The sequence below is a fragment of the Lynx rufus genome, unplaced genomic scaffold (genome assembly GCF_022079265.1).
Source record: "Lynx rufus isolate CCGP_SWC_20201006 ecotype Redwood Valley unplaced genomic scaffold, mLynRuf1.p SCAF_3, whole genome shotgun sequence".
Classification (NCBI taxonomy): domain Eukaryota; kingdom Metazoa; phylum Chordata; class Mammalia; order Carnivora; family Felidae; genus Lynx; species Lynx rufus.
In genome coordinates, this window is record NW_025814845.1 from 100,349,650 (window position 1) to 100,619,397 (window position 269,748).

Sequence of the window (269,748 nt, forward strand, 5' to 3'; positions counted from 1 at the left end):
CTCTGGAGCAAGGCTATGCCATTGATGGAAGAGAATTATGTACCTGGCATGCCACGTGGACCCTGTCGAGATGGAATGCGTAACCATGAGAATCCAAGTGACCATGCATCTGGAATTGTCTCTCATGAGAACTCATAAATTTATAAGATTGAATAGCCAGCAATAATCTCTCAGAAGGCAGAAGTGGTATATCCAACTTTGAGCACAAGGAGGGCCAGAAGGCACAAAGCAAGCTGCATGTGCAGATAACCCAGACTCCCATGATACACACCACTAGAGCATTAGTGCCCTCTCCTAGGTGAAGGAGGAGGGAAAAAATCTAACCTTAGTTTGTAGATAGGTCAGCTCTATATTGTGGGTACAAGCTGATGTGAAGGCAACTGCAGTATAGCCTCATTCAGGAATAGCTTCAACAGTGATGAGGAAAAGCTTATCTCATTGAGTAGAGGTCTCATCGGCAATGACTTGGCCAAGAAGATCAGTGACAAGGAGGTCTGGAATAGAAGCATATGGATGGACATATGGAAGTGCACACAAGGTGTGAAGATTTTTATATCACATCTTTATACTCACCAAAAAGCATCCACTGTGGGAGACAACCAAGTAGACAAAATGATTTTGCCAGTTAATGTCAGCCAGCCTTTGTCAGTGCCCATCCAAGTACTGGTACGATAGGCACAAGGGTCAGGATGATACGTTCATTCCTTATCGCTAGCCACTGAAATGGCCTACCACCAATAATACTCCAGTAGTAATGAGTACAACTAGTTCCTAGATCTTTGTTTTTAAAATACCAAACTTGATTAAAAGGGAGCAGGATTCTTTAGAGAAATGGATTCCAGATCTGGGACAGAAAGAAGTACAAAGTGAGCCTGGAACATACTTTCATACTAACAAAGCAAGAAAGTGCTCAACAGGTCACAGGATCCAGCTTTAAAGGAGTTCCCACCAAAGTTGGGACTGTCTGAGCATCGTGTTAAAAAATGATATGAATGAATTATAATTCATTGAATAAAAAGACAGTTATAAGTCCATAGTGTTCTTTTTAAAAAGTAGGATGGAGAGAAGAAACAGAAACCCCTTATTTACAAGAGAATACAAGCAAATAGATGCAGTAGAAATAAGTAGGAAAATCACAATTTGCAAACAATTGACATAGGTGGAGTTCATTAGTGAATGCTTAAACCTATAGGTAAAAAGTTTTTAGAGAACAGGATATTCACCCAGTTTTCAAATATCACACCACAGATTAATTATTCACTACAAGGAGGGAAAAATATAATTTTATAATGGAGAGATGTGGTAGACACCATTACAATCAAACGATGAAACTTTGCCTCATCAATAATGCAATAGAAGATATTTTTTTTGCCTCTAGTTGTGGTGTACTTAGACATGACATTACCTATGCTATGCTCTTGTTAGAATGTTTAACCTGAATCTGAACACAAGGAAACCGTCAGATAAATCCAGATTATGGGATAAACTACAATAAAACAAGCTTTTCAAAATGCCCATTGCTAAAAGCAAAATAAAATGTAGGGGAACTGTTGCATATTAAAGATGGTTAAAGAGTTATGCTAACCAAATGCAATATGTGACCTTTGGTTGGATGTTGGATCAAAAACGAAACAAAACAAAAAACAAGTAGAAGACACATTTTTGGGGACAATTGGAGAAAACTGAGTATTGGACAGCATATTAGATAAAAAATATTATGTTAGTGTTAAATCTCTTGGATATAATAATGGATTATTAGCAGAATGTACTTATTCATAGGAGACACTTACCAAAGTATTTAGGAAAGAAGTGTCCTGTTAGGTAAAGGGAATGTGGCAAAATGTTAAGGATGGGCAAATCAGGTTGAAGGATAAATGGGTGTTAATTTTACTATTCAATTTTTCTGGATTTTCTTTCAAAATTAGCCATTGGAGGGGCACAAAGTTTTCAAAGGTAATTTGGCATATTCATGTTGCAAAACTGATTTTGTGCCATAAATACACAAAATGAAGTAATTTTAAAAGACAAAATATAAATTAGGAATCAATGCATGGTATAGACAAGGCAAAAAATATGATTGACTTAGAGGAAAATCTCATGACTATTCCAGGGAATCCCAGGGAGATAAAGATATAGGAAGAAGCTGCATATGTGGTACAATAGACCTTTCTGCAGCTAAAAGGAAAGTGTGTGCACAAATGATTTTAACCGGAATCTCCCTAAAACTTAAACCATCTTTTCAGGCAGAATGGGAAGTTTAGGGAAGGACAGTGGGTGTAATGGAAGGCAGAGGGAAGGAAAAGACAGAGTAAGTTTTATGTCACCATCACTGTCAGAATTCTCTGCTCTGCTACTGGTTTATGTGATTGCAGGGAAATGATACACAGACACTTTCAAACATATAAACCTGCTATACATCCCTGGGAAAGAGGCCTGATTCAGAGGTTACCTTTGGACCTCAGTTTGTCTCTTGGCTTTTCTCTAAGTAGTAAATCACGGTTCCAACCATATTGGCACCAAAGATCTAGGGTCATCCTTTTGTCTTAAAGTTGTAGCAAGGTCTTTCTTTCATGAGCCCTGAAAATAAGCTCTGAGATATGGGCAGTGCATGAATTGGATATTGAAGATAAATTATTGAAAAGCCAACACTTCCTAAGCCCTTGTAACTATGGAATTAAGTTTTGGAAACACATAAAGCTTTCTCCAGACCGGAAAGAAAGTATGATACATTTAGCATCTCTATTACTTTCTTCCTGTTCCATAAACATTGCCTCAATATCATTGCTTAGCAAATCAAGGTGGAGTCAACAGTGTAAACCTCTGTGTTTGCCTGTTCTGGGGACAGCCATATACTCCACGACTGCTATTCCATACTGAAGAGGCTGACTCTTAGGAAAATGAAAAACTCAGCCCAGCAGCTATCTCACTAGTTTTCTGTGCTTTTCTTGAAAGAAATATTTTTACATTTTTACACACGGGCTCTGGTAATTCCAGTTGTATTCCTTTAGTGTTGTGCACAATAGCTTTCTACACCATTGCAGAGGAAAAAAAGATCTATAGATCAGGTCTTTAGGATACACGTGGCAAATACCAATAGCTCAGTGTTCCTGTCCTTGATGAATTTCCTCTCAAATATGAGCTAGGACCATGTCTTGAGATATTTTTCCTAATGTTTCTATGTATACCTTGAATGACAAATGATGCTGGACTTCTCATTGAAATGAGAATAGGCTGATGGGTCTTTAATGTGCTGGGTTGCAAGGTTACAACATCATATGCTCTTCCTCTTTTTCTCCTGCTTTACTGTTTCTGCTTCCTCTCCTTTCACCTCTCCAGCATCTCATTTCTTTTTTCTTTTTCTTATGTTTATTTATTTATTTTGAGAGAGAGAAGGAGAGAATATCCCAAGCAGGCTTTGCACTGTCAGCACAGAGCCTGAAGGGGCTCCATCTCGGGAATTGTGAGATCTGGACCTGAGCTAAAATCAAGTCAAACGCTTAACTTATTGAGCCACCCAGATGCCCCTCCAGCATCTCATTTCTAATCAGAGAGGATCAGAGCTTTGTGAAGCAAATGTTTCCAAACTGTATACTATAGTTGTAGGTGTAATTGTTCTTTAAATGCATGGTTCTGAAAGGAATTATAGTTTGCAATGCTAGTGAAGGTATTAAAATAAAACAGGAGTGATAAAACTCATATTTTTTTCTTCAACAAGAATATGCCACATTTAGGCAGGAACAGATTTTGAAAATAAGGGGTCCAGTTGTTCTCAGGATTGAAAAATAAATTCACCACTTTTGTCTCACACTCATGTATATTAATTACTGTTTTAGCAAAATCTTTCATTGCTGTCTAAAGAATGTCTGATTTGGAAACCAATTTGTTCAATAAATTTCATATATATAAAATAAAAAAAAAAGCCTTTATACTAAAAAAAAAAAAAAGAATGTCTGATTTAAATACATTTTAGTTCTATTCAGAAAAAAATATCCAATTGAGTTGTTTCTCTTAATCTGTTCTTTTTCTCACTGGAGCATAAAGCAATAAAGTGCAGGCTGAAACTCACAGTAGGAAAAGCAAAATTGTAGGATGTTTAGAGTTACAAGGAGCCTCGGAGGCCGTTCGGTGCAATCCTCTGGTTCATGAAACCCGTACACAGTATCCTCAACTAGGTCAAGAACTGGATTTAAAATCCCTCCAGCAAAGTTGGTACTGGAGCTACTTGTCTTTCAGAGATCTTGAGAAAAACCATGTGATTCTCTTTTGAAAATTATGCAACTAAGTGTGAGAAGAACCACCTAGGATAGTATTACAAAAACAGTACTAGGAAGCCAAGTTTTGTTTTTAAAACAAAGTAATGTTCTTGCTTGGTTAGTGTAATAGGTCTGCTCGACCTCACAGAACAGCCTGAAAGTATTTCTATTAGATGAGTAATGCAATTCTATACATAAGAATGAAATATTCCTATATCTACTTGTGTATTTGTAGTATTTACTTAATTTTCTTTCCTTTTCAGGTGCCTAGGGGAGAGTTGAGTTAATCTTATTCATCAGTTAGTACATTATCAGTATCTACCCCTAACCTTACTCATATTATCTTACCCTAGGTTCCCATTTCTAATTAAAAACAAATACAAGGATAAATGTTCCTAACGATATATTTATCATGGTAAAATATGTGGTACTAGGTGCAGTCTATCTATTACATGAATAAGGTAGGGATACAGTTGTATGTTTTTTTATCTACTGAACCAATTTTGCTAATACCCCTGTATTAGAATAAAATTCTAATAAGCACTGTCATTTCTCCAGTGTTTTGGGGTGTGGATTTCAAATATCAATTTACGCACACACATACTAAATGCTCTGTTTTACTGGCTTATTTATTTGTTCCTACTCCACTATCATACTGTTTTTACTAGTAAAGCTTTCTTTTTCTCCCTGATAAATGCTAGAGGGTAGTACAGCTCACTCCTGAGCTATTCTTTTATCTCATGACCCACTTCTTTCCTGGGTGATCCAAGGCACGTGCTTGTCTTTCGTTACCAACTATATGCATATAACTACCAAATATATGTGCCTGGTTAGGTATAGAAGGTCCCCTTAAAAATGAAAACACACCAGATAGACTAAAAAATCATATTTTTATTTAAAAACACAAAGAAGTAGGAATGAAATAAATTCAGAGAGGGACAAGCCCTTATGAAGGAGTAGAAATCTGGGCTGCTTCTATCCTTGGAGACATTTGCTGAATCTCGAGGCACAAGAGAATAGAGAAGTTAAGTCTTCCATAGCCAAAACTTTGCTAAGATAAGGAGAAACCAGTCCATTTTAAAATTTTATTTTTAAACTGTTTTAATGAGCTATAATTCATACTATTTTCCCATTCAAAATGTACAATTCAGTGTTTTTTAGTATACTCAAAGGATTGTGCAATCATTATCACGTTCTAACTTTAGAACATGTTTGTCCTCCTGCCCCCAAAAGAGACCCCATACACATCAGCAGTAATTCTTCATCCCTGTCTTCCAACGTAACTAACCACAAATCTACTTTCTATCTCTATGAATTTGAGTACTCTGGATACTTCATATAAATGGATCATACAATATATGGTCTTTTGTGACTGGATTCTTTCACTTAGCAAAATGTTTTCAGGGTTAATCCACACTGTAGCAAGTATCATCATTTCCTTCTTTTTTCTTTATTGCTTAATAATATTCCATTATCTTGATATGGTCCATTTTGTTTATTCCTCAGTTGATGACGTTTTAGTTTTCCCCTTTTTGACTATTATGAATAACGCTATCATGAATATCAATGTATAAATTTTTATATAAACATACAATTTGAATTTTCTCAGATACCTACCTAAAAATGGAATTGCTGAATCATGTGGTAACTCTACGTTTAATTTTTTGAGGAACTACCAGACTGTTTTCCAAAGTGGTTGCATCATTGCATTCCTACCAGCAATATATGAGGGTTCCAATTTTTCTGCATCCTCTTCAACACGGTGTCTGTTGTTTTGACTATAGCTCTATTAATAGGTGTGAAAAGGTATCTTGTTGTGGTTTTGACTTGCATTTTCCTAGTAACTAATGATGTTGAGCATCTTATATGCCTTATTAGCCATTTGTATATCTTTTGGGGGAGAGGGGCAGAGGGAGAAAGAAAGAAAATTTTAAGCAGGCTCAATACACAGTACAGAGCCCAATATGGGGCTTAATCCTATGACTCTGGGATCATGACCTGAGCCGAAATCAAGAGTTGGATGCTCAACCAACTGAGCCACCCAGATGCCCTACATTGCTTGATTTCTTAATGTAGAAACAGCCTTGCATACCTGAAATAAATTTCACATGGTCACATATATAATTTTTTTATATGTCATTTGATTCAATTTGCTAATATTTTGTTGGGGAATTTGCATATATGTTTATGAAAGATGTTGCTCTGTAGTTTTCCTTTCTTGTAATATTTTTTATCTGATTTTGGTATTAGGGGAATGTTGGCCTTATGAAAAGAGTTAGGAAAGCTCCTTCTATTTTCTGAAAGTTATTAAAGGATAACTGATATCATTTCTTCCTTAAGTATTTGTGAGATTCACCAATAAAACTATCTGAGCATGGTACTTCCTTTTTTGGTAGTTTATTAGTTATTGATTCGACTTCTTTAATAGATTTAGGCCTCATTAAATTTCTATTTTTCCTTATGTGAGTTTTAGTAGTTTGGTCCTTTTCATACAGGTTATCAAATCTGTGGGAATAGAACTATTTGTAATATTCTTTTATTATCCATTTAGTGACCATGGAATTAGTAATGATGACCCCTCTTTCATTTCTGATGTTGGTAAATTATATCTTTTCTTTTTTGGTTAGCCTGGTTAAAGGTTTATTAAACTTATTCATCTTGTCAAAAAAACAATTTTTCATTTTGCTTAATTTTCTCTAATTTTTTTCTGTTTAATTTTATTGAATTCTGCTTTAACTTTTAGTATTTATTTGCTTCTTACTTTCAGATCACATTGCTCTTATTTCTCTAGTATCATAAGGTGGGAGTTTATGTTTTTGATTCTAGATATTTCTTCTTTTTCTGATAATTTATTCTAAATACTACTTTCACTGCATGTCACAAATTTGGTAAGTTGTATTTTTATTTTTATTAACTTCAAAATATTTTAAATTTTTCTTAAAGTTTCTTCTTTGATCCATGTCTTATTTAGAGGTATGTTGTTTAATTTTTAAGTAGCCAGGGGATTTTCCAGCTGTCTTCTTGATTTCTAGTTTCTGTCTACTTGATCTATCCATTAATGGAGGAGGGTTCTTGAAGTCTCCCTTCAGTTGTGTCAGTTTTTGCTTCATGTATTCTCATGATTTTTTTTTTTTTAGGTTCATCCAGGTTTAGGATTGTCTTCATAGAGAATTGACCCCTTTATCAATGTGTAATGCCCCTTTTATCCTTAATAATTTTCCTGATTCTGAAGTTTGTTCTGAAATTAATGTAGTTATTCTAGTTTTCTCTTGATTTGTGTTAGCATAGTGTATCTTTCTCCACCTCTTACTTTTAACCTATCCAATATTCATATTTAAAGTGAATTTCTGGGGCACGTGGGTGGCTCAGTCAGTTGAGTGTCCAACTTCCGATCAGGTCATGATCTCACAGTTCGTGAGTTTGAGCCCCACGTGGGGCTCTGTGCGGACAGCTCGGAGCCTGGAGCCTGCTTCAGATTCTGTGTCTCCCTCTCTCTCTCTGCCCCTCCCCAGCTTGCACTCTGTCTCTTCCTCTCTCAAAAATAAATAAACATTAAAAAAAAATTTAAAGTGAATTTCTTATAGGCAAGAAGTTAGGTCTTTTTTTAAACCTACTGTGACAATCTCTGTATTTTCACTGGTGTGTTGCAGTCACAAATATTTAAAGTGATGATTGGTATAGTTGGATTAATATCTATGATGTTAGTAAACTTCTATTAATATTATTGTAGTGTAGTTGACATACAATGTTATATTAGTTTCAGATTTACAACATAGTGATTCAACAATTCTAAACATTACTTGGTTCTTGCTATGGTAAATGGTAGTCACCATTTGTCACCCTACAAAATTATTATAATATTATTCACTATATTCTGTATGCTGTAGTTTTCATCTCCATGACTTATTTTATAGCTAGAGATTTGTACCTCTTAATCCCCTTCACCTATTTTGCCAACCTGTCCCTCCTTTGACAACCACCAGTTTGTTCCCTGCTTTATGAGTCTGTTTCTGGTTTGTTTGTTTGTTTGTTTGTTTGTTTTTTGGTGGGGGCGTTGTTTGTTTTGTTTTTTAGAGTCCATATATAAGTGAAATCATATGGTATTTATCTTTCTCTAATTTATTTCACTTAGCATAATACCCTCTAGGTCCATCCATATTGTTGCAAGTGGCAAGATTTCATTCTTTTTTTATGGCTGAGTAATATATATCCATCCCATATCTCACATCTTCTATATCCACTCGTCTATTGATGAACACTTGGGTTGCTTACACATCTTAGCTATTGTAAATAATGCTGCTATAAACATAGCGGCACACATATCTTTTTGAATTAGTATTTTAGTTTTTTGGGGGTAAATACACAGTAGTGGAATTGCTGAATTATATGGTATTTTTATTATTAATTTTTTGAGGAAACTCCATACTGTTTTCCACAGTGGCTGCACCAATTTGCATTCCCACTAGCAGTGCTTGAGGTGTCCTTTCCTCTACATTCTCATCAACACATGTTATTTTTTGCCTATTTGTTTATTTTTTCAAAAAAACAACTCTTGGTTTCGTTGATTTTTTTTGCCTATTTGATACTAACCATTCTGACTGGTGTGAGGTGATATCTCATTGTGATTTTTATTTGCATTTTCCTGATAATTAGTAATGTTGAGCATCTTTTTTTAATGTGTCTGTTGGACATATGTATGTCTTCTTTGAAAAAAAATGTCTATTCAGGTCCTCTGCCCATTTTTTAATCAAATTATTTATTTTTTTGGTGTTGAGTTGTACAAATTCTTTATATGTTTTGGATGTTAATCCCTTATTTGATTTAATATTGGCAAATATCTTCTCTGATTCAGTAGGTTGTTTTTTCATTTTGTTGATGTTTTCATTTGCTGTGCAAAATCTTTTTATTTTGGTGTAGTCCTAATAGTTTAGATTTGTTTTTGTTTCCTTTGCCTGAGAAGACATATCCATAAATATGTTGCTAAGGCCAATGTCCAGGAGATTACTGCCTATGTTCTCTTCTAGGATTTTTATGGTTTTACGTCTTATATTTAGGTCTTTGATCTATTTTGAGTTTATTTTTGTGTCTGGTATTAGAAAGTGGTCCAGTTTTATTCTTTTATGTGTAGCTGTCCACTTTTTCCCAGTACCATTTCTTGAAGAGACTGTCTTTTCCCCATTGTATATCCTTGCCTCCTTTGTTATAGATTAACTGACATAATTAATTGATTAATCATAATCTCTGGGTTCTCTATTCTGTTCCATTGATCTATGTGTCTATTTTTGTGCCAGTACTATACTGCTGTGATTACTACAACTTTGTAGTGCATCTCAAAATCTAGGATGTGGTACCTCCAACTTTGTTTTCTTTCTCAAATTGCTTTGGCTATTTGGGGTCTTTTGTGGTTCCCTACAAAATTTTAGTATTATTTGTTCTAGTTCTGTGAAATTGCCGTTGGTATTTTGATAGAAATTGCATTGAAACTGTGGATTGCTTCAGGTAATATGGATATTTTAACAATATTAATTCTTCCTATCTGTGAGCATGAAATATCTTTTCATTTGTTTATGTCATCTTCAATTTCTTTCATCAACGTTTTATAGTTTCGGAGTACAGGTCTTTCACCTCTTTGGTTGAGGTTATTATTTGTTGTTTGTTTGTTTGTTTGTTTGTTTGGTGCAACTGTAAATGGGGGTGTTTTCTCTTTCTGCTTTCTGAGATCACAAGCTCACTGTGGACCCTTTTCTAGTCTGGGCTTTTAAGGTGGAGGGGGAGAGATCGTCCTCTTGGTTCCTTAGTTCTTTTAAACCACAACTTTATTTTTCCTGTGTTGCAGCACAACTAGGCCTGGTGTGACCTTGCAGACTGTGGGCTTGCTGAGGTTGCAAGCTTGCTGTGATGACCAGATCCATCAGTTATGGTATCTGGACCTTGCTCTGGTCTAAGCATTTAAGGTGGAGTGGAAACATAAACCATGCTTCTCCAGTCCTTCTGACCTAGAGAGTGTTCCTGCAGCTCCTCTACCATTTGGAAGAGTCCTAATGTTTTCTCTTTTATATGCTAGTTGTTCGCTTGCTTGCTTGTTTGTTTGTTTGTTTGCTTATTTATTTATTTATAAAATAAGTTTATTTATTTTTAGAGAGAGAGAGTGTGAGCAGGGGAGGGGCAGAGACAGAGGGAAAGAAAGAGGATCTCAAGCAGGCTCCACACTACCAGCACCTGGAGCTTGAACCCAGGAACCATGAGATCATGACTTGAGCTGAAACCAAGAGTCAGACACTTAACTGATCTGGGCACCAAAGCACCCCACTAGTTGTTCTTTTAAATTGCAGGGATTTTTTTTCGGTGCCCGGGGACAGAAGAATCTGTTCCTAGTACTGTCCCTCAGTACTATCTCCCTTCCATTGTTGTTCACAGTGTCAGGGTTAGGGACTTCCTTTTTACCATGTCTCTATCTCTCTTGCTGTTCTCTTTTGCTGTTCACTCTTTCTTTCGTTGCTCAGAAACTGTTCAGTCAGTCCTCTGTTCTTCTTCAGGAGGAATTGTTCTATAAATAGGTGTAATTTAGTGTGTTCTATGGAGGAGATGAGTTCAAGGTCTTCCTATGTCGCAGTCTTGGACTGTATGCCATTTATTTATTTTTCTTGTCTGATTGCTGTGGCTAGGACTTCCAGTAATATGTTGAATAAAAGTGGTGAGAATGTATTGTTCCTGATCTTAGAGGAAAAGCTTTTAGTTTTTCACCATTAAGTATGATGTTAACTGTGGATTTTTCCTATATGGCCCTTATTATGTATGATGAGGTATATTCTTTCTAATCCCACTTTTTGGTGAGTTTTTATCATGAGAGAATGTTTTTGTCAAATGTCTTTTCTGCGTCTATTGGGATGATTATATGGTTTTTATCCTTCTTCTTAATGTAATTTATCACATCCATTGATTTGCAAATATTGAACCACCCTTGCATCTCTGGAATAAATCCCACTTGATTATGGTGAATAATCCCTTTAATGTGTTGTTACTAATAATTTTGCTAATAATTTGTTGAGGATTTTTGCAACTATGTTAATTGAGAATAGTGGCCTACAGTTTTCTGTCCTTTTTTTTTTTTTTTTTTTTGGTAGTTTTTTTTTTTTTTCTGGCTTTGATAACAGGGTAATGCTGGCCTCATAGAATGAATTTGGAAGTTTTTCTTCCTTTTCTATTTTTTTTGGAATAGTTTGAAAAGAATAGGTATTAACTCTTCTTTAAATGTTTGGTAGAATTCATGTATGAAGTCATCTGGTGCTAGACTTTTGTTTGTTGGGAGTTTAATGACTTCTGATTCAATTTTGTTACTAGTGATAGGTCTTTTCAAATTTTCCATTTCTTGGGGCGCCTGGGTGGCGCAGTCGGTTAAGCGTCCGACTTCAGCCAGGTCACGATCTCGCGGTCCGTGAGTTCGAGCCCCGCGTCGGGCTCTGGGCTGATGGCTCAGAGCCTGGAGCCTGTTTCCGATTCTGTGTCTCCCTCTCTCTCTGCCCCTCCCCCGTTCATGCTCTGTCTCTCTCTGTCCCAAAAATAAATAAACGTTGAAAAAAAAAAAATTTAAAAAAAAATTTTCCATTTCTTACTGATTAGGTTTTGGAACATTATATGTTTCTAGGAATTTATCCATTTCTTCTAGGTTGCCCAATTTGTTGGCATATAATTTTTCATAGTATTCTCATAATCTTTTTTTTTAAATTTCTATGGTATCAATTGTTATTTCTCTCTCATTTCTGATTTTATTTACTTGTATCCTCTCTCTTTTTTCTTCATGTGTCTGGCTAAAGGTTTATTAATTTTATTTATCTTTTCATAGAACCAGTTCTTGGTTTCATTGACTTTTCCTTTTTTTTGGTCTCTATTTTATTTCTTTTCACTCTAATCTTTATTATTTCCTTCCTACTTCTTAATATTCATTGCATTTGTTGTTGTCTTTTTATTTTTCTTCGTCATTTTTGGTCTTCTCTGTTTTCAACTGAGCATTTTATATACTTCCATTTTATCTCCTCTCTTATATATCAATTATACTTAGAAATATTTTAGTGGTTACTCAAGAATTTCAATACATATTTTAAACTATTCTAAGTCCATCTTCAAATAACACTGTATCACTTCACACATAGTGCAGATACCTTATAACAGTATTTCTAATGTCTCCCTCCCATTCTTTATGATATTACTGTCATTGTTTTCACTTATTTATCCATGTGCTATAATCACCCAACATATTGTTGCTATTCTTATTTAAACAAAGTTATCTTTTAGATTAAGAATAAAATTAATATAATAATTTAACTTCTTTCTTCTCTGATGTTCCATCTTTAATTAAATCCAAGTTTCTATTTCTATTTCTGTAACTATTTCTAGCCTATATCATTTTCCTTTTCCCTGAAGAGCTTCTTTTAATATTTCTTATAAAGCAGGTGTGCTGGCAATTTTTTTTTTTTTTTGAAACAGTCTTTCTTTTACTTCCAAAGTTAATTTCTCTTGTGTATAGAAACCCAGGTTGGTAGGGTTTTTCTTTAAACATTTTAAATATTTCACTCCACTCTTTTCTTATGTATGTGATTTCTGATGAAAGGTATGCTGTAATTCTTTCCTTTTTTCCCTCTGAAGACAATGTGTTTTTTTTTTTTTTAATTTTTTTTTCAACGTTTATTTATTTATTTTTGGGACAGAGAGAGACAGAGCATGAACGGGGGAGGGGCAGAGAGAGAGGGAGACACAGAATCGGAAACAGGCTCCAGGCTCCGAGCCATCAGCCCAGAGCCCGACGCGGGGCTCGAACTCACGGACCGCGAGATCGTGACCTGGCTGAAGTCGGACGCTTAACCGACTGCGCCACCCAGGCGCCCCGACAATGTGTTTTTTTAACCCTCTCACTTTCTCAAGCTTTTCTTTTCGTGTTTGGTTTTCTGTAGTTTGAATATGGCATGACCATATGGTTTTTGTTTTTTGTTTGTTTGGTTGTTTTTTTTTGTTTTTGTTTTTTTTTTTTTTTTGGTATTTGTCCTGCTTGGTGTTGCCTGAAGTTCCTGTGTCTGTATTTTGGTGTCTGTTACTAGTTTTGAGAAATTCTCATCCGTTATCACTTCAAATATTTCTATCCCTTCTTTCTTCTTATATTCCAAATGTACATATATTATACTTTTTGAAATTGTTCCACAGTTCTTGGATGTTTTTTCTATTTGTTTTCATTCTTTTTTCTTTTTGCATTTCAGTTTGGGAAGTTTGCATTTACATATCTTTTGTGTGTGTGTGTGAGAGAGAGGGAGAGAGAACGTGTGCATACACACACACACACACACACACACACACGCAAGCAGGAAAGGGGCAGAGGGAGAAGGAGAGTGAGAATCTTAAGCAGGCTCTATGCCCAGCCTGAAGCCTCATGCAGGGCCTGATGCAGGGCTCTACTTGGGACTTGATCTCATAAGGGAGAGATCAGGACCTGAGTCGAAATCGAGTCTGATGCTTAACTGACTGAGTCACCCAGGAGCCCCTGTATTTACATATCTAAACTCATTGATTCTTTGGCTACCTGCACTTTACTGATGAATCTCTGAAAGGCATTCTTCATTTCTGTTACAGTGTCTTGGGGTTCTTTTGATTCTTTCTTAAAGTTCTCACCTCTCTGCTTATACTACCCATGTGTTCTTTAATGTTGTCTACTGTTTCCATTAGAGTCCTTGAGATATTAATCATAGTCATTTAAAATCTAGTGTCTGATAATTCCAGCACCTGTGTCAGTTCTGTGTTAACAAGCCTGTGTGCAACTTCGAGAATGATTTCACGTCTGTTGCATGTTTTGCTTTGATTGCTTTTGAGTAGGTACAGCCTAGCATCCGTACACATCTTTCTGACCCCAGAGATGGCTATGATCTCGAAAAGGCTTTCTTGACTGCCTCTTTTCCTGGTTCTTTCCATTGAACTTCTGGCTGCTGTGCAGTTTTGTATGAGAACAAACAGTCTTCTCTTAATTGTTCTGCACCAAGATCTCAGTTGTTTTCAATAACAGCCTTAAGCACAGAATTCTCCACTGTCCCAAATAAAGTCAGTCCTTTTTTTATAAACAAGCTTAATCTGCAGCTCTAACGTTTTGATAAAGCATATTTATGAAATGATAAAACATTTTATCAAACATACTGTATGGAAAATATGCTGAAATTAGGAATATTTTAATTTCTTAATGACTGTAATGGGTGGTTTTAAGTGAAAAAATATATAGTTAATATCATTTGATTAGTTTTGGTAAATTTCTTTTGGAATAAAAATGACTAATGATTAAGTAATAAGTCATTTTACAACAAGAGATTTCTGACTGGTTTCCAATTCTTAGTATTATAAGTGATGGGGTTTTGGAATGGTGGTGGGGATTCAGACCCAACAGCCAAGAAAGAATTCTTGAAGACATCTTTGATGCAAAAAGGTGATTTTATTAAAGCATGGGGACAGGACCAATGGGCAGAAAGAGCTGCACTGGTGGTGTGAAAAGTGACTGCTTATATATTGTGGAGTTGGGGGAAGTAAAGTCAGGAGGAAGTTTCTTAAAGGGATTTCCATATGCTAAAGAGGATTTACATATTAACTGATGCCTCTGTTGTCCAACTAAAGTTGTTTTTCCCTCTAGCAAAGCATTATCATTAAGATAGTAGGGAGTTCCTGGAGACTGGGCTATTGATAAGATTGCCTTTTTCTTGTAATATTACTAAGATATGTGTAAACTGATGGAGACTCTATCAGTTTAACCATTTGTTTTCTGTCCTTTCCTTTGTTCTTGGGCAGCCAGGAGTGCCTGAGGAATTTCATATATATCCCACAGTGTGTGTGTGTGGGGGGGGGGGACTGCTAGCTAGTGCTTGGTCCCTCATCATAAGGACCTAATCAAATAAGTAATTTTTGACATTAGATCATAATGTGATTTTTGGCATGTAACTCTAAGGGAATTAAAAGAATTAAGAGATATTGATGTAATAAGATTCCTTTCATCCCTATCTGTTTATATCAACAAGGTTTCTCAGAACCTACATCAACACACATGAACAAATAGGAATAGTCAGGCCTCCTTCAAGCAAGCAATAAGATTCATCCATACATCAACTAATTGGGAAAAAAAGAACACATTTTTTTCCACAAAAGAGATACATTTCCAGTACATTTTACTTATTATATAATAATCATTATCAAGGTTTATAAAATAACTATTTTGGTTAATTGACTTTCACTAATACTTGCAGTTATAATTCAATGGGAAGAATTAAGAGGGGAGAAAAGTAACTGTTAAAACTTTATGGCCACATAAAATTTTAGAAATTAAATTTATATTTATATATTTTGTTGCAGATAAGAGAAGTGCTTCATAAAAAAAAGTTTAAAATATTATGTTAGGTAACAGTCTTCAGGGGAAATATGATGAAATTGCAAATTCAGAAAGAAAAAAATTTACTATGCAATTTGCAATTATTAAAGAAAAACTTGTCTATTATCATTTTCAGGTGAATGATAGTGGATATAAATGCCTATAGTTTTTAGGTCCCATTAAATAAATTTTAAAAAGTGTTATTAAAATTTTATTTTACAAATATCAATATTTGTAATAGTCTAGATAATTGCATCCTAAGCTAATATGAAAATTTTAGATATTAATGTATGTTGGGGTATATTGCTTATAAAATCTTTTAGGAACACATGAGCAAGAACATTTGAAGGCCACTGATCTGGACCTAGCTGACCTGACCTAGTTCACTAACTGGAGTTAAGCCCCAAAGAGCATGCGTAGAAGAAATCCTAAACCTTTGAAACAGCTCTCTTACAAAATAACTGCCAGAAGAGAGAAAATAGCCTGAACCAATTAAATAATGAGCCTTATGGAGATTGAAGTACAGTGTGAAGCAAATTGGATTATCTCTTTTTAAAGTTCTTTAATGGCTTCCCATTGAATTTAGCATAAATCCCAAACTCCTATCACAGACTACAACCTGGATATTCAAGTTTGTTGCATGAAACAGCAGCAGCAATATCATCTGGCATTTTGTTGAATATGAAGAATCTCAGATCCCACCTCATACCTTGAATGAGAATCTGTACTTTAAAAAGATCCCCAGGTAATTCGTATGTATGTTAAAGTATATGGAGCTCTGGTATGCATGATCATAAATGAGTAATTTAGACAATGTAGTGTTGGTCAAGGTATTTGTTTTAGCTTAAAAAAAAAAAACAACATATGCTAGACTTGAGGTTTAAAAATGAAGGAATGAAATCTAGTTAGTACAAAACACCCAAGCGCTTCTCCTACTCCAACAACTTCATTCTTCTGTCCCAGTCTCTCCCCTGTTTACTGTGCCTCCAGCCAAGTGTATCTTCTATCAATTCCTTTTGCATGCCAACTTTCTCTTGCCTTGCCTTGGGGCCTCTTTGGAAGCTGTAGGAATTCCATCTGAAATGCTAGCCTCTCCTTCTCAACAGATTGTTCTCATCTTTCTGATTTCTGCTTAAAATCACCTCAGAGCTATCTTTCATGATCAGCTCTTTAAGTGTCCAATACTCTCACTTGTCCCCTCTTTCTTTCTTTAGTCCATGTTAGAACAATGTTTAAGTTATTTATTACTTTTAAACTTTTTATATTGAAATAATTTGACTAGCAAGAAGTTGCAACCAGTACAGAGAGTTCTGTGTACCTCTTATCTAACTTCCCCATTAACAACATCTGACATAACCATATTACACTATTAAAACCAGAAAACTGACGTTGATACAGTAACCTGTAAGTTTTTGTTTGCTTAGTTCTCTGTGATCACCCCATTTGAAGTTAAATCCAGTCATTTTCTACCACATTCCCTTAATTATTTCCTTATTTGTTCTCACATCTTGTATACACTATCCGAAACTAATTTATTTGTTTACTTGGATGTGGTCTGTCTCCACTTCTAGGATGTAATTTCCCTGAAGGCAAATGATTTTGTGCAGCACTGTATAACCAGAACTTATAATAGAGCTATAATTATTAAACAAAACTTCAGTAATGGCTTAATAAACATTGATTCAATAAATGTATGTAGGTAACAGATCCAATTCCAAATATCACAGTTATTTGTATATTAGTAGTTGAGGAGCATGTTGCAACAATTAATCATGTGCAGCCAATAGTTAAATAAGTTCTGGAGATCTAATGTACAGCATAGTGATTATAGTCAATTATATTGTATTATATACTTACAAAATAGATCTTAAAAGTTCTAACTACAAAAAAGAAGTTGTATGACATGATAGAGATGTTAGCTAAAGCTATGGTGGTAATCATGTTGCAATATATAAATGTATCTATAATTTTTACTCCTTAAATGTACAGAATGTTATGTGTCAATTGAAGATGCCTCCCCGCTGTAAGGGTTAAATTGTAGTGTAGGGCTAACCTGTAGCCTTGGGAAATAACAGCTTTGTTTTGACACTGTAGGTTAAGAGATAACAGCCTTGTCCTGTCAATCAAGGGAACAAAAGTTCAAGGGAAATCAACTGGACTGGTGTTTGATTGGATTGGGGCAAGGGCATACTGAGAACTTTGAAAAAGTGGGCCAGAGGCAGGGTCAAGGAGGTCAACTGGTTGCTGGTTGCGGCTTAACCACAGAAGGTCTGAACTGTTTCCACCCCCATCTGGGAACTATTTCTTTGTTCTGTTCCCAGGTGGTGATAAGATGATGTGGTCAGCTATAAAAACTCTGTACCCCGGCTGTTCGAGGCTGCACTCTGGTCAAGAGTGTCAGTCCCGATTGGTCGGCCTTGCCTCTCATTGCAATAAACTTTGTTGTGACTGTCACTGGTGCCTGTAGCATTCTGTTTCAGGAGTTGTGTGGATGCAACACCCCCCAAAAAAGCAATTGTATAATTCAATACTTCTGATGACCACATTTTATTGCTGTCATATGTTAAATGGTGGGCAGGAAACATATAACCTCTGTTTCCTTGTCTACAAGAAGATACTCAGGAAATACAGTAATTCATACTTCCAGAACTCTTTTCCTCAGTCAATAGCACTATTTTTTGTTGGCCTATTTGATTTGGATATGTACAAATGGTTTTTAGAATGAATATAGCATACACCATATTTCTGTAAAATAATGTTTTCAGGCAGATAATTTTCAGTTCTGCTTCTCTTTCATTGGATACAGGTGGCTACTTTTTGAAACTGTGTCTGAAAGTTGCTTTGTTCAGGTAAGAAGGAAGTAACACTGATAGGGAAGAAAAAGCATTTCAAGGAAATAAAAGTAGTAATTATTCCAGTTTGCACTGAAAATAGTGTCTCTTTCTGCCTTTGAGTTTTATTCCTACCAGTAGATTCGAATGTCTCTGCAAAAATGGACACTTCTGTTTCCATCTTTATTCTCATAAGTGCTGATGCAATGTCAGCACTTTGGATTTCTTAATAAATCTGACTGTATCAGTACAACATTTTCTACTTAAGACTTCATATGAAAACTCCTTGACTCAACCAGTTTTCAACAGCTAAAACCAAGGCATATTTAGGTGTTAGTTGTACCTTGCTTTTTAATTTTTTAATTTTTTTTTAATGTTTCAAGGTTTTATTTAAATTCTAGTTAATTAACATATCGTGTAATATTAGATTCAGGAGTAGAATTTAGTGATTCATCACTTACGTACAACACCCAGTGCTCATCTCAACAAGTGCCCTGTTTAATGCCCATCACCCATTTCACGCACCCCTCCTACCCCCACCCCTCCAGCAATCCTCAGTTTGTTCTCTATAGTTAAGTCTCTATTATGGTTTGCTTCACTCTCTCTTTTTCTTTAGACAAGCCATGTTTTAAATATATTTTCTGTTTACATTTCCCTCTTTTTCTGTATTATAGACATATCCTCTGGGAGAATACACAGGATACTTTTTTTACTGGAGGATTTGTTTCTTTCAATAAATTTATTTAAGTATAGTATAATACCATTTTTTACCTGATTAAAATATATTTGGGCTTTGAATTTGGACCTACCATCAGAGGCAAAAAAAGACTCTTCCATAAAGTCCATTTCTCATGTATTTTTTTAAACGGTATTACTTGTGGAAAAAATAGCCATAAAACCATATTAGAGCAATATTTCTAATCACCTGGTTTCAAAATTTATGGTATTAGAAACTTGTGGGAAAAATTCAAATTGTTTACAGAAATACATATAAATTTATTCAAGCAAATTAAAATGTGTATTTCAGAGTCCATCAATAAAATTTGCATGTATTCTAGAAGTTAGTAAATAATGTATACGTGTTTTATACATGTAGCAAAAAATGACTGATGTGGTACTGAACTTGGCTCTCTTATTTGCATTGCTTTTTACACTATACCTTTTTAGATTAGGAAAGATTTAATTTTGGGGCACCTGGGTGGCTCAGTCAGTTAAGCGTCTAAATTCAGCTCAGGTCATGATCTCACAGTTTGTGAGTTCGAGCCCCACTTGGGGCTCTTTGCTGACAGTTCAGAGACTGGGGCCTGCTTTGGATTCTGTGTCTTCTTTTCTCTCTGTCCCTCCCCCACTCACACTCTGTCTGTCTCTCTCTCAAAAATAAGCGTTAAAATTTTTTTTAAAAAGGGAAAGATTTAATTTGGAACAAATTAATATACATTAAAAGGAAACACTAGCTCCTAGTCACATGTTTGTTTGTAAGACATCTGCTTTCATCTCTATTGTATACAGACTTTAGACTGCCATATTTTTTTTGCAAGGAACAAATGAATTAATATGTCTAAAGAGATTAGGAAAAATATATTGGGACATGCTAAGTGCTCAATATGTATTAACCATAGCAATTATGATGATGTCATTCAGCAAATTTGAACATGTAGTGTTAGTAGAGAATGTACAGTCCTTCAAACATAAAAGCTGTTGGATTATTGCATTATATTTAAAAAAATTTTTTTAATGTTTATTTATTTTTGAGAGAGAGACAGAGCACGAGCATAGGAGGGGCAGAGAGAGGGAGACACAGAATCTGAAACAGGCTCCAGGCTCTGAGCTGTCAGCACAGAGCCCAACATGGGGCTTGAACTCATGAGCCATGAGATCATGATCTGAGCTGAAGTCAGCGCTCAACGGACTGAGCCACCCTGGTGCCCCTATTGCATCATATTTCAAACTGAGAAGTATAGTCAACAGCCAGAAGCGCTAGGTAACAGTAATTTTATTTTTAAAGTATTGTTCAGTAAGTAGAAATTCTGATACATGTGTGCAGTATTTCACATTTAAATGAAGGGTGCAATATTTATTGATTTTTAAATACTCTGATATGTTTGTTTTTATACAGATATTCTGTTATCTTAAACTATTCCTTCCTTCGTTTATTTAATAACCATTTATTGAATATTTACCTTATGCTCGACACAATGCTAGGCCTGAATGGGATGGAAGACATTCCTGAGGAAATTCACAATCTAGCAGTAGGGCAAAAAGTTATTTAGAAACAGAGAAGCTAGAAAACTCTGGGAACACTGTGATAGGTCTTTTTTGTAAGTTCAAGGGTGGGTTAACCATCAAACATTTATTTCTCACAGTTCTGGAAGCTGACAAGTCCAGGATCAAGACTGGCAGTTCCAGTATCTGTTGAGGGTCTGCTTCATGGTTCGTGGTTGGCTGTCTTCTCGCTGTGTTTTGTGATGTATCTTAATTGATGAGGTAATAGTAGCTTGACATAGCTACTTCAGTAGCTCTGATTTTGGGGTGGAGTGTATGGCCAACGCTGGTCAATACCACTGCAGTCCCCATTGCCTTTAGGGGTAAGCATGGGACCCAAGAACAGCAAGTATAGTAAATGAGACACAAGGAGACTTTGGCTGAGATTTCTGGAGAAAAAAGCTCTTGTTCTTTCTGGCAGGATAAAAAAATGGAGAGGGTATAGGACCAGGGGCTCTGCCATTGTTTTACTACCCTCGGAAACATGAGATTGAAGCTAACATAGTAAATGGCCTTTCTGAGAGATATAGCCAAACTGGTCCTGGAGATACATACCGCTTGGACCTTCATGCCTGGCCTGAAGCCATTTAATTCTGGTGTTTAAAGTTTATGAGGGCCAGTACATTACCTTTTTTTTTTTTTAATGTTTTATTTATCTTTGAGAGACAGAGAGAGAGAGACAGAGCGGGAATGGAGGAGGGACAGAGAGAGACGGGGACAGATGATCTGAGGCGGGCTCTGCACTGACAGCAGCAAGCCCCATGCAGGGCTTGAACTCATGAACTGCGAGATCATGACCTGAGCTGAAGTTGGACACCACCCAGATGCCCTAAGGGCCAGTACATTACCTTTACTTAGGCCAACTTATGTCGGTTTTCTATCACATACAATGAAAAGAATTTGAACTTAATATGGGTTAGAGGAAGAAAAATATAGCCAGGAATTTTTAGAAGGCAATTATACGTTAGAATTTAGCTTTCGGTTTATTCTTGATCGTTATCACTGACTGTAAGTTCCTCAAGGGCAGGGGCCATGTATGCCTTGATTATGTATGTACATCCAGGGCTTAGTCCAGTGTCTGGCATATAGATATTAAATATTTCTTGACTTCAGTGAATTGGAAAAAATAGAGACATGAAAAATCAAAATAGAGAAGACTTGGAAATAGTTTTTCCACATTATGACCTGATGAACTGAGATACAGTGATAAATGATTAATGAATTGCAGAAAGACTGTAGCTACAAAGGCAATAAGAGTTTATTAGAGAGATAAGATGCTGTCACTTGGGCTAGCACAAGCCAAGAGAGGGTATGACCAAGAGTAAGAGATGAGGGAAAAAATCTCCACCTTTCAGACTTTTCTGGAACACACACAAGATCAAATGATAACAAAATTTTGAAACTTCATGCTGTTTTAAAAAGAATAATAAGAATAAATGAACAAGATAATGAAATACAAAATAAGGGCAGCCAGAGTAAGATATGTGGAATGTATAGTTTAAAGAACTGTAGAAGAATGAAAAAGAGGCTAGTTCTAGGAAAAGATCATGTTTTTCAAATGTTATGGGCTGAAGTGTGTCCCCTCAAAATTCATATGTTGAAGCCTTACCCCACCCCCTACGCTCCCAGTACCTCAGAATGTGACTATATTTGGAGATACAGACTTTATAGAGGTAATTAAGTTAAAATGAGCTTAGGGTCGGCCCTGATACAATGTGACTGGTGTCCTTGACACTCTGAGAGCCATCAGGCACATGCTTGCACAGAGAAAGGAACATGTGAGGACACAGCAAGAAGGCAGCTCTCTGCAAGCCAGGGGGAGAAGTCTCAGGAGACACTAACCCTGCTGATACCTTGATCTCAGACTTCCAGTCTTCAGAATTGTTAGAAGGCAAATTTCTGTTGGTTAAACCACCAGTCTGGGAAATTTTGTTATGGCAGTCTTAGCAAACTAATAAATACAACAAATGTAAATTCATCTTGGGTTTGGAGGAAGAAAGTAAAAATTGATAGGAAAGCCAAAGAAAATGAGATTTTATTGATTTATTTATTTTTAGAGAGAGTGTGCAAGCAGGGGAGGGGGCAGAAGGCGAGACAAAATTTTAAATGGATTGCATGTTCAGTGTGCTGAGCTCAATCCCATGACCCTGGGATCATGACCTGAGTCGAAGTAAGAGTCAGATGCTTGCCCAATTGAGCCACCCAGGTACCCCTAAAATATTTTATTTTACTTTAGAGTAGGTAACACATGCACACATTACAATATTCAGATATTATAAAAAATACACAGTAAAATAGAAATCTTTCTACAAACTCATCCTGGGCCAGGATACCCAGTTAATTATCCTTTCCTTTTCCAATTATAGTCTATACCAGTTTCTTCAGCATTTTTCCATATATAACCTATGCCTAAAAGTAACATATATATACACACATATATGCATATGTTATATACATACATGCATATAACTGTTACTAAAAGTAACATATATATATATAAATACATATACATACATGCATATAAATGTTACTTCCCACTATGTGCCATTGACTAGAAATTTTAACTCTTGTCCAATTTAGTCTTTGAGCAGTGTGTTTATAAGATAATTTACAGCTTTGGGGCTGTTTACTTATTACTTTTCATAGGTATATATATATTTTTTGCTATTCACCTTTTTTAAGTTTATTTATTTTCAGAGAGAGAGGGAGGGAGGAAGGGGGAGGGACAGAGAGAAAGGGAGAGAGAGAATTCTAAGCAGGCTCTATGCTGTAGGCTCAAAGCCCCCGTGGGGCTGTAACGCAGGAACCATGAGATCATGACCTGAGCTGAAATCAAGAGTTGGACGCTTAACCGACTGAGCCACCCAGGCACCCCATGCTCTTCATCTTTTTTATAATATACACAGCAGATCATCTCCTACCAGTGCATTTATAGCTACCACATTTCTTTTTGCAACTCTATGGATGTTCCACAATTTTTCAACTAGTCTTCTAGAATTGAACATTTTTAGGTTGTTAATTTTTTATTTTTATGAATGATGTAGCAATGGGTAGCTTGTACATTTTGGTCATGTGTGAAGATATCTGTATGATTCATTTCTAGAAGTGGAATAGCTGGGTTAAAACATATGAGCACTGACAGCTCAAGTTTATACATGAAGACATTGTGGTTTTAAGAAATTCTTAAATGATAGAGAAATAAAAACCTGAATTAAACATTCAAGCAACTTTAACATATTGAATTTGGTGGCAGTAAATTCCTTTATGTGTTAAAATACAGATAACATGCTGCTTTAACACTGTTTTAAAATTATCTGTAAACTAGTTGTGGTTTTACATTATTGTATGTTGATGTTCTACAATTCATAAGTTTTTTTTAACTTGGATCTAGTATAGGGTAGTGAAAGATAATAGGTGTTTGAGTTAGACTCATTTGAGTTCAAGCTTAGGTTCCACTTTCTAGTTTGTGTGACCTTGGACAAGTTATTTAAGTTTTCTAAACTTCCTTATCCACAAGTGGTATTTACATTATGGGCTTGTGCAAATCAAATGAAATAGTGCGTATAAGGCATCATTAGCCAAGTGCCTGGCACTTAGCATATTGTTAATTTTTTAAAATTTTCTTAACATATATTTAGTTTTTGAAGCACATTTTATTTTACTCTACTGTAAAACATTTCATGATGAAAATATCAACGTAAATAGAAAGCAACTAAATTTGGATAATTTGGTGGCTGGCTACACCTGTGGATTGTTTTGAACGTAATCCCTCTCATCCTTAAATAATCCTTCCATTGTGCCTGAAACTACACCATTAGAGATTTATTCTGTTCAATCTCCATTTCTTTTCCCCTCTTCCCTCTTAGCTTCGGGGCAATTTAGTTCACTTTTTGAAACTGAACCACATCTAGGTAATTTCTAGTCCAGAGAATTTGTACTGGGACAGTTTCGCTCTTGGGCAAAGTAAGTAGTTTGGCTGTGACAAATTTTAATTCATGTGGGGTTCCTGGTGCCTTATTAGAGAACAAAGATTGAGAATGATTGGGATTCTTACAGACTTTGAAAGACTGTTGAAATTAATGTCTTTGTAGAAGAGGAGAAATAAACTCTAAAGAGGTAATTCAAATAAGGGTGGTAGGAGTGTCGTGGTAGCAGGTGGAAGCAACTAAGATAGGTATGTGTTTTTCTCTTCTTGGCTTCTATCCAGCCTTTTAAATCATTTCTGCCAGGGCCTCTATTTCCTTACATGCAATAAAAGTATCTTATATGCAATATGGTATCTCACATGTTTAACCTTTTCTGGCTTTATTTTATATTTGGTTTCACATCTGTTCCTTTTCAGTTAAGAGTGAAACTCCCACTTGAAAACCTTAGGAGATATGGTACTTCAGCTCAGGAAGGAAGTCAGAACTAGAGTTTTAGACATTTAGAACTTGAGGCAGTATAAAGTATACAGTAGTGCTTAATAGCATGAACTTTGGAGCCACACTGCTTGGGTTGAAAACCTCGCTTTCCAAGCTATTTAATCTCTTCATACCTTCATATTTATGGTACAGTTTGGCAAGTTATTTAACCTTTCTGTACCTTAGTTTTTAATTTGTGAAATGAGGATAGAAGGGATAATGAGTATTTACCTTGCAGGGTTTGGGGAGGGTTAAATGAATCAATAAATATAAAATCTTAGAACAGCGCCTGGCCCATGCTTAACATTGTTTGCTATTGCTAGTGTATCACTGTGCGCACTTCTAGTTGTCTTATGTGCATATTCCACATCTGTCCCAAGCACTCAGAAAGCTTCCATAGAGCTAAGACGGCTTTCCACTTTCCTCTTCTTATCACAATTCGTACATAAGAAGTGTGCAATATATCTGAGATAATTCTCCAACTCCAGAAAGTCATTTGCCTTGGTTCACCCGCTAAATAATATTAAGAGTCTGTTTAAAAATGGTGAGCATCAAACCACTTTTCATTAATATAATAACAGACTCAATTGAGTCAATGTAGTTTCATTTCATACAATCAAGCACCTTATATTGATAAGGTCATAAAAATATTATTCTCTATTCCGAGAATTCATTTCACTTCATAGCACCGGTTTGATTGTCCTTTTTGTTAACGTTCCTGGTCTTATCCGCGCTTCTCGGTCTCCTGGCCTCAGGAAGGCCATTCATTGACCTCTCCCGTGGCTAAGTGGCAAGCGATTTTTCCAAACCCGCCCCGGACCTCCGCCAAGCGGCCCAGGCTCCACCCACAGTGCGGGGACAGGGGAAGAGGAGGAGAGAAAAGGGGTGGGGCGCTGCAGATCCCTGGATGGGGCCTGGGTGGCGTGCCGGCGCCGTGACGTCTGACGCTACCAGTTGACGCAGCCGCAGCCGCAGCGACGCCTGGCTCTAGCTGGGACCCCTCCCATCCTTCTCCGCCCCTCTCTGTGTCAGTGGCTAGGGGCCCCCGGCCGGACCTAAAGCAGCTGGCCGGGGTGGCGGGGCTAGAGGGTGTGGGCGCGGGCAGAGCTTCGCCGGCCCGGGCCGGCTCGGCGCTGCTGCCGCTGCCCGAGGCCTTTAGCGTCCCTCGAAGAGGCCGGTGCGGTTCCAGGCCGCCCCGGCGCTCGCCCAGGTGAGGGGACGGGTCGGACTGGGCAGGGTTGGGTGAGCAGTTTTCCATTATCTCTGGAACTCAGCCAGGTCAGAGTCTGGAGGTTTGGCTTCTTCGCCGCTGTTGCGGCGTCGACTCGTTTCCTAGTTTGCTCTTCTTACCTGCAGCACCGGGACCTGTAGACCGGGTGTAGAAGGTCAATGGGAAGGCCTGGAAGAGCCATTACAGTCGATGTTTGGGGGCGCCGACGCCGGAGCGGCCTCTGTGGATGGTGATAAGACGGGTGGGCGGCGCCCACTTGGTGTGTGGACTCCGCGGGCGGGAAGGACAAGCGCACCTGCAGGCTCCGGCTTTAGCCTTGCTGGGAGCCCTTGGCTGCGGCAGACCCCGAACTGCTTAACGTAGGGTCTACTGACCGATGGCGGTGGAGCCTTAGAACCTTCCCCCTTCCCAATCCAGGCGGGACGTGTGTTGTATTGTGAGTTGGTGCTTGCTGAGTCTACACTATTGAAGAGTACATTTCAGCGGAAACAATATCTTACGGTCAAAGGAAGGTGAAGGGAAGTTGATTTTCCTTCTGCAGAGTATATTCTTTTCTCCCCTCCTCCACACCTAACTCCCACCCCCATTGACCTTAGTTTTGACAGTAGACAGTTAGGGACGCTTGTTAAATGGAAAGAATTCTTGTAAATTTCCTCTGTAAGAAAATCATGTTTTTGTAACTGCCCAAGCGTGTACGTTTCAACTGGTTTCATGTTACTGCTTTCACCCTGTGTATGGCATTGAAGCTGATTTATTCTAAGTTAACCATAAACATTTAATATGAAAATAGATGAATTAACCAGAATATTCATTTTACATAATTGTTGAGTAAGACATATTTTATGTGCATGTTATCTCATTTAATCATCATAACGATCCTATCACGTTAGGTCTGTTATTACTCTCATTTTATAGATGAACTAAACCGTGCAGCCCTAAAAATCAGCTTGTACAAAGTAGAGATGTGATTTAAACCAGGTAATCTGACTCCAGTTTAAGGTCCCATAATCAGTATGCTTTACCATCTCCCAAGTATCTGAGCAGTTTGCAAAGTGATTTTCATTTGATAAAAAGTGTGCCAGGTGCTTGGAATAGGAAGGAAACTGAGGCACCATTCCTGCCAGCAGAGAACAAACAGTTTGAGAGGACAACTTTTTTAAGGCCACACTTATGTTTTAAACATAGGATTTGACTTCTGGAACCTTGTTCTAAAAGCTTTAGAACACTGTAATTTGGAAACCGTGGTCTTATTCTAGTTTAGAAGTATTTCTTGTCTGGAAACTTTAAAGAAGGAAATGTGATATTGGAGTAACATTAAACACTTTCTATGTGTGTGCATTCACACTCATGCAATCAAATAATTTATTCTGAAATGGTGCAAATGTTGATAACGCCAAACTATCTTCTATAATTGGTTAAAATGTTCTTTTCAGGTTTGTTAAGATGAAACGCTGCAGGTGGGCCTTCTGAAGACAAGGAGAAAGAAAAACAACACTGCAGACTCTGGAAAAAAATTGAGTAAATATTTTGGCCAAGTTTTTAAAAAAATAATTTCCAATTAAAGCTGAGATAGACGAAATCTGACTTTCTGCTTCAGTTGTGTTTTAAGCTGCTTGAATGGTCATAGAGTGAAGGTTGGGGCAGTATATAACATGACCTGCCATTCATCTTACCTCACTTTTGAATTGTTGATATCTGATTGACAATTAAGTTGTGTGCTTAGCTTGTGTATTGGGAGGAGAAACCCAAGGGAAGCTTTGGCTTAATTCTCTATCAAGTGTTAACATTTTTTTCTTTTTCTTGCTCATGCCCATGTTATAAAAGGCTTTAAAAATAAATGAAGAAAATTAGTTGACTTTGGTTTGTTCTTCACAGGATACTAGGTATGTTGAAGTCAAGTATATTTTATATTATAAGTTCTATGGAGATTAGTAGAAGACACAGTTAAACACGATGAAGAAATATTTAATTCATTTCATCAATATTTATTGAGTACCATATTTCAGGCTTTTAGTATTAGTGTTCATCATGGCCCTTGAGAATACTAGAGTAGTGAATTTTGCCTGGAAGGTAATATTTTTGTGAAATATCATACATTTTTTTATTTCTATGTGCAAAGATGTTTTTGGTTTATATAAAAGACTAGAAAACTGCCCATATGGTAAATGTTTGTATTTATAATAAATCTTTCATAATTTTAGTTAATAAAGGAAGGTACTCTACTAGTGCTACTCTAAGGTACAGTGGGATACTAGGATTCTTCTAGACTTCATTTCATCATATTTTTTTCATGTTAAAGATAATGATAGAATTTCAAAAATTTCTTGAGAGGTTAAGAAAATTAACTCTTTAATATGAGAAAATTTCAGGCAATTTATATATAACGAATAGAAGTGACATGGTCAGGCAACAGTCTGGTGATGAGTTGGAGGGTGATGAGTTTGGCAGAGTGGTGATCATAAGAGGCATTGTAATAATTCAGGTGGCAAATGAGAACCAGAAGTACAGAGATGCAAATGGGAATTAAAGATGGAGATGGATTAGACAGATGCAAAGGAGATGTATTGAGTAGGATTTTGGGCTTGAGAGAAAGTCGAGTCCGGGTAATTTTTAGCTACTTTCATATGCAAGCACATAATAAATGTATAATAAACATTTGAAGGATAAAGGAACTGATATCTGATATCTGGCTTGAGAAACTGAGTGGATTCTGGGACCATTTACTGAGGCAGTATAGGAAGAACAATAGATTGGGGAACATGGTTGTGGGGCTGTTGTTATGAGGCATCTGTGACTTCCAAGAAATGTCATTAGGAAGCTGGATATAGATCTTAGTTAAGAAGACCCCGCTGGGGATATAAAATTTGGAGTCTCAGCTTATAGATGATGGTTAAAAGCAATGTGACTAGATGAGATCACTCAGGGAAAAAATGTAGAGTAAAAGAAAAGAAATGCGGATAGGGAAGACTAATAAATCCCTATCCTGGAAGGAAGACACACCTCAAAGGAGATGAATGAATGGATAAGGAAGCAGGAGAATCACAGAAGTCAGTGGAAGAACTGAGTTTGGAGAAAAGGAGTGAGTATTAAACACCTTTGAGATATCAGATAAAATGAGGACAAAGAAAGTATCTATCAGACATGTCAAGAAGTTGTTGGGGCACCTGGGTGGCTCAGTTGGTTAAGCATCTGACTTTGGCTCAGGTCATGATCTCTGCATCGGGCTCTGCTGACAGCTCGGAGCCTGGAGCCTGCTTTAGATTATGTGTCCCTCTCTCCCTCTGCCCCTCCCCCGCTCATATTTTCTCTCTTTCTCTCTCAATCTCTTTCAAGAATAAATAAATGTTAAAAAAAAAATTTAAAAAAGTTGTTGACCTGAGCAAGAGCGATTATATGGATGGAGCCAGTTCACACTGGTAAGAGATAAGGAAATTGAAATAGGTACTGTCATTTACCTATTTCAGAAAGTTTGATTCTAAGTTGAATAGAGAGGGGATCGCTAGATATATGAGTTTGAGAGTTTTTGTTTTTTAAAGGTATGAGTGATATGATTTATAATCTTTATTTGCTGAGGATAAAAAAACATCAAAAATAAAATTTTAAGATAGAGGAGAGAGGGACAATAATTAGTGAAGCAAGGTCACTGACTAAGCTGGAAGGGATGGAAAATGAGGATGCAGGTCAAGGGTGCTTTAGATAGACTTCTGAGACAGGAGTTAAGGAGATGGTGATGATTACGGATACAGATGAATATGTAGAAGCAGGGTAGGGGTTGCTCCACAGAGTCCATGCAGGAGACTCTCGCTTAAAGTAGAGAGAGGAAATGGTTCATTCATGGGTTGGTAATCTTCTTGGTGTGTTATTGCTGATTCCTCATCTTTTGGTAAGTTGGAGGAGAGTAGAGTGCATTAGTTTAGCTTAACGTGACCGGTATGAACTGTCAGAATAGAGATAACTTGTAGTTATCTTGCAAAATTACTTTTCACATACTTTGTATTAGTGATCTATTGCTGAGTAACAAATTATACCTGAATTTAGTGGTTTAAAATATTTAGTATCTTAGTTTCTGTGAGTCTGGATTTGGAAGCGCCTAAACTCAGTCCTTCTGGTTTAGGGTCTGTCATGAGGTTGCAGCCAAAATCTTGGCAGGAACTTCAGTCATCTCGACTGTGGCAGAAGGATTTGCTTCCATGATGGCACACATACATGTCTGTTGGCTAGAGGCCTCAAAGCCTCACCATGCCGATCTGTCTGGGGCTTTTTAAATGTCCTAACAAGGCATCTGGCTTCCCCTGGAACAGATGATCCAAGAGAGAACAAGGAGGAAGCTGTGATGCCAGTTTTGACTTAGTTACACACCATTGCTCCTGACATACTCTTTTACAGCTGTATCACTAAGTCCAGCCCACACCTGAGAGGGGAATTAAGTTCTACCTCTTGAAGGGAGGAATGTTAAAGAGTTTTTGGACATTTTAAAACTACCATACATTTTATCAATTGTCAAGTTCTTTAGGGGCAAAAAAGCTCTTTAAAAGTCAGTGAATAATAGCCTTTATGATCAGGTGAGAGAGAGGTTCTAGAGGAGTGGGAGGTGGTTAAGTTAGATTTGGTTTGCTTTATAATTTGGCCTTTTTTGCTGCTAATCAGGCTGCACAACTTGTGTTACCACTCAGGGTTATTTAAAAAAAGTGCTTGTTGACCCTTAATAGAGAATCATTTTAGGTTAAAAAAAAATGCCATAGTGGGCAAAATATGAATTTTTTATGCCAAAATTTGAATTTTGGTAGCATTCATATTAGCTTCTAAATGTAGAGGTGGGAGGAAGGATCTCATTTTTCATATAACGAAACTTAGAACTAAGAGATAATTACTGGGGCCTTAGCTGTGTTTGTGCTTAGCTTCTCGGTGCCATAGTTTTCTCGTCTTTAAAATGGGGAATTGTTAATGAGTAGTTGTTTGTGACAATTAGATGAGTAAATGCACATAAAGTGTTTAGCACTGTGTCTAGCACACAGCAAACCTTGAATAAGTGTTGTAGCCATTGTTATGATAGCTGTATTTTTATCATTTTAATGGTGAATTAATACCATGGAATGAATGTTTCAAAGGGTAAGAGAACATTGACCAAATGTTTAAAGTCTGAATTTTAGATTATTGATCTGTTTGTACTTGGTCACTTTTTATGTATACATAAAGTATATTTCTTTAAAAAATTTTTTTTTCAACGTTTTTTATTTATTTTTGGGACAGAGAGAGACAGAGCATGAACGGGGGAGGGGCAGAGAGAGAGGGAGACACAGAATCGGAAACAGGCTCCAGGCTCTGAGCCATCAGCCTAGAGCCCGATGCGGGGCTCGAACTCACTGACCGCGAGATCGTGACCTGGCTGAAGCCGGACGCTTAACCGACCGCGCCACCCAGGCGCCCCCATAAAGTATATTTCTATTCATATCCATTTAAAATGCTGTGTCTCATATCACCAGTAGTACTGTATGGGTCATATCCACATAAAACTTCCCCAAAGCAGACTTCTTTGTTGTTGTTTTACTTACATGAAAGTTCAGTTTCAGTTGTAGCAATATCATCAGCTCACAGGAATTGGCTGTTAAATGAATCTTGTGGGCTCTTAGGGTAGCAACATACTAATAAGAAAACGTTTTCTTTGAACTTGATGTGAGGAGAGTGTTGGTAAACACATGTGACAAGTTTCTCCCTCTCCCCACATCCAAAGACCCTTTTTGGTTGGGTGAATAGTTTGAACATGTATTTGGGAGGGTTTCTGACTGAAGTGACATAAGGTAGAAGATAGAACCTTAAGAGCCAGATAGGAAAATGGAAATAGATTTATTACAAAAATCTTTTAGAATTTTATTTTGCTGGTGCTTTTTAGTGTTATGCCTTCTGGTGTATTTTTAATCTAAATCAAAGTTGATACATTGAATTCTTGATTAAAAGAATTGAAGGAGGGGCACCAGGGTGGCTCAGTTGGAGTGTTCGACTTCTGCTCAGGTCATGATCTCAGGGTTCATGAGTTCAAGCCCTGCATCGGACTTGCTGCTGTCAGCTCAGAGCTTGGAGCCTGCTTTGGATTCTGTGTTTCCCTCTGTCTTCCTTCTGTCTTTCTCTCTGCCCCTCCTGCTTGTGCTTTCTCTTTCTCCCAAAAAATAAATAAACACTTAAAAAAAAAAAAAAAAGAAAGGAAACTTGCAGAATGTGTTCACTAGTCAGTACAAAATGAAGACAAAACCCCACGACCAGTGAATGGGAAGTAAAAGTAGATGGATTACATCTTTCACTTGGCAGTTACTATTGAGCTCTTTGCATTGCTGACCATATCAAGGAATATGTTGAAGGTAGAAATTAGTTCTGGTGGGTTATTAAAAGTGAATTGTATTTAAGAATCATGGTTTCTTCTAGGTTTGGAGAGTTTGAAGTCTGTTCTTTTTACCCTATTAATATGTTTTCTACAGATTTTTAAGAGATTTGTTTTGCTTTTAATAAGTATTTAGGTAAACCAGCATAAATTTCTGTCTATAGCAGTGAAGTGTGCTAAAGTGCAACATTTTTGTTGAATGATATGATTTCTGAGATGTTAAAAATTCTTTCATATATAACATAAAGAACAGTTTTTGTAGCATAGATTACGTTATTAAAAACTATGTTTAGTTTGCAGATTTTTAGTGTTTGAATTGTCACTCACCATATCTGAATATTTCTTTAGCAATAGTTGCCTGGTAACTAGTGTATTTTGGTACTTGATCTGCTTCTAAGAATCATATCATACTCACTGTTATTTGTAGAACTACATTATTCATATTAACTTAATTTCTTGATTGTTATTTGTGCCAACTAATTTTTTTGGTTATAAAATTCTGTTATTTAGTTAAATATATGTATTTTTCTCATATATTGTAAGGAATGAAATACATTTCAATCATTGTCTACTGCTATGCATTTTATTTTTTTTAGCTTTCACCTTTTTTGTTGAGCTGATTTTTTCTTAAAGAACATTAATGATAGTAGCTTAGCACCACTGCTGTAATGTGTTTCTTGTCAGGCACTGTATGTTAGCTTGTTTGCTTCATGTTTTTAATGCCTTGAGCATCTCTTCAGAGAAGAGATGGCCATTTGGAAACAGGCTCAAAGAAATTCAGTAACTTGCTCAAGCTATCTCACAGCTAAGGAAGGTATTAAAGGGGTAGAGCAAGCTTTCCATTTCAAATCTGACTGTAAAGCCTAGTTCCAGTATGCCAGGTGATTTCTGTTATTTCTGATAGAATGTTATTTTACCATTTAATTCTGTTGGGTTTTGGAGTTAGTTAATAGTGAATTGTGTTTGTTGCACTTGGAATCCTGGGACTGAAAGGAACCTGGAATGACTTTCTCGGTAGAGATAATTATATACCTGGTCTAACTTAAGAGGATAATTGTCTATCTTGTTTGTTTAAATGAACAGAATAGGACATTATAGATTTTTGCTTTATTTTGAATTTTAAGAGATAATATTGGTTAATATTCCCCTTGAAGGGATGGATGGTGGAATTTAAAGCCTTGTATCCTGATAGGTAAAATATTTTAGTCAGATTGGGCTTTTCCAATCACTCTATGTTTAATGGGTAATAACAACCTTGTTAATATATTCCATTACTATCTTGTAATGTAAAATTTACATATTTATTTTATGTGAGATATTAGTTGTAGTAAGTACTTCCCTATTTTATATACTTTATTTATGAAGCATCATGGAATTGGAAAGTCATGTGTTTTAGGCCGTTTACCTTTAGATTGGTGAATGGTCAGTGTTTAAATGAATAGCTCAAATGTTCTAATCATCCTTGAAGCTTCATTTTGGATAAAAATGTTGTCATGATATGATTTATGTTTTACTTTTGTTTTGGGATGTCATTATGTCATAGAGATGAGCAGTCTGTTCAGACATTTCATTTTTATTGGTATTTACTTAGATATTTGGGTCAGTTATCTGGCTTCTTAATTTTAAGGTGGACATAAATGACTTTGAAATGGGGAACTTTTACAAAAGTTATCTCCAGATAATTTGTTACATATGAGCAGAAATCAAACAGTAACTGAAAAATTCTCAAGTAAGTGTATATATTCTGTAACAGTTACTGTAGATCAGTAAAATTGGCCAAGGGTAAGTGCTTTGTCCTAATAGGTGTTTAATTTTACCTGATGGTAGAGAGAATATGAATATTGATGAAGTTCAGAGGAGAGCTGTAAAGTTCATTTATTTTCCAACTTTTAAAACTCATGCAGTTTCTTTTTTTTTTTTTTTTTTTTATATGAAGTTTATTGACAAATTGGTTTCCATACAACACCCAGTGCTCATCCCAAAAGGTGCCCTCCTCAATACCCATCACCCACCTGCCCCTCCCTCCCACCCCCCATCAACCCTCAGTTTGTTCTCAGTTTTTAACAGTCTCTTATGCTTTGGCTCTCTCCCACTCTAACGTCCTTTTTTTTTTTTTTTTCCTTCCCCTCCCCCATGGGTTCCTGTTAAGTTTCTCAGGATCCACATAAGAGTGAAACCATATGGTATCTGTCTTTCTCTGTATGGCTTATTTCACTTAGCATCACACTCTCCAGTTCCATCCACGTTGCTACAAAAGGCCATATTTCATTTTTTCTCATTGCCACGTAGTATTCCATTGTGTATATAAACCACAATTTCTTTATCCATTCATCAGTTGATGGGCACTTGTACCCCAATGTTCATAGCAGCACTCTCAACAATAGCCAAATCATGCAGTTTCTTTTATAGAAAAGGAACTGAGGGCGCCTGGGTGGCTCAGTTGGTTAGGTGTCTGACTAGTGATACTGGCTCAGATTATGATCTCGTGGTCTTCGAGCCCTGCTCTACACTAACAGCTCAGAGCCTGCTTGGGATTCTCTCCCTTTTCTCTCTCTGCCCCTCCCCTGCTCGTGCATTTGTGTGTTTGCGCTCTCTCTCTCTCTCTCTCTTTCTCTCAAATTAAGATACGATACAATACAATACAGTACAATAAAAACATTTTAGAAAAGGAACTATAATTAAATGCGGAGAATTTTAATATGATGGTCTGAAGATACAAAGAATTGTGATTTGTCTTTTTATACAAAGAATTGTGATTTCATTGTTGCGTGAGATTTGATTAAACTTTTTTCACATAATTGGGTTGTTAAAAAGTTGAATATCCTCTTCTTAAACTCAAGCAAATGAAAACCAGATTTTCTTGAGAGTGAAAAAGATCACTTAGGAATCTCTTTGGCTCTGGGTACATTGGAATACTCACTTACCATTTTTTTTTTTTAATACTTTTGGCGATAGCTCATAATTATGTACTTCCATGATGATGTATTTATTTCATTCATTTCTGAAACAAGTATTTATTGAGAGACTTCTGTATACAGAACTTGGTTAGATATTACGCTTAAATGGGTAGGGCAAACCCATCCTTAAGAACATTTGTCTACCAGGGGAGACAAACTTCTAAAGTAATGATTGTAATATGGTGCGATAACTGCTAAGATACAGGTATTCATTCAAACAGCCTTTTTTTTTTCTAGTATTTTCTATATTTCCAGACATCGTACTAAAAAGGTTATTGTAAATATTCCAAATCTTGTACTTAATACTCAGAATTCTTAGCTGTATTACAGAATTTTTAAGCTCAATAAATATTTATTGAATGAATAAACAAAAAAGTAGCTCAACATTATCAAGCAACTGTCTTAACTATGTTGTTCCAAAAAATCTAAATCAGTATTTACTTTCCCATGACAGTACCCAAGAAAGCTCTGTCTCTTCATAACCAGATCTTTTCACATCATAGGTAATGTTATATATAGACTTGTTCCAGTTTAAACCTGATATAGGAAAACCTTATACCTGAAATCCTGTGTCAAATTATGGGATGATATCTCTTCTTTTGGAAGAAGGTAAACTAACCAGTGCAGTGAAGTTTTCTTGACAAGCTGTGGGCAGGTGCACAGATCCTCCAGTTCCTCCCACTCACCCCTTTTCTGAGATGATAAATAATTATTGCTGAGGTAGGGTGGAATTGGGGGACTTGGGGTAAGCTGTGGTGATGAAGGCCCTCTTATTCATTATTTTCTTTCACCAACCACTTAGGGTCATTCTTCTTACAGTTGTCACAAACACAAATTAAAAGCTAAAAACTAAGAAAAATAGAAAAAGAACAGGTACTGTAGAAGTTATGGGACTAGTGCCAAAAAACTTGGAGTAAAAAAAGTAAAAATAAGTAAAAAAAAATAAGTAAAAAAAAAAAAATGAAATAGAAGAGATTTTAGATAAATATGAATTTGACTTTTTTTTTTTTATTGAGAGAGAGAGAGAGAGAGAGAGAGAGAATATCCCATGAGGGAGGGGGAGAGAGAGAGAGAGAAAGAAAAAGAAGTGGATGGAGCTCACCTGAAGAGGGGCTCGAGCTCACCTGATGAGGGACTCAAACTCATGAACCATGAAATCATGACCTGAGCCGAAGTCAAATGCTTAACCAACTGAGTCACTCAGGCGCCCTGAATTTGATTTTTCAAAAATCTATGGAAGCCATCAGATTCTTTCATCTTTCTATCACCAGATCTCCCCATATCTTGGTCTTTCCTTTCCTTTCTTCCTGTTCAGATGAAGGAAATGTTTCTCTTTCTGTCATATATATATATATGTATATGCATATATGTATACATGTATGCATATATGTATGTATGTATGTATGCATACATGTATACATATATGCATATATGTATGCTCATATGTATATATGTATATGTATATGTATATACATATATGTATATATGTATGCTCATGTGTATATATATGTATATGTATATGTATATATATATATTATACATGATATATATATATATACACACACACACACCCTGAATTAAACCAAACTTTTAAAAGATATTAAATATTTAACACTGTGTCCTTTAAATGGTATGGTTTTATGATCTCTTTATTTTATTTTTTAATTTTATTTATTTATTTTTTATGATCTCTTTAAAGTACAGAATCATTTTTCATGTAAAAGAAAGCTATCCTCAGATTTAATAGGACTGGTAACAAACAAACAAACAAAAAAATAGTTCCTTAGTTTAGGTCTTCCTAGAACCAATAGCTGGATAAGGAAGGACTCAAGTATAGAAGTGATCGTAGGAAAGACTGGTAGGAGAATGGGGAAGTAAGAAAGGAAAGGGATTGAAGTCAGTAAAGGGCATTATCCTAGCAGTTACCACTGTGGGCATCTGGAGCTCACTACCATTGGTGAACTCTTGGGAAACCAAACGGAATATGCCTCAGGGGCGCCTGGGTGGCTCAGTCGGTTAAGCGTCTGACTCTTAGTTTCACCTCTGGTCATGATCTCATGGTTGGGGAGTTTGAGCCCTGCATTGGGCTCTGTGCTGACAGCGTGGGGCCTGCTTGGAAGTCTCTCTCTCTCCCTCCCCCCCCGCCCCCTTCTGCCCCTCCTCTGCTCTCTCTCAAAAATAAATAAGTAAACTTAAAAAAAATACTATGCCTCAGAGTTATCCCAAATCAAGAACAAAGAAGCTGCAGTTGTGTATCCACCACTTTCCTAGCCGTCATTGATGTTACCTCTTTGGCATTTCTGGCTTGCCCTGAGTATAAGCTGAGCATGTTTCTGCAGTCCAAAAGCAGCCCTCAGTAAAGTATTCGGTTGTTCCAAATGAGCAGTCATCTTGTGTAGAGATGAATGCTAACAGTATGTGGGCAAGACACCAAAAGCATTGGTTGCAATCAGCAAACATTTATATGGTGTATTATTTACTATGTGCTGGGTGCTATTCTAAATGGTTTACATACATGATTTATCAGTTTTCACTATTCACCTCTGTCAGGTAGGTACTATTAGTGTTCTCGTTTTACAGATGAGGGAATAGAGCACAGAATGGTTAGGTAACTTGCCCATGGTCACACAGCTATAACATTAGATCTGGTAGTTCTAACTTAGTCTAGTATAGAATCCATGCTCTCAATCCACATAATGTCCTGTTTCTGGAACAATATAGTCTGAAGCAGGATCTTTGGATTCTACTGTTTTTTCTTTGATGACTGCCTCCTCCTCCTCCCTTCCCCAATCTCTCTTAATGTTCTTTATGTCCTTTCTTGATGAAACTTACTTGTCTCCCCTTTCTAGAACAGTATATATTCCTTCCATTCTTATATTCAAGGCTGTCAATTCAAATAATTCATGCTAAGGTGATCTTTCTGATGTTGTGATGAAGTTTGAGTTTGCTCAGTATTTGCACTTTAATTTTTTAAAAAGCTAAGTATTTAAGCACTGAAGAAAGACATGATGCTAGAATGACAGATGACTGAGTTGTTATTTTGGGGTTGGGAGACACCTATTTCTTGGTTGGTTATAAGAAGAGGTCAATACATGTATGCTTGGGCAAGAAAAGTCTCTCACCTGTCATTTCCTATCTTCTAGTTACCAAATCTCCCTTTTTCTTTTTAAATTATGGAAGTATTATATGCCAATTGTAAAATATTAGACAATACCTAAGTGTCAAGAGTAAAAGTGGAAGTCCTGTTTCACTGTTTCTTTTCCTTCCTCCTAAGTCTTTCCCAATGCTCTCTCTAGAGGTAACGATAATATGGCTTCACTGTTTTTGCTGATTTAAAAAAGTGCGTATATATACACACACTCCATATATGTGCACATATATACATATGTGTGTATATATACGGTGTCTATATGTAATATACATAATGGATAGTCTTTTTTTATGTTTATTCAGTTTTTTTTTTTTGAGAGAGAGACAGAGCATGAGTGGGGAAGGGGCAGAAAGAGAGGGAGACACAGAATCTGAAGCAGGCTCCAGGCTGTGAGCTTTCAGCACAGAGCCCGACGCAGGGCTTGAACCCATGAACTGTGAGATCATGACCTGAGCCAAAGTCGGATGCTCAACTGACTGAGCCACCCAGGCACCCCTGGTCTTTTTTCTTTTAAACATTAAGTGGAATGCTATACATTTTGTTTCTCAACTTGCTCTTTCCCTGCTAACATTACATATATCCTGGACTTTTCTGTGTATCAGCCCATATAGAGCTATCTCATTTTTTTTTAGAAAGGCTGCATATTATTTCCCAGTAAAGTATACTATATTTAACTATTTAATTATTTTCCTATTAATTGATATATTTTTTCAAATTTTTCAGTACACTGTGTAATGCTGTCCAAGTTAAAGTATACACATTCTTACAGTATTTGAATAAATTGTTCTTTCCAAATGTAGTTTACTCCCCAACTGTGTATGAGTGCCCATTTTCCCATACTTTTGCTGAAGTAGTTGTTTACAGTCTTTCTAATTTTTACTTATATCACTATTGGGTGATTGTCCCAATGTTTAGTGATACTATCTTTCTCTGTAAATTGCCTACTTATATATTTTGTTCATTTGCCTATCATATTATTTATATTTTTTCCTACTAATTTGTGGGATGACCTCCATTTCTGAAGGACCAAATTAAGATTTTGAATTCTGTCTCTAAAAGTGTTAATGTAAGTATTAGATGTTTGATAATTTGATTTTTTTATGCCAGTGAGAAAGAAATAAAATAGTTTGAATGTAGTATTTGAAAAGATTTTACAGGTAATTCACTTTGAAAAGTAATCATTTTGGAAAGGTATTTCCTAAAATGGTGGTAGTAGTGGTGGTGTTAAATTAGGAACTTTGATAAATCTCTAGTTTATGCTCTGTTTGCTTGAGCTATTTCACATTTTCATGTTTTTCTTTGTCACTAAAAATAATAATTGCCACAATTTCTATTTTAATGTAGACAGCAGTTTTGAATATCATGGATTTCAGGAAGAATGAAGAGAATATAGATGAATCATGAAAATATTGAGGGGTGTCTGAGTGGCTCAGTCAGTTAAGCATCCGATTTCAGTTCTAGGTCATGATATCACAGCCCGTGGGTTTGATCCCTGCATCAGGCTCTGTGCTGACAGCTCAGAGCCTGGAACCTACTTTGGATTCTGTGTTTCCTCTTCTGCTTGCGCTGTGTCTCTCTCTCTCTCTCAAAAATAAATAAGCATCAAAAAAAAATTTTTTAAGAAAATATTGGGGCGCCTGGGTGGCTCAGTCGGCTAAGCCTCCAACTTCAGCTCAGGTCACAATCTCGCGGTCCGCTGATTCAAGCCCCGCGTCCGGCTCTGGGCTGATGGCTCAGAGCCTGGAGCCTGCTTCCGATTCTGTGTCTCCCTCTCTCTCTGCCCCTCCCCTGTTCATGCTCTGTCTCAAAAATAAATAAACGTTAAAAAAAAATTTAAAAAAAGAAAATATTGAGAGAGCTTGTCTTAAAACATGTAGGTCAGATATTTTCTTACATAATAGATAAAAATACCATTTAAAATGATGTAATACTTGAAAACAGTGGCTGTGTTCAAGGCACTGTCACTGGTATTATGGCTACAAAGATAAATAAAACAATCCTTACTGATCATAATATATTGGGAGAGAGAGAAGCAAGATAGATTAAGTTCAAGTTATGTGTCTTTGGGAGGATGCTCAACTGACTGAGCCACCTAGGTGCCCATCCTTTAATTCTTTTAATCAAGAATTCAGTATATCAACTTTCATTTAGATTAAAAATACACCAGAAGGCATAACACTAAAAAGCACCAGCAAAGTAAAATTCTAAAAGATTTTTGTAATGAAACCATTTCCATTTTCCTATCTGGCCCTTAAGCTTCTCTTTTATTTTATACCTTATGAACTTTTACTTTTATTAAATTTACCTTTTTTCCTCTCTTACATGATTTCCTTTGCAGTTTAATAAATCTCTGATTCTAAATTTAATATTTGAACTCTTCGGCCTTTAGATGCTGCTCTGGAAAAACTTCAGTAATGGATCAAAGGAAGAATGAGAGTATTGTTCCTAGTATCACTCAATTAGAAGATTTTCTTACAGAACACAATTCCAATGTTGTTTGGCTCCTTGTTGGTAAGTAGAATATATTTTCTTGTACTTTGTTTTTTATGTACGGATTAACAACTGTCACATTTTAAGCAGTAGTTAGCTGAAGTTGAAATGCTTACACTACCATTCGTTTATTTTTTGGAAAAAAGGTTTCAATCTGTATTTCTATGAATATTTGCTCTGGCAAGTGCTCTAGAGGGCTCTTTTTCTTAGGTTGCCTCCTTTTGTGTGAGTTAGGGGAGGTGGGAGGAGAAGAAAGACATTGCAATTAGTTTATCTTTCCTGTCGCAAGTCCGCTCCTTCACCAAACCCGATCTCAGTGCGTGCACGTGTGTGCGCGCGCACACACACACACGCACACACACACACACACACACACACTTTTTTTTTGTTTTATGATGATGAATCCCTATGGTAAATATGTTTTTATAGCAAAATAAGAGTGTATATGCCTAGTTAATCTCATCTCTTTCATTACTCTTTACACTTAACAGTGGGCTCTGCCAGTAAAAAAAAAAAAAAAAATTGGGGGCTAATACTCCAGCAGTTTTCTAGGTACATAGAAATAATACAAAACAGTGTATAAATCAATGGCAAAGAGAGGGAGGGAAAATGAATGAATGAATGAATATGAATAAGAGGAAGAGAATATTGTGGGCTGTTACTGCGCAGAAAGTTTTTGTGGATTTGAATTTTAGCATAAAAATTAGAAAGGTAGAGGCGAAAATAGAAAGGGTAAGATGGGGTAAGGAGGGAAAAAGAGGGTAATGATGTGTATTGTATATCTTCTGTGTGCCACATACCACTGGCATTTTGCATATGTTGTCTCAATGCTCGGAGAAGACTTAAGGTAGGTATTATTCTTTTCCTTTTAACATGTTGGAGAATTGAGGCCCATAAGGATTAAATAACTTACACAGGTTACATAGCTCCTTTTTTTCTGAGTGCATGCTTATGTTTCTTTCATGACACCACAGGACGTGTAAGGAAATGGGTAGAGGTGAAGTGTATATAGAAGGAATTATGATTTAAACTTTGAGTTCTGATTTTTTCTAATTGACAGAAGTGCCCTATTATAAATCGTTCATTAAAGCCAAAAAAGTAAAATGAAATGCAAAATATTAATATGAAATAGAACTTCATAAAAGCAGCATTGAAAATTACCTTTTAGGTTAATTATGGTAGAATTCTTCCTTATTTCCTATCACTGTCTTCTCTTATTACCTAGAATTTCTCTGACTTTTTTCTGTTGTGTACAACTCCTTTTCTTAAGGAAAAAACAACAGCAACACCCAGAAAGACATTGAGTGACTATTTACTCTTGCTGTTTTACTAAGTGGCCTCATGATATTGAAGGGGTTTGAGAGACATGATAGAGCTAAAAGGCCACAAGTCTCAGGTTGTATAATACTAGAAGCATACTTTCTCAGCAGATACCTCTTGTTTTTCCGAATGACCCACAGTAACCTGCTGTCAACACAGTGATTTACAGTAAAAATTAGCACAAAATGTTTTTAAACTTAAAACATAATGACATATTCAAATCACTATTTTGTATACCTGAAACTAATATTATATTATGTGTCAACTATACTTCAATAAAAAAACCGAAAACACTTTTTTTAAAATGTTTATTTATTTTTGAGAGAGAGAGAGACAGAGTGTGAGCAGGGGAGGGACAGAGAGAGAGACACAGAATCCAAAGTAGGCTCCAGGCTCCACGCTGTCAGCACACAGCCTGATATGTGGCTTGAACCCATGAACCATGAGATAATGACCTGGGCTGAAGTCGGACGCTTAACCAACTGAGCCACCCAGGTGCCAACCCCCCCCCCGCCCCGCCCCCCCAAAACACTTTTTACAGACAAAAATACAATGACATATCATCAAAATAACTTTTCAAAAGAATTGTTCTAGAAATAATATTACGGACAAATCATAGCACTTATTACATCAGAGCTGTTACTGTCAATCTAAGCTACCCTGAGAAAATATATTTTGATTTTCCGTGACTGCTTGGTTTTATCCATGTTAAAATAACTTTTTTAAAAAGTTAGGAACTTAATGTGCTGTTATTAAATGGTGATACATGTTAAATTGCTTTACATTATTTTGTCCTAATTTGGAAAATAGTTATACTTCTAAAGTGAATAAGTAAAAGGAAAGTTATTATCAAAAACTGCTTTCTCACATTTTAATTTTTGTATATTAATGAACTAGGTTCTTTGTGGGAATATTCTGAATCCTGTAAGTGAATATAAACTTTTCATGAAAAATTGTCAAATTTGAAATACCAGTTACTGTAGCATATTCACTGGCATTCTTTAAAAGTAGGTTATTGTCTTATCTATTAGAGCAAAATAGCATAAGGTTGCCTGTTTAATATAGATATGCCTTTATGTAGAGTAAAACTCTCACTTCTTTACCTTTTATTAAAAAGCAGGAACTATTGATTAAAAAAAACAAAACACTGCTTTTTCTCTGATTTAAAAAAATCATTGGTTTTCATTCTTTTTAAATAACTGTAGCCTTTAGGACACAGCTTGGGAATGAGCTTTTAGCCTAATAAAGGTGGACATTTTTCGGAATATTTAGAAATAAGGGCTTTCTCTTTCCAGAACATCTTTATATATGTTTAATAACTAAAACAGTACAAAATAGTGAGAAAGAAAACAAAAAAAGGAAGTATTTCTTTAGTTAATCTGATTGGAATATGTGCTTTTCTGGCTAATACGTAAGGAAAAATGAGAAAAGATGGATAAGGTAGAATCAGTATCTGGTGTTAAAAATCCAAGTATTAAATTCTAAGAGGACATATTACTATATAGAAGTAAGTCCTATCATTTCTGAATGTAATGATCTTTTACTAACAAGTTTTTATTAAGATATTAAAGTGATTGTAAAGGAAACTCATAGTGAGATTCTTTTGCATTTTTTTCTCCCAACAGCTACCATTTTGTCCTGTGGATGGATTATTTATCTCACGTATTACAATTCTCGAAATGTTGGTCTTATTTTAACATTGGTTCTTAATAGATTATACAAACATGGGTATATCCATATTGGTAAGTTTGAGTAACACTGAATTTTTTTCTTCTGCATAACCTTGAGATTTATATTATAAATTTATATTTTATAAGTGATCATCAGAAATTACCTTTGTTTTATGAATGTTAACCTAACTGGAATTTCTCTCACACAGCACTCTATGACAGAAGATAAACTATCACTTGGTTAGGTTCTTTATCTCATTCTTGTTTCTTAAAGTGTTTCTATAGTAACTTTTGGATTTTTTTTTTTTTTGCTTGTAAAAGATACTTATTAAAATAATTGGAAAAATATAGGCACATATAAAATATAGAAATATAAATTTCTTAGGATACTACTATCCAGAGAAAGTTTCTAATGCTCACTGAAGTTTTTGCCGTTTTATTTATTTTTTTCTTTCAGTAACCTCTACTTAAAAAAATCTATAAGTTGGAATCATTTTGTGCATTTCATTTTGTGGTCCACATTATTAACTTAGTAATGACTACTTATAAGTGGGAAGTTTTCAGATTCAAGGGTCTATCAGGAACCAGTATGTTTTAGAAAGCCCTCGACCAGTGGGAAAAAGGGTTGAGAGGTCACTGACTAGAACCATCCTAACTTTCCTTAGAATACTTCTTAGTGGTCGATATAAATAACATTTCCCTCAAACATAAGTCATCTTCCACTAATTTGAGACAATGGTTCCTGGAATCAAAGAAATTAATGGAGAAAGATGGTGAATTATCACTGCTTTGGGATTTATTTAATAGTTGTGCGTAATTAAGGGAATTATTCATATGGAGCAACTATTTAATGTCTTCATATGCGTATTTAGCAGTTTCAGTTCATAGTGATGGTACTTATTGTACTTTTTGTTATATTTGAGGAGAGAGGGATAGAAAATTAGTAAGGCTGTAAGGACATCAGGAGGGAGCCAGGAGAGAACATTTAATTATTGAATAAATTGAATGCTAAGATTATTTTAAGCTTCAAGTACTCTACTCTGTATCAAAACAATTCCATTAATCGCTGTTGTTGTTGTTGTTTTTCCTACAACAGGCTCCTTCTCTTTCTCTGTTCTTTCTGGAAAAGTCATGGTTCGTGAAATCTATTATATTACAGAAGACATGTCTATTAGGTAAAAAACAAAAAAAACTCATCTTAAACTTGAAATATTGTAAATTTTTTCTGATAATATTTAATATGACTTCTTCAGATAAAACCATAAATCAAAAATAATTTTTTCAGAGAAAGACAGATACCATATGTTTTCATTCTTATGTGGATCCTGAGAAACTTAACAGAAGCCCATGGGGGAGGGGAAGGGAAAAAAAAAAAAGAAAAAAAAGAGGTTAGAGTGGGAGAGAGAGCCAAAGCATAAGAGACTCTTAAAAACTGAAAACAAACTGAGGGTTGATGGGGGGGGGGGGGAGGGTAGGTGATGGGCATTGAAGAGGGCATCTTTTGGGATGAGCACTGGGTGTTGTATGGAAACTAATTTGACAATAAATTTCATATAATAAAAAAATAAAATTAAAAAAAAAGAAGAAAAATAATTTTTTCAGTAAAGCATATCCGGTGAATTGATGTTTAAAAATATTTTTATCAGATTAATTAGCTAAGGTTCAGACTGGCAAAAAGTTTATCAAAAGGCAGCTTGTAGGAATGAATAATCTCATTTCATTCCTATTATGAATACTTGAGCCATTAAATTACCTTACCATTTTTCTTGGAGAATTCATGGTGGTCATTTGTTACATAAAACAAGGATCAGGGATGCTGATAATATTTTTAAGGTATTATAGGTAATACGTTTTAAGAATTGTTTAGTGTCTGTTAGCTCTTCTAATTTTATTTATTTATTTTTTTTGTTTTGAGAGAGAGCAGGGGAGGCGCAGAGGGAGAAGGAGGGAGAGAATCTTAAGCAGACTCCATGCTCAGAATGGAGCCCAATGCGGGACTTGATCTCATGACCCTGAGATCATGACCTGGGCCGAAATCAAGAATTGGATGCTTAACCAACTGAGCCATCTAGGTGCCCCTCTAAATTTACTTTAAGAAGGATACACAAATCTGAATATAATAAAAAATGATAAATAGTATATTAAATACATTCTTCTGTAGGCCTTAAAAGAAAAGCTTACTCTATTTTTGTGATTTCCTAACATTTGATTTCTTAACTTAGATAGAACTTGAAAGTTTTGAATTAGTTGAGAGGTGCTAGGGTTTGTCAACCCTCACACCTCACTTAAAATAGTAGAGACAATTTCTTTGTGACTCTAACATTATTTTTTAAAGAAAAGTAAAAAGGTGAGAGTCTATAATTATGTTCATCATTTTGGGGCATGAGGTGCTTTATAATTGTAGAGATGAACGAGTATCTTGAAAAGCTTCTATTAGCATTGTAGTGTTCCCCGTTCAAGATTTGGCCTTTTATTTATATAGTTTCTACACCATTAAAAAAATATCATTTGGGGCGCCTGGGTGGCGCAGTTGGTTAAGCGTCCGACTTCAGCCGACTTCAGCCAGGTCACGATCTCGCGGTCCGTGAGTTCGAGCCCCGCATCAGGCTCTGGGCTGATGGCTCAGAGCCTGGAGCCTGTTTCCGATTCTGTGTCTCCCTCTCTCTCTGCCCCTCCCCCGTTCATGCTCTGTCTCTCTCTGTCCCAAAAATAAATAAACGTTGAAAAAAAAAATTAAAAAAAAAATCATTTATAGAAGAAAAAACTTTTTCTGTTAGCACATCATTTTCCTATTACATGTGATATGGTATTAAATTTTACCTAGAGTAATTTAGACTATGCAAATTCTCTTTCCTTATTTTTAACTGGGATATTATGAAACATTTATGTATACCAGAGATCCACTGAGAACTTTCTGTATTTTCATATTCATTACCAATTGCTTGCCTTTTATAACAACTAATTAAATGAATTAAGTAAATTGTTACTGAAGTTTTTATTTTGTAATTTGTCTTGCATAGAATTCAAGATGGATTTATAATTTTTCGGTGGTGGAAAATGTATAATCCAAAGCAGAAGCAACATGGTGAGTCTTCATGTTTTTATGTATTTGAAATCTTTAATTATATGATGAGTGTTTTTACTTATGGACATTGAAATATTTCACATTTTATAATAGATAAAAATATTTTTTAAAGTTTTGGCATTTAAAAACTCTCATTTTCTCACCAGTTGTCTGGAGATCTTTCAGCAGCTTTCCTCTTGCCTGGTTATATTTAGTTACTTTAGCATATTATTTATTCAGGGTTATCCTCAGTATGACCCTTACCCCTATGCATAGCTTTACCTCCTATTACATCTGTGGATCTAACCCATACTATGGTTAAAATGGACTTCCTAGTACTCTTTAATCCTTCTACTAAATCACTTTTCCTACTTTTCAGGTTCTGTGACTTTATTCATACTCCTGCCTTACACTGTTACTAATTTTCATTTATCTGCTATGCTAAGGGTGAAGAGAAAAGAGGACATGAAAGCTCTAGACTATCTTCTGGTTCTGCTTTAATCATCAAAATTTTATCATCTCAGAGTTTTCTCCCTAGGTCTTCATTTCACAACTCTATAAGTGCTCCTGTGCCCCTAACCTTCCTACTTGATGTTAACCATACCAGTAGCTTCAAGGAATGTAGACCTTGACTTTACTCCCTAGAATAGTGGTTCCTAAACTTTTCGATCTCAGGAACTATATGTACATTCTTCTATATTACTGAGGAACCCAAAGAGCTTTTATTTTTGTAATTTATATAGATACATATTGCATTCAAAATTACACCTGATAATTATAGAAACATTTTTGATTTCATTAAAAATTAAGAAACAAAACAGATGAACATAGGGGAAGGGAAGTTTCAAATAAGATAAAAACAGAGAGGGAGGCAAACCATAAGAGACTCTTAAATACAGAGAACAAATTGAGGGTTGCTGGAGGGGTGGTGGGTGGGGGATGAGCTAAATGAGCGATGGGCATTAAGGAGGATGCTTGTTGGGATGAGCGCTGGGTGTTCTATGTAAGTGATGAATCACTGAGTTCTACTGAAACCAATACTATACTATATGTTAACTTACTTACTTGAATTTAAAAAAAGTCATAAAGTTCCTTTTGGCACCATCCTTAAAAAATATAATAAACCCTGTACCTACTAAAATAAACAACATACTTTATGAAAAATAACTTTTCCAAAGCAAAAAAAACAAAAAAAACAAAAACAAAAAAAAACCCAAAAACAAAAAATAAATAATGAGAAGAGTGGTATTGTTTTATATTTTGCAAATCACTTTAATGTCTAGCTTAATACATAATTGGATTCTCATCTGTTTTTATATTCAGTCTGTTGAAGTACCATGTATAATACAGCCTTTAAAAATAACTCCACTGCCATTCATGGGAGAGTAATTGAGAAAAAGTTAAACATCTTTGTATAATACTATTAAAATAGTTTTGACCTTACGGTCCCTGGAATAGATCTTGAGATCCCTGCAAATGTCCGCAGACCATACTCTGATGACTACTGTTTTAGAAGATTTTAGGTGGGGACTTGGAGAATAGTGTCAGAAGATGATGACACTCCTGCACCTTTTCTTAGCTGTTAGCACATTCGGTGTTTCTGGCACCCCACATTGCAATTCTGAAATGGTGGTTAGGTTCTACAGAACTTTGGAACTTCCCAATTAATTTTTTCCTTTTTTTGGTGGGTTCACTTTAGGAACCTTGCTGTTATTTATAATTTTATTTCTATGGGAAATTAAAGTTCCAAAAGTTTTTAAACTTAGCACAGGATTGAGGTAGCCTAAATTACTTTTGAATTCATTGTTACTTCACTTTTAGTCTTTTTTTTTTTTTTTTTTTACTGTCATTCCCTTGCTCCCACAAGCTTTTCCCCCTTCAACATAATCTATCATGTACCTTGAAATGACTGGCATAAATTGATAAGAATTTGGTATCTATAGAATTAATGAAATAGAATGACTAGAAAAAATAATGGGCAGATTTCGTGTCTGGAAAAAGTTTTCTAAAAATTAGAGTTGTTTGTTGGATAATTTTGAGCAGAGATTGAGTGACTTCAATTTTTTTCAGTGTTTTAAAGATGTTCTTATGAACCAATGAAATTATAGGTATATGAGTTCAGTAGACCCATTTGAAAAAAACCCCTCCCACTACCCCATGCTTTTTACCCCAGGATTCTAAGGAACACAATTAGGGAACAACTGATTTTCTCAAAATCCTTTATCAATTTGGAAGCAACTAATGTTCTCAACAATCCACATTTTGCAAATGGAAAAACAGAAATTCCTGTGATTAATAACTGATAAAACCAGAATGAAAACTGAAGTCTGCTGACTTCTAGTCTAGTGCTCCTTATATTATAAAACACGCTTGTCAAATATGGCCCAAGTAGGTTCTTGGAAATTCTTATATATAAACACTGATAGCAGCTTATGAGAGGAATGAATATGATAATTTGCAGTATCCAGAGGCAACTGCAAGTCTTAAAGCTAAGCCTAATGAGATTGCCCACTTTAGAATTTTCGTAGACATGCAAAATACTATCTTAAATTGTTAATAGCTTTTTTTGAAGAAAATAATTGCTTAATTTTGTCATGAAATATTTCATCTCCTTAAAGTAGATTGCTTTACATCAAAATACATGGATGTGGTCAAGAGTAGCTGACCCAAGTCCTTCATGAAAAGAGGTAGCTTTTAATAAAAATCTTTACCTTATTTAACAGATATTGTGTATTCATTTTACTGATCCTTGTGTTAAGCTGAAAGGGGGGATTTAAAAAGGTGGAGTTGGGTGTTACTCAAATCTATTTCAGGATATACATGCATATAAGTAATTATCATTAAAGGAGAGAGGGAACAGTGAATGTGTGTTGAGGAAAAATACCGTCCTCAAAGTTATCATTTTTAGTATGGCCCACCTGATGTGGTCCCAGCAGGGTCATGGTGTGATGACGATTAAAGTTATGCCCATATGTTAGGAGACAGAATGTTGTGAAAGTCCTATCTCTTAAGTAGCATGATGATGACAGTGGGTAGGATTATGTCAAGCAGAGGTGGAATAGAAGAGAGTGTACCTCAGGCGAAACAACTGGTTTAATCAATGGTGTTGAGGTTGGAAAACAGGGGTGTGTTTAGAAATTAGAAAGTAACTCAATTTGGTGGTAAATATAAGATACAGGAGTAATAGGGGATGAAACTGTATTGTGAAGGATATTGAACACCTGGGAGTCTCTGCCATTTAAGATTTTTGAGAAAGGGAGTGATATGAACTTACCTCATTTCAAAGGATATAGCAAAATGTAATTACTGCTTCTGATGAATACATCCCAGATTAATATAAATAGCTCATACAGTAGCCCTTCCTAGACTGGCTCTCCTATGCTGTTTTTTGTGTCTTGGATTCTTTTTGTCTTAATGTTAACATATTTCTGTGTCTCAGTTTTCTCTGTAATTGTCCTTGATAAAGAATAGAAATAAAATTTTTGGATATTTTATATCTTAATATATAAGAATATCTAAATTGAGGCACCTGGGTGGCTTGGTCATTTGAGCATCCAACTTCAGCTCAGGTCATGATCTCGCGGTTCATGGGTTCGAGCCCCATATTGGCCTCTGTGCTGGCAGCTCAGAGCCTGGAGCCTGCTTCAGATTCTGTGTCTCTGAAGATTCTATGTCCCATTCTCTCTGCCCCTCCCCCGCTTGTGCTCTGTTTCTCAAAAATGAATAAATATTTAAAAAATTAAAGAATATCTAAATTATTTTTTCTTATTTTTGGTGTGCTAGTGCTTGCAATAGAAAAGATAACACACCTCATCTTATAGTGATGTTAAAAGTTGGTAGACTTTATTAGTTATCACATTTGAAATTCTAATTATTTGCTCATAGTTTTTCCTATATTTTAACCTTTCTTTCTTCCTTCCTTCCTTTCTTTCTTTCTTTCTTTCTTTCTTTCTTTCTTTCTTTCTAAATTTATTTATTGTTTAATTGACATCCAAGTTAGCATATAGTGCAACAATGATTTCAGGAGTAGACTCCTTAATTCCCCTTACCCGTTTAGCCCATCCCCCCCTCCCACAACCCTTCCAGCAACCCTCTATTCTCTATATTTAAGAGTCTCTTATGTTTTGTCCCCCTCCCTGTTTTTGTATTCTTTTTGTTTCCCTTCCCTTATGTTCATCTGTTTAGTATCTTAAATTCCTCATATGAGTGGAGTCATATATTTTTGTCCTTCTCTGACTAATTTCACTCAGCATAATACCCTCCAGTTCCATCCACGTAGTTGCAAATGGCAAGATTTCATTCTTTTTGATTGCCGAGTAATACTCCATTGTATGTATATACCACATCTTTATCCATTCATGTGTCGATGGACATTTGGACTATTCATACTTTGGCTAGTGTTGATAGTGCTGCTATAAACATTGAGGTGCATGTGCCCCTTCGAAACAGCACATCTGTATCCTTTGGGTAAATACCTAATAGTGCAATTGCTGGGTTGCAGGGTAGTTCTATTTTTAATTTTTTGAGGAACCTCCATACTGTTTTCCAGAGTGGATACACCAGTTTGCATTTCCACCAGCAGTGCAAAAGGGATTGTCTTGTCCACATCCTCACTAACATCTGTTGCTGCGTGAGTTGTTAATGTTAGCCATTTTGACAGGTGTGAGGTGGTATCTCATTGTGGTTTTTCTTTGTATTTCCCTGATGATGAGTGATGTTGAGCATTTTTTCATGTGTCTGTTCACAATCTGGATGTCTTCTTTGGAGATGTGTCTATTCGTGTCTTTTGCCCATTTCTTCACTGGATTATTTGTTTTTTTGGGTGTCGAGTTTTGTAAGTTCTTTATAGATTTTGGATACTAGCCCTTTATCTGATATGTCGTTTGCAAATATCTTCTCCTATTTCATCAGTTGCCTTTTAGTTTTGCTGATTGTTTCCTTTGCTGTACAGAAGCTTTTTATTTTGATGAGGTCCCAGTAGTTCATTTTTGCTTTTGTTTCAACACAGAGACATGCTGAGTAAGAAGATGCTGTGGCTGAGGTCAAAGAGGTTTTTGTCTGCTTCCTCCTCTAGGATTTTGAGGGCTTCCTGTCTTACATTTACATCTTCCATCCATTTTGAGTATATTTTTCTGTATGGTGTAAGAAAGTGGTCCAGGTGCATTTTTCTGCATGTTCCTGTCCAGTTTCCCCAGCACCATTTGCTGAAGAGACTGTCTTTATTCCATTGGACATTCTTTCCTGCTTTGTCAAAGATTAGTTGGCCATATGTTTGTGAGTCCATTTCTGGCTTCTGTATTGTGTTCCATTGATCTGAGTGTCTGTTTATGTGCCAGTACCATACTATCGTGTTGATTACAGCTTTGTAATACATCTTGAAGTCCGGGATTGTGATGCCTCCAGGTTTGGTTTTGTTTTTGAAAATTGCTGTGGCTATTTGAGGTCTTTTCTGGTTCTATACAAATCTTAGGATTGTTTGTTCTAGCTCTGTAAAGAATGCTGGTGTTATTTGGATAGTGATTGCTCTACATTTTAACATTTAAATCTATGTGTTGTTCATCAGGAGGAGCACAGCTTTGGTGAGGGTCAAAGAAGTTTCTCCTCCAAGTGCTTTTAAAAGAAATTCTCTGTTACAGAGGATGATATTCTCAAGATGCTCATAGTCACACGTTTCAAAAGTAAAGTTATAAGGGGCACCTGGGTGGCTCAGTTGGTTAAGCGTCCAACTCTTGGTTTTGGCTCACATCGTCATCTTGCATTTGTGAGTTCAAGCCCCACATCAGGCTCTGTGCTGATAGTGCAGAGCCTGCTTGGGATTCTCTCTCTCTCCCTATCTCTCTCTCTCTTTCTCTCTGTCTCTGCATCTTCCCCACTCATGCTTGCTCTCTCAAAATAAATAAAACTTAAAAAAAATGAAGACACAATGCCAAATAGCAACGTAGGAATAAGCGGTTTGGTCTAGGTACATTATTAATCTAGCATGATTCAGAGATAGAATTTAGAATATAGTATGTAGAGGATTGAATAGATTGCAAACTAAGCTTTTGATAAAAAGTTGGGCAGTATTATGGAATTTATTAAAATGGTGGATTATGTTCACTAATGAGACCTTAATTCTAGATATTATTTCCTACTGGTTAAAGGCAGATCCATGTACTTTGACAGTTAAGCAGGAAGTAGAGATAGTTGACATTTCTTGGTGAAAAATTTGAAAGTCTAATTGGAGTGTGTACCTGAATAGATAATTGCCACTAGCCTTCCAAGGAGATAGGCTAAGGTCTGTCTGTGGGTAAGGCTAAGATTTTCATGAGGAAGTTTTAGAACTGTTTTATTAGGAGAAAAGAGGAGTGTTCAAGTATAGAAATTCTGTGTCATTGAGCTTGGCTGGGATAATTTAATCCAGGAGCAGATTTAAAGTTGTCAGTTGTTCAGTTTAATCTTTTTTTTTTTTTAAAAAGGAAAAGCAGATCTGATTTGTTTACCATAGCTTTTGTTGTAAAATATTTCCTAGGTCATGAAATTAGTGATTTGGTTGTTGGCCAAAGACCAATTGATGAGGATATCCATCAAAAATCTTTATTTTGGTTTTTAGGATAGTTGATTTCAAGCCATTCTTTTGGAAAATAAGCAGGATCCATTGCTTCTTGATATGTGATGATACAGTGTTTAAATCAATACCGATCTGAATAATGAGGGATATATCTTTCTTATCCAGAGAAGTTCTTACATTGCTAAGAAGTGAAAGGATGACAGTAAAGTATGTCCCTTTCTGTCATTGTGTCACTTAGAAGTTTTAGCTTAATACACTCGAGTATTCTAAATTTGTAGCATCTAAATCTTATTTGTTTGTTAAAGGAAATAGAAACCCCTGAACAATTTTTAAAAGGCCAGTAGACTATTTTATCTTTGTACTAAGTATTGATTCAAAGTATTACAAGGCCTTGGCAGCACTTCACACTATAGCTTTTTACTACAAATAGCATGTGTCCCAATTACATAATTAAATAAGTGCCTTTTTCCTAATTTCCCTTTGGAAAACAAGAAGACTCAATTAACTGTTTGCTCAGGAGACTTAAGCAGTTTCCCAACATTCATTTACCCTTTTTCTCCATAAATTAACTGCTTATTAAGTGAAGAGCCTTTTATATTTATAGTTTACATCTATCAAATTGAGTATTTTATTAACATATACTTTCAGGGAGTCCACTATGTAAATATTAGGTGATAAGGAGTGTGAGAAAAAGATCTCTGCCTTCAAGGATAGAGCAATGTTAATATAGAGATGAGATTTAAAAAGTCAACTGATTATACCTTTCTCAAATTATATATAAATTACATTTTTTGCTTTGACTTTCAGTGTCATCAGAATAAATGAAACTTAAAATCTGCTTTTAAGATTCCCAGGAGAGATAAATATCATTCAGAGATCTAGTGTTACCAGAATTTAACCGTTTTAAATACTGCATTTAAGGTTTGACTGTTGATCAATTTTTCATAAAATTACAAAGAAATAACTGGATTCTTGACACATTTTTGTTTTCAGGGATTAATAACTTTTTTGAAACCATCATTACATTTATTAATATAATTGATAAGTAATTTTATTTTGTGGTGAAGACCCAGTATTTAGAATCTTGGGTTCTTCTACTAGTTTCTAGTCTTGCAGTCTTGGGCTCTGACTACCAGGGTTGCTGTGAGGATTAAATGAGATTGGGTGAGTAGAGTGCCTAGAACAGTGGCTGGGACAGAGCATGTCTTCAATAGAGGTGAGCTGCTTTTATTATTATGAACATTGTATTACATGATGAAATGGAAGATTATTTAAAAAAAGAATTCAGTATAAATTGAAAGTTTAAAAAACCCATTATTTCTATTTAATGATTTAACTAATTTATTGAGCACCTCTTATGTATCAGACATTATTTTAGGCACCAGGGATGTAATAGTGAACACAATAGGAAAAATGCTTCTCTAGTGGAGTTTACATTCTAGTGGGGGGAAGTTACAATAAATAATAATTAATACAAAAAAAGTTGGGTACATAGGATAGGTATTGTTGAGGGGCTCTTCCAGTATTTTAGTGTCAAATGTTTAGTGTTTGTCAGTGTTGTCAGAATACCCTCAGAGACTAATATCTTCTCTAGCTTTGTGCCTTGATGTCCTTATTAAGTTAATGTAGTCACATTCATATCATGTCAGTTATATTGAAGGAAGAGAATTGCTTGTACATATCCAGAAAGTTAGTTATAAATTGAGAGGAATCCTGTTTCCATTTTTATACGGTCACTTTGTTTATTCATCACCGCTGATCCAATTAGGAGCTAGTCCAGACTCTTAATTTCCCCATTGCTGCTTCTGCAGCTCATCCAGTGGCTTTTATAGCATGGTCCTAATGATCAGGGCATTTATATTCAGGAATCATGATAAACTATTCTGTAAGTAAATTTGAAAACAAATGATCTAAATGAGTTTTGAGGTAAATTTTGATTGAGTAATTTATGACCTTGAAGAATTGTATAATAATTAATTCCTACTTATATAGATCAATGTGGGGCTAGAAGAATATTCCATATTGTAGTTATTATGCTTCTACATGTGGGGTTTTCAAAAACTCGATGTATTTGTGGATATTTTTGTTTTACTTAGGAGTATGATTTGTAGTAAGATGCTCTGTTATTTCATACAAATGAATCCTTTTATGTGCTGAGAATTGTCATAGGTACCGGGGATATAACAGTGAATAAAACAAGTCCCTTCTCTTACAGAGCTTTCTTCATTCAAGTTGGGAGGGATTCAGGTAATTAGCAAGTAAATATATATAGCATTGAGGAATGGGTGAGGAAAATATGGCATTGAGGAAAATAAAAACAGATTCAGTAAAATAGGAGTTCTGGTTTGCAGGGAGGGCACTGTTTTACATAGGGAAATCAGGGAATGCTTCATTGATTGGGAGTAGTTAAACAGAAACATGAAACAAGTAAGGAAATGAGTTGTAAATATCTGGGGGAAGAACATTTCCTGGTTGTTCTGTTCCTATTTAATTACCAAAATGAGACCAGTTTATTTGAAGGGAAGATTAGGAGAGAAGAGAACGGTTTTTTTGTTTTTGTTTTTTTAAAATGTTTATTCATTTTTGAGAGAGAGAAAGAATGAGTGAGCAGGGGAGGGGCAGAGAGAGCGGGAGACACAGAACTCAAAGCAGTCTCCATGCTCTGCGCTATCAGCATAGAGCCTCACGGGCTTGAACTCATGAACTGTGAGATCATGACCTGAGCCAAAGTTGGATGCTTATCCGACTGAGCCACCCAGGCACTCCAAAGAGAATGGGTTTTATAGGTCACTCAAAGGACTTTGATATTAATCTAAGTGGGAAGGGAAGCCATCAGAAAGTGAGGGAACGGAAGAGTGACATGACTTCAGTTAGGTTTTTGTAAGATCTGGCCAATGTGTAAGGCATTGGCATAAGGGGAATAAGGGCAAAAGCAGGGAGACTAGTTATGAGGCTTTTGTATTAAAACAGGTGCAAGTTGATGGTAACTTGGGCCAGAGTGGTGAGAAGTGGTTGGATTTTAGATGGATGTTGAAAGGAAGTCTGACCGAATTTGCTGATACTATCTGGACATGAAAGAAAGTGAGCGTTTTTTTTGGCTTGAGCAATTGAAAAGATTGACATGTTATTGATAAGATGAGGAATATTGTCGAGTAAGTTCAGGTGAGAAAATCAGATGTTTGGTTGGATATACCAAGTGTGAGATACCTGTCACCTGTCAACTTATCAAATTGGAGATATTTGAGTACTTTTCTGGATATTTGACCCTGGCATTTTGGGAAGAGGTTGTGGATGACTACTAAGGAAAGGTTTAAACCTTATGAGTGGTAGTGTTTGATGACTTACTTAAAAATGGATAATGATGTTTATTACTATCAAGTCTTAGAATACTTCAAATGTATTAAAATCCAGTGTTTCCTGTTCTTTTTATTTTATTTTAAGAATTTGACCTACAGCAAGAAGAAGGGGCAAAACACTTGACTGTAATAGTTTAGGGAGTTGCCTTAGTTTTTAATCCTGTGATAAATCTGAAGAAATAGGAGGGAACGTAGGTCAAGAGCTATTTTAAAAATACCAGAAAAGTTACAGCTTCTAAACATTGTTTTTTTGTTTTTTTAAGGATTAGGTTTAACTTTCCCCCCCCTCAATTTTCTTAGGAAATAATGAAGAAAAAATCTAGATTGGAATAGAACTAAAAGTATTAACTCTGTAAAAAATGAATGTTGTTAATACCAATTCTTCTCAAACTATTTCAAAAAATAGAAATAGAAGAAAAACTTCCAGACTCATTCTATGAGGCAAGTAGTATCTTGATTCCCAAAGCAGGCAAAGATCCCACTAAAAGAATTACAGGCCAGTATCTCTGATGTATCCAGATGCAAAAAATCTTAACAAGATACTAGTAAATCAAATTCAACATTAAAAGAATTATTCACCATGATCAATTGGGATTCATTCCTGGGCTGCAGGGCTGGTTCACTATTTGCAAATCAGTCAGTGTGATACATCATATTAATAAAAGAAAGGAAAAGAATCATATGATCCTTGCAATAGATGCAGAAAAAGTATTTGACAAAATACCATATCCTTTCTTGATAAAAACCCTCAAGAAAGTAGGTATAGAAGGAACATACCATAACATCATAAAAGCCATATATAAAAGGCCCACAGCTAATATCATCCTCAATGGGGAAAAACTGAGAGCTTTTCCCCTGAGATCAGGAACAAGACAGGGATGTCCATTCTCACCACTGTTGTTTAACATAGTGTTGGAAGTCCTAGCCTCAACAATCAGACAACAGAAAGATATAAAAGCATAAAAATTGGCAAAGAAGAAGTTAAACATTCACTCTTGACAGATGACATGATACTCTACATGGAAAACCCAAAAGACCACCAGAAAACTGCTAGAACTGAAAAATGAATACAGCAAAGTCACAGAATATAAAATCAATGTACAGAAATTGTTTACATTTCTATACACCAATAGTGTAGCAGCAGGAAGAGAAATCAAGGAATGGATCCCTTTATAATTGCACCAAAAACTATAAAATACCTAGGAATAAACCTAACCAAAGAGATAAAAGATCTGTATGCTGAAAACTTTAGAGAGCTTATGAAAGAAATTGAAGAAGACACAAAGAAATGAAAAAACACTCTGTGCTCATGGATTGAAAGAACAAATATTGTTAAAATGTCAATACTACCCAAAGCAATCTATACATTCAGTGCAATCCCTATCAGTATAACACCAGCATTCTTCACAGAGCTGAACACACAATCCTAAAATTTACCAGAACCAGAACAGACCCTGAGTAGCCAAAGTAATGTTTTTAAAAAGAAAACCAAAGCAGGAAACATCATAATTCCAGACTTTAAGCTATATTACAAAGCTGTAATCATCAAGACAGTATAGTACTGGCACAAAATCAGATACATAGATTAATAGAACAGAGTAGAGAATCCAGAAATGGACCCCACAAATGTATGGCCAACTAATCTTTGACAAAGCAGGAAAGTGTATCCAATGGAAAAAAGATAGTTTCTTCAGCAAATGGTGCTGGGAAAATTAGACAGCGACAAGTACAAGAATGAACCTGGACCACTTTCTTACACCATACACAAAAATAAACTTAAAATGGCTGAAAGACCTAAATGTGAGACAGGAAGCTATCAAAATCCTAGAGGAGAAAACAGGCAAGAACCTCTCTGACCTCGGCTGCAGTAACTTCTTGCTAGTTATGTCTCTGGATGCAAGGGTAATAAGCAAAAATGAACTATTGGGATCTCATGAAGATAAAAAGCTTCTGCACAGCAAAGGAAACAATCAGTAAAACTGAAAGACAGCTTACAGAATGGGGGAAGATACTTGCAAACAACATATTGGATAAAAGGTTAGTATCCAAAATCTATAAAGACCTTATCAAACTCAACACCCAAAAAACAAATAGCCCAATGAAGAAATGGGCAGAGGACATGAATAGACATTTATTCAAAGAAGAATCCATATGACTAACAGACATGTGAAAAGATGCTCAACATCACTCATCATCAGAGAAATACAAATCAGAACCGTAATGAGATACCACCTCACACCTGTCAGAATGGCTAAAACTAACAACACAGGAAACAACAGATGTTGGCAAGGGTAGAGAAAGGGGAACCCTTTGATACTGGTGCAGCCACTCTGGAAAACAGTATGGAGATTACTGAAAAAATTAAAAATAAAGCTACCCTCCGACCCAGCAATTGCACTACTAGACATTCAGGATGAATACAAAAATGGTGATTCGAAGGGCACATGCACCCCAATGTTTATAGCAGCTGTATCAACAATAGCCAAATTATGTAAAGATAATGCACCCCAATGTCCATTGACTGATAAATGGATAAAGAAGAGATATATATATACACACATACACACACACATATACATACAATGGAATACTACTCAGTGATCAAAAAAGAAGGACATCTTGCCATTTACAGCAACATGGATGGAACTGGAGTGTATTATGCTAAGTGAAATAACTCAGAGAAAGACAAATATATGAACTCATGTGGAATTTAAGAAACACAACAGATGAACATTGATGAAGGAAAGGAGAAATAAGGTAAAAACAGAGAAGGGGGCAAACCATAAGAGTCTTAAATACAGAGAACAAACTGAGGGTTGCTGGAGGGGAAGTGGGTCAGGGGATGGGCTACATGGGTGATGGGCATTAAGGAAGGCACTTGTTGAGATGAGCACTGGGTGTTAAATTTAAGTGATGAATCACTGGGTTCTGCTCCTGAAACCAATACCACACTTTATGTTAACTAACTAGAATATAAATAAATAAATTTAAAAAAATGGAAGTTTTTGATTCATTTTCCATAGTTTATTTTTGAGGTATGAATAATAGTTTTTTTTCATTTGTTTATTTAAAATAAAATTTATATTTATTTAGGGTCTTTGACATTTCATATGCTTTTTTGTTTGCTAGCTAACTGAAGAAGAAATTAATTTTGGTGAAATTTGGTACATTACTAAAGGTGTATATCTCATATAAAAAAAAGAGAGGGCGGCAAACCATAAGAGACTCTTAACTATAGAGGACAAACTGAGGGATGCTGGAGGGGAGGTGGACTGGGGATGGGCTAAATGAGTGATGGGTATTAAGGAAGGCACTGGTTGTGATGAGCAGTGGGTGTTATATGTAAGTGATGAATCACTGAATTGTACTCCTGAAAACAGTATTACAGTGTATGTTAACCAACTAGAATTTAAATAAAAACTTGAAAAAATAAAAATAAACCACAGTGTAAGCTACTATAATGACAGTTAATAACAGTTCTCCATAGTTAGCTTCTAACTGATCATATCTAATTTAATTGTCCTTCAGTTGAATTTGATAGGGAGAAAAATGGATAAAGGTTAAGAAAAGCACTCTCAAAAAAACAAACAAAACCCTAAAAACCCCTTGTATAACATAAGAAAAGAGCATACAAAAGAAAACACTGACTATGGTACCTTTTTCCTGACCATCTTTGGTTGACCTGTGATGCACTGTCTTAGATTATTTCTTCAGGAGAAACAAGTGCTTCATTAATCTCTTTTGTAGTTGGATTTATTAATTACTCTTGTTACTTATGTTTATGGTAATTATATCTTTTATTTGAGAAGATTATTATTTGAAGTTTCCAGTTTATAAGATCTTGGTTTTAGTATTGTGTGGTTTTTAAAAATAAACTAGTTTTTATGAAAAGTCTTAGTTTCTATGAGGTAAAAATTTAAATACTAATGTGATGTTTAAATGCATCATGCTTTGAACATTTTACTATTTATATTTTACTGTAATTTTATTGTTAGGATAAAGTTTTACTTTTAGTCTGTAAATGGCACTTTGCTATTATTCTTAGCATGAAGTCTTTAAATTCTGTCATTACATAGAATTTAGAAATTCAGGTTGTTTTAGAATGCTAAATTGAAATATTATAGTAACATCAGCTTTTTTCTTTCTCTTTCTGTTATTTTATATACTTTAAAAACTTTTATATGTTTATATATTTTTATGAATTATGTGTTATATAAATTATATATTTTTAAAAATTTAAGATTCTCTTTATCATAGAATTCTGTTTAAAATAAATTGAGTTAGTTTAGCTGTGAATGATTTTAATAAAACCTTTGACTAAAGCTTTTAAAAAGTTGACTAAAAACCTTTTTTTTTGTAATTGGTATCTTTAGATCCAAAGGCAGAAACCAGATTATACATCACAGTCAATGACTTTGAATTTCATGTCTATAATCGTTCGGATCTTTATGGACGTCTTCAAGAATTGTTTGGTTTGGAACCAACAATAATTCCACCCAAGAAAGAGGATGATAAATCACGGGAAAATGGAAGAACAAGAGCCCAGTCTAAAATTGAAAGGTTCATTGTCACACTTGAATTTTATTGATCTCCAACATTTAATCATTTGCTTTTATTAGAATATCACTGATGCTACTCACCTAAACATAGCCTAATCTTTTTTTTGTAGTTTGACCAAGACTTGTATTTACAAATAATTCTACAATTCTTTTATAAGTTCAAATATTACAGAATTATATAATATAAAAAGCAGTCCTTTTCTGCTTTACTAGTGCTATTTTTCTCCACATTGATGACTGTTGTTATCCATTTGGTTTTTTTTCCTTTTGAATGCATGCACATGAATATATACACATGTATATACATTTAAGGTGCATATACAAATATATGATTTTGTTTCATCTGTTTCTGGGCTTTCTAAGCTGTTACATTGACCTATGTGTCTATTTTTTCATCAGTACCACACTGTCTTGATTGCTGTAGTTTCTTTTTTTTTTTTTTATTGTTTCATTACTTTATATACGTGTCAAAGTTTACCAAATTGTTAACTTTGTTAATTGTTAGATAAGTGCATTTTTTTGCATGTCATTTATACAAATTATACCTTAACAGAGCTTTGAGAAGTGGTCTAAAATATAAGCCCAGATATCCTTCTTTTCTTAGGAAATTAGGTTGGCATTGATCACTGTAGTTTTAAGCGAAGTCTTGAAGTCAGGTAGCGTCAGTCCTCCAACTTTGTTGTTTTCCTTCAATGGTGTGTTGGCTATTCTGGGTCTTTTGCTTCTCTATGTAAACTTTAGGATCAATTTGTTAATATCCATATAAAGCAACTTTCTGGGATTTCAGTTGGAATTGTATTGAATCTGTAGATCAAGTTGGGAAGGACTAACATCCTGATCATATTGAGTCTTCCCATCGATTAACATGGGATATCACTCCATTTATTTGATTCTTTGATATCTTTCGTCAGAGTTTTATAGTTTTCCTTATGTACATCTTCTCTGTGTATTGTTAAATTTATATGTAAGTATTTCATTTTGTGGGTGCTAGTGCAAATGGTATTGTGTTTTAAATATCAAATTTCAGGGGCGCCTGGGTGGCTCAGTCGGTTGGGCGGCTGACTTTGGCTCAGGTCATGATCTCACAGCTTGTGAGTTCGAGCTCCACATTGGTCTCTGTGCTGACAGCTCAGAGCCCGGAGCCTGCTTTGGATTCTGTGTCTCCCTCTCTCTACCCCTCCCACACTCACGCTCTGTCTCTCTCTCTTTCAAAAATAAACATTAAAAAAATTTTTTTTAAATATCAAATTTCACTTGTTCATTGCTGGTATATAGGAAAGTGATGGACTTTTGTATAATATTAACTTTGAATTCCACAACATTGCTATTAATTGCTTATTGTTTCCAGGAGTCTTTTTGTCAGTTCTTTCAGATAGTCTATACAGATTGTGTCAGATTGTGTCATCTGCAAACATAGAAAGTCTCATTTCTTCCTTTCCTACCTCAATCTACTCCAGCCTCAGTAAACAACTTCTGTGTTGCATATGTTTCTTCTCTATGGAAGACTCTTGATATTCTTTGCCTAACTCATTCACCCTTCATGTCCCAGTTGCCTCTGACCCTTCTTTGTGTGCCCACCGAATTCTGTTGTTCCCTATGGTAACACTTCTTGCACTAAAATTGCCTCTTAACTATTCTTACTCCTAGGCTACAAATTCCCTCAAAATAGAACAGTTGTCATATTCTCAATATCCCCAGTCTCAGCTCAGCGCCTGGGACAGAATATCCATTAAATATATAATTGAGAATAAATGCCCTCATCTACTTAAAAAACTATTACGTATGCAAGGCTATCTCAGCATTCAAAAATCAACAGGCTAAAAATGAAAAATCAAATGATCATATCAGTAGATGCAGAAGAAGTATGTTACAAAATCCAGCCCCCATTCATGATTAAAATCTCACTGTAAACTAGGAATAGAGAACTTCTTTGACTTGATAAAGAATATCTACAGAAACCCTACAGTCAACAATAGACTTAATGGTGAGAAACTAGAAACTTTCCCACTAACATCAGGTACAAAGCAAGGATGTTCCTTCTCACCACTCTTTTCCACTCCCAAGTACTACCTATTGCAATAAGAAAATGAAATAAAAGTTATACATTTTGAGAAGGAAGAAAGATGTGACAATTCAGGGAAAAGATTATCATCAATTGGGTTGGTAACAAGAAGGGAGAAAGGTGGATGGATTCCATATATACTTAGGTAAATGAATGTGTTAGACAGTGATAGATTAGATGTGCAGAATGAGTAAGAAGGAGGAGTCAGTAATGAATCCAGCTTATAATTTAATCAGTGGTCATACTCGGGGAACCTTAGAGAAAGAAGTTAGAGGGGAAGGTAGTGGGGTCCGTTTCAAATTTAGTTTTAGGTACTGAGGACTACCTTAGTGGAGATGGCTTCAGAAGTGTGATTTAGGAGTTACTGGGTTATTGAAGAGATACGCCTTGAGTTCTCATCTGAAATCTTTAGTGATTTGTTGTGAAATTTGGTATCTTAAACTTTTTGTACTTTGTGAGCGGCCACTTTCTTTTCCTTATTCTTGGCCTATCATTTTAATTAATTAATTAATTAATTATTTGATGTTTATTTATTTTTGAGAGAAAGAGAGCACGAGCATGGGAGGGTATAATAGCAAGGTATAATAACAAAACTGTTTTTAGAGTGACAAGTTTTAATGACAGAAGTATAAATTACGATATGCTCTCATTACATTAATCATTATACTCATTGTATTACAACATGACATAAGACAACCTGAATTATTATTTTTTAAGGCAACTTAAATTATCAAAACTTGGTATATCATAGAGTGCATTCCAAGAGCTATTTAAAGATATTAGTATTGTTAGATGCTGTCATTATTTTGTTTACTGGAGTAGTCGTTAGATGTATTTGGAAAGTTACAGCTGGTACTAATGTGTATTGTGAAGAAGCCAAGTGTATTCTTGGCTATTTAAGTTTTTCTTATGTGTGTCAATTTATTTTTTTTCCTCAGAGTTAAAGTAAAAACAGAATCTCAAGACCCCACATCTTCATGGAGATCACTCATTCCAGTTATAAAAGTCAATGTGAGCACAGTAAGTAAATTCTGCTGCAATGAATGTTTGGTGGGTTAATAACAGAGCCTCTTATTTTTGCAAAAAAAAATTTCACTTAAGAAAATAAAGTAATTTTTAGAGTTGTTTTGGTTCCAAAGTTCTTAAAGTGTGAAAGAATTATTTTAACACCAGTACTATCATCGCACAAATTTATTAGGTTGTTAGGGCTATTTATTCAAAAGTACTTAAATTTCTTTAAACACTAGTCTAAATTGATCAGTGGGGTAGTGTGAATACTATATAGTGCTAAAGTGGAATTGTTTAGTTCTTGTTTGAAATGTCTGTTATTAGGTCAATGAAGGAAAAAATATGGCCTGTATATTATGTCATAATATCTCTTGTCTACTTTTTAGGGACGTTTGGCCTTTGGAAATCATTACCAACCTCAAACTCTATGTATCAATTTTGATGATGCTTTCTTAACTTATACTACAAAACCACCTTCCAGTCATCTTGACCAATTTATGCATATTGTGAAAGGAAAGCTTGAAAATGTTCGAGTCATGCTTGTTCCCAGTCCAAGATATGTTGGTCTTCAAAATGATGAGTAAGAAAGTTATAAAAACTTATTTATATCTAATGTAGATATCAGAATCTTTAGCTTCCTTTTAAGTTTTTTTGGTACAAATTGGGCAATAATTGGGTATATTCTCTGTTAAATCAGCAGTGTAATTTTACTTTATAAGATAAATGGATATACTCTTCATTGATGAACTCTAATTTTAAATATTTTGGTAAAAGATAATACCTATAATGGTACCTTTCTCCTTCTCACTGTATTTGGGAAACTTATTTTGGGCAATTACGCCTACATGTTTGTATGTTAGAAAATATACATTACAGGTATATTTGTATTTCCAGAAGGGATGAATTAATAGTATATTCAACCAATGCAGTATAGTGGAGTACTATTTTGAGTTAATGAAAAGTTGAAAATTGAATCCAAATTACTCTTGGAAAACTGACAGTTTTAGAACTCACTTAACAGGTAAGTTCTGGTCAGTTTTCTGTCTAGCTTTTCATATTTGTTTTGTCTTCAGTGAAGTAGTTGCTTCACATTGTATGAATGATACCCACTAGACACATTGTGTGAAGGATGCATGCTAGACTCACCCTCATTGTGGTGGGATGCTTTCATATGATTGGAATGGAACTCTGAAGAAACAGCAGACACATTACTCTCATCTAACTCCAGGCCACAGGCTCATGGGGGGATAAGAGCTCTCATGTCTTTATGTCATTATCAATCTCTGTTCTTTTTTGTGATGGAGGCTCCGTGGTTGCATTTGTGTAATTTATATGTGTATATAATGGGTTTCCACTATGTCGCAGCTTTTATCTTTGTGTGTAGGCAATATAAAGTTTATGAAGTTATAAGAAGCATGATTATTCCTTCTTAGTTCTAACTTTTGGCTAGCTTGCTATTAGATTTTCTGGGGATTGGGTAGAATGCTGGAGAGGTTTTCCTTACTTTAGTACCAGGGAGGCTTTGTGTTTAGCTCATCTCACTCTTCATAATCACAGATTTTGCTAAACATCTTGTAGAATGTGGGCTGTGTACACATTTCTATATTTATGGGTAAAAATTATAATATTGAATAAATTGGAATTTTGTGAAGATTACAAGAGTAAGATAAAAGAAGTTTTGCTATTAATTTTTGTAAAAAGATTTAAAATTGTAGTTTTCACTCTTCAGAAGTAAGTGTGGAGATTAAATGATGATATTAAACATTAACTTTTGTCATTTAATACCTATTCTTAAAGTTTATTTTGAGAGACAGTGAGTCTGCACATGAGTGGGGGAGGAGCAGAAAGAGAGGGAGAGAGAGAATCCCAATAGGCTCTGCACTGTCAGCATGGAGCCTGACATGGGGCTGTATCCCACGAACCGCCACAAACTGAGAGATCATGACCAGAGCCGAAATCAAGAGTTAGACCTTAACTGATGAGCTACCCAGGTGCCCCCATTTAATACATACTTAGAAGAAGATTGCTGAATTTGTGTATATTATCTGATGACTGAGAAGTTAATTTTGCTATGGAAGGAAGATATGGTGGTGTATGGATGACAAAGAGAAGGATTGCTGAATCAAAGCAAATAAAAATTAGTAGTTTGTGAGAAAGTGATTGTAGAGAGACATTCATTCCAGAATGTTTTCAAGTTGATCAACTAAATATTCTTGGAAATAGATAATATAAAGTTGTTAAAAATGGCAACATTTTTTAATTTAATATTTCTGAAAGATTAAGGTTTATTTTACAAATATATAAAATATTTCTTATTCAGTTGTAAGGTATTATTAATATAAAATGGTTGAATTTTAAGTTTAATTGTAAATTTTTATTGCAAATGCAGAATATAATTATTCTAATGATTGTTCTTCTATTGTATTTAATTAAACTTTGTTTAAATTGATTTCTCTCATTTAAAACTTAAAAAATGTAAAAAATTTTTTTCTTTCTGAAACTAATATATTGACTAAAAATTTTTCAGTACCACTTTATTAGTCTAACATGGAATGTTCTTTTTTTTTAAATTTTTTTTTTTCTTTTCAACGTTTATTTATTTTTGGGACAGAGAGAGACAGAGCATGAATGGGGGAGGGGCAGAGAGAGAGGGAGACACAGAATCGGAAGCAGGCTCCAGGCTCCGAGCCATCAGCCCAGAGCCTGACGCGGGGCTCGAACTCACGGAGCGCGAGATCGTGACCTGGCTGAAGTCGGACGCTTAACCGACTGCGCCACCCAGGCGCCCCAAACATGGAATATTCTTTAGTCTAGCTATGGAATACTTAATTGTCCATGTGAAAGATGTTTATCCTTTTCAAGATGCTACAGTTGATTACTTTTTAGATTTTTTTCTCTCTCTGTTTTCTCCTATTACTACCATAATTAGAATACTGAACATTTTATATTCTGGAGATGTACTTAGTTTGCCTTCTCCCCTCCTTCTTCTAGGCCACCAAGATTAATGGGAGAAGGTTTTGTGGTGATGCAGTCAAATGATGTTGACATCTACTACTACATGGATGAACCAGGTATTACTCTTCTAAAGTGTGTTTCGTAGCTACAATTCTCTTTCTTCTATGAAATATTGATATTTAATAATGATGTCTTAAGTCTCCTTAGTTACGATAAAATAAATATCAATAAATGGTAAATGTGGATGTAAGAATGCTTACCTAAAGAATGTCTGTGTCATTTGTCAAAAATTGAATATTTATTTCAGACCAAAGGAGAACAATTTAGGAATCTTTGGTTCAATTCTGGTTTTACAAGTATACCTCAAAAATTGTGAATGTAAATGACCTTGGGTGAAAACCTTTAGAGAATGTGGTGACAGTTAAGGTAGTTTACACTGCTTAAGAAAAAAAATCATAGTATATTAGATTTGAGGCTTGAAGTTTAAGGATTGAAATCTAGCTGGTTAGAGTACTTCACAGGTGGTTTGAGTTTTATAAAAGTAGCTAACCATTAGATTTTTACCTGTTTTTACCTACTTCTGGCCTTTTTATGCCTTTCATGGGATTTGTGAGGTCAGGGTATTTTCAAAATGAAACTAGAATGTTATTTGCCTTTTTCACCATATTGACACTATTGGTACAAAAGCAATAATGGGTAAGCTGATGGTACTTTAGCATGTACTGTTAATCACTGTCTTTTTCACTGCCACACATTTATAGTAGAACAACAAATCCCAGTATCACTTTAAAATGTCTTTGATTAAGCAGTAATAATTATTTTTATCAAATCTTGACCCTTGAGTAATCTTTTCAATATTTGGTGTGATAAAATGGCAAGTACATATAATGCAAATGCACAGTATACCAAAGTATACTGATGTTTGGAGGAAAAGCACTTGGATAGTTGAGTTCTAACCCACACTATTTGCTCTTTTCATGGAGCACTGGTTTCACTTGAAGGAGCAGCTAGGGACAAACTATGATTTTGAGTTTTCATATAAAAATTAGAATTTTAGAAAATTTGGGGCTGCCACTGTGAGTGGGAGGATTTTTCTGATGAGACCAACAGTGATATTAACAAATTGATTTTTAAAATGTTTAATAATTAAGTTTATCAATATTTGGGAAACATATGTCTCTGTGAACCAGTATTTTCCAAATGCATGATATTACAAAGTCATGCCATGGTTAAAAGATCTATTCAAAGTATAAGAGAGATAAGTAAATTTTAATGTATCAGGGTACAAAAAATGCAGTGATAGGGTTTCAGATTCCACATTGCAACTAACTTGTAAGAAACTACCACATGCTGAGTTTTGGTGTAGTGTCAGAGAAGAATACCCAAAATTATCTGCAAAAGCTATTAAAATACCTATTTGTTTGAGGCTAGGTTTTCTTTATATCCTTGAACAACAGATTAAATACAGAAGCAGCTATGCGAATTCACTTATTTTCTATTAAGCTGGACGTTAAAGAGATTTGCCAAAATAAAAACAATGCCAACACTTATTACCAAATTAATTTGTTTTTGAAAATATGGTGGTTATTTTTCATTGAAAAGTATTTTCATTAAAAATGGAATTAAAATTTCATTTTTAAAAAAAATTTTTCATATTCTCATTAAATTTTATTAAGCATTTCATTATTTCAACATGTAGTTAGTTTAGTTTTATTAAACATGTCAACATGTAGTGAGTTCTTTGTTACTTTAAAAGTAAAGTTTATAAAAATTTCTCAATTTCAATTTTGAATGCAGTAAATTTTGATAGAGATAACACCAAAAAAACCCACTTTGCATCTTCAGTAATTTTATGACTGTAAAGAATTACTGAGATCAAAAAATTTTTAGAACTCTTGATCTAGGGAATCTTTTAACAGTAATTTTAAGTAATTGCCTCTATATTGTGTATTCTGCAATACAGGACTTGTTCCAGAAGAAGCAGAAGAAAATACTGAAGGAGAAATGAGCAGTGAGGATTGCAAATTACAAGATTTGCCTCCATGTTGGGGATTGGATATAGTTTGTGGTAAAGGAACAGATTTCAACTATGGGCCATGGGCCGATAGGCAGAGGTACTTGAGTAAATTATATTTATAGTCAGTCTTTAAGTGTATTAAGACAACACTATAATTTTTATAAAAAGTAGCTTAATATTTTTATAAGATATTTTATTATGGCGGGGTAAGGTATCACTAAACATTTTAATTCAAATTATAACTTGTTTGTAGAGAAATTGGCATAAGCAAATTCATTCTAAAGGAGGGGCTAATTCATTAGAAAAATGGTGAAAGAAGAGCATATTTATTGATTCCTATGTTTTGTCTTTTGTGTATAATCAATGAATATGCCTGGAGTTGTTGGGGCTGTGGAGATTCAGAGATAAAAGACATCTATCATTCAGTTTTAGTGAGGAAAAAGAAACGGAAGTGTTCTATTAAGTGCTGTAAGAGAGGTAAAGGAAAAGCCTCAATGAAGAACTTAGAAAGGTACTGTACTAGTTTGCCAAGACTGGCGTGACAAAGTACCACAGACTGTGTGGTTTAAACAACAGACATTATTCACAGTTTTGGAGGTTAGACTTCTTAGATCAAAGTGTTGGTAGATTTGGTTCCTTCTGAGGGTGGCTGTGAGGAAAGAGTGCATTCAAGGCTTTTCTCCTTGGCTTGTTGATGGCCATCTTCTCTCTGGCCTTCCCATGGTCTTCCCTTTTGTATGTCTTGTAGGCCTCCCTGTCCACATTTCCTTGTCTTAGAAGAACCCCAGTCATATTGGATTAGGGCCCACTGTGATGGCCTCATTTTAACTTAATAACTCTCTAAAGATCCTATCTCCAAACATTAAATTCTCAAGTCCTCAAGATTGGAAGTTCAACATATGAATTTTTAGGGGGACATAGTTCTTCCCATAACAGATACATAATTCATCAGAGGAGAGAAGAATTGGGGAAGACTTTTTAGTAGAGGTAACGTGTAAGTTGAATTTTGAAACCTAAGTAGGAGTTAGCCAAGAAAGGAAGAGGAGTACAAATAATGGAGGCAAAAGAAGAGTTCTGCAAATGCATGATGACAGTGGAGATTTGTCTTAAAGTTTCTATAGTTTGTTAGGAGATTTGTAGATAGTTAAGATATAGAAATTTTATAGTAGAGGTAATGGACAGTGTCTGAAAATTTTTTTTTATGTTTTATTCATTCTGTTAATTTTGAAGTAATTCTAATTTTGATATTTTTTCTACTTAATGAAGAATTTTAAGCAAAGAAGGGGACATTTACCACTAATTATGAAAGAACATGTAAATTTTTATATAAATAGACATTGCCTAAAGTTTAGTTTTTTTGTTCATAAATTAGTTTGAATGGAGAAATGCAAGGTAAATTGTTCACTGAAGCAGGTATTACTGGGCCATTGATGGACTAATGAAGAGTGCTGATAGTGACTTGATAATACTGACTCTTTTAATACTTGTTTTAAAAAATGCTTTCTACTCAGCACTGTTAGAAGAAGTATATACTTGTTAACTGGAATGTTCTGTTAATCTTGGTATCTCTAGTATGTAGGAATATCTGCCCCATTAAATATGGGTAATATGCTAATACAGTACTTCATTGAGTTCTGGGTTAGGTTATTTGTTAGACTTGAAAGTAAACAACTTAAAATTTCAGGTTAGAAAACAAATGCTTTTCAAATTACTGGATTAAAAATTTCCTTTTATGATAAGGTTTTTCCTGTATTACGGGAAGAATACAGCCATGCTGTATATACAGTGGAATAGTTGGAAATTAGGGTTTTTACATCCCATTAAGTAACAGTTACAAAATGTTATATTTGAAAGGAAAAAATTAAAAATCACTGTTTTTTAATGCAGATACATAAATTATTTTTGCATTTCTAAGACTTCAATAAAGTGTGATTATTTTTAAATTATATTAATTTTATTACATTAAAAAATATTAGAATATATTTACATGAAAATCCAAACAAATTCTTTTACTGTATAACCGTATTCACTTCTGAGGTGATCTTTGTATTACATAGAGAAATGACAATGAAGTTAATATAAAAGAAAAATTTGCTTTATGAACTGTTTTCAGTCGATCTTGCCATGCTAGGAGAGAACAGCAATACCTTTTTTAATCTGGACTTAGCAAAATATCCATGTTTATTTAAAAAACAGAAAAGAAAAAAGAAAAGTTATTGTAATACTTTGCTTCTCACTTACATGTACAAATGGTGCATTTCCTCAATTGTATCCATTTCCTTTTCTTCTTCCCCATTTTGAGTTTCTATATAAATATGAATTATAATCAGAAGTGAATAGTAAAGTCAGTTTTCTTAGCATCTGCTAAGACGTAAGAAATTTAGGAAGAAATTTTAACTACTTTGCTATTGGATGGTTTCCTCAGTTTTGTGAAGTTTTTGATTTCTGATGTAGAATGACTTTTTAGCTTGTTGATTTTGACTTCATTTCTCCCACCTTTACATGATTTTCTGAATCTAAGATATTCAGCTTTTCCTTCATGATATTTTCTTAGAGTTTTCATGACAGAGTTTTTATGAGATTTGTACTTAATCCTTAGATGATAATTACAATAATGCAAACATTCCTGACATTGTCTAGTTTCTTACTGCTTTCACGTAAGTACTTTCATTATATTTCACAATTGATTCTCATAACCGAGTGAGGTACACAGGACAGGTATGGTAAACTTATTATACCTTTGAGAAAATGGAGATGCAGAGAGGTTCAGTGATTTGGGCAAGATGATGCTATAACATCTAGAGCTGAGATTCAAACCAACCCTTTAAGTCCACTGTTCTTTTCATTATATCCTGCTACCCACCAAATAGTCCATTTTCATCTAATGATCATATTGAATTTTTTTTTGTCTTTTTTGTCTTTAATAGTCTTAGTTTTATATATCTGTGTGTTGTAGCCAAAACATTTGCAGGACTTTATTTTCTTTTCACACACACTTAATCATGGCAAGTTAATAGTCTATGATGGGTGAGTTGGAAAATTTTGTTCTGCTCATCTAATTTTTCCCAATCTTATTTATTCCAAGTAGCATTTTCTGTTACTGGCAACTCTGTTTTCAACCCTTCCTGAAAGGGCACCTTCTCTGAATTATGAATAACATTACATAATTTTGACTGACATAGGAGACTGAAATAGAAATTCTTTGGGTTCTTTCATCTTTGTTAAATAATGAGGGGAGGCAAATGCATTAGAGCTTAGCTTCTTTACTTTTTAGAGATCTATTGCTCTGTAGACTCTTACTGATAGCATATTGATTAAAAAATAATGATTATGAGGGGCGTCTGGGTGGCTCAGTCGGTTGAGCATCGACTTTGGCTCAGGTCATGATCTCGTGGTTTGTGAGTCCAAGCCCCACATCAAGCTCACTGCTGTCAGTCGGAGCCTGCTTTGGATCCTCTGTCCCCCTCTCTCTCTGACCTTCTCCTGCTTGCACCTTCTCTCTCAAAAATAAGTAAAAACATTAAAAAAATTTTTAAAAATGATTATGAAAATAATAGAAATAATAGCCGTTTTTTCCGTCAGCATGTACTGCCAAGTCTTTTCCATGTATGCTGTCATTTAATCATCAGATCTATTCTGTGACACCAGTTATTCCTATTTTATAGACAAGAAAGCAGGTCAAGTGTCCTCAGAAGGGTGAAGTAACTCAACCAGAGTGGAATAATGACTCCAATTACACCATCCTCCTTCAGTTCTTTCTTTGCCTTTTGGACGATTGATATACTTGTAGACAGAAATTAAAAGTCTTTAATTTCTCACAGAATACTTGAATAGTGAATAGTGCAAATTTGTTCTTGTCTAGATTCATTTGACAATAGTATATTAAGTACTCAAAGCTTGTTGCTTTCTGGAAGTGTAAAACATTGGAGAAAACAGTCTTTTGATTTTTATTGAAAAGAAATTAGAGTAGGTTTCTTTTGTGACTTAATTTTTTTCTATTTCATGTCCAATTGTTAAATGAGATAGCAATGATAGTACAAAGTTAGAATACTGATATTGCACCCTTATAAATGTAATTTTGCTTGAATAACAAGTTATTCTTTCTACCTCCTTATATAGAGATTGTTTATGGAAGTTTTTCTTCCCACCTGATTATCAAGTTCTGAAAGTTTCTGAAATTGCACAGCCTGGGAGACCACGACAGATTCTTGCTTTTGAACTGCGAATGAATATTATTGCAGATGCTACAATTGATTTGCTATTTACCAAAAATAGGGTAATTATTGAAATAATATACTAGAAAATAGTGTCTAAAATTTGAACATTATTTCCTAGGGTCTTTTTCTTGTGACTAGTTCTATACTTAGATTCATTTCTATGAGCTCCTACCACCTTCCCCCTGCAATAATTATACGTATTGCTTTCATTAAGTGCCAAAAGTAGAAAAAATTAGTAATAGACCTTCCTTCTGTAGTCTCATTCATTTTCTCCCTTTACTCCTGGCCAAATTACTTTAGTGTATTTTTGGTAAAACTTTGAACTTTTGTTCTTAGGAACTTTTAATACCTATTTAATATTGATGATTATATTTTGTCTGTGATAATAACTGAAAAGGAAAAATGGGAGTATAATTAGTGAGAAAATAATTGTTTTATGTGAATTAATTTTTTTCTTTTGGTAGGAAACAAATGCTGTACATGTAAATGTAGGAGCTGGGTCATATTTAGAAATTAATATTCCAATGACAGTTGAGGAAAACGGTAAGCTGAAATGATTACTTTTCTATTTTAAATGATTAATAGAGGAATAATTAATACATAAATAATAGTTTGCTAGCCTATTTAGACTAACATTAATGGGGTTTTCTTTTTCAGCTTTCTATTACATTTACTTAACAGTACATATTACATAATTAAATTATTTGTGCACCGAGAGAGAAGGGAAAAAAATTTTAATTAAGTTAGGTCTTATGCTTTCATTATACCCTATACTTCTATTTTGTAAGACTTGGCATAATTTGTTTAACATATGTTTTCCCTATTAGTCTGTTGCTCTGTGAGAGCAAGTGCTGTGTCTTTTTTTTAAACTGATGCAAATTGGGTGCTGAACCCAGTACCTGACACATGGTATGTGGGCAGTACTTGATTGAATGACTGATAGGTTTTGTTTTAGGTTACACTGTTCATAGATTTTGTCAGAGAGTAAACCTGGTACTTTGAACAATATAGCTTTAAAAAGCAGAACATTTCATATTTAAAACACTAAATAATACTCTGGACCTAATCTAAATTCATTATGCATTTGAAATTTGGACTCTGATACAAGTTAATAATGTGATTAGATACATTTTGTTAAATTTATCAAAATATTATAAAGGCTTCTTCATTTTTTCTTCCTCTTCCTATCCTTTTGTTGTATTTGTAGTTGAGAGTAATTAAAATGAAATTATGCTTTATTTATTCACTTCCTTCAGAGTATAGAGAATAGCAGCTTACCCATATTTTGAAGTCACTAATCAACAATGTTACTATGGCTAAGTATAATTAGAGTAATTTTTGTATCATTCCTGGCTCTCTTTACTTGTTTCTGTCAACTTTTTTTTGTCGCTGGTGTAAGAAAAAGGCTGGTAGAAGTTAACTACATTTATTAGCTTTCGTATACAGGTAGTAATTGCGTCTGCCTGCTTAGATAATCAGTTGTGAAACGGTGACTGAGAATGGCATAGTGTATCTTTTCCCTGTAACTTTGAGGCTATTTAAATGAAGAGTTAAACCTTACATTTGCTAGTTTTTAAAAGAGTAATCATACTGAGTCTTGAGATTCTTGTCAGATGCTTGAGATTCTCTAGGACTGGTTGATTGAGAGTAGTGCATTGGAAAAAAAATCTTTAGGCTAGTCTTAATTACAGATACATATTAGGAGGAAAAAGACAGTTGGCATTTGCACAAAGTTGAGAATGGTTCTCTTAAGGGAGTGTTTCTACAACTTGTAAACTGATATTGCACATAGGAAATATTTGTGCCAATTTTTTTGTACAATTATGTGTGCACAGGGGTAAGGGAGCCTCTGAGGGCTGAGGGGGTCAGTATTTCAAGCATACTTACTGTGAATTCTTTTAAGATGACTGAGAGGAAAAATAGACTTAAGTCTTAGACATTAGCAAAATATAATTCAAATATATTTAAATTTTTTTTCAGAGATTCAAGCGTTTGAAAAGACATGCCCAGAGCAGGATGAATTTTGAACTAGCCATATAATAATGACCATTGTGTTAGTGTGCTTAGAAGGGCAGCCCTTCAAGAAAAGAAGTGAAATAATCTATGCTTTTCTGTTTTTGTTTAGAATGGGGCTATGTTGTTTGCTAACTGTCATTACATAAGGAATATCTGTTTAGAAACTATCATCACATATATAAGTTACAGTTGAAAATGATGAAAATAGATACCGTTGAGTCCGGGGGGGAAGAAAAGACATGGGAATCATCTTTAATATTTAAAAACTGTCATTTAGAGAGTAGACTTACAGTTTTGCACTGGAAAGCAAAATCAGGATGGATACTCTATGAAGATGGAACTTGCCTCCTTTAGAGCTGTCCAAAATGAGAAAGGTCACCTATTAGGTAGCAAGCTCCCCTCATTGGGGTGTATTTATATAGTGTCTGGTCACCATTTTTTAGGGATTCCTTCTTTGGGTGGTGATGGGGGTTGTTTACAGTACAAATTTTTAATGATATATATATTTTTTTAGGTTCTTAATTTTTATGTTTTCACTAACTAGGTTACACTCCTGCCATTAAAGGACAGCTCTTACATGTTGATGCCACCACCAGCATGCAATACCGCACCCTCTTAGAAGCAGAAATGTTAGCAGTAAGTCTAGAGTATACGTTGATATGTATACATATATAAAATATGAATTTGATTTTAATTTTTAATACAAAATTTTAATGACCAGGAAGTCATTAAATGGTTCACCTCATTCAAGAACCACCAAGTGCTCTTGGCCCTATTTTGTGAAGCGGAGTAGATTTCCAGTGCTGTGGACTGTGTTTGACATCTCTCTTTTGCTCTGCTTCTGCTTTTGGGCTAAGTGAATATAAGGCGCAGTGCTAACATGGTTTTGGTCTTTAGAAATATGAAAAGTTGTTACAATATTATTTTTAAACTTCATTTTATGACTAGACTAATTCCTATGTTGTAAATAAGATAATCTTTCACTATGTTTCTGGCCCCATTGGATTCTTTCTTATGGCTTAATATGTCATTTTGCTTTTTACTTGGTGAATGAGGTAAAAAGAAGAAAATTTTATTGATACCTTAGAGTGCTCCATATTATAAAGAATATATGAATGTTTATGATTAAAATCACAGATTGGAGACTTGTTTCATTAATCAGTCAGATTCTTTATCAGGGACACTAAAAATAATATCAAAAGCCACTATCTAGAATGGCTGATATTAAGAGAGGATTCTTTTATAAGATGGTATCATTGGGTCCTTAATTGTTTAAAAAAAAAAGCATCTATATTTATAGATGATATATATGTAAAGTAAGAGGAAAATTTTACAATTACCAAGAATATATTGAATATCATAAATGTATATTAAACTGGCATATTCAGCATTTTAATGAATTCCTGAGCTCTTGCTGGTAAATAGTGCTGCAATAATGCTTTTCCTGGTCAGGCAGCTCTTGCCCAACTTTGATAGGTGTAATACATAACAAAGCACCATGTCAGATCAATAATTACCAAACTTCCAAATGGGAACCTGGGAGGCACTGGTGACCACACATCTGTGTGATAGTATATGCATTGTGCTCCACATCCCCAACCCTGAGACTCACATAACCGATTAGATTTAAGGAGGAATGAAGAATATTGGCTATTACTCTGTTAGTTTAGCTAGAGTACAGTATCAAAACTGTAGCCTGATTTGTTGTTCTTAAAGTTTTCTGGCCACATCATGGCTTAGTATTTCAAGGAGCTAGATGTAACCATGGATACTGATGTTTAGTCACATTAATATTAAAATCTTTGAGGGATCTTCTGTTCATCTCAGCAGGAAAATAAGTTTTAATTACTCACTAGTGTGTGTGTGAGTTTATTTCTAGTGCTGTTCACACAATATCACATTGTAAGCTCTAACATTTTTACTTAACGTTTTGTTTGCAGTTCCACATCAATGCCAGTTACCCCCGAATATGGAACATGCCACAGACATGGCAGTGTGAATTAGAAGTTTATAAAGCCACCTACCACTTCATCTTTGCACAGAAGAACTTCTTTACTGGTAACTTTCTAATAAATGTAAATACAGTGAAATTTATTACAGTGAACTTTTTTATATTCAGTAAGTTTTGCTTTTAGATTCAACCTGGGGATTTGATGATAGAGTTCATAGTTTATTTTACACTTCTTTTTGAGCTAAGCATATAAAAGGGAAAATTTAAATATATTTTGTTTTTTCTTTTACCTCAAACAAGGAAAAGATGAACCCAAAATTGGGCTTAGGAAAAAAAATGAAAGAACTCATCTTAGGTACTTTGTGTCAGTCTAGTGGGGAATAATTTGGGGAGGATGAATTAATTTCTTTCTTTACCTGAGTTAGGCATCAGCATGGTTTCATTATTTTGTTTCAATTATTGTAATCTACAAAAGGTGTATTCAAATAGTCAAGTATGTTGTTTTTTAATTTTTCTTTAAGTATGGTTGACACGTTACATTTGTTTTGGTATACAACATGGTGATTCAACAACTCCATATATTATGCTGTGCTCACCGCAAGTGTAGCTACACTTTGTCACCAATGATATTAGAATGCCGTTGACTGTATTACCTTTGCTGTGCCTTTCATTCTCATGACTTGCTCATTCCATTACTAAAAGCCTGTAACTCTCACTCCCCTTCAACTATTATCCTCATCTCTTTACCCCCTTCCCCTCTGGCAGCCATCAATTTGTTTTCTGTAGTTATGGATCTGTCTCCGCTCTTTGTGTTTGTTTGTTAGATTCCACATGCATATGGTATTTGTCTTTCTTTGTCTGATTTATATCACTTAGTGTATACCCTCTAAGTCTGCCTATGTTGCTACAAATGACAAAATTTAATTCTTTTTTATGGCTGTGTAATATTCCTCTGTGTGTGTGTGTGTGTGTGTGTGTGTGTGTGTGTGTGTGTACACCCCAGATCTTTATTCATCTATTGTGGGCACTTAGTTTGCTTTGATTTCTTGGATATTGGAAATAAAGCTGCAATAAACATAGGGGTGCTATGAGTTATGTTTTCATTTTCTTTGAGTAAATACCCAGTAGTGGAATTACTGGATCATATGATATTTCTATTTTTACGTTTTTGAGGAACCTCCATACTGTTTTCCACAGTGGCTGTACCAATTTACATTCCCATACCACCAAGGATATGTTATTTTGTATCTGGAGCCGCTACTTACTCCTTTCTGTTGGCATGGATATTGAGTTAATGTTATCGTTAGTTGGAAAAAATTCCTTTATTTCTTGAAGCATATTATAATAGCTACTCATATTATATGGGTAGGGAACATACCTATATGGGTATGGGTTTAGGAACATGTTGTCTTGGTCTCTAACAGAAATATAACTACATAAAAATAAGTTATATTTATAGAACCTTCCCATAAAAAGTTTAAACAAAATTGGTGTGATTTGCCAGGGTCAGTGGCTACCCCAGAGCATCTAATATTTGCTTTACTGACTGCTGCATTTATCGATCCATCCATCACTCCCTCTCAGTCATCTGATTAAATATCTATATTACAAGCATCTGATCTGTTCTGTGTACTACTAGATAATTAGGGATTTAGTATTAAGGTATTCATAGATAGTCTGGCCCTGACTTTATTTACTAGCAATATAACGTTGGCCAAATTATCTAATTATTTAACCTTCTGTTTCCTTATCTGTGAAGTAGAGATAATAATTTCTACCCTAATTTTGCTATTGCTAGAGTTTGGAAATTTTATAATGCCATTATTACAATTTGTTCAATCATAAGTCTTTTATATTCGTTTTCTAGTTTGACTGGGAACTTTATTATGAGGACTTGATGGAATGCTTCTGCATTCCTGGAGTTATAGAATTCTTCAAGGCTTAAGTCAGAGTGCCAATAGTAGAAATTATAACAAAATCCCTGGCAAGTTAAACTTTTGTCAGTGAAGTTGAACGTTGACTATAAGTACTCCTCAATTCAGATTTATGAAAAAAAAATAGTTAAAACTTAATAGTGCATCTTATATATCTCTGTTCTAAGAAATTTGCATATTGTTGAATCCTTATAATAATTCCTGAGATCGATGTTATTGTTATCCTTGTTTTACAGATGAGGAAAGTAAGTTACAGTGTGGTCAAACAGTTTGTTCAGGGTCATACAACTAGTAAGTCTGTCAAGCTAGTATTTCAACCCAGGTAGTCTGGCTCAAGAATATGTTATATATATAGCTTCTTCGGCTGTAGCCATTTCCCTTTCACTTAAGATTTTGTATTTTTTAACTTTGCTAAGCTTTTATTTAAAAAAAAATAAAGTTTATTTACTTTGAGAGAGAGAGAGAGAAAAGAGAAAGGGCAGAGAGAGATGGAGAGAGAGAACCCTGCACAGGCTCCATGTTGTCAGTACATAGCCCAATGTGGGGCTCCATTCCATGAATAGCGATATTATGCCTTGAGTTGAAATCAAGAGTCAGATGCTTAACCGACTGAGCCACCCAGGCATGCCACTTTGTTAACCTTTTAAAATAGATTCCTATTTTCAAGCATTTAATCCTTCACATTTCACATTCTTAGACATTAGCAGTACTAAAAATAGTTTGATTAGATTATTCCTCAAGATACAAAATTTTTAATTTTGGAGTAACACTTTCGTTTAGACTGAGCATTGTATTAGTCACTTTTAAACAGCCAAGTACACATTTCACAAATTACAATCATCTTTTCCCTAAATTATTTTCTTTATCTCTAATCTTTAAGTTTATACCTATTGCAATTCATTTTTTTTTTCTACAATTTATTTGGAGAAATTTAAAGAAAACAGAAAGGTACAAAACGTAAGTTCTCATATCGCAGAGTTTATAGCTCTAACATTTAGTCATATTTCTTCTATTGCTTTCTAGAATCCTTTAAAAACTAATTTATTCTTTAATAAGGATGACTATTGTAGAGTAGTATAGGTTTAGCCTGGGAGTGAACATACTTAGTCATAGTGTTTGAATTGCTTTTCTCTTCACTCAGTTTTATATTTCCCTATTGACAGAATTCTGTAGAAAGTACCTTATCTAATTTGGAATGAGGGAATGCCTGATATTCCTCAATAACCATTCTTAGGCCAATTATTAGTGAGACATAGTTGTTCTTAAGAGATTTCAGCATGGGACAAAGATAGCTTCATGATAAGTATAATAAAGAGTCTCAGGAATAAAAGATATAAAACAAAGGCACAAGTGAATTCTCTTCTGGTAACATCAAAAGTGATTTAGATTTACTCTGATAAGGGGGAGAAGAAAACAATATTAACAATTATTGCAAAGCTGCAATACAATTGACTGATATTTCATAGGGTGTTTGTCTAACAACCTAATTATAAAGTGAGTTTTTCCACATGAACATTTAGATTACCAACTTAATAACTTATTTTTTTAAATTTTTATTTAAATTCCAGTTAATATACAGAGTAATATTAGTTTCAAGTGTACAATATAGAGATTCAGCACTTTCATACAATACCTGGTGCTCATTACAAACTTAATAACTTATAAAAATGTGGTGTCTAAATAAGTAAAGCAGTCCTCATGGAAGTGCTTCCTTTTTTATTTTAATTTTTTTTTTAATGTTTATTTTTAAGACAGAGATAGAACGTGAGTGGGGGAGGGGCAGAGGGAGAGGGAGACACAGAATCTGAAGCAGGCTCCAGGCTCTGAGCTGTCAGCACAGAGCCTGACATGGGGCTCAAACTCACAAACCATGAGATCATGACCTGAGCCAAAGTATGATGCTTAACTGAGCCACCCAGGCACCCCTCTGCCTTTTTTAAATTAAATTATTTCATAAGATCCATCTGCTAATGAGAGCAGCTTTTGGTTTAAAGAGAAATATATAGGGGCATCTGGGTGGCTCAGGTGGTTAAGCCTCCAACTCTTGATCTCAGTTCAGCTCTTGATTTCAGTATCCTGAGTTCAAGCCCTGCACTGGGCTCTGTGCTGGGGTGAAGCCTACTTAAAAAAAAAGAGAGAGAAATACATATTAGAAATAGCAGTAGAGGCTCCTAGTAGAAATATTTTATTACCATAGTTCTTAATATTTATGAGTAAAGGTATTTATATGGTGGTAAGGTAACCATATTGAAGAAAACCTTGAAATTTCAAATAAAATATTGAAGAAAAAACTAATAACACTTGATAAGATAGAAACTGGCTAATAACTTTATATAAAACTACATTGGTTTCCTGAGGTGATTATTGGATTATCTGAGTTTATGTTTGTTGGACTATCAGTATATCTCATTCTTTTTTTTTTTTTATTTAAAAATTTTTTTTTTTTTAATGTTTATTTATTTTGGGGACAGAGAGAGACACAGCATGAATGGGGGAGGGGCAGAGAGAGAGGGAGACACAGAATCGGAAGCAGGCTCCAGGCTCCGAGCCATCAGCCCAGAGCCTGACGCAGGGCTCGAACTCACGGACCGCGAGATCGTGACCTGGCTGAAGTCGGACGCTTAACCGACTGCGCCACCCAGGCGCCCCTTAAAATTTAATTTATTTTTAAATTTACATCCAGGTTAGCATCTAGTGCAACTTGATTTCAGGAGTAGATTCCTTAATGCCCCTTACCCATTTAGCCCATCCCCCCCCCACAACCCCTCCAGTAACCCTCTGTTTGTTCTCCATATTTAAGAGTCTCTTATGTTTTGTCCCCCTCCCTGTTTTTGTATTATTTTGCTTCGCTTCCCTTATGTTCATCTGTTTTGTATCTTAAAGTCCTCATATGAGTGATGTTATATATTTGTCTTTCTCTAATTTTGCTTAGCATAACACCCTGTTCTTCCATCCACGTAGTTGCAAATGGCAATATTTCATTCCTTTTGATTGCTGAGTGATATTCCATTGTATATATTTACCACATTTTCTTTATCCATTCATCCATCAATGGACATTTGGGTTCTTTGCATACTTTGGCTATTGTTGATAGCGCTGCTATAAACACTGGGGGTGCATGTGTCCCTTCGAAGCAGCATACCTGTATCCCTTGGATAAATCCCTAGTAGTGCAATTGCTGGGTTGTAGGGTAGTTGTATTTTTAGTTTTTTGAGGAACCTCCATACAGTTTTCCAGAGTGGCTGCACCAGCTTGCATTCCCACCAACAATGCAAAAGAGATCCTCTTTGTCCGCATCCTCGCCAACATCTGTTGTTGGCTGAGTTGTTAATGTTAACCATTCTGACAGGTGTGAGGTGGTATCTCATTGTGGTTTTGATTTGTATTTCCCTGATGATGAGTGATGTTGACCATGTTTTCATGTGTCTGTTAGCCATTTCGATGTCTTCTTTAGAGAAGTATCTATTCATGTCTTTTGCACATTTCTTTATTGGATTATTTGTTTTTTTTGGGTGTTAAGTTTTATAAGTTCTTTATAGATTTTGGATACTAGCCCTTTATCTGATATGTCATTGGCAAATAACCTTCTACCATTCCATCAGTTGCCTTTTAGTTTTGCTTATTGTTTCCTCCACTGTGCAGAAGGTTTTTATTTTGATAAGGTCTCAATTATTATGCTCTTGTTAAAGATGGCTAGAGTTTTCTTTCAGCAGAGAGGATACCAAAGAGTATACTTATTTTAGATAGGGTGAATACGATGAACTTGAGTAAAAGTTCAGAACTAAAAATATTTATGAAGAAGAAAAGTGAGAAAATAAGCTTGATGAATGCTAAGTTTATATTGTAGAGTCAATTCCATTGATGACTTTTGGGTATCTCTCAATTGCTAACCATTGTGCTGAAGAATAAAGTAAGAAAATTGGGATGGAGTCATGTTAGGTAGGGTGGCATATGGCAGTAAAAGTTTAGAAGTAAGCATAGATAATGCAGTATGATGAACCACTGTGATTGCTTGTTAAGTGAAGTAAAAATATATTTAAAGTAAAAGTGTCAAGTGGAATCTTCCTTTATTCATAGAACAGATTAATTGCCATATGCCTTTTATTGATGATATAATAAAACTGCATATTATTAATTTAAATCATTGGCATTTGTAAGAACTTTAAAAAAAACTTATAAACTTTTGACCTAGTCATTCTATTTCTGGAATCTATACTAACAAAGTAATCCTGAATATGTAAAATATCTTGCATGAGAATAGAAATAAAATTATATAAAACACAAAAATTTGGAAAGGATCTAAATATTCAAGATTATTAAATGGTTGAGTAAATCCTAGTAAATCTCTTTAATGAACTCTCATTAAAATTTTTGTTAATGTGGATGGAACTGGAAGGTATTATGCTGAGTGAAATAAGTCAGTCAGAGAAAGACAGATATCATGTTTTCACTTATATGTGGATCATGAGAAACTTAACAGACGACCATGGGGGAAGGGAAGGCTGTAAAAATAGTTACAAACAGAGAGAGAGGGAGGAAAACTACAAGAGATCTTAAATACAGAGAACGAACTGAGGGTTGATGCTGGGGAGGTCGGGAAGATGGGAAAATGGGTGATGGGCATTGAGGAGGGCATTTGTTGGGATGAACACTGGGTTTTGTATGTAAGTGATGAACCATGGGAATCTACCCCAAAAACCAAGAGCACGCTTTACACACTGTATATTAGCCAATTTGACAATATTATACTAAACACACACACACACACACACACACACACACACACACACACAAACAGCCTGTATATAAAATTAAACATGAAAAAAATGCCTGGCTAATAAAAGCAGAGTACTGTTTCTGGCAGAAGCATTATTTTCCATTGTAAATACTATGGTTATTAACTCCTTGTGTGATTGTTGGCATCTTTTCATTTTTTTGGAGGATATTTTCAATAATTTTGTTTCTGTCTGACTACCCTTACATGACTTTGTAATGCTATTTGGGGGAAATTATGGGAGCTGAGAGGCTCTAATAGAGAATATAAAAAGCATAATCTCAGAGTGGTTTAACAATGTTGTCATTGGTATTTTCAAAATGCTGTTTCTGGTGTGTTTTAGCTACATACACAAATTGTGACATTCTCTGAGAAATGTATTATATTTTATAATGTTATAAGCAAAGAGTCACTGACTTGGATTCTATTACAAATATATTGACATTATATTATAAAAAAGATTTTGTTAATGTGTATGAAATAACATGGAAAAATTTTGAGTTCAGTGAGAAAAAGCAATATATAAAATATGGACATCTAAGATAGTATAAAAATGTACATAGAAAAGAACTAGAAGGAAACATATGCACAATGATGGATATTTGGGTGTGGATTACCAGGTGATTCTTTTTTCTTTTGTCTTCTAAAGTTTCTTTAAAAAATAATAGGTATATGAAATGCATAAAATTTCTCTTATTTGGAACTGTAATTGGTAGGTAAACATTGGTTTACTGTTAATCATTTAGCTGTATCTTAATCATCTTTTAATATTTCAGCATAAAACTTCTTCTTACAAAAGAAAAAAATTATTTTTGTCTGGTGTTAGAATATTTATATTTTGTTGTCTGGATTTCAATTAATTTTGCTTTCTGTCTCCCACTCCCATAATTTTAGATTTAATTCAAGACTGGTCTAGTGATAGTGCTCCAGACATTTTTTCATTTGTGCCATATACATGGAATTTTAAAATCATGTTTCATCAATTTGAAATGATTTGGGCTGCTAATCAACACAATTGGATTGATTGTTCCACTAAACAACAAGAAAATGGTAAGAACATGAAAATTAAGTTAAGTATTCTGTTCATTAAGACAAATGCCAAAAAAGGAAATTGATGTTGAATTTATAGTTTTTTTTTTTTTTTTTCAACGTTTATTTATTTTTGGGACAGAGAGAGACAGAGCATGAACGGGGGAGGGGCAGAGAGAGAGGGAGACACAGAACCAGAAACAGGCTCCAGGCTCCGAGCCATCAGCCCAGAGCCCGACGCGGGGCTCGAACTCACGGACCGCGAGATCGTGACCTGGCTGAAGTCGGACGCTTAACCGACTGCGCCACCCAGGCGCCCCTTGAATTTATAGTTTTAATGGAAACTAGAATTGATCTTTTTTCCATTGTCTTATAATACTTTCAGGGAACTATTTCAGAGTTTGTATTAGACTGAGCATATTGTCTTTAATTTTTTTAGGTATGTATTTAAGGCAATTTTGATTTCAAGTTTTATTGAAGTTAATTTTTTTTTCTCTTTTTGTTAGTGTATCTGGCAGCCTGTGGGGAAACATTAAACATTGATTTCTCTTTGCCTTTTACGGACTTTGTTCCAGCTACGTGTAACACCAAGTTCTCTTTAAGAGTACGTATAATTGCATACATTCCTTATTCCACAGGTTTATTAGTAAGTTTGATTTCCCAAAGCTTACCTTTACTTTTCCCTGCCTATCCCGTTGCCATCCTCTAGTATTTTAGCTTTCCACCATTGTTTATGAGCTTCATTGTCACAGAAATGCTGCTGTTTCATTTTTGCAGTCAACTGTGATGTTCTGTCATTCTCTTAAGTTTCCCAACTTCCCCTGAGGAGTTGGGCAATAAAAAGAAAATTCCAAGTTGATTATTTTCTTACAGTTCATTTCTAACCCTTGTGGCTAACCTACATGTTCTTTTGAAAACCCCCTCTAATGTTTACAGTGTATGAACTAGATTTTACACTTCCCTGTATTCCGTTACTAATTGTAAACATGAATTCAGGGAATAGCCACAAATACCTTTTTTCCTTTTATATGAAAGGCAGCTCTAATGTTAAAAATTCTGTGGAACACCTAATTTTAGCATATGGGCAATCAGAAGTTGTTGTTGTATTGATGGAGGTGTGGTGGTAAAAAAAATAGCAACAATAATAACCTGCTTCAAATTCTGTGTCTCCCTCTCTCTCTTTGTCCCTCCCCCACTCATACTCTGTCTCTCTCTAAATTAAACTAAATAAATATTTTAAAAAAATTAAAAACAAAAAAGGAAATCAGGCATCATGGCACCCTGATGTTTATTGCAACATTATTACAATAACCAAATTATGGAAAGAGCCTACATGTCCATTGATTAATGGATAAAGAAGTTGTGGTATATATGTACAGTGGAATATTACTCAACTATAAAAATGAGTGAAATCTTGCCATTTGCAATGACATGGATGGAGCTAGAGTGTATTAATGCTAAGCAAAGTAAGTCAGAGGAAGACAAATACCATATGATTTCACTCATGTAGAATGTAAGAAACAAAACATATGAACAGAGGGGGAAAAAAGGAGAGGCAAACCATAAAACAGACTCTTAACAATAAAGAAGGGAGGGTTGCTGGAGGGGAGGTGGGCAGGAGAATGGGCCAAATTAGTGATGGGAATTAAGGATGGTACTTCTGATGAGCACTAGGTATTATTACCTGTAAGTGATGAATCACTAAATTATACTCCTGAAACTAATATTACACTATATGTTAACTAACTGGAGTTAAATTTTTTTTTTTAATGTTTATTTATTTTTGAGACAGAGACAGAGCCTGGGGAGACAGAGAGACAGAGAGACAGACAGACAGGGGAGGGTCAGAGAGAGAGGGAGACACAGAATCTGAAACAGGCTCCAGGCTCTGAGCTGTCAGCACAGAGCCCGACCCAGGGCTTGAACTTACAGACCACAAGATCATGACCTGAGCTGAAGTCAGACGTTCAACTGACTGAGCCACCCAGGCACCCCAACTAACTGGAGTTTAAATAAAAACTTGAATAAAATAAAATAAAATAAAATAAAATTCTTTAATAATAAAAGCTGAAAAAAAAGAAAGAGAGGGAGAGGGAGAGGGAGAGAGAGAGAAAGAAAAGAAAAGAAAAAAGAAAAGAAAAGAAAAGAAAAGAAAAGAAGTCAAGCATGTCAGGCTGACTGCTTGAACAAGATTAGGGCACCGACCTATAAGGAAAAAAGTGAAGCCAAATGAAGATCCTTTGGGGTATCAATTCAGAATTCTTCTCCTTTAAAAAAAAAATGTTTATTTATTTATTTTGAGACATAGGAGAGCACAAATTGGGGAGGGGCAGAGAGGAAATCACAAGCAGGTTCTATACTTAACAATCGTAAGATCATGACCTATGTTGAAATCAAGAGTCTGGCACTCAGCCAACTGAGCCACCCAGGCACCCCTTCAATTCAGAATTCTTAAAAGCCAATTGATGAACCAAGACTTAACTAGAATCAAGAGACAATCGTATTTTAAAAATTAATAAAATGCAGAACATATACCACCTGAATTTAGCTGGTTTTTAAAATTTTTTTTTTTTACTGAATTACATGTGAAATACCCATGGATACCATCAAAAGATCATCTTTTTTACTATTTTGTGGAAACCATACTATTTATTTCCTTGATTTTCTTAACTTACCAGAATTTAGTTGTAGTCCATATAAAATCTTAACTCTGTTATTTAATTGACCGTTCATTGTAAAATCTGCCTTTTGTATTTCTTTTGTATTCTGAAGATTGTTATAGATAGGTTTGGCTATAATTAGAAATTTAACATCTTTGTGTACCTGTTGTATTACTTTGGCTTATAATAAATTCTTTTTTAGGGAGAAGATGTTGATCTTCATTTATTTCTACCAGATTGCCACCCTAGTAAATACTCATTATTTATGCTGGTGAAGAATTGCCACCCAAACAAAATGACTCATGATACCGGTATTCCTGCTGAGTGTCAAAGTGGGCAGAAAACTGTTAAACCAAAATGGCGGAACATTACACAAGAAAAGTGAGTATTTTGTGTTTGTATGTGGAGAAATTATTCTTCTGATTCTTTCAAAGAATAATGATAAAAGTTGATTATCTGTAACTAGCGTTTGGATACAATTAAAGGAATAAGTGCCTGACTAGAACTTAATTTTTTGTTCTTCACAGAGCTGGTTGGGTTGAATGCTGGACTGTCCCAAGTGTCATGCTCACAATTGATTATACATGGCATCCAATTTATCCGCAAAAAGCAGATGAGCAGCTAAAGCAATCGTGTAAGTGTTTTTGTATAATTTGTACTTTGAAACATCTGGTTTTATGATTGATAACTATTAAAGGTATAAGAAATTGTTTTTGATTTTGGAAATGCATCTGTTCTTTTGTCATAATTGTATACATTTAAAAATCTGTTAAGTAATTGTGGCATAATTATAACTAACTTTCATTGAGCATTTACTGTGTATCAAATGCAGTAAAACCTTGGTTTGTGAGCGTAATTCATGCTTGTAATCCAAAGCACTTGTATATCAAAGAAATACAAGAAATAATGGAAACTTAGATGATTCGTTTCACAACCCAAAAATATTCATATAAAAATGATTGCAGTATTGTAATTTTGTAATACAAACTATTAACGAAAATACAAAATTTAAAGAGAAATAATTTGGCTGGTGTGAGGGAGACAAGAGAGAGGAGGGTTATTGTGTAGGATGACTTTCACTATCAGTAACAGAATCACTATTATTGGCTTAATGGAATATTTTTCTGAAAAGGGTCATTGTATACACTTGCATGGATGTTGACTATAGCACAGTATTAATAAACTCTTGTCATATATCGTATTTAATGCAACTGGCAATAGGGCAGCAGAGGAAAGGGTTCATATCTGCAGGCAGCTTGATCTAGAATGGTGCAAAGCATTCCCAAGCTTACTCTTGAATGGAAAAGCAAAGGACTGTCCATAGGTGCTTTGAAGTGATAAAAAATACACTAGTGCCAGTTGTGGGTACCTTCCAACTTGCTGAAAAATCACTGATTGCTGCCAAACATCGTGGCCTGAGACCAAGCACCAAGCATCCGAGCATGGGAGATGATCACTCACAATCCTGCAGAGAGGGAGAGAGAGAGAAGAACCATTGACTCAGTTGTGATCATGTGACATTTGGCATCACATGCTACTCATATTGTAAGACATCGTTCATTTATCAAGTTAAAATTTATTAGAAATGTTTGCTCATCTTGCAGAATACTGGCAGAGCAAGTTATTTGCAATCCAAGGTTTTACTGTACTAGATAAGCTATTTCCTGGTTTACATTATCTCATTTAATCCTTATAACAACTCTGTGAGATAAATGTTATTATTCTCATCGTAGAGTTGAACAAATAATGCTTAGAGAAAGTAAATAATTTTTCAAGTTCTACCAACTAGAAACAGAAGAGCTGTAATATCAAATAAGGTGCATGTGAGTATATACATAAACCACTTGGTTTCATGAAATGTTATTTTTTTTTGAAATGTTAGTTTTTTTTTAAATGTACTTTCACAATTATATCATTTCATAATTATTCCAAACTGGAATTAGAATCAAGTGATTTTTAATTTGTATTTTTCCAGTGAGTTAAGAGTTAAAGAATAGTTTTCATAATTGTTCTTATGTTTGGAGCTTGATAATGTCACACTGTATTTGAATTAAAAAAAAAAATTAAGTTTATTTATTGTGAGAGAGTGGGGGAGGAGCAAAGAGAAAGAGGGAGAGACAGAATCCCAAGCAGGCTCTGCACAGCGCAGAGCCTGTTGCAGGGCCTGAACCCATGAAACCGTGAGATCATGACCTGAGCCGAAACCAAGAGTCAGACACTTAACTGACTGAGCCACCCAGGTGCCCTGATAATGTCATGCTGTATTTGAATAGCTGTTTATGTGAAAACAACTTAGTACTTTAGTGCCCAAGTATAGTTAAAGCCTAATTGTGACCTGAATTTATATTGTAGGGACTCAAGAATGTTAATAGCAAATTTTCATTGATTCTGTGCCATCTGGTTATGTATTTCTACACATATTTCTGTGCAGTCTTCTATTGTGTATTCTTATTAGTCTTGCAGGTCTGTTTTCATTAGATATTATAGGTACTATATCAAAGATTGTTCATGAAAAATTGCAAAATAGAATCTCTTAGTGAATAGTTCCTTAAAGAACTTCTAAGAACTTCCCCTCCCCAAGGCATTCTTCTCTTTTTTCTTAATTTTTTCCAGTGTCAGAAATGGAAGAAACAATGCTATCTGTATTAAGGCCATCCCAGAAAACATCAGACAGAGTTGTTTCTTCTCCTTCTACTTCGTCACGCCCACCTATTGATCCCTCAGAACTTCCACCTGATAAACTTCATGTGGAAATGGAACTTTCTCCAGATTCTCAAATAACTCTATATGGACCATTATTAAATGCCTTCTTATGTATAAAGGTATGATTTTCAAAAGAAGTCACACATTTTTAAACATAGGTAAAACGGTTAATATCTAATTAAAATTGAGACCATTTGAAATAGCCAGTTAGATGGTTTAAAGTTGTTGAGGATATGTCATATATGTTGATTAGACTTGTGGTGTTAGACTCAATTACAAATTCATTTATTAAAAATGGTGTACTTCTCAGTTGAGTTTTTGTTTTGTTTTTTTAGCATTGACTATATTCTAGGAATTGTACTAGTTGCAGGAGATAGAGATGATACAGCATTTTTTCTCAAGGAGGTAAGCTAGAGGATATAATAGGATAGACATATATAGGGACAAATTTTTAACATGTTGTAATATAAGAGCAAAAGAAGTACAAGAGAACCTTGTTATCTGAAAATAATAAAATCAGTGAATTAATTAAAAACAAACAACTTTATTTCATGCTAAACAATAAGCAAAGATATGTTTGGAGCACTTTCTTAACATTGAAGCAAATGTATGAAAATAAGTTTTTTTTCAGAGTATGACAAATTTAGGTTCTAAAGAAGTATGCCTTCTTTGAATAAAGACTGAATCAAATGTCAGTTCATTTTGGTATAATTTTTCCCTTGAAGTTGTATGATTGCATAGTATGATAGCTCTTAAAGGTTGATCAAGCATGATCAAGGTCGATCAAGTAGAGAGGCTGTATTAAGATAAATATGTGAGCACTTTGTCAGTTTTCTACACATCACTCTTCTTTTGATATTCAAATCATGTTTTACAAAAGTCCCCAGCAAGTCATCAATAACTCTTACTGATTTACTCATTTTGATAGGTAACTGCTCTAAGCCTTCTAGATCCGTACTTTAGCACTGATAGCTTTACCTGTGATTTGAGCGGTTGTCCAGCATCACGTTTAGCAACTTCATAAAATTCTGCGTTTTTCCAGGATTTTGCCAATTCACTTTGCTTTAGATTTTCATTATACTGTTCAATGTTCTACCACATCTGATAATCAAAGTGAGACTAACTGTCCAAACATTATCAATCATGAGCGTTAGAGTTACTTGTGGGATAGATTTTTGTGTGAGTCTAAATTTATCATTGTTTACTTATTTGCTTCCTTGTGTAATTTCATAACTGGAGGTTTGGATATTGGATGCTTAGGTAACAGGCAATCCGATAAGTACAGTGACAGGAGTAATTCTGGAAAGGGTCTAGGATGATCAGGGTTATCAGGAAAACAATCAATGTTTGTTAATAAAGGCTCTCTGGAAGAAGTACTTACTAGCTGAACAGATTTTGTAGGTATCTAAAATTTTTATATTTGATATAATGTCTTATATTTACTAAAAACTACCCTAAAGCATCAGATGATATAACTTAAGATAAAAGATGCAAGGGACAACGTGTTTAATATTTGTGGAATCTAAGGTGTCTGGTTTTAGGAGAGATTCCTGAAGGAGTGATTCTTCAGATTCAAAGGGGAGAAATACCACCCCCCACCCCACACACACATTTTTTTTTTACCTTGTGACCATTGTTTGACCTAAAATATTCTTCACATATTTCTCCCAATATCTTATTTTCTTGGATTGCAGGTGAATAACTATGAAGGATTTAAAATGCATTTTTCATGTTAAAGTTTCCTTGAAGAGGCTGAACTATATTTTAATTTAAATGTAAGCAATGATTTAGTAAGTGAAGATGGTTATATTGTTATAATACGAGTTTTATACCAGCAAAGAGATATTGACACTGTTTTTTGCATTACTCTATGTATATGAGCCTCAATTTTTTTCTTCTAAAAATTCCATAGTAATATATATTCATCAAAAATAAGAGTACTGTAACAAAGAAAAATAAAGAGAAAGGAGTATATGCCTTCTTTGGACTTCTTTACAAATTCTATTCCATAAACGTAACCTCTGTTGATAGTTTGTTTTGATGCAGTCCTTTTCATACATTAAGATATAACAACTGTCTAGTATTGTCAAAAGTTTGTTGTACTAAACTTTGTGTTAGTATTTACATTCATCAAATTAACTCAGAACTTGTATGAAATGTCTACTAAAACATATTAAAATTTTTAAGGTTTTGAAATATTAAAAAATATGTATATCTAAAATATGATAAACAAAAGGTTTTTTAAGCCAGTGAACTCTATGAACTCTTTATTAGGAATACAAGTAACTCCTTAAGTCTTTTTTTTTTTTTTACTTCTTTCTTTTTTTCCCTTCCTCCTATATAGCTTAGGTGTCATGCTGGTATGGAGATATTATCTGATCTTAAATATCTCTCTTTAAATTACTTTTTAAAAATTTGTTTTAATATATAACTTATGTTCTACTTAGTGTCAGTGTTAGAATGTATGTATCTATAAATAAAAGAAAACAAAGAGAATGTGAAAATTCATGTAACAGATTGTATTTTCCTTAGTTACTAGATTTAAACATCAAGAAATTTTAAAGGATAGGTTAGGAAAAAAATGAATCATTTTATATTTGTTTGACTGTAAAACTGATTTCCAAAATCCATAAAAGAAACTAGGCTTACTATTATTATTACTAGGAACTCTGAGGAGAATATATACTAACATGCATTAAAATCAATGAGAATATTTTATGGAAATGTCTACATGTTCTGAATTGACTTCTCTTTTTACATTTTTTCTTAATGGAAGAATGGAAATCTGAATCTGAATACTGATAGCATGTCAGTGGTAGTCAGTAGTAACTGTGGATTAAGGGTGGGTATAGTATGTATGTTTTTCTTACTGAAAAAAAAGTTTTAGTGGTCTTAAACAGAAGCCTGGCTATCAAATTTCCATGAAAAAAATTTGAATACTGGAAACTGAGTACCTGTAGATTTTTTTTTCTCCCCTGCATCTCTGAATTTATTAGCCGTCTTCTTTTAACTATTGTGATAATTCTTCTTTTTCTTCTTTTTTGAGAAATGAGTATCATTACATAAATATGAATGTTTAGGCTGGGGAAAAAATGGTAGTGTCCTGTTACTTGCAATAGTTACTTGACACTAATAATAAACTATCTCTAGGAAAATAAGATTTCATAGGACTCTTAAGTAGTTTGAAAATATAGCTTATTTTATCATTTTTAAATTCATTCATGCCACAAACTTGGCAAAGTAATATATTTTCCCAGTTAGGTAAGTCATTGTTTTGTTTTGTTTTTTTCCTAGTGTTGTTTTAAAGATAGTTTTAAAGATAGTTCAGTTTTGCATCCCACTTACCATAACATCAAAATGGAATTTTTATTTGTCTTTGTAAATATTTGTGTACATTTATTAATCTTAAAATACTATAAAAGTTTGCCATAATATATTACTACTTATACTTCAGTCAGCCTTTTAGTAATTTTTTTTTTAGTGAATCCTTAAGAAATTAACCCTTACAGATGGAGTTCATATACTAAAAACAAAACAAAACAAAAACCTAAAATGAAAACAAATAAAACTTCAATCACACACTCAACATTAAACATTTAACACAAGGCTAATGTTTTAAAGGAGTTATAATTTTATCACTATCTTTAATTTTTAAAAATTTAAAAAAAAATTACTTATTTTGAGAGAGAGAGAAAGAGAGAGGGAGAGAACGAATGTGGGAGGGACGGAGAGAGGGAAAGAGAGGAAATCCCAAGCAGCCTCTGCACTGTCAGCGTGGAGCCCTATGCAGGGCTCAAACCCATGAACCATGAGATCCATAAATCATGAAGATCATGAGATCATGACCTGAGCCAAAATCAAGAGTCAGATGCTCAACAGACTGAGCCACCCAAGTGCCCCTTAACAGTAATTTTGTCAATAATATTCAATAGGTTCAGACATGATAACTCATAAAAGACTCCTAGAGTGTTTTAACTCATAAAAGACTCCTAGAGTGTTTTAACTCTAAAAACAGTCATTGGCATATTTAATAAAAATTAGCAAATGTCCTCTACCATGTTAGGGATTTCAGTATTCCCTAAAGAATTTGCTATGAGTTTTTCTGTTTTAGATAATTAAATGGAGATTGGTTTGTTAGCAAATTAAACATTAGGCCCAAGAGAATATTTTTCTTTTAATTTTAATAATCTATAGTAATTTTCTTTTTTTAAGGTTAAAAATTACAAGAGACTGTAAGAGACTACTAGGGAATCTTTTAAAAATAAGATATATAGAGTAGGATTATTAAAAATTGGCTAAAATGAGCATAACTTATTTCTGTTGATTTGTTGGTAACTCTTAGTATGTTGAAAGCTAATAAACGTGAACAACTGTACACTGACTCCATTGATAAGTTGTGTGGAGGAAGGGTGGAATAGAAGTGATTGGGTCTAGTGGCCATTTATAGTTAAATTCACTGAAGAAACCATTCTTTCCATCTGTCTCTGGAATGTATACCTGTTGCAAACCTACTGAACCCATCTCCAGGACTGGAATGGAACGTATATTTTGAAAAGGCTTCTCAAATGATCTAAGGGAAGACTGTGGCTCTGAATACCTCTAGATCTTTAATGTTGATTGAAATCAATTAGGGGCACCTGGGTGACTCAGTCGGTTAAGCATCTGACTTGGGCTCAGGTCATGATCTCACAGTTCATGAATTCAAGCCCCATGTCAGGCTCTGGACTAACAGCTCAGAGCCTGGAGCCTGCTTCAAATTCTGTATCACCCTCTCTCTCTGCCCCTCCCCTGCTGGCGCTCTGTCTCTCTCTAAAATAAATAAAAACATTAAAAAAAAATCAATTAGACATTTATTTTTCATTTAAAAATTTTAATGTTGGAATTTAGGATAAAAACCAATGTTTATTTACATTTATATTTGTGCTTGAATTTGCCCATGGTTCAGAGTTACATAATAAAGGCAATTATCAAGATGTCAAGCAGGTTCTAAGTAGGACCTGTATTATTTAGAGGCAGATAACGATAGAGAACACAGCAAAAAAAACATTAGTTTTGTGAGTCAGTAGCTTTGGGATTTTAATATTAGTCCTGCCACTAATTAACCAAATGACTATATGCCCTGCAACATTCTTTCCTATTAAAAGCTATTTAATTGGCCTGATTAATTGACTAGTCAGAAAATAAATGTCAATAAGTAAAATGCAGAATTTATCAAAATACTGACTTGATTTCTAATGTTCAAGAAATATAGTTAACTGTGCTAACAGGAATATTTTAACAACTTTTGATTGCTACTGACAGATCAAATTGGTCAAATTTAAATGCAGAATAATGGTAAGATAAAAGAATTTCATTTAAAATACATCAGGTAGAGGGGCACCTGGGTGGCTCAGTCAGTTGAGCTTCTGACTTTGGCTCAGGTCATGAATCTCACGGTTCATGAGTTCAGTCCCAGCATCAGGCTCTGTGCTGGTGGCTTAGAGCCTAGAGTCTGCTTCAGATTCTGTGTCTCCCTCTATTTCTGTGCCTCCCCATGTCTGCCCCCCCTTCTCTTTCTCTCTCTCTCTCTCTCTCTCTCTCTCTCTCTCTCTAGCTCTCTCTCTCTCTCTCTCAAAAATAAAAACATTGAAACAAAATTAAAGTCAGAGAGACAAATACCATATGATTTCACTCATATGTGGAATTTAAGAAACAAATAAGCAAAGGGAAAAGAGAGAGAGTCAAACCAAGAAAAAGACTCTTAATTACAGAGAACAAACTGATGGTTACCAGAGGGGAGGCATGCAGGTGGGAGGGATATGGGTGAGATAGGTGAAGGGGATTAAAGAGGGCACTTGTGACAAGCACCACTAGGTGTTGTATGGAAGTGTTGAATCACTATATTGTACATCTGAAACTAATATGACACTGTATGTTATTTGGAATTTAAATAAAAAGGTTTTTTATTTTTAAGTTTATTTATTTTGAGAGAAACAAAAAACAGAGTGAGTGGGGGAAGGGAAGAGAGAGAGAGAGGGAGAGAGAAGAGAGTCCCAAGTAGGCTCTGAGCTGTCAGCATGGAGCCCAATGTGGAGCTCGATCCCACAAACTGTGAGATTATGAACTGAGCTGAAATCAGGAGTCAGACACTCAACAGACTGAGCCACCCAGGCACTCCTAAATAAAATGTTTTTTTAAAAAGGAAAATAATAATAATACATTTAAATTCTGGTGTAAAACGAACCAAGATATTAATAGTTAAAATACTTTGCATAAGGAACCAGGATGAACTATGTGAAAGGAAGTTTTGGTAACCATCAATAACATGTTTTTATCATCAGGAACCAAAATTGGACATTCCTATTCAGGTTGTTAAAAGCACTTTTGATATTATTTCACCCAGAATATATGAATTGTGGTAGTTAGCTAATTGGATTTAGATTGATTTTCAGTGAATTGATCTTCCTTCAAAGGATGTCTTTTGGGTATTGTTGTCTCAGAACTCTGAGAAAGATTGAAAACTTTTGAACCTTACACATCTTCAAAGTTTTCTTAGAGTTTTTGCTATAATTGGAGGTGGTTTGTCATGAAGCTTTACTATAAACTTAGGTTATTCATTTATTTATTTATTTGTTGTTACAGAATGTTTATTTGCTAAGTAGGTGTATGTCATAAGCATATGTATGTCTCTCTTTTTTTTTTTTGTTTTTTCCTTTCAAGGAAACAGACCATATACTTTTAACCAAAGAAAATAGGGAGATGCTTAGTTTACAAAATTCAGGCTCTAATTTGAAAAGTTACTGTTACATATCTGTTTGATAGCAATTTGTTCTTAATATTTATAGGAAAACTACTTTGGGGAAGATGACATGTATATGGATTTTGAAGAGGTTGTTTCAAGTCCTGTTCTGTCACTGTCAACATCATCCAGCTCTGGGTGGACTGCTGTTGGAATGGAAAATGACAGAAAGGAAAATGAAAGTTCAGCCAAATCAATTCATCCGCTTACCTTGCGTCCTTGGGATATTACTGTACTTGTTAATTTGTACAAAGTTCATGGGCGTCTTCCTGTTGTAAGTGTTTACATAATCAAAATAATCTGGAGTGTATTATGAAATTCACCCAACTCAGACAACTAACTATATGTGTGTGTACACACATGCACACACTAATAAAAAAATTCAGATTCAAAAACTTTAAAATTTATCCTTTTACCTTATAAAGCTAGTTTATTATTTTCTTCATAATGCGATTACTTAATCATTGATAATTTTCTGTTTCTCTTCTTTCACTTTAGTTCCTTCTTTGCTGTTCTGTGTCACGTTAGAACATTTTGTCACGATGTTGAGTTGCTGGGTTTATAGTTAGCTCGACGGATATTCTAGGATTTATGTTGTCTTATCCTTTATCTCCAACTCTAGACCATTGGGTGCCTTATGGTGAACTTACTACAAAATCAAGATGCAGATTGACCCTGGAGATTGAATTGTTTTTTGGGGTTTGGATCCAGCACAGAATCCTGGTTCAGTCTAAGGGTGACCCATGGACTTTTGGGGCTGACTTGCAATGGGATTATATTGCCCAGAGAACCCAGGGTTATTGGAGTGAGGCCAGATAGGGAGGGTGAGGCCCTAGAGAATTGTGCTGCCTACTGGCTCCATGTCATGTACCTACGATTGCACAGCAGAGGAGTCATCTCTGGTGCTTAGTGAACCTAATGATCTTAGTAGAGTACAGAACAGTTTTGTCAGTAAACTTCTGCTTTTTAAGAATCAAAATCTCTTAATTATATAAGTGTGATTTTTATTTCCCTATACTGCCTTGGTCTTTATTTTTTCCATATCTTGATTATGGTATTTTGTTTGACTTTAGCATGGAACCACTGATGGTCCTGAGTGCCCTACAGCATTCTTGGAAAGACTGTGTTTTGAAATGAAAAAAGGATTTAGGGAGACCATGCTGCAACTTGTCCTATCACCCCTGAATGTGTTTGTCAGTGACAATTATCAGGTAATGTGAAAGTGAGTCATGGTAGGGGCTTAGAGATGAATTATTACTCTTTATAGGGTTGATACAGTGTGTTAGCTTCTGTGTATGGTATAGGTAGCTCTTTAAATTAGAAGCTTTTAATTTAACCATATTAAGAGGTTTTGTATATGTATGTAAGTTTTTCCAAGAATCTCAGTCTTGTTTTTTTTTTTTTCTGCTGTTTGCTATTTATGTGATCCCATACAATTGTACTCTATTGTTTTTAGAGATGAAGAGAAATATTTTATAACTTTTTCATGTTTATGGAAGGGAAAAATATATAAAATTTTGGTGGACTCTGTTGAAAATGACAACCTGAATATTCATCTTATCCAGTCCTATAAATCTCCAAACATACATATCCACATGGCCAGTAGTTTATTCTTTTCAGGTAACACACTTAAAAGATACTTTGTTAACCCCTTCAAGATATCCCCTGGGCTGTTTGGAAGAGAACCAATAATATTCACCAAAAAGGAATAATTTACAATCTTGGGTAAATTATCACTTTGTTGTTATTTTTTAATGTCAAATGGCTTCACTTTTCATTTACTAGTACTTTAGGGCTCTTCCCTACTTTATTCAAGTTGTGAGCTTTAGAAAAATAAATGGATTTTAATATAAGGCAAAGTAAAATTATATGGAAGGATGAATCTGATACCCTCAAATCATCAACTGATGATAACTTGCATGGTTTCTATGTAGTAACTGATCATTTTATTTAAAATAGCCTATCCCTTCTTAACTCTTTTGCCACAACTGACCATATTTTTCTACATAGAATCTAATTTTTTCATATGTATATATTTTTGACATAGCTGAACTCATAATGGCTCAGACTTAACATATGTTTATTTTTGCCACAGAGAGTGTTTCTTTTATCAACTTTTATTTTTAAATAATAGGCATACCTCATTTTATTGCATGTGCTTTATTGCACTTTGCAAATATTGCATTTTTTACAAATTGAGGTTTGTGGCAACTTTGCATCAGGCCAGTCTGTCAGGGCTGTTTTTCCAGCAGCATTTGCTCACTTCATGTCTCTGTGTCACATTTTGGTAATTTTCACAATATTTGCAACTTTTTCATTATTGTATTTGTTATGGTGACTTGTGACCACTGATCTGTGATGTTACTTTTGTAATTGTTTCGGGGTGCCACACACTGCCCATATAAGATGGCAAACTTAATTGATAAATGTTGTGTGTATTCACCAACCAGCTGTTTTCCTGTCACTCCCCCTCTTCCTGGGCCTCCCTGTTCTCTAAAACACAAAGGTATTGAAATTAGGCCAATTAATAACCCTGCAGTGGCCTCTGAGTGTTAAGTGAAAGGAAGAGCTGTATGTCTGTCACTTTAAGTCAGAAGTTAGAAATGATTCAGCTTAGTGAGGAAGGCGTGTAGAAACCCAAGGTAGACTGAAAGCCAGGCCTCCTGCACCAGTTAGCCAAGTTGTGATGCAAAGGAAAAATTCAAGGAAATTAGAAGTGCTGTTCCCATGAACACACTGATGATAAGAAAAAAAAACCCAGCTTATTATTATTATTTTTAATGTTCATTTATTTTTTGAGACAGAGACAGAATGCGAGTGGGTTGGAGCAGAGGGAGAGGGAGGCACAGAATCTGAAGCAGGCTCCAGGCTCCGAGCTGTCAGCACAGAGCCTGACACGGGATGCGGGGCTTGAACTCACAAGCTGTGAGATCATGACCTGAGCCAAAGTCGGACGCTCAACCGACTGACCCACCCAGGCACCCCCACAACAGCTTATTTTTGATACAGAGAACGTTTCAGTGGTTTGGACAGGAGATTAAATCAGCCACAATATCTCCTTAAGCCAAAACCTAATCCAGAGCAAGGCCCTCACGCTCTTCAATTCTGTGAAGTCTGAGAGAGAAGAGGAAGCTGCAGAAGAAAAGTTTGAAGCTAACAGAGGTTGGTTCATGAGGTTTAAGAAAAGAAGCCATCTCCATAACATAAAAGTGCAAGGTGAAGCAGCAGGTGCTGATGTAGAAGCTATAGCAAGTTATGCAGAAGATCTAGTTAAGATAAGTAATGAAGATGGCTACGCTAAACAACAGATTTTCAAAGTAGATCAAACAGCCTTCTATTGAAAGAAGATGACATCTAGGACTTTAATAACTGGAGAGCAGAAGTCAATGTCTGGCTTCAAAACTTAAAAGGACAGGCTGATATTCTACTTAAGGGCCAGTTACAACTGGTAACTTTAAGTTGAAGCCAATGCTCATTTACCATTTTGAAAATTCTAGGGCCCTTAAGAATTATGCTATATCTACTTTGCCTGTGCTCTATCAGTGGCACAACAAGGTCCGGATGACAGTGCATCTGGTTACAACATGGTTTACTAAATATTTTAAGCTCACTATTGAGACCTACTGCTAAGAAAAAGAGGGTTCTTTCAAAATGTGGGGGCTCATTGACAATGCACCTGGTCACCCAAGAGCTCTGACGGAGATGTACAGTGAATTTCATATTTCCATGCCTATTAGCACAATATTCAAATTTGCAGCCTTTGGATCAAAGAGTCCTTTTGACTTTCAAGTCATATTATTTAAGAAATACATGTTGTAAGACTATAATAGCTGCCATAGGTAGTGATTCCTCTGGTGGATCTGGGAAAATTGAAAACCTTTTGAAAAGGATTCACCGTTCTAGATACCATTAAGAATATTCATGATTGACAGGAAGAGGTTGAAATATCAACATGAAGAGGAGTTTGGAAGAGTTGCTTCCAACTCATGGATGACTTGAGGAGTTTAAGATTTCACTGGAGGAAATAACTGCAGATGTAATGGAAATAGCAAGAGAACTGGAATTAAAAATGGAGCCTGAAGACGGGACTGAATTGCTGCAATCTCATGATCAAACTTTAATGGATGAGTTGCTTCTTAGGGATGAGCAAAGAGTGGATTCTTTAGAAGGAATCTATTTCTGGTGAAGATGCTGTGAAGAGTTTTGAAGTGACAACAAGGATTTAGATTATTACATAAACTGAGTTGATAAAGAAGCAGCAGGGTTTGAGAGGATTGACTCCAAACTTGTAAGAAGTTCTTCTGTGGGTAAAATGCTGTTAAACAGAATGGCATGCTACAGAGAAATTATTTGTAAAAGAAAGAGTCAGTCAGTGCAGCAATTTATAGTTTCGTATTTTAAGAAATTGCCATAGCCACCCCAACCTTCATCAGCCACCATCCTGATCAGTTATTAGCCATCAACTTGGAGGCCAGGCTCTGCGCCAGCAAAAAGATTATGACTTGCTGAAAGCTCAGATGATGGTTAGCAGTTTTTAGCAAAAGTATTTTTTAATTAAGATATCTTTGTGTATAGTTTGTTTTTAGACATAATGCTGTTGCACCCTTAATAGACTATAGTTTGGTAGACACAATTTTTATGTGCACTGAGAATCAAAAAAAATTTTATCTGACTTGAGCTATATTGTCATAATTGCTTTATAGTGGCAGACTAGAACTGAACCTGAAATATCTCTGAGGTATGCCTGTAATTATAGATTCATAAGGAGTTGCAAAGATAGTACAGAGAGGTCCTATGTACCCTTCACCCAATTTCTCCCATGTAGATCTTTTAAGTGTAATATTAAAACCAGGATTGATATTGGTACAACGTGTGTGCATAGTTCTTGCCACGTTATCACATGTGTAGTTTCATGTAACTGCCATTGAAATTAAGATACAGAACTATTCTGTCATCACAAAGATCTCACTTGCGTAACACTAGTATTTTAACTTACTATAGAAACCTTAAAAATCATTCTCAGAGCACTTGGGTAGCTCAGTCAGGTAAGCATTGGACTCTTGATTTCCGCTGGGGTCATGATTTCATGGTTCATGGGATCAAGCCCCACATAGAGCTCTGCACTGACAGTGCAGAGCCTGCTTGGGATTCGCTCGCTCTCCCTCTCTTTCTGCCCCTACCCCCTGCTCATGCTGTCTGACTGTCTGTCTGTCACTCTCTCTCAAAATAAATAGATAAACCTAAAAAAATAACTCTTACCCTCCTGTCTTAGTAGGTCATTAGAATTGGTTGTTTTTTATTCTGGGAGGTGAGTATGTGGAGAAGCAGCCCCTCTTTTTTAATCTATTGAGAAAATTAATAAAAATAAAAGGGAAATAAGTCTTCTTATGTCTGAGTTCTGAGAATCTTAGGTGAGTATCTCTGTTTTCTTAGGCGTACTTGCTAACACTTCAACTTTTATTTTTTAAAGTTTATTTATTTTGAGAGAGAGAGAGCATGAGCACGGGAGGGGAGAGAGGGAGAGAATCCTAAGTAGGCTCCATGCTGTCAGCGTGGAGCCCGATGCAGGGCTGAATCCCACAAACCATGAGGTCATGACCAGAGCCGAAATTAGGAGTCGGGCACTTAATGGACTGAGCCACCCAGGTGCCCTCAACTTTTATTTTAATTACTACATTCTCAAAAGACTTTACTATGTATAAAAAGAACATTTTATTGAGTTCATGAGAGTTCACATTAATCCTAATTATAATTGTAATTATTAGTTATTGGCAAACTTGTACAGAGACTGGAGTATAATGTATGATTTATTTGGTGATTAGAAAAGAAGTTCGTGGATTGGAGATATCAAGGTGCTAGTAGATGTACTGGTGGTATTTTGTTTCCTATGTGGTTAGCACTTTATAATTTACCCTGAAAGCAAGGGTACTTTCTATGTATTCTCTTAGAATTTACTTATCTACCTGACTTGCTTACATTTTATATATCTGGCATGACTATTCCTAAGAATTCTTTTGTGGTACAGGTGAGTTACCCAGGATTTAGCTGCTTATTCTCAATAGCATTAGTCTTGTTTTTTGTTTTTTTTTTTTTTTTTTTGAGAGAGAGAGAGAGGGAGAGAGGGAGAGAAAGAATCCCACAAGGTGTAGATAGAGAGGGAGAAAGAGAGTGCAGAGCCCGGAATGTGGCTTGAGCTCACCCAAAGCTGGGCTCGAGTTCATCTGAAGTGGGGCTCAAGCTCACACAATGCAGGGCTTGAACTCACTAGCCATGAGATTATGACCTGAACCAAAGTCAGATGCTTAACCAACCGAGGCACTCAGGCATCCCCTGATAGCATTAGTCTCAAGGCAGGGCCTCAAGGTTAAGGATCTGAGATGATGGATAGATTATTGTGTCCGACTTATGGAACCATCCCTTTTAACTTATGAGCATTTTATGATGTATATTAGTTTCCTAGGGCTGCCACAGCAAAGTACCTCACACTGGGTGGCTTAAAACATGAGATACTTGTTCTCTTATAGTTTTGGGGCTTAGAATTGTGAAATCAAGGTACTGGCAGGGCCATGTTTTCTCTGAAGGATGTGGGAAAGGATCTCCTTGTCTCTGCTAAGCTTTTGGTGGTTGCTAGCAATCTTTGGCATTCCTTGCCTTGTAGACTCATTGCTCAACTCTGTGTCTTTGTCTTCTCATAGCATTGTCTCCATGTGTGTGTCTGTGTCCCAATTTTCCTCTTACAAGGATATCAGTCATTGGTTTAAGGCCTACCCTAATTTGATGTAACCTTATTTTGATTACATCTGCTAAAACCCTGTTTTCAAATACAGAAAGGTCATAATCACAGGAGCCTCAACTTAGGACTTAAGTATGTCTTTTTAGGGGACACAATTCAACTCACAATATGACACAGCACACATAAAATCTAGAATATACACTTTGTTGGTGTACTAGGTAGGCTCTATCTATCTTTAGGACAAGCCAAGATCCATATGTATTCTTGAGCTCAAAAAATATTGATCAGAAGTATCTTACACTGAGAATTATCAAATCTTAGTGCCAGAAGTGATCTTTATTGACCATCCTCTCTAACTTCCTCAGGTAAAATAGAAGGGAACTGATGCCTGAGAAACATAGGTGATTTTACATACTGTCACACAGCTTGGATGAAAATAAAAGTAAAAATATTTTGAAAGAGCTGCTAGAGGTATTATAGTCATAATTTGAAATTTTCTTTTAAGAATTCCTTATGAATTTGATTTAGCTCATATCCTCTTTGTTTTTTTAAGAATACATTTCCTAAAATGTGTTGAAATAAGGAACACTATGCCTTGTGCTGATGGCCTGCATACACCTACCAAAAAGATTACTGTTGTAAAATTAGCTTGGGAATTATCTGTGAACTGTCTTAATATATATTAGTATACTGAATTCTCTGAAAAGACTTGCTGTAATATATAGTCACTTAGTGGTATCTACCTTTTGTGGTCACTGTTAGGTGCAGTGGGATAAGTGGTAAACAAGACAGAAATGGTCTTTACCCTAATAAACCTGGTGAAGAAGAGAAATATTGAGGAAATTAATATAATAAATAGTGGTCTTGAGACAAGAACATGATAAGATTGGCCTTCTTAGATTTCTGTGGTTGTTTTGTAGAATATGTAGGAGACAGATGTAAAAGTGAATGCTGGGAGGCTTTGCAAAACCCTAGCAAGAGGTCATATTATTTGGACCATGTTGATAGCAGTGAAGATGGAAGAAAATCAATGCATTTCTGAGAGATTGGGAGTATAGTTTACAGAAATTGGTGACTGATGGGTAGGGCATGGCCGAACGTGTTTTGATTCTCTATTACTAATAATATTTTGTGAACTAGTGTTCTATGGAATACCCTATTTTAGGACATATCTTTTAGCTTTCTGAATAAATCCCAGAACTTTTCTCTTTGAAATATTTGCTGCTTTTTAGTAGTAAGTATATAATTTCTATAAGGTAAATCTATCCTTCTTATATTTATATATAGTTCTCAAAATCTATATGAAAGATAGCTTTCTTCCCTAGTTATTCATTTCTTGATCTTATCTATTGGTCTCTTTTCTTCTCTGTTTTTTTCTTTTTAATATTTTTACAATTTATTTTTATTTACTTTTTGTTTTTGTAGAGAGAGAGTGCAAGTTGGGGAGGGGCAGAGGGAGAGGGAGAATCTCAAGTAGGCTCCACACCTGGTGCGGAGCCCAACATAGGGCTTGATTCCACGATGCTGGGATTATAACCTGAGCCAAAATCAAGAGTTGCATGCTCAACTGACTGAGGCACCCAGGCGCCTCTCTTTTTAATACGTATTTTAATCTTATTATTCCAGCCTTCCCACCAAAGACTGGTCTCTTATATGCCCCGTCCGTCAGAGTACTAGTTCCTTTTTATTCATTGAGGCAGTTATCAGAGAGTTCTCATTCTTTTTAGGACTTTGCTATCTTGCTTTGCTGTTGGGCTCTTATGGATACTGTCACTAAAGGAGCTTAAATGAGACTCCTTATGGATCCTTAAGTCATATTTTCCAGATAGCATGATTTTACTTGGACTCTGGAGGAAAAAAAAAAAAACAACTAGAAATTATAATGCTGATTTTCTTGTACTTCTTACAGTCTTACTATTGTTTTCAGCAGCGACCCCCTGTGGATGAAGTACTCCGGGAAGGTCACATCAATTTGTCGGGTCTCCAGCTGAGAGCACATGCTATGTTCTCAGCAGAAGGTCTTCCTTTGGGAAGTGATTCTTTAGAATACGCATGGTTAATTGATGTGCAGGCTGGAAGCCTTACAGCTAAGGTCACAGCACCACAGGTATGATTCTCTGACTACTTTTCTTCCTTTGCTCACCCACTTCGCCAAGAGTAAGTTGTATACCTGTTTAAACGTTCATTGCATTTTCACTATTGGCATTCTGATGGCCAGACAACTCTTTGCCTTTTGGATTGGAGTCATTCTTGCCATTCAGAATTGTCTTAGCAATGGATGAGTCAGAGCAAGTTTCACTTTTTGAGTCACATAATATTGAAGGGTGTAATGTTTTATAGTTCTTCATAATGCTTTCAAGATTGAGACTTTGGGAAAATCTCAGTATGAGGACTATTCTGGAAATTTTCTGTATTCTTAAAATTACATTAGTTTGCTCACTGTTAAAATTTTCTTTTCCCAGTATATGGAATAATTTTTTAAGAATTTTTCTTTCTTGTTTATTTCTTAAGTAGGATTTGAAAATATTATTTATGGTGTTAAGGATTAGGTAGCTTGGTTTTTTACTTGTCATATCTCAAAGCAAGATAACGTCATTTGTATCTGCTATTAATGACGTGGATATTGATTTTAAAAAAATAAAAACAAATTTACTAGTTAGTAAACTGATCTAGAGTGTAGGTTTTGATCCTTCTGGATAAAATCCCCCTCCTCTTCATTGTTCGCCTTATTCTTTATGACTCAGAGGTCATAGGATTATTTAGTTCTAGAAATGGACCACTGAAATTTAGCCAAATAGCCATATTACTGTAACATTTCACCTGTTGAGCCACATATTTTTTTAAATTATTTTTTTAAATGTTTATTTATTTTGAGAGAGAGAGCACACACAGGGGAGGGTCAGAGAGAGAGTGAGGGAGAGGGAGAATCCCAAGCAGGCTCCGTGTTTCCAGCACACAATGCGGGGCTTGAACTCATGAAACGTGAGATCATGACTTGAGCCAAAATCAAAAGTCATATGCTTAGCCAACCGAGCCACCCAGGCGCCCATGAGCCACATATTTATAATATGCATACTTTTTGTGGCATTTCAAAAGATTGGAATGTGGTCTTGAATGTGTTAAATGTACATACTCAATTTTAATAAAAGTTAACAGAATGTGTATGAATCATTTAGAGGTAGGTAGTAGCAACAAGAAGGTGGATGAAGACTCTAGGTGCCTTGTATATTTGTAACCAGTTTTTGGAAGACAGCACACATTAAGATTCTGGAAATAAGAAAATGGAATTGAAAGGGATATTTTATATAGAAGTGGATAAAGAAAATATATAACAATGTATAAAAACGGATGAAAAGAAATATTCAGTGCTGACTGCCATGACGACTATCTTCCTTTATTATTGTCTGCTCTTTTCTCTAATGTACAAGTAAAACCAAAACATGTAAAAAATAGCTTGTTCTTTAACAAACATGGAATAAAACCATGCTTATCCTGCTAAACTGGGCACAATTCCTTTAATCTAACAATTGTTAAAATCTCATATGTTTATAAGTTGTTCTTATTACAACACAAAACATTTCTCTTCTGCATTAGAATTTTGGCATCACTGTTTCAGTGAGTGTTTCATGAATCCATAGGTGCTTTTAATGTTTATTCCATTCTTTGTATATTTTAAAAGTAAAATTCATGTTTTCCAATAGTAGAAATTCGTACTTTTTTTTATGGAATAATATCTGTCTACCCATGTTTCAGTGTGTTTATTATTAACACCTTTAAATCAATTATAAAATGAAGGTATTTTTGTAAACTGAAGATTTGATGAAGAATTGATATATTCTTCAGTTTCTATTTACATAAACAAAAGTGCCTTAATCTTCAAAATACCTGATTTTATGAAATTGTAGTTCCCTACGATAGTTAGATTCAAATTTCAGATCAAAGCTTTATTATTAGATAGAAATTTTAGTTGTTTTTCTGTGCAGAGGATACTAGTTAGTCATTTAAGAAGGAAGATATAACCTTGAAGAAAAGTACATACTTTGTGAGTTGTTCAAGTTGAATTTTTCATTCTCACGCATTCTGTCATTCATAAATGAAAAGTCACATAAACTTACAAATGATGTCAAGGTAGAAAAATCATGATTCTGGCTAATAAATAGATTATGTAGCAGCAAGTATAAAATAGAATTTGGGTTCTTTCAAGCTGGATTATTCTTGATAAGCTTTAGAACTGTGAACACTTGTTTAGATTGCTAACACTGCTGTCAACCTGTCACTGCTTATTTTGTAGCTGGCTTGTCTCTTGGAGTGGGGACAGACATTTGTTTTTCATGTGGTATGTCGGGAGTATGAGCTGGAAAGACCCAAATCAGTAATAATATGTCAGCATGGAATTGACCGTCGGTTCTGTGAATCCAAGGTATGTTAACAAATATGTTAGCAGTATTGTAAACATTTATGGATTTTTTTAAATGAAAGATTGACGTATCAGCTTTAAATCAAATGCACATGGCCATAAAGTAAACATCATAGTTCAGTTTTCTCAATTAATGAAATTATTTTGCAGATTTGTAGCCAGTTGTTATTTAGTTGTAAGCATCTAACATATGAGGTAATTATTAAAACAAATTCACAAATAAATGGTGATATAAAAATTATATCTAACCTCTTAAATTTTTACGATAAACTCCTGTTTTCTTGCATTATTACACTCTTTCAGTTATGACCATATATTTATGTAGAAGATTAAGAAACTGAAGCAAGAGGAAGGTTAAATTCCTTACATGACCTTGTTTATATGACTGTTGATATACCTGTTATACCTGTTCCTCTATAAGGTGGCTAGCAATGCTGGCATTTGCCAAGAAAACATGGCAGTTTCAAAAAAAAAAAAAAAATTTACCCTAATCTTATAACAGAGCTAACTATCGTTAACAGTTTAGTTTTTGTTTCTAGTTTCTTCCGTGTGTTTTTTTCCTTTTTTTTTTCTTTTGTTATGCACACTGTTTGCCATTACATTAGTGTGAATTGAAAACAATTCATCCTGCTTTTATTTATCCTCCAAAAAATCTATAACCTATGCTTACTCCCAACAATAAAGGAAACCATTGTAACTAGCGATAAAATTATTTTTTCTTGCTGTAAAACACATTGCCAGGATTCAGGGAATCTTCAGTTATGTGTCAACAAATTAGTACCTTATGGATAATTCACACATCTTGCAGGCTTCTCCTCCTCCCTTTTTTTTTGTTTTTTTTGTTTTTTGTTTTTTTAAAGACTCAGAGCTTTTATGCTGCATTAAAATCTTTTAAGAATCAATTTTAATGAGGCATAATTTACATACAATAAATTAATCCTTTTTTAGTTGTACAGTTGGAGTTTTGATACATATTTTATCTATAAGGGTATAACCATTACCATCAGTGAAGACCTAGAACATTTGTATCACCTTAGAAAATTACTTTGGGTCCCTTTGCCATCAGCTATTCATTATTCCATGCAACCATTGGTGTGCTTTCTGTCATTTCAGATCAGGTATTTTTAGGTCTGTTTTGTGTTTACACACCTTTTATTGCATTTCTTGAATACTATGGGTTTTTTTGTTTTGTTTTGTTTTGTTTTGTTTTTACACATTGAAGGTTTGTGACAATCCTGCGTCAGGCACATCTATCAATGCCATTTTTCCAGCAGCATTTGCTTACTTTGTGTCTCTGTGTCACATTTTTTTTTCTTTTTAATGTTACAAATTTTATTTTGCAGTGTATTTTTAATTTTTAAAATTATATCCAAGTTAGTTAGCATATAGTGCAATAATGATTTCAGGAGTAGAATCCAGTGATTTATTCCCTATGTATAACATCCAGTGCTTCTCCCAACAAGTATCTTCCTTAATGCCCCTTACCCATTTAGCCAATCACCCCACCCACAACCCCTCCAGCAACCCTCAGTTCTCTGTATTTAAGTCTCTTATGTTTTGTCCCTGTCCCTATCCCTGTTTTAATGTTATTCTTGCTTTCCTTCCCTTATGTTCATCTGTTCTGTATCTTAAATTCCACATATGAGTGAAATCCTGTGATATTTGTCTTTCTCTGACTTAACTAATTTCACTTAGCGTAATACCCTCTAGTTCCATCCATGTTGTTGCAAATGGCAAGATTTCATTCTTTTTGATTGCCAAGTAATACTCCATTGTGTGTGTGTGTGTGTGTGTGTGTGTGTGTGTGTGTGTGTGTGTATACATCTTCTTTATCCATTCATCTGTCAATGGACATTTGGGCTCTTTCCATACTTTGGCTATTGTTGATAGTGCTGCTATAAGCATTGCATGTGCCCCTTTGAAACAGCAGACCTGTATCCCTTGGATAAATACCTAGTACTGCAGTTGCTGGGTCATAGAACATAGAACATAGTTCTGTGTTTAATTCTTTGAGGAACCTCCATACTGTTTTCCAGAGTAGCTGCACCAGTTTGCATTCCCACCAGCAGTACAAAAGAGATCCTCTCTCTGCATCCTTGCCAACATCTGTTGTTGCCTGTGTTGTTAATGTTAGCCATTCTGACAGGTGTAAGGTGGTATCTCATTGTGGTTTTGCTTTGTATTTCCCTGGTGATGAGTGATGTTGAACATTTTTTCATGTGTCGGTTGGCCATCTGGATGTCTTCTTTGGAGAAGTGTTTATTCATGTCCTTTGCCCATTTCTTCACTGGGTTATTTGTTTTTTAGGTGTTGAGTTTGATAAGTTCTTTATAGATTCTGGATGCTAACCCTTTATCTGATATGTCGTTTGCAAATGTCTTCTCCCATTCTGTCAGTTGCCTTTTAGTTTTTCTGATTGTTTCCTTCACTGTGCAGAAGCTTTTTATTTTGTTGAGGTCCCAGTAGTTCATTTTTGCTTTTGTTTCCCTTGACTCCAGAGACATATTAAGAAGTTGCTTCAGCCAAGGTCAGAGAGGTTTTTGCCTGCTTTCTCCTCTAGTATTTTGATGGCTTCCTGTCTTACATTTAGGTCTTTCATCCATTTTGAGTTTATTTTTGTGTATGGTGTAAGAAAGTGGTCCAGGTTCATTATTCTGCATGTCACTGTCCAATTTTCCGAACACCATTTGCTGGAGAGATTGACTTTATTCCATTGGATATTCTTTCCTGCATTGTCAAAGATTAGTTGGCCATACGTTTGTGGGTCCACTTCTGGGTTCTCTGTTCTGTTCCATTGATCTGAGTGTCTATTCTTGTGACAGTACCATACTGTCTTGATGATTACAGCTTTGCAATACATCTTGAAATCCAGGATTGTGATGCCTCCAGCTTTGGTTATCTTTTTCAGGATTGCTTTGGCTATTCGGGGTTTTTCTGGTTCCATACAAATTTTAGGATTGTTTGTTCTAGCTCTGTGAAGAATGCTGGTGTTATTTTGGTAGGTATTGCGTTGAATGTGTAGATTGCTTTGGGTAGTATTGACATTTCCACAATATTTGTTCTTCCAATCCATGAGCACGGAATATTTTTCCATTTTGTTTTTTGTGTCTTCTTCAGTTTCTTTCATAAGCTTTCTATAGTTTTCAGTGTATAGGTTTCTTACCTCTTTTGTTAGGTTTATTCCCAGGTATTTTATGGTTTTTGGTGCAATTGTAAATGGGATCGATTCTTTGATTTCTCTCCTGTTGCTTCATTGTTGGTGTATAGAAATGCAGCCAATTTCTGTGCATTGTTTTATATCCTGTGACTTTGCTGAATTCACGGATCAGTTCTAGCAGTTTTTTGGTGGAATCTTTTGGGTTTCCCATATAGAGTATCATGTCCTCTATGAAGAGTGAAAGTTTGACTTCCTCTTTGCCTATTTGGATGCCTTTTAATTTCTTCCTTTGTGTTGTCTGATTGCTGAAGCTAGGACTTCCAATACTGTGTTGAATTACAGTGGTGAGAGTGGACATCCCTGTGATGTTCCTGACCTTAGGGGGAAAGCTCTCAGTGTTTCCCCTTTGAGGATGATATTAGTGTTGGGTCTTTCATATATGGCTTTTATGATTTTGAGCTATGACCTTTTTATCCATACTTTCTTGAGGGTTTTTATCAAGAAAGGATGCTGTATTTTGTCAAATGCTTTCTCTGCATCTATTGAGAGGATCATGTGGTTCTCGTCCTTCTTTTATTGATGTGATGTATCACATTGATTGTTTGTGGATATTGAACCAGCCCTGCTTCCCAGGTATAAATCCCATTTGATTGTGGTGAATAATTCCTTCAGTAGATTGTTGGATCTGGTTGCTAGTATTTTGTGGATAATTTTTGCATTCATGTTCATCAGGGAAATTGGTTTGTAGTTCTTCTTTTTAGCGGGGTCTTTGGTTTTGGAATGAATGTAATGCTGACCTCATAGAATGAGTTTGGAAGTTTTCCTTCCATTTCTATTTTTTGAAACAGCTTCAAAAGAATGGGAGTTAATGCTTCTTTAAAGATTTGGTAGAATTCCCCAGGAAAGCCATGCGGCCCTAGGCTCTTGTTTTTTTTTTGGGAGATTTTTGATTACTAATCCAGTGTTTTTACTGGTTATGGGTCTGTTCAAATATTCCATTTCTTCCTGTTTCAGTTTTGGTAGTTTATATGTTTCTATGAATTAGTCCATTTCTTCCAGATTATTCAGTTTATTGGCATATGATTGCTCATAGTATTCTCTTATTGTTGTTTGTATTTCTGCAGTGTTGGTTGTGATCTCTCCTCCTTCTTTCTGATCAAACTGGCTAGGGGCTTATTAGTTTTGTTAATTGTTTTAAAGAACCAGCTCATGGTTTCATGTATTTGTTCTACTGTTTTTTTGTTTTTGTTTTTTTTATTTCAATAGCTTTGATTTTTGCTCTAATCTTTATTATTTCCCATCTTCTGCTGGTTATGGGTTTTATTTGCTGTTCTTTTTCCAGCTCTTTAAGGTGTAAGGTTCGGTTGTGTATCTGAGACCTTTCTTCCTTCTCTAAGAAGGCCTATATACTTCCCTCTTATGACTGCCTTTGCTGCTTCCCAGAGGTTTTGTGCTCTAGTATTATTATTTTCTTTGGCTTTTATATACTTTTTAATTTCCTCTTTAAGTTCTTGGTTAACACATTCATTCTTTAGTAGGATGTTCTTTAGTCTCCAATTATTTGTTGTCTTTCCAGATTTTTTCTTATGGTTCATTTTGAGTTTCATCACGGTGTGGTCTGAAAATATGCATGGAATGCTCTCGATCTTTTTGTACTTGTTGAGGGCTGATTTGTGTCCCAGTATGTGATCTATTCTGGAGAATGTTCCATGTGCACTCAAGAAGAATGTGTATTCCATCTGTGTCACATTTGGGTAATTCTTGCAATATTTCAGACTTTGTCATTACTATATTTGTTACAGTGATCTATGATCAGTAATTATGACTTGCTGAAAGCTCAGATGATGATTAGCATTTTTTAGCAATAAAGTCATGTACGTATTTCCTATTCATATGCTGTGGCACATTTAGACTATAGTAAATAGTGTAAATGTAATTTTTATGTGCACTAGGAAACCAAAAAAATTATTTTTTATCTTTAATAATATTTTTAATTTTTATTTTAATTCCACTATAAAAACATGTAGTATTATATTAATTTCAGGTGTACAGTGTAGTGACTCAGCAATTCCATATATTACTCAGTACTTACCAAGAGTACCCTTAATCCCCTCTGCCTATTCAACGCCCCCCCCCACTGCTTCTCTAGTAACCATCTGTTTATTCTCTATAGTTGAGTCTTTTTTTGTTTTCTCTCTTTTTCCTTTTGTTCATTTGTTTCTTAAATTCCACATATAAGTGAAATCATATGGTATTTGTCTTTCTCTAACTGGCTTATTTTGCTTAGCATTTTACTCTCTAGATCCATCCATGTTGTTGCAAATGGCAAGATTTCATTCTATTTTTATGCTAATATTCCATTGTATACACACACACACACACACACATATGTGTGTGTGTGTGTGTGTGTGTGTGTGTGTGTGTATACACACTACATCTTTATCCATTCATCTGTTAGTAGATACTCAGGCTGCTTCCATAATTTGGCTATTATAAATAATGGTGCAATAAACATAGTGGTGCATATATCCTTTCGAATTAGTGTTTTCATATTCTTTGAGTAAATACCCAGTAGTCAATTACTGGATCATAGGATAGCTCTATTTTTCATTTTTTCAGCAACCTCTATACTGTCTTCCATAGTGGCTGCACCAGTTTGCATTCCTGCCAACAGTGTTTTTTCTCCACATCCTGGCCAATACTTGCTGTTTCTTGTGTTTTTGATTTTAGCCACAAAAAATTTATTTGACTTGCTTTATTGCGATATTTGCTTTATTGCGGTGGTCTGGATCCCAACCCGCAATATCTCTAAGGTATGCCTTATTATAGAAAACTGATTATAAGACAAGACACCTGTGTTCTAGTCCTAGCACTGCCTCTAATGAGCAATTGCATGTTATTGAGCCAATAATTTACTCAGTGCTGCCATTTCCCTCAAGAAGTTCATTGAAGTAGGTGATATGTATGTTTTCTTCCAACCTAACCATGACCAAATCTGTTTTAGGAGTAAAGCAATGTTGGGGCTCCTGGGTGGCTCAGTCGGTTAAGCGTCCGACTTCGGCTCAGGTCATGATCTCACAGTCCGTGAGTTCGAGCCCCACGTCGGGCTCTGTGCTGACAGCTCAGAGCCTGGAGCCTGCTTCAGATTCTGTGTCTCCCTCTCTCTCTGACCCTCCCCCGTTCATGCTCTGTCTCTCTCTGTCTCAAAAATAAATAAATGTTAAAAAAAATTAAAAATAAAAAAGGAGTAAAGCAATGTTAAATTTCTGTGGATTATTCTAGACGTCATAATAAAATTTACAGTTGACATATTTCTAAAAAGAAGATTGTGTGTGTGTGTGTATAATATAGAGTACTCATAAGAAAATCTTACAATTTTAAACTGCTGTACAGTTCTTATAATCTGGTGACACTTATTACTTATCAGTTTACTTTGGTTTTGTGAGTTTCAATAATAAGTGATATATGTATTCTGTCAATTTAGACCAGCTACTTGCCCATTTGAATGGAAATGGTACATGCTTACTTATGATTAGTTTCTAATTGGCAAGACTTTAATCACTGGTGATTTCATTTATCATTATAAAAAATGAAATTTAATTGACTACTTTTTAAAAATACACATGTAGCCAGAATTTTATTTAATAAGTATCTAAATGGTGAATCAATGGTGAAAAATTAACACTCATTTCATTTCCATTTTAGTTGAGCTGTATTCCTGGGCCTTGTCCAACTTCAGATGATTTGAAATATACTATGACTCGTTTAGCAGTAGATGGAGCAGATATTTATATTGTGGAGCATGGCTGTGCTACAAATCTAAAGGTACACATTTGTCTATTTCTTGGCTAGTGTAGTTCTTTTTCCTTTTTACCAAACCATACCTCCATTTCTTGAAATAGAACACACATTTATAATTTGCCATCTCACAAAACACTACAGAATCCCAGGAGATAGCTCTTGGTGTTTTGCCTGTCCGTGTTCTCTTCTGGTGTGTTTCTTAAGGCATACTTTCTTTCACTACTATTTCACTCTAACTGAATTATTATGACCTTGCTTTATGGCAGAGATGTAAACGTGTAGCTTGCTTTTATGGCAGAGATTAAATTGGCAGTGTTTTTAAAAGATTTGATTTTAAGTGCCTTTAGGTATTATATATTTATATCCTGCCTGGCTCTTGCAAACACTATTTGCCACCTCTGCTTCATGGGTTACTGCTTCAAATTAAGCCTTATTAAGAGTCTGTAATTTTTATTACTTCCTACCATTATAACTTTTCTTTCCTCCTTCTCTCTTTTGTTTTCCTTTGGACTTACGTTCTTTTCCTTTTATCCTCTTTTTTGTTTTTAATTGAATGTCTATTTTCATTCTGTTGCATGTATCTTTTCTGTTTCCCTTCTTTTTCTTCTTCTGTCTTTCATGCAGTTTGAAATAATTGCCTATTCTATAGTTTATTCTAAGTTGATTAAGAATATGGAGACCACAGTTTTATTTCATTCTCTTCATTCAATTTAGATGGGTGCAATTCGAGTTGCGAACTGTAATCTCCACAATCAGTCGGTTGGGGAAGGAATAAGTGCTGCAATTCAGGATTTTCAAGTGAGACAGTACATTGAACAGTTAAATAATTCCAGAGTTGGACTTCAGCCTGCAGTGCTACGGAGGGCCTATTGGCTTGAAGCTGGGTCAGCCAATTTAGGACTCATTACTGTTGATATTGCATTAGCTGCAGATCATCATTCTAAACATGAGGCCCAAAGACATTTCTTAGAAACTCATGATGCCAGAACTAAGAGGTAAGTTAAATTTAAGGATGGTAATAGTCCCAAGCTCAGATGAAAATTAGCCTATAATTATAGAGCAAATTCTACTGTTAGGAATGGAATAAGAATATTTTATATAAAGACAAAATATGATTGTGCCGGGTACACCTCAGTGAATATATAAGAATTTGATACTTAAGTAAATACATTATATATCTCATCTGTGGTAATTGTGTGGTTGCTGGAAATAACATTGTTTTTTAATGTATTTCTAAGCTCATACTATGTGTATTAGCAGTGAAATGAGTTTAAACTATTGGTTCTCAAATAACATTTTATAGAGCACTATCCTCCTTTCTTTCCCATGACAGTCATCCACTTCCAATTCATCATTTCTAGAAAACATCATTGCTATCACTGTGTACTCTACAAAATTCCTTTTATGGGCCCTCATGACTGCAGGGGAGACTAAAAAAAAATATGGGACCTAATTCCTAAGGAATGGTTGTTAAGAAATAATTTTATCTGCCATTCAAAAAGTTGCCAGAGCCTCTTACTGACTAATGTCCATTTAAAATACCAGGACATGGGAATGCAAGCTGGTGCAGCCACTCTGGAAAACAGTATGGAGGTTCCTCAAAAATTAAAAACAGAACTACCCTACAACCCAGCAATTGCACTACTAAGTATTTATCCAAGGGATACAGGTGTGCTGTTTTGAAGGGACACATGCACCCCCGTGTTTATAGCAGCACTGTCAACAATAGCCAAAGTATGGAAAGAGCCCAAATGTCCATCAATGGATGAAGGGATAAAGAAGATGTGGTATATATATACAATGGAGTATTACTAGGCAATCAAAAAGAATGAAATCTTGCCATTTGCAACTAGGTGGATGGAACTGGAGGGTATTATGCTAAGTGAAATTAGTCAGAGAAAGACAAAAATCTATGACTTCACCACTATGAGGACTTTAAGGTACAAAACAGATGAACATAAGGGAAGGGAAACAAAAATAATATAAAAACAGGGAGGGGGACAAAACAGAAGAGACTCACAAATGTGGAGAACAAACTGAGGGTTACTGGAGGGGTTGTGGGAGGGGGGATGGGCTAAATGGGTAAGGGGCACTAAGGAATCTACTCCTGAAATCATTGTTGCACTATATGCTAACTAATTTGGATGTAAATTTAAAAAAATAAAAAAATAAAATTAAAATAAAAAATAAAATACCAGGTTAACTTTTTCCATCCCTATCTCTGCCATTATAAAGTTAATATGAGCTTATTTTATTTTATTTATTTTTATTTTATTAAAAATTTTTTAAAAATGTTTATTTTTGAGAGAGAGAGAGCAAGCAGGGGAGGAACAAAGAGAGAGAGAGACACAGGATCCAAGCAGGCTTGGTGCTGTCAGCACAGAGCCCGATGTGGGGCTGCAGTCCATGAACTGTGTGATCGTGACCTGAGCTGAAGTCAGACGCTTAACTAACTGAGCCACCCAGGCACCCTGAGCTTGTTTTTAAAATAGGGGAAACTATTCCGAAATAGAGGGAAATAATTTCCATAACCTTATCACACTGAATTTGTCATATTTCTTACCCGTATTTTTAGTGTATCTTTCTTACACTTGAGATCATCTTGTATTTATATTTTAAAATTCAGCGTGTTGTATTAAACTTACACCCTAACCATCTGCCCAAATAATAGAAAATTTTATAAAGTTCCTTTCAAATAAATGATAATACACAATTAGAAAGATAAATTGTACTTTATTTAGCCATTGCCCTTGTTATATTAAATATGTAGATAGTGTTTCTAAATTTAGCATTTTAAATAATAGAGGAACGTTTTGCACATAAAATCTTTTCTCACATGGTCTTTAAATTCCTTTTATTTTTTTAACTATCTTTTTAATGTTTGTTTATTTTAGAGAGAGACAGCCTGAGCGCACAGGGGATGGGCAGAGAGAAAGGGAGACAGAATCCCAACTCTGGGCTAACAGCTGCGCTAAGATGATGTGGGGCTCGATCTCACAAACTGTGAGATCATGACCTGAACCCAGATCAAGAGCCACCCTGGCACCCCTAAATTCCCTTTAAATAGTTTCTTTAGAAAGAGATGTGACGGGTGCCTTTTGATATGCCTTCCCAAATTACTTCCCAGAAAGATTATTTCAGTTTATATTCCCAGTGGCTTTTAGGAGCATCTCTGTCTCACTGCATCTTTGCTGCCCTTTAAGTGTTTGATGAGAATTAAAACGTGGTATCTCTTTGTTTTATTTTGCATTTCTTTATTTCTGAGATTTACACTTTTTTTCATGTATTTATTGGCTGTTTTTATTTCCTCATTTGTAAATTGCACGTTATTATTCTATGTCTATTTATTTATTGGCATATTGTATTTCTTAAAAATTTTTAAGAGCTCTTTATAGATTACCATCCTTTTAATAGTTCCTGTTGCTAATATTTTGCAATTTGTTTCATTTTTAATTTTTTTAATCTTACAGATTTTAATTTTTGTATATTAAAATATGTCAGTTTTCCCCTTTGTAATTCTTTTACTAATTTGAGGAAGTATTTCTTTTGCTAGTAATCCCTTGGCACCTGTATTTTCTTATTTTTTTCTTATCTTTTTTTTTTAACTCTATCTGGATTTTTCTGCAAATATCTTCTCAAATACAGAAAAATTCATACCTAGTACACATTTATTTTTCCATTTCATCACAAATGTTTAGGTATTTTTATCTATTAATTTTCCCAAAGAACTGTTTTTTTTAGTTAAAAAATTCTTTTGAGGTTTTTATTGAGGTTACATTTATCTTTTAAGTTACTTTAAGATCCTGACATTTTATAAAAGTGAGTATGGAAGCTCATGTGTGGAGAATATTGTTTTAAAAACTTTGATTTCTTTGATAATTATTTCTCAGGAAGCCAGTTAATGTGAACAAAGTGCTTGTGTCTAATTAGCTGAGATGGTAGAACAAGGTGCTGATGAAGCTAAGGAGGTGGCATCATGTGATTCAGGTTCCAGGTGTTCCAGTAAATCCAACCATTTAGATTGGTTTCAGTGCTCTGATTGGTTAATAATTGTGAAGAGTCTGGGATTTTATCCTACGTGCAAGCTAACAAGTTAGCCTACCACAGTTTCATGGGTGCTGGCAGAAAACACAAGACCTCTGGCCAGAGACAAAGGACTTTATTACTTACAGCAAAAGCACTAGCCAGAGTCCTATGTGCTTGCATTGGTTCTCTGTGCCCTCAAAGTAGGGTTTCCAGATGAAATACAGGAACCCCAGTTAAATTTGAATTTCAGGGGTGCCTGGGTGGCTCAGTTGGTTAAGCGTCCGACTTCAGCTAAGGTCATGATCTTGCGGTCTGTGAGTTTGAGCCCCGCGTCGGGCTCTGTGCTGACAGCTCAGAGCCTGGAGCCTGTTTCAGATTCTGTGTCTCCCTCTCTCTCTGACCCTCCCCCATTCATGCTCTGTCTCTCTCTGTCCCAAAAATAAATAAAAACGTTAAAAAAAATTTTTTTTTTTAAAATTGAATTTCAGATAAATGATAAACAACAAATAACTTCTCAGTGTGTCATATTGCCCCATACATTGCATAAGGAAAACTTATTTACGTTTATTTATTTATTTTGAGAGAGAGAGCATGCACACGCGTGCGTGTGTGTGAGTGGGGGAGGGGCAGAGAGAGAGGGAGAGAGAGAATCCCAAGTAGGCTCTGTGCCTGATGCGGGCTTGATCTCACAACCGTGGGATCATGTACTGAGCTGAAATCAAGAGTCTAGTGCTTAACTGACTGGCTCACCCAGGCGGCCCTTTACCACTTTTGTAGTAAGTGGAAGCAAGCGTGCTCTATTTCAGGATGAGACATTACCTCATCTTTTAAGGTTGTTTACTGCTAGTACATCCCTGAGAAGTGGCCTGGTCAGAGCTTCACATTCTTGGCATACCCAGCAAGAACAGGTAGGCATGTTTAGGCATATTGGTAATTGCCTCTCCTAGCATGTAGGTATCAGAGGTAACTCACTGATCTTCAGCTTTGGCTGGCTGCCTTTGTGTATATTTGATTCCCAGGAGTTTTGGGGCCTAGATATATTATTTTTTCATATAATTGGAGAAGTTGCTGGACACAAAGGTCATTAGTTTCTTTAGGTCAGTGTTTTTGAAAAGTATACTTCCCAAACCACCACCACCAGTGTGTCCTTGGAACTTGTTAGAAATTTATATAATAAGACCTTACCAGACTTCATTCAGAAACTCTGGGGGTGGTGCCCTGCTCCCCATATTGTGATAAGTCCTTTAGGTGATTCAAGTGCAAGCTAAAGTTTAAGAACTAGTGCACTGAACTATAATAAAGGTAAGGAAAGGGAGCTTACATTTGTTATGCAACTTCTGTATTCCAGGTTTTATATCAGGAGCTTTACATATGTTATACCATTTAATCTTCAAAACAGTCTTATTAGGTATATCAGACCATAATTTTACAGTCGAGGAAACTGAGGCTCAGAAATTGTTAACTAACATGTCCAAAATCCTAGAGTTATTAAGTGGCACCACTGGAATTAGAACCCATGTCTAGATGACTGCAAATCTATGCATTTTGCTAAGCTTTTTGCTACACAAATGAGGTAAAAACTGTGTGTGGAATATGTAAGATCTTTTATTTTGATAGTGCGTAAAATAGTTTGCTTAGTGACTGAATCTTAATACTTTATAATGGAGAAGTGATATGCATTTGATAACATTTAATTGCAGTAATACCTCAAATTTTCACTAATCCTAAGGCTTTCTCATGTATTTTTCCTTCTGTCTTCTCTAGACTGATGTTCCACTTCTAACTTGATATATTTCATCTCATCTTTCACATCTCAAATATTACTTTTTGAAAGGTTCCTTCTTTTTCCTTATCACAATACCCTGTTTTGTTTTTTTTATTACCTCATAGCACTCAGTATAATTTATGATTAGATATTTTTGTTTATGGCTTGTCTGTGCCTCTGTACTCTAAATGGATAAGACTGTCATTTTTACCTAGCACAATACTAGGCACATATAGATATGTTCAAGAAATATAAATGAGTGAATGTAAAATGAAAATAATAATACCTATTCTGTCTTCCCTTGAGGGCCCTGAGGAGACAGTGAGATAATGCGTGTAAATATGTTTAGCAAAACAGACTTAGTATGAGATGGTTTTATCATTTAAAGTTTAAAAAAGAGGAATAAAGATATATCTCCTATATTTGTATTATATTTTTTTAAGAAAGAGGATAGTTAATATACTGACAGGCTTATGTATGGACCACTCACAGAGCCTGAAGACTTTTACATACATTTTCTCCCATTGTCTTAAATCTTAATACTTCATTTGAGGTCCTTATTACAAAATTATTACAGTTTTTTTCTCTAAAAGATAGAATGCATCATTTTGGCCTTATACATCATTTTGGCCTTATTGAGAAATAATTTCCCACTTGTCCCACATTTATAGTATTTTGGTGTATTTACCATGTGAAATAGGCTGTGAAGTGCTAACGATGATAAATTATTAAGTATAATCTGTACCCATGGTTTTGTCCACTTTTTACATTAATGTTTAAAATTTTTAGTCCTTTTGAGAATATTTAAATATTCTCAAATAAAATTTAAATAAAAATATTTAAAACTGCTATTTTAAAATTGGATTTAAATGTCTGATCTTTAATATTTGCTTTTTTAACATATATATATATATACTTAGCATATATATATATATATATATATGTTTGTAGCATATGCTACATCTCTCTTCCTGTTCCTGCTTACTTTCATCTCACCATGGTGATACTAGGTTTTTGTTTTAAATGTTTACTGGTTTATTTAGAGAGAAAGCAGAGGGGGGAGGGGCAGAGAGAGAAGAGAGAATATGAAGCAGGTATTGGGACTCAATCTCAAGAACTGTGAGATCATGACCTAGCTGAAATCAAGTCAGATGCTTAACTGACTGTGCTACCCAGGTACCTCCCAGACTGTTTTTTGTTTGTTTTTTTTTTAAGAAAGACAAAATGGTTAAAAAGACATTCCACAATAAAAATAAACTTTTATGTTTGTGTTTACCTTGTCTTTTAAAAATATTAACAATTAACTTATTTTTAATTATTTGCCAAAAAGTTTTTTATTTCTTAATCAGTTTTTGTTATGTTGTTGTTTTTGTTTGTTTCTGTTTTGGGTTCTGTTAGGTTGTGGTTTTTGTGGCCAGACGATACCCTGAAGAATAAGAGGTGTAAGAACAAATGTGGTTGTCTTGGTGGCTGCAGATTCTTTGGTGGCACAGTAACTGGCCTAGATTTCTTCAAACTTGAAGAGTTGACACCTTCCAGTAGTTCTGCGTTTTCAAGCACGAGTGCAGAGTCTGACATGTATTATGGACAGTCTCTGCTACAGCCTGGAGAATGGATTATTACTAAAGAAATTCCCAAAATTGTAGATGGTAATGTGTTGTCACTTGTGCTAATCTTTTATTATCTTTATCTTTACATCATTCTGAGAGAGCTGTGTTACTTTGTTCAACTCAATTTTTTGAGCAGTCTTACAGGTAGAATTCATTATAATCTGCCTTTGTTTTGCAGATGATTTAACTAAAGCCAGATAAGACTAATGAGTTTTTTATAGTTATACAAGGCAAAAGTAGGCCTACTCTTTGGATCTCCCATTGTTGGTATTGGTGATCTTCCTAGCCAACTGTATTCTGAGTATTACATATCATTTCCTAGAAGTCAGCTTCCAGAGGTGCACTTAAGAATAGCTGTGTTCCAAGGTAACAGTTGTTTTATCAAGGTTACTTTTATAGGAAAACTTGTCAAGAGTAGTATCTATACTATTGGGCTTCATGTTACCAACTACTTTTGCAATATACTCTTATCACTAAAAATTGAACATATCGAGAAATGTGACCTTTCCTTAGATCCAGTAGGATAACTTTGTAAATATACAAGGTTGGTATAAGCAGTAAATGGTGGTTTTAAGTATATTAGACTTAGATTTATCTAGTATCTTTTCTCTAAAGACTTCAAAAATGGATTTTCCTTTGGATTTTTTTTAATTGTGTGTTCCTACAATTAAGTGCAGTGTTTACTGCCTAAGTTGCCATGCTGTCAAGAAGTGAAATTTAGAGAAGTCTTGGTATTTTACTAATATTAGCCTTTTCCTCTCGATCTATTCAGAAGCATTGACAGCACTGCCTTTTGTCTGTAGACACAAAGGGAGGGAAGAAAGTGTATTGATTTCCTATGTATAAGGAGCTCTTAGAGGAAAGAGCTGAGCTACATATGTCAAACTCCCGTTTTAATGATATTTCACTAAATATTAATACATAAGTATGCACATCTTATTTAAAGTTGACTTCTGTAGTTTTGGCTAGAATAACAGTACATTATTATTATTCTTTTTAAATGTTTATTTATTTTTGAGAGAGAGACACACAGAGCACAAGCTAGGAGGGGCAGAGAGAGAGGGAGACATAGAATCCGGAGCAGGACCCAGGCTCTGAGCTGTCGGCACAGAGCCTGACGTGGGGCTCAAACTCACAAACCGTGAGATCAAGACCTGAGCTGAAGTCAGGCGCTTAGCCCACTGAGCCACCTAGGTGCCCCAATAACAGTACATTATTGTAGAAAATCTGCAAACATTAAAACTTCTTGACATTTAAAAGATAGGAAAGATGCTAAATAAAATATATCATTTTTCTTATTACTTTCTTACATTTGAATAATGTTTGTTTTTAAAAGTTTTCACGGGCATTTTCTCATTTAATCTTCAAGCTACCATATGAGTTCTATATTTTCCTTGTTTACAGTAAGGAAAGTGAGGCTCATCACTGAGACTGAGTTGCATGAAATCATATAGCCAAGTAGATGGCTAAGCAGAAACTAGAATCAGGGCCATCAAAGCCACTTCAGTGTTATTTCTGCTGTACTACAGCTGGCACTAATTTCAGCACTGCTTGATTTTCTAATCTGGATGAAAACTTAACCATCACAAATGGAAGACAGAAAATCTGCAGGGAATTTACACACAGTGGAAAAGAGGGAAGAGAACAAATTCTCCAACTGAACAAAGCAAAGCTCATTATAACTCTTATAATGTATAATAATAAGGATTTTCTGTATCTCCTGTTGATTCAGGAGTGACCTATAATTCACAAATTGCTATAAATTTGCTATAGATTTAACCACTATGTAAGTATGTGACTTTCTGATTGTTGTGGTTTCCAGGAGCCAAGTATAGATGTGCAGTGTTAGGATAGAATCAAGGAGGGCACATGGTAGAACTCAGGATTTCCTTGGAAGGTCAGTGAACACTAGTTTCCTACCACTTACAAGTGAATGAAACTCCGTTTTGACTTTTACTGCTTTGATTTTTGTGGTAAGAGAAGCAAATAATATTACTTACATTGTAAATTCTTAAGTCTTCTTACTCCTTAAATTCCATCTAGGACTGCATTCTTCTTGGAGAGAAGTTTTCTCCTACTAGCAGATTCCTCTTTCTTGGATAACACAGGGATGGTTGGAGGAGAATAGAAACTGGGCCAGACTTATTTTTTGGATCTAAGCAGCTGTAGAACTCTCTTTTCATTCTCCTTCTCCTCCATTTACATAACACATCACAGGGCTGTTATAAAAGGCTGAGGAAATGTTCCACGTTAAAGAATACATGACAACTGAATGCAGTAATATATGATCTTAGATTGAAGGGGCAGAGGTGCTTTAAAGGACATTATTGGGTCAATTGAAAAAAAATGGGAAGCACATGGCAGATTAGATAACAGTATTGTATAAATACTAAATTCATCAAATTGACAGTTATCAGTGGTTATTTATTATTCTTAGGAAATAAACATTTAACTATTTAGGGTAAAAGGCCACAATGTCTGCAAATGACTTTCAGTTCAAAAAGCACTATGTATTATACATAATAGAGAAAATGGGGCAAAATGTTTAAAATAGGTAATTCCAAGTAAAAAATTTATGGTGGCTTTGTGTTATTCTTTAAAGTTTTCTGTAAGTTTGAACATTTTCAAATAAAGTTTAAAAAAAAGAGGAAGAAAAATTTCAATGACTATGGACCCTGGATCCATACCTAATGTAGATATCTTTCTATAGTGTTTAGCATATTGTTATTTGAAACTGAATACTTTTGCTGTAAAAAATGATTATGTTTATAAAAATAAGAAATTGGATTAAGTGTTCACATTTTTCACAAATTGCTTTTGAAATTATGTTCATATAACCTACTTTTTTGTTTGTTCAGGTAATGTGAATGGCATGAAGAGGAAAGAATGGGAAAACAAATCAGTGGGAATAGAAGTAGAAAGAAAAACTCAGCACCTTAGTCTTCAAGTACCGTTACGATCTCATAGCTCATCTTCTTCCTCAGAAGAAAATAGTAGTTCTAGTGCTGCACAGCCTTTATTGGCTGGAGAAAAAGAAAGTCCCTCTTCTGTTGCTGATGACCATTTGGTTCAAAAAGAATTCTTGCATAGTGCGAAAAGAGATGATGGCCAAGTAAGGTCAGTCAGTATTCAATTAGATTTAGAAACCTGATCCTAATAAGATAGTTATTACCAAAAATTTGGCAAGAAAATCTTTTTTCCTCTCAACTCGTCTACTATAGAAAATTTTCTCCTCCTGAACATGTTTTTAAATGTTAGTTTGCTGTTGTCTGGTTACAAAATTAATACATATTCACTGCAGAAATAGGAAAATACAGAAAAGTGTAATGAAAATAAATATTTCTTGTCATCTCACAGATATGAACATTTCAGATTTTCCTCCACTCCCCTTGGCTATTCCTTCTTATTCCCTATTTCCATATCCTCCATTTTTCACCCTTCATCTCTTCTTTCTCTTCCTCTTACAACCTGCCATTGGTTGGATGTTATCCCTCAGGACTCTGTTCTGTACCTTTATCTCTACTCACTCTGTACTGTTTCCCTAGATGGTCTCAATAATGGTTTGGCTTTATTAAGTCTTTTAAATCTGAAACTCCAGCCAAAACTTTTGTTTCTCTATAGGCCCTGCTACTTTTTTTTATATATTTTTACTTGGATGTTTCATGGAGACCTCAGACTCAACCTATAAAAAATGAACTAGTACCTCTCATGCTCAACTTGCTCTGCCTCAGTAAATGGCACTAGCATCAGTTGCTGAAGTTGGTGATATTGGGGTTATCTGTAACTTCTTCCTTTCCTTCAATGCCTCTCATTTAATCAAAGGCTTTAGTATATTTTGTTGGACAGACTTTTAAAGGATGTAAAAAAAAGTTATAAATGCATTAGTGTCCACAAAATATGGATTGAAGATTATACTTTGGGTTTCTTCAAGTTTGTATTTTGCTGTAAGCTGCCTCAATTTTTTTCAGAACCACATGGGGTATGAACACATATTGCGCTGTTTTGCTACTTTGTATATTTTATTGTAAAATTTTAGATTTTCCTTTATTCATAAAAGAAATGATTAAAATTACTAAAAGAGTTTTCTAAGTGCTTCTCTTTGTACTTATATGATGTATAGTAAATGGTAATAGCTTTGCTTTCTGCTTTAGTATTCCTACAGAGATATCAGGAAATAGCCCCGTGTCTCCTAATACTCAGGAAAAGTCAGTAGGTCAGTCTCCTCTGAGATCTCCCTTGAAACGACAAGCCTCTGTATGTTCCACTCGACTTGGAAGTACCAAGAGCCTTACTGCTGCTTTTTATGGGGACAAGCAGCCTGTTACAGTTGGAGTCCAGTTTAGTAGTGATGTCTCCCGAAGTGATGAGAACGTGCTAGACTCACCAAAGCAGAGAAGGAGTTTTGGTTCATTTCCATACACACCATCAGCAGACTCCAATTCATTTCATCAATATCGATCAATGGATTCCAGTATGTCAATGGCTGATAGTGAAGCCTACTTTTCTGCAGCTGAAGAATTTGAGCCTATTAGCAGTGATGAAGGCCCGGGAACTTATCCAGGTAGAAAAAAGAAGAAAAAGCAAACACAGCAGATTGACTACAGTAGGGGTTCCATATATCACAGTGTGGAAGGGCCACTTACTGGCCATGGAGAAAGCATTCAGGATCCCCGAACTCTGCCGTTCAAAACTCATCCTTCCCAGGCTTCATTTGTTTCTGCGTTAGGTGGAGAAGATGATGTTATAGAACATCCGTATGTTGTAGAAGTTGAGAAAACAGTAGAGAGTGAACAGATTACTTCTCAACAACCTGTGATGAATTGTTATCAGACTTACCTTACTCAGTTTCAGGTAATTAATTGGTCAGTGAAGCACCCTACTAACAAAAGAACCTCAAAATCCTCATTGCATCGTCCCCTCGATCTGGACACTCCAACCAGTGAAGAAAGTTCATCATCATTTGAACAGCTTTCTGTTCCAACTTTTAAGGTATAAACCAAGCCATTAGTTTCCACTGATACATTTAGTTAGATAAATCAGTTTTTAAGATGTTTCCAAAGTTATTCTCTCAGTCATTTTAACTACCTCTCGGAAAGGTAGAATTTCTGAAATCATGGCTTCATGTGTAACAATAAATCTTAGGGTTATCGATGAGTATTATAAGTTTAAGCATATCAAATTAAGGAACAGTTTCAGACTTGATTGTCACAGTGTTAATTAATATATGGTCTCTATATACATTATGCTCTAAGATTAAGATCAAGTCTCTGTGATTCAAATTTTCACATGTCTTGAAAATAAAATTTTGTAATTGTTTTTAATAGCTGGTGTTCTTTCTACTCAATCTGTAACTGCTTCTAAAAAAAAAAAAACTCTAGTTGCTTCTATGCAAATCCAATTCCATGTGCTTGACATTTGAGACCTTCTGATTTAGCAGGAATTGGTTATTGTCCATTTCTGTAATGTATTCTGTAAATAGCTTTTTAAAGGCCCACTAAAAATGCATCAAAATAAATTTAGTGATAATAGCCAATATGAAAACTTTTATAAAATTATACATTTATAAGAGATTTTTAAAAAATGATTTTAAAGACCAAAATTAAGCATGTAAAATCTTATGAAACTGATTAACAGTGTTTAGGAATTTTATGTGATGTTTACTTACATAAACATACACACTTATTTAAAGTGTCTAAATGTTAATTTATTCATTCTTAATTCAGATATTATATACTACTGTGTGCCAGGCATTTGATGTACAGTGATGAGGAAAACAGACATAGGACTTATAGTTGAGGTGTGGGACCCAGACAGTTAGTAGAAAAACAGATAGGTATATGATTACAAATTGAGAAGAGTCTTATGAAGATAATCAAAAAGAGAATAATGGGGGATGGGGCTACCTATATTGCTTTCACATTAAAGATTACTGGAGGAGGTAATATTTGCACTGAAACTTAAAGTATGAGAAGAAATTGATGATGGGAAGACCTAGCACAGGCATGAGCCTTGCTAAAATTCTAACGTGGGAAAGAAGTCAGTGCACACTGAACAGTTAGCAGGGAGATTGCTCATTTTGAGGCTAGAGACCTAAACAAAAGACAGATCATTAAGGACTTAAAAACCACAGTTTCAGTAGTTAAAATTTCATTAGGAAACTTGTGAGAACTTTAAGGAAATGTGATCTTACGTACTTTACTAAGTAGAATTGAATTGACATTAAGCAGGAGAACAAGTGGGGTAATCACTTAGGAAGCTGTTGCAGCAATTGGTGCAAGAGGTGACAGGGCTGGACTTAAGTAATGCTGGAAATGTGATAAATGGAGTTGGAATACATGTATGCATTTGAGCAATATTTGTTGAAGGAAGAAGAAGCATTAGTGACCATTACAAAGTTTTGGTTTTAAGGTTGTGCCATTTCTTGCCCAAGATGAATGACCCATGTTAAGATTTCAAAATGTTTTCTTTATTCCATGTGAAAATATGTTGGTATATGAATTTTCCAGTATAAAAAACATATAGTACTTCCAATACAGAAGAGTAACTGAGAGGTTAGAATTATTTTAGTAATTGCATAAATCTTTCTAGTTTGGTTAGGCAATCAACTCTCTGGAGTAAAGGAAGTAATTCATATCTTTAGATAATTTCAAAATAGAATATAGGCAATAAGAAAGTCATTTTTCTCTATTAAATCTGAATAACTGGCTAGCATTTAAAAGAGTTCAATTTGGTTTGAATAACCAAGTGCATTATTAATTTTAATTGTTATCTGTTATCTAGAAGCTAGTTTTTTGTATAACTTAATGTTTCTCTGGGATTCTTTCTCACTTAAAAGTTGATTGTGTTAGGAGAAGGTTCTAAAATTAGTTTAAGAAAAGCTCAGAAAAGGAACTTTGGAGTAAAGACATTTGAAGCACTTATTTTTAAGCTTTAGTTATGTAGTCTTTTACTATCATTATTGAATCCTCACAGCCCTGCCCTCTCATTTGTCTGAATAATCAGAAAATGAAAGTGACAATTCCATATTTTATATGACTTTCTCAATTTGTTAAATATTTTTATTGTACATATGAAAAGCATATTAACAAGGTAATCTGGATATTGACAAATACCAGTTGATAGCATAAAATCAGAGAACAATTAATATTAAAATTCTAGACTATAATGTTTTATATTATTTTAGGTTATCAAACAGGGGCTCACCGCTAATTCTTTACTAGACAGAGGAATGCAACTTTCAGGAACAACTTCGAAGTAAGTAGAAATTACATACTTTTGAAGTTTAAAGTATGTAATTTAATGATATGTGGAGTTTATTCTGAGGAATAACCATTCTTTACTTACTTGACTGTAAACTTTATCTTTTATTTAATTATTTTAAAATTTTCCTTCATCATTTAATTCTTTGACCCATTGGCTTGTTCAGAAATGCAGTGCTTGATTTCCACATATTTGAGAATTTTAAAGATAGCATTTTGCTTTTAATTTCTAATTTCCTTTGTAATCACATAATATATTCCTTATTATTTTGGTCTTTATATTTGTTGAGACTTGTTTTGTACCCTAGCTAGTATTCCGTGTTGGTGAGTGTTCCACAAGCAGTGGAAAAGAAAGTGTTTTCTGCAGTTGTTGGATGGAGTCATATTGTGCACATGGCAGAGTTGGTGGATGGTGTTGTCTGATCTTCTCTAAGCTTACTGGTTTGTTGTTCACCATTTCTATCAGTTGCTGGGAAAGTAGTATAATCTTAACTAAAGTTGTCAATTTATCTGTTTCTTCCTTCAATTCTGTCAGTTTTTTAAATGTATTTTTTTTGATGTTTCTGATTTTATTTTTATTTTTTTATTTACTTTTATTTTTTTAATATTAAATTTATTGTCAAATTGGTTTCCATACAACACCCAGTGCTCATCCCAACAGGTGCCCTCCTCAATACCCATCACCCACTCTCCCCTCCCTCCCATGCCCCATCAACCCTCAGTTTATTCTCAGTTTTTAAGAGTCTTTTATGGTTTGCTCTCTCCCTCTCTAACTTTTTTGAAACTCTTAGTAGATTTTACACATTGTTCTGTCTGCTCACATTGATTTATCATTACAGAATATCCTCTTTGGCTCATGTAGTAATTCTTTTTTTTAAGTCCACTTTGATATTAATCCAGCCACCTCAGCTTTCTTATGCTTCCGTGATACAAATATATTCATGGAGTATCTTTTTCCATTATTCTTATTATTTTTACCTTCCACATGTCTATAGTATTTATACTTCAGTTGCATTTCTTGTAAGTAATAAATAATTGGCCTTGCATCTTACTTTATTATTTGTTTTTCCAGCTGATTTATTCATTCTTACAAATAATATTTCATTGGCCATCATGTCTCAGGAATTGTCCAAAGCCTTGGGAAAATGAAAGAAAAAGAAGATTAATTCTGGAACTTTTTTTAAAAAATTTTATTTGTGAATTAATTACCACAAATAATTCAACTCTGTTGTCTGTCATGGCTTTGCCAACATTTATAAGCAGCCTGTAGCGTTTCTGTTAGACATACTATGTTAGACATACCATAACTTGGCATATCAAAATTGGGAACTAACAAGAATTCGGTATTGTAGTTTTCATATTTTGGGAAAGCCCCATCAAATAACTATGTCAACATTTTTTTTTTTCTTACTTGATGTATTAACCATCTTTGATCAGTTTTCATTTTTGTACCTCACCTGTCCTGTCTCTGAAAAGCATTTGGGACATAAAATATCTAGTTTAATTCCATGAAATTTTTAGTTGAAATAAACGTACATTTGAGTGGTCATTCATCTTAAGGAAACTTTAAGTTCTATTCTTTCTCGTGATCTTTTAAACCTGTATTTTGCTTGTTAAATTGTATAGTACACCATATACTCCTCTGGAAAAGAAAACTGTTGATAACACAGATGATGAAACATTAACAGAAGAGTGGACCCTGGATCAACCAGTCTCTCAGACCAGGACCACAGCCATAGTTGAAGTAAAAGGGACTGTTGATATTGTTCTGACTCCCCTGGTGGCTGAAGCTTTGGACAGGTATTACTTTTGTTTACAAATATAACTATTTCATAAAATTATAAGTGTATGTGATATGATTAGTGTATGTGTTAATAAAGAAGATTGTTGATGATGGCTATTTTGATTGAACAAAGATGAAAATATGTTTAAAAAGGTTTATCATTTGTTACTTTTTCAGCATAAATAATTATATTGCAATATTGTAATTATTTTGTTGCATTATATTTTCTCTTTTTTACTTTGGGATGATGAGCATAAAATGTAACACCCAGGAACTAATTAGTATGTTTGATATTCTTACTAGTATCTACTTAATGAAAGGAAAAAGGGGAAATAATAGATTTCTGTGTCCTGCAAGGAGCTTATAGCCCAGCAAAGGAGACAAAACTAACACGAATAAAATCTAGAGTGGAACATAATGGGCCTATTTAGATAAACTAGACTGTAGTATTAAGTGATATTTAAGTTTTTCATTTACTGTTTTTTTTTTCCCTCAGATATATTGAAGCGATGGTTCATTGTGCTAGTACCCGCCATCCAGCTGCAATTGTAGATGATCTCCATGCCAAAGTCCTCAGGGAAGCTGTCCAAAATAGCAAGACTACCTTCTCAGAAAATGTAAGAACATTTTTATTCAGTGAGTGTAGCCAATTGAATACTCTTCAAGTGTACGTGATATTTAAACTTGCAAAAAAAACATGTATTAAAATTTTATTAGCCCTTTAAATTGGAATACATAGATATTTTTTTTTTAAATGTTCATTTATTTATTTTGAGAGAGAGAGCATGAGGGAGGGGCCCAGACAGAGAGGGAGAGAGAAAATCTCAAGCAGGTTCTGTACTTTCAGTTCAGAGCCTGCCACGGGGCTCAATCTCATGAACTGTGAGATCATGACCCGAGCTGCAATCAAGAGTTGGAAGCTCAACCGACCGAGCCACCCAGGCACTCCAAATCCATAGACATTTCTGAATAGTCTTTGTATGTTATTGCCTCCTTAGGAGATACCATATATAACTGTACTGTGAATAAATAGCAATTAAATATTTATTAAAGTGTTTAGCTTTATTTTTTCTTTTATATCAGAAGTAACTTAATTCTAAGCCTTTCCTAAAGAACTTTGGTCCTAAGTGAATGAGCAATCAATTGTCAGGCTGGTACATTGATTTTCTAAGAATGCAAAGCTGCATATTGACTTTCTCTGTGATTAGATAACTTGTGTCTTAATATTTTTGAGATTATTTTTATTTTATTTTTTTAGAGAGTGAGAAAGCGTGCATGCATGGGCACACATGCACAAGTGGGGGAGGGGCAGAGGGAAAGAGAGAATCTTTTTTTAAAAAATACTTATAGTTTATTTATTTACAAAAATTCATTATTTTTATTTATTATTTTATTGATTGATTTATTATTTATTATTTTTGAGACAGAGAGAGACAGAGCATGAACGGGGGAGGGTCAGAGAGAGGGAGACACAGAATCTGAAACAGGCTCCAGGCTCTGAGCTGTCAGCACAGTGCCCGACACGGGGCTCGAACTCACGGACTGTGAGATCATGACCTGAGCCTAAGTCGGCCGCTTAACCGACTGAGCCACCCAGGTGCCCGTAAATTTTATTTATTTTAAGAGAGAGCATGAGCAGGAGAAGGAAAGAGAGGGAGAGAGAGAATCCCAAGTAGTTTCTGCACTGTCGGTGCAGAGCCCAATACGGGCCTTGATTTTACAAGCCTATGAAATCATGACCTGAGGTGAAATCAAGAGTCGGTCACTTAATGGATTGAGCCACCCAGGTGCCCCAAGATTATTTTTGTTCACTTCAGTGAATTAAGTCATCATCTCCTGGTGTGTGATGTTCTACTTATGTTGTAGTTCTAGCCACTGAGCCAGTTTCTTAGCAGTCATATCATGGTGATTCTCCATTTGACTTTCAAATTTATCTGGGTCATATTTGGGCTAGAGACTAGAGGCAAGATAAAGGGACATTGGTTATTTTTAATGATCCAGTTATTCAAAACATATTGGCATTTCATGTGACAGGTAGTTAGGGTATGAATGTACATCAAAAGAAATTTGAAAATATCCTCAGCCAGTAAGGAGCCAATTATCAAAAACCAAATCTGTTCTTAAATTAATACATTTTACTGATTCTAAAATAATACCTATTGCCATTTTTTTTGTGTTTCTCTGTAGGGTGTTTTCACTTTATTTTTTTTATATCACTTCTCTTCAGCCCTGAAGCTGCTAGTAGTGTTGCTAGCTTTTCTAAGGTTTGGACTTTAAGAGTGTGGGTGCTAAAGTGGATGGCAGCTGGCATATAGATGGGCATAAAGGAGCACATTGGATAAACAAGTTGCAATTGTGTATGATGTGGAAATTATGAAAGTTCTCTGAAATAATAATTCTACTTTAATCTCTAGCTATCTTCCAAACAAGATGTTAGAGGAACAAAAACTGAACATACTACCATAGGAACTACTAACCAAGGACAAGCACAGACAAATCTTATAATGAAGCAAGATAATGTAACAATTAAAGGTCTTCAGGCTAATGTTAGCATACCAAAGGTAACAATTTAAAAAATTTTCCAGAAAGAGGAAAACATTTTGGTGGGTTTTATCCTTTGTATGTACTAAGCTGAATGGTGGTAGAATAGATTATATCAAAAATATATATTTTATTTTTTGATGATCTAATGGAAAAATTAATATAGTTTACTTAATCGGAATATGGGGTAATATTTATAAAATATTCCACATCCATCCAATAAGAATTGAATTATGATTATGAGAGTGTATCAGACACATACATACATGATTCTTAACAGTAGTTTTTCAGTTTCTTGTATATTTTATGTTTAACTGATAATTTTTAAGTTTTTAACTCTGAAATATATGACATTTTGTGTTAGGTAAACTTATGTTTGTTACAAGCCTCCGTGGAAGAATCTCCAAGTACAGCTCCTAATAAAAGCGTGACTCATGTTTCTCTAGTAGCATTGTGTTTTGACAGAATTGCTACACAAGTTCGTATGAACAGGTAAGATTTATTAATTTGAGCCATAATTTTCTTGTTGGACGTAAAAGCAAGAAACAATCATCATTTTAATATATTTCTGAAAACTGGTGCTAATACTCAAAATTTGTATTGGAATTTCAAATATCACTCTATAGATATGCAAAGTAGGTTTTTAAAAGTTCATACTGTTTTTACACATACTATTTTTCAGTAAATACTGAAAAACTTGTTATGAATATTGGTTTAATTAAAACAGTGGAATTAAAAAAAAACATTAAATGTCTTTACTGAACTATATTGCTTACATGTTAACTGTCATACTTCTTTTTTTTTTTCTTTTTCCATAAAGAGGTGTGGTTGAAGAGACTTCAAACAATGCAGAACCTGGTAGAACATCAAATTTTGATAGGTATGTCCATGCCACTAAGATGCAGCCTCAGTCATCTGGATCTCTCAGATCAAATGCTGGAGCAGAAAAAGGCAAAGAAATTGCAGCCAAGTTAAATATTCATCGAGTTCATGGGCAACTTAGGGGTCTTGATACAACAGGTAGGATTCTACAACAGATATTTTTCTTTGACATGTATAAATGTAAGAAGAATTTGCAAAAGGAAACATGATTTTTAAAAATATTGCTACAATTTGAGTATTTTATAAGAGAAAGGTATTTCTGCATATATTGAACACATGGTATTTAATTGTTTAGTTACTCGTGTTCTATGACAGTGGAAGGTAAACTGTGGTAGGAAAGTGAGTGGTATGGCCCAAATTAGGAACTGCTTCTGTCTCTTCTCTTTTTTCTTCATAGTATCTGCTGGCTCATTATAAAACAGAGAGTATGATCTTTATCATCTTTCTTACTTTTTAATCATTCTGTTGGCACAACTTCATTAAAAAGAATTAATTGCAAGGGGCACCTTCGTGGCTCAGTTGGTTAAGCGTCCCATTCTTGATTTCAGCTCAGGTCATGATCTCGCAGTTTGTGAGTTTACGCCCATCAGGCTCTTTGCTGACAGTGCAGGGCCTGTTGGGATTCTCTATCGCCCTCTCTCTCTGCCCCTCCCCTGCTCACTTCTCTCTGTCTCTCTCTCAAAAGTAAATAAGTAAATGTAAAAGATTATTATCTTATATATAAAAAGGAATTAATTGCAATATCAAAAGCTGTTAGTCAAATCTATAAAATATAGTAGCAATAAGAACAATAGCTGTGTCTCTTAAAGTCCCTCTTGAGGTGAAAAACTAGAGATGTTACATATCCTTTTAATATTTTTGATGTAATTTAGTGCATAGCTCATTTTATTTTATTTTTTTTTAATTTTTTTTAACGTTTATTTATTTTTGAGACAGAGAGAGACAGAGCATGAATGGGGGAGGGTCAGAGAGAGAGGGAGACACAGAATCCGAAACAGGCTCCAGGCTCTGAGCAGTCAGCACAGAGCCCGATGCGGGGCTCGAACTGACGGACCGCGAGATGATGACCTGAGCTGAAGTCAGACGCTTAACCGACTGAGCCACCCAGGCGCCCCTACATAGCTCATTTTAAAGGCTTCAGTGATCTCAGATTGTCAGAGATTCAATCTAGAAAAAATGGAATTTGTCACTCTTACTTGAGATGATTGCTATGTTAAAATCTACATATAGGACAGGTGACCAATCCTGAATGAACAAATAATTACCTTGAGTTTGCTCATTGTATCCTGTGAGCTCTGAAGTTTCCATGATTCTTGTATATATCCTGGGTCTGTGTAACTGCTGTGGCTTTCTCAAAGCTTATTTCACCATCCTTGTGTTTGAGGGCAAAGCATTTTGAGGATTCCAAATAAAAAGACTTTTCATGGCTGCCTGAGATCTATTGTCCTAGAGCTGGTACAAAATATAGTGGCTTAAATATAAAAAGGCTTAGTTGGCACTGGTAACCAGTTTGCACTTGGGTGTTGTAGAGACTGTAAGAAGTAATTAAATAGAATTTTAAAAGGCACACTATGTAGAAAAAAGTCATTAAAGACAAAACATAGTGTAAAAAAGCGTATGTAAAAAACATAATGTTAAAAAAATGTAATTGTCTTTATATGTGCATAAGATATCTGTGAAAGGATTCTCAATAGTCTAATGACATTTGTTACCTAAAGGGAGGGGAGGTGGATGTCCGAGTGTGGTATTGGAGCTTTTCATTGCATACCCTTTCACACATTTTGGATCTTTGATTTATGCAAGTAATTACCTAATCCAAAAATTTCAGTAAAATTTAAGTTAAATTCTCACCTTATATCATACATCAGAATAAGTTCATGGAATTAAAGGCAAATATGAAAAAAATAAATAATGGAAAAACATAGAAAAATGTAAGTGAACATTTAGTCTCTGACAAGGGAAGACTTTCTGATCATAAGTGCAAAATACAGTGTTTTCGTATGATGGGATGTTATGTAACAATTAAAATAGTATCTTTGAAGAATTTTTAATGCCCTCAGGAAGTTATCATGGTTTGCTGTTACTTGAAATGTGGGAACCAAAGCTGGTTTGTTTGTAAAATAATCTCTAAAATGCTAGAAAGAAATTTAATTCAAATGTAAACAAGTTTATCTCTGAGTGCTAAATTTACATGTTTTTTTTTTAAACCTTTTTTTTTTTTTCCTTTTCTCTCTTAGCTGTAATCACAGAAAGAAATGAAAAAAGTAAACTAAAAGCCTTTGCCAGGCATGCAGGATGTTAGTTTCCATATTGCATATTGTAAGCAGTGGAATTATTATGGCAATGTCTGTTATGAATTGTAATTACATAAAATGTGTTACCATAAAGTAATCTTTTAGTAAAAGCTGTAATTTTCCTATTTTCTAATGTTTTTCCTAAAGCTGGGTAATTAATTAAAATAATTTTTTTTGTAACACAATGAGAAATTCTTTTTGTAACATGAGAACATAATTAAAATAATTTTTTTTTGTAACATGATGATGTAAAAATAGTTTACCATGAAACTGAATTATTCAGGAGCTATTTAACTTTAGATTTTTAGAGTGTCCCATAATCTTTCAGAAATGAATTCATTCTGCCTCTGAGCAATTATTTGTTAACTGTGGAATCCGTTTTCCTCCCTTTTACTTCAGTGAGATTCTGGCACTTTTTAAGTAGTAAGATATTAGGCATTATTTTAGAAGTTGGTTGGTTCATTTATTTTTCTTTTTGACAGGGTATTAAGATATCTTTTTAAGATATGCCAAATGTTTCTTTTTTTTTTTTTAAATACAAACCTCTCTGTCTTTAAAAATGGTCTTGTTCTCTTTTGATAATAGATATTGGTACCTGTGCCATCACTGCTATTCCTTTTGAGAAATCCAAAGTTTTATTTACTCTTGAAGAGTTGGATGAGTTTACTTTTGTGGATGAAACTGATCAGCAAGCTGTTCCAGATGTGACTCGCATAGGTCCCAGCCAAGAAAAATGGGGTTGGATAATGTTTGAATGTGGACTTGAAAATTTAACCATAAAAGGTAAGCATTCTTAAAAAATTCTGCTTAAATGAGGGACAAATTGGCCCCATGTTGCTGAAATGTTTTGAATGATTGTGATTTTTAATAACCTGAATCAGCATATTTAAGCAGAAAGTGTGGTATGTGGGACTATTTACCAGGGTGGGTGCTCCATCCCAATTGCATAAGTGGAACTTTCCCTTCGTTGTGTGATTCAAAACTAACAGAGCATGTAGACATACAAAGCATCAGTGGTTGAAAAGAAAAATCTGTGGTTCAGAAAAAATTTTTGAATAAAATATAAAGCCACCCAGCTTTTGAAAGTTTGTGTCTTTGGAAACTGGATTTTTGATTAGTAGAGATTTGCAGGATGAAAATACAGTAAATCCTTTATTCAGTGAGACACACTGACTTACAGTTACATTTGTTTTCTTTTATATTACTGAATAATATACAAAAAAAGGGAAGGCTGAGTTGTATATAAGACTTTAGGTTTAGTCATGTATGATAGTAATTTTATATGCCTACAATTCTTTATCTGATAATCTAATCTTATGTGACTTTTATGGATAAGGACAAGTTTTGATGAGAAAGAATATCTTCATGAATTTTTATTTTTTGTTTTTATCTTTATGGATACTGTAGAGTACAGCATTTATACACCTACCATTTTAATAAATATATTCTTTCATTTTTAAAGGAGGAAGACAATCTGGTGCTGTTTTATATAATACGTTTGGAATTATGGGTAAAGCTAGTGTCACAGAAAGAGGTGGAGTGCTGACATCCAATAATTCTTCTGATTCTCCAACTGGCAGTGGCTATAATACTGATGTTTCTGATGATAATCTTCCTTGTGATCGAATAAGTCCTTCTTCAGACTTAAATGGAAATTCTGTTTCAGATGAACAAGTTGGTGAATTTTTAATAGTAATAGCGCTTTGAAAAATAACAGAAAACTGCACACCCAATTCAGAGTTAATTTCTGGAGTATATTTGCTTGTCTTTCCATATTTTAGATTTTGCTTAAATAGTAATCAAAGTATTTTGGTGATTATATACTACTACTAGAGTGTAAGTTCTGAAATGTAGGTACCATACCATAGATCTATTTGTATCTGCTGTAGTGCTTTGCTTTATACCTTGCTCATATTAGGCACTTAATATTTGTTGAATTATTAAATTAATAGAATATCAGAAAAGTAGTCATTGTTTTTATGTTGTTTCAAGGATTTTATATGCAATTCATTTATTGTTTTTATAATGGTAGAATGTCATGATGAATAATAGCAATAATGAAAATATTCAAAATTCTAGATTATAGAAGAGTTGTACCAGTGATTGGTGCAAGTTATTTCATCTCCGAAGTTTCTTCATCTGTATAGTATTATAATGATATTGACCTTCTAATTTGTTAAGATTAAAGGAGATAATACATATGAAAGGTTTAACTCAGTGTCTGGCACATAGTAAGAACTTGATAGATGTTGTTTTTAAACACATATATGCATATACTTCTTTTTTTTTAAATTTTTTTTTTCAACGTTTATTTATTTTTGGGACAGAGAGAGACAGAGCATGAACGGGGGAGGGGCAGAGAGAGAGGGAGACACAGAATCAGAAACAGGCTCCAGGCTCTGAGCCGTCAGCACAGAGCCCGACGCGGGGCTCGAACTCACGGACCGCGAGATCGTGACCTGGCTGAAGTCGGACGCTTAACCGACTGCGCCACCCAGGCGCCCCTATGCATATACTTCTAATCATTTGAAAATTAGACCAGTTGAAGAGGAAAGAAACCACCTTTTAAGAAATGTCATGGATATCCAGTATCCATTGGCATAATGAGCTCTGAACCCCAGGTTTCTAGGAATTTAGTTTTGAAACATTTATTTTGATTTGAGGCATAGTTCAAGAGTTTAATCACAGTTTTCTTGTGAGGTCTTTGGAAGTATTTGAATGGTGGTTGGGAATTAGCACTTTAATTAAGGAAATTAAAAAATCCAATAGGTTCTCACTGGACAAAAGAACTGGGAAAAACCAGCTGTGCTCTCTTTTGTCCTTCTATCCTGCTAATATACTTGACAGAAACTCAGGTGTCTTCCTTGATCTCTCTGATCCTACTCTCCTTGCTGAGTATCTCTAAATTTTGTAACATTGCTTACTTTGGCTTCTCTGACTTCTGCTGGTCCATGTCCTTATTCAGTTCTTTGTCCTTAAATGTGGGTGTTCACCTCACGTTCTCTTTTTGGCTACCTTGCTTTTTTTGCTATTTGTCCACTCCCTGATTTATTTCATTTCCTAGTCCTACTCCATAATTTGATGACACTACTCTTGCCCATCGGTTATGCTTTTAGCACTAACCCTTCACCTGAGCCCCCGAATTACATGCATTGGCCTTTAGCTGTCATCATTTACACATACCATAGGTGCCCAAAATTTGGTCAACCTAAATCTAAGTGTATTGCTGCTTTGCTTCACATATTATTATAATTAGTTGCTTATTACCTACAACCTCCCTTCCCTTTTTAAAATTTGAGTTCTTGAAGACTTTCTTCTCACAGCCTTGTCTGAAACCCACAGGTCAGGTGTATTTGAGAATTCAGACTTTTTTTCCTTTAAGAGAAAGGTAATAACTGTGTGTGGTTTATATGTTACATAAACGCCTAGTGGAATCTGAGATAGCACTGTGTCTTGAAGTATTTAAATACTTACGTAGCACAACATTAATAAAAATGCCAAATGGGATAAATAGCCCATCACCAGTTCAGATCAAATTTTGTTGCCACATTTACACAGAAATATTTAGATTTTTCAGAACATTGTAATTTTAGAATTGCAGATAAGGAATGTCGACTTACATTTAGTGCCTTCTAACTTTAAAATTACTGTTGCCTATGGTTCAAGTTGGTTTTTTAGCACTTAGGATTCAAACTATTTTGTGGATACTCTAGATTCCTTAATCATCCCACAAGAAAATGTCAGTCTTTTCTTCATCTTGATCACAAGTGAATCAGAGAGCTATAAGTAGACATTACAGGCCGTAGACTTTTTTGTTTCCTTAATATTATTCTTACCTCCTTGCATTCTAAAGAGTGGTGATTATACATTTAAAAAATACTCCTCTATTTCTTAATACTGATTCAGACTGCTAGCATATAAGATAACTCAGAATTTTTGATTGTAGAGTGTTGTTTATTTGAACATGGACTACACTAGTATTTTTATGGCACTTTATTTGGAAGTTTAAAGTATTTTGTTAAACTGGAATGGAAAATAGATTGTGGTGGGAAGCAGAAGACCTTAATTCTATCACTCATTCTCCTACTTAATATTGTATGACCTTTTGGCAAATCACCAAACCTCTTTCTCTCACTTTCTTCACGTGGAAAAAATAACAGTTAAACAGCTCTAAACAAATGTGATTGAATGAAGTGATCATGAGAAACCCTTCAGTTCTAAGATTTCTTGATTTATGGTTTGTTACAGTGCAGTGGCTTCTCAGACTATGCTCCTTGGAGCTTCAAGGGTCTCTAGATATTTCTCAGAATCAGCCTGAGCAGGGTTTATGTTACCTGTTTTATATAAAGGTGTTATCTGTAGGACTTGCTTTGTTGGGAAGATTTTGTGCTTAAAACATTAACCTTTGCACTAGTGATTTTAAGGAGCTAAGTTTTTGGTTTTTGAATTTATGTAGGATGAAGGAGTTGAATCTGATGATTTGAAAAAAGATCTACCTCTGATGCCTCCACCTCCAGATTCATGTAGCATGAAGTTGACCATCAAGGAAATATGGTTTAGTTTTGCAGCTCCCACCAATGTGAGATCTCCTACACATTCATTTTCTAGGTAAAAAGTTTTTAAAATGTAGTACTATTCCTTGATGTTACTTTATTTTAAATAACATAAAATTCTGTCTAATGTTTTTTAAATTATTTTTCTGATATATCTAGCATTAGGGTTGCCACTTTCTTACCATATTTCCTACTTTCATGCTTTCTATAGACCTTATTATTCTCTTGTTTGACTCTTTTTCTTTTCTAGGGCTTTAGTTTTACTTTTATATGTCACCTCACCATGAACTTCTTACTTTCACCTCTAATAGGTTTTAATATTTTTCTTTTTTTCCTATTATCTGTTCTTGGCATTTCTACTTCTATGTTCATAATGTATCTGGTAACCAAAAGGAAAAGAAATTTTGCCTAAGTAAAATAGCCACTAAGTATAGTAAGTATGGATTATTGTTTGAAATACAAATCTTGACACTTGTTTTTGTAATTTTTTTTTTAATATTCAAAGGCAACTGAACCTTTTAAGCACTGCAACTCCAGCTGTTGGTGCATGGCTTGTTCCCATTGATCAACTCAAATCATCCTTAAACAAATTAGAAACTGAAGGCACCTTGAGAATTTGTGCTGTTATGGGATGCATAATGACAGAAGCATTAGAGGTATGTCTTTCAACAATACAAGGTATCATACAGAATTTATTATTGAACATGATCCCTTATTGTTCATCATTGTTGGAAAACATCAGACCTGCAAGTTCTTGATTACTAGATATCTTCTATTTGCACTCTTTGATTTATATAACTCTAAATCTGTTGTTTTTGCTTTGTTTCAGAATAAAAGTGTACATTTTCCGCTGAGAAGTAAATACAACAGACTTACAAAAGTTGCACGTTTTCTCCAAGAAAATCCTTCATGTTTGCTGTGCAATATACTACATCACTACCTGCACCAGGCAAATTACTCCATCATTGATGATGCTACAATGGTGAGTTATGGAAACCATGTGTGAAACCATAGATTAGTTTTAAAGAAGCCTCTATTCTTTAGAGGAGCCATTCATTGATCCATGGGGTTTGAGATGTGGATGAGAAGTCTAGAGGAGAAATATAATTAGAAATACCGGCTTATAGACAACAGTGGGCTCAGATGAATGATTTGGGAGTTGCCAACATGAAAGTGTTAGAAGCTATAGATGAAAACTTCTAGATGGATGAAACTTCTAGGGTTGATGGCATGTTGAGGGAGAAACTCGTCCAGAATGGATCCCTGAAGAATACCAAAATTAAAGTGGGGTGGCGAGAGGGTGGATAGAGCTACACAGAATGCTGAGGAGGGAAAGTAACAGGTAGGAGAATGAGGAATAAATGCCTTAGAAGCCAAAGGTTTAAACAATTTCAAGCAAAAAGTAATCACCAGCATCAGATTTCACAGAAATGTTTAATAAAATAGGGGCTACTTAATGGTTAAGGGGAGAATGTATAATAATACAAAATAAATACAATATATGTCTGCCTCTAGAAAAGCACTACAGAAGATAACATGTCATCATTAGAGGTTTAGAACTTGAGGATCTCTCTTCTCTCCAAGCTTTAGGTCAATAGAAAATGCATGAGAAGTTTAGCCAAATTAGGGATCATTCTATCAGTATTTATTAATGATAACCTCCAATAAGAGAATCTCTAGTAAATGATGGATTTGAAAAAGGTACTTAGACCTGAGACTAGTATAGTGCTTTCTACTCCTACCCTGGAAATTGAAGGCTGGGGGTCCACAGTGCAAGGCTAGCTTGCCCATCTACTTATAGGCAGAGACACTGGAACTGAAATGCCACCAGGCATTTCTCATGTATGGATGCTTTGCCAGGATATGCTTTATATGTAAGAGGAAGAAGCACAAGATGGCTCTCCTTACTTGAGTCTAAGAATTAAAGGACAGGCTAAGAGATCTGATGTTCCTCAGAAAGCAAGTGAGGTGATTTCTGCTGTCTAGTAAATGTCTGTCTTCAATCAGAGCATTTCTCCCAACACAAGGAATTACAAGAAAGGGGATGGAGAGGAGTTGGATGTTTTCCTCTTAGGAAATTAGGAATTAGCCAAATTTTCTTTCTTAAAATCATCACCGTGTGGAATAAAGTATATTCTAAATTATGTAATTGTTACTGATAATACCTTTAACTTTGAAAGCAGTTACAAATTCAACTGTGTTCAGCATTTAACCATAGTAATTTATTTATTTTTAATGTTAAAATAGTGGTGGTTACCTAATCTTTGAAGGGAATAATTTCATTCTGTTTGTTTAATGAATATTCCAGGTAGCTCAGAATACATTTGATTTCCTCAATTGAGTAAAAAAGGTACAGTAGACTGAATGGTTCTTAAGGAGAATCCCAATTTTGTGCCTCATGTTTAGCTTCTTATTCACCTGGTAATGTGTTATGACAGAAAGATGCAATGTTGTATTTAGAGAATGAGTTGAGAATTGAGAATTGATCTCTTTTGTAACCTTGAACAAATTATAACACACAAATTCTAGCTTCTTCATCTCTAAATGGGAGTTATGGGGTTTAAATGAATAAATGTATGCAAAGCACTTAAATAGTAACTTACTATTAAATCATTATTGTTACAGAGTGATGGACTTCCTGCGTTGGTAACTTTAAAGAAAGGTTTAGTTGCACTGGCAAGGCAGTGGATGAAGTTTATTGTGGTGACACCAGCCTTTAAAGGAGTTAGCTTACATCGACCAGCTCAGCCCCTCAAACCTCAATCAGCTGTGGATCACGAACATGAAGATGGACTTGGGCTGGACAATGGAGGTGGTCTTCAAAGTGACACCAGTGCTGATGGAGCAGAATTTGAATTTGATGCAGGTAATCTGTAAATATTTTAGTTAGATATTACACCTTGGTAACATAGTATATGTGATAATTTTAATCATTTGTGTGCCAAAATTTGAAATTGTCATGGCTTAATTACATAAGTATGGTTTGTATTAGTCCAAATAAATGATGGTAATATTGGAATCTTTATACTGACTTTTGAGTTTTATATTTAATTTCATAAAATACGATAGACTTCTCCTAATCTATCCAGTACAATAACAGACATCTTTGCATAGCTAGAATGTTTTGCGTGAAGCACATTAACTTTCTTTTAAAATTCACATTTGTATTTGTTCATTGTCTTGTCTATGACATAGTCTTTTATTTTTTTAAATTTTTTTTTCAACGTTTTTATTTATTTTTGGACAGAGAGAGACAGAGCATGAATGGGGGAGGGGCAGAGAGAGAGGGAGGCACAGAATAGGAAACAGGCTCCAGGCTCTGAGCCATCAGCCCAGAGCCCGACGTGGGGCTCGAACTCCCGGACCGCGAGATCGTGACCTGGCTGAAGTCGGACGCTTAACCGACTGCGCCACCCAGGCGCCCCAATGGCATAGTCTTTTAAAGAAGCCTTTGAATTTTACCTGGTGCCTGGTTGATTATGTATTTATGTAATGTTTAGAGTCATGCTTTCAGCCTGTAATTTTATCAGCATAATGACTGTGCCAGAACACAGACAATAGATATGCTTTTCAAAATTATATGTGCACACTTTAATGCTTTTTCAGAGGTTTTCTTTTGTTATCAAGACATGTCATTTTCAATTATACTGAATTATCATATAATATTTTGAAAAAAATATTACAAGTACCATGGAAAAGGACAGTAGCCTTAAAATTAGAGCTTTCAGAACATTGATATATCAAAAATCTCCCAACAAACAAAAGTCCAGGGCCAGATGGCTTTTCAAATTCTACCAGACATTTAAACAAGATTTAATACCTAGTCTTCTCAAACTATTCCAGAAAATATGAATGGAAGGAAAACTTCCAAACTCATTCTGCCAGGCCAAGCATTACCTTGATCCAAAACCAGACAAGGATCCCGCTAAAAAGGAGAATTACAGGTCAATATCCCTAATGAACCCAGATGCAAAAATTCTCAACAAGATACTAGCAAATCAAATCCAGCAGTACCTTAAAGGAATTATTTACCATTATCAAGTGGGATTTAATCCTGGGCTGCAGGGGTGGTTCAATATTTGCAAATCAGTCAATGTGATCAATCAGTGTGATACCCATCATTGAAAGGGTAAGAACCATGACCCTTTCAATGGATTCAGAAAAAGCATTTGACAAAATATAGCATCTGTTCCTGATAAAAACCCTCAATAAAGTAGGTATAGATGGAACATACCTCAACATCATAAAGGGCATATACAAAGACCCACAACTAATACCATCCTTAATGAGGAAAACTGAGAGCTTTTCCTCTAAGGTCAGGAACAAAACAGAGGTGTCCACTCTCACCATTACTATTTAACATAGTACTGGAAATCTTAGCCTCAGCAATCAGACAACCAAAGGAAATAAAAAGTGTCCAAATCAGCCATGAAGAAGTCAAACTTTCACTATTTGCAGATAACATGATATGCTATGTAGAAAATCTGAAAGACTCCACCAAAAAAATTGCTAGAACACATGAATTCAGCAAAGTTCAGGACACAAAATTTATGTACAGAAATCGGTTGCATTTCTATACACCAATAATAACACAGCAGAAAAGGAAATCAAGGGATCAGTCTCCAAAGTTGCTCCAGAAACCGTACAATACCTATGAATAAACCTAACTAAAGAGTCAAGAGATCTGTACTCTGAGAACTGTAGAACACATATGAAAGAAATTGAAGAGGACACAAAGAAATGGAAAGGCATCCCATGCTCATGAATTGGAAGAATAAGTATTGTTAAAATGGCAATACTACCCAAAGCAATCTGTGCATTTAATGCAATCCCTATCAAAATACCACCAGCATCTAGAATAAAATACTAGAATAAATAATCCTAAAATTTGTATGGAAACACAAAAGACCCTGAACAGCCAAAGCAATCCTGAAAAAGAAAAGGAGAGCTGGAAGCATCACAATTCCAGACTTAAAGCTATACTAAAAAGCTATAATCATCAAGACACTATGGTACTGGCACAAAAGCAGACACTTAGATCAATGGAACAGAATAGAAAACCAAGAAAGGGACCCACAACTATATGGTCAACTAATCTTCAACAAAGCAGGAAAGAATATCCAATGGGGAAAAGACAGTCTCTTTAACAAATGGTGTTAGGAAACCTGGACAGCAACATGCAGAAGAATGAACTTGGACCACTTTCTTACACCATACACAAAAATAAATTCAAAATGCATGAAAGACCTAAAGGTGAGACAGGAAACCATCAAAATCCTAGAGAAGAGAACAGGCAGCAATCTTTTTGACGTTGGCTGGAGCAACTTCTTACTAGAGATGTCACTAGAGACAAGCGAAACAAAAGCAAAAATGAACTATTGGGATCTCAGCAAAATGAAAAGCTTTACGCAACAAAGGAAACAGTCACCAAAATGAAAAGGTAGCTTATAGAATGGGAGAAGACATTTGCAAATGTCATATCTGACAAAATCTATACAGAACTGATCAAACTTCACACTGAAAAAACAGATAATAGACATTTTTTCAAAGAAGACATCCAGATGGCTAACAGACACATGAAAAGATGCTCAGCATCACTCATCATCAGGGAAATACAAATCAAAACCATGATGACATACCACTTCCCACCTGTTAGAATGGCTAAAATTAACAACAGAAGAAACAACAGATGTTGGTGAGGATGTGGAGAAAGGGAAACCCTCTTGCACTATTGGTGGGAATGCAAACTGGTGCAACCACTGTGGAAGACAGTATGGAGGTTCCTCAAAAAGTTAAAAACAGAACTACCCTACAACCCAAGCAATAGCACCACAGATTCGAAGGGGTACATGTGCCCTGTTGTTTATAGCAGCATTATCAACAATAGCCAAACTATTGAAAGAGTCCAAATGTCCATCAGCTGATGAATGGATAAAGATGTGGTATATATATACAATGGAATTTTACTCAACTGTCATGAAGAATGAAATCTTGCCATTTACAACAACATGTATGGAAGTAGAGTTTATTATGCTAAGCAAAATAAGCCAGTCAGAGAAAGACAAATACCATATGATTTCACTCATATGTGGAATTTAAGAAACAAAGCAGATGAACATAGAGGAAGAAAAAATAAAGAGGGAAGTAAACTTAACTATAGTGAACATACTGAGGGTGAATGGAGTGAAATGGGTGGGGAGAATGGGCTAAATGGGTGATGGGCATTAAGGAGGGTAATTTTTACGATGAGCACTGGATGTTATATGTAAGTGATGAATCACTAAATTACGCTCCTGAAACCAATAGTACACTGTATGTTAACTAACTAAAATTTAAATAAAAATTTGGAAAAGAATCTTTACCCAGGTTTTTTGTTGTTTTAAAAAAAACTTTATACTTAAAAGTGAATATGCTCTGAATAATAGGCTGGATTTCAAGTCTACCTGAAAATTGGAAGAATACTATAATAAACATCTCTTCTAATTAGTTATCTTCAAATGCCTAGGTTAATCTGAAAATTATGTATTTGCATCTTAGTTGAATTGTTTTTTTTTTTTATCTCTATACCATTTGGGTGGCCTGTGGAGGCACTGAATAGAAGTTATTTGTTCCTTTTTTAAGATAAATGAGAAGATTGGCGTTGGGAGAGTAAAAGAAAAATGTGAATTAATATTATAGTTTATTCCACAATTTCAAGGAAATTTAATTAATTTATTTATTCAAGGCATATGTAAAGTTGAGTGTAGTTACACCACTAGGAACACTGGTGTTGCTGTTTCAAGAAAATGTCTAATAACCTATAGCCTACGTATTCTTTTGAACTATTTCAGCCACAGTCAGTGAACACACAATGCTGCTAGAAGGAACAGCCAACCGGCCTCCACCTGGTAGTTCTGGACCTGTAACTGGAGCTGAAATAATGAGGAAACTTTCTAAGACTCATACTCATAGTGACTCTGCATTAAAAATAAAGGTACATTATTATTACTATTTTTAGAGTAGTCTTCCAGAGAAGATCTAAATTTTTGATATCTCAAATTCAAATACTAGGTATTTAAAATTAAATCTTCAAATAGTATTTCTATATTCAGTAATTAATAATTCAATAATAATAAATATCCTTATGGTGAAATTAACATGATTAGTAATTTAATATACAGTTAGAGTTAGGCTATTTTATGAATTTATTTACACTGTTGAGCTGGACCACCTTGGGAGCCAGACAGCCTTGGTTTCAATTCTGCCTCTGCCACTCAGTTGCTTTGTGACTGAACAAGTTACCTGTACTGTGTGTCTGTTTCCTTATCTGTCTGATGGAGATTAGAGTAATAACTTTTTCCAGAAAGTCAATGTAAGAAATAGCTGTAATGTATGGAAAATGCTTAGAATAATACCTGGCACATAGTAAGAATGTAAGTTATTTGTTGTTGTCATGGGTTATGTATTTTTTGTTAGTTTCCTTTTCTGAGCAACGAAAACAACAGTTAATATATTAACTTTCTTTGAAAATCTGGGTAAAGACTTATATTAATACCCAGAACCCATAAGGTAAAAGGTGATAATTTTGCTTATATTAAAATATAAAGTTTCTACACAGAAAAAAATAATGTATCATAAACAAAATAGACATATGACAAAGGACTAATTTCCTCATATATATAAAGATCCTTTTCTAATCATTAGGAAAAAAGAGCAAAACCAAATGGAAAAATGGTATATGGGCAGTTCACATAGAAATATATATACATATGTGAATATGTACCCTCTTACAATTAAAGAAATGTAAATTAAAATGAGATTTCCATTTCCACCTGTCAGACTGAAAACAGTAAAACATTTGAATAGTGTATATTGTTGGTGAAGATGAGAAAACAGACACTCTCCTACACTACTGGTGGGAGTGTAAACTGGCACAACCTCTTGGAATAATAATATGACAGTTTGTATCAAAACTTAAAATGTGATCTTCTCTTACCCAGTATGTTCATGTCCAGGAATTCATTCTAAAGAAATGGATGTTCTAATTATTCAAAGACACACATCCAATAATGTTTTTACAACACTGTTTATGATAGGAAAATAATAGAAGAAACATAAATAACTAATCATTAGAGGACTAATAAACTAGTGTACCCTGATATAGATGTAGACTATGAAGACTTAAAAAATTGTGTTTAAAAGATAAAGGAGATCTCTAAGTGGATATGGAATGGTCACCAGAGTGCTGGATTAAAGTAAACACAAAATATGGGATAATATGTATCTGTGTGTTAAAAAAAAAAAAGGATAAATATGTGTATGTGCTTGTATAGTCATAAATTATTTAAAGAAGGATAAGAAATAGTGCCTTTTGGGGAAGGGATATAGTAGACTGGAGCGAGGGGATACTTTTTATTGAATAATCTTTTTGTGCTTTTAAAGTCTTCATTCTGTGTACATATTGCTCTTTTAATTAAACAATTCAGTGATTGGTATACATTTGCTAAGTTTGGACTATTAGGCTTACTCTATTTCTACAGCATAGTTAGAAGGAGGATACTTTTAAACTCTCAACTCCTTAGTCAGTTTCAGGTTTTTTTTTGGTTGGTGATTTTTCCTTTCTCCACAAACGTTCCTTTGTTTATGGATCATAAAAATCCTCCAGAGAATTGAATTGCAGTGCTTTGTTTCAGATCTCTTCTTTTATAGGCTTTTCTTGTACTATTTTATACTGATCTGAAATTCTAATCTTAGATGTGACAGAGCAAATAGAGATGGGCAATTCTGTAACTTTTTATTTTCCTCAGAGAATTTCTGAAAATTGTTTTTGACATATTAGAACTCTGCAGAGAATCTCTCACAGATTTTCATTATCAGGGTACCAAGAAAAGTACTACAGTATTAAGAATTTCGGGATAGAAATCTTGCCACAAGACACACGCTTCAGATTTCAAAGGGAGTTAATAATTCATTGTTAAAATAAGTGAGTGATAATAAAGGCTGTTCTTTGCATTGTACTATAACGTTTTAAAACATTTTTACATACACTTGAGATTCACCGTAGTCCTAGTAGGCACAATCTGTGTTGGTATTAACGTGAATAGTAACTAGCAGTAATAGTAACAGTAGTAGTAGTTGCAGTTATTAGCAGTCATTGTTATATACATAAGAAAGAAAGAGCCCTGTGTTGTTCCTTTTGCAGGGCATTCACCCATATCATTCTTTGAGCTATACCAGTGGAGACACTGCCACAGATTCTCCGGTACATGTTGGACGTGCTGGGATGCCAGTTAAGGAGAGTCCAAGGAAGGAGAGCCTACTCAGCTACCTGACTGGAAGCTTCCCAAGCCTGCACAACCTCCTGGAAGGGACCCCTCAAAGAAGTAGTGCAGCTGTAAAAAGCAGCTCCTTAACAAGAACAGGTACATCCTTAGTTTAGACAATTATAAGTTTACTTCTATGCAAGAATTAAAAACAAACAGGACTTAAGTTTATTTTGATTTATACTTTGGTTGCATAACTAATCTATCTATGTATTACACATAGAAATCTTTGAAAAAATATTTTGGGAAACTCTTCTCTTTGTAACTTTTGGTGTCTTCATGCCTTTAATTTGTATTTCTAAATTGCAGCATTTGACATTACTGTCAACCTAGTCATGGTATGGGATGGTGTCAAAACCAGCTAGCGGTGCGTTTCTTCTTGTCATATTAAAAATAAGTTATTTATTAATGCCTTAATATCTAAATGCCAACATCATCCAGTGAGTTTGAAAACATCTGCAAGAGACAATTTAACCTGGCTTGTAAAAATTACATAAATCATATTTTATGCTTCCTTAGTATGTAAGTAATACATAAATAATAAACAATAAAACTTTTTTTTCAGGAAATACAATGGCCACTGATATGTTATCCGAACATCCCTTGCTATCTGAGCCATCTTCTGTGAGTTTCTATAATTGGATGTCAAATGCTGTTGGTAATCGTGGAAGTGTGGTACAGGAATCTCCTGTTACAAAGTCTGCACATAACAGCCTTCCAACAGGTATTAAGCTACGTGTTATTTTGCTTAACTGTCTAAGATGCATACATAAATTTTAACAAAATCCTGTTTTTCAGGGAATAGTCAAAAAATCTGAAATGTTTAATAGTGTTTAGTTTAAATTTTCCCATTTATGAAATATCTTTGTTAATATCAAGTTGAGAGAATAGTAAGCAGTCACTTGGTGTTCTCGTGGAAAGACAAATATGTCAAATGTGAGATTGTATATAATTTAAAGAGTTTAAAATGTCCAGTTAATGTGGCTGGTTTAATTTTCTAAATACCAAAAGGCGGTAAATGAAAACATGCAAAGTATATGGCATAATGTACTTACAATACAGAAAAATATTTTTAGTTTTTCCACATTCCTCAGAGAAATAATAACTAGCATTCTTTTACTCTTTTTAGTAATTAAGTATTTAATTAAAATATTTAATTAAAATCTAAGCGAGTACTAAGAGGAATTAAAATAAGATTCTTGCCCTTGAGGAGGAAACGAGGGCAATTTATTTTATTTTATTTTTATTTATTTATTTTTAAATTTTATTTATTCTGAGAGAGAGTGAGAGAGAGAGAGAGAGCATGTGTGCATGTGCATGAGTTGGGGAGGGGGGGCAGGAAGAGAGGCAGAGAGAGAGAATCCCAAGCAGGCTCCATGCTGTCAACCATGAGATCATGACCTGAACCAAGATCAAAAGTCAGATGCTTAAGTGAGCCACCCAGACACCCTGGCAGTTTGTTAATTTTAAAAGGGTGTGTGTAAATAGGAAGAAGACTGGCAGGGAATTCACAAAGAAATATTGGTGGCTATCTCCAGAAACAGAAGAGGTGCCACCCTTCGTTTTCTTTTTTTCTTTTTTGGGGGTGTTTTCCCAAATTTATTAGATGCATGTATTATTTTCTTGTAAAAAATTTTTTTTAAAGACTGTGAAATAGGCTTTGGTCCTAGTTACTGAGGGCAGCTGAAGTTAATCCATGTAACAGCAATTTGCATTGCTAACAAATTCTGTTCAGATAGAAAATAGGAAATTATGAAATGTGGTTGAAACATGACTATTTAGTTTTTTGTGTTTTTTTTTTTGTTTTGTTTTGTTTTTTGCTGGTGTGTGGCATACTTTTGAACCTGGAACTGATTCTAATTATGACTACATTCCAGTTCTTAGCATTGGCTCTTGGTTGAAGAAGAGAGAAGGATGATGCTTCCACCAGCTCTCAGTACTTTTCTAAAACTAGTCTCACTACTGTGCAGTTTAAATTTTAAGAAAACCAGAAAAGAACATTTCCTCTTTATCATGTGTGGGTCTTTTGCCTGGGGAGCTAAAGGGTAAAGGGAGTACATAGGAAAAGAAATAGTGTCATTTTATTTTTCTTTTGCCTCAGGAAAGCATAGTTGGGAAGAAATTTATATGTGGGACTCTGTGACATCCATTGCTTTTATCCTACTGCTATCTATGACTGCTCCTCAGTGCAAAGCTGAGGGAATATCAAATGCTTTTCAAAGATATTCTAGCCATAAAATTCTGTACTTTGGACTGACTGGTTCTAATACAGACTTCATGTATGAGGAAGACTAATATTTTCTGGAATTATAGTTTAATTTCATTTTTATTAGTAAATCATGCCTCTAAAATAACCTAAAAGTGCTGTTTTTTTTTTCTTCATTCAATTAAGATGGTCTGGTAATACTACTATAATACAGACTTCATAAGTTTACTTTGCTGTGCCCTTTAAGTTGTTTTTATTTCCTCACAACTTAAGTTTTATTTTTGAACATTTACTCTGTTAGGTGTTGCACCCAATCTTCCTACGATACCCTCAGCTTCAGATTTCAACACTGTCTTATCTAGCGACCAGAATACTTTGGATGGAACGCATTCTCAGCATAGCACTAGTCAGGATGATGTGGCAGGTGTAGAAGAAGCCAACCAAGGGTTTCCTGCTGTGCAGCTTGCTGATGCACAGGTGAGCCAGTCTCTTTTCCCATAATTATAGTAATCCCTCATTAGGTGGTACTTAGCAGCTAGAACCACCAAGTCGTGTGCACCTTGGAAATTCTAGGGCATATCTTTTTTTCTGTGCTTCTCTGCCTAAAGCCTTCATGCAAAAAAAGGAGGAACCTTTTAAAAGTACATGGGTTAATTATAAATGCAAACTTAGCACTTGTAGATGTTCATTAAACAGAAGAGTGGTATATAGTTATTAGTCTCATACAGTAACATCTTGTTATTTGGAGATACAAATTGACTAAAACACATGACTAGAAAGCTAAATTTAACCATGTCATATAGAAGGCTATATTAAGTGCTATGTTAAGACTTTATTGAGTGAGCAGTTGGGAGGCACTGAAGATTTTAAAGCAAGGAATAAAGTGACTAGAACTGTACATGTAGAAGAAATATGGTAGCAATGTGTTAATGGATTGAAGTAGAGAACTATAGGTGAAAAAAATGAGTTATTGAAATAGTTCATGCAGTGGTAAATGAGGCTTTTAACATAGATGGTTGTGACTTTGATAAAGTGATGGTAAAATATTCTGGAGGTCTTTATTTAATTGATTAAAGGTAGGAGTGGACAGCAAAATCCTTTGACTATTTTGGTTTGAATGATCACAAGGCAAGTAGATGAGTGTGACTGTGGCTATTAAGAGGTGTTATTTTTTCAGGATGAGAGAGACTCAAGCATAGTTAGATATTTAGGAGGAATTAGGAATGTCCTGATCAGAAGAAGAAAAAAGAAGGGTAAACTGATAGAGCAAGATTCAGAGAGGGATGAGGAGTGTTGGAATTTACAGTCATTTATAGAGAGAGATGTTTTAGACATAAAAAAATACTTTTTTCCTCTGAGAATTTCCTCTGAGAAACTGAGAAGGCAATAAGGACAGTTCACAGCTATACAGGTAAGTTTGCAAATTGGTAGCTTCAATTTTCTCTTACAGTAGAAGGTAATTTATGTTAAGAAATGTGTCAGGCACTTTAAAATTTTCCTGAGATTTACTTCTCCAGTACATTAGAGTAGTTTTTAGGGTCTTCATTTTCTTTTTTAATGGAGAGTGGGAAAAGAAATAATTTTGTTGTTGTTTTGGCCTATAGAATACATTAATTGTATTTATTAGTATTCAATACATATTTTTAGAGATAACTATATTGTTTTAAAGACTCTAAAATCTACTAGAAACATGAATATTAAATAATATGGTAAAAAATTCTGTAAGGTAATTTAGATATGTGTAAACGTTGGAGTGAATATGGAAGAGAGCTTACCAAACAGACACCCTAAAAAGATTGTCAGATAGTGCTGAGGGCCTGGTTAAGAGTTTAGGTTAGTGTTAGGGTAGCAATGAATGCAATTATATCATCTCCTCTCATTGTTCCTAGCAGCTCAGCTATAGGAGTAGAAGATGATTGATCCAAAGCAGATATAGCAAGAAAAATGTGGTGATAAGATATAATAAACAATCTAGGAAGTTGGTGAAATGAAATTAAGCAAGATTATAGGGGAAAAGGCAGTCCTATAACTTTGGACTGAAGTGTTGGTTATCTTCATGGTCAAAGAAGTCATTCAGGATTATAAATTGGGATTGAAAAGAAACAGGAGAAAATAATCAAAGTTTCTGGAATCAAAGTTTCTGATAGGTATGGAGCCATAAATAAATGACAAAGATTAGGAAAGAGGGTGGTTTGAACCTTGAAGAGGGTAGAGTTTTTCCATTAGAATGAATGAGCAAATCCAAGAGTAAAGGCAAGAAAGAATATCCCAAGCAAGTATAAAAGGGAGGAGAAATTTATCCCCAAAGTTCCAATCTACAGTAGAACTGTTTGAATTCTCTGTTCTAGTTCTTTAGTCCTTAGAAGAGTAGCCTTTCTTCCCAAGCACAAACAAATGAGATGTCCTAGAGGTAATTGAACATGTAGACTTGAGTCTTAATACATAAATTGCACTTGTCCATTTTAATGATAATATTTAACTTTCAGGAAAAGATCACTAAAGGAGAGTGTACAGTTGAAAGGGTTAGGGGAGGGCCATGGAAAGCACTGGGTAGCACCTATATTTTATTTTACTTAAAAAAAAAATTAATGTTTATTTTTGAGAGAGAGAGAGCACACGTGAACGGAGGTGGGGGAGGGGCGGAAAGAAAGGGAGTCACAATCTGAAGCCAGCTCCAGGCTCTGAGCTGTTAGCAATCAGCCCGATGTGGGGCTTGAACCCATGAGCTGAAGTCAGATGCTTAACCAACTGAGCCACCCAGGCGCCCCATAGATAGCACCTATATTTTAGATGTGGAAGGAGGGAAAGGAACCATGCAACAAAGAATAAGTAAATTGATTATAGTAATCAACTACTAAACAAATTAGTTGCTTCTGTTTGAGTTAGCTCTTCATGACTACAACATCAGTTAACAAGACATTTAATCAGAGTGATGTATTTCTATAAGCATGTGTAGTACTTAAAATATAAAGGAAGTTTTTTGTCAGGAAATAAATATTAAATGACTGTTATAACCAAGTGATACCATTTAAAAATAGGTCAGATATTCATAATATAAGATATGAAACATTTTTATATTAACATAAGATGTTGATAAGCTATTTCTAATACCACGTTTTTATGGAAACACAGTATACATGCCTTTTTTAAAAACAGGAAGTAGAATGATTTAAACTAGTTCAGGGGCGCCTGGGTGGCTCGGTCGGTTAAGCGTCCGACTTCGGCTCAGGTCATGATCTCACGGTCCGTGAGTTCGAGCCCCACGTCGGGCTCTGTGCTGACAGCTCAGAGCCTGGAGCCTGTTTCAGATTCTGTGTCTCCCTCTCTCTCTGCCCCTCCCCTGTTCATGCTCTGTCTCTCTGTCTCAAAAATAAATAAACGTTAAAAAAAATTAAAAAAAAAAACAAACTAGTTCACAATTTTATTTTCCTTGTACTTTCAGACACTCAGGCAGTTTGGAGGAATCTTCTTCCTTGTGATTAACTTGAAAATGAGTGGCACACAAGAGGTGTTCAAAAATACTGTTAAGTTTTAAGTAAAATTAGAGCTTAACATTTTTTGTACAAGTCCCCCCCCCCCCCGCCCCCTGCCTTTTTTTGCTTCACACTGTGGTAATAATATATGTATTCAGATAGGATAAGAAAAAAGCCACAGTAAATGATGGATTATAAATTAAGCTAATTAATGAATGTGTTATGTCTTCCAGGTTGTTTTTAAACCTCTTCTGAGTCATACAGGGATTCAGTCACAGGATGCAATGCCACTCTGCTACCGAATGTACTTTGGAGAACACCTTTCATTTTCAGGAACTTTGGACTGCCTTAGAGCAGATATTGTGGATTCAGACACAGCCAAAGAGAGAAAAGGCAAAAGAGCAAGAAGGTGTCTTGTGTTATTGATCTTTTTGTGTAAAATTTTGTATATAGGTTATAATACCTTTTTTTTTTAATTTCGTTTTCCTCTATGCTAATGAGAAACTATTTTTAATATCTTAATGAGAAGGTAATTTCCACTTGTCAAAAACAGACTTATTTTAATAACCTGTTGATTTTATAGATCAGGAGTCCTATTTTTAGGTGTAGTTTTGTACCATGTTAGCACATGTATGTGGTTTAGCCAAAGTACATTTGCTGTATATATACTCAGAATGTGTTTACTATTGCAGTAATTGATTTTTATGGTCTTTTACATTGTAATTTTATATATCTTACTTACAATTATTACTAACTTGTGTAGACTTTTAGTATTTTCTATTAGATACAGAGTAGAAGTTATATTTAAAGTATAGCCATCGGAAACAAATACATAAGAATGCTGAATGTAGCATGGTGAAAGTTAAGAACTACCTTTTACTTTCATTCTTTACATTATCAGAGATAGTTCTTCAATTTCTTTACTGCTTGAATAGGAAATATTATGCTCACTAATAAGATTTGACTAATCTTTTGTGAACTTGGAATTTTACTTTGAGTAGGTCTCGCTAATGGATATAGGAATCATAGAATATGGACATACATGGCATTTGTGACAAGTTTTGCAACATTCTTGGTTTGATCCAATTTGTGTTTTTGCAGGGTGGTAAATTAAAAGTAAAATGCACTAAAAAAAGCAAAATGCCCACGTATCCAACATATGACTAAATGAAAAATGTTTTCCGTATGAAATATTCTATTTAAAATTTTAAATAATTTGACAAAATCAGTTTAAACATTTTTATGAATTTTTTTTTTAGTTTTTTTTTTTTTTTTTTAGTGTTTATTTTTGAGAGAGAAAGAGAGAGAAAGCATGAGTGGGGGAAGGGCAGAGAGAGATGGAGACACAGAATCTGAAGCAGGCTCCAGGCTCTAAGCTGTCAGCACTGAGCCCAATGCAGGGCTCAAACTCACAAACCGCTAGATTATGACCTGAGCTGAAGTTGGACGCTTAACCAACTGAGCCACCCAGGTACCCCTATGGAAATTTATTAATAGAAAAATATAGCTTTCTTATGTTTTGTTTCAGGTCTAGATATCTGAGGATTTTCTAATGACACAGGAATATGGAAATTGCATTGTCTTTTCTATTGAATATAGGACAGTCCTTGCTTTTCACAGTAGAGTGGTACCATAACAATGACTGTGCAAGCTGAAGCACCACAAAGTGACCTTAATGATTATTAAGATTAGTGGGGAGGGACACCTGAGTGGCTCAGTCGGTTAAGTGTCTGACTTCAGCTCAGGTCATGATCTCACAGTCTGTGGGTTTGAGCCCTGCGTCGGGCTCTGTGCTGACAGCTCAGAGTCTAGAGCCTGCTTCTGATTCTGTGTCTCCTTCTCTCTCTGCCCCTCCCCTGCTCACGCTCTGTCTCTCTCTCTCTCAAAAATAAATAAAGATTAAAAAAAAAATTAAATGAAATGAGATTAAATATGTAAACAATATATTTAACAGAGGTGGGGAGAGATTGGCTAAGGGAGGTACCCTAATCGACCTATAATTAACTTTAAATTCCAATACCATTGGGGTGCATTATCACATTGGTAAGAAAAATGTTTTATTACTTCACTGAAGTAATTAACATAAATTTGATTTTAACTAGTCAGTTGTGGAATAAGATCAAGGGAGAAAACGAATTTTCCAACTTATAAAAAATTGGCCTAGTGAATAATAACTTGAGCTCTTGCTTAAAATTATCTAAATGGCTTATAACGTGTTTTACCTTGGAGATTTTTTGCTAATAAACTAATAAAGATTGTGCAGCTCTGGAAAAAAGGAAATAAAACCTTGCCATTTTTTTCTTTTTTTTCTCCATTTTTAGGCAAGGTCATGTGAATCTTCCTCCACTTGAGTTCAAACCAGCATTAATGTTGGAAACCTTTAGCATCAGTGCTGTTGTAATGGAAAAGTCTGTTTGCACCCCTCAGAACTCTACCAGTGCTCTTTCTTTTCATGATCTCAACAAGCGTTATTATAATACCTTTCACTGCAACTTTACAATTTCTTGTCAGTCAATAAGCCAGCATGTAGATATGGCTTTGGTTCGTCTTATTCATCAATTTAGTACCATGATAGATGACATCAAAGCGACTCAGACTGACATTAAACTTAGCAGATACACAGCTGGATCAGCTTCCCCAACACCCACCTTCAAAACCAGAAAACATCGGGATTTTCGCTCATCTGACTTCAGCCGCAGTTCTAGAGGAAGTCTGAATGGTGGCAATAGAGTAAACAATGCAAAGAACAAACGGACCAACAATGAAAATAACAAAAAGGAATCTCGAAACAAAAATTCGTTAGGAAGATCTGAAAGAAGAACTTCAAAAGTGTCCAGGAAAGGTTCAAAAGATGTGGTGGACCATATGACTATTCATATGGATGACTCCGATTCAATCACAGTGTCAGAACAAAGTGAGCCTTCGGCTGAGTGCTGGCAGAATATGTATAAATTACTTAACTTCTATTCACTTATCTCTGATCCAACAGGAATATTGGAAAAATCTTCAGAAACATTTGGACCAGCAGGTAATGAATATTTTAATATTAAAAAAATTTCTTTTTAGAGTAGCAATAATACTTAAACAGATAGGTGCTTTCTCAATGTTATAAGTAGATCATTGAAATGCCAAAGACCTGGCAATCACCCATGGAAAAAAAATAGTAATGGCAGTCAGATAATTTGCCTTCCCATTTCCCGTCCTTTCTACCCTGATACAATATGGTCTTAAAGATTCAGATATACTCTATTATTTATTTTCAATGTGATGATCGGAAATTGTTGAAAACGTTAAAAAATCATTTTGGTGAAGAAGAGGGCTGGTTTGGCATGTGAAGAAAGGTAAGATGATGTTTGGAGTGTCCTTCCATGTCACAGTTTTCATAGCTAAATCTGTATGTTTTTGTTTATTTATAAAGGAGTTCGGAGCCCTACAGAGCCAACATGTAAAGTTGTGTTTGAGAATGAACAAGACAATAACAGTTTGACTAAGACACAGAGGAAACGTAGCTTGGTAACTTCTGAACCTCAGCATGTTACTCTAATCGTGTTTGGGATTGGCATGGTGAACCGCACACACCTGGAGGCAGACATTGGTGGGCTAACAATGGAATCAGAGCTGAAGAGGATTCATGGCAGCTTTACACTTAAGGAAAAAATGAAAGGTATGACGATGTCCTAACACTGTAGTCCTGCTCTTCTGAAAAAAGCCAATGCCATGTCTCCGAAATTTCTAGTTGGCAACTTTTCTTTTTTTTCTTTTCTTTTTTTTTTCTTTCTTTTTTTTTTTTTTTCAGAAAATGAACTTTCCCATTTATATGGATCAAGAGTGCCAGTTTATACAGTTTCTGTTCCTATTCTTTTTTAATTTTCCAAGTTTTCTGCACTAAGTATTACTTCTGAGACTTAAAATGTCATAAGGCTAGGGGCGCCTGGCTGGCTCAGTCCATAGAGCATCCAACTCTTGATCCCAGGATTGTGAGTTCAAGCCCCACATTGGGCTTGGAGCCTGCTTAAAAAATAAATCTATAAATAAATAAATAAATAGCCATTAGGCTCTTTAATACACGAATGGCATATTGAACTGTGTATTTAGCATTATTTCTAGTTGACATATAATATGTATGTATGAGTACATAGAAATAAAAACTTTGAGGTGCCTGGGTGGCTCAGTCAGTTAAGCATTTCGGCCTAGATTATTATCTCATGGTCATGAGACTGAGCCCCATGTCATGCTCCACACTGGGCATGGAGGCTGTTTAAGATCATCTCTGTCCCTCTCCCTCTGCCCCTCCCCTGCTCACGCTCTCTTGCTCTCAAAGGAAAAAAATAAAAACCTTCACTAAAAGGTTTTTAAAAGTAGTTCTGAAGTAATTTAAATTTTATTATACATAAAACTTTTAAATTATCTTTCATCATTGAGCATATTATGAATAAAATGCAATTTTAATACAAAGTACAATTATTTCCAGAAATCATATAATTCTTTTTTCTTACATTTAAGATGTTTTACATCAAAAGATGACTGAGACATGTGCCACTGCTCATATTGGTGGGGTTAATATTGTGCTGCTTGAAGGGATTACACCAAATATACAGTAAGTGTGTCATTTTTTCATTCTTTTCTTAAACTTGTTTAGTTTTATAGTATAGGAAACATAAAATTCACTGGATGAATTCCATACCTGCTGAGTTTTGAGGTTTATATACATTATGTTCCCAGATACTGTGATTTTGTCATTAAGGATATCACCGCATGAAATGTTTTCAAAAAAATACTTTTTTCCCATTTTACAATTGGTGTGCTACTCCTCACCCCCACCCCTCCAAAAAACTGACTCCTCGTACGTTGTAAGAATGTCTAACAAGAAAAAATGATTACAACACAAATTTCAGTTAGACATACAACCTGCAAAAACTCACATGATTCAAATAGTTAAAACAAAATTTTAGTCAAAGAATATAAACTGTCTCTTGATTTTATGTTAAGTAATTATCACTCAAATTCGTGCTGGGTTTCAAAACTGTGTCTTGCCATTTTTTCACTTAAAGAATTTAACACTAGAAAGCCTATGAGACTCTTGTAATAATATAGGTAATTATAGTGGGTATACCATACCATATCACTTTTCTTTTGATTCTTTGCTCTTAACCTTTTTCTTTATAAGTTCTGCTTTTGGGTCTGTTCAGAATTCTTCTGATAATGATTACCTTTATAGACAATATATTCAGATCATTAATCTATTATCAGTATATTTAAGTGTTGACTTTGTTCATACACTTGGGAGTATACCTTAATTCTTAACTTCTCAGTGGAGCAGCTTTATGCTGTAACAACAAAATATGCTTTGATAATTTAAGTCAGATTCTGAGAATTTGTTCTTTCTAAATATTATAACTACTTAATGTTCTATCATCTTATAGTAAATCTGTTATGCTAAATATTGACTAAGTAGAGGATTTTGTTCAGCTTTATGAAAATTAAATATTAATCATATATTGATGAGTTACAGTTCTATTCATATTTTACACACGGGTAATGTGATAACGGTCTTGGAGAACATTTCCTTGAAATGGATGTATAAGGCTTGCTGGAGTAGTTTGGATCTGTAAATCAAGAACCAAAGAGTATATTTCTATATTATAGCTGCCTAAGTGGTCCAGATTGCATTTCCTAAGCAGTCTAGAAAGACCAGGAAATTCCAGTAGTTATGACAGACAAGATCTTTTCTGATCATTCAGTGTGGGAGAAGGGGTCTTATGATGTAGTAATTGCGATCTTAACAAGTAGCTACTGTGAACCAGGAGCCTCACATAGATTATTTTATTTAATCCTAGCCACAGTCCTGTGAACTCGGGTGGTTTTATCCCACTTTACAGAAAAATAAATTGAGATTCAGAGAGATAAAAGTGTTTGCCTAAAATGCTTAAAATCCTACAGTCCGTAAGAAGAGTTGTCTGAACCTGTGCTGCTGCTAAATGTCATTACAGACCTTCAGTTCCAGGATTCCTTTGCTGGCTCTAAATTTAAAGTACCATGGTTTACTTTAACCAGTGCAGCAAATAAAACAAATTTCTTCAGTTGTCTCAGGTGTTTTATTTACTCTAGCTTCCTGAACCTTTTATCTCTGTTATCTCTTAAGGGCTTCAAATAGCCTCTAGACTTACAAAAGTATTTAGTATTTTTTCTAGTACATAGTATTTATAAAAGAGATTTTTAAAAGAATTATTATATAGCTATATTTCTTGCCTTTAGGAAAAAAAAGGCAAGATGCCTCAACTTTTTTTTTTTTAAATAAAAGTTACTGTTCACTGCCAAACTATAGTAGTTTTAAGACTTTCTCGATTTATTCTTTGCTGTTCATTTCTGATTTCAATTAAAGGGAAATGAAACTTAAAAAGTTGAAAAGTTTCTGTGAGGGAAAGATTTTAATGTGGGAAATAAGTAAAGTCCAGATGATTGGTCATACTGTAACTAATTTATGTATGAATGTTTATTTGCTTCCTTTTTGTTTTCCTGCTTTCTCTTGAATCTTCATCTGTAGACTGGAGGATTTTCCTACATCTCCTACAAGCACAGCCAAACAAGAGTTTCTGTATGTCCTATTATTTTTTCTCCCCCATGGGCTTTCTGATTAACATAGTATTGAATAGTTTAAAAGAAATACTTAGATTATCTGCATGGCTGTGAATGTATGTAGTTTTTATTTTGTAGCTTTAATGTAGATCCTTTTATAGATTAAAGCTTACTGACATTCAAGGAACAAACACAAAGAGGTAAGAGCTACCTTTTGGTAATTCACACATTATTTTGTTGGCGAAAGATTTTAACACTGTAGTTATGTGTTGATTGTGCTTTTTTAAGATGCCTCATTGTTAAAATTTATATTATCATAAATCTTTAAGGTTTGATGTGATAATAGAAACTAAAAAATTTCACTTGCAAAAGAGTTTTCACTAATTGCAAAAATAATTATTAAAACATTAATGTATGAAAACATCTACACATCTCAACTTTATAATTTTGCTTTTAAGGTGAAGAGAATTTACTACTCTGTTGACAGATTTTATGTATGGTTTTCAGTATATGTACTTTTGTATTTTGAGTGGCTTGATTTGACCCATGTATATCTGATATCTAGTTGGTGTTATTTATTTATTTATTTATTTATTTATTTATTTATTTATTTATTTATCTTTATTTTTGAGAGAGATACAGACAGAGTGTGAGCAGGGGAGGGACAGAGAGAGAGAGAGAGGGAGATGCAGAATCCGAAGCAGGCTCCAGGCTCTGAGCTGTCAGCACAGAGCACGAAGCGGGGCTCAAACTCTAGAAAGTGAGTTTGTGACCTGAACCGAAGTCAGATACTTAACCGACTGAGCCAGCTAGGCGCCCCCTGGGTGCTTTAAGTAATTATTACATGAGTCTTACATAGGGGTGGAGATAGAGTAGAGATAATGAAGCCCCAAAGTAAATCCTCAAATTATTCACTCAGCCTGTTGGAAAGACAAGGATGGGGCCTGCATTTAAGACCCAATAGCCTGGACTCAGGAAATAATGGAAGATGAGGAAAAAAGCCCTTGCCTCATTAGGCACTGTGGTCGTTGTAGCTGTCACAGTGGATCTATCAGAACCTTGTAAAGGTAGAATGCCATTGTCAATTAATTCTTTTTTTTTTTTTCCAATGAATTCTTTAACAAGATTCCTTGGTCACTTGCCATGAATTTTTTATGTATATGAGGCATGCCTCACGTGCTACAAGTTTTTATAGTCTTCTCTTTAGAGAGATTTTGACCACTTCTTTCTTGTTTAAAAGTTTTATATATATTATATGACCTAGCTTAAGTGAAAACCCTCTTCAAGAATTAAAATTATGAATAGACAGCTCATTTCAGGTCTTCATTCTGGGTCTCCTTATGTCTTTAACATGCAGTTTGACTGGAGTTAATCAGACATCCTCTACAGTTTTTTGGCTCAGTTTGATCAGGATAGGTCTATCATGTTGTCCAGCTTAGAAGAATACCACTCACACTGTAAATGGGGGGCATCATTTACATAGACTGCATTGTGAACGGGGCCCTCTGGCATTGAACAACACAACACCTGAAGTCCTTAACATCAGAACTTTCACTGGAAATATCATAGTAGGATCCACAATAGGAGAGCATTCAGCTCCATTAAGTTTTCACTCTTACTTTTGCTGCACAAGTGAAATTCCAGTGTTCTAAATGTGCTTATATATGGTTATATGTACTTATATAATTGAAAGTAAGATAGGTGTAGAATTTTACTATCATGATAAGACACATTTTTTTGTATGTTTAGTTTAATTCAGTAGATGGTTGCTGTTCACAAGTAGAAAGCCATTTGCATTTTAGCACCATCTGAGTGTTCTGGCTTATGTTGAAATTAAATTTAAAATAAAATCTCATTGATGATAAAAGTAGCTTTATTTATTATAATATTTAAGAAAATATTCCATTCAGTAACTAGTCAGTTTCCCAGAGTTTACTCTCATGCTGGCTAGACCAATTTTATAGATAACTTTTTTTTTCTAGTCAGTGAGAGTATCTGAGAAATAGTTGCCTTTGTAGAAGAAAGCAATATAGTTCTCCAGTAATCATTCTTGAATTTTATATAATACTTGGATTTCACTGTCTGTAAATAATCAACACCTCTGATAGAGCCATTGTTATACTTCTCGAGGTTTATTTTAATAGAAGTTAAATGTGATTAATTGATTTGTTAGATCCTTGAGACTATAAATAAATTCTCATTTTATCCTCTACAGCCTAAGTAGAGATAAATGAATGTGAACCAAACTGTGGTTAATATGAAATTTGTTTTATGTGTTGTTTCGCTAAATTGAAAATTATTTTTATTCAATAATTTTATAATTTAATGTATTATTTATTTATAATTGGTTATAATTAAATTAATTACTTAATGTCAAAAATAACTTAATAATTATTAAATTATTGTCAAGAATCCTTTGCCCATGTGAAAGATAATATTTATATTATAAATATAATTATATATAAAGCTATAATTTTACTAACTGGGCCTTTAATGGTGCAGTTCATGAACCTTTCCATTGTGTACATCAGACTGCTTCATAATGGCTTCTACATACATGACTTAACACGTGTTATCTGTGGAATTCCACAGCTATAATGTTAGGAGACATTCCTGTGCTGTACTTCTTTCTGCCCCTTCATTTTACAAAATTCAGTGAGTGCATACCATGTTGAAGGCACTGTTGTAGGCATTGAAAGGGAGAACCAGAAATCAAGAAAGATAATATCTCTGCTTTATGTCTGTATCAGTAAGGCTTATTAATTTTTAACTAAGTAGTAGTTGCTTATTATGAATTGGAATTCTATCATTTCTTTGCCACTTATTGAAAATTTGAAAAATGGAAAATGCAAGTTAAGTTTCTTCCTTCCTATTAATTTTTTTCAACATATTAGATAATGGATGAATTCCTTTGATTAGATTCTAAGAAGTATAGTATTTTATTATATATTCAGCATCTATGCTTCCTTAGTGGTTGTACATATCCCTAAAATAAATTGGGGCAAAGAGAGGAGTTCTGAATGGAGGAAAAATAAAAATGGGATTTTGTATGTTGTAAACATGTAATATGTCAGTATTCATTCTTTTACCTTTGAACACATACATATTTTCTTCAGTAAATGCTGTTAAAGATATATAATGATATTCAGTGCAAACAATATAAAATAAATGTATTTCAGTGTTTTTAGAAAACATTTCCTCAATATACTATTTAAATGTATGAAAAATCTTAAGTCATTTAGTTCATTGAATGATTTAAAAGTATTGTCTTGCTTTTAAAATACTTTTTCAACATTTCTCTTTATTGGGCTATATTTTAATGGTCTTCTTTCTTTATTAATAGAACTGTGGTGAAGTGTAGTATTGCCAAGTCACAAGCCCTCTACAGTGCCCAGAGAGGTTTGAAGACTAACAATGCTGCTGTGTTCAAAGTAGGGGCTATCAGCATCAACATTCCCCAGCACCCTGCCACCTTACATAGCATGATGGTTCGAAGTTCCCACCAACTGTCTAAGCAGATCTCAGATCTCATCAGACAGCCTTCTACAGCGTAAGTTATTTCTTCAAGTTCTATGGTTCCGTGTAATGTGTTAAGTCAGTTTTTGCTGTGTTAATAATAGTTTAAAGGAAGACAGAGGGTTTCATCTACGTATTGACCATTATGAACTATGGTGCAGGTGGAAAGTAGCCAAATGTGTGTGGGAGAATCATATTGGGTATAAGGTACTTGGTCACAGATGTAATTGTCAATGTTCTCTCTTACATCAGTAAAGCTTAAGAGATCCTGGAGATTGTGGACAACATAAGAGTCACTACAAAAGCATATTGACAAAATCTAGGACTGTATCAATCCTTATTTACTTTAAACTCCCTAAAATTTATGACTGCATAGGTTTAAAAATTGCAGTGGCCATTTATGTCCCATAATGGTTTTGTGTTGTCCTCTATATGAAATTGTTGTACATAGTTCAAGACAGGATGTGATCATGCCACAAAAGTATTTTAAAGGAGAGAAAACTGGACCTTTGTACATTGACTTCTATTGCCTGTGTCTGTAGCCCTCATTCATGGGTCTGCATTGCTAAGCTTTATTCCTAGTCCTCAAAGCAATATAACTAATGAATAATTAATAAGAATATGGTAAGCAAAAGTTAAAAAAATTGTCTTCTTATAGTTCCCTTTTCCTAACCTATAAGTTAAAAAAAAAACAGTGTGTCTTTTTACAGTATCCTAAAGCAGTGATATTTCTAGTTGTACTATCTAGATCTTTAATTCTGATTTAATATTCATGTCTGGTTGACAAAGTAGTAATAATTTAAATGTGTTTCTCCTGTCAGTGGAATATGGAATCCAAAATGTGTACACAAGCCTTAGGTTAAAAAATACACTAAGGAATCTGTCCTTATTATAGTGTACTGGCAGTAGAGCATAGTAGTTAAAAAAAAAAAAAAAAGTCTCTTGTCACAGTTGAGTTTAAATCCTGGTTTTGCCACTTTCTAGCTATACTTCCTCTTTGGAAAGCAGATAAGAGTATCTACACAAGGTCTTTGCGAGATAAATGAATAAATGATATGAAACACACAAAGCATTAAGAGTATTACCTGGCTCATAGAAGCACTCAAATAGTTATTGTTGGGGTTGTTGTTATTAATAGTGGTAGTAATAATAGCGGCAATAATAGTAATATTACAATCAACACTAAGTCATAGAATTTAGAATCAGACAAACGTGAGTTTTAACTCTAGTTTCACATTAATGATATGAATGTGTAATATTCAAGTAATATTCAAGTTTGTGTTGCTGTTCTTGTTTACTTTTCTAGATCATTTTTCAGTGGCTTTTTTTTTTTTATATGAAGTTTATTGACAAATTGGTTTCCATACAACACCCAGTGCTCATCCCAAAAGGTGCCCTCCTCAATACCCATCACCCACCCGCCCCTCCCTCCCACCCCCCATCAACCCTCAGTTTGTTCTCAGTTTTTAACAGTCTCTTATGCTTTGGCTCTCTCCCACTCTAACGTCCTTTTTTTTTTTTTTTTTTTTTTTTTTCCTTCCCCTCCCCCATGGGTTCCTGTTAAGTTTCTCAGGATCCACATAAGAGTGAAACCATATGGTATCTGTCTTTCTCTGTATGGCTTATTTCACTTAGCACGGAATGGGAAAAGATATTCAGTGGCTTTTTTAAGGAAGTCTTAATGTGATCTGGTGGTAGAAAGAACATATCTGTTTACAGTTATTTCTTGCTATTTTTCATTGAGAATTCCAATAATTTTATACAATAAAATGGTAAATTTTCTAATTCTGTCTTTTTTATTTTTATTTATTTATTTTTAAAGTTTATTCATTTTTGAGAGAGAGGAGAGAGAGAACACAAGCAGGGGAGGGACAGAGAGAGCCAGGGGAGAGAGAGAATCCCAAGAACTGATAGTGTGGAGCCATCGTGATGTGGGACTCGAGCTCATGAACTGTGAGAACATGACCCGAGCCAAGAATTGGAAGCTTAACCGACTGAGCCACCCAGACTCCCCTAATTGTGTCTTTTTGAGGTTATTTTTATTTATTTATTTATTTTTTGCTTTATAGCCCACAGCCTGTGAAAGAAGATATTGCAACGCCTCTACCTTCTGAAAAAACCCCAACTAGTGTTAATCAAACTCCTATTGAAACGAATGAATTTCCTCAGCTACCGGAAGGTTTAGAAAAGAAGCCTATTGTTCTTAAGTTCAGTGCCATGTTAGATGGTATAGCCATAGGAGCAGCACTTTTACCATCTCTAAAAGCAGAATATAAAATGGGAAGAATGAGGAGTCATGGAATGACAGGTAACATTGAATTTGAAGTTCAGTCTCTTAAAATTTAAGATTGGTTTGAAAAATTAGTAATATTTTGATGAAAAGTTACATTTGGTTTTGTAGATATTATATGAAAATGTAAATAATTTTAATCAGAACACTTTTAAATTTCATTAATGATGTTCCTCAGTCAAGTGAAAAATATCAGTTACATCTTCCCTGAGTGACCAACAGGGACACTGCTTTTATTTGAAGTCTTCAAAGCTATTCAGTTATTGAGGCCATTTCTAATTTAGAAGTTGATATCCATTAGTTTCTTTATAGCTGGAATAACTTGGTTTATTTTCAAATTTGGTGCATTTAGCTTAAATCACAAGTTATTTGGTTTCTTCAAAATAGCTACTTCTATAAGGTTTTGTGATCCTTATATACTCTTGGAAATTCTTTGCTGTTGTATTTTTATTCTGAAGTTTATCATATATACAAAAGTATGTAAATTATATACACACAGTTTCAAGAATAATAAAAAAAAAATGTGACCTTACCAACCCATTATACAAACTAAATGAAAATATTGCCAGTGCTGTGAAGGCTCCATCAATGAATATTATCCTTACCAGCTTTTCTTAATGACTGCTCATGGAATAACTGTTAACATGAATTTTGTGTTACCCATTCCTTTGCTTTTCTTTATAATTTTACCACATATGTATATACTCATAAATGGCTTATGTTTTGAACTTTATTTGTATGGACTCCCACTAATGTATTTTTTAAAGGGAATTTTTTTTTCTGTACGTTTTGTTTGAGATTCATCTGTTCATTCATGTTTGTACAGTTCATTCATTTTTCACTGAAATAGTCTGTTAAGTGATTATATTACAGTTTATCCACTCTGCTATTGATGGACCTTTGACTCACTTTACTTTTTTGCTACTATAATTATTCTCATGCATGTCACTTGGTACACATGTGCACAAGTTTCTCAAGGGTATTTACTTTAGGAATTATACACCTAGACTGTAGGGTAAATGCATCTTGAGTTTTATTAGGAAGTACAAAACTGTTTTCCAAAGTACTTGTGTTCACCAGTATTTACTGCCCTGCCAGTATTAGATGAGAGTTCCCATTATACCATATACTTGTTAACACTTAATATTATCTGGCTTTTAAATTTTTGCTTTGTCTGGTAAATGGGGAATTGTATCTCACTGTGGTCTTAATTTCTATTTCTATAATTAATGAAGCTGAACTGTTTTATGTTATTAAGATATCTTTGTATGTTTTTTATATGAAGTGCCTATTAATGGTTCTGTGTGTGTGTGTGTGTGTGTGTGTGTGTGTGTTTGTCTGTTTTACCATTGAGTCGTTTGTATTTTGTTTTGGTTCACAGAAATTATGTTTTGTATGTTAAGCTTTTGATGTTATAAATTTAACATATATTGTCACCCCATTAGAAACTTATTTCACTGTTGTCTTTTGATCAGTAGATATTCTTAATTTTCAAATAATTGAATTTACCAGTATTTTCTTATATGATGTGTATTTTTATATCTTAAATCCTTCTCTTCCCAGGATCATGAAGATATTTTATTATATTTTCTATTAAATGTTTTTAAATTTTTCCTTTTAAGTTCTTCATCTATATGGAATTGATTTTTTTTTAATTTGGTGCAGATTAGTTTAATCAATTATTTCAGCATCATTTATTGACTTTTCTTTTTTTCGGTGATACATAGTCCATTTTGGTCATCTATTACATGTTGATACATGTGGGGTCTGTTTCAGGGTTATTTATTATGCTTCATTGGCCTATTTGCACCATTACTGGTGACCTCTTTGCACCAGCTATTTTCAGTATCATATTGCTACCTGACATTTCCTGTTTTAGGAGTTATCTTGGTTATTTTTGGTTACTTGTTCCTTCACATAAATTTTATAATCAGTTTGTCAAATTCTCTGAAAAAACCTATTTGCATTTTTATAGGAATGTAATTAAATCCATAGATTTACTTGGAGACGATTGACAGTATTGATTGATACCAAGAATTGATGCAATATTTACCCTTCTATTCTTGAATATGTATTTCTTTGTCTCTTTAGGTTTTCTTCAATGCTTTTCTACAAAGTTTAAAAATTTTGAACTTAAGGTTTTTGTGCCTCTGTTACAAGATATATTTATTTGTGTAGATACCCCCTACCTTGTGTTATTGTTGTTGTTTAGTTACTACAAAGGGGATATTTTGTAAAATGGCATTTTCTAAACTGGTGGTAGTATGTACAAATGTGCTTGATCAATTTATGTCAGTTTTATACTCAACCATATTAAACTATTTTCTTATTGGTAATAAGATAGTTTGGAGTTTCCTAAGTAGATACTTGTACCATGTGCAAATGAGGCTTTTGTTTCTTCCTTTCTAGTCTTTAAGAATTTTTCTTTTTCTTACCGTGCTTCTGCTATAATGTTGAGAAAAAGGGGGCATCCTAATCTCTCATTCTTTTCAGGGAAATCAATATTTCGTCAACGAATATGATGTTTGCTGTAAGGTTTTGCAAGGTTCCCTTTATCAGGTTAAAAAAATTTACTTCTATTCCTAGTGTGCTAAGTGTCTCTATGAAGAAAAGTAGGTGAATATTATCAGATGCTTTTTGCTACAGCTGTTGAAATTAAAATGTTTTTTTCTCCTTTATGCCATTAACATGTTATATTAGTAGTTTAAAATTTTGCATACATACACATATGTATTTATATATATGTGTATATTTTTATTCCAACTCCGAACATTTTAGGTTTTTTTTGTTTTGTTTTGTTTTTATTGAGAGGGATTTTTCTGAACATCTAGATCCTTTTGTTAGCTAGAAGAAAGAAACACTGTGAAGTGAGTTTCCAGAATTAGCAGAGTCAGAAGATCAGGCCTTCAGATATTGGCCTGACAATAGGGTAGACTCACCTTGGCCATTTATTCAGGGCATCCAAGAAATAGGAGAGTTGACAGAGGGCAGTAAGTCAAAAGCCAATAGGCAGTTTGGAACTAGGAAGATACAAATATTTAGGAGCAAAGTAAGTCTATTATCAAATATCCAGACTGATAAGAACATATAATTCTTCTTGAAATGAAGGAATGGGACAGAAGTAGTAAAAGAATGACTGTACTAGTGATAAGAGATGACCTGAGGCCTAGGATTACTTCAATCTTGATGTTTTTATTTGATAATTCTGGTGGTAGTAATGGAAGTGGTAGTTACTGTGGTAAATAGCCCTCACCTTTCGCAGCTTGCAAGTGATGGTCACTGAGGCTGCCTTGTTGGAGTTAGTAAGAGAAGATCAGAGCAGTCTTGACCTATCTGGCTATCCACAATTGCACCAGTTGATGAAAGAGCATTTTTCTATTTATGGCTAACTCGTATTATTGTGTAGTGAGTGAATATAGTGAATGTAACATATAGGAAGGAGGTGACCTCCTACTAGTATTTTGAAAAAGATTTATTTCTGGCACAATTGAGAACACTAGGAATGTTTATTACATTTTAATATGTATGTAGGCAAAATAGGCTATTTAATGATGTTTGAGTGTAGAGAATTGGTAACGTATAGAACAATATAAGATTTTGTTGTTGGAAAGGCACACGCGTGTATACATTAGTATACAGTACTATACTAGTACAGTGTATGCAATGGGCAATAATAGATCTTGATTTTAACAAGGCTTCTTCTACTTTTTAATGCCTTCAGAAATAGTTGGAGAGATATGGCTTGAATAACAGTGTAGGTTGCATATTATAATTGAACAACTGCATGCTAGATTGTTGATTTTAAGTAGTTTTAGTAAACTAAAACTCATACCGTATCCTTATTTGGCATACGGGACCATTAATAATTATTGTTAAGGTCACAACTACATGGGATTATATAATTTTATGCCTGATGAATTTATGTTGTAATTTTATACCTGAGTACAATTTAATGACTTGACAATTTTCACTATTTCCTTCCATACTGAATCAGGATCAGGAGGCAAGTTGTCAACTGCTAACTTCTCTGTTAATAAAGCAATATGAATGTGAATGTGGATTGGAATTTTTTAATACTTAATTTCTCATGTTAAAACTCTTCTGTGGTAAGGGCAGTTTCTTTCTGTTCTACCTTCTATGAAATAAAGAATATTTGTAAGGGTCTCTCTAACACCTAACGCAGTGCTTGGCACCTGGTAGGCTTAGTAAATATTTGCTGGCTTAATAATACTGACTGACTCTTTATAGTACCCACACATATATTTAAAGATTTATTTCATTTGGGATATGTATGCATTTTTTTAGAAACCATGTTTTGAACAAAGGAGTGAATGAGCACCTGAACAAACAATAACTTTTCTTATTTTTTACAGGTGCACAGACCAGATTTACATTTGAGCTGCCAAATCACAGATTACGTTTTACTTCAAAAGTTTCTGCCACGGATATGTCAACCATTCCTCCTTCTGCCAGTCTCAACCTTCCTCCTGTTACTATGTCAGGAAAATATATAATGGAAGAGCATGATAGTTATTCAGATCAGGTGTGGAGTATAGATGAACTACCTTCTAAACAAGGGTACTATTTACAGGGAAATTACCTACGTTGTGTGGCAGAAGTAAGTTTACTTTTTAATTTTCTTACACTCTATCATTTAGGAGTCTTTAAGGTTTAGGCGTACCAAAATATGTAGTGATCCAAACTTTTAAGACGGATCATTAAATCATTTATTCTTATAGAATTCTGAACTGAATCTGGTGTGTGTGTATGTGCACATGTGTGTATATATCTGCCTCTTTCTCTATAGTTTCATTTAAACATTTCTTTTTTGTATTAGTCATCTTTGAATTTATATTTCTTATATTAGATTTCACATCCATCTCTGTAATATTTTTATGGCTCATTTGATTATAAAAAAGCTAATATTTATATGCATTGACTTGTACAATACTTAAATCGATCTTAAGAGGTAGGTATATTCTCATTTTGTAAGTGAAGAAACTGAGCCTTCAGGAGGTTACACTATTCATCAGGTATACATAATTATTAACAATATAAAGGTGATACAGACAGATAAAATAATTACAGTCAAATTCACAGACTAATTTCTTTACTAAGGGAAGTTGAAAGCCAGCATACCTGATTTTATCATTTTTTCACTTTATATTGGCACAACTGTCACAAGTTTAAAAAACATTTGGATATATATTTTTTGTTTGATTTGTGTTCAGCAGGTCATCTGTTATTATACTAATTTGATACAGTAGAAATTTGAAGCTGAGAGAAATTAAATAAGTGTCCCTAAATCTCCCCACTATCAAGTGAGAAATGTAGGATTCATACACAGTGCTGTCTCAGCTTCCTTTGTCAGTTTGTCAGAAACAATTTCAACTTTATCAAAGGGCAATTTTATCAAAGGGCAATTTTATCAAAGGGCAATGTTTTCTGAGTTTTATTCTTTAGAATGTGAAGCATTTATGAGAATGCTCTTGAGCTCTTTGCTAGAAATATTACAGCTATGGGAGATATTTAAGTCTGGTTTGCCTTCGTTAGACCCTGCTTACCCTAGCATCTCTCTAATAGTTGGGATTTCTTTGTGTGAAAATGTACAAAAAAATGTGTACAAGATTGTAGAAGTCAGATATTTATTTAAAAGGTAGATTATAGAGGTGCCTGGTTGGCTCAGTTGGTTAAGTGTCTGACCCTTGATTTCAGCTCAGGTCATGACCCCAGGGTCATGGGATCAAGCCCCATGTCGGACTCTGCGCTGATCATGGAGCCTGATTAATATATTCTCTCTCTCCCTGTCTGTCTCCCTCTCTCTCTTTCTTGCCCTCCCCCCCCACTAGCTTGCTTTCCCTAAAGTAAATAAATAAAACTTAAATAAGTAAATTAATGGGTAGATTATAAAGCATATTGCATTTGTGCTTTCTATTCTGAAAAATAAGCACTCCAAATTCTAGTTTAGCAATACTATTATAAATGTTTCATTTGACAGAAAATAAATCTAATGCAGTATGTTGCATAATTCCTTACTAATATTAGAAAGGGATAAAGTTTGTAATTGGGGCAGAACACAATCCCAGATTTGCTAAGAATGCAGTTAATTATAAACACTTGAAGGAATCTAAAATTGCATTCCTCAGAGAGTTGCCTGGTTTACTATGGCCTGAAATAAACACACATGAAAATCACCTTAGCCCATTTTGGACTATTCTATAAAAAATAAAGTGTCCAGGGCAACTTAGACTTTATGTGACTTCTCTTTTAATTAAAGACTACTGAACCTATTATGTGCTCTTAATTTTTGGTAAAAATATGAATGCTGTCAAAGTAGCAAATTTGAAGCATTTCCTTTATTCATAAGGGTGTTTCAAACTATCTTTACTATAATACTCAACTTCAGTTAGGACCTACTTTCTGTTCAATCTGTTTATTAATTTTCCCCAGAAATTTTATGCCTTATACTAATCATAGGGCATATATTAAAGCTGATTGAGTATATCTGATTAGTTAAATCATGCAAATGTAAGCCTCATGAGAGAGAGAGCCATAATTTTATTGTTTTTATTCACCTTAGCATCTAATGAGGTACACAAAGTAGATGGTCAATAAATATTTGAATGAGTAAATAAATTTACTTTCACATGTAATGATACTTGTCCATGGTTCTAAACACTACAACAGTAGTCATTGAAAAAAGACACTACCCTGGACAAAATTCCGATTTTGATATTAGCAGGTAACATAAAGTATAAATTTCATTCTTTTTCAAAAGATAGAAAACAAAAAACCTTATTGCCCGCTGTTATTTGCAAAATAAATTTAAGGAATGGCCTATAATAATGTCAGACCAGTAAAGTATTGGGCAATGTGAATATTTTATAACCTTTCTCAAATAGTATGTAGATAATTCATTGTTTTTCTTCAGAGTTTGGATGACTTATGTGAGCAAAAGATGTATTTAAAACAAATATAGTCAGTAGTGTTAATCTAGTGTTCTGATTTTGTTTTGGCAGGTTGGCTCTTTTGAACATAATCTCACAACCGATCTGCTAAACCACTTGGTATTTGTGCAGAAAGTGTTCATGAAGGAAGTTAATGAAGTAATACAGAAAGTTTCTGGTAAGATAATCTCATACCTTCCATGGTATGAGCGTTCATCCTGTCATTTAGATATATTTAAACTCTGCATTCCTTTTCTGGCTTTTCCACCTACAGATTCTTTTGCTTATTACTTACTTTTGTCATGTGTAATACATACGTTTATGATTTATAAACTTCACAAAACTCCTTTATACTTTCTCTGCCTGCCACCACAAAAAGAGCGAGTAGTGTATGTCTATTAACCAAACTAATCTTACGCATTTGGGAAACAAGATTTAGATCAATATTAAGATTTTGACTTTATACCATATGGTGACTCTGCATGCTCTATAGCAACCCTTATGATATTTTTGTTATGCCTCAAGAGTAGATTACAAATGGGCTTCTTAATTACAGTTTTACGTCTTAATAGGAAGTGTATGTTTGATTTTAAAAATGTTTAACTGATCTTTAATTCACAAGATAAAGTATTAAGTATTAGGATGGAAAATAAGTTGACTATGTAAGCATCCTTGAGGCTAAATATTTCCAGTATGGATATAATCACGTTAAAATAATAGTGAAACCAGGGGCGCCTGGGTGGCTCAGTCGGTTGAGCGTCTGATTTCGGCTCAGGTCATGATCTCGTGGTCTGTGAGTTTGAGCCCCGCCTCGGGCTCTGTGCTGACAGCTCACAGCCTGGAGTCTGTTTCAGATTCTGTGTCTCCCTTTCTTTGTCCCTCCCCCGTTCATGCTCTGTCTCTGTCTCAAAAATAAATAAACGTTAAAAAAAAAAAATTTTTTTTTTAAATAATAAATGTTTGATAGAATTACCCTGGAAAGCAATCTGGCCCTGGACTCTGGTTTTGGGGGAGATTTTTGATTACTCATTCAGTTTCTTTACTGGTTTTGGGTCTGTTCTAATTTTCTATTTCTTCCTGTTTCAGTTTTGGTAGTTTATAGGTTTCTAGGAATTTGTCCATTTCTTCCAGATTGCCCATTTTATTGGCGTATAATTGCGCATAATATTCTCTTATTATTGTTTGTATTTCTACTGTGTTGGTTGTGATCTCTCCTCTTTCATTCTTGATTTTATTTATTTGGGTCCTTTCCTTTTTCTTTTTGATCAAACTGGCTAGTTGTTTATCAATGTTGTTAAATCTTTCATAGAACCAGGTTCTGGTTTCATTGATCTGTTCTGGGTTTTTTTTTTTGTTTTTGTTTCAAAAGCATTGATTTCTGCTCTAATCTTTATTATTTCCTGTCTTCTCCTGGTTTGGGGTTTTATTTGCTATTCTTTCTCCAGCTCTTTAAGGTATAAGATTAGGTTATGTATCTGAGACTTTCTTCCTTCTTTAGGAAGGCCTGGATTGCTATATATTTCCCTCTTAGGACCACCTTTGCTGCATCCCAGAGATTTGGGGCTGTGGTATTATCATTTTCACTGGTTTCCATATACTTTTAAATTTCCTTTTTAACTTCTTGCTTAGCCCATTCATTCTTTAGTAGGATGTTCTTTAGTCTCCAAGTATTTGCTACCTTTCCAAATTTTTTCTTGTGGTTGATTTCGAGTTTCATAGAATTGTGGTCTGAAAACATGCACGGTATGATCTTGATCATTTTGTACTAGTTGAGGGCTGATTTGTGTCCCAGTATGTGATCTATTCTGGAGAACGTTCCATGTGCACTGGAGAAGAATATATATTTTGCTGCTTTAGGATGAAATGTTCTGAATGTATCTATTAAGTCCACCTGGTCCAGTGTGGCATTCAAAGCCATTGTTTCCTTGTTGATTTTCTGTTTACACGATCTGTCCATTGCTGTAAGTGGGGTGTTGAAGTCCCCTACTATTATGGTATTATTATCAATGAGTTTCTTTATGTTTGTGATTGGTTTATATATTTGAGTGCTCCACATTTGGAGCATAAATGTTTACAGTTGTTAGGTCTTCTTGGTGGATAGACCCCTTAATTATGATGTAATGCCATTCTTCATCTCTTGTTACAGTCTTTATTTTTAAAGTCTAGATTGTCTGATATAAGTATGGCTACTCCAGCTTTCTTTTATTGACCATTAGCATGATAGATGGTTCTCCATCTCCTTACTTTGAATCTGAAGGTGTTTTTAGGTCTAAAGTGGGTCTCTTGTAAACAGCATATAGATGGATCTTGTTTTCTTATCCATTCTGTTACCATATGTCTTTTGATTGGAGCATTTAGTCCATTGACGTTTAGAGTGAGTGCTGAAAGATATGAGTTTATTGCCATTATGTTTCTTGTAGAGTTGGAGTTTCTGGTGGTGTTCTCCGGTCCTTTCTAGTCTTCATTGCATTTGGTCTTTCCCCGCCCTCCCCCCCCCATCTTTTCTCCCCTGAGAGTGTCCCCCTTAAAATTTCTAGCAGGGCTGGTTTAGTGGTCACGAACTCCTTTAGTTTTTTTATAGCCTCGCTGGATAAAGAATTCTTGGCTGCATATTTTTCTGATTCAGCACATTGAATATATCCCACCACTCCTTTCTGGCCTGCCAAATTTCTGTGGATAGGTCTGCTGCAAACCTGATCTGTCTTCCCTTGTAGGTTAGGGACTTTTTTTTCCCTTGCTGCTTTCATGATTCTCTCCTTGCCTGAGTATTTTGTGAATTTGACTATGATATGCCTTATTGATGGTCGGTTTTTGTTGAATCTAATGGGGGTCCTCTCTGCTTCCTGGATTTTGATGTCTGTGTCTTTCCCCAGGTTAGGAAAGTTTTCCACTATGATTTGCTCACATAACCCTTCTACCCCTTTCTCTCTTCATCTTCTGGGACCCCTATGATTCTGATGTTGTTCCTTTTTAATGAGTCACTGATTTCTCTCATTCTTAAATTGTGCTCTTTTGCCTTAGTCTCCCCCTTTTTTTCTGCTTCATTATTCTCCTTAAGTTTGTCCTCTGTATTGCTGATTTGCTGCTCTGCCTCCTGCATCCTGCATCCTTGCCACCACATCAACCATTCAAGATTGCAGCTTAGTTATAGCATTTTTTATTTCATCCTGACTAGCTTTTACTTCTTTTATCTCTGCAGAAAGGGACTCTAATCTATTTTCGACCCCAGCTAGTATCTTATTATCATGATCCTAAATTCTGGTTCAGACATCTTGCTTGTATCTGTGTTAAGTCCCTGTCATTTCTTCCTGCTCTTTCTTTTGAGGTGAATTCCCGCTGAGTTCTGTGGTTCAGGTTGTGCAGATTATTGTGTTAATCCTCAAATCAGTTTTCTAGGTGTGCAGGATGGTTTAGTGTTGATCTGGCTGTATTTCATGGATGCGAGACGCAAAAAACAAAAACAAAACAAAACTTCCATGCTATTCCACCATCTTGGCTCCTCCAAAATCTTTTTCTTTTAATGTTTATTTATTTTTGGGAGAGAGAGTGAGTGAGCATGCACAAGCAGGGAGAGACAGAGAGGAGGACAGAGGATCCAAATAGGGCTCCACTACTCCTCAAACTCAGGATCTTTGAGATCATGACCTGAGCCACCCAGCAACCGAGAAAGGCTTTTCTTAACCTTTGAATTGCAATCAATGAGGAGTTAAAGTATATTCCTAAGTTTATGAAGAATGAACTGGAAAAGAAGACTAAAAATTAATATTCTAACCATGAAGACTTACCAATCACTATGGAGAATTCAGAAATAAGATTCTGATTCTAAAGTCATTTAGTGGCTAGGTCTGATCCTTGAGTCATCCCTGACTGGAGACAGCCATGAACTCTAGGAAAATAGCTGAAAGTAAGTTGTGTATCATCTAGCTATCACCAGAACCTCATAGAGTGGAGATCTTATCAAAACCAGAGAAGGTACTCTTTACTGAGAGGGAATGCTTTGAACCCTTATAACCAAGTTTCTTAGTATTCTAATCTCGGTATTGCTTCCCTCATCTACCAAATCTTCATAGTTTTTGTCCTTATTTCTTTTTTTCTTATACCTTTTTCTCATGCTTTTCCTTAATATTACATTTAGCTCTAGGACATTTTCTCAATATTACATTTAGCTCTAGGAATACTCATTTACATCAGTCATCAAGTTTGTTAGGAAATTCTTTTTTGAGGAATCAATTCTTGTAATCTTACTCTAACGGACTCCCTTGATTTTAGAAAGACATGGATAATCACTGACCTAGTAAACATAAAAGATTTATTTTTGAATATGTACAGTCATCTTAGAAACATATAAGGAGGTTCCCTTCTGAGAATTGGGCCTTTCATATATTTAATTCATAATGAGGTAAAAAAAAAATGAAGTTAATGTGACTAACAATATCTGATATTTCTATAAGCTAAAATTATTGTGTAATACATTTGTAAGAGATGGAGCTCTTGCTTTTACATTTTAAGAAAAGTGTATTTTTCTGAAACTACTAAAAGATACTCAAGGCTGTGATAGATCAACAAAAAAATAGGCTTTTAAAAAAATGGACTTTACTTATTAGAGAATGTTTAGGTCCATAGCAAATTGAGGGAAGGTTACTGAGATTTCCCAAATATCCCCTTGTCTCCAGTCATGTATAGCCTCCCCCATTATCAGCATCCCCCACCAGAGTGGCACATTTGTTACAAATGATGAATCTGCATTGGCACACCATTATCACCCAAAGTCCATAGTTTACATTAGGGTTCACTCTTGGTGTTGTACACTCTGTGGATTTAGAGAAATGTATATTGACATTTATTTGCCATTATAGTGTCCTACAGGGTAGTTTCACTGCCCTAAAAATCCTTGGTGCTCCACCTATTTATCCCTCCCTTGGTTGCTTCCATATTTTGGCAATTATGAATAAAGCTATAAATATCTGTGTGTAGGGTTTTGTGTGGACATAAGTTTTTAGCTCCTTTGGGAAATAACCAAGGAGCGTGATTGCTGGATCATATGGTAAGAGTGTGTTTAGTTTTATGAGAAACTATCAAACTGCTTTCCCAAGTGGCCATACCGTTTTGCATTCCCACCAGGAATGCATGAGAGATCTTGTTGCTACACATCCTTAACAGCGTTTGGTGGTGTCAGGGTTCCAAATTTTGGCTATTCTAATGGGTTTGTAGTGGTATCTTAAGATTGTTTTGATTTGCATTTCCCTGATGATATGATGATATGTATAAAGCATCTTCCCTTGTGCTTATTTGCCACCTGTGTATCTTCTTTGGTGAGATGTCTGTTAAAGTCTTTGGCCCATTTTTTAATCAGGTTTTTTGTTTTCTTATTGAGTTTTAAGAGCTTTTTGCATGTATTAGAAACAGTCCTTTATCAATTATACCTTTTAGAAATATTTTTTCCTAGTTTTGGCTTGTCTTCTCATTCTCTTGACACTGTCTTTTGCAAAGAAAAATTTTTTAATTTTAGTGGAGTACAGTTTATCAGTTCTTTCATGGATTATGACTTTGGTATTATATCTAAAATCTCATCGCCGTACTGAAGGTTTATTTAGGTTTTTTTCTTACTACGTTTTATAAAACTTTTATAGTTTTGTGTTTTACATTTAGATCTGTGATCCATTTTGAGTTAATTTTTGTGAAACCTGTAAAGCTTATGTCTAGATTCATTTTTTTTTGCATGTGGATATCCAGTTATTCCAGCACCATCTATTAAAAAGACTATCTTTGCTTCATTGTATTGCCTTTGCTTCTTTGTCAAAGATCAGTTCACTATATGGATCTCTTTCTGGGCTCTTTGTTCTGTTCCAGTGACATTGTCTCATCTTTCACCAGTCCCACACTGCCTTGATTACTGTAGTTTGTAGTCTTGAAGTCAGGTAGTGTCAGTCCTCTAGCTTTTTTCTTCTCCCTAATTGGCTATCCTGGGTCTTTTGTCTATACACACCTTAGAATCAGTTTGTTGATTCCCACAAAATAACTTGCTATGATTTTGATTGGAATTGCATTGAATTTATAGATCAAATTGGGAAGAACTGACATCTTGACAGTATTCAGTCTTCCTATCCATGGACATGAAATATCTTTCCATTTATTTATTTTATTTATTCATTCATTTGTTCATTCATTCATTCATTCATTCCATACTCTTGTTTGATATCTTTCCTCAGAATTTTGTAGTTTTCCTCATGTAGACCTTGTACGTATATTATTAATTTATACCTAAGTATTTAATTTTTTGTGGTGCTAATGTAAATGGCATTGTGGTTTTTGTTTTTCTTTTTGAGAGAGAGAGAGAGTATGCACACACACACACATGTGTGGGGAAAGAGCAGAGAGAGAGGGAGACAGAGGATCCAAAGCAGGCTCCGTGCTGTCAGCACATAGCCAGTTGTGGGTCTTGAATTCACAGACTGTGAGATCATGACCTGAGCTGAAGTCAGACACCTAACCGACTGAGCCTAGCATTGTGTTTTTCATTTTAAATTCCACTGTTCATTGTTGGAAAGTGATTGGGCTTTGTGCATTATTAACCGTGTATGCAACCTTGCAGTAATTGCTTATTGGTTCCAGGAGTTTTTTTGCCAGTTCTTGCAGATTTTCCACACAAATAATATATATAATCCTGTCATTTGTGAACAAAGACAATTTTATTTTCTCTTTCCCAATTTGTATACCTTTTATTTCCTTTTCTTGTATTATTGCATTAGGTAGGACTTCTTGTATAATGTTGAACAAGATTGGTAAGAGGAGTCATCCTTGCTTGTACCTTATCTAAGTAGGAAAGTTTCAAGCTTTTGACCATTAAGCATGATCTTAACTCTAGATTTTTGTAGATATTATCTAATTGAGGAAATTTCCTCTATTCCTTTTTATTGAGAGTTTTTATTATGAATGGGTGTTGGATTTTGTGAAATGCTTTTTCTGCATCTCTCTCTTTTATTTAAATTTATTTTTTTCATTTAAATAATCTCTATACCCAACAGGGACTCTAATTCATGATCCCAAATCAAGAGTTGCACAGTCTTCCAAATGAGCCAGCCAGGCACCCCTTTTTCTGCATCTCTTGATATGACCATGTGATTTTTCTTCTTTAGCCTATTGATGTGATAGATTGCATTAATTTGATTCCCTAGTGGAGAAAACTTCTCATCCCATATGTATAATATGCTCCCTGGGATGATGCTAAACTCAGCATGCATTCAAAAAGATTAATCACTTTAAGATGGAGAATTTAAAGATTATATATGCAGAAAAATTTTTTCATCAAGAGGAAGAAAAGTGGAAATAGAAGTTATACATTAAAACATCAGAACATTATTTTGTGGATGTCATATTGATGGACAGCAAATGATATTAATAGGAACTGTATCCCAGGGTCTCCTACCCCATGTTTTTTTTAAATTTATAGGACCAACCTTTGTTGACATACTCTATTATTAGCACATATTAGCTTATGTTTAAAATTTCTCCACCTTTATTTTTTTTTTATTTTGTTTGCAGCACATCTAAATGTAAATAGCATTTTTGATTGAAGAAACTAGTCCAATTTACTTTTTTCCCATAAATGGAAAAATGAGACATATAATTACATTTGTTTAATTATATACATAATGTTTTAATTTTGCCCTTATAAAATGTTCTTAATAAATGCCTCCATGTGCAGTATTATCCCTATCTTATATCTATGGCAGGAAATGTAACATGGCTAAGGTTCCCTAATAACAATTGGATTAATAATCAGAAAACAGAAAATAACTGTTCTTTATTTTTTTAAATGAACAAAATAATCATCATTTTCCTTTTAAAGTGATTTCCTCACACCCACATTTACTTAGGTGGGGAGCAGCCTATTCCTCTTTGGAATGAACATGATGGGACGGCAGATGGAGATAAGCCTAAAATTCTACTCTATTCCCTGAATTTGCAGTTTAAGGTAACATACAAATAATTATACTTTTCAAAGTATTTCCCTAATTTTTTAATTCTAAATTTCTAATTTTTTAGCTATAGAAAACTCATATTATACATAAATGTGCCAAGTAGAAAATAAAAATGAAGTATAACCCCATCCACTCAAGAGAAAAGGCTTTAACAAGTGAATATTCTTTAGTACTTTTTTCTATTTGTATGTTTACATATGCATATTATTTATGCATTTTAAAAACTTTGGGTACCTTTCCATGTCAGAACATATAGATCAACTTTATCTTCCTCAACAGCTCTACTATTTATTATATAGTTGTAACAGTTTATTTAACTGTTCCCTACTGGTAAATATTTTAATTTTTTTCTAATTATTACAGCTATAAGTTACTCTGTAAGATATATCTTGTACATTTGTTCAATTAACAATAATACCTTAATAGAAACCTTAATATTTCAAATATTTAAGATATCAGCATTGTTAAAAATATCATTATTACCAAATAGTTCTTTAATTATAATTAATGTTTTTAACCCATGAACAGTTCAGATGTTAAATACAAAATACTAAAATGAAATTTAATAGCTAAAAAATCCACTACTAATATGAGAAATTAAGGAATGTTGACAGCTTTATCAGCTCATTAGACAACCCATATGTGTTTTAAACATGGCTATTTTATCATATATTGAAAGGTGTCATTTAAGTGAGTGTATATTGTTGATTTAAGATTCTTTTTTTCCCTCCTAACATAATCTCCTAGGGCATCCAAGTAACAGCCACAACTCCATCAATGAGAGCTGTGAGATTTGAAACTGGATTGATAGAGCTGGAACTTTCAAACCGACTTCAAACCAAAGCCTCACCAGGAAGTAGCAGCTATCTGAAACTGTTTGGTAAATGCCAAGTGGATTTAAATCTGGCATTAGGACAAATTGTCAAACATCAGGTGAGTACAGAATTTGCTGACATTAGAATTTTGGCTTTTAATTTTGTATATCAATTTGAACTGCTTTAAATATTACTATACTTTAAAAAGAATGTGTTTGGGGCACCTGGGTGGCGCAGTCGGTTAAGCGTCCGACTTCAGCCAGGTCACGATCTCACAGTCTGTGAGTTCGAGCCCCGCGTCAGGCTCTGGGCTGATGGCTCGGAGCCTGGAGCCTGTTTCCGATTCTGTGTCTCCCTCTCTCTCTGCCCCTTCCCCGTTCATGCTCTGTCTCTCCCCCCGTTCATGCTCTGTCTCTCCCCCGTTCATGCTCTCTCTCTGTCCCAAAAATAAATAAACGTTGAAAAAAAAAAATTTTTTTTAAATAAAAATAAAAAAAATGTTTTTAATGTTCCTAAAATTTTTAATTGTAAATTGGAGTGAAGAAGCCTCATTTAAGAAGGCCTTTACAGTTTTAGTTTGGCATTTTACTTAGTGTTTTGGGTGTTATATTATTAGTTTATAGTTTAGTGCAAATGTAATCATGTGAAGCTTAATTCAGCATCTTCATAAATATTTGTTTATAATTTCTTTTTATTTTGTTAAGCATTATTTTTTTATTTCGGTACTAACATTGGCCAACTCTTAAAATGTTACTAAGTTTCTTACTATTTAATATTGGTAAGTTTTTCTTGCCATAATGTTAAACATAAAAAGTTAAATATATATGCACACACAGCAATAAATCAGATTTTATTTTATAAAAATTTAACTTTCACAGCTCATGGGGGACTTTTTTGTTACTGTTGTTTTATTTTGCTAGAAATTATTAAAATGTTTAGGTTTTTTTGTCAGAACATTTTCCACTACTTGATTTTATTGAGCCTTTAATTTTATTTTAGGTTTATGAGGAAGCCGGTTCTGATTTTCATCAAGTTGCCTATTTTAAAACCAGAATTGGATTAAGAAATGCCCTCCGAGAAGAAATCAGTGGTTCTTCAGATAGAGAAGCTGTGCTTATTACCTTGAATAGACCAATTGTTTATGCACAGCCTGTGGCCTTTGACAGAGGTAAGATAAAGTCCATCAACACTGTCTTGTTGGAGTTAGAAACGTTTTGGAAATGTTGGATAAGAATCATTTGTAGTTTACCGGTGTAAATATTTGACAGCTAAATGTCTCCTAAATTTGAAATGTGAGCATCCAAGAAAAGTTCGTTGTTTATATCAGCTTTTAAAGTTATTTTATTTTTTAAAGTTATTTGCCTTCTACATGGGATATATAGGATGTCTGATTCAGAATTCTGATTGTAATGCTAATAAGGTTTCCTTTCAAAAACTAATGTACCCATTTGTTTTGACACTGTCTATTCACTTATTCTGTCTGTAAACATTTCCTGTCTGGGCATGGAATACAAATAAGGAAAACAGGATCTTTGCCCTCAAGGAACTCTCAGTCCAGTGGGAAAGAGCAAAGTACACTACAGAGAGGAGTTAGAGAGATACATGTTCTAGTATCTGAGTGAGCCTCTAACTTTGCCTGTTCTTCTTAGAGGGGAAACTAATTCTTCAGATTCGACTTGGAGTTAGGAGTTCACTAGGAAGACAGTGAAATGACAGCTTGTCTTATTTATCTTTGTATCTGAAGTTTTAGAACAGTCCCTGGCTTATAGTAAGAACTACATAAATGTTTACCAAATGAGAGAGAATATGAATGAATATATATGAACACCAGAGGTCTAAAAACTATAGCAGCTTTCATAAAAGAAAATAATAGGAAATAAGGCTGAACAGATAGATACAATCTCATTACTGTATATTGGGCAAATATGTTGGAATTGTAATTTAGAAGTAATGAAGAACCATTTATGACGCCATTTAAGATTTAAATTGGTGTAGGCATTGGCTGGTGATAAGTCTGTTAGAAAACTGTTCTTTTGGCAGTGTTATGGATAACATTTTATTTTGTTAAATTCTGTGCACTTACTTTTCATTTCACATCTTACCTTTCATCAGCTTTCAACAATTCCTTAAAGTACTTTGCATTCTTTGTGTCCAGGATACTTGCTTTTCTTTCTACTTCTCTGGCTCCTTCATGTTTACCTCCTCTTTAGGCTTCTCCCTCTATACACAGCATTAAATGGAGGTTTTCCTTAAGGTTTCATTCTTATTACAGACTCAGATGTCTTGACTTTTGTAGGTCACATCTTTTTAATGTATACTCCTACTGTTATGTACCTCTCCTTCAGGAATTTTTAACAGTTGTAACAGTAAAGTCTACAAAGTTGGGGACCATGTTTTTTCTTCATTTGTTATTGCATCCTGTTGCATAGCATCTAATTGGCATTTCACAAATAATTTATTACATGAACAAATGGACCTGGATTATTTTCTTTTTTCTGCCATTATGCATTTGCCTGCTTTCTGCTTTTTTTTTTTTCCCTCTGTCAAATTGACCATATCATCTTAGATCCTTTCTAATTCTAACGCTGTATTTTTTAGTAATAAGCCAGATTTTGTAGCTATTGAGGTTTACTTGCCTTACAGCTTTACAGCTTTCATTTAAATTTTCTTTCCTCCCTGCCTTAATTATAAAAAGCTGTGCTGTTTTGGCTGAATTATAAGGCTGCCTATGACAACTGGAATGAACAACGAATGGCTTTACATAAAGATATCCATATGGCTACAAAGGAAGTAGTAGATATGCTACCAGGTATCCAGCAAACATCAGCCCAGGCCTTTGGGACTCTCTTCCTCCAGCTTACTGTGAATGATCTGGGAATATGTCTGCCCATCACAAATACTGCGCAGGTACAGAAAATCAAATCATAGTCTAAGATTAAGAGTGAAACATTCTACTAACCATTTCTATGTATATAGAGTATAACAATTTTTTCAGGTTAACAATTTATAACTTGGGTTTAGTAAATAGCAAGTAAAATTGAATTCCTTCAGCCATTATTCATCCACAGTGTATTAAATATGTATCTCATGAGACTTTGCTCTGAAGCGCTCTTCATCAGAATTATGATGAGATTGATACCCATCTAATAAGCCTTAATTTTTACATTGGAAATAAGCAGCTTAGTGTTCAGAATCTTTTTGTTTTGTTTTTTAGCAAATAAGTCTTTGGCATGCACTTGTTAATAAAATAGAAGTAAAAGAACATTTAAGAATACTGTGTAATAGGGTTTAGTAACCTCATCTAAATTAGAGTAGGGAATTTCAAAATGCTTTTAAGCTGAAATAGTTGGTAATGAAACTTCCAAAGTATGTGTGTTGGATAAAGCAAGAGTTTTCATAATTTAGGACTAATTCTTAGGAGTGCATATTTGCGTGGACACGTGTATGAGACAAAAAAGGGCTATAAACCCCTATCAGGCTTAAGAAGTTAAAATTAGAACAAATACAGAGGTCTATTTTACTGTTAAAATTTACTGTAAATAACCTGTAACCTGTTGTCAAATGGGTTTATCTTTTAGTATTTTGTTTGGCAACACACTGTGAAGAAAAGTCCTGGGTTGAGGATTGGCAACATATATTTATGCCTCAGGAGTTGAAAAATGGTAGTTTTTTAATGGCATGATGGACAGAACTCAGGAAAGCCATACACACCGAACGTGGTTGTCATAATGAGAATGTTCCCCACAACTAAATCAGAAGCTTGAGATAGAAAACTAGATAATTAACCTTTTGGGAGTTAAAAAAGAAAAAGATGCACATGGCAAATGTATTTCACTTCAGTAATTTTTAAAAGCATCTTTTTACGGTACTTTCTAATTAAGCTTTCTAGGCTTGACGTTTTCCAGACTTTTGTTCCTAGGAATTCTGTGAGAATTTCCAAATTTAAAAAAGTGTTGTATTTTGTCTTATTTTTTCTTCAATGTATTTTGCAGTCTAATCACACTGGAGACCTTGACATTGGTTCTGCTTTAGTATTGACCATTGAAAGTACTCTCATCACTGCTTGTTCTTCAGAATCTCTGGTTAGTAAAGGGCATTTCAAAAACTTTTGTATTCGTTTTGCTGATGGCTTTGAGACGTCGTGGGATGACTGGAAACCAGAAATTCGTGGCGATCTAGTGATGAATGCCTGTGAGTGACTTATTTTCTGTATGATGTTTAGAATTTGTTTAAATTGAAAAAAAAAAAACAGAAATAGTGTCTTTATTTGTAAAACCAAAGGATGCTCAGCTATAGGAATGTTATTGGACTTTGTGAAATAAGAGCTATTTCTAGTTAAATGTTCATATTTGTGAAAAATGTCAGGTTTCAGTAGTTTGGGTAAGTAAACCAGTTAGGCATTCTGCTTAATAGTATAACAGTTGAAGATTTGTTTACTACCTGATTTTTTCCTGTAGTTGATTCATGAATGACCAGATAAAGCATCTTTGTTCCGTGGGGATCTTGAAAGAAAGTGATAAATGTGTAAGAACTAGTTCATCATATAACATAGAACAGGTTGTAGATAACCAGGAACAGGAACTCCAGCCACAAAATATTGACGTTAATAAATCCACGTGTCTAAATTTGTAAGCTACAGAGTATAACTTGTGTGAATTCTTCCAATTCCATAATACTGGAGGTTGGGAGTAACTAAAGCTGTGTTTATATACAATTTTGAAAGTATATGGGTTTATTTTTATTTTAATATATTAAATATTATAGCATATTAATATTATAATAAAGAAAAAACTGCATTTGAGGAATTAAAGGTTGTGAACTAAAATTCCTCAGCCAGTCTCTAAGCCAAAATTAATACTCTACAAAAGGTAGCATGTGGTTGTTTATGCAGTTCTTTTGCCCTCTCCACTGGAAGAAAATCTTTCCAGTTCTGGGTATTCTTTAAAGAACAAGAATATTCTTCATTATTTTTATATCAAAGATTGAAGTTTTGACATTCCATGTTGATTAAAACTTAGATAAAACTATAGGTGAAATTCTCGGTATTGTATGCTTCTCATTTAGGTAATTCATATAAAATACTGCGATTTCTCTGAAATACTTCAGGTTACTAAGAAGCCTTGATATCAAAGTACTTATGCCCAATATTCAAAAGACCAAAAATAGCCTGGATCAGAAATCTTTACAAATAATATTTTACACAGTTGTTATATTTATTTTTAAAAATCACTGTAACTACAGACGCCTGGGTGGCTCAGTCAGCTGAGTATCTGACTCTTGATTTAGGTTCTGATCATGATCTCACGGTTTATGAGATCGAGCCCCATGTTGGGCTCTGAGCTGACAGCCTGGACCCTGCTTGGGATTCTCTCCCTGTTCCTCTTTCTCTCAAAATAAAAATATTAAAAACTTTTAAAAATCACTATAATTCTTGTCTATTTTTTTCTTAAAATAAATTTAAATCTACTGGTTTGTATTAAGATGACATCTTTGCCATTATTATTTTTTTTATTTAAAAAAAATTTTTTTTAATGTTTATTTTTGAGAGAGAGAGAGACCAAACATGAGCCGGGGAGGGGCAGAGAGAGAGGGAGACACAGAATCTGAAGCAGGCTCTAGGCTCTGACTGAGCTGTCAGTACAGAGCCTGATTCAGGGCTCGAACCCACAAGCCATGAGATCATGACCTGAGCTGAAGTCAGACGCTTAATCAACTGAGCCACCCAGGCGCCCCTGCCATTATTATAATCATTAAAATGGATAGAATATTTTGGAAGCAAAGGAAGAATACCTTTCTTAAACAGTTTATTATAAAAGGAAAATGGGGCGCCTGGGTGGCGCAGTCGGTTAAGCGTCCGACTTCAGCCAGGTCACGATCTCGCGGTCCGTGAGTTCGAGCCCCGTGTCGGGCTCTGGGCTGATGGCTCAGAGCCTGGAGCCTGTTTCCCATTCTGTGTCTCCCTCTCTCTCTGCCCCTCCCCCATTCATGCTCTGTCTCTCTCTGTCCCAAAAATAAATAAACGTTGAAAAAATAAATAAATAAATAAATAAATAAAAGGAAAATGCATGAGAAATGTGCCTCTGAATCAAAATCAAAAATATATTAAAAATGCATAAATAATAACTCAGCACCTCAGTGTATATATACCAAGTAGAATACAAACATGCTGATAATTGTGATAAAATCATGGTTTATTTTAGGTTTTGTAGGATATTAAATGACTTGTTTATAACATGTTTTTGGTTTGGTGTCTTGGGAAGGAAGCAGACGAGTTGAGTGGTTGCTTCATTGATTTAAGAATTCTAAATTATAAAAGGGGCAGATTAGTTTTTGTTAGTAATAATAAATAGAATATAAACGACGTTTAATATTTTTGGCAAAAAAGGGTTGAGTTAGGGTAGAGAAACAAGAAAAGGTAGAGTTATGCCTTAGGATTTTTTTTTTTTACAGATCATTTTAAAATCAGGCCCTAGAAAAAAGATGGCACAGTGGAATTGCCTCTCTAGGGTGATAATGTTTTCTAGGAATTGCAGTAAAAATTAGAAAGGACAATCTATAGGAAGAGTTCAAAGGACGATGTAAGTAGATAGAAAAGATAAGACTCTGTTCAGTAACATGTATTTATAGAAATTATAAAAACCATTAGAAGTTGAAAATGTAGGATGGAAAAAAAAAGTTTGAAAGACTTCAAGCTCTTTGATTAGAGTGATTTAGTTGATTCCCTTCTCCTCACTTTCAGCATTTGGATCTTCTCCTAAAAATCTTAACATTCCTTTTTAATTCATCATGGCTCGTAATATATGATTTTATATAATTTTTAAAACTGAATTAAAAAAAATTCTCTGATACTTCTTAGGATTAAAAATCCTAAAAGTTTTCTATCCTTTTTTTTATTTACTAGCTTTCATTTGGCCTAAATTATGTTACTCAAATTTCAGAGGGTTTTCTTTTCATTCCAGCATTCTTAGATTTGAAAGAGTTACTAAGTTTCTTTTGCTCTGTTTTATAACCATGACTATAAAGGTGAATTGGGCAATATTTTACCCTAGGACAAGATCTAGTTCTCTCATATTCTATAATTTGTATGTGAGGTACAGGTAACATACATCTCAAACTATAGATTTTAGTTATTGGCATCATGTTAAAAAAAAAACCCACATAATAGAAATTTTCACTTAATAAACTCTTTCTCCCAAATATGTTGTAGTATTTCTGCAACTCAGATTTGAGTAGCTCTCAAAGTACCATTCCAATGATGGCACAAATTGTCAAAGCCTCTAGAAACTAGAATTTCAGGGTCAGTCAGGTATTGTCACATGCAGAGTGTAAAGATAAAGTTGCAGTTAAGTTCTCATAAGCATAAAATAAAAAATGTTGAATTATGAAATATTATGAGTCATCTAAGGTAGTCGTTTCATTCTGCAGATTAGAAACTGAAGCCTAAAGGGGCCCCTGGGTAGCTCAGTTGGTTAAGCATCCTGACTTCGACTCAGGTCATGATCTCAATGTTTGTGAGTTAGAGCCTTGCATCGGGCTCTGTGCTGACAGCTCAGAGCCTGGAACCTGCTTCGAATTGTGTCTCCCTCTGGTACTGTCTCTCAAAAAATGAAAAATGTTAAAAAAAATTTTTTTTAAATAACAAAACGAAGAAACTGAAGGCTAAAGAGGCTAGTGATTCTATTCTATTATATTTAGGTATTAATCTTTGGGCAAAACACTGCAGTATAATATTTAATCACAAGCATAATTTTATTGAAAACTATTTTGGGGGGTGGTTTTTTGTGCAGGTGTAGTTCCAGATGGCACCTATGAAGTATGTTCTAGGACTACAGGACAAGCAGCTGCTGGTAGGTTCACAATTGGTATAACTTTTTCTTTTTTCTTTTTACATATATGAGATAGAATTCTGTGTTTTTATACATGTATATACATATCTATATATGTATATTTATAGCCTTTATGTTAACAGTAAGAATTTTTTAACTAAACTAATTCTGATGTTCCCTGATTTTTTAAAACTATTTTTGTAATATTAGCATATTTTTATTTATTTAACAATTATTTATTAGACACTTGCTGTGTATAAAATATATGGCAAAAAGTTTTGGGAAAGACAAAGATGGATAAGATATACTTTCTACTCTGTATAAATTCTGATATAGTTAAGGCTCTGCAGCATAATTAAGCTATGATGAGTGATAAGTTCAATAAAATATAAAATTCCAATTGCCACTGAAATTTGTTGAAGAGAGAGAAAAATTTCAAATTTGTAAGGATACTGGAATCAGAAAAAGCTTCTTTTAACATTTTAACAAACGTGAAAAGGGACTTGACAGATAAAAATTATTTCTTAAGCAATTACTGGAAGGCATGGATTAGAAAATTCAGGCAGACAGAATATTAGTCATGCTGTGAAAACAGTGTCTAGTTAGAATTGTCCAAACTGGGTGGAACAGAATTATGTGAAAAATAATATTGGAAAAAAATTAAGGAGTCTGGACTTAATTTGGTGGACAAAGGGAGAGCCATTGAATTTTTTTTTTTTCCCTTGAGCAAGAAAGCAGAACCTTTAAAGGATTAGAGAGAAAAAGTATCTTAGGAAATAAGTTAGGAGATAACTCTAAAGTTATAACCTGTCTTGACTAAGATGATTTCACAACATAAATTTTTATTTATTTTACTTAAAACTAAGTTACGGTAAGCTAAAGGGAGATATTTATTTAAGGGCTCTTCAAATGTCAGTGGGAGTAGAAGCTGATTAAAGTTAGCAGATTTCCTTTCTCTCCTTACTATTCCCCTTATCTTCCCCCAAGCCTAGCGTTGGTACTCATCCTAAGTAAATTGTCTCAGAAAGTAGTAAGGCCACTAGTCCCACTGACAGAGAACTGAAAAAGTTAAGAAATTTCCAGGAGTAATGTTAGAAGGAAAGGGTGATGACTGAGGTAAACATACTTATTTGGAGAAAGGTCACATAAAAGTCTTTTTCAAAACTCAGGTTTATAAGTGACAGCAACCCATTCAAACTAGCTTAACCAAAAGGGATTTATTAAAAGGATATATACGGATCACAATTAAACTTAGGAATGGCTATCTCAGTGAAGGTAAGGAACCAGCTCAATTCAAGGAGCCCTCAGGAACTACAGGAACCAAGATTTCAACTCCCACTAGGACTCTTCTTTGCTCCTCCCTGGCTGCTTCATTTTCTTCATACTGCTGACCTCCTCCTTACACATGGCAGGAAACATGGCTGCCAACAGCTCATGAGCCTCATCTCTCCAACCTCAATCACTAGAAAGGGACCACTAGTTTTGAAGTCTAGGGAGGGGATTTTAGTTTTCCAGCTTTGACTCTCACTTGGCCTAATTATCTAATTCTGGCTAATGAGTGAGGATTATGGCAATTCCCACTACAACCATAGAAAGGTAGATCAGCTTGGGGGTGGGGAGAAGAAGGAATCCATAGTTCACAGGAGAAAGAAGGGTGCTGCACAGAGGAAACAAGAGATGCACACTTTGCAAAGGGAAGTCAATCCCACAGTCTGATGTTTCTGAGAGACCTAGCTGTGAGAGATGTTAGTTGTTACACAAGGCTATCATCCATTTTATTCCTTAAATATAGGATTATTTAAATATTTATACTCAAGACTTAACAAAATGCCACTTCTTCATTTAAACAGAAAGTAGTAGTGCTGGAACATGGACGCTCAATGTATTATGGAAAATGTGTGGGATTGATGTCCACATGGATCCTAACATTGGCAAAAGGCTTAATGCTCTGGGCAATACCCTTACGACACTGACAGGAGAGGAGGACATAGATGATATTGCTGATCTCAATTCAGTGAACATAGCTGACCTGTCTGATGAGGATGAAGTTGATACTATGTCTCCCACTATCCATACTGTAAGTAAACTTACTATTAGACTTTTCTAGACTGGCCTTTATCCTGAAATAGGGATTTGATTAACTCAACATTATTTATTATATTGTAGTTGCTAAGTGTAAAGGAAGAGAATGGTGGTTCCATGTGTCTGCATTTTGTAATGCTGGTTTTTGCTTTTATAAAATTGTCTTTTAATTGATAGTTTTCATAATGACTGTCAACAAACTTGTGCCTTAACTTAAAGGTAATGTACTAACATTAAAAGCAAAGTGCAAGCAAACCTGTAGAGACAGAAAGTAGATTAGTGGCTGCTGAGGGCTGGGAGAGTTGGGGAGGTTTAGATGGGGAGAGAGACTGCTGTTACTTTTGAGGTTTCATTTGGGAGATGGTGAAAATGTTCTAAACAGATTATGATGATGGTTGTACAACTTTGTGAATATACTAAAAACCACTGAATTGTACATTTTAAGTGGGTAAATTTTATGGCGTATGGATTATATCTCAAGAAAGATGCTAAAAAATGGATCTCAAAGCAAAGTGGATGCACACAAAATGAAGTATACATTTAAAAAGATGTATTTCCATCTATACATTTTATAGTATAAATTATTTGGTAGTTAAAAATCAAGTTACTCACTACTTTCATTCTGGTACTGACTTAAAACTTTTTAAAACAAAATATCCTTTAACTCTTGTTTCCTGAAATAGTCTTGTTCTTGGGAAGAAATTTTTTAAAAATTAATGTTACTGTTTATCATTTAGAGTTCAGATGGAAGTTCAGTAAGTGGAGATGGCCACAAGCTCACCTTTGGGCAGCGACTTGTAAATCACCTGCTAGGCCTGACGCCCCCACATCAGCGCTATTCTGTTCCTGCAGAGTATCTGTGTGACCCAGAGATGTGGGGCTCCCCTCAGTCTAGCCAGTCCCATTTGAAAGCATGCAGAGCTCACTCATGGGGAAACGTAGGTAGCCACTAAATAGATTCCTTGTGAAAATGAAGGGATTTGAATCACTGGAGAATTCTAATCATCGTACTTGATATAGATGGCTTTGATTCTTGCATGCTTCCTTTGATTTAAGGTGTCATTTTTGTGATACTGTAGATTAGCTATGTGACCTGAGGGTGGTATTGACAGACATGCTTTTGATTTTTCAGGAAGCTGTAGATTATCGAAGACCAGGAGCATCATGCAGCCAGCCAGGAGAACTTAGAGGAAGAAAAATCATGAAGCGTATAGTGGATATCAGAGAACTGAATGAACAGGCCAAAGTAATAGATGATCTTAAGTATGTGTATGATTTTTAATGTAACAGAATATTTTTAATAGTAGAATCATAGAATTTTCAGTGTGGAAAAGACTGGACTTGGGGCAGTACAACCCCTTTAATTTATAAATGAGATCACCAAGGTCCAGAAGAGTTTGGTAACTTGCATGAGACCATACATTCATTAGTGATGAAGTTAAGCGTGAAGTCCTAGTCTGGCGCTCATCACAACTCCCGATTTCTGGGCAGTTTATGACTGGCTTTATATTCCATATATGTATCTCTACATGTGTATACACACTTATACATATTTTCACATGTGCATATTAACATATGCACTAGTCTTTTGCTAACGTTGGTATTTCTGGAATATAAATTTTTAAGGGAGGAAACAAATTTAGCATTTATTAAGTACCTATTGTGAATCTGACATGTTATTTCAATGTAATCCTCACAGGATTTCTGTGTGGCTAGATGGCATTATCCAAACTTTATAGGTGAGAAAACTGGCTCAGAGAGTTTAAAGAATTGAAATTTGAACTTGGGTGTGTCTGAATTCAAAGTTCATGCTTTTTTTTTTTTTTTTTTTTTTTTTTGCCTGCCTGCCTGCCTGTACTAGCGGTTCTCTAGAACTAGGGTGGATATAGGGTGAATAGAGAGAGAGGAGTAGGTGGTGGTAATTTTTTTTCTTTATTAGTTGCCTGATACATAGTACTGAGTAAATAACTTGCTCTAGAAGACTAAATATCCTGCCTATCAAACTGACATTTTTGTTTTCCCAGGAGGTGATATTCACGCTTTATCTTTTCTAATCTTCATACACCTATGCCTGTGTTTTTTTTTTTTTTTTTTAACGTTTATTTATTTTTGGGACAGAGAGAGACAGAGCATGAACAGGGGAGGGGCAGAGAGAGAGGGAGACACAGAATCGGAAACAGGCTCCAGGCTCCGAGCCATCAGCCCAGAGCCTGATGCGGGGCTCGAACTCCCGGACCGCGAGATCGTGACCTGGCTGAAGTCGGACGCTTAACCGACTGCGCCACCCAGGCGCCCCTGTGTTTTTTGCATTTGAGGACTTTAGACAAATATATGCATTTAGACAAATAAACGCATCAGACAAAATGCATATATTTGTCTCATATTGTTTACGTATTACCTAAAAACTATTCATTGAATTAATTATGATATAATGATTCACATTTTCCTGTTGACTTACATTACAGTTTGAGTTTTGCTCTTAGGGGTTAAAAATGACTTGAAGGAAAGTATACTTCCCTAAAATCTTACTTGAGGCTTAAATATATGTAGAATTTTACATACATTCTTCTGTAGAGTGGGTCCATAGCTTTCATGAGATTATCAAAGATTCTCTTAATGCAGAAGTCGGAAAGAGCCATTTCCTAAAATGTTAGAGTTTTTTTTTATTAACTTTATGGAGGGTTTTGGTCTGTCCATATATAATCTTCGATATTCTGAGAAGTGAAAGAATTAAAAAGGAGCAAGTAAAAATCAATCTTACTTTGTTACTACTTTACACTAATTGCAGTATTTGTTTTGCATCCAGAAAATTAGGTGCAAGTGAAGGAACCATAAACCAGGAAATTCAGCGTTATCAACAATTAGAATCTGTTGCTGTGAATGATATTCGAAGAGACGTTCGTAAAAAATTACGGAGGTCTAGTATGCGAGTGAGTAAACATTTAAGAAGAATTTTATGATTAAAGTAGACCATTCTTTTATTTTTTAGTTTATGAAACTTTGTGAGGATACTTATGTTCTCTTTCTTCCTCCATTGCTAGTGATAATACCATTTGATTTGTATGTCTCATATCTACTATGTACTAGACGCTATTTAAAGCACTTTATATTTAACAGCCCACTAAATCTGTACAACAGCTGTATGAGGTAGCCTGTATTATTTTCCTCATTTTAAAAATGAGGAAACAGACAGAGGTCAGGTAATTTGACCAAGGTTATACGGCCATTAATCTCAGTGGAGCCAAGATTTAAACCCAAATAGTGGGACTCTACATTCTGTGTCCTTAGCCACCACGTTTTGTCCACCTTTCATGAAATCATACTTCTTTTTAGTCTTCAACTCAAATGTTAGTCTTTTGAGATGTCCATTTTATTCCTGTCCCATTTTCTGCAGCTGACTTTACCTCTAAGCCACTATACTCGCAGCACTTCATTCTTTTCCCTTCGTTCATTTAGTTGTCCGTACTAGAATCCGAGTCTCTTAAAGAACAAGTTATTTACCTTTGACCCCACTTCCCACCACATTTTTTGGGATTTAGTCCAGTTGCTGAACAAGTAAAATAAATATGTAGATAGATATACTATAAACATACAGTAGAAAATAATTCTAAAATGTATTCAAATAGAGGTAGGTTGCTTTGGGTTAAGATGGTCTTGTTAGTGGAAAAAGTACTTTAAAAAAAAATAGATTCTTAACCTTTCTTTTTTTAATAATCAGCAGAACCCTCTATTTTTTTTTTTTTTTTACCAGCATAAGGTTTTTGGGTCACACCCCAGTACATAAAAAACATTAAGTCAGAGTTGCTAGGGCCAGAGGAAGTGGAGAAAGGTTGTAGAGATCCAGGGTTCTTGACTTGAACTTTATTCCCTTGATCATCCCAAACTCCCAGACACCCTAGTTTGAATACTGTTATAAATTATTTATTTAAACTGAAAATAAAATCCAATCTGAGTTATTCATCACTGGCTTCTGATAATAATAAATGGATAGTTATGACTTCTAATGCATAAATCTGTGTTTAAGATTTTTCCTACCATATACTTAACAATCATATAATAGAATTAAAATACTGTTTTCATACTGTTTATGAGGTAGTTTATACTTGGTAATTGACTGTTGATAAAACTAGGTAGAGAGGATTAGGGAAATTACCAAAATTGTATCAGCATTCTTAACATTTACCTCATTTGTCATTTCCCCCTCAATTCCCCTTCAGTCCTCTTGCATTCCACATTTCCATTGTATTTGAGTCTTTTCAATATCTAGTTCCCAACTAGATACAGATTTGGAGAAGAGGGATTTGGACACCAGTAGAGTGTTGAAGTCACCCTTTCCTTTTTCTTTTCCTTTTCCTTTTCCTTTTCCTTTTCCTTTTCCTTTTCCTTTTCCTTTTCCTTTTCCTTTTCCTTCCCTTCCCTTTCCCTTTCCCTTTCCTTTTCCCTTTCCCTTTCCCTTCTTCCTCCCTTCTCCCTCCCTTCTCCCTTCTCTCCTTTCCTTTCCTTTCCTTTCCTTTCCTTTCCTTTCCTTTCCTTTCCTTTCCTTTCCTATCCTTTCCTATCCTTTCCTATCCTTTCCTATCCTTTCCTTTCCTATCCTATCCTATCCTATCCTATCCTATCCTATCCTATCCTATCCTATAATGGAGTCTGTCACAGGAGTGCCTTTGGGTAGTACTTGAGATGATTGATGGCCCTCAAACCCAGCCTCTCCCTCTCTCCCTCCTGCTTTCCCTTAATCTCTCTTTCTCTTCCACCCCCAACCTAGCTTTCTCCCAGAATCTGTCTTTTTAATTCTCATTTTATTTTGCTGTTCTTTACTTTTTAATCGTTTCCTTTCTTCTCACCTTATTTCTGTACCCCTCACCCCTGCTCCCAATCTTTCTCTTTTCTCTTGCAGGCCAGCTGGTGACTCATATTTTCATTGTACACTCCTTCTAAATGACATTAGGTCCTGCTCTACTTTGATCCACCTATACTGTTAAGTGACATTTAAAGTCTAATTTAAAGTAACACGTTATCAGGGCGCCTCAGTGGCTCAAGTTGGTTGAGCATCCGACTCCAGGTCATGATCTCACTGTTGGGAGATCAAACCCCACATCCAGCCTCACATGGGCTGTGCTGGGTCCGGACCCTGCTTAAGATTCTCCCTCTCCCTACGCCCCTCCCCTGCTCATGTGCATGTGTACTCTCTCTACCTCTCTCTCACTCTCTAATAAAAAATAAAAATAAAGTGACATGTTATTGACCTGGGGGAAAAAAGACTAATTTGTTGAATAGAATAATATTTTATCTGTAGTCAGATATTACAACACCATCAGTTGTTTAAAGTCACTCTTCTCCTATTTCATTAGGCTGCTTCCCTAAAGGATAAATGGGGTTTGGGTTACAAACCAAGTTACAGCCGTTCAAAAAGCATTTCTGCTTCTGGAAGACCACCTCTTAAACGAATGGAAAGGGCAAGGTAATACATATTTCAACCATTGAAACAAATAATAAAATTGCTGACTCCTTTACAAATGTCCACTACTTATTTATTGTGTTCTAATTGGGGAAATTACATAATTAAGGGAGCAGAAATAAACCTCATTAGTCAAATACTGGTAATAATGGATACTGTCAAACTAAAAAGTTTGAAGAATTCCTCTATCATATTTATACTACAATCATTGTGTGCTTTTCAGTAAAGAAGTACATTGCTATTTAGACAAGTTTATATGTAAACTTATAGACTACTCAAAGAAATGAGTATTTGCATATTATTAGCTGCTGCTATAAGTTTGTCACTTTTAGATAAGGTGTGATTACATACACATTTAGCATAGGAAGAAATGGAAATTTTACATATTAAAGAAAAATACTGTCTTACTAATAAATGAGCACTTGAAGTAAGAAGTATAAATTTTTACATGGTTTAGTTTCAGAAAATCTCATGTTAATCAAAACCTTCAGTGCTTTTTTAATAGTATGCTACAGGTTAAGAAATGGAATACCAAAAATTTAACCGTTGGATAAGGTAAATATTTAGAAATCTTTAGAATGTTAATGTCATTTGTGAGACTTCTGTAAAGTCCAGGGGCTTTTTTAAAACAATACTAATGTTTTGTAACTTTATATTTTCCTTACAGTTCTCGAATAGGAGAAACTGAGGAGCTCCCTGAAATCCGTGTAGATGCAGCATCTCCTGGACCCAGAGTAACTTTCAATATCCAAGATACAGTAAGAGAGATACTATTGGTTCAAGATACACAGTGCAAAATAATTTTTATTAATTACAAAATTATAGTAGTTACACAATTTCAAAATACTAATTCCTATCTACAATGAAAGTGTGGATTGTGATGATTGAAGTATCTAAAAATTACCAAACAGCAGGACACTGCCTCTGTGCCATCATTTGAGAGCCATGCTGCAAGTGTTGTATGTCTGACATCATTAGTTGTATGTCCTAGTGCAAGACTAGCATTTTGCACCAAGAATAAAGACTCTACTGCTTGTTCTTAGGTAGAAAGATTTTGTTGAGTAATTTTCCTTTCAAGTATGAATCCACATTAGGTCTTTTACACAAGTGTAAATGCAGAATGTTTATACTTTATGTATTTATGTATTTTATTATGTATTTTGGTTCAGAATATATAGTGATAATGGCAGAAACCAGAAGTCAGAAAAGGTCAGCTTAAAAGTTACATTTAATTTTATGTATGTTAAACTTTATGTTAACTTTATGTTTGTTTTTGAAGATTTGTTTACTATTAAACCATTGTTTATTTTTCACGAGTTTTTATATATTTTCTTATTATTTTAATTAAGTTGAAAAAAACAATATGGGGAAGTACACCACAATCCAGCTCTCCTGGGGAAGGGTATTTTCAGGTACTTATTAAGAACAACATAAATTTTTCTTTAAAACTAATTAACCACCCTCAAATCTGCTTTCACATTGTCTTTCTCTCATTTTGTACTAAACTCAGGCCTCAAAAATATTTTACATAAAGCTTTAAGATTGTTTGAATTCTCTTTCACCATGTATGTCTTACAAGCTCTTGCACAAATACATTTTATTTCTATACTTTATACAGTATTATTGAATCTCCAAAATTAAAGACTAAATCAGCTTACCAAATTGACCGAATCATAAATCAAAAACTGCTATTTATTAGTTATTTGCTAATCCCTAAGTGCATCTCTTTTCCCTGCATTCAACTACAAAATGAATCTTTTCTTTAAAAAAATTTTGTTAACTAATTGAAACTAGAATTAAACTTCTCTCAGAACAACAAATTAATCCTTGAATGTTATTTCTTTGGAGTCACTGGTATAAAAAAGCATACATGTATAAAAGCAATCCATTTAAAAAATACTCTCATGTTTGGGGCACCTGGGTGGCTCAGTTGGTTAAGCATCCAACTCTTGATTTCGGCTCAGGTCATGATCTCATGGCTTGTGAGATCAAGCCCTGTGTCAGGCTCTGCACTGACAGCATGGAGCCTGCTTGGGATTCTCTTTCTTTCTGTCTGTGTCTGTCTGTCTCTGTCTCTGTCTCTCTCTCTCTCTCCCTCTCCCTCTCCCTCTCTCCCTCTCTCCTTCTTTTCCTCTGTCCTTCTCCCCCTCTTTCCTTGTCTCCCTCTCCTTCTCCCTCTCTCCCCTCCCCTCCCCTCCACACTCTCTCTCTCAAAATAAACATTTAAAAATACAAATAAAAATTAGTCTCATGTACAAAACTGTGGAAAATGTGCTACACAATCATTTATAAGTTGAATTAACATTTTTATGAACCATATATTTTCCCTAAATATAAGTCATGAAAGTAAACTGAATTTTAAAAATATATCTGTAGGGGTGCCTGGGTGGCTCACTCAGTTGAGTGTCCAACTTCAGCTCAGGTCGTGATCTGACAGTTCATGGGTTCAAGCCCCGCATCAGGTTCTCTGCTGTCAGCACAGAGCCCAATTCAGATCCTCTGTTCCCCCTTCTCTCTGCCCCTTCTCTGCTTCTGCTCTCTCTCTCAAAAATAAATAAATATTAAAAAAAATAATTTATAAAAATATAGCTGTATACTAGGTATATAAATCCTTGTCTAAGAATTTTCTGTCAAGTTACCTTAATTTGACATGTATTTTGTTTCCCTTTCCCCACCCTTTTAAGCTATAGTCTCAGTATATATCCTATAGTTACACTGAATTTAGTCAAACTGAATTTTGTTTTAGAACTATTAGATTATAGTGAGCTTGATAAACATTTTTTTTCTACAAATGAACTTGGAAGTAAGTTATTTACAGAATTGAACTGAGTGATTCTACTAATTGATTTTTCCCCATCTAACTTTCTTTTTTTAGTTGAAATATAATTGACATGTAACATTAGTATCAGACATACAACTAATGATTTGATATATGTTTATATTGTGAAATGATTAAGTGGTTCTTAAGGGCATTAATATTTGAATTGGTTCAAATCCTATTTTTAAATAGTAATGTATGCTATTTGTAAAAAGTAGTATATAAAAATAATAAATTACAAAATAGATTAAGGCATGGCTAAATATAAAATAAATATAAGACAAAGGGATATTTACACAAACTCATACTACACTTTTAAAAATTGAATATGTTCTGATAAATAAAACCTGTCTTACATATTTACTAAATAACATGTATATTATAAAAAGTGAGAAAAAGCTGGACTCTGCATTTTTGAAATTTTGATTATAATAGTCTATTTTTATGTATCTAATTTTGTTGTATCTAGTAGTAGAATCAATAGATTTCATTCCTTTGCACGTTACACTTTACAAAGGCTTTTCACATTTTCAAGGGATATTTAAGCAACTCTCAAAACAGGGAATACAAATTAGATCATAGGAAGTTTTTTTGTTGTTCTTTTTGTTTTATTTTTTTTGACCTTAAAGACAGTGGGCTCCTGGTGCAATCCTCAGTGACACAGTGTTTATAATAAACTATTCATCTTAAAAAATAATATTCTTGAGTTTGATATCTTTAATTACATAACTATTTGCACATCTGTCTTTAATCAATTAGGAACTTGTTTCTTCAGCTCAGGTCATGATCTCACAGTTTGTGGGTTCGAGCCCCACATCTGGCTCTGTGCTGACAACTTGGAGCCTGGAGCCTGCTTTGGATTCTGTGTCTCCCCCTCTCTCTGCCCCTTCCCTGCTCACACTCTGTCTCTGTCTCTGTCTCTGTCTCTCTCCAAAAAAAAAAAAAAAAAAAAAAAAAATTAAAAAATAAGTAAATAAAAATGAATAAAATACACCTACAAAAAGCGGGGGCACATGGGTGGCTCAGTTGGTTAAGTGTCCAACTTCAGCTCAGGTCATGATCTCATGGTTCATGGGTTCAAGCCCTGCATTGGGCTCTCTGCTGTCACCAAAGAGCCCACTTCAGATCCTCTGTGCCCCTGTGTCTCTGCCCCTCCCCAACTCACACTTTTTCTCTCTCTCTCAGAAATAAATAAACGTTAAAAAAATATATCCATGTAAGAGACTCTTAAATACAAAGAACAAACTGAGGGTTGATGGGGGTGGGTTAAATGGGTGACGAGCATTAAGGAAGGGCACTCTTTGGGATGAGCACTGAGTGTCATATATAAGAGATGAGTCATGGGGTTCTACTCCTGAAGCCAAGATTACACTGTATATTAACTAACTTGAGAATAAAAAAATAATAAAATAAAAAGTAAAAAAAAAAAATCGCTTTAATGCAAAAAAGTATATATCTACAAAAAGCATCTAGAAGCATGAGGTACTTTCTGTACTGACACTGCATGCTCTTCTGTCACTAATTGCTCTCATGCCCTTCTGATTTACAGTTGGTCACATTATTTGCTTTGTCCCCATAGCATGTTTAACTTAAACAATTACACAACATGTACTAATTAACAGGATGATAGAGGCTTCTGTAAAGTAAATTTCACTGTCAGTCATGTGACTTACCTGCTTCCCTCCTTGGTGTGCTATTTCATGTTCATAAATCTGACCTTTCTTTCAGTTCAGAGTGAGGAAATTCAAGTCTGAGGGAATTTTAAATGTTTAAACATGTTCTTTCTCTTTCTCTTTTTTTAATTAAGAAAAGATATATAAAATGAACCTGATTTCATGTTTTCTCTTTTTACAATCAGTTTCCAGAGGAGACAGAACTGGACCTTTTGTCAGTAACCATTGAAGGTCCCTCCCATTACTCATCAAACAGTGAAGGATCATATTCTGTGTTCAGCTCTTCCAAAACTCCAGGAGGCTTTTCAACAGGCATTCCTTTCCAACCTGAAGAGGGCCGACGGGATGACAGTTTGTCTTCCACTAGTGAAGATTCTGAGAAGGATGAAAAGGATGAAGATCATGAGAGGGAAAGGTTTTATATTTACAGGAAACCCTCGTAAGTAGCCTTTTTGTTTTGAGATGCTTAGGCAGTATTTCAGAGTTTAGAACTGATCTTTAAAGCATTATGTGTAACTATTAACTTTTATAGAAAAAAATCTTAATTTGCCTAGCCAGAGTGAGACTAAGAGACATATCTGTGGCTTACTAATGTAATTTAGCTCCATATGGCATTATTTTTTCTTTCCCTATTCTTCAGTCTTTTAATAAAATCAGGAAAGTAACATTTTACAATTTGCAAATACGAAATCTCCTTGAAAATGTAGACTATATTTCATACACCAATATTTAGACACCTTAATAGCAGTGATGCTGTCTGTGTCATCAGCACCTAGCATGTTGCTCAGCACATGATAGTTACTGAGTGCGTGGTTGCTGAATAAAATGTGACTCCATCAAACTTAGGAAAATCTTCAATAGTATGAACTAGTTGAGTTGTATGTATGAATTTATAAAATAGTAAAATTTATTTACAGACTTGCTCACGTAAGATATTGGAAAATAGTTTGTTGAAAATTTTTTCGATTTAATACAGTGTAATGATCAGTTTTCTTTCTCTAGACATACATCTCGTAAAAAAGCAACAGGTTTCGCCGCTGTTCATCAACTATTTACAGAACGCTGGCCCACAGCTCCAGTCAACCGAAGTCTTAGTGGCACAGCTACAGAGAGAAATATTGACTTTGAACTTGATATACGTGTTGAAATTGATAGTGGAAAATGTGTGCTACACCCAACTACCCTTCTACAAGAACATGACGATATAAGTTTGAGAAGGTAAGAAATTGGTCAGAAAAGGGTACATGTGATTTCATTTGTTAGAAATACTATTTATATATCACTGAATTACAACAAACTTTCCACCCATGTCCCAAAATGTAGATTTAAAGAGTGGATTTAATCACACCTGCAAAGTTTGAGTGGTTATTTGTATAATATACTATTTCTTTAAACAAGTGTATAAAATTTTCTGGCAACTGGAAATGGATGTCAGATTTAGATTCTAGCAATTTAACTAGAAGAATTATATCTTTGGAATTCTCCGTGTATCATGCACATTTCTATTATAAAGACAAGTGCAGTACACTGAGATATCTTGGTTATTCAGAATTTTGATGAATTCAAATAGAGATAAAGATTGGGAAACAGTGGCACAGAGGCCTCAGTATACTGGACTGTCGTTTAGGATATAACTGCAGCTTTACCATTTGTTTCCATCATTAAAAAAATGGTGGTATAAATAGGCTTAAGATTAGATTATTTTTTCTTGGATTTTTTCCTTTGCTTTTCTTTGACCTAATCTAAAAAAGAGCTAAAGAGGCACGCACCTGGCTGGCTCAGTCAGTTGAACATCCAGCTCTTGACTTTGGCTCAGGTCATGATCTCAAGAGTCATGAAATCAAGCCCCATGTCGGGCTCTGCACTGAACATGGAGCCTGCTTAACATTCTCTCTTTCTCGCCCTCTGCCCCTCTCCCCTGCTTGTACTCTCTCTCACTCTCTCTCTTTCTTAAAAAATAAATAAATAAAAGCTGAAGAAAATAACAATTGAAGGGATGGGGAGGAGGTAGAAATGTAGATTTTTAAAAAAGGGCAGAATGCTGACAGTTGTTGAAGCTGGAGCCTTAGGGGTTCACTGTACCATTCTGTTTACTTTTTGAATTTTTCATAATAAAAGATTTTTAGGGGTACCCGGCTGGCTCAGTCATTAGGGCATGCAACTCTTGATCTTGGCATTGTGAATTTGAGCCCCACATTGGGTGTAGAGATTACATTAAAAAAAAATTTTTTTTTAATGGTCTATTTGTCTAAGGAGGGTTTTATAAAATGAATAAAATGAGAAGATGAAAAGGCACTTATACAATTGAATTCCTACAAATGTAGTAGTAATGATAAGAATGTTAATTTGTTATAATAAATTGCCAATATTCAGCTGTTTTTACCTACGTAAAGGGCAATTTCATTTGCCTCAGCCTGCTATGTTCATGTGAAACAATTGCGGCCTCAGGAAAGAATAAAGATAACTCCCCTATGTAGTTACGGAAAATACAACATAAACATCATCCATGCAAGGCATTAACCAGTTTAGCTAGACACGCTAATAAGCTTTACTTTTTCAACTTTATTAATGAAGGATTACATTCCACTTACTGTATAAATAAAAGTTTGATTTTAAACAAAAGGAGATAAATGTCCTTTTTAAAAAAGATAAAACATTTTTCTGTTTATAGGAGTTATGATAGAAGTTCCAGGAGCTTAGATCAAGATTCTCCTTCAAAAAAGAAGAAGTTTCAAACTAATTATGCTTCTACTACCCATTTAATGACTGGCAAGAAAGTGCCATCATCTCTACAGACAAAACCTAGTGACTTAGAAACAACAGTATTTTACATTCCTGGAGTTGATGTAAAGGTAAAAACCTAAAAGTCTAGGTTGTATTATATGCATCATTAATTATCTTTATATTCTAATATTAATATATCATTTATTAATGTTAATTATATTAATATTAATATGTAATTTCTATCCGTCTAGGGTTAGCTTATTCTTAGTGGTGTTCATTTTCTATCATACACATTCTTCCTTTACCGAGTATATTAACATGAAACTTTTCATTTTTCTCTGATGCAGCTATATTCTGAACATAAGAACATCTAAATTATAGGTTGCCACTTCTTTTATATAGCTTTTCCATTAAATTTTGGCAGTAAAAAGTTACTTTTTTATACAATGAATATTGTATAAACCTTTGCTGAACCTTTCCAAGTCCAACTTAATTAAACATCTATTTTTTTAGATTCTAGAATTATAGAATGCTGTAACATTAAGCTAGAAAAGAATTTATTATCTGGGATGACTTTTTAAATTTTAAATGAAAAAAAGTTAAGAATCTTACTAGCATCACAACATTTACTTGTAAAATGGGTCTTCTGACTGCTGGATTGGTGTTCTTCCTCATTTTTCTACATTTGTTGGTTTTCTTTATCTGGATTATTTTAATTTTGAAAGTTTATCTGTCTTCATACAGTTGCATTACAATTCCAAGACACTAAAGACTGACTCACCTAATGCCTCCAGAGGATCTTCCTTGCCAAGAACGCTCTCTAAAGAGTCCAAGCTGTATGGTATGAAAGATAGTGCATCATCTCCTCCTTCTCCTCCTTTACCCTGCACTGTCCAGAGCAAGACTAACACCTTACTTCCTCCCCAACCCCCACCTATTCCCTCAGGTATTTCAGGAAAATATACCTTATTTTTAGTTTTTTTTTTTTTTTGTAACTTTTTGGTCATCACCTATTTGCTCTATTGAGAATTTCTTTCAAGTTTACATGTTTAAGAAAAAAGGACATAGATTTGCCAATAACGACTGTATAAAATTCATATATGGAAATGTGGCCCAACTACTTTTGGATATTTTTCAAATTGATACTACCTTAGAATATCAGTGTTAAAAAAAAATTTAATATACCAAATAGTTTAACTTTTATACATGCACACACACACACACACACACACACAAATGTATTTAGAAAAAATTTTCTGCAGTTAATATGTGGGAGCTTATGATTTAGATGGAAACATTAAACTTACACATTTAAGACAAAGTACATTGGTCTTAACCACATTTATTATCTATTTTTGCATAATAAATGATCCCAAATCTGGTGGCTTTTAACCTCCAATACAGTTTGTGTGGATCAGAAATTCAGCAGCAGTTTGGCCGGTAAAGTCATTTGTGACATTGCAGTCAAGGTGTTGGCTAAGTCTGCAGTCGTCAGAATGCTTGACTAGGTCTGGAAAATCTGCTTCCATCACTTCCCATTCACATGGCAGGCAAGCTGGTGCTTTAGTACCTCCCCACTTGGGCCTGTCCACTGGGCTGCTTCAGTGTTCTCATAACAAGGCAGCCGACTTCCTTCAAAAGGAGTGATCTCGAAGAGAATGTGACTGAAGATGCAGTACCTTTTATGGCCTAGCCTCAGAAGTCACAAACCATCACTTCCACAATATCTTGTTGATCATACAGGTCAGCCCTATTCACTGTGGGAGAGAACTACACAAGGGCATGAATGCCAGGAGGCAAGAACCACCGGCAGCTATTTTGGAATCTGGCTATCACACCACATGGATACCTCAAATATACATTAGAATTTCCAAAACAAAAATTAAAATTAAAAAATAAAAAAAAGGAATATCAGACAAGAATTATTTGAAGATGTTTTGTTTGAGAGATGGAACTTGATACATAAATCCTTTAAAATAGCCAGTAGTCATGATAATTATATTTTTTATATCCCTTTTCAATTGACAGGGAACATCTATGCCCATTTAAGTGCAGGACAGATAATATTATTCCAATTTTATAAATGAGGAAAGCTCAGGTTCACAGAAGTTGAACTGCTTTGCTAGGTTTACAAAATTGATGTATGTTGGGGGTAGAAACCTAAGCCAAAGTTAACTAAGTCTTAGTTAGCTATTATACTCATCTACTGACACAGAATATTTGTTATGTAGGAGGAAAGAGATGGTAGTCCATGTAGGGGAGCATTATAAGTATCTATAAGCTAAAAACAGAAAAACATAGGAAAGCCTGAAAACAACATTTTTCCTCACTTACCACAAAATATTGTTAGTCAACTCTCTCTATATCTTCTTAAGTGGACAAAATAATGCTAAATGAAATACTAAGCGAACCATAAACTTGAAAAATTGAACCAAAATTTGTGACCTAGAGCAAGCAGGAGTAACTGTGGTATTATGTGCATCATTAATTATCTTTATATCCTAATATTAATATATCATTTCTATCAATCTGCTATTTTTATTGCATTCTTGTATGGTTTATGTATAAGGTGCTTCACCTGATGAAACTGTCCTGTAGTTCTAATTTCTCATAGAATTATTGTATGTTTTATGGGAACTATTAAATTCACCTCACATTTGTAAATGTTCTAGCCAAAGGAAAAGGAAGTGGAGGAGTCAAAACAGCCAAATTGTACGCTTGGGTAGCACTTCAGTCATTGCCAGAAGAAATGGTTATTAGTCCCTGCCTATTAGATTTTCTGGAAAAAGCTCTAGAAACTATCCCAATCACACCAATTGAAAGGAATTATACAAGTAAGTATTCTCCTTATACATTTACTTCTCAATCACTTATATTTTAAAAATTCTATTACTTAGAAGAATTTTTAGTGCTATTATATATTATTATATACTATATTCAGTGATCATGAATTACAGAACTGAAAAAGAACTTGAGAAATCATCTAGTCCTCATTTACAAATAAAGAAATAAGGTCTTGGTGAGGTTATATGATTTTCCCATGGCCACAGCTAGTTAATGACAAAATTAACATCCTTAATTCCTACATTAGATTCTCTCTTGGACTGGAAACTTCTTGAGGGCAAATACTTAATTTTCTCTATACAGTGTTATAACAGGAATTGGAATTTGGAGAAACAAGCAAGAGGTTTGAATAGGGAAAGATTTGTAGAATGATGGGCCACAGAAGCAAGTTTCTGTGTGTTCATATCCCTTATCTCAGTGCTAGCATTAAGAGAAAAGATCTTTTAGTAAATAGTTTGCCCTTGCCCTAATAATAAAACTAAATATTTTAACAGCTGTCAGTTCACAAGATGAAGATATGGGACATTTTGAAATACCTGATCCTATGGAAGAATCAACAACATCATTAGTATCATCTTCAACATCTGCTTACTCTTCCTTCCCTGTGGATGTTGTGGTTTATGTACGAGTTCAGGTGATATACTTCATTTCTTCCTTTTTGTTTTAAAGAAAAATGTTTTTCTTAAGTTTATTTGAATATTTCCAATATTATTTTCCTTAAAGTTTCCTTAATCTTGGTTCATGGACCTTTAGTATATCTATCAGGGCCTAGAGATTGACATATGGGAAGTTTATATACAATTTTATATGTGTATTAACTTTTCTGCTGGGGAGATGCATAGATCTTTGGGCTATCAAATCTTAGATTTCACACTGTTATGGAAAAAATTAAAATGTTTACATTAAACCTCCTTTTTTACGGCATTTTATTCCTTTTTTTGTTAGCACACCTGTATTTCTTGCCATTATGGTCCTTTTTGGGCAAATATAAAGTGTAATTGAGATATAAGTCACATAATAGTACCTTTGTTAGATTTTTGCTAAGTTATGGAATTTTTATTTAGTATTTTATTATAAAATACAGTCTTATCAGTAGGCCTTTGGGAGTATATATTAGTATCTGATTGAGTCCATTTATTAAAGAGGACTTGAAAACCACTTGTAACCAAACCTCAGGATTTTTTTTTTTTTTTTAGTTTATTTATTTTGAGAGAGAGAGAGGGCAAGCAAATGGGGAGAGGGGCAGAGAGAAGGAGAGAGAGAATCCCAAGCACATTCTGCACTGTCTGTGCAGAGTCCAGTGTGGGGCTCAAACCCACAAACCCATGAGATCCCAACCTGAGCCGAAACAAAGAGACGGACGCTTAATCGACTGACTCACCCAGGCGCCCCCAAACTTCAGGATTTAGTTAACCTTCAATTAAAACCTGATAATCTCAAGAATAAAAGAAACTGATGGTCATCTGTTCAAACTGTTTTCTACAACAGCAATTTGGCCAAACGGGCTTCAGTCTGATCTTCTGGAGTTTTGCATTAGTCTTTTGAAAATATGATGAAAACATGTAACGGGTGACAGCTAGAGAGTTTATACAACTTCTGTTACTACAACAGCTTTTTAAAAATTTTAGTATAAGAGGAATTACTTCCTTTAAAAAACTTATGAACAAGTATAATATGAACACAGACACCTTTAAATGTTTTGAATTACCTAGATGTCTAAATATGTATCACTCAGAGGTACCTCCTCAAATATTTAGATTTTTTAAATACCATTTTATTAATACATTTTGGTTAATATATCATGTATCTGTTTGATAAAGGCTAGGACATTAAACACAAAATCCTTTTGTGTTTGGTATATGTGGAATGAAATGGAAATTAAATATAAATTTGGCATCCAGTATGAAATGTTTTAACTTTTCTAGTACCTAGAAACTTTTTTGGTTTTCTGTGCTTTTTAGCCCTCACAGATCAAGTTTAGCTGTTTACCAGTATCAAGAGTAGAATGCATGCTGAAGCTGCCATCCCTGGACTTGGTGTTTTCTTCCAACCGAGGAGAACTAGAGACTTTAGGGACCACATATCCCACAGAGACTTTATCCCCTGGAGGTAATACTACCCAGAGTGGAACAAAGACCTCTTCAAGCAAAACTGGAATACCAGGTATAGAAACACTCTTTATTACACTGGTGTAAAGCAAATTCTACTTTTTAAACAAACATTTTACTAGTAATTAGTATGTATTTCTAAAAAATAAATTTGGAAAAGGGGAATATTTGAGAATTAGAGTATATACGGAAAAAATACAGAGATCAAAGTTTTTTAGTCTATTTTGTACTAATATATTTAGTATATTTTGGTACAAGTGAATGATAATTGAGTAACATTTTTGATTGGCTTGGAGCTATACACTACAAGCACTATGAAATAACTGTCATGTTATTATACATCTAAGTACTTCTGGATGTTTTATGTTATGCTCTATTTTTACATTTAAGAGTAATCAGTGTTGCAAATGGAAAGTAAGAGATGTAGTTATCTTGCAAGAATTTATCACAGTGAAATAAAATTGTATGAGGTAGTGTGTATACACACACACACACACACACACACATTTAATGGTAAATTTTGCTGACTCAAATGTCCACTTTATGAAAGGTTTTGTTTTTAAGACAGAACCTATGATTTCCTGGTGAGACAGTTACTGTTCACTAATATATTAAAGCTGTCATTTCTGCCCTAAAAATCATACATCACATATGCAAATCACAAAGATTTTATTCTTAAGAGACTACAATGAATGAAATGGATACTTATGAATAAGGGAACTATCATTAAAACAATGGTTCATAACCAGGGGTGATTTTGCCCCCAGAGGATATTTGACAATGTCAAAAGACACTGGAGAAACGGCAAAGCATTTGGTTGCTGTGTGAATCTTTGAAAGTTTCACCATAAAATAGGAAAACAAAAGTTAATATTTTAGAAATAACTTTGCTAATGTGGTTGCCCACTGTCATACTTAGCTCCAAAATATTGCTGCTAGAATTGTGTTGCAGTCAACAAAATATTGGATTGGTAGTGTTCATTTTTGTAAACCTATTTTTTGATTATAAAATTAACTCATTCATTATAAGAATACAGAAAACAGAAGAGTGCTAAAAATGAAAATAATAATATCCTTTTATAATAACCAGTATTATCACTTCCTACTTACTTTCCAGCATTTTTATAGATAGTCTTCTTCCTAGGCAAAATTTAAATATGAACTCTTCTGCTATGTATCTTTTAAAAACTTAAAATACAGATTTTCCCAAATTATTAAATATTCATATGTAAATAACTTTAATGATTGCATGATATTCCGCCATTTTGATCACATATTTGTGACTCCCTGGGCTTTTTGTTTTCTATTTTGTAAGTAACATTGAGATGAATATCTTTGTATATAAATTAACATCCTTAGGATAAATTCTTAAAAGTGTAACTCCTGAGTCAGAGAGAGTAGACATTTTTAAAGTGTTTGATATGTTTTCCTCTTCTTAAATATAAAGATTTATATTTTATTTTATTAAAAAATTTTTTTTTTAATCTTTGAGAGAGAGAGAGTGCAAGCGGGGGAGGAACAGAGAGAGGGAGACACAGAATCTGAAGCAGGCTTCAGGCTCCGAGCTGTCAGCACCAAGCCCAATGCAGGGCTGAAACTCACAAACCGTGAGATCATGACCTGAGCTGAAGTCGGATGCTTAACTGACTGAACCACCCAGGCGCCCCAAGATTTGTATTTTAAACATAAGATTTAAATATATCTTCAATATAAAAGATTTAAATATATCTTAAATATAAGATTTATGCATCTTCACCACAGTGTGTGTAGACACCAAGTTCACTGTATTCTTCCCAACATTATGCTTTAAATTTATTTTTAATCATTGGTTAATGTGATGGACTAAAAATGGGATTTTATTATGTCTTATTACTTTATTGGCTAATGAGGGAGGGGGATAAATATGCCTATGTCCATTTCTCTGTTGGGATATTCACATTTGTCATAATGACAAAATGTCACAAAGTATTGATACTTAAATTATTATAACAGTATATATGTGCTGTGCTAGGTATATGTAGTGAAAAGAATATGAAATGAGTGACTATTTGTTATGCCCACATTTTGATTCTTGAGAAAGTAAAGAAAAATGAAGTAGCATCCCTCATTTTATCATCATAAAACATGCAGGAAGGAATGATGATGAGAATAAATGTATGAGAAGTATAGGTTATGACAGTATCCATTCTTTCAGAGGGTCTTTGTTGAACTTCACTGGGGTCTGGCTAAGTGCTAGGTTGGATATATGGTAGTGAACCTCACTAGCAGATATGTCCCTGCTAATGTGGAACATAAGTTGAATTTGGAGAAACAGATAATAAGCAGACAAGCATATTTTAAGTGGAAATGGGAAGTCGGCGAGTATCAATTAGCCAAGCAGAGAGTTGGGGTTATGAACACTTTAGGTAGAGAATACAAAATCCATGAGGCAAGAAAGAATTTGGCAAGTTTAAAAAATGAAAACAAAAATACAAGTGTAAGTAGAGTGTGGCAAACAAAAGGTGGACTGGCTTTTGAAAAAGATTTTAAAGAGATAAGAAACAGATCTTGTGGGGAAGCCATTGAAGAGTTAAGCAGAAAAGTACATGTGATTCTGATTTACGCCTTTAGAACACTAGAGTGGCTACAGTGTGAGAGCTGATTGGAGGAGAACAAGAGTAGAAGGAAGCAGGGAGAACAGTTGGCCATTTCAGCAGTCCAGAACTGATTATTGCTTAGCCTAGAGTAATAATAGTGAAATAAGGGAGATGGACAGTCTTGATAAATGCCCTCAGACATAGTAATGATATGGTGATAAATTGCATGATAGGGAGTTAGAAGTGGGAAGGATGACAAATAACCCCCAGGTTTCTGGTTGAGCTGTTTGCTTGGAAATGTCACTTACTGGAGATGGAGACCCTGGAAGAAAAACAGATTGGAGATAAAGATCAAGAGTTCAGTTTCAGACATGATAAGATTTTAATGCCTGTGACACATTCTAGTAGGATGTCAAGTAACCAGTTGCAATATGAATTCAAAGGAGGTCTATATATTTTGGAGAAACACATTTCAGAATTATCAGCAAAATCATATAATGTTTTATTCAGATGCTTTACTCATATTTTGTACATTTAAAGCGTATTTTGAATTAGCGTATCCACCCATGGTAAGTGTTGCCAGTGAGGCTTTCTCAGGGAAAAGAGACCTTTAACTTTCTGCATTTGTGTACCTTCCTCTACTTCCACTGCTTGCTACTGAAATGTGGACTCTAGTTATATGATTTGGACTTTTTACAGTTCTCCTCCCCCTTTGTTTAGCCTCAACTGTTTTGTACCTCTTCCACTGCCTGCTTCCAGTGGAACAAAGGAGAAAAGTAACAGGAAACCATGGAGTTGGCCAAAACATATGTATAAATGTTTCAAAGATGAACAGACTATTCAACCCTGGTTTATAGAATAAATTAATTGCAAAGTACATCTAAGTCTTTATTTTCATTTTAAGGATTTAAATATATTGATCAGTTAACAATGTTTGAGTATTTCCATTTTAATTTCAAGTCTTGTTTGGTTCATAAGAATGTATTAAGTGACAGGCTTTTAAATTTTTCTGTGGCTTGTAATTTTTGCATTTCTTGTGTTCACTACAGGTTCATCAGGACTAGGCAGCCCTCTTGGCAGAAGCCGACACAGTAGTAGTCAGTCAGATCTAACCAGTTCCAGCAGTAGTTCATCTGGTTTGAGCTTCACTGCATGCATGTCTGATTTTTCCCTTTATGTATTTCATCCATATGGAGCAGGGAAACAAAAAACTGCTGTTTCTGGGCTGACTCCTGGATCAGGAGGACTAGGTATACTTAGAGTGTTTGCATCTTTTTTAATTTAAAGCAACTTTTTTTTTTTAATGTTTATTTATTTTTGAGAGAGTGACAGACAGTGAGTGGGGGAGGGGCAGAGAGAGAGGGAGACACAGAATCTGAAGCAGGCTCTAGGCTCTGAGCTGCCAGCACAGAGCCTGACACTGGGCTCGAACCCACAAACCACAAGATCATGACCTGAGCCAAAGTCAGACGCCCAACAGACTGAGCTACCCAGCTGCACCTGTAGCACCTTTTCAAGCTTGGATCTATTCAGAAATCATAACACCTTTAATAATGCATATAAAACAAGATCAGAAAGTTTATTTTTCTTGTTGCTATCTATTCTGTCTCTACATAATAAGTAGAATATAAAATAAGTAGTTTAGATGATTATACAAGAATTTTAAAACTCTGAGTATTTCATAAGTGCTATATGCAGCACAATAATCTTCTGATTTAAAAGGATATTTATGTTATTTAAATGTTTTGCCAAATCATTTGTATAAGAAATTGTATTATACAAATAGTAAATTTTTTAAGTGTGTGCATCACATTTGTCAATTTAAACTGAAACCCTTCTCCTCCTCCCCTTCCTCCTCCTGGTCATTATTTAACCAACTTAAATTTCACTGTCATTTTAAAGTGCAGATTTGGCATGCCTGGATGACTCAGTCGGTTAAGCTTCCGACTTCCTCAGGTCATAATCTCACAGTTGATGGGTTCAAGCCCTGCATCAGGCTCTGTGCTGTGCTGTGACAGCTCATTCTGTCTCCATCTCTGTCTGCCCCTCTCCTGCTCGCACTCTGTCTCTCTCTAAGATAAATAAACATTTAAAAAAATTGTTTAATTAAAATGAAGATTTATCACTAAAAATGTAAGAGACATTGATATTAGTGAATTTCTCTTGATTTACTTAGATAACAAAAACATATTCTCCATGTCAAGTCTTGCTTTTATTGGAGAAGGGTTGTGAAAATCATCACTATTGTTCATGGGCTTGAAACTATTAAACGACTGTCAAGAATGCTCATTAGATCATTCTTAAACTTTTACCTCACTTCAAATGATTTCAATTGACGGTATATTCCAGTATATTAGATTATTTCATATAACTAGATAGTTGTACGTATGTATATGTACATGTATATTTGTATGTGTGTGCTGTGTTTTTTTATTTTTTAAAGGGAATGTGGATGAAGAACCCACTTCAGTCACTGGTCGAAAAGACTCACTCAGTATAAACCTTGAATTTGTAAAAGTGAGTTTGTCTCGGATAAGGCGTTCAGGAGGTGCCTCATTTTTTGAAAGCCAGTCTGTAAGCAAGTCTGCAAGCAAAATGGACACTACACTAATCAATATATCTGGTACCTAACTTTATAGTTTTTTAATTAAAATACTGTTTTTCAGAATTAAGTAAGGGCCTCCTTTTTTTTTACAATGTTTAAATATTAAATATATTTAATAATATTAAGCTTTTAGTGATATAGGATTTAAAGGAGAGGAATAACAGTCCAGCCTAATGTACTATCTCAGTCTAAGTAATCAATGTTAGGAATATGATTTCTAGATAAATGCATAGAAATACCACCCAAAGGCCAATATATGCCTAATTAAATCACTGAAAATCACTTCTTTTCTTCGCTTCTCTAACATGAATTGGTAAAATTTCTGACTTATTAGTTTAAATTAATTTTCTGATTGTAAATCCTTAAAACACTAATGAAGGATGAGGGGTAAATAATTTTTACTTGGATTCATAAGATCTTAAGTTGTATGCATGTATATTGCTAGCTTTGTCACTAGCTATATACCTATGGGCATATCACTTGCACGTTTTCTTTATATTGTGATTTGAGTATTTAAAATTAAATGCATATGGAATATTTTGAAGAATTTGGAGTACTACGTTAATGAAAAAGTTTAAAGTTAACTGCAGAAATATAGTAAGTATACTTTAACCCAATATTCATTCAACAAACATACATTGAGCCTATATTTAACAGTGAACTTGTGCAAGGCACTCTGCTCAATGATTCAGGGTACAGGCATGAATAGGCAAGGTCTTATAAGTAGAAAAATAAATGACACTGTCATGGGATTAATGCTGTAATGGAGGTTTATATAAAAAGGAGGAAAAATAGTTTTATTTAAGAGATCAGACAATGCTTCACAAAAGAAATGATATTTGGGCCAGATTTTCAAAATTATGTAGGAAAATTCTTGGCTATAGTAACATGTTATATAATGGTACAAAAGCATCAGAAAGTATGCTTTTGGATCATACTTTGGTTCACCGAAGCAAAACACAGGCGTAACTGAACATTTAACTGGTTGTATGGTTGAATGTCCAGGAGGAGAGAGGAATTGGCTAGCGGTAAAGCTGGCAGAATAGACCAGGACTAGATTGTAGGGGGCTCAGATGCCAGGCTAAAAGAACAAGGTTCTGATCCTTTGGGCAATGAGAAGCCATTAGAGGTTTTTAAGAAAAAGGTTGACAGCATTGTGTTTAAAGATGACAGTACTGTATTATACATTTAAAAATCTGTGAAGACAGATCTCATTTTAAGTGTTCTTACCACACAAAAAAATTGTATGTGGATTATAAAATAAACATGTTTTCATTAAAAAAAAAAAAGTGGGAAGATGCTTCAGATTGGTGTTTTAAAAAGAGAGTTGACAGTAGCATGAAAAATGGAAAGATGCTTGCAAAGGCTGTTGAAATAGACCAAGCAATAGGGGATAAAGCTCTGAACCGTGACAGTAAAAAAAGAGGAGGGAATGATTTTAAGAGAACTATAAGAGAATCTACATGCTTGAGGACAAACTGTGTAAGGAGCGATAGAGAAAGACAGGGATGCCTCAAGCTTTTAGCTTAGGTGACAGAAGGGGCAGTGGACCATCATTAACTTAGAAAGTAAGGAAGTGCCTAATAGGACATTTAGGTGGGAGAGTCTGGTAGACAACTGGCTGATTGGCTGTGTGGATACGGACTTGGGCTGAGACAGAAATGTTAGATTTGGGAGACACTGGTGTGTAAATCCTATAGAAGCTATGCAGAGGAACAGAAGAGCACGTAAAGCAGGAGCAACAGAATGCTCAGAGCAGAACCCCAAGAGTTGGCCATCAGAAGAATGCTTTCAGACTGACAAGTCTAAAAGGAAAATAGTAGTTCTTGCCACACACTGTTTAGTTTGCAACTAATTTTGAGGAAATTTGTATCCCCTGCCCATCCTGATTATTCAATTTCCATATTTGAGAAGAGCTCTATGTTAAAGTTGAAAGCTGTCAATAAGTCTGATCTTTAGAACCTCTCAGAATTTCACGATAAAGTGATAAAAGAATTTCAAGTTGCCCTCACCTCAAAAAAGGAAATGGAATAATGTAAGAATGTGCTATTTTAATCATTTGTGCAAGAACAAATATCACTTACTAATCATACCATGTAACTTATTTTGATATTTCATTAGTTAGTTGTGTAACATGTCATATTATGCTTACCATGTGAAAAGACTTTTAAAGTTTTGGAAATCTGTTCTAACAGATTTTATTTATTTCTTCATCAGCTGTCTGCGACATAGGATCTGCCTCCTTTAAATATGATATGCGCCGACTCAGTGAAATTTTGGCATTTCCAAGAGCCTGGTATAGGAGAAGTATTGCAAGACGCTTATTCCTTGGAGACCAAACTATAAATTTGCCAAGTAAGCTTGTTATGTAACTGTAATTATACTTAGGTTGCTTTTAATTATGATTACAATAATAACAAGAACCTCGGATTGATAACACAAGTTTTGTTAAGTTGTACAACAACTTGTTAAGTTGCACCGTGCAATTCATTCACCCACTGAATAAATGTCTATTGAGCGCCTCTAATGTGCTAACTAATCATTGGGGATACATTAGTACTGGAGATCACAAAAAGCTTGCCCTTTCAGAGATTACATTCAGCTGACTTATATTCTGTAATTATTCTGTAATCTTTGTAAAATCTAGAAATGCAGAAATACATTTAACCATCCAAGTTAATCTGGTTAGTTAAGCATGAAAAACAAAATGTTGGCAAGTTAATCTGGTTAGTTAAGCATGAAAAACAAAATGTTGGGAACATGTTACCATATTGCCTGCATTTTTTCTCTAGGACTTACATATTGTTGTACTAGTATAGTGTGTAAGTGAAAGGTAGAGTTGGCATGATACAGTAGAAAATATTAGAAATCCAGGTCTGAGTCTATTCCCTCATCTATAAATGGACCTGTCTTGCCCTTTTCATGAGTTTCTGTAAGAATTAAATAATAACTTGCTGGAAGGTATTTTGCAAACCATAAATTACTGTACAGTTACCAAATAAAGAACTAGAAGGCATATATAATTATAAATGGTGGAGTGGTGAAATTTATTATTTTATAAGATGGAGACACTACCCTGGTTAATTCTGTTTCTGTTTTCCACTTTTCTAATAGCATCTGGCCCAGGGACACCTGATTCCATTGAAGGGGTAAGCCAACATCTTTCCCCAGAATCATCAAGAAAAGCTTACTGCAGGACCTGGGAGCAGCCTAGTCAGTCAGCCTCCTTCACCCACATGCCTCAGTCACCTAACGTATTCAATGAACATATGACAAACAGCACCATGTCACCAGGGACAGCAGCACAGAGCCTAAAGTCCCCAGCTTCCATAAGATCAAGGAGCGTGTCTGATTCTTCAGTTCCCCGAAGAGGTAACACTGCTCTCTTTGTTATCAGTATCCCCACCCAAAGCCCCCAATATAAAAATCTTAATTCATTACTCTCAGATTTTTGCCTCAACTGTAGAAAAATATACTCTTGCAGACTTTTATGGAAGATGATTATGGTTGGGGGGCGGGGGGTGGAATACCCAAACAAAACAACAAACACTTTAAAGTATTTGCCAGCAGAAGAGGTAGGTGGATGGCTAGTAGTTTTGAGAGAGGAATGAGCATATTGTTAGTTTGCTCCACATCGTACCCTTATTCTTAGAAGTAAAACCAACTGGGGCACCTGGGTGGCTCAGTCTGTTAAGCATCCAACTTTGGCTCAAGTCTTGATCTTGCGGTTTGTGAATTCGATCCCTGCACTGAGAGCGCAGATCCTGCTTAAGACTCTCACTCTTCCTCTCTCTCTGCCCCTCCTCTACTTGGATGTGCACACTCTCTCTCTAAATAAATAAGTAAACTAAAAAAAAAAAAAAAAAAAAAAAAGTAATACCAACCTACAGTGTTGTTAAAGATGTCTGATATTGAAAATGTTAATCTTTGGTATTTATTCATTCAGTCATTCTTTTTATTCAGCCACTGTTTCTTGAACTCTTTTATATGTTCAGCACTGTTTATGTCTTAACATATAAAAGTGATGTAGTTCATGTCACAAGCTTAGAGTATGATGAGTAAATGAAGGATTCAAGATACACACTGAGCCCACAGGAACCCAGAAGACAGGTGCCTCAGCAGGTGTCTGCATTTCAGAATAGTCCCTGCCTTCAGGTCCTCTATTTGGCAGCAGCACCTTCTGATTTTCTCCTTTGTTAAGCAAATCTGAGGGTGATGATCTGTGTTGCTGTATCCCATGCACATCAGAATTTCCTCATAGAAAATGGAGATCATATGGAACTTTATGAGCTTTCAAGAAGTAAGACTATCAGCCCTTACTGAACACTCATTCAGTAAATGGTAGCTAGTATTTTAGAGGCAATGTGACAGATATTAAATGTTAGGTTTTAATTCAGAATACCATATTTTTATTTTGGGGATTATAGTGATAAGAGTGATAATTTTTAATTGTCCATGCATCTATGTGAATGAATATGCTTTTGATTTTTCTATTTTTAGATTCACTTTCAAAAACATCAACTCCTTTTAACAAATCAAACAAAGCAGCAAGCCAACAAGGGACCCCATGGGAAACATTGGTCGTGTTTGCCATCAACTTGAAGCAATTAAATGTTCAAATGAATATGAGTAATGTAATGGGAAATACAACGTAAGCTATTCAGATAAAAGGAAAATTAATCATTAGTTGTAATTTTTCTTATATTGTAGTAAAGCAATTTAAAACCTTTTTAATACTGAAATGTTTGAGACAGTAAAGACAGTAGAAAAAAGATGTAAATTGCTTTATCCTGAAAATGGCCTTATCAAAGATACGTAATCTAAAACAACATGGAATATGTATTCTAAAAAGAGAAAATTATAAATAGTGTAATTTGCTAGGTAAAAAAGCTTTATCATCAATATTAATATTCAAACATTTACCACAATTTTTGTAAGAAATGTATTGTTTTGTCAAACTTTTTAAAATCCTCTAACTCCTGTTTTAATTCATGACACTGAAAGCTTAATAACCCTTTTTCTTTTTTTCAGGTGGACAACTAGTGGTTTGAAGAGTCAGGGCCGTCTGTCAGTAGGAAGTAATCGAGATCGAGAGATAAGCATGTCTGTTGGTCTGGGAAGATCACAGTTAGATTCTAAAGGAGGAGTAGTGGGAGGGACCATAGATGTCAATGCTTTGGAGATGGTTGGTACGTTGAAATTTTATAACTGAAAAGTTTTTTAAAATTGATTTTGGTGTTTCCCAGTAGGCATTTCTGTGAAAAGTAATTATTGTTTCTATTTTAGCTCATATTTCTGAACATCCAAATCAGCAACCCAGTCACAAAATTCAGATTACTATGGGTTCTACAGAAGCTCGTGTTGATTACATGGGCTCAAGTATCCTCATGGGTATCTTCAGTAATGCTGATCTCAAGCTTCAGGATGAATGGAAAGTAAATCTGTATAATACACTGGATTCAAGCATGACTGATAAGAGGTATTTAGTAAAATGTTACTTTTTGAACACTTTATAGGACTGCTCCTAACATGTTTTCTCTCATCCAGTTAGAAAACACAAACAATTCACTTTTCTTGTAAAATGATTTTCTATTATGCAACAATATGAATGAAAAAGCTGGGTGGGTGAAGAAGGGAATTTGGTTTTTGTTTTGTTTGGTTTTTTTTTAGCTGTTTTGTATAAGATATATGATACTCTGTTTTATGCTTTAGTGAAATATTTGTCCATGGAGATCTGAAGTGGGATATTTTCCAAGTAATGATATCAAGATCAACTACACCGGACCTGATAAAAATAGGAATGAAGCTCCAGGAATTTTTCACACAACAGTTTGACACCAGCAAACGAGCTCTGTCTACCTGGGGACCTGTTCCATATCTTCCACCTAAGACAATGACAAATAACTTAGAGAAAAGTTCACAAGAACAATGTAAGAATTAGAACTAAGCCTTTATATATGCTTTATCTTTCACTAAAAGTTGCATTACAATTTTAATTTAATATATATACTACCTATATATCATACTTACAAAGTGGTTCATATGCTTTTTATTCTATTCACTCAGCAAAGTACCTGATTTCCTGCCCATCAATGGAATTAAAGGCCATCATTTGGGAAGTCATCATTTATTATCTCCTCCCCCCTGCCAAACTCACCCATAACCATACCCACTCCATGCTCCTGAATACTAACTATGACAATACTATGTTCTGGTTTAGAGCTTGGGCTGTGTAATCAGAATGTCTAAGTTTGGATTTATTAGATGTGTCATATTAGGCAGATATTCACTCAGTAATTCAATCAGCAAATCAGCTATGTTCTTAAGCACGGTTTTAGGCATAGGAGATCTATTAGTAGACAAAGTTCCTACCCACATAAAACTTTGTTGTAATGGGAGATATAGACCATAGTTAATTTACTAACTAGGTAATTTCAGGTAGAAAGACGTGCTGAAAAAGCAGGGAAAAGAGATAAAGAATTCTAGTGTGTGAGGCTAGCTAGTGTAGAAAGGGGGTTCAGAGAAGCCTTTTCTGAAGTGAAAGATCTAGACTAGAAAGATCTCTTCTGGGAAAGAGAGTTGTACACATAGGGGCCTACTGAAGAGTGCAAAGCTCCTACAGAAGAAAGTTGGCTTATTTGAGGATGATTAAGGTGGCTACTTTGTTGGAACAAAGTGAGCAAGCAGGAAAATGTTGGACATGAATGGCCACATTCATAAGATTTTTAATATGACGGATAGCTCCATTGGAAAGTTCTGAACAGATTTGATATTTGATTTACTTTTTCTTAAACTTTTTTTAAAAGGATATTTTATTTATTTGAAAGAGTGAGAAAATGAGATTCCCAGGTAGGCTCTGGGCTGTCAATAAGGGGCTCGATCTCACAAACTGTGAGATCATGACCTAAGGCGAAACCAAGAGTTGGATGCTCAACTAACCCCTTAAAATACTCCTTTTTAGAGAATCATTCTGGCTGCTGTGTAGAGAATAGACTATAGGTGGTTAAGAGTGGAAGTAGAGACCATAGCAGTAATTACCATTACCATTATTGGACACATAGTAACAGTAAGGAGACCATTGGAAGAGTTCAGGCAACAAATGATGGTGGCTTTAACTAGAGGTAAAAGTGGTGAAAAGTAGTCAGAATCAGGATAATTTTAAATAATATTTTAGGGGCGCCTGGGTGGCTCACTTTGGTTGAGCATCTGACTCTTGGTTTTGGCTCAGAGCATGATGTTACCATTTGTGAAATTAAACCCTATGTAAGGCTCTGCACTGAGAGCATGGAACCTGCTTAGGATTCTCTCTCTCCCTATCCCCCACTCAAGCATGTGCACTTTTTCTCTCTCTCAAAATAAACTTAAAATATAATTTTTTATAATCACAGAAGCAGTACATATGCACTGGAAAAGCCTAGAAAATAAATACAAGCAAAAAATAGAAACCTCACATTCCATCCAGAAATCAACACTCTGAACAGTTTATATGCTTTCAGATAATTTTCTATGAACCTATATACACATGTACTTTTTACCAAAATATTGTTCATACTGTTTCATAACCTTTTCTAGTGAACAATATCCAGTTTTCATTTTGCTAATTATCTTCTCTAGCCTTCTGAGGGCTATATATGTATACTGGTTTGGACAAATCAGGTGTAATATCGGTGTGTGTGTGTGTGTGTATGTATGTATGTATGTATACATATATATAAAATTCAAGATCCCAATTTAAATCTGGTTATGTTCCTTTACTCTCTTTTAAATCAGCATAGTCCTTTTTTTTATGACCTGACTTGTTGAAGAGACTTGGCCAATTTTCCTACAGAATATCCTTCTAGATTTTTTTTTCAGTTGTTTCCTTGTGGTTTCATTTATCTTGTTCCTCTCTTTTCTGTATTTCCTTTAAACTAGAATTGGTGTCAGGCACATTACAAATTAGAGAGATGTTCCCCAAAATGCCTGGCCTGGATTCTTCAAAAAAGTCCTTGTCATGGAAAACAACCCAGGCATAGGGAATTGTTTTAAAGGAAACTAAAGACACATAAAACTAAATACAATGTATGATCCTTGGTTGGATCTGGAATGAGAGTTGTGGAAAACAATCAAAAAGGACATTATTGGGATAAGTCAGAAATATAACTAGTGCTTCTCAAACTTTAATGTGCATCTGAAACACCTGGAGATGTCATTAAAATGAAGATTCTGATACATTAGGAACAAGGTGGACTTAAGAGTCTCCATGTCTAGGGGGTGCCTGGGTGGTTCAGTCGGTTAAGCGTCCAACTTAGGCTCAGGTCATGATCTCGTGGTCCGTGAGTTCGGGCTCTGTGCTGACGGCTCAGAGCCTGGAGCCTGTTTCAGATTCTGTGTCTCCCTCTCTCTGACCCTCCCCCCGTTCATGCTCTGTCTCTCTCTGTCTCAAAAATAAATAAACGGTAAAAAAAAATTTTTTTTTAAATAAAAAAAAAAAGTCTGTTTCTAATAAGCTGCCACATGATGCTGATGCTGCTGGTCCTGAGACCACTTTTGAGTAGCAAGGGTATAAGAGAATTTTAAAAAATCAGGAGATCTGCATTTGATTTCTAGGTCTTTTAGTCACTGGTTCACTAAACCCCTCTTCTTCATTGAAAAGAATATAGATGAAATACCTAATTTACAGAATTATTGTGAGAATTGTATAAAATTTCATGCAAGTACTTTGTAAATCATGAATCATTATAGAAATGTTAGTTGTAATTATTATTAGCAAGTTACTACTTTTCTTAATTCTATCCATCCTTATGAGCATCTTTTCCCAGACTATATTTTTATCAGCTTCTGCTTAATGTTAGCCAGGTGTTGGATTGTTTTCATCCCTTACCTGCATCACTTCAGCTGTAGAAAATAGCCACCTGCTGCCTTTCCACCTGCCATTCAGGATGTTTGAGAGGCACTTGAGGATAAGTGGTTTTTGGTTTTCTTGCAGTGCTTGATGCAGCTCATCATCGACATTGGCCTGGAGTATTGAAGGTGGTATCGGGATGCCACATATCCTTATTTCAGATTCCATTACCAGAAAATGGAATGCAGTTTGGAGGATCAATGAGCTTACATGGAAATCATATGACACTAGCTTGTTTTCATGGTCCAAATTTCCGTTCAAAATCCTGGGCCCTTTTTCACTTAGAAGAACCAAATATTGCTTTTTGGACTGAAGCTCAGAAAATCTGGGAAGATGGTAAATGGACACATTTGTAACTTTTACCTTTTCTTATGATTAACTTTTACCTTTCTGATATGAATATAAACGACAGAATAATTTTGCTTTCTTGTATCTTTTGTATGTTTTTCTTATATTACTGAAGTCCAACCCTGTTTGTTCTCATGTACTTGACATGTCAAGGAGTTCATTGCCAATGTGTCAATATAGTCTGGGACATGCTTAAGCACTTACTTCTGAACTTGCCATCTTATTCTGTTTCTTAAGCAATTAAAGTTTCTGCGCTGTGTCTGGCCACAGTCATAATAAGTTATTGTAAATTTTTCTTATAAAAACATTATAAAAGACACATGGTGGTAGTTTAAGGAAACTGTCAGTCAAAACTATTATAAAACTTTTATGGGTAAGGCTATGCTTTTACCTCTATTTACAGTGATAAACCTCCTTCCTTTTAGCTTTAATTTCCTAATCTGTGGTTTCTTAATAATAAAGAAAAAATGGTTGATGCTCATCATCTTACTGGGGACAAATCAAGTTATAACTAAAAGAAAGAAATCCTATTTGTGATTTTTTTTCTCACTTTTCAGTTTTACACTCTTTCTTACTTATGTATGAGTTAGCTAAGTCTATTGCTCTAAAGCCACAACTATTTTCTTGCATCTAAATATAGCTTGTTAACATTAAGAAACCTTTTTTTTCTTCTAGGGTCTAGTGATCATTCTACATATATTGTACAAACGCTGGATTTTCATCTGGGCCATAACACCATGGTTACCAAACCATGTGGTGCTTTGGAAAGTCCTATGGCAACAATAACTAAGATAACAAGGCGTCGCCATGAGAATCCACCCCATGGAGTAGCAAGTGTGAAAGAATGGTTCAATTATGTTACAGCCACAAGAAATGAAGGTTAAAAGTATTTCTTTAAAGAGATTTGTTTTCTCTATTTGGAGCCCTGTTAACCTGTGTTTAGAATTTAATTAGAGGGAGAATTTTCATTTATTTTAAATCAGTTTCATTTTATTCCTCATGACATAAGTACTAATGTTGTACATGATTCACCACCCTGATTGTGCAACATCTCAAAAACTGGACACTATTTTAGATGTAAGAAAACATTCAAAAATAAAGTTGGTTTAAATAAATGAAGTTTATTATAGTTAAAATATTTTTGTAGTGATGCTAAATATCAGAGGTTTGGTAAAGTTATTACACAACTAAGTAATACAATGCCACAAACTTAAGGTTTGGGATGGTTGGTATAAAATGAAGCTAAATAATAATATTCCTATGAAATAAGTTTAAAAAGAGCACTTTTGGTGAATTTTTCCATTTGATTAGAATCACCAATCTTGCGATAATGTGGTCAGGAAAATTCTTATTTTGTGGTTGTTTTTGTGTTCAAGTTTATAGTACTGGCTTTTACCAATCATGTCATCTGTCCTGGAAAGGTGACTAGATTCAGACCCGTGAAGACTTGAATATTGTACAGAAATAACCATCTTTCAGTAAAGATGACTTAAGTCCCATTGAAAAAGTTACTATGGAATAGGTCATCCCAGGGGTTAGAGACTGTTGAAAATAATCTGAGAAGAAAAGGATAAGGAAGTAAATTAGAAGATTATGTATGTATTGACTATTCTGTATTGACTATTCTATCTTCCAATAGAATTTTTGGAGGAGGGAGTTCTTTTTGGCTGGTATACCATGTTGGGGCTATTAGCAAACTTCACTGCTACCTATATACCTAAAAAATTATTAACTTTTATAAGAAAACCATAGCACATATGTTGGAGAAAATCAGGACTTCTACCTGATTTCAAAGTCAGGAACATATTTAATTGCAAATTCTCTTAAGAGTAAAGTATTCACAATATGAATGAAACTCATGTGTGGAATTTAAGAAACAAAACAGAAGAACATAGGGAAAGGGAAGGAAAAATAAGATTAAAAACAGAGGGGGGGGGCAAACCATAAGAGATTCTTAAATACAGAGAACAAACTGAGTGTTGCTGAAGGGGAGGTGGGTGGGTGATGGGCATTAAGGAGGGCGCTTGCTGGGATGCACACTGGGTGTTTTATGTAAGTGATGAATCACTGGGTTCTACTCCCGAAACCGGTACTACACTGTATGTTAACTAACTTGAATTTAAATAAATAATGTACTCTTAAAAAAAAGAGTAAGGTATTCAATCTATGGAGAATTCTGAGCTTAATTAAACTCTTAAATTTAAACATGAATTTAGTTAAAAATAATATTCATTTTAATGTTTGAGAAATACAAACAAAATATATTAGATTTATCCAAAGTCATGTTATAAAGCTTTAGTCATGAGAACAGTGATAGAATCACTATATATATATATGTAGTATATATATACTATATATATGTGTGTGTGTGTATATATATACATATATAAATAAAACTGTACATATATAAACATATTACTATATTTGTAAATATAAACAAATAGATAATAAATATATTTAAATAGATAAATATATTTAAATAGACCAAAGCTTTATATGGCTCTATTTTTAAAAATGTGAATCATTATTTTCCAGCTTCTAAAATGATAAAAATTCTGTGAAAATTATATGCTTATCAATGTCTACTGGTTTAATTTGATTCCTTTTGTCTTTATTATTATCCACGTAGAGCTAAACTTGCTTCGTAATGTTGATGCTAATAATACTGAGAATAGTACTACAGTGAAAAATTCTAGTTTGTTGAGTGGATTCAGAGGAGGTTCTAGCTACAATCATGAAACAGAGACTATCTTTGCTTTACCAAGGATGCAGCTTGAATTTAAATCCATTCATGTTCAAGAGCCACAAGAACCTTCATTACAGGGTATGTGGAAAAATAGTTTCCAAAGTTACTAAGAATATTCTAATGGAACTTCAGATTACTGTGTTCACACAGGTTGTGTAATATTAATATAGTGTAATGAAATTGATTTGCTTAGTCAAATTTTCTTATCAGCTATATGACTTCTGGCAAATGATTTAATCCATTTGTACCTCTTTCTCTTTGGGAAAATGGGGAGTAATAACAGGACCTCATTCATAGGGTTTTTATGAGGAATAAATGGCACATATTTGGAAAGTGCTTAGTAAATTATCATTTGTAAATCACATACAGAAACTACTCGTTTCTCTGTAGTTGCATTTAAATGGATTCATTTATATGAACCCATGTAAAATCCCTTATTAAGAGAAAGGGACTTCTTTCGTTAAGTCTTTTACTATAGAACTTTGCCATTGCAGATGCCAACCTGAAGCCGAAGGTAGAATGCAGTGTGGTGACAGAGTTCACTGATCACATTTGTGTGACTATGGATGCTGAGCTCATCATGTTCCTTCATGATTTAGTGTCAGCTTACCTTAAAGAAAAAGAAAAAGGTGGGTAGCATATTCTTTTTTCTTTCTTTCAAGCTTCAGGAAAGGCAGTTGTCAGTGCCATTTATATGGATTTTTATGGTCTAATGATAAAATGACTGGAATGTGTCTCCGTCCTTTATGAGTTGTATGTATCAATGAAATATATTGGTAAAACTGTGTGACAGACTATCTACTATGTACATGACACTCAGTCAAAATATACCTCACGGGGCGCCTGGGTGGCGCAGTCGGTTGAGCGTCCGACTTCAGCCAGGTCACGATCTCGCGGTCCGGGAGTTCGAGCCCCGCGTCGGGCTCTGGGCTGATGGCTCAGAGCCTGGAGCCTGTTTCCAATTCTGTGTCTCCCTCTCTCTCTGCCCCTCGCCCGTTCATGCTCTGTCTCTCTCTGTCCCAAAAAATAAATTAAAAAAACGTTGAAAAAAAAAATTAAAAAAAAAAAAATATACCTCACACTGAATGGTGTTTTATTACTTTACCAAATGTTTCCATATAAGCTATGTACATTATCAGGACTTGTAGGAGAATCAAAGAAAGAAAGAAAGAACATTTCTTTGAGGAAACACTGCTAGTCAAAGTGAAATGGCTAAAGAAACAACTACATAATAAAGTAGCATCAGTTATAAACATAATTGGAAAAACTCAGTTAAGTAGATAAGTCTGTTTAGAATGCAGAGAACATTATCTTTTTAGAAATAAATTATTTAGACCTCATTGGTGGGGTTTTGTTTTTATGAGCTAGCTAACATTGGTTTACTCACTGGAAACTTACATGTTTGTCCATTAAGAAACATATGGCAGGGCGCCTGGATGGCTCAATCGGTTAGGCATCCGACTTCGGCTCAGGTCATTATCTCACAATTCATGATTTCGAGTCCCGCGTTGGGCTCTGTGCTGATAGCTCAGAGCCTGGAGCCTCTCTCGCTCTCTCTCTCTCGCTCTCTGAAAAATAAACATTAAAAAAAATTTTTTTTTAAGTTTAAAGGAACACGTGCTGACCCTAATATCCATATAGAATGGATATAATAGAATCCATTCCATCCTCTGTAGCTGTTGAAAAGAATGAGGTAGTCTGAAATGTAATGATATGGAATGCCTTCCAAATATATAGTCTTTATTCACCCAGTAAGTATTTATTGCACAAACCTATGAATATATAGTGGTAAAACAATAGACATGATTTTCTTAAAAAGAATTTTTTTTTAATGTTTGTTTATTTTTGAGAGAGCAAGACAGAGCGTGAGCAGGGGAGAGGGAGACACAAATCTGAAGCAGGCTCCAGGCTCCAAGCTGTGAGCACAGAGTCCGATGTGAGGCTCAAACTCATGAACCATGAGATCATGACTAAACCAAAGTGGGATGCTTAACCGACTGAGCCACCCAGGTGCCCCAGGATGTGATTTTTTTTTAATTGCTTAGAATACATGCTATTTGTTTAGATCACCCTGTAATACTTCATTTTCTTCATGAATAAATATAAAATTTTTCTAGCAGTATTTCAAAATAGCCTTATGATAAATGTTTGAGTGAACAAAACAGATTATTTTAAAAAAAATGCAAAAGCAGCATAGCACAGATTGAATTGCTGTTCCATTACTATTAAATCTAGATGTGTCAACAATTCAGTGATAGTAAAATCAGTAATGATGACTGAAAGAAATCTATGAGACAGGAGTTGAAACTTAAATGACTGAAATCATTTAATAGGAAATACTTTATATAAGTAGATCCAGTCTTCACTTATAGCACCAACATATAACAGGCACTATTGTAATCCTCCTGTTTTTCTCTCTGCCTTAATATTTGAACTTAGTGTGGGAAAAAAAAATATTCCAAGTAAATCTGTGAAGTTCAGAATTCTTTTCTAGTATACCTGTATATAAAAGCCTGCCAGATTTCTTTCTCACAGTTATATGAAACCTTTGTCACTTCACGAAATACTGTGTTTGTCTTGGTCTGCTATGAACTGTGCATATTTTTTTTAAAAATCTTTAAATACAAACTGTTGCACACACACACACACACACACACACACACACACAAGAGAAACAGACTCACTGAGAACAAACTGGTGGCTCCCAAAGGGGAGAGGAATGGGAAGATAGGGGGAACAGATGAAGAGGATTAAGAGCTACACACTTCTAGTTATAAAATAAGTCATGGGTATGAAAAGTAAAGCATAGGGAATATAATCAATAAAATTTTAATACACTGCTTGTGGTGAGCATTTCAAAATGTATATAATTGCTGAATCACTATGTTGCATACCCGAACCTAATATATATGTAAATTATTTTTCAATTAAGAGTAAAAACACAAACTTGTTTAATATCATTTCATGGGAAAGAGGAAATGGGAATTTGATTATCAGACTTACAGTAACCAAGTGTTATTATCTATGTGGATTTCAGTTATAAATAAAAATATTTTAACGGTTATATTTTGTTATTAAAAACTAAAAGAAATTAGTTTTGACCAAAATAAGTATAAACATGCCAGAGAATATTATTAACAGCATGTAAGACTAGACCAAATCAACATATTTCTAGAACGTCAGATCAATTATAGCACCATAACCATTACCAATAATAAAAGCAGAGCAACTGAGCAGGCAGTAACTGCCTATATTCTTATGTGGTGTGATAGTGTGACAATAAGTACAGTTTTATTCCTAAGCTCATTCCCAGTCCATGTGTTACCCTGCTGCTAATCTACAATAAAGTTAAAAACAGGCTACACAAATTTATTAAAAGTACATTACATGAAAACTATATTTCAGATTTGATTTTGATTTTATATATATTATGATCACCAATTTAAAAAGAACTTGTCTTTCATAAAACATTTGAGTATGCACTTATAAGAATGAAAGGCTGCTTATGTAAAAAGCTTAGAACCAGTGTTCAAATATATATAGACATTTACATCCTAAAACTACTGAGTGATACACTTTATTGAGACACAATTCACATATAATATAGTTCACTCATTTAAAGCTATTTAAAATGTCCACCTATAGTCATTCTTCAGGAAACTTTTAACTGTCAATTTTAGTGTCCCATGCCTGTTGTCAAATCTTGTCATTCTTTACTATCAGTGTTAAGCACAGAAATATATATAAAATATATGCTATTCCTCAAAAATATGTTAACTTTAATACTGTCTTTCTTTAAGAAATACCAATAACTGGCACTTGTTTATGGCTTATTTTTAAATACTAGTTTTTCAGAAATATCATTAAATGAGGCTTTGGCCAGTTCATAAGTAAAATGATAAATGGAACTAATTATACTATTCATATGGTGATTTAAGATAAATTTATTATATACTTGCAATATTAATCTATGATTTTCATCATAGCCATTTTTCCACCTCGGATTTTATCTACTCGACCAGGACAAAAAAGTCCAATTATTATACATGATGACAATTCCTCTGACAAAGACAGAGAAGACAGCATCACTTATACTACTGTGGACTGGAGAGATTTTATGTGCAACACATGGCATCTAGAACCCACTCTTAGGTAAGTAGAAGGTATATATATTTACCTATATCCTACAGGATTATTATGAGAAAAAGGTTATAAATGATGTAGTAAGTTAAATATGATTTACCAAAAACTTTTTAGAAGTTAGCTACTTATAACATCTCTAACTTCTGGCTATGCTTTCTACTCCTTTCTGCTTTTTTAAGTTCTTCTAGTCAGGGCAAAAGAAGCACAAACACTGCAAATAGCTCATTATCCTCCACTGTGTAACATTCTTCCAGTTAATCACTAAAATATGAGAGTAACTCTACTTCCACCATTGCTGCTATGTTTTTACCAGGATATTAATTTCAAGTGTTTGAAGTACCTACAGTTAAGTTTTTTGTTACTAAGTTTGGGTAGATACAGTAGCAGCCACACATTATCATTAAGGAATTATTACAATTTCTCACATATGTCATGACAATGTAATAGAACCTGCAATGTCATAGTTCGTCTGCATGCTAAGCAATACAGAACCATCCCTGAAATGTTGACTTTAATGCTGTCAGATTCAGGTTCATTTACCGAGTCATATTCTAATACAATCATGATGCCAATTACATCAACTTACTTTCATATTAAAATGTCAGTAGTATTTTCTAGTTTTAATTACATTTATAATGGCTGCTATAACTAGTGATACTTGCAGTGTGTGTCCTTGTTTATGATTACCACTTATGACCTTCCTATCATTTTTCCCTTTCCTTTCATCTGCTTTGCTAATGAAATTTTAACTGTCTGAATCATGGAACAATGGTATCAAAAAAAGGTCATCATAAGAAAATTCTAGCATATTTCTGCATAATGATACAGATTTCATTTAGATAAGGTTATTCAGACATATTTATGCCACAAAATAATTCCAAACTAACAAAATATCCATTATACAGTAGACTCTTGTAAAAACAAAGTAGTGACTTTGTGTTAATTTGTATTCAATAAAATTTGGTATGAATTAATAGTACATATACTCATGAGTGCTCAGGAACAGAATTAAATATTGCAGAGGTTCTAATGCAGAAAACTACTTAGAAAATTTGTTTTGTATTTTTAAATCTATGATGAAATTAAATACCTTTTAATTTGAACTTAAAAAGTTAAAAAGTGGTGGAGAGCATGTTGAAGAGCTCTGGCTCTAAGTCCAGGTTTACAGATAGCATAGTAACTAAATTATCTTGGCCAGAGAATCTAACCTAGTTCTGCCTCAGTTGCTTCATATGAACAATTGGTAAACAATATTACCTACCTTGTAGGGTTGTTACAATGGTTAAATGAGTTAATGCAAAATGCTTATAACTATTAGAGTTTTAGCAGATCAATGCTTAATACCCTCTTTTTCCCTTCCCAAGTTCAGAAGCAATTAAGACAGTGGGAGAGAGGCAGCTGCAAATCAAAATGGCAGTTTTAATACTGATAAGGCTCATAACAGAGAATGTGATTTCTATGTCTGGAAACAATGGCTTTCTACTACAAAGTCCAAGTTTGGACTTACCTACAGGGCCTTCATGATGGAGAACTCAGGGTGGAGGCGGGTGTACACCAGAATTGTGCAGTTGACAGCTCTGTGAACTCACCTAGCTACAGGCGGCCATGAACAGTCTTGGGTTAACCTATTTAGGAGTCTGTCCTTGAGAAACCTATTGCATGAAGGGACGGATCAAAATGAGTGGCTCTTAAGAGAAGGTAGGGAAGAGGGCACTAAACTACACTATATGGTTCCTCTGTTAACTTGTCAAACAGATAAATCATCAATAAGGGAGCAGAGAAAGGTCAGTAGTGTTTCACAAATGGCTATTCCTAAGGAAGGAAATGCCAGGAATAGGGAAAAAACTGTGTCCTTCAGACACATTTAGCCCATAGCAAACAATACATTTTAGCCTTTTTCCCCCCACCATTATGCCACATATGTTGAACTCTCAGTTTTATTGAGATAAAACTGACAAAACACGTAAGGTATTTTAAGTGTACAGGGTCATAAATTTTATATCTGTAAACCTTGTAAAAGGATTCCTCCCATCAAGTTAACGTCTTTTAGAATGAACCAGATGTTCTTTAAATATTAAGATGACCCTGTAACTTAAGCCTAAATCAAAATGAGATTCATTTAGTCCACTGCTGTCAAGGATGCTTATAATAGTGAATGCTATTATAGTGAACCCAGGAATTGTAGCTTAGATTACTCAAATGCACCTACTGAGAATATTTTGTCCTAAGTGTATTATGGAGGTTTAGTGATGTTCTTGAATCTACCTTTAGGACTGTGTTAGGGCACTGTACTCCCAAATAACTTTTATACTTACAGATTAATTTCTTGGACTGGAAGAAAAATTGATCCAGTAGGTGTTGATTATATTCTTCAAAAATTGGGCTTCCATCATGCCAGGACTACAATTCCTAAATGGCTTCAAAGAGGAGTCATGGACCCACTTGATAAGGTTCTCTCAGTTCTTATCAAAAAACTTGGTACTGCACTACAGGATGAAAAGGAAAAGAAAGGAAAAGACAAAGAAGAACACTAAAAAAGTAACTCATCTGTGAACAAACTGTGATTGTGTCCGTTAAGTTTTATTACACTGGAGTGTTTTTTCGTTTTGTATAGTAAACTTATTTCCAATTTAACTTAAAATAATTCTAATTTTGTGGTTATTACATTGAGAGTTTGTAAGTTAATCTGTTTATTCTAGTTCCACCATTCTGTATACAGTGAAGTATTGCATGGTAATGTAAATTTTGTGAAAAACTAGATTAAAATATATAAATCTGCTTGGTAGGGTTTATAATTGTATTATGTGCAATATGATTCCTCCATCTTTAAAATATTTTCAGAGTAACTGTGAATTTCCTTTGATATTGGCCATAACTTTTAGGAAAAATCTTGCTGATAATGTGATTTTTTTTTGGTCATTAATTGTTTTTTCTTTTTTTAAAAGGTAGCCTTGTATAAATACCTATTTGTATATAGTTTGAGTAATTGTGATATGATTGAATACCACTAAAATATTGTTTGTAACTATTGTAATAAAGTCACAATAATTGGTTTCACTGTAGTTTTGGGGTCTTTTCTTCTTTTGATAGCTTATTTTTATAATTCTTGCAAAAATGAAATCCTTATAAAGATTAGATCAAGGAGGATGCAATCAGGAAGAGGCACAGCAGAAGCTTAAATATTAGATATTGTTCTATATATATATTTATTTAGACAGCAAGGCACACACGTGAGAGCAGGGGAGGGGCAGAGAGAGAATCCCAAACATGCTCCATGGTGTCAGCACAGAGCCTGACTTGGGGCTCAATCCCACAAACTGTGAGATCCTGACCTGAACTGAAATCAAGAGTCAGAGGCTCAACAAGCTGAGCAACCCAGGCATGCCATTCTTTTTTTTTTTTTTTTTTTTAAGTTTATTTAAGAGACAGAGGGAGGGAGAGAGAGAATCCCAAGCATGCTCCATGCTGTCAGCACAGAGCCTGACCTGGGGCTCAATCCCACAAACCCCTGAGATCATGACCTGAACTGAAATCAAGAGTTGGATGCTTAACTAACTGAGCCACCCAGGCACTTCTCTATTTCTTAAACTAGTGGTGAGTACACAGCTGTATGTTCTTATACTGTGTATGTAAATTTATGTGTATCCTTTTTAAAAACTTTATATATATAAATGTATATATAGTATACATGCAAAAGGATAAGATTTTAAAAAGACTAGCAAACTCTAAAGAAATATTCAAAAGTACTTATAATCAACTATATTCCTCCCCCCACGCCCCCACAACTCAGGTTTGAAATCTAGCCAAGGCTGTACAGTCAGTTTAAAGATTGGGTAAAAAGTAGAACTGAAAAATCCTAGAGCTAGAAAATGCCTCAAAAAAGCCCGTGATGCAGACTCTTGCATTAGGTAGACAACAAAGTGTCTGACAGATTAAAAATAATAATTACAGAAGAGCCTCTTGCATATGCGCGCGCGCACACACACACACATAAGTGTTGGTAGGGGAATTAACTACTATCGCACAGCAATTTAGTAACAAAAAGCCTAGTATCTAGAGTCATAATTTTATATTCTTTCTGCTAGACCATCTTTTCTATCATCTGCCAGTTCTCTGCATCACCATTACAGTTGGGGGCTACATGTACATAATTTCTACTGGTCAGGTTTACCAGAGAAGCAAATTCTATGTCTACTATGGATCTAGTGTCTAAGATAAACTACCAGAAAGTTACTTCATAAAACAAACCAACTAAAAATTAAAGAAATTAGTTCATTGAGTCCTACTCCAGGTATGTATTCTCTGCTTTAAAGAAACAGTATGCTAGTTATAAATGTTAAAAATTTCCCATGGCTTTATATATTATTGACGTATGAGCTAACAAAAAAAAAAATGATCTAAGTATAAACTTACTTGATTTCTAGCACTGTGATAATGTTTTACTGTGATAAAAACATAAACCATAAGAATTCTTGAGGAGAACACAGACAGTAACCTATTTGACATTGGCTGTAGCAACTTCTTTCTAGATATGCCCCTTAAGGCCAGGGAAACAACTACTGAAACTTCATTACAATAAAAAGTTTCTTCACAGCGAAACAAAATTAAAAGGTAACCTAGGACATGGGAGAAGATATTTGCAAATGACATATCTGATAAAGGGTTAGTACCCAAAATCTATAAAGGAATTTCTACAACTCAACAACCAAAAACCAATCCAATTAAAAAATAGGTAGACAGACATCAACAGACATTTTTCCAGAGAAGATACACAGATGGCCAACACACACATGAAAAGATGCTCAGCATCACTCATCATCAGGGAAATATAAAACTACAATGAGACATCACCTCACACCTGTCAGCTAAAATCAACACAAGAAAAAACAGGTGTTGGTGAGAATGTGGAAAAAGGGGAACCCTCTTGCACTGTTGGTGGAATGCATACTAGTGCAGCCACTCTAGAAAACAGCATGGAGTTTCCTCAAAAAGTTAAAAAAAGAACTACCCTATGATCCAGCAATCTCACTACTAGGTATTAATCCAAAGAATATAAAAATACTAATTCAAAGGGATACATGCACCCTGATATTTATATTATCTACAAGAGCCAAATTATGGAAACAACCACAAATTATTAGTCAAATTATAGAAACAGATGTGGGGCTAGATCTCATGAATTGTGAGCTATGACCTGAGCCTTAACTGAATGAGCTACTTAGGCACCCCAAGAGAATGACTCTTAACTAAAGAGAACAAACATGGTGACCAGAGGGGAGGTGGGTGGGGGGTGGGTGAAATAGGTGATGGGGATTAAGGAGTGCACTTGTGATGAGCACCGGGTGTTGTATGCATGTGCTGAATCACTACATTGCACACCTGAAACTAATATTACACTGTATGATAACTGGAATTTAAATCAAATATTTAAAAAAATTTAAGAAGAGGGCAATTTAAATCTGTAACTTCAAAATTTCTGTGGCTCCACTGGACAAAGCTATAAAAAAAAACTCTATTTGTGTATTACTGGTAGGAATGTAAATTGGAACAACCCCCATGGAGAAAAATTAGGCAAGAGCTATGAAAATTACAAAGGCATATAATCTTTGCGTTCTCACTGCAGGATGTACCTTCATGTGTGTGAACTATGTAAGAATATTTTTTGCATTATTTGTAATAAGTCATTGAAAACAATTCAAATATCCATTCAACAAAAGACAGGTTAAATAAAATATGGCAGGCCCTTTTGGTGGAATAATATGCAACTGTAAAAAAAAAATAGTAAGGATGATGTTTGTCTAATATTCTTAAATGAAGCAAGATGCATCCAGCTATGTAGATTACAAAGTTTCCAGTCTATCAAAATTATTATCTTCTTCTATTCCAGGAAATCACATGATACATCCAGGTTTTCTGTAAAATTCCAATAACATTTAACAAAACCTTCACAGCTAGGATTACAAGCTATAGTAAAAAATAATTTTTTAAAATTACCATGTGAAACACCAAATCTATGAAGTACCAATCTAAACTACCAACATAATACTTATAAAATACAGTATGAATCAATTATTCAAAATAAAAAAATTTAAAAAATGCTCAAGGACATATAAAATACAAGCTCAAATTTTTAATTGGAATCAATTTTATTATTACACTGAAGTGTTGAGTTCTACTCATCCGTAAAGAATTTCAAAATAACAGTAACAGAACATTGACAATTCATGGAGTGGCCTCAGTCCCCGGGCCATACTAAATAGAACTGCCTTACAAATTTCTCCATCTTTATTATGGAATGGTGTCTTCTGAAGTTAACTGAAGTAAACCTGGTTACCTGAGTATTCTGGTCATTTTCTATGACAAATGATACTGCCAGAATGCTTGTGCCCTCTGCACAGTGAGAGCTAGATATTCATCTCATGTCACTTGAACATGTTCTAAAGTCTGTTGAGAATCTCTTTTGTTTTTCAATTCAGACCTCAAGAACATAGTATTCTTACCCAAAAGTGTTAGATGGCTAGATAGTCCTCAATTGAAAAAACTAATAAATTCAAGTTTTGTGAATTTTGTCTGCTTTACCTGTGCAGACCAGAGTCAAGCAACTCAAGGCCAGGAAAGGCCTTTTTTGCATCTCTCATCACTGAAATGCAGCCAGATCAACACTAAACCATCCTGCACACCTAGAAAACTGATTCGAGGATTAACACAACAATGTGAACAACCTGAACCACAGAACTCAGCAGGTACATGGCACAGAGAGGTAAACTGGGAGAGAGAGAAGCTGCAGAGGGCAGGGAGCTGTTTTTTCTTTACGAAGAGAGGGCAGAGACGGGGAGAGTAGGGGAAAAGCACCCTGTGCCCCAAAGTAGCTGAAGAGAAAGTGGAGAAGTGGAAACAGCTGCAGGGACTGAACAAAAAAAGGGAGAATGGAGAAAGGAGAGGGTTTAAATTCCATTAAGATAAATGGGGAGCGCAGTCTGAAACTCCGCAGCTTGATACCTGGTGGTGCTCCGGTGGGAAGGGCAAAGCTCAGGAGGAGAGAGATCCAAGGGGTCTTCAGGCCAAATGGGGAGGGGCGGTTCCCCTGCTGGGGAGACATTTGGTCGAGGCTATGTGGCCACTCCACAGGCAAAGGTCCCAGTGAACCCTAGAGAACAACCACATTCGCTGGTGCTGGAACAAAAAATTTAAGGGGGAAGCCTGGCACCAGATGTGTGTTGTGATTTTCTCTAATCCCTGAAACGCTGCTGCTGCATAACCATGTGAACTTCTTCTGGGGTGGGCTGGCACCCAGCTGCAGTCTCTGGGCATCAGCAGTAGCACGGTCCTGTGAACGTTCCTGGGGGTGTGCGGGCACCCAGCCATTGCTTGCTGAGACCCTCCCCAGGAGGTCTGAGTGAGTCAAAGCTGCAGTCCCACAGAAGTGAGGGGTTGGAAAGTACAGCTGCATCTGAGATAAAACTCAGGAGAGCGGTGCCACCTAGCAACGTGATGGCTTGGTTTTGGACAGTGTAAAAGCAGGAAGTGGACGGAAGCTGGGGACAAAGGAGGGGTGTGCAAAAGCTGGTTGAAGAGAACAGAGTTCTGATACTAGAGACTGGGTAGCTGGGTGACGCCATTTTCACCCCTCCCATGCATGCACATACACAACTACAGGTAACACAACGCCACTACAATCCAACCCAGTAAGCTAAGCAGTGCCATCTAGTGGAGAACAGAGCCATTACGCTAAGTCCTGCCCAACTGCACCAACCTTGCTCTTCAGGAATACCACAAGTCTCTCTGCCTGCTGAGTTTACAAACTGTTAAGTGCTTCATAGTTTGACTTCTAGGGGACACCGATGTAATTTCAATATTTCAGGCTGTTTGCTGGTCTATCTGTTCAATTTTTTTTTTCTTTTCTTATTCTTGAATACAGAAAAAGAAGAAATTTATTGTTATTTTCAATTTTTATTAATATTTCTCTTTAATTTTCTACTATATTTCTTACTTTTTTGTAAATTTTTCAATTTCCATTTTACTTCAATCATTCACTTTATTCTATTTCAGGGTTTTCATTTTTCTAAATTTTCAAACATTTACTTTTTTTCTTTGCTTTTTCTTCTTATTCTTCTCTTAACTTTCCCTTTTATCTCTAATCTATAAAGCTCCTTTCAACAACCAGACCAAAACACACTGAGGATATAGCATCATTTGTTTCTTTTTGCATGTGTGTATTGTTTTAATTTTTTAATTTTAATTTTTTTTGCATTAATTCCTTTTCTTACTGCAAAATTACAACACGAAGGAATTCACCCCAAAAGAAAGAGCAGGAAGAAATGACAGCCAGGGACTTAACACAAATATAAGCAAGATGTCTGAACCAGAATTTAGAATCATGATAATAAGAATACTAGCTGGGGTCAAAAAGAGATTAGAGTCCCTTTCTGCGGAGATAAAAGAAGTAAAAGCTAGTCAAGATAAAATAAAAAATGCTATAACTGAGCTGCATCTTGAATAGATGCCACAGCGGCAAGGATGGATGACGCAGAGCAGCGAATCAGCCATATAGAGGACAAACTTTAGGAGAATAACAAAGCAGAAAAAAAGAGGGAGGCTAAAGCCAAAGAGCATGATTTAAGAATTAGAGAAATCAGTGACTTATTAAAAAGGAACAGCATTAGAATCATAGGGGATTCATCTTATGGGAATAAGATGAACAGAGAGAAAAAGGGATAGAAGGGTTATATGAGAAAATCATAGCCAAAAATTTTCCTAACCTGGGGAAAGACACAGACATCAAAGTCCAGGAAGCACAGAGAACTCCCATTAGATTCAATAAAAACCGACTGTCAACAGGCGTATCACAGTCAAATTCACAAAATACTCAGGCAAGGAAAGAATCATGAAAGCACCAAGGGAAAAACAGTCCTTAACCTATAAGGAAAGATCCGGTTTGCACCAGACCTATCCACAGAAATGTGGCAGGTCAGAATGGAGTGGCAAGATATATTCAATGTGCTGAATCAGGAAAATATGCAGCCAAGAATTCTTTATCCATCAAGGCTGTCATTCAAAATGGAAAGAGAGATTAAAAGTTTCCCAGACAAACAAAAACCAAAGGAGTTAGTGATCACTAAACCAGCCCTGCTAGAAATTTTAAGGGGGACTCTCTGAGGGGAAAAAAGATGAAAAAAAGAAAAAAAAGACCAAACAACGAAGACGAGAAAGGACCAGAGAACACCAACAGAAACTCCAACTCTCCAGGTAACACAATGGCAATAAGTTCATATCTTTCAGTACTCACTCTAAACGTCAATGGACTAAACGCTCCAATCAAAAGACATAGGTAACAGAATGGACAAAGAAAATAAGATCCATCTATATGCTGTTTACAAGAGACCCACTTTAGACCTAAAGACACCTTTAGATTCAAAGTAAGGAGATGGAGAACCATCTATCATGCTAATGGTCAACAAAAGAAAGCCACAGTAACCATACTTATATCACACAATCTAGAGTTCAAAATAAAGACTGTAACAAGAGATGAAGAATGGTATTACATCATAATTAAGGGGTCTATCCACCAAGAATACCTAACAACTGTAAACATTTTTGCTCCAAATGTGGAGCACTCAAATACATAAATCAATCACAAACAAAAGAAACCCATCGATAGTAATACCATAATAGTAGGAGACTTCAACACCCCACTCACAGCAATAGACAGATAATCTAATCAAAAACTCAGCAAGGAAACAATGGCTTTGAATGACACACTGGGCCAGATGGACTTAATAGATACATTCAGAACATTTCATCCTAAAGCAGCAGAATATATATTCTTCTCCAGTGCACATGGAACGTTCTCCAGAATAGACCATCTATCATGGTAATGGTTAGCAAAAGAAAGCTGGAGTAGCCATACTGATATCAAACTTTAAAATAAGACTGTATCAAGAGATGCAGAAGGGCATTATACCATAATCAAGGGGTCTATCCACCAAGAATACCTAACAACTGTAAACATTTATGTGCCAAATGTGGTAGTACCCAAATATATAAATCAATTAACCACAAATATAAAGAAACTCATCGATAGTAATACCATAATAGTAGGAGACTTCAACACCCACTCACAGCAATGGACAGATCATCTAATCAAAAACTCAACAAGGAAACAATGGCTTTGAATGGCACACTGGACCAGATGGACTTAATAGATATATTCAGAACATTTCATCCCAAAGCAGCAGAATATATATTCTCCACACGGAATGTTCTCCAGAATAGATCACATACTGGGACACAAATCAGCCCTGAACTAGTACAAAATGATCAAGATCATATTGTGCATGTTTTCAGACCACAGTATTATGAAACTTGAAATCAACCAGAAGAAAAAAATTTGGAAAGGTAACAAATACTTGGAGACTAAAGAACATCCTACTAAAGAATGAATGAGCTAAGCAAGAAGTTAAAAAGGAAATTTAAAAGTACATGGAAGCCAATGAAAATGATAACACCACAGTTCAAAAACCCTGGGATGCAGCAAAGGCGGTCATAAGAGGGAAGTATATAGCAATCCAGGCCTTTCTAAAGAAAGAAGAAAGGTCTCAGATACACAACCTAACCTTACACCTTAAAGAACTGGAAAAAGAACAGCAAATAAAACCCAAAACAGCAGAAGACAGGAAATAATAAAGATTGGAGTAGAAATCAATGCTATCAAAAGCAAGAAAACAGAACAGATCAAGGAAACCAGATGCTGGCTCTTAGAAAGATTTAACAACATTGATAAACCACTAGCCAGTTTGATTGAAAAGAAAAAGGAAAGCACCCAAATAAAATCAAGAATGAAAGAGGAGAGATCACAAACAATACTGCAGAGATACAAACAATAATATGAGAATATTATGAGCAATTATATGCCATAAAAATGGGCAATCTGGAAGAAATGGACAAATTCCTAGAAACACAAACTAACAAAACTGAGACAGGAAGAATTAGAAAATTTGAACAGACCCATAAAGAAACTGAAGAAATTGAATTAGTAATCAAAAATCTCCCAAAAAACAAGAGTCCAGGGCCAGATGGCTTTCCAAGGGAATTCTACCAAATATTTAAAGAAGAGTTAACACCTATTCTCTTGAAGCTGTTCCAAAAAATAGAAATGGGAGGAAAACTTCCAAACTCTTTCTATGAAGTCAGCATTACCTTGATTCCAAAATCAGACAGAACTAAAAGGAGAACTACAGACCAATTTCTCTTATGTACATAGATGCGAAAATCCTCAATAAGATATTAGCCATCTGGAACCAACGATACGTTAAAAAAATTATTCACCACTACCAAGTGGGATTTATACCTAGGATTCAGGGTTGGTTCAATATCCATAAAACAATGTGATACATCACATCAATAAAAGAAAGGACGAGAACCACACGATCCTCTCAATAGACGCAGAGAAAGCATTTGGCAAAATATAGCATACTTTCTTGATTTAAAAAACACAAGAAAGTAAGGATGGAGGATCATATCTCTAGATCATAAAAGCCATATATGAAATACCCAATGCTAATATCATCCTCAATGGGGAAAAACTGAGAGCTTTCCCTCTAATGTCAGGAACAAGACAGGGATGTCCACTCTCACCACTGTTATTCAACATAGTATTGGAAGTCTTAGCTTCAGCAATCAGACAGATTGCCGAATAGGCCAGGAGGAGGTCAAACTTTCACTCTTCACAAATGACATGATATTCTATATGGAAAACCCAAAAGATTCCACCAAAAAACTGCTAGAACTGACCCATGAATTCAGCAAAGTCACAGGACACAAAACGATGCACAGAAATCAGTTGCATTCTTATACATCAATAATGAAGCCACAGAAAGAGAAATCAAGGAATCAATCCCATTTACAATTGCACAAAAAAACCATAAAATACCTAGGAATAAATCTAACCAAAGAGGTGAAAAATCTATACACTAAAAACTATAGAAAGTTTATGAAAGAAATTGAAGAAGACACCAAAAAATGGAAAAAATATTCCATGCTCCTGGATAGGAAGAGCAAATATTGTTAAAATGTCAATACTACCCAAAGCAATCTACATATTCAATGTAATACCTATCAAAATAACACCAGCATTCTTCACAGAGCTAGAAGAAACAAACCTAAAATTTGTATGGAACCATAAGAAACCCCAGATAGCCAAAGCAATCTTGAAAAAGAAAACCAAAGATGGAGGCATCACAATTCCGGACTTCAAGCTGAATTACAAAGCTGTAATCATCAAGACAGTATGGTACTGGCACAAAAACAGACACATAGATCAATGGAACAGAACAGAGAACCCAGAAATGAACCCACAAATGCATGGCCAGCTAATCTCTGACAAAGCAGGAAAGAATATCCAATGGACTAAAGACAGTCTCTTCAGCAAGTGGTGCTGGGAAAACTGGGCAGCAACATGCAGAAAAATGAACCTGGACCACTTTCTTACAAGATACACAAAAATAAACTCAAACTGGATGAAAGACCTAAATGTAAGACAGGAATCCATAAAAACCCTAGAGGAGAAAGCAGGCAAAAACCTCTTTGACCTTGGCCAAAGCAACTTCTCACTCAACACGTCTCTGGAGGCAAGGGAAACAAAAGCAAAATGAACTACTGGGACCTCATCAAAATAAAAAGCTTCTGCACAGCAAAGCAAACAATCAGCAAAATTAAAAGGCAACCAATGGAATGGGAGAAGATACTTGCAAATGACATATCAGATAAAGGGTTAGTATCCAAAATCTATAAAGAACTTACCAAACTCAACACCCAAAAAACAATTAATCCAGTGAATAAATGGGAAAAGACATGAATAGACACTTCTCCAAAGAAGACATCTAGATGGCAAACTGACACATAAAAAAATGCTCCACATCACTCATCATCAGGGAAATACAAATCAAAACCACGATGAGATACCACCTCTTGCCTGTCAGAATGGCTAAAATTAACAACTTAGGCAAAAACAGATGTTGGCGAGGATGCGGAAAAAGAGGATCTCTTTTGCATTACTGGTGGGGATGCAAGCTGGTGCAGCCACTCTGGAAAACTGTATGGAGGTTCCTCAAAAAATTAAAAATAGAACTACCCTAAAACCCAACAATTGCACTACTAGGTATTTATCCAAAGGATACAGGTATACTGTTTCGAAGGGACACATGCACCCCTATGTTCATAGCACTATCAACAATAGTCAAAGTATGGAAAGAGCCCAAATGTCCACTGGTGGATTAATGGATAAAGAAGATGTGGTATATATATGTATGTATATATATATACACACACATACATACATATACATATATGTATATATATATACACACACATACACACACACACACACACACACACACACAACAGAGTATTACCCAGCAATCAAAAAGAATGAAACCTTGCCATTCGCAACTACATGGATGGAACCAGAGGGTGTTATGCTACGCAAAATTAGAGAAAGACAAATTCATATGATTCACTCATAGGAGGACTTTAAGATACAAAACAGATGAACATAAGGGAAGGGAAGCAAAAATAATAAAAAACAGGGAGGTGGACAAAAACATAAGAGACTCTTAAATATGGAGAACAAACGGGTTGCTGGAGGGGTTGTAGGAAGGTGGATGGGCTAATTAGGTAAGGGACATTAAGGAATCTACTGAAATCACTGTTGCACTATATGCTAACTTGGATGTAAATTAAAAAATAAATTAAAAAAATATGTTTGCACTATTCTGTAGTATAGCAAGTGTGTAATAGCATTTTCTAAAATATGAGCAAATCTCAGCAAGTTTAAGCTTTTTGGTTCGTGGAGGGTCTTGCCTTGATGTTGATGGTTGCTGACTAATCAGGGCAGTGGTGGCTGAAGTTTGGGGTGCCTATGGCAATTTTTTTTAATTGTGGCAATTTCTTTAATAAGACAACAATGAAGTTTGCCACATCGATTGACTCTTCATGAATGATTTCTCTGTAGCATGCAATAATGTTTGGTAGCATTCTGCCCACTGTAAGAACTTAATTTAAAACTGATCAATCCTCTCTAACACTGGCACTGTTTTATCAACTAAGTTTATGTAATAATCTAATTTCATTGTTGCTATTCCAGCAATCTTCATGGCATCTTCACCAAGAGTATATTCCTTCTCAAGAAACTACTTTCTTTGCTCATCCGTAAGAAGAAATTCCTCATCCATTCAAGTTTTATCATGAGATTGCAGCAATTCAGTCACATATTCAGGCTCTACTTCTAATCCTAGTTCTTTTGCTATTTTCAGCACATCTGCAGTTACTTTCTTCACTGAAGTCTTGAAACCCTCAAAGTCATCCATGAGAACTGAAAGCAACTTCTTCCAAACTCCTGTTAACGTTGATATTTTGATCGCTTCCCATGAATCACATATGTTCTTAATGGCATCTAGGACGGTGAATCCTTTCTAGAGGGTTTTCCATTTATTTTGCCCAGACCATTAGTTGAATCTTATCTATGGCAGCTATGGTCTTACAAATGGATTTCTTAATAAGACTTGAAAGTCAAAATTATTCTTTAATCCATGGGCTGCAGGACAGATGTTGTGGTAGCAGGTATAAATACATTAAATTTATTGTACATCTCCATCAGAGCTCTTGGGTGACCAGATGCATTGTCAATGAGCACTATTATTTTGAAAGACTCTTCTTCTCTGAGCAGGTCTCAACAGTGAACTTAAAACATGTTGTAAACAGATGTGCTGACATTCAGTCTTTGTTGTACCATTAATAGAGCACAGGCAGAGTATAGTTAGCATGGTTCTTAAGGGTGCTATGATTTTTAGGAAAGCAAATGAGCATTGCTTTCTTTTTTATTATTTATTTTTTAATTAAATCCAAGTTAGCTAACATATAGTAAGTATAATAATGGTGTCAGGAGAATTTAGTGATTAATCACTTACATATAACACCCAGTGCTCATCCCAACAAGTGCCCTCTTTAATGCCCATCACCCATTTAGCCATGCCCCTACCCACCTCCCCTCCAGCAACCCTCAGTTTGTTCTATGTATTTAAGAGTCTCTTATGGTTTGCTGCCTCATTTGTTTTTATCTTATTTTTCCTTCCCTTCTATGTTCATCTGTTTTGTTTCTTAAATTCCATATATGAGTGAAATAGCATGGTATTTGTCTTTCTCTGACTATTTCACTTAGCATAATACCCTCCAGTTCCATCTATGTTGTTGCAAATGGCAAGATTTCATTCTTTTTGATCACCAAGTAATATTCCATTGTGTATATATATACCACATCATCTTTATGCATTCATCAGTCAATGGACACTTGGGCTCTTTCCATAATTTGGCTATTGATGACAGTACTGCTATAAACATTGGAGTGCATGTGCCCCTTTGAATCATGAGTTTTGTATCCTTTGGATAGATAACTAGAGTGAAATTGCTGGGTCATAGGGTAGCTTTATTTTTAATTTTTTGAGGAACTGCCACAGTTTTTCAGAAAGACTTGCCAATTTGCGTTCCCACCAACAGTGCAAAAGGGTTCCCCCTTCTCTACATCCTCGCCAACATCTGTTTCCTGACTTGCTAATTTTAGCCATTCTGATAGGTGTGAGGTGGGATCTCATTGTGGTTTTGATTTGTATTTTCCTGATGATCAGTGTGATGTTGAGCATCTTTTCATGTATCTGTTAGCCATTTGGATGTCTTCTTTGGAATAATGTCTGTTCATGTTTTCTGCCCATTTCTTCACTGGATTATTTGTTTTTTGGGTGTGGAGTTTGATCAGTTCTTTATAGATTTTGGACACTAACCCTTTATCCAATGTCATTTGCAAATATCTTCTCCCATTCCATAGGTTGCCTTTTAGTTTTGTTGATGGTTTCCTTTGCTGTGCAGAAGCTTTTTATCTTATGAGGTCCCAATAGTTGATATTTGCTTTTGTTTCCCTTGTCTCCAGAGACATGTCAAGTAAGAAGTTGCTGCAGCCAAGGTCAAAGAGATTGTTGCCTATTTTCTGCTCTAGGGTTTTACTGGTTTCCTGTCTTACATTTATGTCTTTCATCCAGTTTGAGTTTATTTTTGTGTATGGTGTAAGAAGGTGGTCCAGGTTCATTCTTGTGCATGTCGCCGTCCAGTTTCCCCAACTACATTTGCTGAAATAAGTGTTTTTTTCTATTGGATATTCTTTCCTGTTTTGTCGAACATTAACTGACCCTACATTTGTGAGTCCATTTCTGGGTTGTCTATTCTGTTCCATTGATCTATGTGTCTGTTTTTGTGCCAGTACCATACTGTCTTGATGATTATAGCTTTGTAATTCAGTTTGAAGTCTGGAATTGTGATGCCTCCAGCTTTGGTTTTCTTTTTCAAAATTACTTTGCCTATTCAGGGTCTTTTCTGGTCCCATACAAATTTTAGAATTCTCTTTGATAAGTTCCTTTCCCTTGGCTTCAATGTCCATTATGAGGAACTTCCACCAGAATAATAACCTACTTTTTCTCCCATCACATGGTTTACTCCTTCCCAGAAGTTACTTAATCTGTGTTTGCTCTGGAGACAAGAAAATAGGTTTAGCCCTTTCTTCTCTTTTCATCTTTTAAAGCCAGCCTGCCTGCAAGGAGGATGCAATTCTGATTTCCTCTCTTGTGCATGCTGTAAGGGGCAAGCTGAATTTCTCCAGCTTGCATTGAGAGAATAAGTTTGTGTATTTAGAGAGCATTAGCACCCCATTTGGCCACACAACTGAGCCACATTTTCCAATATAGATTCTTTAAGCAATAAAGTTTTTTTTGGCCTCCATATCTCTGATATCTGTGTCTCTCAATGAATTCCAGCCTTTGGAAAGGAGGAAGGAGATGTTTAATGATCTTACGCATCAAACACGAATAGTAATAGTGTTCTGTCTAAATAATTATTCTTTACTATCATGGTTTTCTATTACCAAAATGAAAATTAAACCTACCTTTAAGTGAAAAAAAAACTTGATGTCCATGGGTTTCACTAGTTTTATCACTACCCAGATGCAGCTATACTTATAACAGTGGAATAGCTTACTAAAGATTCAGTGATTCCTTGGTTTGAGAAAGATGTAACTGGGGTGCTGCCCTGTAGGAAGTAGCAGATGTTCTAAACTAGTGATCCGTATCTCATACTATATCTCCTATAAACAGAATACATGGGTCCAGTCACTGAAGGTTGAAAGAGGAAGTATCACCTCTCATTATTATATCTAACAAGCTCCTTCAAAATATATGCTTTCTGTCCAATTCTGCTGTCAAGAGCTCTTAATATCCAAGGGAGGACTGTTTCCACTAGAAACACAGATTTTTGTTAAATTAGAATCTGAGGCTGCCACCTAGTCACCTGGGCTTACAGGTATGAACTGGTTAAACTAATACAAAGGTGTGGCTATAGTGACTAATTCTAATCACTGGGGAAAATAGAGTTGCTGCTACACAATGGACGCAAAGAGGAATGGAAATAGCTCCCAGGTGAAAAGTCTCTTAGTGCCCCTAAATTAGTTGCAGAGTAAAGCAACTTTACATATTTCCATTAGTGCTCAGATCTCTCAGAAACAAAAATCAGGTTATGTTGGAGGTATTCACAATGGGTCTCCCACATTTCTGTGTGCCTTGCAAACACATCTAACTGCTCTTTAAGGACTATATTTTCAAGGATATTTGTATAACAAAGAACCTTGGAAAACAGAGATAGTATTTACTCTCAGTGCAAGGGTAGATTTGCTTATAGCCCTTGAAGATATAGTGACTCCTCTGCCCATTATAAAAAGTTAGATTTTCCTTAGCTCCAAGTTCTACTCTAACACACCCCTGCTGTGTGTGCAGCATTAATCTAGACCATACATGCTACCTCTATGTGATCTGGGGACAAGTAGAACTATATAGACATGCAAATGTCTACACTGTGAATAATAAAGTTCTTAGTATCTGACCCAGGAGTCTCATGTCTTCTGTCAGCATCCATGAAACTGGGGCGGGCTAACTTTAAAACTTTTAAGTAGAGTAAAATCTCAAACCCTTCACAGTTCTTGACATATTATTCCACTGAAAAAGGAGCTTTAATCATCTGAGAGACTGAATGAAGGCAATAGACATGGAATGGTGGTACAAGAGATAAATGACAAAGTCTAACAACCTTATGACCAGTTGCAGAAATGAGGGTTCTTCCATATATTTTTCTGTCATGGAAATTGTATGTGTTAAATTCTGTAGCAAACATTTAAAAGTTATCTTTAAAACTTTAGTACTTAATTCATATGTGAAGTAAAATAATAATACCAAGCATTTACTGGGGAGGAGGTACTATGCTATTTATCACTTAAAAGATTCCTCCCAATGAAGTAGATGATAATATGCCTATTTTGCAAATGAAGAAATTGAGACTCAGGGTCCAGGTAATTTGACCAAGGTTAATTTTAATTTTCTTCAAGGCTTTAGCAGTAGTCTTCTCAGTGAGGTATTCTTTAAATACCCTATCTGAAATTTTAATCCTTTTCTCTATAAATATGATACATCTTTCTTCTCTGTTTTATCATCCTATTTTTTCTTTTAACTTTTTAAACTATAGTTAATATAGAGTGTAATATTAGTTTCAGGTGTAGTGATTCAACACTTCCATACGTCATCCAATTCTCATTACAAGTGCACTCCTTAATCCCCATCACCTATTTAAACCATAACCTCACCAACCTCACCTCTGGTAGCCTTCAGTTTCTTCTCTATAGTTATGAGTGTGTTTCTTGGTTTGCCTTTTTTTCCCCCTTATTCATTTGTTTCTTAAATTACACATATGGATGAAATCATATGGTATTTGTCTTTCTCTGAATGGCTCATTTCGCTTAGCATACTACTACTCTCCAGCTCCATCCATGTCATTGAAAATGGAAAGATTTCATTCTTTTTCATGGCTGAATAATATTCCATCATATGTGCATACCACATCTTATTTATCCATTCATTAGTCGATGGATACTTGAGCTGTTTCCATAATTTGGCTATTGTTGATAATGCTGGTATAAAAATCAGGATGCATGCATCCCTTTGAAGTAATATTTTTGTATTCTCTACGTAAATACCTAATAGGGCAATTGCTGGGTCATAGGGCAGTTTTATTTTTAACTTTTTGAGGAAACTCCATACTGCTTTCTAGAGTGGCTGCACCAGTTTGCATTCCTACCAGCAGTGCAAGAGTGTTCCCCTCTCTCCACTTCCTCACCAACACTAGTTGTTTCTTGGGTTGTTGATTTTAGCCATTACGATAGCTATGAGGTGATAGCTCACTGTAGTTTTGATTTGTATTTCCCTGAGGATTAGTGATGTCGAGCATCTCTTCATATGTCTGTTGGTCTTCTATATGTCTTCTTTGGAAAATGTCTATTCATGTCTTCTGCCCATATTTTAATTGGACCATTGTGTCTTGGGTGTCAAGTTGTAGAAGTTCTTTATAGATTTTGGATACTAACCCTTTGTGAGACATGTTATTTGCAAATATCTTCTCCCATTCTGTAGGTTGCCTTTTAGTTTTGTTGATGGTTTCCTTTACTGTGCACAAGATTTTTATCTTGATGAGGTCCCAACAGTTCATTTTTGCTTTTGTTTCCCTTGCCTCCAGTGATGTGTCTAGTGAGAAGTTGCTACAGCCGATGTCAGTTTACTGCCTGTGTTCTTCTCTAGAGTTTTTTGTAGTCAGGTCTCACATTCAGGTCTTTAATACATTTTGAACTTATTTTTCTGTATGGTGTAAGAAAGTAGTCCAGTTTCATTCTTTTGCCTATTGCCTTCCAGTTTTCCCAACACTGTTTGTTGAAGAGACCAACTTTTTTCCATTGTATATTCTTTCCTGTTTTGTTGAAGTTTAATTGACCATATAGTTGTGGGTTCATTTCTGGGTTTTCTATTCTGTTCTATTGATCTGTGTGTTTATTTTTGTGCCAGTACCATACTGTTTTGATCATTACAGCTGTGTAATATAACTTGACAGCCAGAATTGTGATGCCTCCAGCTTTTCTTTTTCAAGGTTGCTTTGACAATTTGGGGTCTTTTGTGGTTCCATATAAATTTTAGTTTTTTTCTAGCTCTGTGAAATATGCTGGTAGTAGTTTGATAGGGATTGCATTAAATGTGTAGCCTGCTTTGGGTAGTATAGACATTTTAACAATTTTTGTACTTTCAATCCATGAGCATGGAATGCTTTTCCATTTTTTTGTGTCATCTTTAATTTCTTTAATTAGCATTTTATAGTTTTCAGAGTACAGGTCTTTCAACTCTTTGGTTAGATTTATTCCTAGGTATCATTGTTTTTGGTGCGATTGTAAATGTGACTGATTCCTTAACTTCCCTTTCTGCTGCTTCATTATTGGTGTAGAGAAATGCAACAGATTTCTGTACATTGATTTTGTATCCTGCAACTATCAGTTCTAGCAGTTTTGGGGTGGAGACTTTCAGGTTTCTATATACAGTATCATGTCACCTGCAAATAGTGAAAGTTTGACTTCTTCCTTGCTGATTTGGATGTTTTTTATTTCTTTCTGTTGTATGAGTGCTGTGGCTAGGATTTCTAGTATTATGTTAATAACAGTGGTGAGAACAGACATCCCTGTCTTGTTCCTGACCATAGAGGAAAAGCTCAGTTCCCCATTTAGGATGATTATTAGCTGTGGGTTTTTCATTGATGGCTTTTATCATGTTGAGGTATTCCCACAACCAACTTTGTTGAAGGTTTTTATCATGAATGGACTTGACAGAGTAAAATATCCAGACAATGATTTTTTTTGGATGACACCAGAAGCAAAGGTAACAAAAGCAAAAACAACCTGCATACAACTAGAGTGTATTATGCTAAGCAAAATAAGTCAGTCAGAGAAAGATAAAGATCGTATGACTTCACTGATATGTGGAATTTAAGAAACAAAACAGATGAATGTAGGGGAAGAGAAGGAAAAATAAGATAAAAACAGAGAGGGAGGCAAACCATAAGAGACTCTTAAATATAGAGAACAAACTGAGAGTTGCTGTAAGGGAGGTAGGTGGGGGGATGGGCTAAATGGGTAATGGACATTAAGGAGGGCACTTGTTGGATGAGCACTGGGTGCTATATGTAAGTGATGAATCATTAAATTCTACTCCCGAAACCATTATTATACTATATGTTAACTAATGTTGATTTAAATACAATTTTTAAAAAATTTTAATTAAAATTGAAAATAAAAAAATAAGCAAGTGGGACAACATCAAACTAAAAAGGTTCTACAAAGCCAAGGAAACTATGAACAAAATGAAAAGGCAACCTATAGAATGGAGGAAATACTTGCAAATCATATATCAGCCAAGGGTTAGCTAATATACAAAAATATATATAGAATACAACTCAATAACAAAACAAAACAAAACATCAATCTGATTAAAATATGGGCAGAGGATCTGAATAGAAGTTTTTCAATAGAAGATGAATGGTTGGACAAGAGATATGTGAAAAGGTGCTCAACATTACTAATCATCAGGGAAATGCAAATCAAAAGCACAGTGAGATATCACTTTATAGGTGACAGAATGGCTATTAGCAAAAAGACAAATAGCAAGTATTAGCAAGAATATGGAGGAAAGGGAACACCTGTGCACTACTGATGGGAATGTAAATTTGTGCAGCCACTATTAAACAGTATGGAGGTTCCTCAAAAAATTAAAAATAGAATCAACATATAATCCAGCATTCCACTTCTGGATTGTTGGGGAAGTCATCAAGAAGACATGATGGCTTCTTGACCCATGAGCTAGACCCGGGCAATCAGAGGTTCCTCACTCCCTCTCTTGTCCCAGAGTATGAATTCCACTTGCCTTCCCCACTCCCAGAACCTGCCCCAAAGATACAGCCTTGAGATAGTGAGGTGGGGCTGAGATCATCTGGATAGTGTATGTGACTAAACCCAATTAGTGTCTCTATAAAACTTGTAGGTGAAGAAATCCACTCATCTTGTCATCACCTAAGATAAGCCTTATATGTAAGTTCCCTTTGCTTTTTAAAATTGCCATCTACCAACCTAGAATGACTTGACTCTTTGCTCTCTCCCTGCCCTTCGTGTATGGGGACCAGTTTGACTGGTTAGCCAGCCAGAAGACTGAAATGGGTTTTCGGAATGAGGAATCCATGTTGGAAATCCTGAGTTGGCTATCCTCTTCTATGAGGGGAGGGATGGACCATATGTCAGATATCTGTGGACTGTCATGTGAATATAGGAATAGCCCAAAATGTTGGCTGTTTTTAATGGGCTTGTGTGAGGAACTGCACATATTGCACTCTGGCAAAAAAAAGGAAATAAATGGCTACCACAATGCACTGGTCTCTACTGTGGGTAGTTATTGATGCCCAGCTAGAGGCTGAATCTTGAGTTTGAAAGTTACAAGAGCTGAGCTTACTGAAGAACATGTGAGTACCCACTACTCTTCCAGTTTTGGGGCTGGCAGACAAGGTAGGAGAACAGGATAATAAATGAGAGAACTTAGTGTCTTGTTTGCAAAGCTAGAAGAGCACAAGAGACCTCAGCTTAAGATCCAGGTACTTGTGACAAAGCCTGCACACTAGGAGCTGGAATCTCTGGGAAAGTGATCAGCATGAAGAGGAATTTGTGGTGACTGACAGTGAAACAGACAAAATACACTATGTTGTCCAACCCATAATACAGAGTAAAATTTTAAACAGTTAATTACCCCAACGGGTGCCTGGGTGGTTCTGTCGGTTAAGGGTCCAACTTTGGCTCAGGTCATGATCTCACAGTTTGTAAGTTCAAGCCCCGTGTCAGGCTCTGTGCTGATAGCTCAGAGCCTCAGAGCCTCAGAGCCTCAGAGCCTCGAGTCTGCTTTAGATTCTGTGTCTCCCTCTCTCTGCCCCTCCCCTGCTCATGTTCTGTCTCTCTCTCTCTCTTAAAAATAAACATTAAAAAAATTTTTTTAAATACTTATTACCCCAAAATTTCTAGAAAACTTGCATTATTTCCCGTCCTTCATAAATTTTATCAAATTGTTGAAATGTAAACACCGCAGATTAACTGAAACATTGCCCACAGAAACTGAAGGAAAAAAAGTAGGGTATGGGAGGGGCTGCTTTTTAAAACAGACTGCTGTAGAAGTTCCCTTGCCCAAAAATCTAGTCCACAGCCTCCATAAGATCACAAATACCAAAAAAAAAAAAAAAAAAACTTTAGCCATGTGAGAGGGTACCTGATTCATGACTAGAGTTACAGATGAAAACTATGGGGTTTCTGCTTGTGTCTGTATCTTTATATATATATATATATATATGTATATATATATATGAATACAAACTCATATATATATGTATATATATATATGTGTGTATATATATATATATATATATGAATTTGTGTACATTAAAAAATCTATGCATTCAATGCAATCCCTATCCAAATAAAATCAGTATTTGGGGCGCCTGGGTGGCTCAGTTGGTTAGGAGACTGACTTTGGCTCAGGTCATGATCTCATGGTTCGTGAGTTCAAGCCCCGCATCACGCTCTGTGCTGACAGGCTGCTTCGGATTCTGTGTCTCCCTCTCTCTCTGCCCCTACTCTGCTCACACACTCTCTCTCTCTGAAAAATAAACAAACATTTAAAAAATTTGTTTAAAGAAAATAACATCAGCATTCTTCACAGAGCTAGAACAAACAATCATAAAATTTGTATGGAACCACAAAGACCCTAAATAGCCAAAGTAATGTTGAAAAAGAAAAGCAAAGCTGGAGGCATCACAATTCTGGACTTTAAGCTGTAGTAGGATAAAATGAAAATTTTAATATCAAAAGTGCATTAGTGCAAAGTTAGATTTTGGTTTTCTGTTAAAAGAAAAAAATTTTCTTAGGTTATTGCCTGCTCTTAATAAGAAATTGTAAACAAAAGTTTTTCTTTACCTTTAATGTAATCTGCCTAGAAAGCAAAGATTGTTTTGTCTTTATCAGGTCTTTAATTGCTTAAGAAAGCTGAGTCTTCTCTATTAAAAGAGCTAAGTTTTTTACAAGTATTTAACATTGTATACATCAAATCTCATAAGAATCATTACCAAATAAGTGATGCTAAACTTATTGTGTATTTGCATGAAATTCCTAAAAATCTGGTATGTCCTGGTACAATGTTACCACTCATAATTTTAAAATGTATGTCACAGAAAATTCCCTTGTCAACAGCATTATACTGAGCTTTCGCCTGATCTTTAACCATGGCCATTTTTAAGTCTTCTGTCATTTACAGATAGTTACTGCTTTACTTAGTTGCTTTGTTAAAAGTGTTCTTGCAAAAGTGCTCCATCTTCAAGGAGATTCATGGGAGACTTTGACAAGTTTCTGATAACTAAGATCAATTTGCCTTTATCTGAGAAGGACAATAAGGAGCCCTTTGAGTGCTTCCCCAATGTTACCTGCATAACCCAACAATATGTCATTCAATGGTAGCCCCAGACCCATCCCTGTTCGCCTCCCCCATATCAGTAAAATAAGCCCGTCACATTGATGATATAATGTTAACATGAATGTTTGCCTCTGCTGCAGGATACTCTGCAGGCTTTGCTGAAACATCTGCAGAGGAGAGAATCGGCAGTGGACCCACAAAAATTCAAGGACCAGACACTGCTGTAAGTTTTGGGAAATCATTTGGTCAGGTAAGATGCACTGTCCCAAAAGCTACGATTCATAAGGTGCCAGTGTATCCAACCCCAAAGAATATGAAAGAGATACAGCCTTTATAGGGATTTTGGACGACTTTTAATCCTTACCTAGCACAGTGTCCCCATCCTTTATAACAGCTGGTTAAAAAAGTTGGGTGTGGGCATGTATGGGAGTAGAGATCAGAGCAAAGTTCCCTTTGAACTCTGGGCATCTCCCCAGCAGGGCTACCGTCCGAGTTAGATGTGTCTGAGACTTCTCAAGTTATGGGTCAGGCCCTGTAGCAGAGACAAAGAAGAGAGTACCCTTAGGATTTTAGTCCCAGCTCTAAAAGGGGGCAAAACCCCATACACCCCCATAGAGCAACTGTTCCTAGCAGTGTTCATAGCACTCCTCCAAGGACAGTCTCTCCCACAGCAGCCAATGCATCAACCAATGGGCTAAACTCAGAGTGGTTTGACTGGTGATTATTCATGAGCCCTTGCCATTAACCCTCTGGATACAGTTGGGCCACTTTAAAGAGATTAACCCTAGGGCTTGGACAATGGAACACCGAGAGGTGGACAAATCATGAGTGGGCCCTTTTGGGTTCAGGATGTGTGTGTGGGGGGGGGGAGGGGAGACACCTGGGTTCATTTGCAACAGCGTGAGGCAGTCCTCACTGCTTTCCATGTCCCAGCTCATAAGGTACTGACAACCCCCTGACAATCAAGAAGCTGATGCCCTGGTTCAGATATGAGCCCTAGCAACTGATCGTTCAGTAGACACAGCAGATTGGGTACACAGAAAGTGTGACTATCACAGTGCCCAGGTGGGAGGACATATTCCAAGGATCCCTGATTCCAAGGATACTGCCTTGAAATACAGTAAATTGGTTAACACAGTAACAACATGTCCTGTGTGTTGTAAACAATGCCTAAGGCAACTGCCAAAGGAGTCTGGAGCCATCCACCAGAGTTCCCCACCAACAAGGGACTGGCAGACTGATTATATTGGCTCCCTCACTCTGAGTGAGGGTTCTAAACATGCCTCGGTTTATGTGGACACTGCATTTGACCTAACACAAGCTTTCCCCTATCACTATGCAAACCAGTTTACCACCATTAGGGGATTAAGAAAGTTAAATACCATGTATAGATACCCTCATCAACTAGATATTCATCTGGGGGTCATATGTCAAAAGTCATGATTTGCAAGACTGGGCAAAAGAACATGACATTGAACACAGGTTCCATCTCCCCTATAATCCACATGCAGCAGGATTGGTAGAAAGAAAAAATGTAATATTAAAACAGCAGATAAAATTCCTACCAGGTAAACCCACCTTGGCCAAGTAGATGAAAGTACTGCCTCCAGACTTTATTACCTTTGAATGATTAACTAGTAGGGCCTATTGTTCCATGTGCAGGACTAGGTACCTCTGCCAAGGCACCCAATATCATAAAGGTATGGAAGTCTCAGGAAACAGCCATTGCCCTCACCTCTCACTATGGATCAATATGCTGTGCTGCTGAGAACAACAAACTCTATCAAGCCTAAAAAAGGAGTTATCTATTGAAATTTACATTGGAATGTCCTTCTGGTTGGGGTTAGTTACTTCACACCCCTAAGTGAGAGGAAACTTTGTCTTACTATAAGCTGGACCAGTTAAAATGCACTCAACCTGGCCTGGAACACGCATGATTGGAAGAGGGAATATGGGAGTCCTGGTCTTGTATATCCTATCCCCAGACTATCTCCTCTTGCCTGATACCCAGCCAACATGTATAGTATGTACAATCCAGTCAAGTTTCTGAAGCTTCCAACATCCCTCTCCTCAAAGCCAGGTGAGCACGTTATGTTTTTCCACTAGTATGGTCATTTGGCCACTGTCTTTGTTCCTTCTATTGGCTTAGAAGACATTATAGCATACACAGAAACCCTTACTAAATTCACAAAGCAAACCCTGAATGATAGCCAACAAAGCCTGGCCTGACTGAATACTAAAATGTCTCTAATGAGAAAAGCCATCCTCCAAAATAGAATGGCCTTGGACATTACTACTGCCTTGCAAGGAGGCACCTGTACCACTATGCAAGCAAAATGTTATGTTTTCACACCTGATGAACATGCTAACATATCATCTATATTTAATCATATGAGGAGACAAATGAATTCTCTGAGTGATCTGATCTCCAGACTAGGGGACATAAGTCAGTGGTTTGGATCACGGGCTCTTAGTAGAAAAGTTGTCACCGATTTTAAGAATCATTGTCTTAATCTGTGTTTTCCCTTAAATTTATCCATACTGTTGCTGTGGCATTTGCCTCCAATGCAGTCAGATAGCCACCAAAGGAGCCACCTCCATGCTAGTGAAACCCCTTGCTGGCCCAACAAGGCAAATTGTGAAAGAGGGAGGTATATGAGACAGTCAGAGTTGATCATAGGGGGTGGAATGTTGGAGGTCATCAAGACATGATCACTGGTTGACCTGTGAGCTAGACGTAGGCCATTAAAGATTCTTACCTCCTTCCCTGTCCTTGGAATATAGGTTCCACTTGCCTTCTCAACTCCCAGAAGCTGCCCCAATGACACAGCCTTGAGACAGTAATTCTGAGTAGGGTGCTGAGATCATCTGGATGATATATTCAATTAAGCCCAGTTAATGCCTCTATATAAACTTTTAAATTTGACAGGTGAGTGCAGAAATCTACTCATCTTGTTGTCACCCAAGATAAGCCTTATATATTAGTTCCTTTTGCTTATTAAAACTTGCCATCTACCAACCTGGAATGACCTACCTCTGTCTTTAGTCTCTCCCTGTCCTCTGTGTATGAGAATCAGTTTCAGATTACACCCGGAAAGCTCCCACACCAACACATCGGAGCTTGTGAACCAACATGGATATTAAGCTTGAGGAAATGAAGACTAACTCAAAGAGACAGCTGCACCCCCATGTTCACTGCATTATTTACAATAGCCATGATAGGAAGCAACATAAAGTTCCATCAATATATAAATGGATAAAGATGAAGGGCACCTGGGTGGCTCAGTTGTTAAGCTTCTGACTTTGGCTCAGGTCATGATCTTGCAGGTCATGCTTTCAAGCCTCGTGTGCGGCTCTGTGCTGATGGCTCAGAGCCTGGAGCTTGCTTCAGATTCTGTGTTTCCCTTTCTCTCTGCCCCTCCTCTGCTTGCGCTCTGTCTCTCTCTCTCTCAAAAGTAAACAAACATTAAAAAAATTTTTTAATTAGATGGTTAAAGATGATGTGATACACACATGCACACACACAACAGAAAACTATTCATCTATAAAAAATAAAATCTTGAGGAGGAGAAGTTAAGATGACATAGAAGGAGGACCCTGGGCTTTCCTTGTCCCTAAAACACAGATGTATTGAGGTCAGATCCCTTGGAACACCCAGGAAATCAATCTAAAGACTGGCAAAAGGATCTCCACAGTTAGAGGGAGACAGCTTGGCAGGTTCAAGGCTTATTTTAACAAAAATATCAAAGCACACCTAGTTAAAGTTTCAAGCACTCCACCACTGCAAGCAAGGAGAAGCTCTGCAGAGGACTAACCAGTGAGAAAGAGCAGCCAAAACACAACAGCAAGAGGGCATGCACACAGTATACACCAGAAACACTTCCTGGAGTGCCAGGCCCTAGACAGTGTATGACCCCCTTTTTAAAAAATTTTTCAAAAATTTTTATTTATTTTTGGGAGAGAGAGAAGGAGGAACAAAGGGAGAAGGGGAGAGGGAGGGAGAGAGACAGGGAGAACAAGCAGGGTAGGGGCAGAGAGAAGGGGGCAGAGGATCCAAAGCAGACTCTGCATTGACAGCCCAATGCAGGGCTCAAACTCATGAACCACGAGATCATGACCTGAGCCAAAGTCAGATGTTTAACCAACTGAGCCACCCAGGCACCCTGTATGACTCCTTTTTAATATAGCATTACTCTCAGGTGCAGGAAACATAACAACCTTTTAAAACTTGCAAAACACAGAAACTTAGCCAAAATGACAAGATGGAGGAATTCTCCCCAAAAGAAAGGTCAAAAAGAAATCTCAGCCAGGGATTTGCTCAAAACAGATATAAGCAATAAATGTGAACAAGAATTTAGAACAATAGTCATAAGACTACTAGCTGGGCTTGAAAAAGCATAGAAGACACCAGAGAAACCCTTGCTACAGAGATCAAAGACCTAAAAACTAGTAAGGCTGAAATTACAAAATGTTATAACTGAGAAGCCAAACTGACTGGATACAGTCACAATGAGAGTTAAAAAAGCAGAGGAGATAAAAGGCTATACAGAAGATAAAATGATGGAAAATAATGACGCTGAAATGAAAAGGGAAAGGAAACGGTTACATCACAAAAGGAGACTTATGGAACTCAGTGGTTCCATAAGGCAAAATAATATCCTTATCATTGAAGTCCCAGAAGAAGAGCAGGAAAAAGGGGCAAATGGTTTATTTGAACAAACTTTAGCACAAAACTTCCCTAATCTGGGGAAGGAAACAGGCATTCAAGTCCAACAGGCACAGAGAGCCCCACCCTCAAAATCAACAAAAACAGGTCAACACCAAGACATATCATAGTGAAACTTCCAAAATACAAAGATAAAGAGAGAATTCTGAAAGCAGCTAAAGACAAAAGGTCCTTAACCTACAAGGGTAGACACATATGGTTAGGAGCAAACCTGTCCACTGAAACTTCAGAGGCCAGAAGGGAGTAGCAGGAAACATTCAATGTGCTGAATGGGAATGCAAATTGGTGCAGCCATTATGGAGAACAGCATGGAGGTTCCTCAAAAAAACTAAAAATAGAACTACCCTTGAATCCAGCAATTTCACCCTATGATCCAGCAATTAAATACTTAGGTATTTACCCAAAGGACACAAAAGTACAGATTCAAAGGGGTACATGCACCTCAATGTTTATAGCAGCGTTATCAACAACAGTCAAACAAACTATGGAGAAAGCCTAAATGTCCATCCAATGATGAATGGAAAAAGAAGATGTGGTGTGTATATATTATGGAATACTACTCAGCCATCAAAAAATTGAAGTCTTGCCATTTGCAATGATGTGGAAATAGCTAGAATGTATTACACTAAACAAAATATTTGAATCAGAGAAAGACAAGTATCATATGATTTCACTCACATATGGAATTAGAGAAGACAAATGAACATAAGGGAAGTTGGGGGGGGTGGAGAGAAGAAAGGGAAACAAACCACACAAGACTCTTAATGATAGAGAACAAACTGAGGGTTGATGAAAGGAGGTGGGTGGGAGCTGGGCTAGATGGATGATGGGAATTAAGGAAGGCACCTGTTGTGATAAGCACTTGTTGTATGTAAGTGATGAATCAATGAATTATAGTTCTGAAACCAATATTGCACTGTATATTAACTAAAATTTAAATTAAAAAAAAGAAAAAGAAAAAATAAAATTTTGCCATTTGGGACAAGATGCATAGATCTTAAGGGCATTATGCTAAGTGAAATAAAGTCAGATAGGGAAACACAAATACTGTATGATCTCACATAAGTTTGGAATTAAAAAAAAAAAACAGACTCATAGATAGAAGAGATTGGTCATTGCCTGTGGCCAGGGGTGTGGGGATCAAAAGGTACAATCTTTCAGTTATAAGTCCTGAGGATGTAATGTAGAGACCATGGTGACCATAGTTAGCAACACTGTATTGTATAAAAACATAACTCATTCTACTGTGTTTTTGCTTTATCTCACTTTGCAGATATTGCATTTTTTTTTTATAAATTAAAGGTTTGTAGCAACCCTAAGTCAAGCGAATCTATTGGTTCCATTTTTCCAAAAGCATTCGCTCACTTCCTCTGTGTCACATTTTGGTAATTTTCACAATATTTCAAACTTTTCAATTATTACTACATTTGTTATGGTGATCTGTTATCAGTGCTCTTTGATATTACTGTTGTAATTGTTTTGGGGTGCCAAAAACTGCACCCATATAACACAGACTTAATTGATAAATGTTGTGTACGTTCTGACTGTTCCACCAACCAGCAATTCCATTCTCTCTCCTTGGGCCTCCTAATTCCCTGAGACAAAACAATCTTTAAACTACGACAATTAGGGGCGCCTGGGTGGCTCGGTCGGTTAAGCGTCAGACTTCAGCTCAGGTCATGATCTCGCGGTCAGTGAGTTTGAGCCCCACGTTGGGCTCTGTGCTAACTGCTCAGAGCCTGGAGCCTGTTTCACATTCTGTGTCTCCCTCTCTCTCTGCCCCTCCCCTGTTCATGCTCTGTCTCTCTCTGTCTCAAAAATAAATAAGCGTTAAAAAAACATTTTTTTAATTAAAAAAAAAAACTAGGACAATTAATAACACTAAAATCGCCTCTAAGTGTTCAAGTGAGAGGCAGAGTTTTTGTCTCTCACTTTAAATCAAAAGCTAGAAATGATTACGTTTGGTGAGGAAGTGTTGGAACTGGAGACCGGCTGAAAGCTAGGCCTCTGGCACCAAACATTCAATTTGTGAATGCAAAGGAGAAGTTCTTGAAGGAAATTAAAAGTGCTATTCTAGGGAACATGCAAATGATAACAAAGTGAAGCAGCCTTATTGCTGATATGGAGAAAATTTCAGTGGTCTGGATAGAAGATCAAAGCAGCCACGGCACTCCCTTAAGCCAAAGCCTAATCCAGAGCAAGGTCCTCACTCTCTTCAATTCTATGAAGGCTGAGAGATGTGAGTAAGATGCAGAAGAAAAGTCTGAAGCTAGCAGAGGTTGTTTCATTAAGGAAAGAAGCCATTTTCATAACATAAACGTACAAGTTGAAACAGCAGCAAGTTATCCAGAAAACCTAGCTAAGATAATTAATGAAGATGGCTACACTAAACAACAGATCTTCAATGTAGACAAAACAGCCTGCTGTTGGAAGAAGATGTTATCTAGGACTTTCAGAGCTAGAGAGAACTCAATGCCTGGCTTCAAAGGAGAAGCTGACATTCTTAACAGCTAATGCAGCTGGTGATTATAAATTGAAGCCCATGCTCATTTGCCATTTTGAAAAGGGTCCTTAAGAACTGTTCTAACTCTACTCTGCTCATGTTCTATCAAAGGAACAACAAAGCCTGGATGACAGCACGTCTGTTTATAACATGGTTTACTGAATATTTTAAGCTCAATTGACAATGCACTTGATCACCCAAGAGCTCTTATGGAGATATATAATAAAATTAATGTTACCTTCATTCTTGCTAACACAACATCTATTTTGCACCCCATGGATCAAAGATTAATTTTCACTTTCAAGTCTTATTAAGAAGACTTAATTTTTAAGGCTATAGCGGCCGTAGATATGATTCTTCTGATGGATATGGGCAAAATAAACGGAAAACCTTTTAGAAAGGATTCACCGTTCTAGATGCCATTAAGAACATCCATGATTCATAAGAGGTCAAAACATCAATATAAACAGGAGTTTAGAAGAAGTTGCTTCCAACTTTCATGGATGACTTTGATGGGTTCAAGACTTCAGAGGAGGAAGTGATTACAGACATGGTAAAAATAGCAAGAAAACTACAATTAGAGGTAGAAACTAAAGGTGTGATTGAATTGCTGCAATCTAACGATAAAATATGAATGGATGAGGAGCTGCTTCTAATGGATGAAAAAAGAAAGTAGCTTCTTGAGAAGGAATCTACACCTGGTGAAGATATTGTAAAGAGTGTTGAAATGACAACAAAAGGCTTAAAATATTACATAAACTAAGTTGATAAAGCAGCAGTAGGGTTTGAGAAGGATTGATTCTAAATCTGAAAGGCATGTGAGTAAAATGCTACCAAATAGCATTCTGTACTACAGAAAAATCATCAGTGAAAAGAAAAGTATTGATGCACCAAATTCATTGTTATCTTAAAGAAATTGCCACATCCACTCAACCTTCAGCAAGGCCATCCTGATCAGTCAGCAGCTATCAATATCAATGCAAAACTCTCCACCAGCAAAAAGATTACTACTCAGATGATGGTAGCATTTTTTTTTAGCAACAAAGTATTTTTAAGTTAAGTTTGTACATTGTGTTTTTAGACATATTGCTATTGCACATTTAATAGACTACAGTATAGTATTAACATTACTTTTATATGCACTGGAAACCAAAAAACTCATTTGACTTTCTGTATTGTGACATTTGCATTATCACAGTGGTCTAGAACTAAACCTGCTACATCTCTGAAATACACTAAAAGTTGCTAAGAAAGTATATCAAAGTATATCTCAAAAGTTTTTACCACAAAAAAAGAAAAAAGATTTGGGGGATGGATTTTAAATCGTCTTATTGTGGTGATCAATTCATAGTATATACAGATAACAAATCATTACACTGTACACCTGAAACTAATTTATGTCAATAGTATCTCAATAAAAAGGAAATTTAACTGAGAAAGCATATTTAAAAAAAAAAAAACACCACAGTGATAACTGCTTGAGGCAAGATCCAAAGATGAATGAAAATTAGTGAAACTCCAGGGTGAAACAAGATATTTGCATAACTTCAAAATATCTCCTTCAAAATGTTTATTAATATGGTGGTTTTAATATATGTCCACAAATTCTGTGATACTCCTCTCTCTGGGATGGAATCCTTCTAACAAAGAGTACAGAAAAGAAAAATGGTAACTTTACAGAAGAGAAACTGGAGACACAACCTTAACCAAGTCATCAAAGTTAATATCAGCAATAGCTGCTAACATCATGTACTCCCAAATATGCTATGAGAAGTGAACTTCACCTATGTAGTTGTCTCCCCAAATATTCTTAACTCTTGCATAACCATGAGAAAACATTAGGCAAACCCAAATTTAGGGCCATTCTACAAAGTATTCAATCACTACTCTTCAAAAGTGTCAAGGTCATGAAAAAAAGCAAAAACTGAAAACTATCACAGGCCACAGAAGACTAAGACGGGACCACTAAGTGCAATGTAATATCCTGGATTGAATCACGGAACAGAAAATGGACATTAATTGAAAAACTAGTGAAATCCTAATGAAGTGTATAGTATAGTTAGTAGTGTTGTATTAATACCAATTTCTTAGGTTTGAAAATTGTGCTATTGTTACATATAATGTTAACAATAAGGAGGGGCACCTGGTGGCTCAGTTTAAGCGACTGACTTCGGGCTCAGGTCATGATCTCACGGTCTGTGAGTTCAAGCCTGCGTTGAGCTCTGTGCTGACAGCTTGGAGCCTGGAGCCTGCTTCGGATTCTTTGTTTCCCTCTCTATCTCTGCCCCCTCTCCTGCTTGCCCTCTCTCTCAAAAGTAAGTAAACATTAAAAACAATAATAATGTTGACAATAAGGAAAACTGAATGGAAGAGTATAAGGAAACTCTGTGTCATCTTTACAATTCTTCTGTAAATCTAAAATTATTTCAAAATAAAATATTATTTATATACACTTTAAGAGTAATTTTTATGCATTCCTTTAACTTCTTGGCCTTCTATTTCCATTCCATGTCCCTCCTCAAATTTGATCCTAATGTAATTACATGTTTTTGTACTCAGAAGTTTTATTCATCCCTATCATACTTCTTGGCAACACCATTTGAATTTTTTAATTTCCTGTAAGCAAAAGTCTCTAAATGTTAAGGAAAAAGAATTCTGCTTTGAATTATCATTACAGTTATTAATGGGCATTTGATCAAAGCGACATATCAATACATTTTGGTAATCACTAGAGAAAAATATGCCTTTACTGAAAATGCATTACTTATAAGAGGAATTAAGGTGTTTTTTTTTCTTCCAATTAGCCCACGTATTTGTGGACGGATATTACTCCTTGCTATAATGAGGTAGAATACCATCAATTCTATTCTTTTTCTTTTAAAATGATTTAACCCTTGAGAAATCTTGCCTATATAAAAAACGTAGGGGAGCATTTATATATTGTAATAATGCTATCACTCAATTCTTCAATTCCTTCTGCATTACATGCCAAACTCGATTGGTAATTTACTAAAGAAAAATAGAGCCAGGAATTAGCCAGAAGGTAAATTAAGTAAGTAGTCACAGGTATAGTGTGGTCTTAATATTCTCCTTAGGAAAGAGGGGAGGGCTTGAGTCTTTACAAGGCGATTCTTTTAAGGTTATTTCACTAAAAAAAAAAAATCAGCTCCCTTGGATTTGGGCCAAAATGGACTTAGCATACATCAAAATCCTATCTACAACACCATAATGTATATAGATTAAAAAACAAATTGCCTTCATGGGTAAATTTATTTAATTTACCATCTGTCAGCTAACACCTCCATTAGGGTCTCCTTCAACCTTCACGAGTGCAAAGAATTGAAGAAA

At 35.0% G+C, this 269,748-nt stretch overlaps 1 protein-coding gene across 5 annotated transcripts; it reads left to right on the top strand.

Moving 5' to 3' along the window:
- The first annotated feature begins 26,147 nt into the window (after positions 1-26,147).
- BLTP1 (bridge-like lipid transfer protein family member 1) lies at positions 26,148-237,784 on the top strand. Of its 5 annotated transcripts, XM_047091912.1 has the most exons (87): positions 26,148-26,345; positions 27,800-27,884; positions 41,237-41,358; positions 44,283-44,399; positions 45,424-45,502; positions 47,348-47,412; positions 61,671-61,857; positions 64,857-64,938; positions 65,313-65,506; positions 67,918-67,997; positions 69,845-69,995; positions 74,018-74,174; positions 74,580-74,658; positions 76,676-76,767; positions 78,072-78,189; positions 85,685-85,840; positions 86,326-86,423; positions 88,682-88,860; positions 89,007-89,113; positions 91,093-91,301; positions 98,007-98,234; positions 99,034-99,171; positions 106,621-106,800; positions 108,985-109,113; positions 115,973-116,092; positions 116,783-117,063; positions 123,258-123,508; positions 126,328-126,586; positions 127,621-128,458; positions 130,653-130,723; positions 132,355-132,528; positions 133,008-133,128; positions 134,926-135,072; positions 135,417-135,544; positions 135,873-136,072; positions 138,814-139,011; positions 139,691-139,902; positions 142,685-142,836; positions 143,287-143,437; positions 143,611-143,763; positions 145,407-145,647; positions 149,612-149,754; positions 151,963-152,182; positions 152,649-152,807; positions 154,591-154,766; positions 157,996-158,171; positions 160,084-160,790; positions 161,181-161,426; positions 162,266-162,359; positions 167,682-167,888; positions 169,924-170,162; positions 174,518-174,762; positions 177,164-177,269; positions 184,969-185,066; positions 185,821-186,006; positions 186,888-187,056; positions 188,584-188,795; positions 189,881-190,079; positions 193,676-193,735; positions 195,565-195,791; positions 196,534-196,734; positions 196,929-197,059; positions 198,603-198,726; positions 201,148-201,257; positions 201,922-202,012; positions 202,604-202,666; positions 205,931-206,184; positions 206,748-206,963; positions 208,417-208,597; positions 209,214-209,415; positions 211,142-211,303; positions 211,808-211,947; positions 213,275-213,476; positions 217,046-217,246; positions 218,440-218,619; positions 220,819-220,956; positions 221,716-221,973; positions 223,102-223,252; positions 223,633-223,790; positions 223,888-224,080; positions 224,314-224,531; positions 227,570-227,821; positions 228,509-228,712; positions 230,463-230,657; positions 231,074-231,208; positions 234,566-234,731; positions 237,040-237,784. In XM_047091912.1, the coding sequence occupies exons 3-87, from the start codon at positions 41,262-41,264 to the stop codon at positions 237,254-237,256; spliced, it is 15,231 nt and encodes a 5,076-aa protein (XP_046947868.1). In that variant the 5' UTR covers positions 26,148-26,345; positions 27,800-27,884; positions 41,237-41,261; the 3' UTR covers positions 237,257-237,784. The 5 variants fall into 5 exon arrangements, with proteins under 5 accessions (XP_046947868.1, XP_046947864.1, XP_046947867.1 ...); XM_047091908.1 differs by lacking the exon at positions 196,534-196,734 and having other exon boundaries at positions 26,150-26,345; XM_047091911.1 differs by lacking the exon at positions 196,534-196,734 and having other exon boundaries at positions 26,150-26,345; positions 209,214-209,310.
- Positions 237,785-269,748: the final 31,964 nt, after the last annotated feature.

Coding starts and splice junctions, on each gene's coding strand:
- BLTP1 (XM_047091912.1), top strand. CDS start 41,262: ATGGATCAAAGGAAGAATGAGAGTATTGTTCCTAGTATCACTCAATTA. Junction 139,012..139,690: donor TGAAAATTTAACCATAAAAG/GTAAGCATTCTT, acceptor TCATTTTTAAAG/GAGGAAGACAATCTGGTGCT. Junction 195,792..196,533: donor TGTCTCCCACTATCCATACT/GTAAGTAAACTT, acceptor TTTATCATTTAG/AGTTCAGATGGAAGTTCAGT.